Source organism: Cavia porcellus, unplaced genomic scaffold (assembly GCF_034190915.1).
Source record: "Cavia porcellus strain 051 isolate PalLab524CR breed Dunkin Hartley unplaced genomic scaffold, mCavPor4.1 scaffold_26, whole genome shotgun sequence".
Taxonomy (NCBI): domain Eukaryota; kingdom Metazoa; phylum Chordata; class Mammalia; order Rodentia; family Caviidae; genus Cavia; species Cavia porcellus.
Genome location: NW_026947509.1, coordinates 4,460,494 through 4,692,272, shown reverse-complemented (window position 1 = coordinate 4,692,272; position 231,779 = coordinate 4,460,494). Strand labels below are relative to the sequence as shown.

Below are 231,779 nucleotides of genomic sequence, written 5' to 3'. Positions count from 1 at the left end.
GGGGAGCAGCTGTGGGGTGTTGAAGAGCAGCTAGGGAAGACCAGGAGCTGACACACTCCCCCATCAGGAGAGCATTTCCTGAGTGTTCCCCAAACCAGAGTGGAGGCAAGGATGTCACCATCCTCCACAGGGTGCCAGGAGGTGAGAAAGAAATTAAAAGGCGTGTGAGTTGGAAAGGAAGAAATAACCCTCTCCCCATGCACCAGTGATATGGTATCACATGTCACAAAGTCCTATGGAATCCATAAAACCCTTGAGGACCAGTAAGTTCAGTGAGATAAGAACCACAGTGCACCAAAGCAATAGCAGGCTTTCCATGAGTACACGTCACCAAGACTGTGAAATATAATGCTGTTTGCTGTCACTAAAAACACTGAAATACCTGTGGAGGACACCTGGGTGACTCTCCTGGAATAAACAAGAGTTATCCCCACTTTGGCTAAACCTGGCCTTCTCCAGGCACTGATGTGCAAAGCTGGCCAGGCCATTTCCTTTTCCCCTCAATTGGCTCCAAGTAATGTAAATAGGGCTGGCTGAGGTGCTGATGCGTGACTTTTGAAGCCAGGTGACAGCCCTGTTTCCCTGCCCTGTGACTCCCTAAACATGGCTGCTCCGGGGCTGTCAGCTGGGTTCCAGAGCCTCAGATAAGAGGTTGTAACTTGCCAGGGCAGAAAAGTTTGCACATCAAAGCTAAAGTAACAGCCTCCTAAACCTTAAATTCTAGCTCAGCTGTGTTGTGCAGATTAGTCTTTCTGCATACTTTTCTCTCTGCTACTGCAGAGGTGCTTTCAGGCTCCTAGCTAGCCCGGCTCACAGCCTCATGTCATTCCCTCCATTCTCACCTTCACCCATTCTCTAGCCACTCTCTTCTTCACAAATCAATAAAATCTGGGTTAGGTCCTGGGTGGAGGCCTGTTCTGCTGAAACGTCACCGGGGCCAGATTCAGGACCCCTTGGCTCCCTGTAATAATTACATATTAGTGACTTCATTTTTGCCATGAGCTGCACTGGAAAAGTGGTAGACTGGGATTAATGTGCTAGAATTCCAAAGGACTTGTACTTGGGATTACAACTCTAAACATCCTGCACTGCGATGAGGGAGGGAAAGGGGTTTCTCTAAATAGCTAGCTGTGAACCCAGCCAAACACGCATGACACTTGTCATGGAGTCAGAAAAGGCCAGTGAAAGAAATCAAAATGGAACTGAAACATGAAGACACAGGGCCCTCGGAATAAACAGGAGTGGGAGGTCTAGGTGAGGAAACCCAGGGTCCCCTAACCTGACGTGTGTGTTTTCTGCAGCTCCTATCGGAATCCTAGCCAGAGGTTAATGCAGAAAATGTTATTCTAAGATTTATTTGGAAAGGCAAAAGGAAATCGAATCACTAAAGCAATTCCTGAAAAAGTGAGAGGAGTCAGCGCCCTCAACTTCAGGACTTGCTGTCCAGCTAGAGTAGTCGAGACTGTGTGATGCTGATCAAAGGAGAGAAACCCAAATCAGAGGAACTGGAAACGGACCCACACGCGCCATCAGACTGCAGATTGTGACAAAGACAGGAAAGCAGCAGATGCAGAAAAACTTTTTCACCAAATGGTGCAGCAGTACGTGGATGCCTCCAGGGAGAAGCTTCTCCCAAGTCTCACGTACAAAAGTTAGCTGAAAATGCACGGAAAACATCTGTGGAGAATCTGCGGGCTGCGTAAGAGTGCTTATTTGACACGAAAAGCACAGTCCATAAAAGGCACATTGGACTTTGTAGGAATTAAGTGTTTGCTCTGTGAAATCTGTTGGGAGGACAACAGCAAGCTGCACCGGAGGTGTCACCATCCTCCTTACAGGATGAGAAGGCACAGTCGCCCCAAGCTGATGGGGATCAGGGAACCCCCATCCCGTGTTGCTGGTGGAGCACCCGGCTCAGCCACCCCAGGAAGGAGAAGGGCAGTTTCTTCCAAAACAGAGGTGCATGTGGCTGCCACACCATCCAGCAAGTCCACCTGGCCGCCGTGGTTTTGGGGAAATGCAGGTCTGTGTTGACACAAAGCCCCACACGTGAGTTTATTCATAATGACCACAAACAGAAAAAAAATCCCAATGGGGTTAAACCAGATGTCCTTCACTGGCTGAAAGTCAAGCAAGCAGTGGTTCAGCCATGCCATGGAGTACTACTCACCAACGAAAAGAACTCCATGACTTAGACTTAGACGACTCTCTCGAGAATGAGGCTGCACGGAGCAAGCTGGTGTCTGAAGGCTGGTGGCAAGTGGTTCTGTTCGTGGGTACTGCTGAAATGAGGCCACAGAAACGGGGCTGCTGCTTGGCTGTCCAGTGCCGGTGTAGAAGGTGTGCACAGTGTGTGAGGGATGTTCCTGCTGATGGACAGATTCCAAGTTCTGAGCACGGCTCTTTCCTTGCCAGCCTCCTGAGCGTGAAGCTGTGTGGAGTTTACAAGATGCCTTCACAGGGAAAGTGGTGAAAGACAGGATCCCGCAGAAGCATTTCTCAAAACTGCACGTGAAATTGTGACCTCAAAGCAAAGTTTATAAAAGCAAAATAAAACTGATGCTTCCAGAGCAACACTCCAAATATGGTTGGGGAAATGGCAGGAAAAAGCTATTAGTTCATTTTTGAGAATTTCAAAAATTGGCTCCAGGAAGGGGAAAAAAAGATTTGGTAGAAATTCATTAACTACAAAATCAATTTAGTAATGGCTAACACTGAAAATAGCAATGTTTATTGATTAAAATGTAAATGATGAATCCAAATTTTCTCAATTATACTAATTATAACACTTGGATTGGCAGACTTGGACTCAGAAAAGGTGAACTGGTAACAATAACTGCCACAGAGGAAGCTGCCAGTGGTGGAGGTTGGATCAGCTGCAATCTGCATGATGGAGTTGCTGATCAATACATGCAGTTAGTCTCAATGCAGAACTTTTCGTGGATCAGAAGCAAAAATAGGAATATTTGGAAGCAGCAACTGGACGATTTACAAAACTGACAGTGGAACCGAGTGGGTTACCAGAGTTTAGAATTCTGTCTGGATGAAAACCTGCCACCCACTCAAAAAAGATGGTGGATAGATAACAGCAGCTACAGAGGCTCTCTGAGATAGTCAACTTAGATTCCAAAAATAATACAGCGTGGGGAGTCCTGAGCAGAGGGAGATGGATCCTCCCGACCCAGGAACAAACTAAGCTGAGAGAAGCCAATTAAAAATACAGTCCGGGGCTACCATTGGAACAGCTACAGTCTTGCTGCTGCCGCTTGAACTCGCTGCTCGACCTCGCTGCCGCTGCTGTGCTTGAACCCGCGCAGTGGAAACTTACCAAGCTACCTGAAAGCCTGCTGCCATTGTTTCAACTCAGTGGAGGCGCATTTGCACTAAGGACGGGAATCAGCAAACGGAACTGAGAGCCGAGATGGGGGGGAACCTTGCATCAACCTGCGGTGAGTGACGGGAATGGAAACCCTTCCACAGACAAAGAGGCTCCAACAGATGACATTCTGGGACTGGGCAGACTGGCCAGAACAGAGGCTGCAGTGACTTCACTCAGCTGCTCCCTTCTCAAGCGGGATTGGTGGGGAGCGCTTGACCTGGGTTACACCTGGACTGAGACCAAATAGGCTAGCCCAAACCAAGTCCCTATGCCTGGCAGTGCATTGTAGTGCAGTGAAGCCCTCAGCAAGTTGACTGACCCGGAGGGGCAGGCCCAGCATAGGCTGCCCCGGTCTGTGTCTCCCTAGTACACTGCAGTGGGCGGGAACACTAGTCAGCATGCTTCAGACAAAATGTAACCAACAAAGAAAGAAGCTGGGCCTCCTATATACACCTGTATGGAAGGAACAAAAAATATGAGAAGAGGAAGCAACAAGAAAGGGTCCCTAGCCCCCAACCCAGAGAACATTGATCCGGGAAAGGTAAATGCGAAGGAGATTGAGGACAGCAAACATGCAGTATCAGACATGGCACCAGTGGACGTAAAGCGATATCTTCAGGACCGCATAGACAAGTTCAAAAGTGAAGTATTTAACCAACTAAAGCAAGATATAAATAGAATAATTAAAGAAATGCTAAGCACATCTCAGGAAAAAAACAGATGGCAGAAGAGAAGACCACACAAAAAAGGGAGAATTGTGTGATAAAGACAATAGAGAAAACATAGAATATGTGAAGCAAGTTCAAAGAGATTACCAGGAAATTAAAAACTCCATTGAAAACTGGCAAAACTGCTTGAAAAAAATTAAGGATAGATTATCTGAACTAGAGTTCAGGTTTGCAATGTGGGATCATGAAAGGAAAAAATTTCTTAAAAATAATAAGGAAACAAGCAGTAACAAAACAAAGGCTAGAAAATGACAAGAGGATCTATAACTTAAAATAAAGAATGTGAATGAAGAAGCAGGGGTACAAACAAAGGAACTACAAAGGCTATTCACAGAAATAATTAAGGAAAACTTCCCAAACATAGGAAAAGGAAATGATATTCTGATGTATGAAGCATACAGAACTCCAGCCACCTACAACCAAAACAGAGATACACCCAGGCATGTAATAATCAAGATCCCCGAAATTCAATATAAGAATAGAATATTAAAAGCTATCAGAAACAAGAAACATATTACCTACAAGGGAAAGCCCATCAGATGAATTACAGCAGACTTCTCAGCACAAACCATCAAATCGAGAAGAGAGTGGAGCAAAGTATTCCAAGTCCTGAAAGAAAATAACCTCCAACCAAGATTGATGTACCCTGAAAAAATGTCCCTGGAAATTAATGGAGAAACAAGATGCTTCCAATATAAAGAGGAACTGGGGGAATTCGCAACCACCAATCCAACCCTACAGAGAATACTACAGGACATTCTAAAGAGAGAGAAAAGCACCAGGATTTCAGGAACAGTGGCAGAGAGGCCCCAATGAATGGAGCAAAAAGCAAAATAAAGAAGACAAACAAACAACTAATGACAGAAAAAGAGCACAACAGAAATGAGGCTGAGAGGGTTGGATTTCTAATATAGATGGCCTAGATACACTAAATTAAGGAAAAAAAGAGAGAATCACAGGCAGAGTGGATCAAGTGGTAGGATCCACTGAGATGCTCTTTATAGGAAATATAATTAACCTGAAGAAGGGTATATGGACCAAAATCAAATACGAGAAAACAGAACTCTATGTGATAGGGAACCAAAGAGTAATAGGGGCAACTGGGCCAGTATTTATGGATAGGTTGTAAAAACAGGCTTTAATAGGTAAAGAAATACAACTAGAGATCAAGTCCAGAAAGGAGTGAGAAAGTTCAGAAACACTAAGGTAAATAGCAGGTTGCCCCCCCCCAATATAAAACCAAGGGTGCTGGGGAGACCCAAAAATACTCAGTACACCCTGCGGGAGTGAAAGGGAGGAACAGTCTTAAAAAAGACAGCAGAAGATATTGTCAATAGTGTATCAGGAATTAAAACCCATATTACTCGCACCACTCTGCTTAGATAGAACTTATTCCATCCCAGTTTGTATACAAGCACTAGATCTGAGGGCATAGACAGCTATCCCAAAATTATTAGGATATAGCACAGCCATCATCTTTAATTTCCTTTTAATCTGGATCTCTGTATAACTTATACTGTTATATCATGACTGATCTTAGTTAAATCTTATTTGTTTGATTGCTGCTTGTTTTTGACAGATTTTATTCAAAACTGTTAGGTTGATAGTATCAAGTCAGAGAGTATAGACAACTATACTGAAAATGACAATGATTCACTATGATACCCATTCTGATTTGATTACTACCTGTTTTTGTAGTTCTACACTAATACAAAATTGTATTTCTATTAATACTGTTATGTACTAATATATTCAATTATACTTTATCTGATGATATAGCCAATTCTATTGATGATAAGAGACAGCACAGTAACCATGATAGAACTCCTTGTACAGCAGTGTTATATGTCTTTTTACTTTTATGTGTCTATAGGAATATGTTTTGTTTTGTCCTGCTTTGTTCTGTTTCTCCTTCTAATATAGAAAGGACAGAAATACATGTGAAGACTCATGCTTGCGTAAAACCTATAAACAGTTTACGAGAACTGATCCTATGACACATGATGAAATGAACAAATGCTTTGAAGGAAAAAAAGGTACTACAGGACCCAAAGCTGATTCCTGAGTGTCATGATGTGAAATCCAGCAATACTATTAATCTTTGTTCAGAGTGATTTTAGTCTGCTTTAGTTTATTTAATCTCAACATTTAATCTCAATGAAGATATGGATACATGCATACATGTTTAAGTGTATAGGATTTATAATCATATTACTAAGTTTTTATTAGACAGTAGAACAGAACTATTTGCAGTTTCCCTGTTTGAATTCTCATTTATACATTCCACTTTTGTATCTTGAACAATTATTTGTAAGAGGATAGTATGTAAACATCAAGTGATTTATTAGTTTATTTTTTTCTTTGAAAGTATGTACTATTGCTACCCATTTCCCGTTTTGTCTCGTCTTTCTTTAAATAAAAAAAGAAAGAAAACCTGCACGCTTGGTTTCCGCCTTACACGTTGTATTTAAGTTCAGCACAGAGCAGAACGAGGGGCCGGAAACCTCGCACCCTCCCACCGCGCAGCGCAGCCAGACCTCCCGCCCTGGCCACACCCTCTCAGCTCCCTCCAGGGCAGCCGCTCCGTGGCCTCAGTGACATGGGAGAGGATCAAGGTGTGTGTGCTGGGAGGAGGACAGCTGGCACTGGCCCAGGGCTCCGCATGCCAGCGCATGTCTGTGCAGGGCACGCCTTTCAAGAGCTAAGAGGAAGTGGGACCTGGCGGTCAGTCAGGTCACTGGCCTGAAAGCCGCATCCCTGTGTTCAATCCAAGCCCACGAGTGGCTGGAGGCAGAGTCTACCTCAGGTCCACTACGTCAGCTCTTACAGTTGTGATACTTTAGATGAATACAGTAATAAAATTTAGAAGAGTCCTAACACACAGTAAGAACTCCACATTAGTTTTTGTTTTGAAAGTCTCTTAAGTCTGATGGGGGACAAATTTTTGTTGTTAAAAAATCTGTACGGCTTCGATCCCTGGTAGCCGCCCCCCCCCAAATCTGTATGGCATTGGAGGTGTTGGTGTGCACTTATAATCCCACTACTTGGGAGGCTGAGGCGGAGGATCACCACAAGTTCAAGGCCGGCCTGGGCTACAAAGTGAGTTGAAGGCCAGCCTGAACTGCTCAGAGAGACTCTGGCTCAAAAACAAAAATCTGTTTGGCAAGGACACTCAGATTGGAGAATGAGTAGCAAATGAACCTTATAAAATACACGTCCTGTATGATAGAATTTTAACACATGGATTTCAATTATAACTTAGGAATTTTTATAAGGTGCTTGACATTGGGGCTTCCTGGGCCTTTCACCACTGACTGCCCAGCTGAATTAATTCCACATCTGGTCCACCTTTGTTAACATGTTTCTGCCGTGACCCTGTGGGAATTCTGCCTGGAAGAGCTCAGGGCCAACCTTTCCTGGGTCCCAGATTGCACGGGGATGAGCTGGAGCTATATTCTCCCACTCTGTGGATCTTGCATAATTGAGAGTCTTTCAATAATAGGCTTTTTAAAGTTATTCTTCTGAGACATCAAGCACTTGCCAATTGATCTTGTCTTTTTCAAAAATCAGAAAGTTCTGGGCATGTTCCAAGTCTGTGTCTAGTTACAACCAGACCCATTTCCCTTCCAATAGCACTTGAAACAAGAGTTCTATTTCCAGTTCATTTTTCTGTGCTTCAAAAGGAGGTATTGTTCCACTTCGGGGCTGCAGATGTTCCCACTCAGAGGAGCTGGCAGGTCAGACTTCCTGCCAACACTACATTTTTGAGGTTAAGTGGAGGTGAGCTCATTCCTCATTTCACAAAGTTGTGGGTTTCACGTTGCCTGCTGACTTACCCACCATGTGTACTGGGGGCGGGTAACGCTAGAAGCCTTGGCCATGCCTCTGCGCTGCAGGCAGCAGAGATGGGGAGGCTTAGGTTCCCGGTGTCTCAGCAGGGCTCCTGCAGCTGTCTGGGTGTGCGTGCTGCCGGTGACAGCTTTCTCAGGTGAGCACAGAGCCGGGCCTGAGGCAGGGGATTAGTGCACGGCAGGCTGGCTGAAAACAGGGTGCCCGCCGTAATCTTAGCAGAAGGCGGTGGCTGGTCCCTCACAGTGGGAAGCGGGGCAGACTGGATTTGGGGGAGATAAGGAGGATGGCCATGGATGCTGCTGCCCTGTGCCCTTGCTGTCCTGTGTCCCTCGGTTTCCAGAGTGGGCCAGCCTGCTTGTGGGACGCATCTCTTCTTGCTCGACTTTTTCTTCCTTTCTTCCCTTTTCACTTTATCCTTATTCTTTCTTTACTTTGATAAAAGTCATGTTTATCTGTTTCCTAGTTGTCCCAGACAATTATTTGGGTGGGACAGAAGAGCGTGGAACTATCATCAACCATAGCACTGCCTGGCAACAGGCCACATGTTACTCAAGCTGAGATGTTCCCCTGTCCACGTGGCATGCGAGAGGGATGCCCAGAGCCTCACAGAGCAATGCCTGCTTGCCTCCAGTATGGAAAACTGCAGGAGACTTGTACGGGCCAGCACGTGGAAAAGCCCTTCCCTGACTGCAGCCTGTACCCAGGCCCAAGGACTCCCCCCAGCCAGTGTGGAGTGGGCGCGAGGCTGTCACACTGCGAGCAGAGGGCGGGCAGCAGTGAAGGTTCACCCCACAGGACAGCCAGGAGCAGCCACAGACAGGCAGCGGGAGAGCACGGACCACCAAGCACGCAGGGCGTTTGGGGGCAACAAAGTACTTCTACTTTTCCCTGGATTCCTGTCTTCCTTCCCTTTTCAAGCCTGTACAGACAAGTCCAAGCTTCTGCTTTCTGCTGGGCACAAGACTCCAGGGCTCTCCTGCCAGAGAGCACCCACTCCGTCCCAGTGCAGTTTCTCTAGGTTGGTGGGATTGGGAAGGAAGAGACTTTGCACACACAGACGCACACACACATACAGAAAATACACAGGCACACACACATACAGAAACACACAGACACACACACATAGACATAGACACAGACACAGACACAGACACAGACACAGACACAGACACAGACACAGACACACACAGAGGGAGGCAAAGTTTCCTGAGGACCATTCTAAATAACGACATGGCAAGAAGGGAAAGCTGGCTTCGAGCTCCCCTTAAGACCATAGTCCCGGGGAGATGACATCAGCCCAGGCTAAGGACAATGTCCCCAGATCCTGGCAGAAGTGAGCTCCAGGACCCTCCTCTGCAGCCTGGGGCTGCACAGTAGTGACCACAAGCTGAGTGCAAGCCCCTCTGATCCCCACACAAGGAAACCAACTGTGGATGAGGCCCAGTGTCGGTGGAAGGCATCAGGCTTCACAGGGACCTGGAGGAGCAGAGCCATCAGAATCACAGTAGAGAGCAGCCAGCATAAAACACTTTTTAAAAATGGGATAATAAAAAGAGCATGTGGAATAGAATGGCAAACGTGAACACGCGGATTTGAATAATGCAGCTCCACCATTTAAAACACCCAGAAGGTGGGGTAAAAAGCACAGTTAGTACAGCAAAGAGAGGATGCATGAGCCCAAAGAGAGGCCTGAGTGGTTCCTGGAATGTGGCACACAGCCCAGAGAATCAAGTGTGGAGCCTGACCGGGGCTGGGAGATGTTAGGAGAGGTGGGCAGAGACGGGGCTCTGACAGCAGCCAGTGTCCAGAGCAGAGCGGAGGCAGAGAGAGGGAGACCGCGAGATTCTTTGCGGGCACCAGACACAGACGATGGCCTCCAAACAACACAAATATAATAAATCCAAATCTGGGCGCACTAAGATAGCACGTGGCACACTCAATCCAGAAAGTCTCGGAAGCCCTGAGAGACAGAAACGGGTCTACTGGAAAGAGTGGTGGCCACCCTGGCCATGAGCAAGCTGAAGACATGGGAATAGGGCCTGCTGAATGCCCCAGAGGGTTAGGGTTCGGGTTAGGGTCCTGGAGTTGTCTGCTCAGCACAACCCCCACGCGGGAGGAGAAATAGTAGCATTTCAGAGGGGCAGTGGAGGCTGCCTCCACAGAGGCTTTGGGAAGCCCTGCTCTGGGAAGAAGGGAAAGCCCACACCGCAAAAAAGGAAACAGGTAAATGGCAGTGCTGCCTACAGAGCAGTTAACTCCCTCCTCCCTCAGGGCAATGAAAGCGTTTGGAAGCACAGAATCAAGCTAGAGTGCAGTGGTGGGGAGACCGGAAGCCGCGGGGTTGGTGGGAGGCTTGAGGTGTCTACAGTAGAGGTCAGCACTGCGCATGTTACAATTTCAAGGCAAACCACAAAAGACTAGAAGTAGAGCACATGCTGATGTCCAAGCAAGGACAAAAGAGGGGAATAAGCAAAAAGAACAGAGGACAGAGAGGAATGCAGGTCTGTGGTTACCGCAGTGAGTGAACTGAGACTGAACTGAACATGTAACACATCAGCATTGTCACACTACTATTTTAAAAATGTATTTATGTGACATTCCCGAGGGACACATTTAAACAGAAGGAAAGGAAAATGTGGAGAATAAAAGACACACAAAGCAAGGAATCACCAGAAGAAAACTGTCATCTGTCAGAAAAGATAGAAGTTAATGCCAAAAGCATCCCATAGAGAGGGAGGACTGGCGTCCAGCCACAAAGCGTCCGATTCACCGGAAAGCCAAGCAAGTGGCAAAGGCCACAGAGGTGCAGCTCGCAGGATGCAGCCCTCTTCACCCAACGGGTGTTGGAATACTCCCACGCAGATGGGCAAAGGAGGGCAAGCAAAAGGCATGCAGTTGGCCAGGCTGGTTCGCGGGGAATACACAGATTACACGTGATGATGAAATATCCCTGAAACAGGACCGCGGAATGGGCTAGCAAAGTCAAAGTTCCGGTATCTAACACATACAGTCCATGTTTACTATTCACCCTATGGTTCAGCTGGAACTAAAAAATATATGCTAAGGTGTGTAAGATCACATTTTTAAATATTTTGTGGCTTAAAAAATAATGGAAAAATTTAAAATATACAGAATGAGACAATAATAAAAAGTCTCACATGCCAAGGACTACAGCACGTAGGAAAGATGAGGGTCTCAGATGTTTACTAACCTAAGACAGGAGAAACTTAGGGTCAATGAAATCAGCAATCAGCTAGGAAGAGGACAGAATTCAAGATTTCAAGAAGGCTCAAAATATAACTAAAGGGGCTGGGGATTTAGCTCAGCGGCATAAGCGCCTGCCTTGTAAGCAGGCAGTCGTGAGTTCGATCCCTGGTACTGATAAAAAAGAAAAACAAAAATATATATATATATAACGGTAAAGTAGGAATGACATAGAAAACAAAGATATCATTCAGGTGATTAACAAAACAAAAATTGGATATTTGAAAATGCGAAGAAGGAAGCAGGAATATTCAGGGAAAAAAGATTTACAAAAAACATTAAAAATAAAAACAAGTATATAGTGAGAGATCCCACAAAGATTAAAAAATAGTGTACTTTTAAAAAAATCTATATGCCAAAGAATGCATAACTTAGAAGAAATGAAGACAATCCCTTAAAAATGACCAACTCAAAAGAGGTTACCAAGTAACCAGGCATGGTGGCACACATCTGTAATTCCAGCACTTGGGAGGCTGAGGCAGGAGGATTGCTGTGAGTTTCAGGCCAGCCTGTGCTACATAGTGAGTCTCTGTTTCAAAAAAAAAATAGTTATCAAGTCCAAAGAGCCCCTGGCCACTGACATGAGTAAGGCAATTGTTCCGTTTTCCCATAGGGAATCACCAGGCAGAGATGATTAGTAACTTTCTTTCCCCAGCATTTACACGATGTATCACACTGATATTATGCAAATTCTTTGAGAATAAATGATTGCTCCCCAAATTATTTTGTGAGTCCACTGTACTTTTGATACTAAAACTCAAAAAAAAATACAATGAAGAAGTCATAAAAAACCTTCATTCAAGAAGATAAATTCAATAATTCCACACAAATATCAGCAAAGTGAATCCTGTACTTTAATGAAAAAAGATAATACATCATGACTACTGGGTTTATTCCAAGAATATAAGGCTTAACTTTAGAAAGTCTGTAATTATCACTCACCACATTAGCATATTAAAAGAACAAAAGCAATATGGCTATTTCAATAGGTGGAGAAAACACATTTGATAAAATTCAAAATACCTACTTAGGATTTAAAAAAAATTAGTGCAGAAGAGAAATGGATTTCATTCTTAATCTGACAAAGGGAGTCTAAAACCCACAGCAATCATAATTTTTAATGATGAACCAACAAAGTCTTGTAAAGCCAAGAAGAGTGTAGAAAGGAAGCAGACGGTGCAGGGAAACCCTGGGCTCCCACAGGCGCCATCCTCCCAGGTAAACTGCTTTACCCACAACGCTGAAAGCTCGCCTGTGCGTGAGCTCACTTTTCCTCATTGCCAAGGACTGGGAGCTGTTCAGCATCCACAGGGGGTGGAGGGGATAGGTGCAGACGGAGACCCACAGCCCTGGGGCACGGGGTGATGCTGAGCGAATGGAGATGCTGGACATGGAGCAGCACACGGCCTGGTGAAGGACAGCCCAGCCGCCACCCCTGCAGGGAAGGATGGGATTACTCTGTGGCTCTGCTTCCTCTCAGCAAGGGACAGAACCCCACCCGCTCTCTGCACTGTGAGACTCAGATTCTCCCACAGGAAGTGCGTGCAATACTGGCCTCCCTGGATCCAGGCGACAGTGTCTGGCTCAGAAAGTTCTGGAAAATGGCAGCTGCTGCTATCAGTGAGATCCCATCTCCCAACTCTCTTGGGCACACAGGAGACTGACCAGCTGACCCGGGCAGAAGGCTTTTGTTTCCCCAACTGTGGTCACACACGAGCTTCCCACACTTGTGCGTCCCACAGACCTCAGAGCCAGGCAGGCAGGGCCTGTGACTCTGAGCCCTGGCCAGGCCTCCTGGGGTGGCTCAGCATTCACTTTAGAGCTCTGAGGCCTTGTGATGCCCACCAGGAGCACGGGCACTCAGCCCAACAAGAATGCAGCACTTGCTTCCCCACCCCAAATTTCCTGCTTTTTCTAAAAGCTTCTAAAATAGACTTTGGATTGCATAGTTTCCTGTAAGGCTATGTTTTGCAAAGTGATTTGCAGATAATTGTTCCTATGTAGAGTTTATAAAACAGCCCTTTCTGAGAGGAGAAACAGAAGGTGTCTATGTAGTATCACCTGTGTGGATACAGCTGTCCTGGCCCAGCTGGAAGAGGCTGAGAGGGACCAGGGAAGCCTGGAGTGGTGCACTGGCCAGCCCTGTGCACTGACCCTCAGCAAGGCAGGTGGCCAAGCTCTCCTGAGACAGGGTGGTGGGCAGGCAGGAGAGACACCCACGGGATTGGGCACACACTCTCCAAGGTCGGATGAGCCTTGAGGCACCAGGTGTGCACCAGTGTGACTTCCACTCTCCCCAGGACGAACTGGGGCCGCTACAGGAGTGTGGAGTTGGTGACCCCCAGCTCAGAAGCGAAGGAGTGTGAGCTGGCTGTGCTGTGAGGTAGGCTGCACCCTGAGTCCAAAGCAAGTCTTCTACCCCCCACCTTGCACCCCAGACAAGAATGCAGGGCTTGATTTGGTGTAACACCCAGCTACGACTGAGGTGTTGTCCTGGAAGCTCTAGTTATTTCCGAATTAGCCATAAATGAAAACCATGGTAAATATTCTGTCCAAGTCTTCAGTTAGACAGCAGTGAGCACTCCCTGGCACTAATGGTGGGCTTGGCGGCTCAGCTCTGCTGATGTTCACAGGCAGCTGGCATTTTCCAGGACAGCCAGGCCCTGAGCCTCTGCCACCCTGTGCGGTGTACTAGTCCCACTGGGGTCCTGCCACTCCAGAGCAGGAGAACCCAGACCCTGCTGTTCAGATCCAGGAAGGACCCTCCAGTGAGCAGGAGGCACTGGTGGTACTGAGAGCCGGGCGACTGATGAGGGGACCCCTCCTCACCCAGCACCTTCTCTGCACAAGCCAAGCCCCACTCCCCACTTGGGTTCCCGTGATGCTCTAAGACCTGTCTGCCAGGCCAGCGCATGCGTGCATGGGCACTCACATCCAGAGGCATCTCTGGTCCCTGGCACGAGGTGCCCCTCCATTCCCTTGGCTTTGCTTCCCACCTGCTCATTCCTGCAGCTTCCAAAGCAGACCTAATGTGCCAGGCTTCTGGTCACCCCCTAGCCAAAATCCACGGCTCCAGGCACATCCACTCAGTGGTCTCCCCATCTGCCAGCCTATGCCCTGCACCCTGTGCCCCTCTGCCTGGCCTTCCTCCCTGCTTGGACTCCTCGCCAGCCTCATGTGTTCAGAGGCCGCCAAGGTGCCAATTTTACCAGGAGTCTGCATCACTCAGCTTTGTACCACTGTGACAAACACCTGGGATCAGCAACTCGGTGGGAAGCAAGATTTATTTGGGGTAGAACATGGGGGTTTTTCATCATGGTTGTGTGGCACCTTTCCTTCTAGATCTGTGATGGCACAGAGATCTGGTGGCAGTGTGTGGCAGATAAAGCCACTCACTCCATGGTAGCTGGAAAGCAGGGAGAGGATGGGACCAGAGAAGGGGCGGAGGCCAGAGAGGGTCCCCATAACCCACTCCTTTCAAGTGGGCCCCACTTCCCAGTAACGTCACCAAATTATGATGAAGACGCAGCCACTGTTGGTGCCTGAACCGGCACACCAAGCCACAAGCCCAGGTGGGCGTAGGGCACACAGAGAGGAAACTTGGTCTGGGAGGCCCAGAGGCTCCTGTCTATGTGAGGAAACCAGGATGCTTTTCGGGCCCCCCAGCTGCTGTGAGGCCTGCTGTGGGAGCCCTTCGGACTGGGACTCATGCGTGGGATGCTCAGCCATCTGACACAGCAGCTCACTCTGCATGTGACCAAGGTGCCTTCCTCTCAGGTTGTGTCATTCCCACGAGCAGCAGTCCCAGCTGTCTGTGTGTCCATGGAGCTATGCCCGAGTCTATGCCTATGATGTGTGCCCCCTGCCCACTCATACCACACAAACCATCCCTGCCGACCTGCCTCTAACAGCTGCAAACAAACCACGAAGCTGGCGCACGGCAGCCACCAGCGCCTGTGAGCATGGTGGATGAGAGCTTCCTGTGCTCTTAGTTCCAGAAAGCAGAGGAGACGAGGAACCGATAGAAAGCAAAGGCAGGGGCAGAAGGAAATCACAAGGACCTGTGTCAGCTGCTGCTTAAGCCCTGAATTTGGAAACAGGACTTCTGGAGCCAGAAGGACCTGAGGTCACCTGCAGGGCCCTTTGCTCTGCCCGGTGAAGGGTCCTCAGGGAGCCACTGGAGAAGAGGGTTGGGCAGCAGGTGCTCCACAGTCCTGCGAGGGGGCGTGAGGCTGTTTCTGGGGCTCCTGCAGCTGAAGCACCTCAGACTCCACACTGGAGTGGACCCCAGGATGTCCACCTTGCCCTGGGCCTGTGCCAGGAGAAACAGAGACAGCTGCACCCTCCGGGGCATGGAGGGTCTGGATCCCAGCATGCGGGTCCAGTGTGCGCCTTCTCAGGGGGAGCCATCACCGGGTGCGAGGGTGGCAGGGCCTCCCAGCAGCAGCAGTCACAGTGCCCACTCTTCTCCCTGGCCGTACAGCCAGCTGCCATTGCGCCTTGCATGCGCTCTCGCTCCCTACGCTGCCACCCCTGCCTTGGCATCACAGGACAGTCCCCGGCCCCAGGCCCTGAAAGCTGCTTCTCACAGCAGCTGCCCTGTGTGTTGGGGCAGAGCGCACACAGAGGTGCCAAAGCAGATTTGTGCTCAGTGGGTGCCACATAGAACTAGGTAGACACTGTTGTGTGCTCTGCAGCCCTTCGCCTCTCCAGAAGCTTCTGTGTGCTCAGAAACGGGCATCTTGCAGGAAAGGGGCAGCGTCCGGGCCTGGCCCCCTGCAGAATTACCAGTGAGCTGGGGATGAGCCATGATTGTGAGGCAGTGAGCGTGGAGCTGAGGCCCTGTGTGCAGCTCTGCTTTCCCCGCTTGGCTGATGGTCTGCCGTGTCTGGGGTGGGCCCAGTGGCAGAGTGGGTATCCTTGGGTATTTCTGGATTAGGCCCTTCCTTCCAAAGGTGGCGTCCTCTCAGTACTCTGGCCGTAAGGTAACGGATGCAGTGGATGTAAACATCCTGCCAGCTGGTGCCGAGTACCCAACCTGCACATGGATGGGGCCTTGGTGGCCCCATCTCAGGACAGTGAAGCCCTGGAGCCTCTCCAGTAGGGCATTCTAATGTGGTGCCAGGCACGCAGGCAGATTCCTCACCGGGCCCGTCCCCTGAGCCACCTGCCCCTTGGTGCCCACACTCCCCTCCACCTCCCTTCCTGTGGGACTCACAGGTACAGGGAGGCACAGAAGCGATTCCTTTCTGAGAATGCTCACCCTTGGCGGGCACTGCCCCTGTGACTGGGCCAATCCCAGCAGCCAGTGATGCTGGTTTCCTTCAGGACTGGATCCCAGAGTCGCCCTTTTGGGACGAAAGGAATTAGGCAAGAAGGGGGAGCAGGAGTGAGGGCAGCGGAGGGCAGGCAGGAGGGGGGCGGGCAGGGATGCATGTTGGGGATGATTTCGTGGTGACGACAATGTGAACAATTAGAGGTGAGGGGGCGGGCATCGAAGTCACAATGCGTGCAGGTTCCTGAAGGCCAAGCAGGAAACGTCAGGTGGGAAGCCTGGGACACAATCACTGCGTGCCCGGCCTTCCCCACCTGTGTATGTGGGAGGGGTCACAACAACCCGTGACGTGATGACCAGATGGGGATGACGGGGGGCAGATAGGACAGTGCTGGGTGGACTGGCTGCCACGTTTCTCTGATCTCCATCCCTCGAAAGGCCACTGTGGATACAGGAGAGTGCCAGACTGTCCTAGGGTCGGGAACGGGGAGGAAAGAGGTACACATAAGCAGGAGGATGCCTGGGGAGGCCAGGACAAGGTGGAAGGGCCAGGAGTGGGGGTGCTGACCATGAACACTGCTGTGACTAGAGGAGGAAGGTGACAGGATTGTTGGGTGCTGTGTACCTCATGGCTTCGGTGGGGCCTGGGCTCCTGGGGTATGACCTGAAGGGCGTATTCTTGTCCTAGACGCCTCCCTTCCTGACCTTGGCTTCCTGGCTTCCATCAGTGGGCAGCTTTCCTCCCCCAGGCCTTTCTACCGTGGGTGTCTGTTGTGGAGCCAGTAGACCATGGACTGAGCCCACTGGAACCCACGAGCCCAATAAAGCTCACCCCTCTAACTTTCAGGTGTTAGGAATTTTGTTCCAGCAATGACGAAGTGGCTAAGACAGTTCTGCTCACCTGCCGCCATGCATCTCCACCCTCTCCACACCACGGTCAGGATGTGTCGACCAGGTCTGCTGGTGGTGGGCCCGAGGCCCCCCTAGACACTCCTGTGCCCTGTCCCGAGGTTCTTCGGAAGTGCGAGGGGAAACTGGCAGGGCGTTCTGCCCACGGTGCTGCCCAACTCACTGTGTCTCAACTACCCACCACAGTGAGTTAGAATACAGCCAAGCAAGCTGGCCTGAGACCTAGTATTCCTGTTTCCCTTCCCTATCTCAGCGGTGATGAAGGCCCTGTTGTGTCATTACGGCAGAACATCACACGCACTCCCAAATCTAACCTACACCCCAGGAACCACACCTGCCCTTCTTGAAGGGCACCCCCTGGAAGCCAGCAGCTTGCAGGATGCCTGTAGGACCAGCTGGTCCATCCCCCTGCTGAGCTCAAGGGTGGAGCTGAGACCCCGGTTGATATAGTGGCCACAGCAAGCTCTGCCTCTCTTCATCTGCACCGGGCAGTGTCTGCCTGGAGTGGGAGGACAGAAAGATAAGGACCAAGGGGCACTCTGGTCATCTCCCTGCCTGTATGGGTAGTCTCAGCCCCTACCCAGGGCCTGCCACAGTCCTGGAGCTAGACAGGAAGACTCTGTGGCCCAGGGTCTGACAACTACCCTGCCTGTGACAGTGGTTCAGAATAGGGCTCCTGTCCCTCGGTCCCCTACAGCAGGTGCCAAGATGGTGGGAGATGTCCCAGGACCAAAGGGAAGGCACAGGGGGGAAGGGGTGTACTGTGCCACAGGGAGGGCTGGAGATGGGACTGGGGGCTTCAGACATGGCCCTGTCCTTAGAGGGCTCTGAGCCAAGTGCTTGTTAAAGAGCCCCATTCTCCAGGAGTGATCTCACCCTCTCTGCACCCCTCCAGGGAGCCTGCACTGAGCTGGCAGTGGTCAGCTGCCACGGCCACCAGGGACAGCCTGCAGAGAGCCCACTCTGAGACTCCTGGCGGTGATCTCTGTGATGGTGTGGTGACTTGCTCACCGGCAGTAAGGGACTCAGGGAGGCTCTGACCCTCAAGGACTAAGCATGGGCCTTAGCAGGGGCCAAGCAGGGACTGGGCAGCCTAGGTGGTGACAGGTTTTCACCAGGCCCTGGTCCCACCAGCTCCCGGATGCTCACACATTGAGCAGGCATCCTACGCCCTGCTTGGACCCTACTCCGTCTCCCTGAGCCCTGGCCTCCAGGCCACGCTCTCCCTGAGACAGCCCCCCTCAGCAGACTCTCTGCCACCCACCCCCCACTCACTGGGGACCCCCGGGTTCCACTGCACCTCCACAGCTCCCCCACTCTGCAGCAATGGCTCACTGAGCCCAAGGAGGTGTGCTACTCACTTCCTTGCCTGCCAGTTTATCACAAAGGGGAAACTCAGGAGCAGCCCAGGGGGAGACACGGTGGGGGGGGGGTGACCCCAGGACCCTACTGTTCTCTCTTCCCCAGAACCCTGGACACTGGGGTCTCCATGCGGGATCCAGCATGGGCTTGGCTGATGGAATCATGGCCTGGAGACGAACTCCGTCTCCAGGCAGAAGTCAGGTGTGGCCACAGCCCCAGGACTTTAACATGGCCTGGTCACTTGCGGTGCAGCTACACCCTGACACTGTCTTGAAAATCTCAAGGCGTTTAGGAACTCTGTGCTGGGAGCCAGGGACAAAGAACAAATTGCATCTTTCATTATGTCACACACACACAGAGTTAGTGCTCCACTGAATTCATTGTGGAAACAGCAGCGATGATAGTAAAAACCACTGTGACCGTCACCATGAGCAGACGTGGGTGTCACACTTGCTGGGTGTGACCTTAGTACCAGGGCAGCGGTAGCAATCAGCGGGGAGCAAGCGTGCCAGGCTGACACGAGGGCAGGGACTGGCATCTCCTGCCTGCAGCCCAGCCTGGGCACCTGCGCATTTTCATTATTTGGGTTTTGCACCTCAATCTCCATTTGGATGGAGAAAACAGACTCACGGGCCCATCTGTGGTGGCAGCCCCAGCCTATCTCAGGCTGCCTGGCTCCAAACTCCGTGTTTGGGGCCTTCTGAGGTGGGTCCTGGCCCGCTGGGCCTCCCGTCTTCACGCCCTCAGGGCTACGTCTCATGGATTTCAGCCAGGGCCACTGCAGTCCTCCACCTACCCTGCCCTGTCGCTCTCTGAAGGAGGAAGCCATGCGCAGTGTGGCTCACAATACTCACTGGACCCACCAGCTGCTATTAGCTGAGATCCTTTTAACACTGTACTGCTTATTCTCACACCTCACATTCTTGGAGGCCTTGTGCGGGTGGTGCCCAAGCCATGTGCCCCAAGCACCCCTCACCTATGCCTGGGCCAGTCTCCAGTTTTGTGCCTAAACATCAGTGCAAGTGTTCTGAGTGATTTTGCCACATGGAGTCTAGCACCGGTTTCTTTATGATCATTATTGAGATGGTCTTGCTATGTAAGCAATCATGCAGCTCAAATTCGCTTAATAATATGAATATGCTGTCACATATAACTAGAAGCCCAGTACTTGTGGAGCTGGGCCAGTCCAGTCTGGAAGTGCAGCATCTGAAGCTCACATTCTCCCTGCCTCTGCTCTCCTGTCCCTTGGGTTTATCTGAGGTCACCTTTATTCCATGCAGCAAAACAGCTGCGCAATGGCAGCCCTCAAAGATACCAAACAGCTCGGGGAAGAGCAGATACCTTTGTCCTGATGCCCAGGAAAGGGCCCCGGGCACCACGGAGGGCTGCGCACGACCATGCAGGATGGCGCGAGGGTAAACCGCACCCCCAGCCTTCTGGGGCCTGTGTGCTCTCCAGAGTGCTAGGGATAAATTAGTTGCTCTGAAATCCTGTAGACCTCAAACAGAAACAGGGAGCAGCTGGATGGGGAGAGGGGAGTGTGTGTCACAGAGCCTTGACCTCTCACCTCCCACTGCGTGCTCAGCATGTTCAGGGTGCACGTTGGGCAGCACAGTTGGGTCTCTGCTCCATGGAACCCCACTGCTGCCAGCAAGGCCTGGGCTCTCCTCCTGGAGCTCACTGCCTGGGGCTGTGAGTCGCCCTCAGCTCACCTCTCAGGCTGTCAGGTGTAAATTCAGTCTCCTGGGGGCATCTCCACATGGGGTTTTGTTGCCTCTGCGCCCCCTCCGTGCTCAGCACTACAGCGGTGACACCCATGGGGCCTGGACAGACCAGGACTGTGCCCATCTCTGATCAATGGGGTGCACAGGGCAGGTGAGGGATCCTTGGCCAAGCAGGAAGGTGAGCAGGGACGGGTTGGAGGAGAGAACCGTGCTTTGCTTCAGGCTGGACATTGGATTGGGACACCTGAAGTCACTATACCCAGCACCCTGAGGCAAGGACATGTGAGGAGCAGGAAAGAAAATGCCACTACACTTCGTTGACCACTCAGTGATGCAGCAACCACCAGCGGGGGTGGGCGCCTTCAGATGAGATGAAGGACCTGCTGCCACAGACCCCTTCTTCCATCCCTTCCCTCCATGTTGTCTGTCCAAGCCTGCACGGGGTAGTGAAAATGGACAAATTATACCACACTGAATTGATGCCTCTGTACATCCAAGGACACCATCACAGGGAAGAGATGATGCAGCAGATGTGAGAAACCTGCACAACAACACACCTGATAGGCTGCAGTGTCCAGAATGTACGAAGAACTCCTGTAAGCCAACAAGTGATAACTAAGTAACCAGCCTAACACAGCAAAGGAAGATTGACTGGTTTTTCTCCGGAGAAGACAACCAAAAGGCCAAAGCACTCAAAAAGACGCTGTGTCCATCAGCTTCCCACCACCGTAGGGAACACTGAGGTCACCGGCTGCAGGGAGGGAAGCTCTTGTTGGGCCCTGGTTTCAGAGGTTGGTCCCATGGTCACTTGGCCTCGTTGCTCTGGGTCATGGCCCAGAGAGTGTTGAGGAGGACACCACTCCTCATGAAGGCCAGGAAGTGAACAAAGAGAGGACAGAGTAGACACACCCCCAATGGCCTGACTTCCTCCCGTGCAGTCCCACCTCTTAAAGGGTCCAGCACTTCCCGGTAGCTCCACGGTTGGTAATCAAGCACTTAATACTGGGCACTGGGGGACATTTATACAAAACACAGCAGTTATGCAACATGATTCATCAGGAAGGAAATGCAAGTAAAAACCACGCTGCAGGGCCACCTCCCATTTGCTAGGGTGGTGCTTGTTAAGAAACGAAAGAACTGAGCCACCAGCACCGGTAAGGATGGGAGACGCTGGAACCCTGTGCACCACTGTGGAGTGCAGCTGGCAGCTCCTTAGACGCGGGAATGAGTTGGCTTCCAGGGCCAGGATTCCACTCCTTGGGGTCAAAAACTCGGCCTCCAGGCGAGGTTTGTTCCCTCAGTCAGGACTGCATGGGTCACAACAGCCTGAAGTTAGGCGTGGCCCAGAACCCTCAGAGGATGCTGGGTGAGTACAACGGGCCCCCCAGAAAAGGCCCCACCCTCAGCTCAGAAAAGGAGGGGTGGACTCCTCCTGGAGCCTGCAGAGCAAGCCAGCCACAGAAGTGCAAAGTCCACGTGCTGACTGACTGATGCCAGGTCCCATGCATGGGCAAACTCCCAGGCCACACCTACCTTCAGGCTGTTGAGAACCGTGCAGTCCTGACTGTGAGGATACTGAGCTTCAATTTGGGAAGAGGAAACAGTTCTCAAGACTGTTGGTTGTACAACACTGTGAATATGTTTAATGTTACTGTGCAGTGCAATTAAAAATGGTTGCAATGGTAAATTTTATTTGATATATAAAATTTTGTCTGTAATCCCAGAACTTGGGAGGCTGAGGCAGTAGGATCACCATGAATTCCAGGCCAGCCTGGGATACATAGCAAGTTCATTGCCTGAAATGCATAGCACTGGTCTCAAAACAAGTAAATAAAAAACACACAAGCCCAGGAGGAAAAGAGTGATGATACCAAGCAAACCATGACTGCATGCTGTCTCAAGACACAGCGCTACAGTGATCCACGCACACCCATGGTCCCAGCAGCACAATTCATAACGGCTGAATTGTGGAAGTGGCCAATAAGCCCATCAACCGAAGAGTGGATAAAGGAGAAATGGGTTTACACACTATGGAGTACCACTGTGCCATGAAGAAAGATAAGCTTGGGTCAATTGTAGGAAATCGGATGTACCTGGAGACCATGTTAAGTGAAACACATCAGACATGCAAGCTTAACTATTACATAGTTCTCTTATATGAGAAACTCAAAGCATTCAGAGCAAACTAAGGGATAAATAATCCGAAGGAAGAAGGGGCTCAAAAGATGGAGCGAGGGAGGGAAGGAAAGGGAATGAAAAGGGTGAAGACTCCTCTGTCCACGCACCAGCCCCACCCAGAGAGTGTGAACTTAACGAACTGCCCACATGGATTAACAAAAACGGCACCTCGGCCAGGGAACAGAATCCACGCGCTGTGTCTTTGCTACGGGGTAAGAAACAAAGCAATATAAAAGGTGGGCTGCAGGAGTGTGGGCTCAGGCCAAGAGGCTACATGTGGGGCATCAGTTACTAACCAAAGCCCAGGCTCCACCAGCAGGTGCAGGGAGCAAAGGCTGCTGCCCCGGTGTGTAGAGAGAGGGGCCCTGCATGGCGCTGAGCCGCTGACTGGGTCCCCGCAATTCTGTCGCAGAGTGACACCTGCAGCCCTGCGTCACCGCCAGGAATGGCATAGGTAGAGTCCCTGAAGAGAAATGCTCAGGGTAATTTCATTTGTCCTGCAAAGGAGAACCAACAGAAACCAAGGGTGACGATGTATGCAGACATGATCAGGCAGCATGAAAGCACAGACTATGGGACACATCTGCTCCATGCATGGGCACTTGCAGGTCCCACACCTGGGCGTGGCCACAGTGTGCCCCAGGGTACGTGCTCAGCAGTGAGACCAGGATTCCGGCTGGGCCCAGGGCTGCCCAAACCCAGCATGATGGGACCATGCCGCGGAGGTGAGGACCTAACGCCGCCCAGTCTGTGGGGCCCCCACACATGCAGTGTGGTGAAACACTGCTCTGGTGCTGCATGCTGGGCATGCTAGCTGGACTGAGAGTTTATGAATCAGAGGGGGAGCAGAAAGTTATTTTACCAATCAATCACGCTATGCTGATAAACTCAAGAACCGCTAATAACTTTTACAAATGGTTTCATCGTTTTGAAGCTTCTAATTGAAATTAATTAAAAATTACAAATAGCACATAAACGTGTGTGGACAGCGTGTATGCATTCATCTTTAAATAAGTGAGGCTAATACGATTCACCACTGAAATTAGTTAAAACTAATTTAAGCCCTAGAAATGATTAGAGACCAAAAGAGGACCATCTGTGCAGGCTTTAAGGAAACGCTTTACAATTACTTAGAAATTCGAGTTTGATTGCATTCTAGAGCCATCCATGTTATCATAACATACAACATCAATCAATTTTAAAAAGCACGCTTGCTGGATTTAAAGAGCTACATCACCCTTAAACTACAGGTGAGAGACCAAATTATCTAAATTCTGACTTGCGGTGAGGGAGTTCTGGCCCACTGAGGAGTAGCAGAAACCATCCTGCCTTTGCTACCAGCTGTGTGTATAAACAAATTTTATTTCCAGACCTGACTATTAATACCTCAGTTAAGATTTATATGCAGCCCTTCAAATACGGAAACAAGCTAAGAAAGAATAAAGCTCATGCTTCTGGCTATAAGTTATTTTTGAAAAGCAAGCCTTCATGTTTTACTTTCTAATCAGAAGTATATAACACAAAGAAAGATGTAACCTGTGTAAACGGAGAAACCCTCCATTTTCCCCAGTGGGCTGTGGAAGTGGAGAGTCGCCATCTTCAGCGTGTGCCCTGACACAGATCTGCCAGGGAGCAGTGTTGCCGTGAGGGCAGTTACCACGTGTGCTCAGAGGTGACCTCGGCGCATTGCTCTTCCAAGCCCTGTCCCGGGCCTTCCCTGTGTGAGACCCTGCTGACCGTCCTGAGTGACCCCAGTGCCCAGGGGATGCTGCCTGGAGAAACTGAGGCAACCCACGCCTCGTGCCCAGGATGAGACACTGGTGCAAGACTAAGGTGAGGGAGTACGAGCTCTGCTTGCAAAGCGTTTCCCATCTTCAACAGCTTCTGAAGGAGGTGCCCAACAGGGCTGGGTGAGCCCGTACAAGCCTTTCTCTTCCTGATGATGGATTTTCATCCTTTCGACATTAGCACCACATAAACCAGAGTGGAGTCTTTCCTGTGGCTTCCTGTTGTTTCTTTAGGACTGTCAATCCTCAACTTCCATGACGTTCATTAGTTCCAAGGCTGGCTGAGACTGTATACATCCTTGTTTTTTCGATCATTTGGCTAATCGGAGATATTTTTCAAATACTTCATATTTATTAAGTTCATATTAAGTTCCTGGGCTGGGAACCCATGAGCCCACGGTGAGTGTGGGCTGGGGCCGGGGCCTTCAAGTTCTCATTTACAATCTCCATGTGTGACCCAGTTCCCCAAACTGCCCCTGAGGTTTAAAGCAGAGCCTCAGATTGCATCACATGTGGACACAGATGTGGAATAGCCTGGAAGCTCAGGGACTGTGACCCAAGAGGATGTGGGCAGCTGGTCCAGGCAGAGAGAGGAGCTGTCCTGTGGAGTAAACAACCAGCCTGGCTCTGGAGAGGCCAGCACTGCAGAACCCTCTCCAGTGGGACAGAGTCCCAGACAGAGTCCCAGGCCTTGGTCCCCCACGGCCAAGTCACTGCATGTGAGCTGGCATGGGAGGGCGTGAACGTGACATCTGTCCTCAGCATCCCTGGGCACTGGATGTAAACTGACAGCAGGCAGCAAGGTTGTTTCTCAGAGGGGCAGCATCGGGCAGTGAAGCCCAACACTCCATGGCCACACAGTCCTGCCTGACCTGAATCGGAGGGCCTCTCTCCTCACCGAGGAAGCTCCAGTGATGTTAGGCTCAGGTCCTCTGCAGGGGAGCTCGAGACCTGCCTCCCACATGGAGGACAAGCCAACACAACTAGCATGTGCTGCTGAGAGTAGCAGGACCCAGGAGCCGGGAAAGGGTGTGTGGCCCTTGCTTCATGGCTGATGCCACTCTGAATGTCCCCTGCCCGAAAGCACCCCCATTTGCTTCTAGAATACCCAGAGCTGCCTTGCTCTGGCTTGGACTTGATTCCAGCCATTTCCTCTGAAAACCACTGTGCTCACCAGGCACTGCTGTGGTCACCTTCAGGGGACCAGGACCCTCGAGTGTCAAAGCAGTGGCCTCTGCTCTGAGCTGCCACACAGTGAAGACCCCTGGGGTCTGAGAAAGGTATTTGTACTCACAAAGCACTTTGCAAGCCGTAGCTCCCTGTTGTTTCTGCATTCCCCCAAAAGGGACCCTGAGCTTGAGCTATCATTCTCACTGGTGGGCACAGTAGTGTCTGTGTGCACATACATTCATATACCGATGTGACACACAGGCATGTATGCATGCATGCACACACGCACACGCACAGAGAGGTTGCACAGACTGGCACAGTGTAGTGAATTCTTATATCCATGTCCACTGTGTCACTAGCACTCTGACCAGGATGTAGAACACCTTCAGCTTCCCCCAAAGGCTCCCTTGGCGCTCCCAGAATCAACGTTCTCCAGTGGTAACTGTCTCTTAATGCTTTAATGTGCTTGGCTTTGAACCTCATGTAAGCAGGTTGTGTGCTGAACCTCACAGCCTTGCTGAGTGAGGCTGGCACACAGTAGACAGTAGGGTCGTTCCAGGCACTCGGCTCCTGTCAATATGGTCCTTGCAGGCATGGCTACTCATTTGACTTTTACAAACAAAGCAGGCAGAGTGTCCTTATCTGTGTCCTTTAAAGGACACAGCACTCATTTCTACTGGGGGTGTGCCTAATGTATGGTTTCTATCCTGTGCTCACAGGCAGGGCTTTTGAGAGGTGAGAGGCTGGCGGGACTTGAGCTGGCTTGCTGCTCGGAGAGAGGGTGTGGTGAGAAGAGCCATTGCTGCTGCTGTGGCCAGGGTTGTCTTTCTCCTGAGCTCTTCCCTTCACTGTCTGCTTCCTGACCACCATGCCACAAGCGGGCTTTCCTCTACCAGACCCTCTGCCATGATACTTCGTGTTTAGAGTCAGCTGACCATGGATTGAACTGTGAGCCAAAATAACCTCTCCATTAAGTTACAGGTGTCAGGTATTGTGTCTTAGGAACAGGAAAGTGAGACCCCTAAGTATGGAACTGCTGGATCATAGTTTGTCCTAGTTACAACTGTCAACAGTTTTCCTGAAAACTGTAATAATTACATCACAGCTACTCCACACTCCTACCAACACTTGTTACTGTCACTGCTTTTCTGTTTGGCCTCTCTGGTGGATGCAGTGGAATCTCCTGTGGTTTAAAACTGCATTTTCATGCTAAGTGCTGGCGTTAAGCACATCTCCCTGTGCTGGTGACCATCAGATGTACTTTCTGGTGAGGGACTTGTCCAAATCTTTTGCCTTCTTTTAAAAAAACTGAGTTAGGTAATCGATCTCTTATATACAACTCAATAATTCTTTAGTTATTGAATAATTCTGTGCATGAATTCTTAGATGACTATTTGCAAATCCATCTGCCAATCTGCTCTCAGAATGGCAATTTTTTTATGAATACAACTTAATAACCTCAATCTCCTTCTTATGGTTAGGGTACTTTTAAAATCCTATTTGTTTATTCCAAGATCATGCAGGTATTCTGTGTTGTCCTTCTGGAGACTGTATGTGTATTTCTCCCTTTGATCTACCTCAGATTACTTCATGTGTGGTGCGAGGTGGGGAGCATGGCCCTTTGGATATGTGTGTATGTATGCACACATGTATGTGTGGTGTGTGGATATCACATGAATACAGCATCACTTATGCAAAAGCCCATCTTTTCACCTCTCAAAATTGCGCGACAACATTGATTCAAATCAAGCAACTACATATGTGTAGGCTTGTCTCTTAATTTACTATTTTGTCTGTGTTAGCTTCTCCAACACTGGGACCAAATACCTAACCCCTACAACTGAAAGAAGGAGCAGTTTATTTGACTCATGGTTTCAGGGTGTTCAGTCCGTGGTTGGCAGGTTCTGGGGAAGAAACATTGTGGAAGAAGAGCACAGTGGAGCAAAGCTCTTAGTTCACGGTGGTCAGGGAGGCAGAGCAGGTGAACAGTGCCAGGGAGGGAGTTGAAAGGGTCAGATAGAGTACCCAAGGTACTGCCACTCACACCCAGAAGCATGTTTTCCTAATTCGCTGAGCAGCTCCCAAGCCAGTCAAGTTGACACCCCACCTTAGCCTTCACATCCTATGTGCCCTGGATGCTGCGTGTGGAGCTGTAGGACTTCATGCTTACCCTGTTAGGTGTCAGTCTTGTTTTGATCTGACTCTTTTCTATCCTCCCTTTTGGAATGAGAATATTTATCCCATACATTGTACTTTAGGATTATGTGACTGGTCTTGATTTATACAGAGGATCACAGCTAAGAGTTTGCCTTGAGTCTCAGAAAAGACTTAGGCTTTTGAAAAATACTGGGACTGTTGAGACTTTGGGGAAGGGATTATTGTGGTTTGGGCTGTATGCAATATAGTTGTATCATGTTAGGTAAAATTATTAGAGATTAAGTGTGGCTTAAGAAGATGTCTTTGGGTGTCAAGCTGAGAAGGGTGGGGTACAGTGGTTTGGGTGGAATGTCATCTTGATTGGTTAGAATCTGCCCTGTGGATTGGCAAAGCACACTTCTGGGTGCGTCTGAGTGGGTCACAGAAGTGTGACCTTGGGAGCTGCACCTGGTTCCCCATCCCTTCCTCTATGGCACTGCTCCTCTTCTCTGCTTCCTGGCTACCATAAATTAAGCAGCTTTGGTCCTCCACGATCTTCCACCCTGATGTTCCTTTCTTGGGGTCATGAACCAAATCCTCCAAAACCATGAGCCAAACTGAACCTCTTATCTTTTTAGTTGTAGGTGCTGAGTACTGTGTCCTGGTGATGGACTCACTAATATATGTTCCATTGGTCTATTTCTCTATTGTTTCCAGTAACTCATAAGAAACCTTAAAATATCCCAGAATATGAACCCTTCAAACTTGTTATTTCCTCCAAGATTTCCCTTAGGTATTCTAGATTTTTAAAATTTCCCATACAACTTCTAGAACATGCATGTCAGTTTCCCCAATAAATGTGCTGAGATGTCTCCCCTCATTCTCATGGCATAATCCTTACTGCTAAGTGTGGTGCCTCCAGCGCTCCTGACTGAAAGATGAGACATTCACAAAGGCCCTCCAGTGTAGCAGAACTCAAGTCCAACTTGTGTCCCCAGCACCACACATCAGCTACAATCTCTGCTTCCCAGTCGCAGTAGCCATTGGTTTTCTGAATTCTGTGAGCGTGCAGTTTTGAAGTCAGCAGGTCCGAGAGGAATTGGTGTACGTGTCCTAGGGCTGGCCCCCTTTGCAGTTCCTCTCCTCAGGGTATGGACTCTTAGGGGATCCTCTCTGCTCAGGAAGGCACATGCTCTGCTTGGGCTCTGTGTTCTTCAGAAAGGGCCACAGAGTTATGTTGGGAGCCGCGGCCGACACCGGTCGCTTTACTTGGCGGACGTGAGGCCTGTAGAAAGGAGCAAAGCCTGAGCTAAATTACCCCTCCCATCGAGTGAGCCAAGTTGGCGCCTGCTTCTTGCCCCCTGATTGCCCTGGTGACGTAAACAGCCCGCGCAATAGACGTCTACCCAGCAACTAATGACGATGACCAATCAGCTCACATGCCTGCTGTTGCCCTATTGGACAATGAGTCCGTATATATGTGTGTGACCCACGCTGCTAAGAGAGAGATAGAGAAAGTCCACCGGCGAGAAAGGGCTGGCGGCAGAGCAGAGGCCTCGCGGGGCCCACGCGGAGACAAATAAAGGCAAGATTGCACACCGTCAGAATCTGTCGCGTGTTCTTCCTGCAGGCCGGGAGTGACACCGACAGAGTTATGCTGCTCAGGCATCACGGTGACCTGAGACTTGCCTGCCTCAGCTTCCACCCAAAGCCTTTAGGCAGCTGTGTGTTTCATCTCTCTCTCACAGTTGCAGGACGGGCTGGCCTGACCCTCTCCGGCAGTCCATAGGAACCTCCAGCTGCATGGTGGAGCGGTTCAGTGGAGACCGGCTCAGAAAAGGTTCCCTTGCTCTTGGGTTTCCCTGTTCCCAGTGTCCCTCAACAGCCTCCCAGCCCCCAGCTGGACCCCAGAGCTTCCCTCCGTCCTCCCCGTGTGCCATCTGTCCTTCCAGCCCTCCATGGACATCTGGCTCCCTGGGGCTCCTCAGCTTCCTGTGTGTCTCATTTCTCCCACCAAGTTCTTGTCCTTAGCCATGGCTGTCCTGTGGTTCAACTGGGCAGCCGTGACAGCCCCTACCTAGGACCTGTCCTGCACACTGGAGCTGGGCTCTCAGCTTCACGCATGCCCTCCACTGATGCCCACAGTCCAGCCCTTTCCTACCTATCTGCCCTCAAAGTACACACACTGAACTACTGCACCCCAGAGAGGGCACATCTTCCTCATCCTGCTCCACCTTTGTCACGCAGGGCTCCTCTGAAGACCAGAGTCTATCGCCTCCCTGTCCTCATCCCTGTTCATCACCTGCACTGTGACTTTCCCCACCACCCAGCTGCCGTGACTCTGAATTCATGCCTTAACAAGACAATGTCTCCTTTGCATTAAAGATGTGACTATGGGTGGGGACAGCATCACCCTGTGCCACGCTAGCCCGGCACAAGGCCTGGCACTGTGATGTGTTTACAGGGAGCCTTGGCTGACTCAGTCAGCAGACAAGAAGCCAAAGCTCAGTCACAGCCCAGAGCCTCAGCAAGGCATTTATTCCAGGGCTGTGGGCTGTGGAAGCCACACAAATATACCGTGAGAACTTGGCTGCTGGTGCAGCCCCGTGTCCTCCAGTGGGACACAGCGAGGCTCCGGGCTCTCCAGCTGCTCCTCAGTCTCACTCCCCACCCTGGCAGGCAGTTCTAGCTCTCACCTCGGGCACCTCCTCACACAGTCTCGCCTGCTGCCCACTGCCAGCCTCCTGCAAACAGATTACCTGTCTGTTCTCACTTCCAGGCTCGGCTCTAATTATTTTTGCCACCACAAAAACCTCTTCAACAAAAGAGTCCAGCAATTAATTTTCCCTTATCAGGGTGAGCATGATGGATTCCTCCAGGAGAGGCAGCTCTGGGTGTCAGAGAGAAAGGAGCTTTCAGGATGCTGTTGTCATCTCTAATCCTGTTTCTGGAGGATGCTGGTTTCCCCGTTCTCGGACAGTTCCCTCTTGGAGCTGAGTGTCATTGCACCCAAGTCCTCAGGAGGGGGACAGTGGTGGTAATTATCCCACTGCTGCTCCTCACAGACTCTGTGGGCAGACAGGCCTAGAATGCAAATGGCACAATCGCTCTCGTTAACCATCTCTTCATGACTGCATAATTTCAGTAATTAAAAAACCCTCACTACATATTCTGTGAAGTGGCAGAATGGGACATTAATGTACGGTTCTTATTAATTTTTGAAAGGGGGCGAAATTTGAATAACCTGCTTCTGCACACTTAAGTGCTCTGAAAAGGAAGAAAGAAGCTGAATGCAATTTTGATTAATGTAAACTAATTAGCATTCATTGTTTTCATTCCTTTTCCCCGAACTGAAAAGTCACCAGGGAGCTCGGGCATTGTCAGCTGCACCAGTGTCCGCACTGGCACTGCCTGTCAACCTGAGCGTTAGCGCGGGCATTGCCAGCCGGTTCGGTGTTATGTCAGCCTTAACACTGCCGCCGGCACTGGCGTGCCACTGCGTCGGTTCTAGTGGTGGCACTGCCTGCTGCATAGTTAGCACTGGCGTTGGCTAACGCACACTTACAGCTCCATTGGTATTTGTAAGCAGGCCACAAATACTCCACGCACATGAGTTTGTAAACTGCTTCTCGAGTAAATTTTTACCATGTGTAGGTCTCCACGTTCCCTTGGCTTAGACAGACAGACAGACAAGCAGGCAGCCAGGCAGCCAGGCAGGTCAGTGCAGTACGGCATGGCCCCAGCAATGGACGCTTGGTTGCCCAGAGTGTGTGGTGTGAAGTGTTGGTTTATCAGCACTGTTGGACCGCAGGTTACTTTTGTCATTTTGCCACCTAAGTGATGGGTAGTAAATCTCATGGCTGTACTGGGAGGGCATCTCCATTCATTGCTGAGGTTAAATTCCTTAGTGGGGTCTCCAGGAACTCCCTGGGTTTACACTTGTGGAAATCATGAGGCCCAATGCTGTAGATGACTGATACACATCCACGCACGACCTGGTTGTTGGTGACTCCTAGTTGCCCCAGAAACTGTACACAGTGTGTTTTCAGAGCCCCTCTGGGTCTTGCAGGAGCCAAAACCCTGGCTGCTTACTGGCAGTGACTCCCTGCACCGGCCCCACTGTGCCCACCTTTCTGCGGCTGGCTCAGTGCCCTCGCCAGGCCAGGTCTCTCAGAGCCCTGGCTGACCAGGCTCCATGGATGGGACCCATTCCTGCATGGCCAAGGTGCTCCTGGGTGGTGAATCGTGGGTGGGACAGGTGCACCGGGAAGGGGAGGGCGGGCTCTGGGATCCAGGCACGTGCTGTGTGTGTGGCCAGAACTGGGAGGAGGAGGGCAGGCGGGGGACTGTCACTCTCCGCCTTCGGGACCCCCAGCCCTGCGTTCCTTCCTGCTTCCACTGCCCTCTTCCCTCCTTGCTCCTGAGCTGTCTTCCTCTTCTTTCCTGTTTCTGCCTCCTTCCTCTGCATCTTTCCTCCTTCCTCCAGAAAAGCCACTTGGAGCTTAGGAAGGGAGAAGAGGAACCAGTTTGACTCCACCAGGACAGTGGACCTTGGCCTGACTGTGGGGGGAGGTGCCCAGCGCCTGGCAGCCTGCACTCAAGCACAGCTCCCCACACCATGGGTAGAAGGGTGGTTGGAGGGCACAGGAATGTGCAGGGTGGCCTGTGGTGACCCTGGCAGGAGAGCCCTGGCAGCCCTGTAGACAAGCAGGGCCAGGGGCTGGAGACAAGGGAGGCTGGGGGCAGCACTGACAGGGTGGGAGGGGTTGGGACCACAGGGGTGGGTAGGGGAGGGTGCTGGGCAGCAGGCCCATGTGACTATGTGACCCAAGGGTCCTCTGAAGCTGGTCCTGGATTTGCTTTTGATGTGGGTGACACCTGCCAGGTGCCACCTCATCCCTTCTGGGAAGACCAAAGGTGAAAGTGAGAGAAAGAGAGAGAGAGAGAGAGAGAGAGAGAGAGAGAGAGAGAGAGAGAGACTAACCAGGAGTGACAGGGAGCCAGCTGTGGGGGGAGGAGTGATTAGCACCCCAGCTGGCTTTGAAGTGCAAACGAGGTGCCCAGGAGGGTGGGGACAAAACTGGTTCAGAGGAAGGGGACATTCACAGCCTCACAGAAACAGAGACCAGGAAAGGGACAGAGAGAGAGGAACAGAAGCAGATGCAGAGACAGAGGTGGCCAGGGACTGCTCTGGGGTGTTCAGCACAGCTAGGTGGACACAAACTCTGCTGTTGGCACTGGCATTGCAGGCAGGGCAGATGGTGGCATCGTCATGGGGCTGGAAGTGTAGTGAGGCTGCAGCCTGTGTCCTGTCACAGGTGTGGCCTCGGCAGGCGATGGGCTCCTGTCCTGCAGTGGGAGCCCCAGAGCAGCACCGACAGCACAGCCCAAACCCGTGTGCTCCGGGGAGGGGTGCTCCCGGGGCCAGTGCAGGGCCTCACAGCCAGCATTCATGCACCAGTGCCTGAGTGGGTGGGCACAGGGCCCTGCTGCTCTGCGCTGCACTTGGCCCTCTACTGTCATGACCAGCGAGCCCCAGGAGAGCCCTGCCACACAGCAGTTCCAGGTCACTCTAGCTAACCGACCTCGACCAAAGCCGTCGTTCTGTGGAAAGCACAGCCAAGCCTGGGGAGCAGAGGCTCTGGGACCCATGGTTCACACAGAACACAGCTTCCTACCTCCCCTCACAGGAGGACCAGGTGGGCCACCCAGGCTGCTGGCCTTGAGTGTAGGTGACTGAAGTCCCTGCAGGATGAGTTCCAAAGTGGGGACACCACGAGATCTCACCCCATCATCCCACCTAATGCCATCTCCAGCTGCCTGCCCAGCTCAGGAAGAGGGGGCCCGCTCCATGACCCACAGGGAAGCTGGGAGCCCTGGGTGGGCAGCAGAGTACCCCATTAGAGCCTAGAGTGGACAGGGCAGCACAGACAGGAAGAAGCCAACCCCAAATCTGACCTGCACAGGGCCAGTGGGGACACACTTGGTGGGGGAGAGACGCCTGGCACCTGGCACATCCCCTGCTGCACTAGGGGAAGGCTGTGTCCAGGACCGAGGCCTGGGAGCCTGGGAGCACCAGGGTGGGGGGTACAGACAAAATCAGGGGGCTTAGGAGATGCTGGGCACGGTGACAGTGGTGAAAGACAGGGCGGCCACCAAGCACAGCTCAGGAGCCAAGAGTCAGAGCTGCAGCCAGAGCAGGCCTGGGCCAGGTAGGGCCAGGCCACTGACCCTCTCTGCTGGGCAGAGCACAGTGACCTTAGACAAGGGCACTTGCTGTCCCACCGCAGCCACTTCCTCGATGGGCAGCCCAAGTGTTGCAGGCAACTGAGTTAAAAATATAGGCGGGGAGACAGGGCTGGGTCCTCCAAGGAGCCAGCGTCAAAGCTGGCAACTCCTGGGGAGACAGACACCTCCTGCTGTGGGCCAGGCCTCAAGACAAAGGATCAAACAAATGCATCTACATACTAAAAACTGATACTCTAATTAGTTCCCCATCACCATCCCATCCCCCTAGAGGAAAGGTCACAACTCTAAGAATGCCTGCTTCCTATGCAACTTGCTTTCCCATTTGTCCCTAATTAACCAATTTTACCTGAATTATTAATCTTATTGGTTAACTATAGTTATGTCCCACCTTTTGCCCATCTGCCTTGTGAGTTCCCAGTCCTGTCGTGCCCTCCCTCCCCGCCTTGAACCCGTGATTTTGCTCTATAAAAGTTCATGGAAAAGACAGAGTCCTGGGCAACCTTGAGACCCCTTCTGTCTCTCCTCAGACAGAAGCTTTCTTTCTCTCAATAAATATATTCTACTCTTACCTCTGTTGTTCCTAAAATTCATTCTTCATTTTTAGAGAACACGAGCTCATACCGGACATAGTAGGTCGGGAGCTTCATTCCCCTATATCCCGAGGACACAGGTGTATCCCCTCCTGCCTCAGTTAAATAATAAAACATTTGTGGGGCCGCCCTGGGCGCTGTGCTGTGAGGTAGCGTGGAAATATTACTGTTTTAGACAACTCCAGGGCTCCATCACCAGCCACCAAGGGGCTGTTATCTCATCCTCAGAGTAGCTGTCTCCAAGCTGATTAATTAGAACTCAATTTTTCAGACTTTCTAATTTAGATGTTAATAAATTCAGTAATTTTATCTCTTTGTTGTTCTAGATAAGCTCCCTCAGGGACAGCTTCTCATTTCTGAGGGTGACCAAGGTGAAAATGCTCCTCACTGTATTGTAAATGCCGTGGACAAGAAATGACGGAACTGCACCGTGAGGGTCCGGTGCCCCCTGCCCAGTGCTGCCGTAGCGGGAGTGAATATTCCCAGGAATGGAGGGGCTCACACAGCTGGAGCTATTGTCTAATTTCTCCGTCCAGCCATCTGTCTTTTCATTTAATTAACTTTGCCTCGATATTTATCCAAAGGAAAGAAGATGCAGAAGCAGAGAGAAAATGATGTTGGTGTGTCCCCGACCCCTACCCTTCAGCCGCTGCCACACCCTCTGTGGGAGAGGCAGGTCACCCAGAGAGAGGGCCAGCCTCATCCCTCAGGGCCTTGTGGTGCTGGCTGGGGCCAGGGAAAGGGCAGTGCTAGGAGCTGTGGGCAGCGGAGGCCTGGGGGCAGAGGGCTGTGCCACCCCGGGAGCTGCCCGGCAGCTCCGGCCAGGACTACAGGGCCCTGGCAGCACAGGTCCACGCTGGGCACAGCACCAGAGTTGTCATCTGTCCAGATCCCTGGGGCTGCATGGAGAGGCCTCAGCTGCCTGTGGAAGTGGCTGCCACTGTAGCTTGGTTGAGAGTGTCTCCCAGGGACCATGAGCAGAGGTCAGGCCGAGCTGAGGCACTGCTGGGAGGGGCGGGACCTCAGGCACCCTGGAGTCCAGGGTGAGCCCAGGAGGGGCAGCTGGATCCCACCTCTGTTGCTTCCCTGAGCCTTGAGGTTCAGCTCCATCGTGACCCTGCTCCATCATGACACACAGCATCCAACAGACCCTCGAAAGAGGGCCGTGACAGGGACGGCAGCCTTGGAGCAGTGAGCTACGGCCAACACTTCCTTCTTGGGCATCCAGCCTCTCTGATGTGGCGACAGCCAGGCACTGCTGCTGAGTATGAATCCAGGCCACGGCTTACCACGGCCTCCCTGCCCCATGGAGCCCTCTTCCCCTGCCCTGGGTGGGCTGGGTGGCTCCTGGCTGCATGTGAGGCCACACTCTGACCTGAGACGGGCTTGTTTACAGAGGCCACAGGGTCCCCAGGCCCTGCCCTCCGTCTCCCTTAGCCATGAGCTGCGGCACACGGTGGGCACTCAGCAAATGCAGCAGTGAGGTGAAACATCCAGGAGCCAGGGCCTATCCCTCTATCCCACCCGCCACCCTGGGGTGCTGCACAGGGTGCACCTGTGTCCCATTCCATTGTCCAAGGTGGAGGAGACCAGGCCGGGCTCAGCTCAGGGTGCAGCACTTTGCCAGCATTCTCAGGCCCCAGGTCCACCCCAGCTCCACCTGAGTCCAACAGCATGATAAGCAGGACAGCCCATGGGGAGCCTCCCACAGGCCATGCTGCCACACAGGTAAACTAATACCCTACACTTCTGGCTGGCCCAGGTGGGAGGGTCAGGGTGACCTGAGCCCAGCAGCTGGTTTACCCCATTTGTGTGCAGAAGGCTCCCAGGCCAGGACCCCCAGACATCAGCCGGACTCCCAAGCAAGGGGTGTCCACCTCCAGATGCTACAGGGGACAACGCACCCGGTGGCCTTGTGGATTTTAAAGCTGAATTTTAAAGCACTTTGCAAAGCGCCACATAAATAACCCTTGAATGAGTCATCATCACATTTATAAAACTCTGTGGGCAGCAGAGAAATGCCTGAGGGAGGCAGAGCTGCCCGTCTCCACAGGGCTGAGGCTGGGGGAAGCTTGTGTCCTCCCCGTTGGCAGTGGAAAGCCCTTCCGCAGCAGTGAAAGCCCTGACATGGGCTTCACTGCACCACACCCGCAGAAAGTGAGCAGGGGAGGGCTCCTGCACTGCGCCACAGGCTCCTCTGTCTCGCTGCCCCCGGGTGCCTGATTCTCTCGCTGGGCATGGTCAGGGCCTGCTGGAGGGGAGTTGCCCTCCTCCAAAGGCCAGTGTTGAGCAAGTCAAGTGTCCTCGCCCACTCCCAACCCTCTCGTACACATCCACACACATACGTGCACACACAAGCACACTCTCCTCTCCTGTGAGAGAGCAAAGCTGGGACATCTTCCTCTTGGTGTGAAAATACCTTTCAGCGATAGAAACGATTGTGTCCAAGCACAGAGACCCTTAGGGCAACAACTGTATTGTTCTAGCTCTGCGCTGAACAGAAAAAAATCACACACAAAATTCCAGGGACCCATCCCCGGCGAGAAGCCCAGGCGTCCTGATGCCACGTGCCTGTGCCTTTGCCCTCCTGCCCTCCTGAAGCAGGGCTCCCTGTGCTATGGGCCCCGCTCCCGCAGGGAGTGTCCCTCTGGCTCTGCCTCTGGGAGTGGAATCGGACTTCAGCAGGGCCAGGGCACACATGTGTTCCTCATATGCCCCATCTCCAACAGCTGCAGGGAAGGCAGGCTCCACCCACCTGTCCGGTGAGGCAGCGGCCCGACCTCGTTTCCAGCTGCAGAGGCCCCAGATCCTTCTCAAGGTTTCCATCCCACAAGAAAACGGCCCCCAGAGGGTTCAGTGTCCCAGTGAGGAGAAGGAAGGGAGGGAGGAGGTTCTAGTCCACCAGCACCCCACCACCGTGCCTTCCTCCCCTGGCTGCAGGAGTCCCCTTTCCCCAAAGCACCCTGAGAAGAGCAGGCCTCCCTCTCCTTGGGAAATTAGTCCCCATTTTCCATCTCAGGGGGTTTGGTCCATGTCACCTGGGAGCACCTTGCTTCCTAGCACCTGAGGGGCCCAGAGTGTGCCCTGTGTTGCAGGTCCCTAGAAAAAGGCGAATCTTTCTTTTAGCCACAGCTTTTATTTCCCTTTCTTCCAAAGTGTGCCACCAAGGACAGAGCTGGTGTCCCCTGGAGCAGTTACCAGCAGAGTGGTACAAGTGACTGGCGAGGACTCCAGAGGCTGAGTGACTGCAGAACCACATGGGAGGAGAGGCGGGTGAGGAGTTGCCAAGGTCCAGAGGTGCCAGACGCTGCTCAGACCAACACACAGCACAGCCACTGTGTGAGAGGAGCCACATGAGCCCACGCCCCTGAGCACCCGGGCCACCCTCTTGCCCTCTGGCCTCATCAGGTCTCTGTCCTCCAGGAAGGGCCTGCTCAACTGTGGGCAGCAGAAGTCCTTAACCCACCGGTCACCTCCTGAGCCAGGGCCCCAAGGAAACATGGCTTACAGAGAGCTCTGGGCCCCAGAACCCCAAGAACGTGGCACTGTCCCAACCTACCACGGACTGAAAATATCCAGAGATACTGTCTCTGCGTGGAACACAACACACCTTTCTCCTTGTCATTACTCCCTAACTACATAGGGTCACAACTGTGTGTGCACATAGCCCAGGTATAGTGTGACAGATGTTCTAGGTGACCCAAGTCTGCAGGTGGACTGGCCCGGCAGGCTCTGTCCTCCTGTGTCATGCTCTGGAAGGGCCCTGGCCACTGCGGGTGTCTGTGGAGGTCCCAGGCAAGGTCCCACATCCTGAGGGACGCCTGCACCTGCTGCATGCTCTTTGATGCCCTGGTCTGTGAGCCCTGTCCTGTGTGTACATTTGGACACCGCCTGCTGTGTCTCCAGGCCCCAGGGACATACACATGGCTCCAGGTGCACACAGTTCCCGTGCCTCCCTAGGGCCCCACACTGCAGCCCTGCTGTGCTCAGATCCGCAGAATGGCTCATAGCCGGGCCTCACCCAGGTCAGCAGGCACATGTCCCTCTAGGGGAGACAGCATGGTGGGCCCCTCGTAACTGGTGCTGTGGCTCCTCTGCCCCAGCAGCAGGCCAAGGGCCAGTGCCACCTGCCTGGGCCCCAGGGACAGGTCCCCTCTGCCACGACAGCCTGTGCTGTGCCAGGCGGCAGCCACAGGTAGGGCCAGTGAAGTGGTCTGCACCAGGGCCATGCAGCTGCATGCAGGGAAGACACGTCCACCTCACATCTTCCTCCCTGACCTGCAGGCCAGGTCTTGGTTCCCCAGGTCCTTCCACACCTCGGCTGAGACATCTGGTCCCAGCACCCCATCTGCAGTCCCCTCCTGACTAACAAGTGTGACCCCCATGTGGTCTGAAATGTGTCTGTCACTTCATCTTCAAGATAATGATAACAATAATCAGAGCCTCCTGCTACCTGTCACTGAACAGGTGTGGCATTCCTGTGGGAGATCCTGCCACTTGGCACCCACACCCAAGGCCTCACGCTCCCAACCGGCAGCCACTGACCTCAGCCAGGGAGAGCTGGATGACCCCTGTCTGGTTCCAGTCCAAGAGCCCGAACAGCTCTGAAAGGCAGAGAGGAGAGGAATGAGGCCGGGCCACTCCCAGTGTGTGGAGCCCTTGGAGACCCATCCAGCCCTCAGACCCAGAGCCTGTCTCCCCATATCCCCAGGAACCCCCAAAATCTGGGTGTTGCCTGAGTATAGCCCCAGGTTAGAGCCCAGTTCGGGAGAAAGGGTCACATCTGGATCCGGTGCTCGGGCATCTTGGGCAGCTGACATCCCTCTGCCCAGTGGCCCAGCCCAGCTGTCCACAGAAATCGTCCCTGTGGCATTGGCACCCTCAGAGGCCGCTGGCAGAATCCTGCCTTTGCAAACAAGGGCGCGGGTGGTGAGGGGTCCCTTTCTTTTCCCCGGGAAGGAAGAGCCTCCCTAATGAGACACTGCCTGTAGGACATCAGGCCAACGACCCACACATTCCCACATGGCCCACCAGGGCCCTCCCTGGGTGGGTGTAGCCTCTCAGGGCTCCTTGAGAGTTATAAATGAGACAGTCTTGTGTGGTCTCTAGCCTGTCCACCCTGGGGTCTACCCTGAGTGGATGCTTGGGAATCCCAAGTAGCTTTAGGTCAAAGGTCCCAAGAAAGGCAGCTCCACCATGGGTCCCCAGGGCCTCCCCTGCCCCCAGGCCCAGCTAAAAGCCCTGATCCCTGCGCCCTGCCCTATGCTGTTGAGAGGACCCCAGGGACAGGAGGGACTGGGAAGGCATGGGAAGGGACAGCTGGAGGAGAGGGCACTCACTGAAGAGGGTCTCCAGGCGGACCACGCAGGCCACGAAGCTGTCAAAGTCGAGGCCAAGCGTGTGGCTGGAATACCGGGAGGCAATGGTCTGCTGTACCTCGTTGTTGAGGGTGAAACCTAGGGGTGAAACACTGGGGCCTCTATGTGGTACCCAGTCTACCCACATCCCAGCCAGCCGCCCCTGGGCCAGCCCAGCCTGGAAAGCAGAGGCCAGAGGGCTGCTTGTCTGCCTGTCAGCCCTGTACTCTGCCCAGGCTCTCTCCTGTCCTAGGTACTTGTCTCATTGCTGAGACAAAACACTTGGCACCAAAAGTTAAAGGGGGATGGACTTAATTAGCTCCCACTGGGTGGAGGTTCTAGCCCATAATTGCTGGCTCCAAGGCAGGTGGCTTGACAGAGGAGAAACAGCTCATGGCAGGCAGAAGACACCAAGAGCAAGCAAGCGCGGGGAGATGAGCCTCTCCTGGCCAGACCAAGGGAGCAGGGCAGTGCAAGCCATACACTCTACATCTAGCCACCTCAGAAAATGTCCCGCCGGCGACCACATGAGGCCTGGGGGGTGTCGAGACACAGCCGCGACACCTTCCCATGACAGGCTCCATGGAGGGAGGAGTCCTGGACCAGGCCATGTGGCCACCTTGATGCCCACACTCCCAGCAATGTCCCTAGTGTCACTCTCTGGAGACATCTACCGTAGTTGAGTGGGCGCCCAGGCTCCGAGACCACAGCCTGTCCTCACCCTCCTTCCTGAGGGCCGTCCTCATCTCATGGGCGCCCAGGGTCCCCAGGTGGTTGTGATTCGTTTCCTGGTAGATCTCCTGTGGCAGAGAGAGCTGCAGGTGGAGGATGTGGCCTGTACCTGGCCGCCAGAACCCTCCACATCTGACAGAGCCAGAAGGGACCTTGATGATGGTCCCGAAGGCTCAGGGACGGTTGACGAGCCTGGCCAGGCTGCCGGCTCCTCTGTCCTCTGAGCGGCCTCAGCAGCCCTCTTCCTCCCCTCCCTTTCCCCTCCCCAGACTCGGGCTCCAGGTTGGGCAGTTTGTCTGTGACTGAGATCTGCTCAGACCAGTCTGGCAGTGTCCTGGGGGTTAGCACTGAGGGACTAGGCAGAGCCAGGGGACAGCAGAAGCTGAGGAGAGTTACCAGATACTTCCAGATTTTCAGCCAGAGTGTCTGGAGCTCCGCAGGCCCCAGGGTGCCTGTTCCAGCGCTCTGCACATGTTAAAGGCTAACGCCACAGCACAGCCACCCCGCCCGCCGCAGCTGGGAGCTAGCCTTGGCCTCAAGGCTCTGGGAGGCTTGTGTAACCGCAGGCTCGCCTCCTCCAGCCGGGCACAGGCGGGAGCTGAGGGTGTCTCAGCCTGGAGGGCCCCCAGCTACGGCACCGCCTAGCCAACACGGTCAGCATGATCCTGGGTGGGCAGGGAGCCGTAAATTTCCTCTGGATTTATGTAAATTCCCTCTAGATTTATGTAAATTTCCTCTGGATTTACATAAATTCCCTCTGGACATAAAGCTCTGTGGTTAGGCCCTCAGATGAGTTTGCTGTGTCAGAATGTTACAGGACAAGAGGGCCAGGTTGGGGTCCTCGGCCTGACATCTGCTCACAGCCCAACCCCACACCCTGATGGGTAGGGGCACCCATGGGTCTTGCACCCCTGCTGGGCTCCTCCATGGCTGCCCACTGAGTGGGGCAGCACTGTGGGTCTGGTCTTGAGCTCTGCTGACCCTGTGAAGTGAAGCCTCTCTGAGCGCTGCCCTCTCCTCTCTCACCAGCCACAGCTAACCACAGGCCAGCAGGTCACAGCGCTGGTACAGACTGCTGTCACTCCCCTCCGTCAGCCTGACTGGAAGTCTGGTCTGCACAGGAGGGACGCTCGCCATCAGAGCCGGGTCTAATGCAGCCTCACAGCCCGGCCGAGACTGGGGATCATGGGCTGCCCCTTCCACGCTCTCCTTCACCCCCGAATCCCTGCAGGTGACCCCCCCCCCGCCCCAACTCTGGCGTCTGGAATTTTGTCTCAGTTGAGAAGGTAACCGAGGTGGTTCCCCTGCTTGTTTGCTGTCTCCCCACCATTCTTCCTGCTTGCAGAGAGCAGAGGACAGGGCCCCCGTGTTGGGAGGATACATCCACCAAGCTGACCATCTCCCGGCAGGTGTGGATGCTGAAGCCATGGAACTTTACGTCTGTTCCTAGACAGTTAAACAGACCATGAGGGAGTCAGGATTGCTGGGAGATGGGAAGGCTAACAACCTCCAGAGCTGGAGACCCCAGATGCTGCCAGCCTGGGGGCTGAGTGGCAGACAGTGCATGCAGGGTGTTGGGGTGGCCATCGGGCAGACACCCAGACACAGGACAATTGCCTTTCAGCCTCTGGACCCTGGGCCTCCCAAGCACACACCCGGCAGCCCTTCCTTCGCTTTGATTTTTCTCCTCCATGAAACAGGATGCCAGCAAGAGTCACGGGGATAGTGACAATCCTGGCCTCCAGAATGGCTGGGCAGGAAGTGAGTTGGGCTAAGACTGGGTCGGCCCCTCACTGGGCTGTGCTCTCTTCTCAATAAAGACCTGGCCTTGGGGCATGGGGCCTCCTCACCCTCACTCTGCCCTGCTACTCTGTCATCAACCCTGTTTGGTCCCTGTGGCTGTTTATACACAAGGACACTGAGGCCTATGGTCACACGCTTTGGCCAAGGTCATAGGGCCAGCAGTGCAAGACTAGGACACTAACCCAGGCCAGGGGCCCATGGCCTGTACTTTAGTCACAGCACACCCGCCCAGTGACAGCCTCCGTGGGCTAAATCCTCCTTCCCTGCCTTCTGACCCCCCTCCCAGGTGTCCAGTACTCCCCTCCTCCCGAGTCCTGCTGGAGCAGGGGTGGGGGAGCCATCCCCCAGCCAGCCAGAAGACTGAACCTGACTACTCCAGACCCCTTGGAAAGTGGACACACCAGCCCCTTCCACAGAGGCAGGGAGTACAATGGGACCCTTCCGCCAGCACCTGGGTTCTCAGGCACCTGGGGCTCACTGAGGACTGGAGACAAGAGGTGCTCTTGGAGGGCGGGGGCCAACTGCTCATCTGATCTCAAGCTGCAAGCACAGACGGAATCCCTCCCCTGGTCTCCAGTGCTGCCTGAACAGGTGTGCCCAGTTCCCCATCCTGGATTGGCACACCAGTGCCCCTACATCCCAGGCACCCCCAGGCCCCCACCTCCTGGCTCCACCTTGCTGAACAGGGTCTGCCTCTGGGTCAGAGGCCAAGCCCCCAACTTCCAGCCTTCTGCCTGCCCCCCAGGCTCTGTATCCCCCAGGTACCCACCGACTTTCTGAGGAGCCCGGCAAGGAACTTACTTCTGGAAAAGGCCCCATTCAGAACCTTCCTGAGCTCGATGGCACCAATCTCAGAATCCTAAAGCATGAAACCCAGGCATGCATCATGCCTGGCCCTAACACGCAAAGGTGCTCCATCCAGCCCCTGGGGTTTTCAAACCCGAAACCCTTGAAAACTTCAAGCTCCCCATTCCCTGCAGGGCCAGTTTCCACGAGAAAGGCTTCCTACAGGACCAGGATTCGCTTTTCTTTTTTCCAAAGTCTATCCACTCAGCCAGGTAGTAGACTGGGGACCGTGACCACTGATCCCAGCAGCACAGGATAGAGGCAGCCAGAGCATGCAAACTTGGCCTCTCCTGGCCCAGGAGAGGGATGCAGGGCCCTGCACCCACTCACCTGCCCCATGAGTGCCTCACACAGACTCCGGAGCTTCTGGTCTCTGTGGTCCAGCTCCAAGGGCTGTGGCTGTGGGCAGGGTAGCTGTGCAGTTAGCATACGCCAGACCTCAAGGGAGTGTCCACCCCAACCCATCAGGCCAGGGCGCCAGGGCCCAGGTAAGCAAGCAGAGAAAGGAGCCAGCCAGCCTGTGCCCTCTGCCACAGACCCAGCAAAGCACTCGAGGACAGTGACTTGCTGACCCTGCATACCACAGCCAAGGAAGAGCACGAGGAACTCAGAGAGGAGGGACAGAGTGGGGGGGGGGGACCTGTACCTCAAGCCCCACACAGTTCTCCACCCGAGTCCACACCAAGTTTCCCTCCTCCCCAGGACCTGGCCCAGGTCTGGGAAGGCTTCTGGAGACCAGGCCAGGCGGGGATGGACCTGACACATGACAGCCTGAAGCTGGGCCTGCCTCTGGGCTGGGGCTGCCTCGGTCCCACCTCCCCAGCAAGTGCCTGGGGCTCAAAATCGCACAGCCTCAGGTGTAACAGAATAAAAAGCTCCATCCTCCCTCCATATGCAAAGACAAAGACAGCAGCAGGACCAGGTCTGAGCTTGATGAGAAACCACTAATTCGTACCTCATGGGGGTTTCCCGCCAGGACGGCCCCAATCTCCCTGAAACAGAGGAGGAGATGAGCCAGGCAGGCGAAGGTACAGGGCGTGAGACCCACAGGTCCTGCCGACAGCAGCATCTATAGATATCTTAACCAGGGTCCTCCCACTGCTGCTCCCCACCTGCAGAAAGCAGGCTCCAGGGGTGGGGTGGGGGTGGCCCGGCCAGCTCTGTTTGGGGCTGGTGCTGGTGCTGGGAGCCAACCCAGGGCCTTCATGCTGAGCTACATCTCCAGTCCTCTTTATTTTTTATTTGAGGAGGGGCTCACTAAGGTGCCAAGCTCTCAGGCTGGGCTTGAACCTGCGATCCTCCCTCTTTGTGCACCGTGCGTATGGTATGAGGGGGTGTTTCATGGTCTGTGACTGTGTGGGTGCTGTGTGTATGCTGTGCACAGTGGGTAGGGTATGTGCTGTGTGCTGTGCTTGCCGTGTGCAGGGTAGTGTGTGCAGGGTGTGCTGTGTTCCATGCATAGGAATGTGCAAGGTGTATGCTGTGGGGTGCATGGTGTGTGACACCAGTGTGTATGTGACATGAGTTGTGTGTGACACTGGTGTGTGATGTGAGTTGTGTGTGGTATATGCATGCCATGTGCTGTGTGGCATGTGTGTGGTGTGTGACACTGATATGTGACGTGAGTTGTGTGAGATGTGTGCCTGCCACGTGCTGTGTGCTACATGGAGTTCTTGGGCACAATCCAGCCCCCCACTCCCAAGGGATGCCTCACCCTCTTCCCCAAGGAATCACCCAGTGTCCTGTAGTGCAAAGGGGCTGGTTGGGGACACCTGGAAGGCCCAGGCCCGTGTCCCTGATGCACCTACCCTGGAGACAGCAGAGTGGGTCCCTGGCTGGGACGGCCCCGCACCTATACCCAGCCCACCACCACCAAGAGAGACCAGACACACGGGGCCCGGGCCTTAACCCTAACCCTAACCCTAACCCTAACCCTAGCACACACAGGCAGAAGTCACCGTCCTTGAAGGGCTCAAAGGCGGACAGCACCATCAGGTACTCGCCAGGCGGCAGCCGCATGCGACCCCACACCTCCCACAGGTTGACATAGGTGCCTGAGCATGCAGCCGGCTGGTGGCCCTGGAAGAAGTCTCTGCCCAGGTACGTGTCTGTGTGGCTCGCCAGCTGCAAAAACAAGCAGTCAGCTCCTCCTTCAGCCCGGGGACATGAGGCCAGGGCCCAAGCCCCCACAGGCCCACACATGACTGAGCTTCACTGTGCTGAGAACTGGGAGACTGTGGGCCCTGTGCAGACTCCCTGTGTGCCCAGGTCACCGCCCTCAGGCGCTGACCTTGGCCGACCTTGCTGTGCACCTTGATGGACCTCTGAGCCCCGATGGCTCAGAGGGGCTGAGCAGTGGGTACAGTCTCCAGTGGGTGCAGCTCCTGGGTGATCCCTCCAAATCCCCACAGACAGTGCTGTTTCCAGCTGTGACTCCCAGAGCCCACTGAAGCTGGAGTGGACCACTTCAGGCCTGGGCCTCGCAAAAGCCATCAGGAGGACCTCTATCCTTCAGTGTCCCAGCAGCTGCAGGTGGATGAGGCGAGGGCAGTGAGCTCAGAAGGGGGTGGCCAGGGAGGCCCAGAGAGGGAGGATGCTGCCCGATACCCACCCTGTGCAGTAGAGAAGCCACTGCTCAGCGGCCTGGGCTAACTAGAGACATGGGAGTGTGTGCAGACATGGGGTGCCCATCCCTGCGCTAACAAGCCCTCCCCTGGGCTCCTGACGCTGGACAGCCATAAGCCCTGTGTGACCCAGCCCGAATGCCACCCAGCCCCTGGGGCACAGGCCTGCTGGACAGGAGCAGAGCAGGCTCCCACCCCTTGCTTGGCCGGACTCCATGGAAACCCAAGTGGCCGGGAAAGACCTTACACCCTGGGGGATCTGCGTGACCAAGGGGGCCAAGTGTCACGGGACACTGGTGACAGCCAGGCGGGGCTGGTCCTCCTTAGCAGCCCTGCATGGGCAAGGACTCCGGTCTCTGGCCCACATCTGGGAGGGGGAGCAGCAAGTCATCAGGGCAACTCTTGAAGTGTGGGGAGGGGAATAAGTACTTGGGGCCCCAGTGGGTGCTGGGAAGCATGAGCAGCAACCTGGGCTCCAGCAGTTTTGGGAATCTGAGCTGGACCCAAGACCATGGTCCACTGCTGAGGCACAGGGACCCGAGCTGGGAGTGACTCAGCTGCTTTCATGGTTTCCGGCAGAGATGGTTCCCCAGCCTCATCACTCAGTAATAAATACCACATCTGACCCACAGGTCGAGGGAGGCTGAGCCAGGGCAGATCCACGGCTACCCAACAGTAGGCCTCCCTCGACTGGAAAGCATTGTCAGCTGTGGCTGCTCAGGAAGGAGTCACCTGGGTCATTTTTAAATCTCAGCTCCCAGTGCCCCAGATTCTCATATCTGAGCAGAGATTCGGCCTGCAGGTATGGGCAGCGCTAAAGCCTGCCCCAGTCTCAGCCAAGCAGATGAAGAGTTACTAGTCCACAGCCTGGGCTTTCACCTCCACCAGTGCAGTAGCTGGTGAGGCCCCAGACAACCTCAGAAAACTCAAGCCTGGGTAGGACAAGGCACCGTGAATCCCTAGGAGCCAGGAAGACATGGTGGGTGCTGCCCCTCCTGCCCAAGGTCTGAGCACTTGTTTCCAGGGCCATATGGTAGGGATCAGGGTGCCAGCAGCCCTCTGCCCTGACCAGAGCCCAGACACCAGAGGCTGAGATCACCACTGCCCCAGACTGTGGGACCAGTGAGGCTGGCTCAGGGTCACCCGTGCAAGGAGCCAGTGCACAGGGTCAGCCCCATCCTGGGCTGTCTTACCGTGGGAGGTCCCCTCAGCCACGTAGCACTCACATACCTCCTTGGGGACCTGCAGGGAAGAAGACAAGAGCAAGTCCCCTGAGTAAGGACCCCAGGCCACACTCCCAGACCACCTGCACACACACCTGGCAGTGCTCAGAAGCCAGGCATCTTCAGAGTCCTGGAAACTGGGGCAGAGAGAAGGGTCTGCTCTTTACCTTGTTTGCCAACTCCAGATACTATCTACACCCTGGGTACGCCTGCAAAGAGCAGTGACCTTGGCGCTTAGGGGAAGGCAGTGGTCTCCACGGACTCGGCAGCAGGACACAACCAGAGCAGCGGTCTTACCCTTTGTAGGCCTGTGGCCCTGGTTGAGTGGTCCCTGCCCAGACCAGCCCCACACTGGGCCAGCCAGAGATTCCTCTTGGATTTCACACTGGAACAGGGCATGGGCCCTATCTGGATGCTGGTGGTGGGGTGGACCTGGCCCAGGTCCCTGGCCAGGCTGGAAGGTGACTCAGGTCCCACTGTCCCTTCCTGCTTTTGCCCTGCTGCAAGGCTGTCTGGACCAGAGGCCCAGGTCCAAAGCAACTGCCCATAGCCTGCAAAAACACAAAGCCAGGAACCAGGCCGGCGGCGTTTCCATCCCAACCCTACTGCCATCACTGCAGACAGAGACCCTTCCAGGGCCACTGTCACCCCACTGACTCTGAGTTTAAGCCAGCACCTCCCACACGGAGCCCCAGCTGTCCGGGAAGGCCGAGGCCGGGATCTTCCCTCTGCTCTGATCGGACAGCCTTTTCAGGCGCAGCAGGCCCTTCCAGGCCGCTCCTCCCTCAGCAGCTCCACCACTGCAGGGCTCTGCACAGAGGGCTCCCCAGCACCAGGGGCCCCCTGCTGCTGCGGGTGAGGGGTTTCCACCTCATACTACCCTGGGCCTCAGACTGCTGAGATCAGGGAGGCAACCTGGGGGTGAGGCTGTAGAGCCCTTAGAGCCCTTGCTGCTCCTGACACCCCAGATACCATCTACACCCCAGATACTCCTTATGTACCATATTCCCCACAGCCCAATACTCCATACACCCCAATACTCCCTACACCCCAACACTCCCTACACCCAGATACTCACAACACCCCAGATACTCCCTACACTACAGATACTCCCTAAAACCCAGATACTCCCTACACCGTAGATACTCCCTATACCACAGATACTCACTATACCCCAGATACTTCCTACACCCCAATACCCCCTATACCACAGATACTCACAGCACCCCAGGTACTCCCCATTGTTTTAGGTGTTCCCTACGCTCCCCACCTCCACCTGAGCTTCTTATTTATTTATGTTCTGTTTGATTTTGTTGTGAGACAGGGTCTCACTGTGTACCCCAGGCTGGCCTTGAATATGTAGTAATCCTCATCAGCTTCATGAGTGCTGGGATTTCAGGAGTTAGCCACCATGCCCAGCTTCCACCTGACTTGAAACCTTCTGTTCCCAGATATCACACCCCAAACCCTAGCTTCCTGACCACAGGAGGACCCCAGATTACAGACACTGCATATGTCACAGGCAGTGATACCTTGGTATCTGGAAGCCTCCTGTGTTCTTCTCAGAGTGCGCACCATGCCCCACACAGCTATCTTGAAAAACCTCTGCTCTGGACTGGCCATGTCTGAGGATGAGACTGCAGGCTCCTGCTGTCCCCGAGCAGCCACTACTCCCACCACTACTGCCCACCGTCCTCTCTCCATAGTCGCTGCCCCCTGGGGGCTGACTGCCTACCCATCCCCACCTCTGCAGCCCCCTCAACTTTCAAAGTCCTGATCCATCTCCTTCCCATGAAGCTGAGCCCCCAGCCTAGCTCACGGCCGGGCACGGCCGTGGGATGGGCCCTGTGCCTGCCGAGTGAGCCTCGGGCTCCCAGGGTAGATGGTGAGCACCCCGAGGGCTACAGCTGGCCACTGTGCCCCCTGCTTCCACTCTTCCTGGCACCTGGCAGAGGCTGCAGGCCTGCACACAGGGCTCCTCAGCTTTGGTCCCCAGCAGCCCCTTGGGCGCTGACCACACCACAGTGGGGGACGGGGGGCTGGAGAGACCTGTGATTGGAATGCATGGTTTATTTACAGAGGTGCCACCCCTCCCACCCCGCAGCTCCAGAAGGTGACAGCGGACAGCAGGGTAGCAAGAGCCTGCTGACTGCTCTTGTCCTCCTGGCTTCCTGGGCTTCCTGCCACGACGCCCTGTACAGACATTAATTTATGCTGAGATGCTGGGCCTGTGGCCAGCTCTTTGTCTCCTGATAAGAACTATATTTTCCCCAGAAATTCATTTTTAACAAAATTGTAGATAAAGCAGCCACTGGAAAGCACTCTGGAATTTGTTATAAGGAGTCTCTTCTGTCTAGATGAGTGCATTCTGGTTTGCTATCAAGCCCTAAAAAGTCTTTTTTCTTCATCTGAGATGGAACCAGTCCAGGGTCTTTGCCCTGAGCTGCCCTCCAGGCCTTTCTTATTGTTGAGTCAGGGTCTCCTAAATCAGGCCAGGCGCACATTCGCAATCCTCACGTTTCAGCCTCCCAGTGATCTGGATTAAACAAATCTGGGAGGGGTGGGTAATAAGAAAATCTGGGGACTTTAACGTGGATGCAGCCTGAGGCCAGACCCACTTATCTCTCAGCTCAGAGCCAAGAGTGGCTGTGAGGCTGTCCCACGACCCCAGTGTAGGTCCAAGGGGCTCTCCCTCCACTCTGCAGCACCCTGTAGGCAGTCCCATCCTCAAGCCACCGCTGGGCCCTCGGACTCAGCTGCAGGATGAGTCTCTAACTGGGATCCAGCTGGGCCTGGAGGGCCACTGGGAGTGTGCAGCAGGGTAGGCAGCACAGACACCTGCATACCTGGTAGACGGCAAAGCCGATGCTCAGCAGGCCCTGGCACAGCCGCCGCCGGTCCTTCTACATCAGCCCCAGCAGCACGGCGCAGCAAGACTCGGCTGCACGTTCCTCCTGGTCCTCGTCCGCCTCGTCCAGGTGGAGTTTGAACTGGGGATTGGTCCAGTACGTGGCTGGAGTCCCCCAGGGCATGGTGGACCCCGTGGGGATGGGGAGAGGAGGAAGGATGGAATAAGAAATAAAACCAAATAGAAGCTTGATCACTCAAGGAATGCAAACCTCTGGCCCGTGTGCCCTCCCCCACCTGGTGGCTGGGTCCACCAGGAATCCAGACCCTGCTCGGCTGGGGCATGTGCACCCTCTTAATCCTAGCACTTCCCTGCTGCTCTGGGAAGCAGCCTCTGGTCTCCCCAGTGAGGCAGAGTCATTGCCGTCTCTTCATTCTTGGCTCCTGGACAAAGGGAGGTTGCCAAGAAAGGCTTGTCCCTGGGACAGAGAGACACAAAGTCCCGCAGAGTGCAGCTGCAGTGCCTCTGCCCCAGGTGAAGCCAGCCAGCTCCATGGCTCTCCTCTGCAGAAGCCTCACGGGCCATGGCCTGCAGAGCCCCTAGAATGAATCCTGTGTCATCTGCCCCAGTGAGCCCCCACCCTCAAGACCTGGCACCTCAGGGGCCAAGGAACCTCGCCTGCCAAGCATTCCTGCCACCCGGCCTGCGGGTACGCTTGCCTTTGCTTCAGAGACAACTTTTAAAATCATCTCTCGGACATAGGGGTCACTGGCCAAACATAGAGGAGTCTGAAGGACACCCAAGGTCACACAGCAGCTCTGTGGCCCACTCCAGCATCAGAACTGGATAAGACAAGCGGCAGCAACTCCAGGAACACCTGTCCGGGACAGGAGGCCTGGGGTGCGTGGTTTTATTTTGCTCTGTGTTTGTAAGGGAGCAGGGCTTTGCGTCCTCCAGATGCCTCCAGCGGCATTCATGGGGACAGGAGCCCTGCTGTCCCTGTCCCCCACGGCGGAGCTGTTATTCAGTTCTACTGTCCCAGAGCCTCTGCTTCTAGGTGGTTTATTCAGGCACAAGGGTACAGATTTTAAGCGGATTCCAGGGAGACAGAAGTTGGGTGACTTCTGCTCCTGCTCCGTCCAGAGGGGCGAGAACCCTCCACCACTCCCTGATGCTGAGGACAGCCGTGGCCCGGTGTGTGTGTGTGTGTGTGTGTGTACACTTCCTGCGTGCTTCTAAGAACCCATGACGGTGAGAAGTTTAATTTCTGCCAAAGACAACCTGCTACAATCCCTATGTGTTCTGTTGACTCCTTGACAGTACCAGAGGACAAGCACAGCTGTAAAAATAATTCCCCCAACTGAGGAACGCCGGGGTCTCCCCAGGCCCCCACTCACTCCATGGCACCCAGCATGGGAAGGTGGAAAAGTGGGATTATCTCGTTTCAGGATCCGGAAAGGAAGCTGGGAAAGGAGATGCTCCCCACCCCAGACTCTCAGGGCTGTCAGGCTAAGCAAGAAAGGACTCCTTCCTGCATCCCTGAACTCTGGGGTCTGCAGCCAGAAGTAGCTCCAGCTGGGTGGGGGTAGAAAAGGGGCCTGGTCCAGCCTCAGGCCCATAACCATGTGGGGCCCAGGGAGGACCCCACAGCACAGGGCCCCAAAGTAGAAGAAAATCCCAGCCACACTATCTGGACACCAAGTCAATCAACACAGTAACGTAGACGGAGCAGCACCGGGTAGAGAAGCATGGAGAGATCAGGGTTCGCTGTCCTCGTGTCTCCAAGATGTGGGATCGTTTTCAGGGTCCCTCACCAGGAGCTGCCTCGAGGAGCCACCTAGGAGGAGCCTGTCCACGCACAGGTTAGCAATCTAGCACAGGAAGGCCGCCCTCCCAAGTGAGCCGGCAACCCGGGGTCAGCACAGAGGCAGCAGCCAGCTCCCAACACCCCCACCAGGGAGGGGTGACCACACTCATGTCCAGGGTGGCCAGGCGGTCCCTGCCCCCATCTCTGACTCAGAAGCAGACAAAGCACAGCACCGCTGGTGGAGCTCAGCTGGGTTGGAGAGAGCAAGCCTTAATGCGGGAGCCAGGAAGAAGCGGGTCCTTTGTGGCCAGGGAGGGCGCAGAAGCAGTGATTGAAACCCACATCAGGCCCCAGGTGAGGGTGGCATGGGGGCAGGGTCCAGCGCCCCAAAAACACGCCAGCGCCATCACCCTGAGGTCACAGCACGATCTAGCACCCCCGAGGACACGCCAGGGCCGTCGCCTCACCTGGGAAGTTCTGGCTGCCGCCAGCAGTGGCACCCCGTGCCCAGCGGCCATGGAACAGCACCAGGCTCCACTTGTGAGCTTCCTCGCTGCTCAACGAGTCTGGGGACAGGTTGCAGATCTCCAGGCGCGAGAACTGTGCCAGGAAGTCGGAGAAGGACATCCTGACAGTGAGAGAAACTGAGGCTGAGGGACAGACGTACTGCCCCTGCCTTGGGAGAGGCAGGAGGGCAGGGGACCCGGTCACTCGAGGGCTGAGGTCTCACCATCCTGTTGCCCTCTAGGAAGACCGGAGATCCCATCCACCTCGAACAGGCCCACCAGGAGGGCGCCCACGCTCACCAGAACTCGCCATCCTCTGCCTTCCTGTCCAGCTCCTCCCTGCGCCGGGGGTCAATGCGGTTCCACTCTGGGGCACTGGGGGGAAGTGGCAGAGTTGGGGTGGGTGGGAGCTCTGCTACAGTTGCCAGACCAGGTCCGTGGGTAGGGGCTGGGGATGGGGTGGGGCTGGAGCCCCAACCATGGAGAGCGGGATGCAGACCAGGGTCCAGTCCCATGGTGGCCAGCACCTGTGCTGTGGGCCTTGGAGCTGCACTGGGCTTGAGGACAGGTCCACCCCTGAGCCTGCAGGAGGGCTGTGGGCCTGGCTTTTGGCACCTTCCCTGCAGGGACGTCACCCTGCTTGGCATCCTGGTGTCCTCACCTTACATGTCCCCTCCCAGCACTGGGGTTTCCTGAAGCCCAGCTGTGTCTACACCTGTCTCTAAGTGGGGATCCCTGCGGAAGTTGACTAGCACCATGTGAGCCCCTCCTCTGCATGGCAGGGGGAGGGGGCAGCCGCTCTCCCCCACAGCCCAACTCCCAGGTCCCAGGGAACCAGAGAGTCCTGGAGGCTTTTTAAATTTTCTGGTGCTGGAATTGAACCCAAGGCCTTCACACTGAGCTACATTCCCAGCTCTTTCCCATTCCCAGCATCTCACTAAGTTGCTAACCTGCCTGGACTATTCTGGAACTTGAGATCCCCCTGCCTCAGCCTCTCTCAGTGCTGGGATTACAGATGTGCACCACTATATCTAGCTCTCAGGACTTCTTCAACTCGTTGTCATAAGATCTAATTTCAGGATGTGCTTGTTATAAACAAAGATTAGGAGGAGGCCTGTCAGAATTCCAGACCCAACTTGGCTTTTTCAAATTTAAAGATAAAACAGTAAAATCTAGATTGACATCAGGCCAAGCTATGGGGTCCCCTCAGGGTCCCAGGGCTCACTGGTGACTTGGTGCTGGTGTGGAGGTACCTAGCTCAGCTCCAAGGTGTGGGCCAGATAGAAGCCAGGCTTTGTCTGCAGCACAGAGACTTCGTGCAGGGCAGAGCCATCCGGGCCTCCGCCCTCAGAACCAGCCCCGTGTGAGACCCAGCAGCTCCAGACAAGCCCCAAACCTCTCTGCCCCCAGGGCCTGGGCTCCCTGTCAGGGCACAACTCAGTTCCCTCCCAGCGCACAGGTCCGGCTTGGAGGGAGGGACTCGGTGGTGTTGTGGGGAGCAGCCTGGGGCTGGTGGACGCGGCCTTAGAGTCCCATAGGCGGTGTTAGGAACCAGGTGAGCCCTGCACACCTCACAGGACCCCACAGGGCTCCCAGGTTCCCCAAGCCCAGGGCAGAGGCCCAGAATCAAAGTTCTCAGCATGGAGGTTTCCTCCTTCTTTCCTGGCCCCGCACCGTGTGTGAGCTTCTCCCCACAGAGTGCCCTGTGGGCCAAGCCCACGGGACCTGGTTCCCTTCCTACCTGGTCAGTGTGTACTCAGGGACCTACTTGTCACTCCAGGCTCCTGTCCACTCCACCTCGCCCCACGGGTTCCGAAGGCGGATCAGCTGCTCTGGGTGGCCGAGGACCTCGACCTGCGGGCCACACACAGAGAGGCCTCTGAAGGTCGCACTGGGCTGGGCCCGGCCCTTCCCAGACCTGAGCAGCTCTGCTGTTGACTGGGCTCAGGTTCCTCTGTGCAATTCTTGACTGAGGTCGGCCCTGCTCTGCGTCCTGTTTTGTTTGTCTATTGATGGAGTACAGAGGCTGTCAACCCACAGTGGGTTTCCTCTCCAGTGACCAGGCATGGACTGAACCTGCAAGCCCCTCCCCAGCCTCTCCCGGGGCTCCTGGGGCATCTACACCTGCTGTGCGGCTCTGACCTTAGCATGAGGGACAGTGGCCCTGCAGCTCACGTGCCCCTGCCATGCACCACACAGCACCAGGCGCTGTACCTGGCAGGCCACAGGACACAGCCTCCCCATTCCATCTCCACACCATAGCTCAGAGCCCTGAGACTCAGAATGCAGCCTTGCCAGGTGACCCAGCCAGGAGTGGGGCAGGGTGGGCGCCCGGCACTGTTGGCCACAGTCCAACCTCCAGGAACTCGAGCTGGAGCCTGAGCACCGCTGAGGCCCTGTGGGGTCAAGAGAGCTAAGTGCCCTCTGCATGGGGTGGGTCAGCTCTGCAGGACGGGTTCTGATTCTGGGCTCGCTGGGGTCTGGGGAGCCGTTACAGGGGAGTCCAGTTGCTCGGCCTGCTGCCATCCCGGCCCAGGGCTCCTGAGCTAAACTCGAGTCTTTGCTTTGTAAGTTCCTCTGCTTTGGGGTCTCAGTGCAAGAGAAAAGGAGCCAAGACATGAGTGACCTTGTGCTTAGTGAACACTCAGGCCACGTGTGCCCACACGTGTGCACACACACACACCCGATGGTCTCTGGTCTGCTTGGTCTGCACTGTCTCGGCTCCCAGCTCCTCTCATGCCCAGCTCAGGGTTCACACTGCACATTCACCCACACCAATGGGGCACACTGGACTAGAGCAACACGCCTGTGACACAGACGTGAACGTGCAGTTAGCGTCTACCATGTCTCAAAAACCAAAGGACAGAGCCACATCGGCTACCAGGAAACCCGGCGCACGCTCATGTCTCAGTCGTAGCCCTGTGTTCAGCCAACCTTGTCCCAGCTGTGTGATCTGACTGTGTCTTTTCACTGTAGGGCCCTTATGTGCTTTCTGGGAACAGGCAGAATATAAGAAAAGTAATGGAAGCTGTAGCTTGCACTTGCCTGGCTAGAGGATATAGAAGCAAACGCGACCCACCCTGAAAGCAAGAGTAGGGGCTGCCCTTCTCCTCCTGGGGTTTCCCGGAGCTCCACCCCATCAACACCACACCCCTCTGGGGAAGTGAGAGACCACAGCTGGCCATCTCCACAGCCCCCCTGGCCGAATCCCCAGGGGACACCTGCATGAGGTCAGAGCCCCACACTGACACCCAGAGAGGCCAAGTAACCCAGCTCCAAGGGCAGTGTGGGCCCTGGCAATGGGCAGGAGCCACCTGCACCCCACCATGCAGCCAAAGAGAGATGAACCCCAGAACCCCCAACCACTTCAGAGCGACTGTGTGTCTTGCCCCCCTGGGGTACCCTGGATGGGTGACCCCAGCCGGTACCATCCCCACTCTCTTTTGGCTGGTCTTACCTCTTCTGCTCCAGTAACAGAGTACGCGTGGCTCTTGACCAGCTTGTGGCGGGTGATGGCTTCAGCTTCAGCCATGCTGGAGACCTGGGTCAAGAGCAATCACCAGGGTCATCACTTCCAGCCTCTTCGGGCCAGCCCTGCTGTGCCTCACAAGGGTACAGCCCAGGCGGCCTGTCCACACAGCCAGGCTCACTGTCTCCACCTGCTCCCTTGCCACTGGGCCAGCAGGCAGGGCTGCCTGGCCCCAGACCACAAAGCCCTCCTAGCCTATCCCCCTTGATCCTTCCCGCCACACTGGAGACACAGGGCAGTGTCCACTCACGTCAATGGAGCAGCCCAGCAGAGACCCTGAACGCAGCGCCTTCCGGATGAGGCGGTATAGATTAGCCGGTGGCTTCCGCAGGTCATAAAACTCCGAGATGCCACCTGTGAAGTCCTCGAACCCCTCCACAGGGGAGCCGCCAACCAGAGCCTCATAGGAGCCACTGAGCCTTTGGGAAAGGGAGCAGCAGCTCCTGCAGCCACCAGCAGCCCCGTGAGGGGACCACAGGGTATGGGGTGGTGAGGATACTGAGGTCTAGAGTGGGGACATGGGCAGTTTTGATGATGGGCAGCTACTTACACAGCTACTACACACTTTTCCAGGAATGGAGCCCAGATAGCCCCTGTCCAGCCACTATGTCACACAAGGCGAGGACACTGCTTCCAGAGCCAACCCAACCACTCAGGCTCTGGGATGGGCTCCAGGGGACAAGGGGACCTTGCTGAACCCAAGGGTTGTTTGCTGAGCCAGAGCAAGTCCTTGGCCTTGGGGAGTGATGAGGAGACCGGGGTACTTGGTGTCCAGGGTCATCCACTGTCTTCTTCCTCACCATGTTGTTAGAAACTCATGCTGTGCTGAGAATGTGCCCCAACCCCACGCGGACACAGCTGGGATTCTGGGCCCTTCTCGAGGCCCACTGCCCTCTGTTGCAGAGGGTGGCTTTTCTCTTCCCAACAGGCACAGGTACAGGAGGGACGGGTGACACTGATGTGGAGTCCCTGGGCGAGGGCACTCACTTGGCGTAGGCCTTCTCCAGCAGCGCGCTCCAGAACTCGCTGCCCTCGGCCGAGTGCAGGAACAGCAGCCGCCCATCCTTGGTGGGCAGCCTGTCATCCACCACCACCTCCACCCACTCGCCGTACTGCCAGAACTGCGGGTGGGAGGGCACATAGCTGTCACTTGGGGATGCAGAGGCTATAGGGCCTCTCCTGGGGACTGTGGCCAGTGGCCTGGTTCGGGCACAGGGTCTAGGCCTCATATATGGCAATGGCAGGTGCAATGTGACCCAGGAAGCCCCTGGACCGGCCCCTGAGCTGTGGACAGAGTACCTGCCCAGTGTCACCCAAAAGCATAGATCCTGGTTGAGGCCCATGGCTGGGGTGGGGTGGCAATGGGTGGAGGTTATGGGACAGCTCCTGGCGCAAGCATGCATCATGATCATAGGAGGATCACTCTGCAGGGCTGCTGGGCCTTGCTCAGCAGACGGGGGCCTCAGGTATAGAGAGTGGGGACCAAGGCCACGTGGGAGGCCCCACACCTGGAAGTGGAAGATGCCTGCGTAGTTCTCCTGGAAGCTCTGGTCCTTGGGCACCACACGGGACAGCAGCCTCTCGTTCAGGGTCAAGGACGCAATGGCCGCCAGGAGCCAGCAGTCTCCTATACAGGAAAGGCAGGGTGGTCAGGACCCTGACACGCCACAGGACCTCCAGGCTCTCTGACCGCCCCCGACCCCGGCACCCAGAGTCCACGCCTGCTCCATCTGTTCTCGCTGCTGCAAGCCCTGAGACTCAGCCATTTGCAAAGAACAGAAATGTGTCCCATGGCTCTGGAGGCCACAGGGTCAGGGATGGAGGCCCAGCAGAGCAGGGTGGGGCACAGCAGCATCTGCACCTAGTGTGCACTGTGGTTGCGTCCTTACCCATTGGAAGTGGAGGGCGGAAGTGCAGGGTGAGCTCTCTGAGCCCTTTTGCAAGGGTATTGATGCCTCTCACAAGGGTGAAGCCCTTCTTCCCCTCAGTGTGTCACCTGGCCTTGGACTCCAACATAGGCTTTGCAGGGCACTCATGTGTCATCTCACACCCATGTCACAGCCTCCCTCTGAGTCAGGCAGTACATTGTGCCCCAAGCCCTGGCCAGGGCCTTTCACCCCAAAGGGGAAACTGTCTGCCACCTCTACCCCACTGTCTCACACCTCCTAGGCTTCCACCAGTGGTGTCATTAAGGAACATGGCCTCACTCACATCAAGTGCAGTGAAATCAGCCCTTGGGCCTGGACACGGGCTAGAGAGACTTCCTCTGCCTCCCCCTGGTGGAGACCATGCCCAGGGACAGCATGGACGGGCCATGTGGGAAGCCTTCTGGCAGCTGGGTGTGTGGACTTGGGCAGCCAAATAAGGGCCAGGGCAGTCTTGGAAGGAGGGGCCTTCATCGGAATCAGAGGGGCAGGTGGGAGAGGACCAAAGCAAGAGACTCAGCAGCTGGCCCCTCTGGGTTCGGTGGAGACCACTTGGAGGAGAGGTCCTGCCTAAGTCATGCGTCTTTGAAGGACAAGCGGAAAGGGGACTCCAGAGCTGTTTGGGGTCAATTCCAGTCCTACTTCCCATGTGGGAAACACAGCCAGACCTGGGCGAACACCTGCCTGCCTTGAGACGCTGTGTGAATTCTGGAGGGGTTCCAGGCCTTTCGAGCAGTAATCATGACAACACCACCCAAAGGGAGTTCTTGCCACAGAGCTCCAGCGCAGCTAGGGACCCAGTGGGTACTCATTAATCACAGCCCCCATGGCAAGGAAGGCTGAGATGGAGAGAGCCCTGGCATGGATGCCAGCCTCCTCAGGGCAGGGTCCCAGGAAGTAGCACAGGGCAGACTGAGGCTGGGGGCTTGCGCATCCAAGGGGGCAGAAAGCGGCCCCCAGACTCAGCCTGGTGGAGAATCTGGGGAGCACAAGAGACCCCATTTGCCTGCCAGCTCCCAACCTCCCACAGGGCTCGGCGACACCCAAGCAGCCTGGGCCACCTGAACATGGCCTGCATCATCCTCCCGGGCTTCTCCTCCTGATGCCTGATCTTGGCCATGGGGCCACCAAACTGTAGGGGCTGGAAGCAAACTCTGGTGCCAGATCAGAGAAACTGAGGAAGGGCAAAGCGGGCAGGAGGACAGGGATGGGAGGCTGGTGTTGCAATTTGAAAGATTCGGGGAGTCAGGACTTAAGGCACGCGCTGGGCAGGGCACAGCTGCAGTCCATCCTCTGAAGAGCACCCGGCCTGCAGAAGCAGTGCCACGCCGAGAGCTGCCGTGCCTCCCCTCAGCGAGGAGAGGAGAAAGAGATGCCGCCGCTGACTGCTCATCTTAGTGCCGTGGGGAGTTCCACCCTGCAATAGCACTGTCTCTCAGAGCTCCGCCTCCCACGTGTTACCACAGCTGAGGTGTCCTTGTCTGCACCCCTCACAAGTGCCCAGTGCCTACCAGAACAGCCTTTTCCAACCCACTCAGCCTATGCACTGCATTAACACACATGCACACCCCAAGAGCAACCGAGCCTGCACTCCATTGGCAGCCTAGAAGTTTCCTGCTGCGGGAACTGGGACCAAGTGGCTTCCTGTGCACTGTGTCCAGGGGCAGTGGGGCAGGACATCTTGGCCTACCATGCCAGCCCTTGGGCCTGGACACGGGCCTGGCCTCCTGCAAGTCTCCTGTTCCTGCCCCCTCATCAGATGGCCGCCAAGCCCAGGAGCAGAGACAAAGTGAGGCATTTTTGAGCCAGGAGACAAATGCCAGCTCTCCGTGTCCCCTCGCCAAAGATGCCCTGGTCTTCCCATACTCGGCCCAGAGACACCTCACTCCAGCCCTGCGTGGCCTCTGGTGTCTCCAAGTCTCCTGCTGGCTCTAAGGTCATCATCACCTGCTCCCGAGAGCCACATGGCAACCACGCTGTGCAGGCTGGTCAGTGATCCAGGGACATGGAATGACCCATCGGAGTTCCGCCCTGATTTCCCTGATGTCTGGTCCTCTTAGAGTCAGTTTGTGTCGCCCTCAGTCCTGCCCACACCAGTCCTCCTGGGAAGCGTGCCCTACCTGAGTGGACCCCAGTGTCACCGTCACTGGCCCCCACTGGGTGGTGGCATCACCTCAGGAATCAGGATGGAAGATGAGAGACACAGCCCAGCCGTGAGACTCTCTATCCTTGGAGGGTAGAAATGATACCCATGTGTGGGTGCAGGCACTGTGCTCAGATTCCAGGAGCCTTCTCACCTCTCCCAGTCACCTGGCTCTGGGGCCCTCAGTTTTTCATCTATAAAATGGGTTTGTGCCTCTCAGCTATGGTACAGCAGCATTTGACACTGAGCAAAAAGGAGATTGATTTTCCCCAGGAGAAGCGCTTCACAGGAGATTTACACACACAGACCATGTGGCTCATCGGGCTCTGGCTGGTGACTGACAGCAGATGACACTATCCCTAGGACCACAATGCAGTGAAAAAGCCTCTGGCCAGAGACATGCAGGGCAAAGCCTCCCAGGGGTCCAACAGCACAGCACACAGCACTGCCTGATGACAGCGGGTGGCGGCTGCTGGGGTGAGTGCTCACCCAGCTCCTCCTACTAGAAAAGCCATCAAGTGCCAAGCCCTACGGTGTCAGGCACAGCAGCTCTGGCGCCCCCTCCTGCCCTTGGCATCTTCTGCCCAGCATCACCCCCCACTACGGCCACACTGGAGTCCACTGGAGTCCAGGCACCTCCCCTGCCCCAAATGTCCTCTCAGACCTTGCACTCCACACATTCCCCTTACACAATAAACCCCACCACAGTGAGGTTAGGGCAAGTGAAACGGGGCCGCATCCTGTCTCTGCCCATCACCCCTCCAGAGCCCCCACCCCACTAACATACTCTGCACAGGGACAGTGCACACTGTGCCCAGCAGAGGCCATGTAGTCCTGTCACCTCCTCAGGCCACACAGGCAGTGTGGGGCTGTATGAGGCCCCAGAAACCAACTCACTGCCCCTAGCCCCAGGCAAACACAGAGGCTATGAGGCCCCTCTGCATGGGAAGCCAAGGCAGGGGCCTTGTGCAGGACCATTCTGCATCTGGTCTCTCCTCCCCTGGCCATGCCGGTTGCCCCTGCCTTCTGGCCAGCCTTCCACAGGAGCATCCATTCCCGTGCAGCAGCCTCAGGAGCTGCTAGTTGCCGGGTTGTTATGAAGATAAACACAAGATAAGATGGATAACTGGCAGCCACCTTGAAAGCCCTCAGCAAACTTCCTCGTGATTAGCTATCACTGCTGGACACACAATTAACCCCAGCACCGGAGCACCCAGGTGAGTCAGCAAACAGGCTCCTGTCTCCACCTGTACAGAACAAACGCCAGCTAGGCGTGGCGGACACGCCCTGGAGCCCATTGCAATTTTGACCCCAGCTTGGGCAATTTAGCAACTTAGCCAGAACCTGTCTCAAAATAAAACAATAAAAAAGGGGACGTAGCTCTAGTGAAGATCCAGGGTTCAATCCTAGTACTGCAGAAAAAGAGAGAAGGGGCGAAAGGAAACGACAGCGAGAGTTGGAAGCTGCTGGCGTCTTCCCTGTGCCCCGGAGGTTGTCTTATGGAGCAGTGGGGGCTGGCACTCTGCTCCAGCTCAGCCCCCAGCCGGCCCACTGCCCACCCCTGTGTCCACAGCACTGGGATCTAGGCACTCGGGTCCGTGGACACGCTGGGCCCTGCTTCCTCGCTCCCATTCTGTGCTTTTGGCTTTATTCCCCAGCAGCTGCACAGCCCCACCCTCCTCAACACAGCCGCCAGGCTTCCTGTTCCCTAGCTCTGGCTGTAAGGACTTTGTCTCCCCCAAACAGCCACCGTCCGGGACTGTGATCGGGAAGCAGCAGAACGAAGCAAAATGACCAAGATAGAAAAGTATCCATGAGCCTGCAGTCAATGTCCTCCTCCACTGGACCCTGCATCCACCCTCTGCCTCCACCTGAGAGACAATGTAAACTGGCTGCTGGAATCCCCTCTGAATCAGCCCACCTGGACCTTGACCCCCTGGCACAGTCTGGTGGAAGCCCAGGAGCCCATCCTCACGGGCAGCCCATCAAAGTGCTTGCAGAGGAAGCATGTGCTGTTTCTTCCCCTCCAGCTCCAGCTCTGAGGATGCAGCATTTGTCTCTCCAAGAAGACCCCAAAACAGGCGTCAACCTGTGGAAAGAGATCCCCAATCTACAGCTCCCCACCTCGATCCTGGACTTCCTGGCCTTTGGAACCATAAGAGACTGGGCCCCTCTGTCCTCTGTAGTACCCAGTCTGCAAAGACCACCTTGTGACATAAGCAGACAAGAATAGTGACAGCCAATTGCAAGGCTTCATGAAGCCCACAGAAGGCACATGGGGACCCACTCCTCCACCTGACCTCAGAAAGCTGTGCTGGGTGGCAGTGGCACCTTGAGAAGAGGAGGAACATGGGCTCCTGCTTCCTCTCAGTCTCTTCCAAAGCTCGCTGTCCTCAGTGAGCTGGGTGTCTTGCAGTGCCCCCATTCTCCACCCTTGACCCCTCCTTGCCCTCAGCTGGGTGCCATCAGTGCAGCCCTGCCCCTCCTGGCCAGTTCCCCAAGGGCAAGCTCTTCCCAGACAGGAGACCTGGTTCACACAGCCTCTCCCACCTGGAGCCCTGTCCTCACCAGGACAGAGCTCCTCCATTCCACCTCCTCCTGGCCGCAGAAGGAATGAGGCAGATGTTTCACAGGATGCCAGCATTGTGCACGTTCTCCCTGGGTCTACCCCAGCTGAGCTTGAGTTCCTCCTCCCTCAAGCATCCCCCGCTCCCCTCCTGCAGCCTCCACCAAAATGCCATCATTCCAGGAGACACCAGAGCATCAGTTCTGGCATTACAGGTGTCCACAAACACTGGCAGGCCCCCAAAAATTTCAGCAGGTGGGTTAGGGGCTGGGGTTCACCCTAGAGAGAAAATTGTTGACCCAGTCTCAAAGACCAACACCAAGCCTCCCCAGCACTTTCCCAGGCGAGGGCACTGTGACTCATTTGTGGCAACTATAATTTTTGTGTCCTCAAAATAACCCTTCCCAGCTGCACTATGCATAATAAACCCAGGAGACACCCCACTTCTACCAGTCCCCCCCCCCACGCTTGCCAGGCAGACTTCTCTCAGTACCCATGGCAACCCAGGGACACCTCCCCCCACCTCATCCCCACACACACCTGAGGGCTGACTCAGCCAGGCCGCAGTGCATCACATCTGCTAAGGACAGCCCTAGGCCAGCGGTGCCCAAGAGTTAATGTGTGCCAAAGAAAGAGGACAGAGCAGGGAAGACTGAGGCCATCTTGGAACTGGGGAGCGTCTTGCTTTGCCTTCTAAGTGATCGGTGGAGAGAAGATGGGAGAAGAGAGCAAACTTCGCCACTGAGGGACTTAGAATTTGTATTTTCTCAGAATCACACACAAAGCCCTGCAAGGCTGAGCCTCTGCCGATTTCTGCTGTTGAGAAGAAATCACACTTGACAGGAAGGGGCTGCTCGGGGACTTCCTGCCCTTGCTCAGCCCCCAGCTTTAAATCAGAACTTTAATGCTGTTTGGAGGGAATTTTTCTTAGTAGATTACTGGACTGCAATTGGTTCACCAGAGGGGGAATTATTCAGTAAACCAATTTAGGGCTCTGTAGCCACCATCTCAGCACCACCTTGGAGGGCAAGTGACCTGCATGCTGATGGGCTTGATTATAACACTTGGAACAGAGAATAAGACTGAGCTCCAGGGGCTGAGTGGGAAGCAGGGAAAGTGAAAAGATGATACTGAATTTTGGTAATCTCCAGCCAAGGCCCAGCACTGTCTGTGCTGCAGATGCCAGGTTGATGTCCCCCAGAGGTGGTGCCCCAGCCTGCACTGGGGACCTAGAGGCCTCACGATGGACACAGGCGCCTCAAGCACAGCACACGTTAGACACAGGTGATAGGAACGGCTCCAATCTCATGCCACAAGGCAAGGGCAGTGGACTCAGCCAGGTCCAGGTTCTACAGGCTGGGGAGTCCAGGCACAGACATGAAAAAAGAGGGGGAGAGCAAGATTACTTGGGAGTGCCCGTGGGGCTCTGCTACGTCCACTGGGGTCAGGACTCTTCCCAGGACCAGATAGGTGGCAGCACGAGCCCAGGCAGATTGGACTGGAGGGTGGGCCAGCAGAGTGGGAGCTGGTCAGGGCGGCCACAGGCCCAGCATACACAGAACCCCTGAGTGCCCAGGAGTCCATCCTGTTCCACGAGCACAGCCCTCGTCTATGTGTGGCTCAAATGCTTGAATGGGGCAGCTCCACCTTAAAATCTGGATTTCTGGCCTCTCTGAAAGAACTGTGGAATCTGCTGAGATTTCCTCTGTGTGCTCCTCTGTGGGTGTTTAGCAGGTCCCTACACTATGCCCAGGGGGACACTGGGCCCTGAGGGTGTGACCAGGAAAGGAAGAGTCCCAGATGTCAAGGGGCACACCTCCTGAGGAAGACAAACACAGTAAAGGCACAGCAGGGTGGAGTGAACGCCAGAAAGCAGTGAGCAGTGGCTCAGCAGGACAGCTGGCAGCCCTGGCCACTGGCCGGGCCAGGGAAGGGGAAGCTGTGACCCAGAGACCTGCACAGTACATCGAGGCAGGGCAGCCTCAGGCTCCCCGTGTGACAGAAGCTGGGCTGGGGCCAGAGCGTCAGGCACTAGGACTTGGCATGGCACTAGCCACAGAGGCCAGCACAAGACCAAGATGTTGGGGAAAGTCCAGACCATACAGCCATCCTAGGTCCCAGAGAGGGCACAAAGCGGTCTGGAAGCAGGCAGGACCAGTGGAGGACCCCAGGGAGTAGCTTGAGTCCTAGGCCTCTGGTGTGACCTCAAAAGGTGACCTTGGGCAGAGGGAGCTATGAGAAAGGACTGTGCCTTGGGCTGCTGGATGGGACATGCGGTGGCATGTGGCCACCAGAAATAGCACAGACGGCACAAAGTAGGCAACAGGGGCTGACAGTGCGGGAGATGGCACTGGCGAGAGAAGTACTGTGGGGGCCAGGGCATGGCACTTCCCATCCGGATTATTTCTGGAGGTCTGCAGACACTGCTCTGCCCTTTGGATGCCAATGGCGGCCAGCCTGCTGGGGGCTGAAGTGTACTGTAGGAGTGAGTGGCTCCGGAAAATGCCAGGGCTGCCCCTACACTGGCCACTCCAACTCCTCCTGGTCAGCGAGGTCCCAGAGCCGGGCCATCCTGAAGGCCCACCATCTTCAGGAGGCCCCAGTCTCCCTTTAAATGGGCCTGGCACTGGCCTGATGGCTGGATGGGCGCAGTGCACCCTGTACGGCCGTGATGAGGCAGCCTTGGCCCCAGAGGACTCCTCAAGGCTCAGCTGCAGGAGGGAAGTCCATGGCCTGGCGTGGAGGCTCCTTCAGCGAAGCCTGTGGCCATGTCTAGCTGATGATCCAAGGCCCAGCAGCACAGACAGCATCCTAGGGAAGAGCTCTCTTCCCGTGAGCCAGAAGCTTGATCCCAACAGGACAATTTAATCAGAGGCTGTTGGCTCATTGCTTCTGGGGAGACAAACTGCAATGTACCTACAGGGCCTGAGGTCCCCAAAGCAGCTCTGTGCTGCGGTAGAATTCCCAGCACTCGGCCTTCCCAAAGTGTATTTTCTGACTCCAAGGAAAGCTGGCTGCTGGGCTCCATGTGGTTACGCATCCAGATAGGGGACGGAAGCTCAGCAGGGACAGCAGAGGTAGGTGCTCTAGATGCTGTGCCTGCCCAAGTGGCCAACAGCCTCACACATGAGACCCAGGGGCTTTGTGCAGAGAAACCTGAGCCCAAGGATCTGTCCACACAGGTGGTACCACGCGGTTCCAAACCCAGGCCTTTGTAGACTCGGATGGAAGGGTCTCTGGGTGCCTTTCTTAGGTGACATAATAGCAAATAGCAGCTGAGTACCAAGCAGTGTTCACCACGCGCTGCCCTCAGCTAAGACGGGGATTGCTGGCTTTGCATCGCGAAGCCAGCGGGGAAAGAGCTTCCTGCAGGCTGGGCGGTGGGACAGAACACATTCTCGCTACACACATTCTGTTTCAATGTTTGAACCACGCGTACTCCAAATCATGAAACAGAGCCCGTGAAACAGGTACCTTCTTAATTACTTAGCACAATTCTTAAAAATCACACAAGGTTTTTAAAAACCTGTCCTCAGCAGCCCCTCTGCCCTGCCCCGGGCTCTGAAGGCTGGCAGGGCAATCAGCAGACGTCAATGCTGCAGCTTCTCAGAACACCGAGTTCAGGAACTCACCTTTGGCACATGTGCTGGGCCACCTGCTCTGACCTCTGGCCGGGCCCCTGGGCGGAGCTGTGACTGGAGCAGAAATGCCCAGTTCCACCCCGTGCCCACCAGTGTGGGGCTGAGCGGTCCCAGAGCCCACAACTCCATTTCCCATCTCCCCATTCTGCACATGATCCCCATGGCAACGCACGGGCCCTCCTTGGAAACCCAAAAATCTTCCCAACACTGCCCAAAGGACACAGCATCCTTGCCAGCCAACCAAGGAAAAGGCTGGGGACAGAACCTGTGGGAAGTCACAGCCCCTCAGTCTGGGGAGAGCACCTCCTGCACTCAGTGTGCACCAGCACAGGGCTCGCCACGCAGAGGAGGCCAGGACCCCTGCGGAGTCCCGCCAGCTGTGGCTGGGGCCAAGCCGGAATCCCTGAATCCCTCGCATAACTTCAGCAGAGCCACCCTCCAGTGGAGGGGGTTTGTGTGCTCCTTGGAGGAGAGAATAAATCAAACACCCTGCGATTTTCAAGATCATAACAGCTTCAAATATCTGAAGAAAGGTTCTCCCAGCTGGAACGGGGGGTTGGGGGGGCATTCTAGAGAACAGCTGGTCCCGGCCCTGGCGTGGGAGTGGGGGTCTGGGCCGAGTTTCTCCACGCTGGGTGTGTTTCTGCTCCCACTTCACCTCCATCTCCAGCTTTGTACTTTGCAGTCTTGCTGGATGGTTTCAGTTCAGGGCTGTGCTGTCTAAGGCTGCCAGCCTGTGAGGCTTGGGTCGAAGGCCTCAGGAGCAAAGCTAACCTGTCCCATGGAAAGCCGCCTTTCCCACCACGGAGGTGGAACCCAGAGCAAAGACTCCGGCATCCCTCAGCTGCACTAGAAAGGGGTGTGAGCAGCTGGGAAATGAAGGCCCTTGCCTGGGCCCCTAAACAGAGGCTCTGATTCAGGGACCCACAGCCCACGGGAAAACGGCCAGAGAGATGAGGTGCTTGCTGGCTGCCAACTTCGAAGGACACCATGACGGCTGCAGCCCACCTGCTGCCCACACCCTGGGATCCCCGCACTCACCCAGGTCGCCCTGCTGGACGTCTGTTCGTGAGGTTCCATCAAGGATGAACTTCGGGCTGGGACACAGCTCCTGAAAAGCGATAGGGACAAGGTGACGTCTCCAGAGTGGACAGCAGAGCCAGACCCAGAGGCTGCATTGCAGGTAGGCCACAGGCCTCGCTGCACTGCTGAGGACTCTGAGCCCAGGCTCATGAGGAAGCTGCCTGGAGTCGCCTGGCAGAGCCCAGGAGCAGGACAAGCCCAGGACGCCCCCCGACACGTGACCCAGCTTCTGTCACACTGGGTGTGGGAACGAGGGTAGACAGGTAGGAGACAGCACAGGCCGAGTCACAGTTTGACCCAAGGGAGGACCCAGATTGGGCAGAACACTGTGACTCAGTAGCTGTGACCTGTAGTGTGGGAAGTCCCTGACCAGTGCACAAGCAGCCCTGACACCATTGCCTCCGACCGCATTTCTGGTATCGCCCTCAGCAGCCCCAAGTCCTGTGGCTCTGCCCAGTCTCCTCCTTTTGTTTACTCAGCAAGGAGTCACTGGGTCCCCGCTCTGTCCACGAGCTACATGCAGGCAGAGAGAAGGCCGCTGTGGTTTTCAGACCATTGGGAAATCCAATGAAGACATCAGGAAAGGAAAGGCCAGTACATGGGGGAAACTGAGGCACAGGGCAGGGTCACAGCTGAGACTGCCATATGGGAGCCTGGCCCAGACTGTGACACCACAGTCAGGTGATGCTAGAAACTACCCAGCCCCACTTGCTTCCTTTTCAAGTATTAAAAATAATCATTTAGCTCCTATTTTGTGAGAAAAGAACACATGCACACAGAAAAAAATAGAGCAATAAATGGAAGCACAAAACTAAAAATCCTTCAAATTCTTCATTGTTAACATTTCTTCCGTCTTCTGATATCAAAGCACAGTATGTGTGTGCATGCGTGTGCGAGAGAGAGAGAGAGAGAGAGAGAGAGAGAGAGAGAGAGAGACCTAGAGAGGAAAGAGAACTTTCCATTACCATAACAAAACACCTGAGAACATAAACTTAAAACAATGAAGAGTTTATGTCTCACCAGTGCAACACTTCTGCACACCACGCTATGGTGTAAATACCGAGCGGACCCAGGGACTCCTGAATCAAGGGCTGGATCCGGCTCCAGCAGTGTCCTCAGGTAGGGCTGAGAGGGGTCTGGACGGCCAGGGCCCCATCTCATTGATGGATTAATCCCTCAGTGAGGTCATAACTAAGCGTCTGTTAGGAGGAGGCCCTGTCCAAGGACACCAGTGGCTTTGAAGGCTGAATCTTGCCCCAGCCCCTTTTCCTCTCTCTCTCTGCCCCCCCCCCACCTTTCCTGGCTGCCCTGGGGTGAGCATCCCTCCTCCACAATGGTCTATCTTGGAGCCGGTAGACCATGAACCAAGGTCTCTGAAAGGTGAGCCACAGTGAATGTGTCCTCCTAAACTATGTATATACAGCAACAAAAGCCAACCAGCACATCCCCGTACACTCTGTACCCCAAAACAAAGGGAACCTGGTCTCCAGCACGCAGCATGGCTGGTGAACCTTGAAGACACTGCTCGGGGAATTAATCGGGTCACAAGGGAGCATGGGTTGCATAATTCTGCTAGCTTGAGCAGGGCCCTTTTTCCTTCTGCCCTTTTGTCAGACTCACAGACACACAAAGGACAAAGAAAGGTGCTGCCAGGACAGGGCCAGGAGCAGGGTAGAGGTCAGTGTTGAGTGGGGGTCACCCCTGAGGGAGGAGGAGAGATGGTGATAGAAGGGGTGAAGTCACTCTGCCATTCGGGTGAACTGCACACTGAACATAGCCGAGATGGCAAAGGTCGGGCAGTCCTGAGTGCACACACACACACACACACACACTTGGCTCATGACTCCTGGTGCACTGCCTTTCTGGGTTCCTGGTCTACCTGCAGCTCCAGGGAGCCTCTCGAGAGGAGACAGACACAGGAAGCACTCAAGGTCAGGCTCATCCCCTCTGCACCAGCCACGGACTCTGGGTCCTAGGGCTTCCTCTCAGGCACACAGTGTGTGGGTGCCTCCCTCACCCACGCTGGGGAGAGGTTGCATCTCGACACACTGCTTTTTGTTCTCAGCACACCCTTATGGATGCATGGTCAGCTCTTCCTCTGGAGCCACGGAGCCACACGGATGGCGAGACCCAGAACAGCTGGGGAAAGCAGGCGTGTGATGAGGGGTCGGGGAAGCGTAGGGTGCACACAGGCTGAGGACGCCTGACCTCTTCACGGGTGACCCTTCCCTCCCTTCCAGTACAGCTGGCACCTGTCCCCCTCCCCGCCTGTCCCTCTGGCCTGTGCTCCCTGCCTCTGCCGAGGCTGCCTCCTCCTGTCCTGGGCATCAGGCCTGCATCCCTGCTCTGCCTCTATGGCCTCCATCAGCACTGATGCCCGGCTGTCCTGCTCCCCTCAGCCGCCTCCCTGGGGTGGAGCAGAGGTGGTCCATGAAACAGAACCACAGTAGGTGGGTGCGGCTCCCAGCGCTGGCGGTGCCGGCCCCCCAGGCTGATGCAGAGGGGTTGGGGGCAAAGGAAGGGGCTGGGAAGGCCGGGACATGGGGTCCCCGAGTTGTCCGCAGAGGTGAAGTGAGGGTACAAACCGCTGGATGAAAACCAAAGGGCCAGCTGGGATGAGTGAAGGTCTTGGCCTTGTTCATGGACTCCTTCTCTCCTTATCATCCTCTCCTTATCATCACTGCTCAGAACGGGGATCCCGTTCGCCTCTCATGGCGCCGAGTGGGGCCCCACCTCCTGCCCACAGGCGACAGCACCTCAGCTGTGCCACCTGGCAGGTAGAGGCCGTGGCCCTATGTGAACTGAGCAGGAAGGGGCCAAGGCCTGGCTCCCTGGTGACTCTGATGCCACAGGGTCTGAGGAGGAGCAAGCACTGGGTGGAAGGGTAGCGCATCATAAGCAGAGCCCAGTAGTGAAAAAGGAAACTAAAGGAAAACTCCTTCCCAACCCTGTCCAGGGAAACACTTCTGCGACGCCGGTCCCTGGCGCTGAAGAGCCAGCGGTGCCTGTCTTGGGGTGCAGTTTGCGGAGCCCTTTCCTGAGGCACTGAGTGCCCAGCACAGAGCAGGGCCCTGTGTGAGGACCTCAACTCTCCGGTCACTCTGCGGGCACTTGACATGGGCCACCTGGCCAGTACCTGCCCCATGGGGAGAACAGTGCCCAACCCCTGCCCTTGAGCACCCCAACACCCTGACCTCCACCTGCACCCCAGAGCCTGTGGCTGGGGTGCTGTGCTGAGTCTCCCGGGGCTGCCCTCTTCACAAGCCCTCCTCTCTCCTCACCGTGGGCCGCTTCCAGATGATGCCTTGAGTCCGGGGGGAGCTGGGTCCCAGGTCCTTGTAGCCCAGTGCCGATGGGCATGCTGGGAACTCAGGATCCTTGAACAGCACCCCAGAGTCCAAGCACTGCTGCCTCAGTGCCTCAAAGTCCTGGCCCAAGTACTTCATGGCATTCTGGGGCGAGCCAAGCCCCTCGGCAGTGGCCCACTGCCTGCACAAGCCTGCTGCCTGGGCCGCCATGCGGGCTGGAGGGCAGAAAGGTGGCTCTGGGACCCGTGCCCTGGGAAGGAGCTATGAGGCGGCTGAGGGAGGTGGAGCAGGCACCCACAGCCCCGGGACAAACACACACCCATGGTGCCCCACCTGCCACCGGGAGGCCTGGCACCTGTAGCTGGGAGGCCAGCACCTGTGGGCCAACCCAGCCATCAGCCCAGGAAACCCCAGGGCCTGCATGGTCCCCAGCTCTGCAGCTCAGCACCCTGATGCCGGCTCTTAGCTGAGACAAGAAGGCTTTTTGCTTCTTTCTGGTGCTGGAGATTGAACCCAAAGCCTTTGAATTGAGATACATGCCCACCTTTCTCCTTTCTCCAGTTTTTATTTTGAGACAGGATCATACTAAGTCATTAAAGTGCCCAGGCTGGGCTCAAACTTGGGGCTCTCCTGCTTCAGCATCCCAGAGTGCTGGGATTATAGGCGGACACTACCATATGGGTGAGAAGGCTTTTGTTGAGGCAAAAATTCACAAAGGAATCACTGTGAGAACTGGTCTTGAGCAGGAGGGCAAATGGTCTGAGGGGTCTCCTTTCTTCTCAGGAAAGTCTGGTCCCCCATTTCCCGGGAAGGCAGGAAGAAAGAGACCTCTCTCAGGGCGGAGGCCACAGGTTGGCCCACAGTAATTAGCTATCACCTTGGGCGAGTGATTTAACCCCTTTCCCACCTCATTTTCTCATCTGTGAAGTGGCAGTAATGAGAGGGCCTGTGTTTGGGAGGTGATGAAGTCCTGCCCAGGGCCATGCGGGTGGACCCAAGCAGCTATGGTGAGGTCAGCCAGCCCCGGAGAGTTCAGCCAGGAGTCTCCTCCAGTCCCCGGGGGTGACTCACAGCCTCGCCCGGCCCCCCTGGGGACCCGGACCCCACCGAATGGGTGGCTTCGGAATGCTGGCGTGCGGCGGGCTGGCATGTGAACTCCACTGGCTCCCAGTCTCGAGCTCTGGAACTCAGTCACCTACCAGGGACAAGGCTCTGTCAATAGGATTGAGTTAGGGATTATCTGGGCCCTGAATGCAGATGCCCTCCTGGGAGGGGATAGTAGGGTACAACCCAGACAAGAGAGAAGGTGGTGAGTCCTGGGAGGCAGAGGCAGGCTGTAGGAGCGGGGTGGAGGGGTGGGGTCGGGACCTGTAGGCCTCTGGTGTCAGCCCAGGGACGCTGACTCAGGACTCCTGGCTCCTGAAACCTGGAGAATGTGCTTGTGTTGTTTAAGCAGCTGGCGTGTGCTTGTTTGTTAGAAAGCCGCAGGAAGCTGGGACAGTTCTCATGCACCCTGGAGCACTTGCTAAAAATGCTGCTTCCCTACAGAGCCGTGGACCGCCCCACCCCAAAAATAATGAGCTTTGATTCCGGAGGTCTGAGGTCAGACCCAGAAACTGCCGCACAGCCCTCTGCCCCAGAGGATTCCAGCTCAGGGCTCCCAGGACTCACCCCAGAGCTTTGGATCAGCTGGGCCAGGGATGCCTGTGTGCCCAGCGCTTGGAGAGGGCTGAGGCTGAGCAGCAGAAAGCAGTCGCCTTCCCAGTGTGTGGAAGGAAACACGAGGCTGAAGGTGCTTCCATTGCAAGGCAAGGTGGCAATGCCCTTCAGAGGCCTGAACCAGTGCCTGAAGGACGTGTGCCTGAGCTCCCCTCTGGGCGGCTCTGCTTCCTGCCCTCAACACCCTTGGGACAGGTAAGGTGCAGTGTCGCTTGATTGGTGTGGGAGCCACCCTAGGGACTGGGGAAGCACCCTCCTGGGTATGTCAATGTAGGTCATGCAGCAGTGTGACTTTAGGTTCCACAACCTGTCCCCAGCCCTTCCTGTCTGCTGCTGGTCCCCTCCTGTGCTTCCTGGGCCGCTGTGAGCTGAGCAGCTTTGCTTCGCCAGGCCGTTCCTCCAGGATGTGCTCCTGCTGAGCACGGACTGAACCCCCTGAAACCACTAGCCGAATTCACCCTCAAGGCCTCGAACTTGGCATATGTTCCGGTGCTGGGAAAGTGACTAAAATACCCTTTCCCTGGATTTGCCGACCACCTACCATTAAGCTCACCAGGTGTGGACCATGACATCTTCACCAACCTACAGGCTGAGCCTGGTCCTCTGGGGGCTCCTGCTCCCCTGAAACCAGAGTCACACCATCAATCAACCCACACAAGATCCCCTCAGGCACAGCGATTCCAGGAGAGAGCTAACAACCCTGTGTGGGAATGGAAAGGAACCCTGGTTTTAGTTTTGGAATCTGTTTCCTCCTTGTTTGAGGCTTATGGCCAGGCCTGGGTAATCTCACTCTGCCCAGAGTGATCATTTCAGACACAAGTCTGCCAAGCTCACCACCAAACTTCAGCGCTGCCCCATGGCCCCTGGAAAGATGGTGCTGCCTCTGCTCTGTGTCCACCCGCACTGCCCTCCAGGATTCTCCCAACTAAACCTGGAGCAAAGTCACTCTGCATCTGCAGTGTCTTCCTCCATAACACCCTCCTCTTGCCCCATGCCCTGCTCACCCTGCAGCTCCAAGGCTCCCTGAGAGTTTCCTGCCCCCAAGCTCACCCCCAGCAGTTCCCTTTGGGATGCTTTTGTGGGGACTTGCAAAACACAGGCCTGAGCATCAGCTCAGCTCCCCTCAGAACAGCACAGAACAGAAGGCGCCGTTGGTTTTGCTCGTGGCTGCAGGCCTGGGTGCTAGAAAACTGAGGCGTGGCTGGAACTCAGTAGCTACTCGCTGCACCAAGGTGTCTACGCCCTGCACGGGGAGCCTGCACTGTGCACCCATCCAAGGGACTTGCCGGGCCATTGTCCCTGCTGCTCCCCCCATGCCAACTCCTCCCTCTATTCTAGGGGAAAGAGTGGGCCTCGCCCTCTCCAACCATTACTATAACATAGCTGGTGCCTTTCCCCATGAGCACCCCCTGAGGTACTCAAGCCCCACCTTGGCCCCCTCCCACTCCCAGACTCAGAGCAGCCGAGCCCTCCCTCCTCAGGCAGGGCCTCATCTGCCCAGCCACAGAGGAGCAGCAGGTGTGGAGGAGAACAGAGGGCTCTGTGCCAGTGCTGGTGGGCACACAGCCAGCGTCTACCTGGCATCAGCAGCCCGCACCTGAGAGCTGTCTCCAGCCTTGTGCTTCAGACAGCAGTGGGAGCCAGCAGCAGGGTCTGCCAGGCAGCCTCGGGCCCTGAGGAGGGGACGCCCTGGGCAGACACAGGCCCAGAAGTGCCTCCTGGCAGTGGCCCAGGCACCAAGCCATCAGCTGGGCTGGGAATCCCAGACAGCCAGATGGTGCGGGCACAGGTCAGGGAGCTGGGGCTGCGAAGCTGGCCTGGCACAGCAGCTTCGGGAAGTGCAGGTGAGAAGAACGGGCAGTGGGTTTCTGCCTCCCAGGTCCTCCAAGTTCAGAGAACCAAGGGGAGAAGGGCTGAGCCCAGCAGGGACAGCCCAGATCTCACACACAGTGCCAGTGTGAATGCAAACTGTGACAGTGTCTGGGAAAACAGTCTGGCAGTTCCTCAAAACACCACTGACAGAGTTGCCTGGTATCCCAGCAACACTCCAGGAGCCCAAAGGACTGGAAGAGAAGTGAATGCATAGGTGCACACAAACCTCACACAAATGCCCGTAGCAGTGTCATTCACAGCCGCCAAACAGTGAGGGCGGTAGATGGGTGGCTTAGCACACAACGTGTGGTCTGTGCACACAATCAAAAAAGGAGCAGAATCTGTTACATGCTAAAGAATAGATTGTAAATTAAACAAAGCGAATCACAAAAGGCCACACAGTGCATGGCTCCCATCGCATGAAACGCCCAGAATTTTCAACCTCATGAAGATGGAAAGTGGATTTGTGGCTGCCAGGAGTGGGACAGAGAGGAAGACAGCTGGCGGTGGACAGCCACGAGGTTTCTTCCTGGGGTGGGGCCCATGGGAAACAGCAGAGATGGGGCGCTACTAAAGAGCAGCCCTCTCGGTGCAATGCTTGTAAATGGTGGTCTCTGCTATGTGAACCACGGTTTCATAACACATTTCGGGGGGAGGGCACAAGATTTTCCCACGGGAAGACAGTGATAACCCACGCATGCGCCATGGACAGCTCAGCTTCCTGCCTGAGGCGATGTCAGGACAGAGTCCTGGAGCCCCCAGAACCAGCCAAGAGGAAAGAGGGGCTGCCTGGGCAAGTGTGGGCCCAGCTGTCCCCAGGCCGCTGGCGCCCCCGCCCCGTGGGTTACAATGGATGATCAGCAGGGGCTGGGGGCAGGGGCCCCATGGTGCTAAGACCCTGTGGAAGGTGCTGAGACCTCCATGAGAGCTGATGGAGACACTCAGAGGGTTCAGATCAACAGCGTGCAGGCCTGGCCAAGCCCTCGGACTGACACTGTGGACTCCACTCTGCAGGCCTGGGCCAGACAGTGCTGCCCCCAGCACGAGGTCCTAAGGAGAAAGAGACAGGATGGGAGGAGGGGGCTCCAGTCCTGCATGGCAGAGACCTGGAGGAACTGAGGAGCCCCGAGAGGACAGAGAAAAAGGCCCCGAGCCCAGGAGCGAGCTAGAATCACTTTGCAGGTGGAAGCAGGTGGTCTTAGGGTCTCCAGCAGACCAGGCGCCCCTCTGCAGCCAGTGCCAGAGAACTGAGAATGCAACCAAGGATGCAGCTCCAGCCTCCTCTGTGCTGAGGCAGAGACCTGTTCGTGGCCAGGATCCTCATTGGGTTTCACCAAGCCTCGGAACACGTTCTGGTCACTGCAGTTCCAGGTTCCCGCACCACGGAGTCACCGGGGAAATCTTCTGTGCTGTCGCAGCCTTCACTGGCTCCTGGCCAGCCCCACTCTGGGGACTTTTGGGGATGGGAGCTGTGCTCAGCGTCTGGGGCTGGCTACACGCATGTGTCAGGGACTCTGCTTCCAGGTGGGGTCCTGTCAGGGCTCACAAACCCAACCTCAGGCAAGACAACAAATATGTGGCTGGGAGCACAGGGAAACCGTGGCAGATGCAGCCCAGGGGAGCGAGGGGCAGGGACTGGGGTGTGGCTCCACCCAGAGAGGCCACTGAAATCCAGGTTCCTGGGCTCACTGCCTCTGAGGGTGTGGAACTCACAACCTGCTCTGCCCAGCCTGTCCGCACCAGCCCAGGGCCACCTGAGCACTCTGGGGACAAGGGATGCCCACTGGCCTGCCCATGCATGGAGGCCCTGATGAGCCTTACCCCTGCCACCTCCTTCCTACAAAGACAAGCCTGTCACCAACCACAGGTCTCTCCCCACCAGAAGGCCACGTGCTCACCACAGACACCTTAGCAGCTCTGTGTGAAGGGGACAATGACCCCTGGGGACACAAGGGAGGAGCAAGGCTGGGCTCTGGGCTCTGCTGGCATCCCAGGAGGTGTCCTCACCTTCCTCACAGGTCACCAGCAGCAGCCCTCCCCTGACCAGAGGGCCCACTTTGAGCAACAGCACAGAGAAATGCCCGAAGGAGAAAAGAGAAAGAAGAGAAAGAGGAAGAGAAAGAGAAAGAAGAAAAATAAAGCAATCTAGGACGAGTCCCCTGACGGCAGTATCTCTGCTGCCCTTGACCTGCGAGCTGTGACCAGCTGACCACAAGCCTCTGTCTCCTGATTTCCTCCTCACGCAGCTGCTCTCTGGGCCAGGGTTGCCTGAAAACCACTCAATGTAGTCGCTCCCTGCTGTCACCCGAGCAGGACCCTGGAATCCTAACAGGAGAAAGGCATGAACTCACACTGCCCCCAAGTCAGGGCCGAGCCCGGGTCACGGGGTTGCAGGTTTGGCCAGGCATCTCACTGCATAAGACTGCAGCTAAGGGTGTTATCAGGTAGCTGCTTTAGAAATGACTCAACCCGAAAAAGAATTCCAGGTCCTTCTTGCCTCAAGCAAAGAACTGGATGAGAGAAGCCAAACACAGTGCCAGAAGTTTCATTAGAGAAGGGCGGGGTTAGCAGGTGTGGGAGAAACCAGCCCTGCAGAAAAAACTTGGGCAGAACAAGAGGAAGAGAAGATAAACACAAAAATAAAGGTGTGCCTTGGTGCAGGAGATGCAGCGCAGGCCACCGTGGGAGGTCAGGAGCATGAGCCCCCCAGATCTTCTTTTATGCCACCCACATTTCATAGGAGCCCAGGGAGGTTCTGATGCCCAGTCCCACGTTCCCCAGGTCTTGTGATGCACAGGTCCTGCTCACCGGCTCCCCACACCTGGCTCCTACATCAGGACACAGTGAGGGGCAGGGGGAGCCACCACTCTGCAGCCCCTGCCGAAACCCAGATCCAGGCCACCCTCACCAAGGGACGTAACACAGGTGAGTGAAAAGCTGGCAAGGGACCTCAGGACAGCTGGGACAGGCCCCACAGCCAAAGCCACAAGTGTTCCGTGGTGCACCTGTGCGTGGACGTCACCACCTGTCCCCTGAAATAACAGGGTGTGCTTAGCATACTCAAGGCCCTGGGGTCAGTCCCCAGCCTCCAGGGTGTAGGAGACAATTTGAGTGACTCTCCTAGAATGCTGTGACTTTGATTATATCCAGGCCTACTGATATGCACAGGGCAGAATATTGTATTTCCTTCTCTCTTCAACTGGCTCCAAGCGCTGCAAATGAGGCTGGCCAGGTGCTGGTTTGTAATCTCTAAAGCCATCAGACAGCCTCCTGTTTCCTCCCATCGTGCTCTCTGTAAAAGATGAGCTCAGAGGGATGGCAGAGCCGTCAGCTCCAGGAATGTCAGCTGGGTAAGAGCCTCGAGACAAAGAGGCTGAGCATCCCCTGGGCACAAAAATTTACACATCAGAAACTGAAGCAACAGCCTCCAAAAATCATTCAAATGCTACCTTAATTGAATTATGCAGATTAACCCTTCCGCCTGTCATCCTGCATTTTGTAGAGATGCCTTTCTCCCCATCTAGCTAGCCAGCTCACCTTACTCACGGAGTTCCCACCATCTTCACTGTCACTCATCCCTGAGCCACCCCCTTCTTCACAAGATAAATCCTGGGAGAGGCCTAGAATCAGGGCCTCTGTCCACACATCCTCATGGGGATTGGGTTTAGGACCTCTTGGCTGCCCTAACTTTGCGTAGGTCTCGGTGTCTTTACTTTCTCCCTGGGTTACATTGGCGGTGGTAGATTGGAATTAACCTCCAGGGTTCCAATAGCATCTCGGTGGGATTACAAAGCAAACTTTTTGGATTGTGAGGAAGACTGGAAAAGGGATTACAGTACTTGGATTACAGTACTCAGTGTTTGGGCTTACAATAGAGGTGAAACAAATAATAAATAAATGTAAAATTCTCAGATAAGTCACAAACCACAGTGAAGTGATTGCTGTCTTAGCTTTGTCTCTGGTGTCAGAGGTCAGGACTTTGGAACAGTGATGACCCCGGTGTTTGGGGCTGAGCTCACCACTTTGCCAGCCACTGGCAACCTCGGTCCCATGGCTCTGAGGGGTTCTTGGGCTGCAGTGGGACAGGGTAGGGGTGGCCTCAAAGGGTGCACGTTCCCCTGTCCCATGCCCTGCTCCCCATCCCTGCTTCCTGGCTGCTGTGAGCTAACCATCTGTCCTCCAATGTGCTCTTCTGACTGGACCCAGCCAACCATGGGCCAAACTCCTGAAACCAGGACCAACCCAAGCCTGGAAGGGAAGTGGAGTCGTGCCCAAGAGAGGTATCTCACGACAAGGAATGGTGACTCCATTGGAAAGCCACAGTGGCAGTGCAAACGTGTACTCTCATAACGGCATCACTTCCAAATGCGCAGAGTGAGGACACCAGGACCTTGGAGAAAGGTATCAATAGCTGATAGATCAAGGAGAAAAGAGGAGACCCGGAAGAGGAGGAGGAGAAAGTTTCCTACAGGGACGCTGGAGATTTGCGCTACACAGCTGACATACCTGACCGTGGCACCCGTGGGCCCACAGTGCGGGTGCCCACTGCCCTGCAAGTGCTTGGCACACTTGTCTGTGGGCTGCAGCTGCACCAGGCCAACACAATGCTGGTGACAGAGCCTCGGTACCACTCCTCCCCACAAGGACCACAGAACTGGAGCGGAAGGCGGTGGAGAGGGAGGCACCTTGCCGGCTTCTTCTCCCCTTGGTCTCTGCTGGCTGTTCTGCACCCCTCCCCTGTGCTGACTGGCTTTGAACCCTCTCTCAGTCAGGCAAGTGTTGTGCCCATTGGCGCCACAGTGCACCTGTCCCCACCTCGACCACAGCTTCCCTTGTGGAACTCTTTCCCCTCCAGATGCCGACTATGCTCCTTGCTCCGCCATTCTCCTCTGCTCGGTTTCTCTGCTGACTCTTGGGCTGCCCCCTTGCATTTGTGGGGTTGAGTTCAGTGGAGAGAAAAAGGGCTGGCAAATGTGAGGGTGGAGGCCCAGCATCCAGTGCTCTGCTCCTTCCCATCAGGCACTGGCTTTGCCGCCAGCACCGTGGCAGATCCACCAGAAGCTTCCACCCTGCTGTGGCTACTCTGTGTGCCCCAGGCTGGCCCTGCCTGGCAGGGAGCTCCAGACGTCTGCAGGGCTCCGACTCCATCCAGCCCTCTCATCCTCGGTGTCTGTGTGAGCTTCGTTTGAGTTGGCCTCTGTTCTCTGCCCAGTCTGCTAAGAACCACTTTTTCTAATCTGTAGACTTTGTTGTTTAGAATTATTTTAGGTTTGCAGGAAAACTGAGCATCCCTGCCTGCTCCCTGGCCCACACACACCCACACACACAGCTTCTCGTCCAACACCGCTGAGCAGACAGTTCCTCTGCCCATGGCTGCTCCTCTCCTCCGGACGCACATGCCCTGAGGCGTACTCTGCGGGTTTGGACAAACATGTGGTGACACGTGTGTGTCCAGTGTGACAGCAACACACGGTTACCCCCGCCTACTGGCCGTCCCTCCCACGGCACTCCCCACCACTCGCCCACACGAACGCCAGTTCAGGCTTCCAAGGAGGCACTGGCAGCCGTGGACTGGTGGCCTTTGCAAGCCAGCCGGTCAGTTTCCTCTGTGTCCTGTAACCTCTGTCCTGTAACGGCTCTCTCCCTCCCTCACTCTCCTTTTTCTCACTTTCTTTTTTTCTCACCCATACAAAATTCTAAGTTACAGAAACTGGACTCTGAACTCTCTCCACCAGCTGGGGTACAGAGCTGGGAGAAGACTGGGGATCTGGGAGTCCCTGGAGCTGCTGGAGCCCTGTGAGCTCTCCTGGCTGCTTCCCAAATCCTTCCCCGCCAAACACCCCCCACCCCTGGTCTTCCCAGTGCCCCTCATGAGCTGAGCATCTATCCTTCCAAATGACCTGCTGCCCTGCTTGGGACCCCCTGCCACCCTGCTGGGGACTGAGTCCTTATGCCTCTTCCTTGCTGTTCTCCTGGTACATCTTCTTTTCTCATTGAGACAGAGTTTCCCTATGTAGTTGAGGCTGACTTTGAACTCATTTTGTAGCCCAGACTGTCCTCGAACTCAAGGCATTCCTCTTGCTTCAGCCTCCTGAGTGCTAAGATCACGGGTGTCTATATCACACTCGGCCACGTGGTTCATATTTCCATACCTCATTCTGTGCCTGTTTTCTATCCATCTTTCTGCATGGTTCTGTTTGCAGATGAAGCTATCAATGGCTGAATCCCTGCTCCCCCCGCAGTGTCACACCAACTCTCCCTTCCTGGGTGGTCCTGGGCTGCTGACTGGCAGGCACTGCCCCACACACAGCTGGGGTCACAGGCTGGGACTGCTGATGGGACTGATAGAAACAGGGTACAGAGACCCCCAACACCTAGGCTCAGCAGGCACCTCCAAGGGCCAAGTCAGACCAAGCCTCTGGGGTGGGGTTGTCAGCACCTGCGACTTCTGCCTGAGACCAAACCTCCCCTCCCATCACAGGCACTGCCTGAGGTTGCGCTGCACCCACACCCAGCTGGCACCGTCCTCGGGTCAGCAAGTATAAAGACACCAAGACATATGCAAAGCCCTGTGCAGTGTGGTGGCCCAGGAAGTAGGAGTGCAGGAAGTGAGCTGGGGATCCCATGATTGACCAAGATGCCACATTAGAGAGGTGTTGCTACTCACTGGATCATACATACAGAATTATGGCACCAAAACCAGGATCTCCTGCAGTTTATAAGTTTGCATCACTATCAGCCCTATTATACTTTATAAAACAACAGATTAAACGAACAGCTTTATATGCTAGTCCTTGTGGGTGCCGCACTGTACCCAGCCCATTGCCTGACTCCTCCCTGGCTACAGTTGGGGCTAGGTGGGTGGATGCCAGATAGCCATAAATAATAGACAAGTGACATACAATAAATCAAAGGCCGGAGAAGAGATAGAGAAGTAAAAACAGATCATAGGTGATAGAACTGTGGAGGGGGGAAGAGGAGGAGGACTGGCGGCGGCTGAAAAGATAAGAAGTATAAAATATAAGTAACCTTTATTTTGGGAATGCGGGGAGAGACACCCCCGACCCCCTGGGGCGTGGCATCTCCACTCCAGGGCCGGCGATCTCTCCGTGGAACACGTGGAGTGAGGCACATAAGTAGCCTCGGCTTGGGGTGGAACCTAAGGGGCATTAGGGATGCACAGGTAGCCCATTGGTCTTAGTTTGGCGCCAGAGGTAATTTCTAAGGGTGGGGAGAGATAGGAGCTCCTTGGATTTACTGGCTACAGTATCCAGCCTGGGCCAGCAACCCTTTCAATAGGTAGATAATAGAGAGATAAAAGAGGGATGATAGATAATCGGTGATAGGCAAAAGATAAAATATGATAGATGGACAGACAGACAGATGAAGGACTCAGGTTCAGAATCCAGAGGGCTTTGGGGTCCAGAAGCCATGACTTGTGAGATACAGCTTTGGTTGTTTATGCTAAAAAATCACAAAGGCCATTTGAGGTAGCTGCTCCTCCAGAGCTCAATTAGGATTTTTCCTGCCTTGAAACAGCTGTGCTGCCTGTCACCACATGGTGGAGCCAGCGCACCACCAGGAGGCCCCGCAGCCACCATCTTGCCTCTGGCTCGCAGCCTCACATGGTCTGGGTGAAGACTTCGCTGCAGGCTGTGCTCGTTCAGGAAATCTCGATGATCATTACAGCTCCCTCACCCAGAGATATCACCCTCCTGCTGAGATGGGTGGAGAGGGGTTGCTTCTGGCCCACAATGCTATCAGTGCACAAGGGGTCTCTGGAGTGCACAGTGCTGGGAAACCATGGGCAGGTGTCTGCTGGAACAGCCTAGTCCTTCAGGGCCCCTCATCTCCACTGCCCCCAGGTTCCATTGGCTGGCCTGGCCCATTTCTGAAAGAACCTTGCCAGGGGATGCTCCAGGGCCCTTATCCCTGTCACTTCCTCTTAGGGATTTCCATCACTAACCCCAAACTCCCCCTTGGCCCTGTGCCGACCTGCGCATCCCTGGACCTGCGCTCCAGTCTGCCACAGTGGTCCTGAACGTCCTTTTGCCTTATTTCAGGGACCTTGGCCATGTTGTGCCTCTTCCCAAAGAGTCCCTGGGAAACCAAGAGAATTTCCCAGGTTTCCCCGGCTGCCAGGACTTCAGAGTTGGCCCCAGACACCCCTGGGAGGGGCAGCGGGCAAGAGCTGTGTGTTGACATCAGTCTGATCCCACATAGGCTTCCCAGTGTTCTCAGCTCTCCCTCAGCCCCCATGCGAGCACCAGCTCAGCCCAGAGAACGTGAGGAGGGCCCTGCTGTGGGAACATAGTCATGACTGCTGTGGACACGGTGAGCACCTGGTCGGATCCCTCTGTTCTCCTTGCAGAAGGACATGAGTCCTGCACCCTGAAAACATGGAGGCCTGCAACCACATGGGCAGCCAGAGGCCCAGGCTCCTCGACGCTGTCAGCCTAGACTCTCCCACCTGCCTGTACAGGCCAGGGCTCTGCTGATCAGCATGAGGGACACAGCCTCTCCCGGCACTGGCCACTGGTGGGCATGGAACACGTAGGCTCTGGCTGAGCAGTTATGTCAGGTCATATTGCCCTCCTTATTCTCTGGCCCGGCCCCCTGGATGGGCTCGGTGGCCCTCCCTGAGCCAGGCTCTGAGCTGTACAGATCCTGTACTGAGTCACAGGCTGTGTGTCGAAGGGTGCAGCATGACTCACAGCTGGGCAGAGCCCCACGTAACATTCCCTTGTTTGGCTGAGCAGGGTTTCCTGTTTCTCTTGAAAGCTAGAGGACACAGCTTCTGCATGCCAGAATGGGCCAGGGCTGTGCCAGCCAAGGGCCACCAAGCAGAAGTCCAGTCCACAGTGTCCTGGGGCCACCACTGCCTCTCTGGGGCGACCCTCCGCCTGAAGTCCTCCTTCCCGTGGTCTTCCCTCTCTCCACAGGCCCAAGGCCTGGACTCCCCTGCCTCCGGCTGCCGCTGCCCTGCATGTCCCCAGCTGTGTTGTGTTTCTCACTGTTTTTGACATTTGCCTCCTGCAGGGCCAGGCGGAAGTGTTTGCCACGGGACCCGTCAGGTCTGACGGAGGAGCACCATGACTCAGAAGGAAGGTAGCGCAGCGTCTCCCACATTCCCACGTCCGCTCATTTCATCCACGCACACCAGACCCCACACAGCCTCACACAGCTGGCGTAGTTTTGCTGGATGGGGTTTATTAGACACTAAACAAGACCCTCTTTGGTCCCCATCCTGGTCCTGTCGGCTGGGGTCACCGGTGAGTGACTTTGGGGCTTACAGCACACCTGGAGTCAGGGTGAGCAGAAGAAAGCCTGGGCTTCCCGCCTTCCTCCACTGCGCCTCAGCCTAGCAGTTACTAACTGCTCATTACCCTGTGGTACAGGTGGGGAAACTGAGTCTAGGAAAGGAGAATGGTTGGCTCAGATCCAAGTGAGTTCTTCATTTATCACTGGCTCACAGCCAGTCTGATGCTGTTTAGAAAGAGGGATGGGAGATGGAGGCCTGGAAGAGGTCAGACCTCAGGGATGACCGGGGCTGACCCTGGTGCTGGCTGCTATAGGAAAGTGCCTGGCCTCAGGTGGAGGACAGCCCTTCGTGGAGGAAGAAACCATGGGAACATGGGAGGAAGTGGGAACACAGCTCACCAGCCCAGCGAAGGGCTGCTGTCCTCATCCAGGCTCAGGGTGGGCCCCAGCCTCTGCCCTCCTTGTGTAGCCCCCATTCCAATCCCTGCCACCCACTCGGCCAACACCCGCAGTCCTGTCTGAGACCAGCTGTTGTAGTCAGGAGTTGAGAGGAGAAAAATTGAAATCTGAACACAGAATTTATAATACTATTTTATGATGGTCATCCAGAGTTAACACAAGAAAGTGCAGGAAATCTTTCCACAACTCTAAAGACCCAGAATATTCAGCCAAGGGCCTGAATCCCACAGCAATGTCCTGCACGAGTCCAGATGAAGATCTAGAGCCCATTACAGTGCCTCCCACGAGTCCATCTGGAGGTCTAGAGCCCCCGACAAGGATGTACACCAGTCTGTTTTATGGATCCGTGCTCGGAAGGCCCAAAAGTCAATGGCGGCAGCCAGAAGGTCCATGCCTTCTGGTCCATGCCAGCGGGGTGAAGGAGTTATGCTGGTAAGTTAAGGGTTCTACACTGGAACTGAGAAGTCACACTCAAAACAAAGACCAGGATTATCCTGAAAAGCACCACAGTCATCCTCAGCAACAGGGAGGTCCCAAGCTCCTCTGACGATAACAGTTAATACATGCCAGGAAGCCAGCATAACAAGCTTCTCCTGAAACAGCACACATCTTCCCCACTGGAGCCAGGAAGTGATGCTCAGAGCTTCCCCAAAGTGAACCACAGCCACTCTCACCAACAAGGTCCTGAGCTGCTGTGATGACAATGGTTGAACTCACACTGGGGAAGCCAGCATGACTAGCTCTCCAGGAGAACCAACAGCTCAAACAGCAACACTTAGAGAAACCCACAACGCCCAGCTCTTTTTCTCCACATCTCTACTTATGCTGACAACTTTCCTCAGGTGGCCATCTACACTCAACACCATGCTGAGTTAATTAAGCTGGTATTAAGTTGACCACTAATTTTTAATCCATAACATCAGCACCACGGCCTTTCACCATGGTGCCTGAATTTCTGTACTGTCACGCCCAGGTGATGAGTCTGTCCACTCACTGAGAAAAGGGACAGATCTCTGTGAAGTGACGAAACAGACCAGTCACAGCCAACTTGGTCACAAGACTCACCTGAGACTCAGTCTGACAAGAGCATAACCCTTGTGTTCTCCAGGACTGCCCAGCAGGGCTGGGACCCAGGTCTTTGAGTCCTGTGTCAGGGAGACTCATGGCTGCCACCAGGACTGAAGGCTCGGCTCAAGCCATTCCAGAACTCCCTCACGGAGGAATCCAGCCGCAGACAAACACGATGGCAGATGGAGCTGAAACATGTCTTCGTTACTTTCTCATTGCTGGGACAAAATACCTGACACTCACAAGTTAAAAGAGAACTGAGTTTTTATCTCACAGTTTGTAGAGGTTTGGATCCATGGCAGAGGAGACATAGTCGATGACAGGGGGGCAGGAGGCAGCAAGCAGTGAGCCTCCCTTTCCCTTCTATCTCCTCTAGGCTCTAAGCCTATTGGAAGATGCCACCCTCCTCCAAGGTGGGCCTTTCTGTTACCCATACCCAGAACTATGATAAGCCAAGCATTCAACTGAATCAGTTACCACCCACCCTAGAGCAGTGATGGAAAACCTTTCAGAGCTTTAAATGGTTCAAACAGCCCACTGTAGTACTCGTGCTGCCCTAGATCCAGCTACCTCTGAAAAGCACCACAGCCATCCTCAGTGACACAGAGGTCCCAAGCTCCTCTGATGATAAGAACAGTCCAGTACATGCCAGGAAGCCAGCATGACAACTTCTCCTGGAGATTAGACAGCACACATCTTTCCCTCCAGAGTCAGGAAGCGATGTGAGTACATGGTGCTTTAGGGGAACCTCTAGATATAGCCATAACAAGGTGGCTTTCAGGCTGATATTATAGCTGTCTTTTAAAATTTTTATTTTTTGACACAAGGTCTTTCTGTATTCTTCAAACTGACCTTGAACTCACTATGTAGCCCAGGCTGGCCTTGCACCTGCAGGAATTCTCCTGCCTCAGCTTCATGAGTGCTAGAATTTCAGGCATGTGCCATCACGCCCAGTAACCATTTTTGCTTAGTATGCATGTTGTTTTGGCTTAGAAATGTATTTATTTGGGGTTAGCGCTGAACACTGGACTTGCTATCTCTCCCAGTATGGAAAAGAGTGTACTGCCCAGCACTTGCTCCCTGCACCCCGGAGTGTGAGGACAGAGGACAGTCACCTATCAAGTACTCAGTGTTCCTGCCTGAAAGACACTGCTGTTGGTAGTGATGACCATGACCACAAAAGCCGCACTGTTCCCTGCACCCTGGGAGGTGTGTGGGCAGCCCTGTCCCAGAGAGAGGAGAGTAGCAGCTGTGGCCAGCATTGGTAGCCCCATGGGACCAGATGTACTTTACAGTTGGCAGCATCACTGCGAGGGGACCAGACACTGCAGGAGTCTGTGCCAGGAAGGAGACAGGTGGCTCCGGCCTGTTGGCGGTGGGGACCACGCCCCTGCCTTGCAGACAGAATCACCAAGGCAGGACCCTGTGAGGCCACCTGGAGGCTCCCTCTCCTTTCCCAGGACTCAGTTCTGGGGGACACAGGGAGAGCCATCCCTTCTCCCTGCAGCCCTTGGGTCTCGGGAGCCCTGTCTGCCATCTGCTTGGCGGTGTCTGTGAGCCAGAACCACCCCACACAGCACTGAGGAGGGGTAAGAGCCATGACTATACAGCTATAAGGAAGGAAGGGCGGTCTTCTCATAAACCACATTGGTTCTGGAGTTTGTGGCTCTCAGGGGGAACCCAAGGTCCTGCTCACATTAGTCAAGTGGGCTTCCACTGAGCCACCACCAACGCAAAATCTTTGGGGCTTGCACATGATACTGGGGACTGCTTTCCTTTTAAATTCTCTCTCTCTCTCTCTCTCCCTCTCTCTCTCTCTCTCTCATTTTGACACAGGATCTCATAAAGTCACTAAGTTGCCCTGGCTGGGCCCAAACGTCCAGTCCTCCTGCCTCAGCCTCCCAGGGTGCTGGGATTAAAGGCAGGCTCCGCAGGCCTGGCTCCAAAGCCACTTAGTAGACTGCAGTGGAATTTATGTTGCCTGTGACCTCCTTGGATTCAGATCACTGTCCTGAAATCAAAGGGAGGAAGAGTGGGCTGTGCTCCCGTCTCCTTTGCCTCCTAAGCCAAGGAAAGGAAGCGGGCCTCAAGGCTCAAGCTCCATCTCCTCAGCAGCCTCAGCTGGGGCCTCCTGTCCTCATCCCCTTCTCTGCATGTGACTGTCCTGCTCCCCACCCAGCACCCCCCGTGCTCACATGGAACTTGGACAGATGGCAGGTGTGTGGGGCTGGCCACCATCCCTCGGCCTTGCTGTCTCCCAGACACACCCTCTCCTGTGTACTCCAGGCTTTGTCCAGGCAGCAGGTCGGGGCCCTGCCCCTGCCCACCATGACTCAGCTGCCAGCGACTCACTGTGGGAGGCTTTTCCCGAGGTCATCTCCGTGGAGTGTGTTTCTGTCCTTTCCCGCCCGATGTGTCCCTGAGAGGGACTCAGCTGGCTCGAGGAAGCCAAGAAGCCGCCTGGGCTCAGGCACCAGCCGGCCCTGGGCCATGGGGGAGCAAGCAGCAGGCACCATAAGCCAGCTATCGGATGAAGACGCCCTGGCCTCTGCAGAGCCCAGTGTACTGTCTGCCTAGAAACTGGACAGCACTGCCACCAGGGCTCATCAGCTGTGTGGCTGGGCCAGGGGCATGGTCCGCCAGGCATCTGTGCCACAGGACTGGAAGGTGGTGCCCCTGCTCCAGGCTGATGAGGGTGGGAGGGAAGTCTGAGCTCCGCCCCACTGGGCAGAGGACCAGCTTGCACTGGGTGCTGGGGCCCAGAAGGAACTGGGGTGGAACCAGTGGGAGCCAGCCAGGGAACAAATGCAGGGCTTCTAGAGAGAACGCTGTGCTCTGCTCTTGGTGCAGGGCTGTAAAGCCTTGCACCAAAAACCCGTGAGTTAGAAACAGCCGCCTGCCCACAGCCTTCCCCATGGCACAGAAGACCCGGCCCAGGGTGGCATTGGCCCTGCCCACCAGACAATCACTCACAGCTGCAAACTAGAGACAGAGAACATCTAATAAAAACAAAATCAAATTGAGATACTGAGACTTTCACTGGAAGTAGACAGCACTGTGGTCGGGAGACGGTTCCCAATCGACAGAAAGGATTTTCTCCGGTGTCTGGTACAGCCGGAAGGGCATGCAGAGGTCAATGGGGAGCAAGGGCCAGCTGATTCCCACTGTTCCCAGGGACAGCCGGCATGGGGAGGTCCACTGTGCCCTGCAGGCTCAGCTCCAGGCAGCAGAGCTGGGGACAGACAGGAGAGGAGTGCGCAGCAGGTGGGTAGCCAGGCGTGGCATGCTAGGTCAAAGACAAGCAGAGACTTGTGACTCACGCACACACAAAATGAATGTGTTTTAAGGATTTTAAGACAATTAAATGACGCAGCCAGGCAGACCTTTTAACTAGTTCGAAGTGAAAGTCAAAGAAGAGAGCGGTGCATAGAGAGGAATGTGCAAGTAGAGGGAACTGGCTTCTCCAAGGTCAGAATTCACTGCATACCTGGGGAAAAGCTTCCGGCACTGCTGCAGCTGCCGGTGACTCAGCGCACTGAGCAACCCAAACTAGCGAGAGGCCGCCGGAGAGCAGGGCTCTAACCAGGCCCTTCTGCTGGGCGTACTCCTTGCAGAGCTGTCCTGGGCCCCGCACGGCTTCAGCAGCGGCCTCAGCAGCTGCATCTCTGTCTTCTGCCCAGCAGCGCCAGTTCACTAAGACCCACCTCCCAGCCGTAACAATTTTAAAAATGCTCCACATGGTGCCAGACGCCCCAGGGATGGGGGTGGGGTGGGGGTGCCCGCAGTTGACTACACAGCTGCTCTAAACAGCTCTAAACAATGCCTGGCTTTCCACTGCGGCTCGCCTCTGCCTGGACCACGGAGGACACAGGAAGGGCTCACCCCATCCGCGCTCTGTCCCGGTGTGCGCCGCAGTCAGATGCAGGATGCAGCCGCACCCACAAGCCCGCCCCGCGCCCTCCGGGTCACTGCGCCCTCCCGGTGATTCTGAGTCAAACACACCCGCGAGGCAGTGTCAATGTGTCCCTGCGCGGGGGACTAAGTCGGGGGTAACAAAGTGAAGAGTGCGCTGTATACCGGGGGGGAGGGGGCTTCATCTGCACCCCGCACACGCGCACCGCTGTCTCCGCTTGCAGCCCCCGCCCCCGGTCCGCGGATCGCACCCCAGCCGCTGACTCACAGGCTCCGGCCCGCCCTCGCGCCCCTCCCGCCGACGGACGTTGCAGGCGGATCGCTCCCCCAGCCGTCCGCCGGGGGCAGCATTGCCCGGCCGAGTCCACACCCGCGAGAGCTGGGCAGGGCCTGGCTGCATCCGCACCCGCGCAGGCCCCACGGAGTGCTCCCGTAGCCCGCGCTGGGTCGGTCGGTGTCCCAGTCTGCGTCGTGTTCACGCGAGTCCCCGGGCCGATGGCGGGCGTGGCGGAGCGGCTGGCGCGGGAGCGCGCAGCGGCGGCGGGGCTGGGTTCCCACGAGCGCGCCGTGCAGTACCTGGGCCAGGATTTCGCGGCGCTGCGGGATGCGTGTTTGGCAGAAGGCTCGCTCTTCCAGGACCCGACCTTCCCCGCCGTACCCGCTGCGCTAGGCTTTGCGGAGCTGGGGCCACGCTCCAGCAAGACGCGCGGCGTGGAGTGGAAGCGGCCCCCGGTAGGTGCGGGCGGGGCGCGGGCCTGCTGGGTGGGGAGGCAGAGGGAGCACCGGAACCGCGCCCTAGGGAGACTTTCAGGGCTCCAGTCGTGAAGAGGGAGGAAAGGGACCCCGGGAGTCCCAGGCTGGTCGCTCAGCTCTGCCGGCAGGCGGTGGCCATAGCTTCGACTGCTGCTAAGCAAGGAGCTGACTAGTTGTTTACCTGCAGAGCCCAGCAAGGGCCTGAGAGCTAGGAGCAGTGGATCCTCCCCTCCAGCCCTGGGCAGCTCTGCTGCCCAGTTTGCTGCCCTTTCCTCTCCCAGGATCCCTGTCTGGTTTCCCCAGCTGCACCTCCCGGGTTCACTAGGAGAGCAAGCCTTCTGCCCTCCCAGGCCCACTGCACCCTAAATCCAGCCCTCGGGTAGCAAGAGCTGTAGGACACACCCCAGACCAGGACTCTGGTGCCTGGGCCTTCTTCTTTTGTTGTGAGATGGTCTGGCTCCCAGCCTGACTGCAACCCCTCAATCCACCTGCCTTCGCCTCCCAGTAGCTGGGACTAAAGGTGGGCACTGCCCCACAGCCTGGGCTCTCAGTCTAACAGACTAGGACTATGGAGAAGTCACTTGTAAGCTCCATGTCTTCTCCTGGAAGCAGGGGTGGTCTCAGATGTCCCCTCCCCCTCTGTGCTCCATCCTGGTCCTGCCTGCCTGGGCCTCACACCTCCGGAGCACATTCCGGTTGTCCTGGGGCTGGCTCACTGCATTCTTTGGGACTTTGTCACTGGTCCCCACCCTCAAGAGGCCTTTGCTTCCCCCTCACCCCATCCCTGACTATCACTGGGCCCTGCTGTCTGGCACAGAATCTTCACAAGGGACAGGCAGGGCCCTGAGGCTGCTCTTCCGTGATCATCAGCCTGAGTGTCCACCACTGGCCCTTCGCTGTGTGCACAACTTTATTCCTTTTACCAAGTGCCTGCTGCATGCCAGGAGCTGTGCTGGGTGCTTGGGGGACATCTGGCCACCTAAAGGGTGGTTGGTGTTTGTAGAACCAGTGGATGTGCCTGGGAGGAGATTGCGTTGAGTTAGTTGCTGCAGTGCCTTTCCCGAGCTCCTTCATTGGGGGCGTTTCCTGAACACCCACCACGTGCGGGCACAGGACGGCACTCCCTGAAGAGGCTCAGGAGGCAGAGAGACACTGTACACTTCAGGGAGTGGGGATGCAGCGCTGGAGCCACTTGGGGGCACCGGTTATGGCCAAAAGAGAGAGGCACTATTAGATCCCATCCGGCTGCAGGAGCCTGAGGCCTGGGAGGTGAGACTGCAGGGAGCCAGATGGCCTGCCAGGCCAGCTGCCCTTCCTGCCCACCAGACCTCCGGACACTGTTGGGGTCAGGCAGGGAGCAGGCCCCCCACCCCCCACCCCCACTGCATTGGGACGTCCAGCAGTTACTGTCACAGTCACATCAACAGTGACAGGGCGAGCTCCGCTGGAAGGTGGGACAGAAGCCAGGCCACTGTGGGCTGCAGAGTTAGCGAGATGCAGAGGAAGGATGTGGTCCACTGATGCTAGAGGGGTGCCAGGGAGGCAGAGAGACAGAGACAGACAGAGGCGGAGGGACAGAAAGAGACAGGAACAAAAGGGGAGAGAGAGAGACAGAGATGGGACAGAGAGACACAGAGGCAGAGATGGAGACAGAGAGACAGACAGACAGAGGCAGGGACAGAGTGGTTGGAGAAGCTTCCCCCAGCCAAGCGACCAGAAGAGTTGGCTGCTGAGTCCCAGAGAGGCAGGATGAAGATGCAGGCTGGAACAGCCCAAAGCAGGGTCCTCCCTCTTGGAGGAAGTGAGCACCGGGCTGGCGGGTGTGGTGAGCTGGGCAGGGGAGTGGTTAGCGCTGCCTCCCGGAGTCCCCAGAGGGCCTCCCCAGCACCAGCCAGGGAGTGAGTCAGGCAGGAAAGGGACAAAGCGGAAGCAGCCACAGCCCTGGGGAGGTCCCGGCCAGAGCTGGGCACTGGGAGGCAGCGGAGGCCACAGGGTCGTGGCCTGACCCTCCTGGCGCTCCCGGCTGCCGTAGTGGGGGTCATGAGAGGGGCACTGGCCTGCTTCCCTGGGGTTTGTGGTCCGAGTCTCTTTAGGTAACTGGACTCAGCCGCCACTCTGTCTTCCTCTTCTGACCATAGCTAACTGCCAACTTGTGACCCTCATGACGACCCTCTGTGGTGGGGACATTTGTCATCACCATTCACAGGATGTGGAGGGGGAGCCCGAGGCTTGGGGAGGCTGTGTCACCCTGTCACAGCTCCATGCACGGATCCTGCTCCCCTGTCCACTGAGCATCTGTCTGCTCTTCTCTGGAGCATCTTTGGGCTGAACTTTGACCCTCGGGAGGGGCTGCCAGTGATGTGAGGAAGTTTTTGGAACTTAATGAAAAAACCCTCCTGGACGAGTGCCCAGAACGTGGTCACCAGTAGGGTTCTGTGCAGCAGAGGCCTCGGCACCAGCCTTGTCCATCTGTCCGTCTGCTGTCAGCGCTTGGCTGGCAGCCTGGGCAGCACGGCTTTATCTGCCTCTGCAGCAGAAGAGCTCTCTCCTCATCCTCCCTGTCCCACACAGGCCGGACATGCCTCCAGCTTGGCCTTCTGGAAGCATCTCCATATCTGAGCCAGGATGCCAGAACCAACCAAGTCCAGGCAGAAAGGAGCCTGCTAGAGGCTTCCATGCAAACATGGGGTGCTGCAAAGCAAGGTCACCCCACCACAAGAAGCCCAGATTTGGGCCTGACTTCCTTCGTGGTTTGGGGTGGAGCCCTTCGGAACCAGGAAGCACAGCTGGGTGTGGTGCCGCTGGCTGCTCTCTACTCTCTACTCAGAAGGCTGAGGCAGGAAGGTCACTTAAACCCAGGACTTCAGAATCATCCTTGGGTGAGATGTGGTGGTATATGCCTGTCATCCCAGCATTTGGGAGGCTGAGGCAGGAGGATTGCTGAGTTTAAGGCCAGCCTGAACTGCATAGTGAGACTCAGTCTCAAAAACAAAAAAAACTAGCCTTGGTAGTATAGTGAAACCTGTTTCAAAAAGTAAATGAGCCTGGAGCACCAAGACAGCTGGAGATGCAGGAGGCTTTGGGAGGAAGGGGTGGAACCGTGAGGTGTGGTGAGGTGTGCAGAGGACTGTGGGCTCCCCACACACAACCCACTGCCTGCAGGAGCAGGGGCGCTGGGGCCTGGCCACAGGCTGCACTGCCCACTGCCGTGCCACCCAGGAGCACATATGGCCCTAGGCTCCAGGTGGGGGCTGTGAGCCAGAGGGGCCTGGTCCAGCCCACAAGGCAGAGGTTCCAAAGCCCCAGGCCCAGACTCCTGCTCAAACACAGACCTTCCCAGGCAGGGAGGGGACAGAGGCCCTGGCCGTGGCTGACCTCTCCATGTGTCTCCCTGCAGGAGATCTGCGTGGATCCCCAGTTCATCATCGGAGGAGCCACGCGCACAGACATCTGCCAGGGAGCCCTGGGTGAGTGCAGTGCGGCCGGACTGCTGCGGGGCTGGGCAGAAGGGATGAGGGACGAGGAGGGGTGTGGCCCTGTCCTTCAAGCCAGATGGAGGCCGTAGAGCCCTAGGGCAGGAGTGGGGGCTGTGTGGGGCCCAGGGCAGGGTGGAGATTGTGTAGGAGAACGACCCAGGAGCTGGTGAGGACAGGAAACTAGGGGCCAGGCCCAGCCTCGCACGGGCTGCCACACAGCAGTCTGGTGCTCACAGAGGCCACAGTTGGCTTCGGATAAGCGAAGGAACTTGGAGGGGCTACATGCTGGCCACACCAAGCAGTTCCCAGCGCTTCGGATGTTTGCTCAGGAGACCAGGAGCTGGGGTCCTCCTGTTTTCCCAAAGCCCCCTGGGCACCTGGCTTGGGCTGTTCCATTTAAGCTCTCAGAATTCACACTCGCCATTTCTCACCCTAATAAATGAAGGCCTGTGGTTAAGGGAGGAGATTATTTGCTCCTGTAACCAAATCCATCTCCTGCCCTATCCTCAACCAGTTCTACAAGCAAGCCCACCAGCACCAGGACTGACTGGCTAGAGCTCACCTCCATTCCTGGCCCAGCAGGCCAGGTTCCAATGCCGCTAAGGCCAGCAATGTCCTCACACCTTCCACACTCTAAGCTGTGCCTGCGGCCTCTCAAGCCCTGTGATTCCAGTTTCATAGAACAGGACACTGAGGTCCCCCCATAGCCGAAGACTAGGGGGTGCACCGTACATTTGGTGTGAACCAAGGCTCACTAGGACAGGCACAGCCTTGGAGGGAGACCAGGACCGGGCCAAACTGGCTTGAGACTGCAGATTCCTGAGATGCCAGAGATAATTCTTATCTGGAAAGAACAATCTCCGGTCTCCCTGTGACCCTCACAGGAATTAGAGGACTTCGTGCCGAAGGTGGGTGCACAGGGAACACCAGTTGGCTGGAGAAGGTAGTCAGAAGTCCTGGGAGTGTGGGAGAACCCAGTAACCAACACAGCAGTGGCTCGACAGCATTTCCGGCCCAAATACCTGCTTCCAAATCCAGCAAGGTCAAACAGGTGGATCCCAGCAGCAAGAGTTGCTAAAAAGCCCAGAATTCCATAGGGTCCTCTGAGGACCCAGTGCAGCCTGCCCTCCTGGGAGAGAACCCAGTGCAGGCTGCGGTCCTGAGAGAGGCTGCCCTCTGTGGGCGCCCAGAGGGAAACACAGTGGAGCGTGAACCTTCTCAGTTTCCAGTCACTGGGCTTCTACGGCTGTGAGTGTGTCCCGGTCATTGTGTTCTCTCCATCTTCCTTCTGGAAGCTCCAGGCAGCGAGCAGGCGTGTTTGTGAAGCTCTTGTTCAGCCCTGCGTCTGGGTGCCAGGTAGAGGGGTGGTGACTGTCACCATGGGCTCACGAGTAGCCGGACCTGAGGGCTCAGCATGTCTTAAACTGGAGATGGGACAGGGCACAGGGACCCGAGGTGCCGCCGTCCTTGAGCGTCGCTGCTCCGTCCCTGCTCTGTGCCACTGCAGCCCAGTGCATTGGCTGTCAGTCCTCTTGTGTGTGGAAAGGGTGCAGGCAGCATGCTGGCCTAGGTGACAGCATCCGGCCCTGGGCATCTTCTCCATGGGTCCACGTGATCGTCCTGGGTGGGAAGCAGATGCTTTCCACCATGCAGACAGAAACGGAGGCTGGAGGAGGGAGCTGAAAGCAGGGTCCAAGGCACACCCTTTTCCAGGTATCAACTCTGCCAGCGGCCCATTCTCAGTGACATCCAGGGCCCTGTGTAGTTTTGCAGGGCCATGGTGACCCACACACCCTCATCCCTGCCCGGAGCCTCAGTCCAGTGCCCCCAGGAGCCAGACCCCGTTTGCAGAGTTGCTCCAACAAAGTGCAGAGCAGGACTTGTTGTGTGAGGAGAGGACACAGCACAGTGAGCCTGGGAGCAGGTGGGGCCTCGGGAGGCGCTGTAATCATGGAGTGACCGCTTTAGGCTGTGCACCGGACCTTGAGGGTTTCCTGGCTACACTCCCACCTCTCCCCTCGCAGGCCACAGCTACAAGCTGCTGCTCTGAGGCCTGGTCAAAGCAGCTTACCCATGCTCACCGTGTTCTCCAACCCTGAGGGCCAGGTTTCCTGTCCCCACCTCCACAGTGACCCAGAGCCAGTAGCTGGCAAATCTCCAGCTGTGAGGCAGGGACAAACTCAAGGCCTCTCGCCTCACAGCAGTGAATGCCACACATACCCCACGGCCCATACCTGTGCTCCTCAGACATCCATGCTGGATGTGTGCTGGGTTTCTCAGGCTGTGGTCCCCAGAGGTCAGTGCGCCCCTGCACCCAAGCCTAGGTGGGAGGATTAGGGTCTGGAGGGTGCTTGGGGAAGCCCTGTCTATCCTTTGAGAGGCTCAGTGTCAGCTTGGGTGGTCGTGGGGTGGAAGCAGGGCAGAGTCCCCACCCCAGCCTCTTCACTCCCTAGCCCTGCAGAGCCACAGCCTTGCTGAGGTCGCTGATCCAGCAGTGGGCACTGGTGGACCCAGGAACTTGGCATCACGATGGGTCCCAGCCCTTTATTTTTTTACTTTGAAACAGGGTCTCCCTAAGTTACCCAGGTGGGACTCCAATTTGCCCTCTTCCTGCCTCAGTTTCCCTCAATGCTGAGATTACAGGCCTGTGCACTCCATCCGGGTTAGAGTCCAGAGCTTTTCCAGTTCTGTTGCAGAATCTGAGAGATCAGAGAGATTTGTGGTTAAAAAAGAGGATTTATTTCCAGGATTTTAGATGCACATCAACCCAGCCCAACTCGAGCCAAAGTGCTCTGCGTCAGAACAAAGGAAGGCTGTAGCTTACTTCAGGCGGAGGGGTTGCTCTTTAGAAATGGGGGTGGAGGAGAGTGAGGGGCAGAAGCCGGACTTGGCCTTGAAAGAAAACACAGCCTTAGGGAATCCCGTTCGGGGACTTCACTGTCAGCCTCACCTGCACCAGACAAGAAGTGACAGCTTCAGGGCTGGGGAGCGAAGGGGCAGGCCTGTAAGTCCCACTTCCCTCCCTCTGCTGCCCCAGGGTCGCCTCCTGTCCTGTGGTGTCTCCCTGGGCGCCTGGGCGTGACAGGCTGCTCAGGGTCTGTCCTTGCCGTCACTGACCCTGGCAGTTCCCGGGAGGCCAACAGGTTTTGCCCAACGGCACTCCTGGAATTTGCGCAGTGGCTTCTCAAAAATAAGACATGTGGTCTGAGGAAGGGAAGACTGCTTATGGCTAGTCCCCTGGAGACAGTGAAGGCTTTGGAATACCAAACCTCTCCCCAGCTCCGCCCAAGGCTCCGCATGAGTCACTGTTTGCTGTCCTCCAGCTGCTGCCCTGGGCGAAGCCTGGCGCAGCTCCCAGCACACAGGTGGGCGCTCCCTGCCCCTGCCCCGGGACTCCTGTCCCCTGCACCTTCTTTGAAGCCCCAGGTGAGGGGTCAGGTCTGCCTTTTCGGCCCTGTCTGGTCCTGGGCCACACCCTTACCCCCAGCTCTGAGACGCTTTCCCGAGCTGGCAGCCTGCGGCTCTGTGACTGTCTGTCCCCTTCCCCTGCACCCTAAAGCGTGGTCTGCCTGGCTGTGGTGGGTCCGTTCTGCACAGCCCCATTTGCTGACTCTCAGAAGTGAAGGACCGTGTGTTTCCTGGCGACAGTGGGGCCTAGGCCAGTTGCATTGTGGGGACCAGGGGGGTCAGCAGACTCAGGGGTCTGTGTGCCTTGCCTGTGTCCTGCGTGAGGGAGGAGCCAGGCAAGGGGCAAAGCGAAAGGGAAGCAATGATTGTGACCTCAGAGCCCAGGAGGAGCCTCTAGCCCTGCCCTGGGACGCAGCGGTTCCTGCGGCCCTGGAAATTTACTGCAGCTCAGATGAGCTTCCAGTCTCAGCCCGGGCTTGGACCTGAAGGAGCCATTCATGAGCCGCACTGGGTGTGCCCATCACCGGGGAGGGCTGGCCCCCAGTGCCGTGCTGCTAGGGTCCTTGTGGGCACCAAGGGTCGCCTGAAGGCTGGCCTGGCTGGGGACAGGGAGTTCTTTCATTGGGGGACCAAGCATCTACACCTGCTTCACACACCTCTGTTGCATGGGTGGGAGGGCGACCTCTTGACAACCACGCCCCACAGGGCTGAAGTTTTCACAGGATCCTTAAGATATGGGGTGACCAACTGCCAGAACTGAGGAGCAGGGGTCCCAGAGACCAAGAAATACATCCAAGTTTGCCAACCACTGCCATAGGGCACACCCCGACCCAGGCCCCAACCACACACCTCTCATCCCTGCTGGCCTCCCTAGGACCCCTCTAGCTCCAGGTCTGTTTCTGGTACCCTAAGGCCCAGCCTGGCATGGTGTCCTGCACCTCACAGTGAGGGGATGCCTGCAAAGGTTGAGGAGCAGACACAACGCCCTCCCCACTGAGGCCGGTGTAGTCCCAGAGGGACCACCTGCTCTGCACTCAGTGGCAGCCCCCCAACCCCTGAGTGTGACAGAGCCAGAGTGGCCTGAGACAAAAGGCAGGAAGGGAGGTCCCAGGTCCAGCCAGGAAACAGCAGCCACAGGGCTGGGGGAGGACAGGAGTCTGGCTTTGAGGGCCGTGGGAGGAGCAGGCAGGCCCAGCCTGCAGGGAGCTGCTCCCCAGCATGGCCCACCAGAAGCAGGAAGTCTCAGTGCAGGCCAGGGGACCCCGGAGGGCAGGCGCGGCTTAGGACCTTGGGCCACCTCCTGGGGGAGAGTTGTGGACCCTGGTGCTGCCTGCTCACCCATCTTCCCCCAGAAGCCTGCTGGGCTTCAATCCTAGGCACCTCCCATGGGCACCTGCAGCTATGGCTGGCATCCTGGGGTGGGTGACGCTAAAACACCAGGGCAGGGGGACCTAAAGGTGCATAGCAGGAAGGCAAGGGACTGCAGCCCATCCCGCGGGCAGTGAGCACCAGGGTGGAGGGCAGGGGTCCAGGCTGAGCCGAGTGAAGGAGCAGCAGCCACCCCTCCTCGGGGGTGTGGAGGGTGCTGTCTGGGCACAGAGCCATGACCCCTGTCCCTGTGCAGGCCCGAGGCATGGGGCAGGAGGACAAAGGCCAGGCTTCTGAGTGTTGGAGAGGAGGTCATGTCATTAGGGGAGCAATGTGTCCTGTGGAGAAGCAGCTGGTTCTAAAGGAAAGCACAGGAGGAGGCAGGGAGCCAGCCTGGAGAAACAGGCATGCCCTGAATTTGGGGCTGATGCCCAGGAGCCCTGAAAGACCTCGCGGTCCCTGCAGCATCTCCTCACTGAGTAGTCCAGCGTTTGCACTGACCAAGAGTGGCCAGCCAGAGGGCTCAGGATCAGAGGCCTCAGGACAGGCCCCGGGCACTCACTGCCTCTCCAGAGTTCCCTGACCATCCAGTGCTTTCTCAAAGGTCCAGATCCGGGGCAGGTCACATGCAGTGCCACCTGGAGGGCACCTTTCCTTCCCGTGGTGTCACAGCTTTGAGCTGGAAGACACAGCCCTCCCTGGCCTGCAGCACCCACTCCTCGGCCTTGAGCCAGCTCCCAGGCAGTCAGGAGATGCCACAGCTTGGATGCTGACAGGCCAAGGGATGGCATGGCTGGCCCAGCACCCACTTAGAGACGGAGGTGACAGGGTCAGAAGATGATGGCCATCAGGACCAAGGCAGAGCCAGGGCCCTCCTGCCCAGCAGCTTTTCCCGTGCAGTAGAACAGAGCCTGAGGGGCAGCACTGGATGAGCAAGCTGCTGCTGGAAGCCAAGTGTGTTGAGACTCCTGAGGCCAAAACCCGAAACTGACTCGGACCCAGCCAGGTGGCCACGTCCAGAAGAGGATGTCGCCTCTGAAGCTGGAGGACCCAGAGTGCTTCACAGAGTTGGGGAGGTGCAGTTGCTGCCTTTCTCTGAGGGCCACTTGGATGGCAGCACAGGGCCTTCCGCAGTCATCAGGAGTAGCAGAGAGGGTGCCCAGGAGTCACCTCAGGAGAGGCAGTAAGCTGGGGTGGGCAGAGCCAAGGCTGGGCCTCCCTGGCTGAACGCCTTGCACGGGTGAGTTTCACTGGCACCGTCTGGAAAGCAGAGCGTGTGGGAGACAGAGAGCTTTCAACGCACGGCAGAGGCCCTCGCTAGCCAGGCCCCCGAATCCTGTCTGCTCTACTGTGGATGGGGTGACAGGATCTCTGCCCGAGCCTGCTCGTGACGGAGAAATACAACCGCTTGATAATGCGTGGGAAGCACACGTGCACCCTGGAGCCGGAGCTGCAGAGTCTCTAGTAGAACAGGTGCTCAGTGCCCCCTCAGAAGGGTGGGCGTCCCTCAGGCAGACGCCGTGGCTCCCATTCCGACTGCAGGCTGGAGGTGAAGAGCCTGGGCTTGGAGCTTCAGCTGCAGACTGCGTGACCTGTTTCCTCCCATCTGCGTGGCACCTCACTGCTGCTGTATGGGCCATGCATCCTCAGCATGCTATCTGGGTGAACCGCACTGCATGGGGACTGGGCCCCGAGGCGCACACCTGTAATCCAGCACTAAGGGAGGCTGAGGCAGGAGGACCACAGGTAAAGCCAAGCTTGGACACCTTACCAACTTGGAGAGACCCTGTCTCAAGATAAGAAATGTATAAAATGGGCTGGTGGTTAGGCAGTTCTATCCCCAGGACCACAAAGAAGGAAACCCAGGACCCGGAGGAAGCCGCCAGGTCCTCGCTCCTCTCTCCCGAATGGGAGATGCAGCTGCGTCTGGCTCCTGCCTCTCCCTTTGAATGGAGGAACCAGGTCCTCTCAACCAGAGACAGCGAGGCGCTGCTCCTAAGTGAAGCCCCAGCCTGCAAGCAGGGCTCCTATGTGTGGGACCTGCGACGTGCACTCTAGAGACTCTCTAGCTTCCGCCTCTTCATCCCGGAGAGGAAATGGTAAAGGTCACTCATGAGACGCATAAGAAGGCTGAATAAAACATAAAAGGGTCTTTGTTGACTTCCCAGCATTTCGCAGACGTGGCTCATATGGTCTCCCCACACATGAAGGAGCCCCTGCTGCTGCACAGTGGGGACCCATATGGGTCACTTAATCAGAGCCGCCGTTTGGTCACCCAGGAGCTGTTCTAGGAAACAGGTTAGCAAGTGATGAAGAAAGCCGTGATCTCTAGAAGCAACACGAGCAGAGACCCAGGCCCCATGGGTGTCGGGAAATTTCCTCTTGAGACTCAAAAGAGGACCAGCTGGGAGCCCTGACTTCTGGGCAGCGGCACGACGTGGAGGTGACAGTTGCTGGAGACAGGTCCTGACATGGGCCTGAATGCACAGCACAGGCATCAGGCCCTCTGAGGTCACAGAGTGGCTGACCAGTCCACGGCTGTGGACACCCCTGCCGACCACACGGTGAATAAGTGCTGGGCTGGCTGGGGATCCGCAGGGACCAGGAGCAGCTGACTCGATCCTGGTCCTCAGGCCCCTCGTTCTCCAGCCCACTGCGTCTGTGTGTCGTCCTCCAGAGCTTGCAGGAAGCTCAGTGAGACCTCTGGGCCCAGTTCTTAATGGAGATCCATGTGCCAGAAGACCCAGCACAGGAGCACAGAGCAGGGCAGGCGGCTTGCACCACCCAGGAGCTTGGGCCCTGGTGAGCTCGTCCCCAGGCCAGCACATGTGACTGAGCAACAGAGTGGATGTTTAGCAAAGGCCAGGGGTCCCCTAAGGACCCAAGTGTGAAGAGACGGAAGAGCCCCACGTCAGGGACCCTCGCTGCCTCCCCCAGTTAGGACCAGTGTGGTCACTGCCAGCTTCCTCTGTGGTCTGTCCCCTCGAGTGGCAGCCGCTCTGACTTGCACAGCAGCCTCACAGCCCTGAAGGCTCCTCTGAGATCCGGCAACTGGCGAAGCTTCTCGTATGTGTGGCATTGCCCCCCAGCAGCGGCTGTGATCTGTGCTTGTCCAAGGCTTGCACATGGACAGCCATGGGGGCAGAGGAGCAGACAGCCGGCCCAGGGAGACCACGCAGGGGCAGCTCCCAGGGAGGCTTGGTGACAGTGGCTTTTGCAGGACTTTCCCTGCAGTCAAGCACAAGGACCTGCACAGATTGAGTGCTGAAAAGTCCAGGGCAAGCCAGCCTCACCGGGCCTGGCTCCCACGTTGTGGTGGTGCTGCCAGCCGGCTCCTCTGCCTCCCAGCGCCTCTTCCGCCCACTGCACGGCTCAGTTGTCCCCAAGTGCGGGTTGCTGTGGTCCATGCAGAGGGCACCTGTCCCTTCTCCACACCCCCAGGAATGGCTCTTGGCCGCTTGGCAGCAATGGCTGGGGTGTGGCTCAGGCCCCAAAGTCGGGCAGTGGGGAGCACAGGTCGCCCGGGGCCAGCATTACCAATGTGTAGACTGAGAGTGGGACCCTCGCACTGCAGGACAGCAGATGGCCCTGCAGGGAGCCTGTGGGTGGACTGCACCCACTTACAAGAGCAGAGGATCCATCAGCCCTTGGGATCCTTGCGGATGGGGAGGGAGGTGTTGTGTCCAGCCCCAGCTCGAAGGTTCAGGAGCCAGCATACTCCTCAAAGTGTAGCACACACAGGAGTCAGCGCAATGGGGCGAGCTGACATCAGGCCACCTGCATGACCCATGTGCTGTCCCTGCCACATCTCTGTGCTGTCCAAAGAGAGGCCAGGCTGTCCAGCTGGCCGCCTCTCATTGCCCCTGGCCTTGCCCATGTGCTTGGTGCCCACCTTGCCCTTCTAAAGATCCTGCTCGTCCTCCCTGTTCCCAGCCTCTTCCCAAACCCCTTCCTCTGGTGCAGCCCACTTTTCAGCCATGTGCAGAATCCTGAGTGGGGTCCCTCGCCCTACAGACAGTGCAGCTCCATGCACCAGGCACACAGCTGGGCACCCGTGACCCTGGCATCCTGGCTGTCCCCAGGGTAATCTTCCTCACCTGCCTCACCACTGCCCATATCGAGGTCTCTCCCCACCCTGGCAACCAGAAATGCATCCCCTGGCCCACGGTCATCTTTGGCCTTGCAGCCCCCAAGGTGGGCACAACTGTCACCCTCTGGAGGTGCACCCAGGGTCAGCTCCCTGCCTGTGTTCATAGGTGACTGCTGGCTGCTGGCCGCCATCGCCTCGCTCACCTTGAATGAAGAGATCCTGGCACGTGTTGTGCCACTGGACCAGAGCTTCCAGGATAACTACGCGGGCATCTTCCGCTTCCAGGTACCCAGCTGGCTCTTCGGGCCTGGAGTTTGCTGGCTCAGGATGGGCTGTGCTCTGGGAGGACACCGAGCCCACAGGAAACTCACAGCCTTCTGGGGACTCCCGGGTGGGTAGGCAGGAAGCTCAGGAGGGGTCCCAAGTGGAAAGATGGGGTCACGCATGTCTGAGGCTCAAACTTCAGCGTTGTTCTCCTCTCAAGCTGGGAAATGGGGTGATGTTTTTCCGACATGAGTGCAGACTTGGGGGACCAGAGCCCTCTGCTCGCCTGCTCCGTAAGGAGCTGCTGCGGGGAACAGGTGTCTCCTGGGACAGGCTCGGGTCCCAGCCACCACCCCCGTCCCACCTGCAGTTCTGGCAGTACGGCGAGTGGGTGGAGGTGGTGGTGGACGACAGGCTGCCCACCAAGGACGGGGAGCTGCTGTTCCTACACTCTGCCGAGGGCACTGAGTTCTGGAGCGCGCTGCTGGAGAAGGCCTATGCCAAGTGAGTGCCCATGTCCAGGCTGTGCCCAGAGACTGGGCCTGTCCCCCCACACCTGGGGCCTGCCACCAGTGCCCAGGGCCTTCCACGGTGTCAGGGACCCCAAATCCAGGAGCAGCGTGGGAGCCCAACTGAATGAAAGGCCTGCTGGGCGCACCCTGCGCCTCCAGCTTGCATATGCGGGATGCTGGGTGCATGCTGTGCTGGCGAGTGGCAGCCCTGTCTTTGCTGGGTGGCTGCCCTGAGCCCTAAAGGCCAAGCAGCTGGTAAACAGACCTGCCCCCCCCCCCAGCCATGAGGACACGGGGAGAATCCCCAAAGGATTAGAAGGTCACACGGTCCCCAGAGGCCCGGCACCTTTGCCTAGCTACAGGGTCACTGGAGGAAGCGGGTGCCCTCCTGCCTCCCAGTGAGAGCAGAGACCATGGGGACAAATGCACAGCCTAGGGTGCTGGAGGGTGCTGGGGGTGCACCACGGCAGCCTTTCCCGCTCTCAGGATCAATGGCTGCTATGAAGCCTTGTCCGGGGGCGCAACGACCGAGGGCTTTGAGGACTTCACTGGGGGCATTGCTGAGTGGTATGAGCTGCAGAAGCCGCCGCCCAACCTGTTCAGGATCATCCAGAAGGCGCTGGAGAAGGGCTCGCTGCTTGGCTGTTCCATCGATGTGAGTGGGGCGCCCCTGCAGCCCTCCAGTGCTCAGGGCACACCAGCAAGCCTGGGATCCCAACCCAACTTGCAGCCTGGTGTGGCCTGGTCAAGCACAGTGCCCTTCACCAGGAACCAGGGGTCACTGGGCAAAGCCTGATTATCAGAGCGCAGTGATGGGGAGATGAGCCCCAGGCCCACCATCACCTTGCCCCCCTGAGCTCTCAGAAGCACTGGAGGGGGCATTTCCTCCAGCGCATGTGCCACCACCTCTCTGGGCTGGGGGATGCCAGGGCTGTGTACTGCAGCCTCCTGACGCAGGCCGTGCCCACCCGAGAGTAGTTTCCTTGGGGACACAGACAGAAGCCCTGGCTTGGCAGCAGAGGTCTGTGGACCTCAGGTACCCTCGAGTCCTGCAGGCTAGGCTGAGGTAGAAGCTTCTTTCCCGACACCCGCCTCTCTCTGCTCATCCAGAGGACACCAGGTCTTCCTCGGACAGGGCCACTGCACATGTTGCGGCCTGGGAGCAAGTGGCATCTGTGCCCCCTCCCTCGCCTGCCAGCTCCTGAACCTTGGCAGTGCTGGGGATGTGAGGCACACAGGGAGGGCAGGGGGTGGCAGTGCCAACCATGGCTACCTTCACAGATCACCAGTGCTGCAGACTCTGAGGCCATCACCTACCAGAAGCTGGTGAAGGGGCACGCGTACTCGGTCACTGGAGCCGAGGAGGTAGGTGCAGCAGGCACTGTGCACCTGCGTGGCATCTCTGCCCCACCCAGCCTCGAGGCATCCCCTGGGGTGCATGTGTGACTTGACCTCTGCCACTCATAGCCTGGGCAGGCTTCTGTTTTTCCATCATGAAAGAGGAACAGCAGAATCTGGCATGCAGGCTGCTCTGTGGTGATTGCAAGCCAAGCCTGGCTGGGGCAGCAGCAGGAGGTCGTACAGCCCAGACCTGCTCCAGGGCACTTTTGTTAACTGAGATTTGTCCTCGGCCTGTGTGCCACATGCAGGCCCACACCCACTAGCTCGTAGCCAACCCTGCAGGTCCCACGTAGACCTCGGCTCTGCCCTGCCACACCAGGGCCCTATCTCTCACCCCATGCTCAGGTGGAGAGTGCGGGGAGCCTGCAGAAACTGATCCAAGTCCGAAACCCCTGGGGACAGGTGGAGTGGACCGGGAAGTGGAATGACAAGTGAGCTGGGTGCTGTGCTGGGTACTGAGCTGGGTGCTGAGCTGGGTGGGCCTCTCCTGGGAGACCCCACTGAGCTGCAGGCAGAAATGCTGAGGGCCAGCTGGACAGGTGACCCTGAGCCGGCAGCCAGGTGCCTGGAGGCCCAGCTCGTCTCACCGGACTCCCTCCCGGCTTGCTGCAGAGATCAGGAAGAAGCTCCTGTGGGTTTCTGGGCCCTCAAAGAGCTGCTGGTTGTCTGTCCCACGCCAGCTGTGTGGCTTCCTGGCACCTCTCTGCCCAGTCCCGACCACACTCCTGAGCAGTACTGTGTTCAAGCCCACCTGGCTTCACTGCCCAGGTTCTGGGTCCTCAGTGGCGATGGTGGTCTTGCGCCTTGCTCTGGCTGTGGGAGAAGTCACCATCATGCATGTGTTCCCAAGGTCTGTTCCTCTGCTGTGTCCGCAGCTGCCCAAACTGGAACACGGTGGACCCAGAGGTGAGGGAGAGGCTGACCGTGCGGCTGGAGGATGGGGAGTTCTGGTAAGGGAGCCAGAGGTCGGGAGGCCTCAGGGCTAGCCGATGCTTCTGTGTGTGTGTGTGTGTGTGTGTGTGTGTGTGCTGTACGGGGATTGAACCCAGGGGCTTTGCACTGAGCTGCATCCCCAGCCTTTATTTTGAGACAGTCTCACTAAGTCACTAATTGCCCAGGCAGGGCTCAAACTTGGGATCCTCCTGTCTCAGCCTCCTAAAGTGCTGGGTTTATAGGCAAAGGCCACCATGCCGGACCTACCCAGTGGTGGGAAGTTGGTCACAAAGGTGAGCCTGTGCTGGTGAGGACGTGTAGAGTCCTGGTTTCGTTGTCTTAAATTAGCTGCAAGGTCCTGCAGAAATCCATCCTCAGCCTCGGGAACTCGCTGGCTCATGGTGGATTCTTCTTGCCTGTGCTAATCAGACCCTCCAGGAAGGACAGGGAGGTGGGGTGCTCTTCTGCAGGCTCCCTGACCCTCAGTGTGTGTCTGCACTGCTCTGGGGTCCCCTGCAGTTCCACAGGGCTGTGTTGTTGCCGCTGTCAGGCGGGGTCCTGGACTCACTGAAGCCACCCAGCTGGTGGGCAGCACCAGTCTGGAACTGGGCTGCAGATTCTGGGAGGCCTCAACCAGCCTGGCCCTGGTGGAGGTCAGTGTTGGGAACCTGTGCTGGGGCCTGAGCTTCCGGACGTGCTCCCTCCCTGCCAGGATGTCCTTCAGCGACTTCCTGAGGCATTATTCCCGCCTGGAGATCTGCAACCTCACACCTGACACGCTCACCAGCGACACCTACAAGAAGTGGAAGCTGACCAAGATGGACGGGAGCTGGCGGCGGGGCTCCACCGCAGGCGGTTGCAGGAACTACCCGAGTGAGCTCCTCCGGGTCCGACCTGACCCGCTCCCAAACCCCTGAGCCCTCACCTGGCAGGCGTCCTCCCGTCTTCCCGAGATGACAGTCTGGGGCCCAAGCCCAGGCTCACCCTTCCCGCCTCGTACTGAGCTCCCTCATGCACCCAGCACTGCTGCAGGGCCTGCAAGGCTCCCAGGCACCAAGAACAGAGCCACACACAGCCTCTGCACCCTGGGGTGAGAGGAACTGGCTGGGGGTGAGCAGGTCTCCCCTCCCACTTCCGTGGATCTCCATAGCCCCTGGTGACACCCCTGATTGCAGGATGCACACCGGGCCCCAGGGTGTCTTGAGAGCTCTGTGCACACTGCACCGCCTCCTCTTCCCAGCAAACCTCTTCATCTCCTTCTCCATCTTCCAAACATGGGGCCAAGGTCCAGGAGGCTCCAGGATGCCCAAGGCCACACAGCTGTATGTGGGTGACAGGTCGCAGTGGATGCTGGCTCTGTCGTTGATGCACAGAGGTGCACTGGTTCATGGGGCAGGAGGCCTGGGACCAGCTGGCCTTGCCTCCAGCTCAAGGATGTGGCCACCAAGCAAGGGCTCCAAGGGCGTGTGGGAGGCCTGAGTGCTGAGCGCCACTCACAGGAGGCTCCACTAGGGGGAGCCGCAGCCTCTTGAGCCCGACTTAGCAGGACCCCAGCCACACTGCACCCAGTGCCTGCCACCTCCCTCCTTCCCTCCCCTGCACCCACCCCTTCCCCTGCTCAGGGAGCCTCTCTGCTCCCTCAGACACCTTCTGGATGAACCCCCAGTACCTGATCAAGCTAGAGGAAGAGGACGAGGACCAGGAGGACGGCGAGGGCGGCTGCACCTTCCTGGTAGGGCTCATCCAGAAGCATCGGCGGCGGCAGCGGAAGATGGGCCAGGATATGCACACCATCGGCTTCGGCATCTACGAGGTGGGCAGGGCCATGGGCCCCAGGGAGGGGCAGCCGGGGGCTGAGGCCTGCAGAGCAGGGGCTTTTGGCAGCGCTCTGCTCCTGGGGGGCTGTAGAGCTGAGGTGCCAGCACAGAGAGAGGCAGCCGGTACTGCTGCCCAGACCTGAGTGCCTGCCCTTTCTTTCACAGGTTCCAGAGGAGGTGCGTCTGCCTGCTTCAGCCTCCCCAGGGCTCAGGACTGCCCGTCCCTGGAGTCTTGTGGAGTCTGTATTGTAGTACCAGGGGACCCGAGGGCCCACGGCTCCAAGGGATACGTCTCCCCAAAGCCTGCTAGGGCTGCTGGGCTCCAGATCCCTGCTGTCAGCCCGGGGCCAGGCATGGTCCTGAGGGGCTCTCATCTCCAGACTGCAGGGTGGGCGGAGCTGTTCCAGTGCCCAACCACTGCTGCAGAGGCCTGTCACCAGCTTGTGCACGTGGCAGAGGGCGTTACAGGCTCCCAGGCCGTGTGACCTCTCCATCTGCCATCAGCTGCATGGTGTCAGGTCACACGGGGCCGGAGGAGGCCATAGTTAGGGTTATCGACCTCACATGGGTGCTGATTCTGGAGCAGGCATGCAGGGTGCCCGGCCTCCTACCTCATGCTCCTGCGGGAAGGCAGGGCTGCCGGACGCTTCCTTCCCGTACTTCTCTGCTCCCTTAGTGTATCAGGCAGCCCCAAGTATCAGTTTCCCTGCCTGCAGGGAGGCTGGAACCCGGGGAGGGTGCGCCCCACAGAAGCAGCCCTCAGTGGCTTGCAGGAGATGGCGAGCGTGCGGTCATCTAAGGGACCTGGCACGTCCATGACACTTTGGCCCGTTTTCCTCTGCCTGCCCCTAGCTGGCTGGGCAGACCAACATCCACCTGGGGAAGAACTTCTTCCTGACCACACGCGCCCGCGAGCGCTCTGACACCTTCATCAACCTGCGCGAGGTGCTCAACCGCTTCCGGCTGCCCCCGGGAGAGTACATCCTCGTGCCATCCACCTTCGAGCCCCACAAGGATGGTGACTTCTGCGTCCGTGTCTTCTCCGAGAAGAAGGCCGACTACCAGTAGGTGGTGCGGCGCCCCATCCACCTGCCAGCCAGTCCCCCAGAGGCTCTCGGCCCCATACAGGGCAATGCCCCGTTCTGGACAGTGACCCTATCTTAGCCCTGTCTTTCAAGTGGTCAAGTCCTGGGACCAGGTCAGGGCTGGACCAGGTTAGGGCTGGACAGGGACTCTGAGCTCAGGGATCCTCCTGAGGGGAGCTGTGTGTGGGACATAGGGTCAGGGCTGGGTGACAGGCGACACTCCTGGCCTCTCAGGCTGCAGCAGGGCAAGGAGGTAGTCAAGCCTCTGGACAGCCATGCCCCAAGCAGCACAGCAAGTAGTTCCTCAGGGCTGCAGCCAGGACTCCCCGGAGTCGTAGCTTACATCCATGGGAAACTGAGTCGGGGAGGTTCCAGGCACACCTGGGGTCCAGGCTGCAGCCTGTCCTAGCCAGGGCTTTCGCCACCCTGTGTGTAACAGAGCTTTCTCTCGTTTCCAGAGCTGTGGATGATGAAATCGAGGCCAACGTGGAAGAGGTGCCTGCCCTCCTCTCCCTCCTCAGAGGCCACCGCGGGGAGACAGGGCACCACAGTGCCACCCTGTTGCAACCTGGGTCCTGTCACACCCTTGACACGGACACGCAGGATGATGCGACTCCTTGGTGTCCTGGGGTCCCCAGTTCCTTGGAAGGTGGCCGAGTGTGGAAGGCCTCTCCAGCCAGACACTGAGTGCCCACATGGGTCACAGCCCAGCCCCTTCTCAAGGGTTTAGAGCCCTCTCGGGGCTTCTCCGCCCATCATTCATGGAGACCCCAAACACTCAGAGTGGGAGCTGAGGAGAGGGGCAGGGGTGTCCAGGGGACCGCGCCCTCCCCAGCACCGCCATCTCTGTCCTGGCTTACAGATAGATGCCAATGAGGAAGACATCGATGACGGCTTCCGGAGGCTGTTTGCTCAGCTCGCAGGGGAGGTGGGTGCTGCTCCGGCTCAGGGTCTGTCCTGAGGCTGCCCCATGCCAAAGCAGGGGTGGATCCAGGTCTCACTCTAGGTATTTGGGGGCCCACAGGGGCTTCCGGCGGCCACACAGGAGGACGGAGCTTCCCATCCACATCCAGCGTGTGGCCCTCCTCCTTCCAGTCTCCTCCTCTGTCATGTGAGGGCTTAGTGCTCTCAGTGACCACCACGCCCCTCTGGGCCCCTAGGCCCGCAAAGCCTCCCCAGGTGCCCCAGCCCAGTGCCCAGCCTGCCTTCCTCCTGTGCCCCTGGGGGCACCTGTCACATGCACCCCAGCCCCCTGGCCTCCACCCTGGGGCTGTCACATAAGTCCGTGTTGGCCTCAGCGCAGGCTGCTGGTGCCTGCAGGATCCAGTCAGGGCAGAGAGGGCTGGCAGGTCCTGGAGTGAGAGGGCAGAGTGTGAGTGTCAAGGCAGAGAGGAGGACTGGAGAGGACCAGGGGAAGAAAGGCTGTGCTGGGCACAGAAACAGCCACAAGCTCTGGCAGGAGTGGGCAAGGTAGAGTGGCTCCTGAGGGCTGGGGCCGGCCAGCCAAGGTCACCGGCCAGGCGGGAGAGGTGGTACCAGGAGCCATAAGCCTGGTTGCACGCTCCCTGGCCCTGCTGGAGCAGCAGCCCCACTCTGGTCTTCTTCTTCAGGACGCAGAGATATCAGCCTTCGAGTTGCAGACCATCCTGAGGAGAGTGCTGGCGAGGCGTGAGTGCCCCCCACCCCCATGAACACAGGGGACACAGCCATCTCCCTGGGGGCCCCTCCTACCACCATCCCAGAGCTGCTGCTGGGCAGGGCCTGAGCGTGCAGTGACCTAGAACAGTGGTTTGTTGGGCCCAGAGGGCAAAGCCAGGCGTTCTCCACCAACCAGCCTGATGCCTGACGGCACCCATGGCCTGGCTCACTCTGGTGCCTCCTCTGACAGGGAAGTCAGGCCAATAAGGCACATCCTCTGCATATGGACAGCGTGGTGGCCTTGCATCCGTGGCCGTTCGTGTGGCACAGGGACACTGCTCCCGCAGAGGTTGCTGTGCAGTGCGGCTCTGGGCAACACTTGTCCCGCTGTCTTTCAGGACAAGACATCAAGTCAGATGGCTTCAGCATTGAGACCTGCAAGATCATGGTGGACATGCTAGATGTATCCTTCACATGCTCCCGGACAGCTGGGTGCAGCCCCTGCCTGGACACAGCTCTCTCAGGACAGCTGGGCGTCCAGGCTCACCACGGGCTGAGGGCCATCCCCAGCCTGGACCACGGTGCAGCATGCCTAGCAGCCCATGCAGTCTGGGGTGTTTCTCAAGTGACATTTTACAAAATACTCCGAAACCATAAGACCTCTGATGTGAGCTGGGCGTGTTGGTACACACTTGTAATCCAGCACTGTGGGAGGCTAAGGCAGGAGGACTACAAGTTCAAGCCTGCCTTGGGCAATTTAGCAATTTATTAAGATCCTATCTCAAAGAAAAGTAAAAGGTCCCCCCTAACTGTCCCCCATACCCTGGAGTAACTCCTCCCAGTGCCCCAGATAACAACACCCAGCATGGAGAAGGGCCATGTGCCCCAGCCCACGGCAGATCTCCCACAGGTGTGAGGTGGGCAGTGGGGCATCCTTCTGGAAGCCTTGGGCAGATGACAGGGACAGGACAGGGGACCCCATGCACACATGAGCTTTCCTTGACCGAGCCAGTCCGACGGCAGCGGCAAGCTGGGGCTGAAGGAGTTCTACATCCTGTGGACGAAGATCCAGAAATATCAAGTAGGACCTGCGGGGGCAGGGCCTGGGGCGGGAACACTGCAGAGGGGTCCTTAGTGTAGCCATTCCTGGGGGAGGGACAGCTGCCAGGAGATGGGGTTCATTTACTGTGGAGTGTGAGGACACAAAAGTTGTGAAGATGGATAGACAGACAGATGGACAGACTGTCCGCACATGAGGGTCCTATCTGCCCTCACTTGTGTCACCAAGAGCCATATCAAGGGCTTCCTGAGAAGACTGTGCGAGCCCATGCTCTTGGCTCAAGCACCAACATTGCATGAGGTCCTAAGCAGGGCCTACTGGGAAACAGCTGGCAGAGGTGGCTCTGATTGCCACCGGCTGCAAAAGGCAGGCAACGGGCAACAGGGCAAGGCCAGATCAGGGCACCGCGGGAACCCCTGATGCCAGTTTCTGCTCGTTTGGCTTCAGGTCTTGATTTCTCTAACCGTCTTGCACATTCCAGAAAATTTACCGTGAGATCGACATAGACAGGTCTGGCACCATGAACTCCTATGAGATGCGTAAGGCGCTGGAGGAAGCAGGTAACTCTTGTCCCTCTGTCCTGTTGTCCCTCTGCCCTGTGCCCCTGCCTGTTGAAGCTCTCCTTAGTCAGTGCTGGGCGAGGACAAACACCAGCCGCGTCGCCTCTCTGGCCGGCCTCACCAGGCAGTGACGGCCCTGCCCCAACGCATCTCACATCAGTCTCACCAGCAGGGTAGGAGGCAGAGCTGGGCCACAGTGGACACTCCACACCCCTTTCCAGGCAGAAACAGAACGTCCCGGCCCAACCCAGCAGAAGCCCATGGCACATCTGGCTGTGGATGCAGCTTGGTGCCCAGTGCAGGGGAGACTGATGTGCTCAGGGACAAGTGGGACACTGCTGCTTGCTCTGTTAGCTGGGATGCAATGCTGTGACAGGGACCAGCAGCTTCCTCAAGGCTGCCCTTCATCTAGGAAGCCCAGAGCAGGCGTGGTGCCTCCTGCTGTGAGGATCACTAGCCCTTGCTCACTTACTCAGGGGTACAGGCTCCTGGGACCACTGTGCCACAGCTGCAACTGGCAACAGGCTGGCAGAGGGCTCCTTCTTGTTAGGGGCACGGTCCCCACACCTGCGCACACAGCCACTGCTGGACCTCTGACCTCACCTCAGGAAGCTGCAGAAGTGGGGGGAAAGAGGAAGTGAGCATTAACCACTTCCTCCCAGGATAAAGTGGCTCAATGGTGATTCTGAGCTAAACAGCCAAGGCAGCGAGACACAGGACAGGCGGGAAAGCTGAGCACAGCACAGGGCACGGGCAGGGGACAGCCGACACAGCAGGCACTGGCTTTGTGAAGCAAAACCAGTCTTACTGGGGCACAGCCGGGACAGAGGCCTCCAGGGGCAGTGCAGGTGACCTGCCCTCAGCAGTTTGTCACTTGCCCGCCTGCAGGGTTCAAACTGCCTTGTGAACTCCACCAAGTCATCGTCGCCCGGTTTGCAGACGACGAGCTCAACATTGACTTCGACAACTTCGTTCGGTGCCTGGTTCGGCTGGAGACACTGTTCAGTATGTGGTGTTTGGGGAGTCTGGGGAGGACCCTGAGTCCTGGCACTGAAGCAGCTACCTTTCCCGAACATGGTCATCTGACCACAGCCCACTGTCCAGGAGCCCCAAGACCACGCCCCCAGCACAACCCTGGGGAGCAGGGGAGGGGACGGCGGTGCTGTCCTTAGTGACAGCAGCCACCACACTGGGACGGAGGCCCCTGCCATCCTCCATGCTCTCAGTGTAGCCCACTTTTCCCTGCAGAGATATTCAAGCAGCTGGATCCTGAGGACACGGGGACCATCCAGCTTGATCTCATGTCTGTAAGTCAGCTACTGTAACCCACTGTGGCCAGGGTCTGGTGCTGCTCAGTGCAGCTGCACCCAGAGGACTTGGGTGGTGTGGCCATCCAGCCTCATGGTCTGCTGGGCACGGGCCCTCAGGTGACTAACTGTACATGCTAGTACCCGTTGGCCCAGCTCCTTCCTGATGCTTGAGGCCAAAAAGATACCTGGTTCTTGGCAGCGCTGATCCAAGCACAGCACAAGATGGCCAGCACATGGAAGAGGGGCTTGCACAGGAGGCCCTGGACCACACTTGAGTGCCCACTTAAGATATTTGGCGAAAATTGCTTTTCTTACCTCTGCCCCCTTTAAGATGAAACCACCCACAGGAAGTAGATTTGGCCACCTGGTGATGACTCAGCAGTGCCTGGCCTGATCCCCATTGGGTGCTGTCCTGGAAGGTGGGGGCGCATTCCTGCTTTGGGGCAGCTGCATGCACAGGCCACAGAAAATGTAGGACATGGCCTGTGTTGGGTGAGATGCAGTCACCTGTCCCAACCCTGTGCAACCCCGAGGCCAGTGTCAAGAAACCAGGGCTGGGGCTGGCCACGCCTCCTTCCTCTGAACTCTGGAGGAGCCAGTGAGTAGGCAGCAGCCCCACACCCCCACTGTGCCCTGTGAATATCTTTGTCCAGTGGGAAATACTGCCTCACTGGCTGCGGGGGAACACTATGCATTTGAACCTACTGCCTGAGTGACCCCTGTGCCCAAGCTGCAGTCTCGGCGCAAGTGGAGGCAGCTGTGTGGAGCCCCATCGCCATGTTCTCGGGGTGTCCAGGCCACCTTGGCCCACCCTGCTCCTTGCTCCCTTCTGCTGACACATGCTGAGGTCCAGCGGCCCTGAACCTGCAAGCTCACCCCCATGGTTTGCTGGTTTCCCAGAGGGGCTATGGGCTCTGCCCTGGGGCGCTGCGTAAGACCTGGTGCCTGGGCAAGTCCCAGGCCCTGCCAAGGATCAGAGGGAAAGTTTCAGGTGTGCCAGGGGCTGGTAGGGACCACCTGATTCGAGTTACCCCTGAGCTGGTGCAAGCCAGGCACAGCCAGCAGGTGCAGACATGCTTTGGGTTCTCCTGTCTCAGCCCCCAGCCAGCTTTTCAAACACAACCGTCAGTCTCCCTGAATCGTCTGTCCCTGGGTGTAAAATAGCCTATCATCTCAGAAAAGTCAGCTGAGACCACCGTGCTCTCTTCCTCCCGCAGTGGCTGTGTTTCTCGGTACTGTGAAGCCACGGCTGACGTGCCTGGAGGCTGCAGGGAAGAAAAATCGGCGGGGACTAAGTTTCTGGACACTGTGTATCATCAGGCCCTTGCAATCATGAGAACATTTACGTAAACTGAGGATTGCAGCCAAAAAGCATCTTTCTGAGATGCCCAAACTTTCACATATTGGGTTGAAGGTTTGCATATTACTGTACTAAACGCAAGTGAGCTGCCTAACCCTTCACAAGCATGAAGGAAGCTTTACACTTTTTACCTTTACAACTCTCCTGTTCAGAGCAATACAGTCCAGAAAGACTCGCCGGAAGGTGTAGTATATCAGTCTCCAGGCCTCAAGGGCCTGGCTGGTGATGTCACTATTAAAATGCAGGGGTGGCATTTCCACCTGGCAGCCCTAAGAGGCAGTGTCCCGAGGGCACCGGGAAACTGGTCTTGCTGCAGCCTCAGAGGCCCAGGAGGGTGCATCCTCCTCATCCGGGTCAGCTGGGCGCATCCTCCTCATCCGGGTCAGTTGGGCCTGGCACATACAGTGCTTAGCCCTTGCCACAAGTAGCCTTGGGCACTAGTCCTGCCCACCAGGGCCCACATACCAGCAGCTGGTCCATGGGCCAGGCCAGGCCACTCGTGTCCTGTGTGGATCTCTCCCACACTGTGTGGAGACATAGCAGACTGGTTTCCTGGCCTGACTTGGGGAAAAGCTGGTGACACGGTGACAATGTTGCCTTTTGCCTTACCCTGACCCAGTGTCCTATTGAATAAAGAGTTGCCTGCTGGCCATGCTGCTGTTTCCTTGCTGCAGGACACTGAGAGTCACTGGGGCTCACGTGGCAGTGTGTCTACCTCTAGTTCCCAAATTGGGAAGAGGACACAGAACTCTGAAACACTGCTACTGCCCCTCAGGAGCGGGGCCCTGCTGGTCAGCTCAGCCAGTCTCTGAGCCAAGCACTCGGCCCCTACACAGCTCGGCCTTCACCTCTACCTGCCTCCCTGCTCCTTCCCAGAGTGCAGGCCCTGCTCTCACACACTGCAGGGTTCCTGCCTGCCTGCCAATGGGAGGTCTCCGTGCCTCGTGGCCTCTGTCACGGAGTGCCACGTGGTAGCAGCCGATCAGACTTCCAATTCCAAGCCGCTGCTTCTCCTGACCAGCATGAGTCCCACCCATACCCCAGCCGAGCCCCCCAACCCCACCCTGACCACATCTAGTGGGTCAGGCTTAGGTCACTGTCCTGCGATGACCTGCACCCCTAGTCCTATGGGAGGCCTTGCTCGCTAACTCGGGCTCCTTTCATGTGACTCCCCCATAATGCCCTCCGAGGACCCCTCCCTTAGAATCCAGCAAACCCCAAGGTCAATGCTCCCCAGGGCACAGCCCATGCGACAACTGCGGAACCTCTATTTTCTAAAAGCCTACAAACTGCTACCTAGACACAGGACTCCAGCTTGTAATCCCAGCACTCTGCCAGCTGCAGCAGAAGGATCCCTACATGTTTGAGGCAAGCCTGGGCTAGGTAGAGGCTCTGTCTCAACAATCAAAAAACCCGCAGGACCCCCAACACCAATTACACTATGCCAGGACTGAAAACCACCAGGCTGTGCATTCAACACAGACATCTGACTGGATCAGCTGCACGCTGGGACACTGCACGTGATCAGAAATGCGCTTGCCACAGTCTCAAGCAAGGAGCAGCTTTGTATACTCTCGATTATGCGATGAGAAGAATATCACAGAAAATGCCCCAAAGAAACAGGCCCATGGACCAAGAGCACTTCCAGAGTAGCCTTTCCCACCCTTCTTGAAATTTTAATAATATTGTAACATTCCTACAAGCAGCTTTGATATCAGGATACTTTGACAATAAAGTTAAAAAAAAAAAAGCAAACGGTGTTCCAAGTTTAGGTTGAGGAATACAAAACGGAGGTCACTGTGGCTCCCTATTTTCCTTATGGAGAAGCCCTGTGCGTCACACTCACACAGTTGCCCCCAGCAGCTCTCAGGCACAGAGATGGAGTGGTCAAAGGGCTGCCCACAGGGCGACCATGGCTGGGGTGGCCCCACATGCCAACAGGGTGGCCAGGTGACAAACCTCAGCCCACTCACGACACACATGGCTCACTGTGCCAGCTGAGTGCTCCAGAATCGCCCTCATCTCCCAGCAAAGCATGGAGTCCAGCAGTTCCGAGGTTCCTGGGAGACACAGGGAGGACCCCTTTCGGGCTGCAGTCTCAGCTCCCCCTGGCCACGAAACCGAGGCTCTGCTTCCCACCACAGCTTCTCCTCGGCTCCCAATTCCCAACTCCTGATCCCCAACACCCTCAGAGCCAGTGATGGCAGGCCTAGCCCTCTCTACCCTCAGCAGCTGCCCGCTCTTGTCTTTGAAGCTCGGGATTGCACAGGGTCTAGGGCTGGACTGGACTCATCGCCCTGCAGGCAGGTGTGCAGATCCTGGGATGTGACCCACTCCTCAGAGTCCCTCCACAGGCCAGCTGGGGGCAAAGACCCCAGGGCAGGATGGGAGGGAGGAGTGGTTCCCTTCTGTCCTTTCATCCACTGTCCCCATTGGGATTTAGCTATTCCTAAAAGGCGTGAGGAAAAGCGACCGCTGTTCATGCACATCCTCTATTTACTGTTCTACCAAGCAAGATGGGTTCTAGGACAATTCCTGAGCTTGTGACACACCCGCAAAATCAGTGCAGGCAACTCCCGCAGCAGGGGAACCCGGGCTGGGGAGGGTCACGAAGTCAGTCGCAGGTCTTCCATCCGAGCTGAGGCCCACCCAAGCTCACAGAATGGGAGTTCCATACGCAGAGAAACGCTCCACTCACCAGGCGGTTGCCACCAAGGCCTGGCAGCAGCACCCACCGCTGCACTGGAATGAGGCTGCCCATGACCCCACAGGCAGAAACCGGTGGACAGCTCAGAATCAAAAAGTTTAATTTTATTACAATTATTTTAAAGTCTGCTATGATTCTGACAAGTATCAAAGGTAAGTCTATAACAAGTGTCTAAATTCCAAGATACAAAAGATAATAAATATAGATTCAAATTCAGCCTAAAAACAAGATTCTAAATCTAGTGCAGATTAGGTGGTGTGCCTTAGTCTCCACATTCCAAATGTACGCATAACTCCTAAGACCTACAAGCAACTCCTATGGTACAGTTACTGCTCGCGGCCAGCCAATGGGAACGAGTGTGTGCAGTGCTGCGATGAGGAGGCCCCAGGTCCTTTCTGGCAGGAGACGGGGGAGGGAGCCCTGGAAGGCCCACTGTGGGCCAGAAGCACACCCCACAGCACAGCCCAAGTCCTGCAGGCCTGGTCCGTGGGGTGCGGCCTGCTTCCTGAAAGCCGGGGCCAGTGCAGGGCATCTTCCCCGAGGGGCCTCCTCCTTCATTTCCTCCCACAGCCCATCTTCCACCCCTTCCGGCTCCATCATCCTGAAAGTAAGGCTCGCGGGCCTCTGCCCAGGACAGCTGCAGCATTTCTTCTTAGTGACAGCGCAGATTAAGTCTCCATTAGGTGAAGTTCTGTGATGTTTCAGGCCAAGCTCCTTTGTCTTGGTTTGATTCTCGGATACAGCTGTAAGAGAGTTTTAAAAACTATTTACCATGTACACAGAGGGTGGGGAGTGGACAGAATTTTATGAGCACGGGGAACAAACACAACAGGAAGTCGAAATAAGAACGCACTGGGCCTGGCACTGGGCACAAGGCTACCAACAGACACTGCACAGCTGCGGAGCAGCCACACAAGCCTGTGGACCCAGAGTCCACCTCATGCAGATGGATAACCGGGGCGGCTGGACATGCCCCACTCTCCAGCAACACAAAGACAAAGTTGGCACAGAGCAAAGACAAACTGTCCCCAGTGGACAGAACACCGCGTGGGGGCCTCTAGGCTCAGGACGAAATGCTGCCACCTCAGGTGCACAAAGGAGGAGCACAGCTGCATGCCACGTCAGACGCCATGGCCTAGGACATTCCACTGCTAGGGCTGAGCCGAGGCTGCCACCCAGGCATGCCACACTAGGACTGCCACTGTCCACCTAGCAGAACCTACTGCTCCTCACCTTGAAGGTGAAATTGGGTTTACCACAGACAGCCAGACTTCCGGTCCAGCTGGAACCAAAGTTACAAAAAAGCCTCTTTTTCTAAGAAGAGATATTTAGCCAGAACTCGGTAGCTAAAGACTGCCCCAGAGAGCACCATTTCTGGATTTTTGTATTTTTAAACATCAAAAACAAACAGAGTTGTGCAGAGGGCACTTACTAACACTGCTGACCAGGGAGGAGCCCAGGGGATCAAAAGCATCTAAACTGAGGGCTCCGATGAGACTCTCCTGTGGTCTGGTTACTTCGGAGCCTTGGGGCACAGCCCTCAGTGGGCACAGCCCTGGTGACAATCTCCCCCTGCTGGCAGCAGGCTGCACTTCAGTGATGGACATTACATGGATGCAGGAGATCTGATGTACAGTGCAGCGATTTCAGTCAGTGACAACGCATAACATCCCCGAAAGCTGCTTAAACAGGCTTCATTCTCACTGAAGAAAGGTCGACGGAGGGAGGATGGACGTTAACATGCTTGACTTGGCCGCCATACATACATGACAGGAGAGTAATCCTTACCTGACGATTACAACACTAAAGACTGATGTGAGCGCCCAGCTCCAGGCAGTAATCCTCTCCACAGAGTGCGTGCTGGGCACACGTCCCCAGGATGGGACACTTCTCTACAGGCACCATGTGCTCGTGTCTGAACCATCACTAAACTGTACACCATGATCGCTTAGTGACACTAAGCCCAGAGGAAGCACTTGTCACAGTCTCACTGCCTCGGGAGGGGACAGTCACTGCATGTGACATCACCTGTGCAGCCGTGGGGAGGGTAGTCAGGAGGGGACACTGGGCCAAATCCCCCAGTCAGGCCCAGGAGCTGCACGGCACTGAGCCAGCAGGGAGACCCTGCGGCACCTGCTCCCAGCGGGTGGGGTCTGTGCAGCCATGGGGAGGGTGCCTGAGGCCACTGTTCCACCTCGCCTGCACGCTGCCCTCACAGGTCCTGGGTGCTGCTCCCTACAGCACAGCCAGCAGGAAGATGCAGTCCTGGCAGACCTTGGACCCTGTGAACAGTGCACCTCACCGAGGGCCGCCCTGCCTCCTCCCCGTGCGTCTACCCGTGGCACTCTCTCAGCTATCCTGCTCGCTTCTGTCTTCCACACCCAACACATGTGGGTGCACGGAGACACCAGGACCCACAACAGAGCTTGACACAGTCGTCAAGTTCACCGTCCTCACTCTGAGCACAAGGGGACACCAAACACGTCTGTGTCTAAGAGGTTGCTAGCTTGCAACTGCTTCCTTATAACAGGGAAGCATACGCACGGCCCACAGTCTTCACAAATCCTTCCTCACACACACACACGTGCACATGTGCACACTTACTCCCAGCAGGTTGCGTGGGACGTAGCCCTCCTGGTCACTCAGCCGTGCCCACCACCACTCGATCTCGTCCTCATCCTCCCGGCGGATCACGGTCATGCAGTCTCCTTCCTTCAGGGGCAGCTCGTCTGCATTCTGAGGCTCATAGTCCCACAGTGCGTAGATGATGCCTTTGTTCATGACACCCATCTTCTCCTGAACCCCTACAGAGGAGACAGGAATGGACAGTGGACAGGCATCACTCGGGGTGCCTGGGACTGGCTGGGAGGTCAGAACCCCTCAGCACACATTTGATGATCCATCTCCAGGGTGAATAAGGAAGAAGATCAAGGCGCACAGGGCACACGGAGGACACGCAATGCCACTAGCGTGTGTACTGAGGTTCCGACTATAGCCCCATCGGCACCCTTCAAACCATCTCACTGCAAGAACACAGTTCCTGCCAGCCCAGGAGCTAGGGCTGCTCAGTCTGGGGTGCTACAAAAATAAATGATCCCCCTGTCACCTTTTCGGCCCCCTGCTCAATGTAATGAGCAAGGAACTCTGAAAACATTGCCTTTTACCTCAAACCCACAAAGAGACTGAAAAGATCAGCATATTGGTGTCTATTAAAGGGGTCTCTATTGAGCCCCAAATGGGCAAAGGAAAGAAAACACACTCCAAAGCATGGCAGAATGCAGACATTCAGCAGTGTAGACACAGTATAAAAGCTTACATGCAATCTACTCTAAAATAATGAATCAGAATTTAAAAGATACTGAAGTCCCCAAACGGGGGAGGGAAAAATCTTCAAAAGGCCACCTTTCCCTTGAGTGACTAACCCCTCTGTAAAACAGCTCTTGGTGTTTACCTTTCTCTGTGCACCCCTTCCTGTCCTGAAGGGCCACACTAAGCAGAAAGCAGTCACCAGCCGCAGCCCACGGGCAAGGCGGACAGAAGGAAAGCTTCTCAGAAACTCCGAGTTCACTATTATTTTCACCTTTATGTCATTAAAAAGTCCAGGGAAATACCCCTTGCCCTTGAATAGAACCTTCAACTTGTACAAGCACTGAAGTATTAGTTCTAAACTATTTTCACTGTAGCGGTGCACATCACTGACGTATGATTCTCCCTGTCTGTCTCTTTCCCTCTCTAGGCAAAAATGAAACACCAAACAATGCTCACCAAAGGAATGCTCTTCCAATCTAAAGGGCTGCATAAATTTCTAACTTTCCTGCTAAACTAAGACTTGTAAGCACGACAGAACAAAACTCACGGTACAGCTGCAATTCCACCCAGTTTTGGAACTGCACATGCATCTGTTGGGGATAGAAGTGGAGAAGCAGGCAAAGAAGAAATGCTGGACGTTTTAACATACTCAAAATAACAGCTCAAGTCCTAGTTTCTGAAAAAGCACTAAGAATGGAAAAAAATTTTTTCATTACTTTGCTATTTACCAGCTGAAGGGCTACAAATTAGTTTTTTCACAAAATTTTTGAGAGTCCTAAAAACATGCCCAGTATCACTGGTTATTTTGGAAAGGTAAACTGAAGCCAGCGTGACATCACCCCGAACCCCCCAAGGTCAGTGGGCACGGGCACCAACATAGCCCAAGAGGAGGCCCAGCAAGAGCCAGAGCAAGGAAGGGCTGCACCCTGGGTTGCACCCCGGCTCTGCACACCCTGACACGCAACACGCCAGCCAAGAGTGGACCCTCCCTGCCCCCCATAGCCACGGCCAGGGCCAGGAAAGGGGCACAGGCAGAGGCCAGCGTCTCTCCTCCCAGCCCCGGCCCACTGCACAGGAGCTCCGGAGAGCTGGGGTACAGAGCCCCAGGCCGCACTTCATGTCGCCCGCCTGACCCCAAACCCTCTCAAGGCAACCTGAAGAAAACAATTAACTTCAGCTTCTAAGGCTTGTAAATAAAAAACTTTTCCTAAATAAAAACAAAAGCACCTTGGACCTCCCTAAACCTCCAACTCTGGTTTTCTGCAGGGACGGGTCTGATGTCAGCAATCAGAATCACTAGCTCACACTCAAGGAACCAAAAGAAAAAAGCTCCGAACTACACCCTGCCCTTGACTCCTGATGGCACAGGAAACAGGCTGAGGGTTCTCGCACCGGTGGGGCAGGGGTCACTTCCTGCCTGCAAGGGCCCAGCACTGCTCCGCCCTGGAGCCCATGGGCTCTCCTGGGTCACGGCCCACTGCAACCTGCCCTCTGTGCCCAAAACACCACCCCCGAGATGCCCTGCAGTAGGCCAGGAGCACGCACCGTAGAGGAACTGCGAGCACTGCGTGTAGCCCTCCTCCAGCTCCTCGCACTTGTCGGCTGCCGTCTGCATGTCACTGTAGGTCATGGCAAACACAGCCGCGCCCGACTCCACGAGGAACTTGCACACCTGCACGTTGTTACAGGAGGCTGCGCAGTGCAGCGGAGTCCTGCGGAGAGGAGGGGTCCATTTCCAGCCTGGGTGCTGCTACTGCAGCCCTCACCGCCCAGCCCAGCCCAGTCCTTCTGTAGCTGTGGCACTATCGTGTGTATGGTGCTGGGGGTCGAGCCCAGGACCTGAGCAGTAAGATACATCTCCTACCCTTCTTGGTTTTTTAGTTTGAGACAGGGCCTCACTGACTTGCTGAGTTCACCAGGCTGGGCCAGAACTCAGATTCCCCTATCTCTACTCCATGGAGTGCTGGGTGACAGCGGTGCGCCACCAAGCAAGGCCAGGAGCCGGATGAAGGATGGGGAGAACCAAGGAGACGAGGTTCACACCATAATCCCAGAAGGGAGGGTGAAGTGGTTTGGTTCTGTGTCCGATTCCCCAGCCCCGTCACTGCTGCCTGTCAAGGACCTGTGTTTCTGCCCTTGAAACACCCTCTATCGCTCCACGCTGGAAGAATCAGTGTACATGTACCTTGTCTACAGTGTTTCCTAAAACCCAAAGTAAACTTTCATCGAAGCTATTTATCAATTCAATTATTCAGTTCAGATCAGAAAAGTGCGGTGCCGTCTCAGGTACTGACGGGCAGGATGTGCTGATGCCACCAGGGGGAACCATCAGCACCGCACAGTCTTAGATCACGGGCGACCCGTGTGCATCTCCTGTCCCAGGGAGCCGGCCTGGAGCCCGTGGGCCGGCACTGGCGCCTACCTCTCCCTGTTACACTGTTCCCTCAGGTGCGTGGTCTTTAAAAGAAACAGTAACTTCCCTGCCTCACTGCAGGGAACTGCTGATGGCTGGTGGATGTTACCACAGCTTTCCCTACGTCACTTTTTACAGAAAAATTATACACAATCAGGACTCCTCACATTAGGGCAACAAAGACATCATGGTACAGGAGGGATTTGTTTAGACTGAAGAGTTACACATGTGCACACACAGGGGAATGATCTGAGCTACCTGTTTAAGGCACACACAAAGCCTGGCGGTGGCGGGGCCGTGCTAAGGCCCTGGTTCCATCCCCAGCACATGAGGGAAGGGGGGGGTGCAGAATCGATGCTGCTCCACTGCAGGCCTCAGAGACGCCCTGACTTCTGCTCATCTTCCCAGTTCTCTACACTCCACATTTTCCACCATGGGTCTATGGTACTTTTACAAATAGGAGCTTTTTAAAAAGTGCAATCTAAAAGCTTCCTTCAGTATTATTTACGATAAAAACATCCAAAAAGAAAATCAATCCAAATGACTAGCAAGGGGGAAGCAGCCAGGACAGATGCGTCCTTGGTTCCTCCACGGAGTAACAGGAAGCCAATGCACATGTATGTGTGAGCCCCGTGTGCAGCTACACGCGTGCTCATGAAGATCTAATACTGCAGCGTAACTGCCTCTCACATTTATATGTCAGCCGGGAATGTCCCTGCCTGGAGGTACGATGGGCCGGGGTGCAAATGCTAGGAGCTGAGGCCTGGAGCGAAGAAGGGGACCAGGCGGCTTGGGAGGGGCATTCTGTCCCTGGCCAGGACCCTGCGCTCCGTCCTCAGCCTCACCTTCTCCCTCCCTGGGCCTCAGTGCTGGGGCCACTGACTGGACAAAGGCCTCTGCTCTTCCTGTAAGTCACAGCCCTCAGCTATTCCATCAGAGCTACAAAGAACTAACACAGGACTAAGGAAAGCGACAGGTTTAAAAATAAAAATACTATTGTACAGGAGCACAACTTTTTTTACAGCTGCCCAAGGACAAAAGTAGCCTGAAAATTCTAAGTGGAAAATTCCAGAAGAAACTCCACGAGGGCCGCACTGTACCTGCTCTGTCTGTGTGATGTGATGACAAGGTGCACGGCATGCCCTCCCGCCCTGCGTGTCCATGCTGCATGTGCTGCCTGCCCGCTAGTCACCCAGTCGCTGTCTTAGTCACTAACGGTCCCTGCAATGCTCCTGTTCAAGCAGACAGCTGCTCCGTGTGGACACACTCATTCCTCAACACCTGAAGCCGCACCGCTCCAGCTGCACATGCAGACAGGGGCACCTGTGGGGCGCTGCTGGCCCCCAACAGCGCAACAGCAGCACACACATCAGCTGGGCAGGACCCTTACCACCCGTCGCTGTCTGCGGCATTCACATTCACCCCGAACTGCACCAGGAACTTCACGATCTCTGTGTGGCCAGCGCACACAGCGTTGTGCAGCGCGGTGATACCCTCGTCATTCGGCAGGCTGGGGTCCTCTACCTGGAATCACCAAGAGACACAAAAGTGACTTCTGTCACCTCGGCTATCACTACTGACTCCTCAGAGTCACCAGCATAGAGACAGACTCTGTGACAGCTTTTAAAATCACAGTGAAAACCCACAGGAGCCAAGAGGTCTAAACCAAGAACAATCCTAGAAATAAGACAGATGGACCAGCCAGAGGTCCATCTGAGGTCCATTTTACAGTGAGTTTTTACACTCACTGTAAAAAAAGATGTTTAAAAAAAAACAGATGTCATTTGTGTTTATCCTCCTAGCTCCTACATGGATTGGTTTCCAAGCAGAAGCTCCATTTACTATGGAAAAGGAAAGAGGCAACTAAAAATACTTTAAATAGCAGCCTTCGGAAAAGCAGGGACCACATCTGTGATCCCTGCGCATGTGTGGTGTTTAAAGAGCCGTGCTCTCCCCTGGACCAGGAGGGCTCTAGAAGATGCCAAGTGAGGGGGACGCCTCCACATCAAAATGTTAGTCACACGCTTAAAACAGTGGAGCCTGTTTTAGCGTATGTCTCAAAGCTCCTCAACCCCACAACCCTAAAAAAGAAATCTAAAAATACACCTTCTCTAGAGTAACTTTCTAATTCAAGCTTTAAAGCAAAATCTACAAGGTTGTATTCCAGAAACGCCATGATGGTTGCCACACCTCATAAATGATTCTCTGCACGAGGTCGAATTCTCCTTCCAGAGAGGAATCCAGGAGCAAGGCGAGAGGGTTGAATTTGACCCTCATTCCATGCGCGATCCGCTCCGAGCCTGTTTTACGCAAGTTTGTCCTTTTGCCCTGCAGAAGAAATTCATGGAAATCGAAACAAAAGCAATCAAAGGGGAGGAGGAGCCCAGCAAAGGCAGTGAAAGGAACTTTGAGAACATTGCAGACTGCGTGATCAGAAAAGCACAGGGAACACAGCATGCACTTCACCAGGGCCACAGCACCACTCCCTCGGGGCTGAAGGGAGGGTCCCAGCCTGGAAGCTCCTGGGGACAGCACAGGGAGACACAGCGATGGGGCAGTGGGTGGGCGTCCCTGCCACGCACCTCACCTCCAGAGCTGGGCCTCTGTGCGCTCACTCTGAGGCTCACTGGGACAAAAGCCCATTGATCTCGCCTCACAAAGGCCCCACTGTCCCCACTCACACAAAAGGGACTGAGACTCAGCCAGTGAGCGCAGAGCGGGGCTCCAACCCTGGTGACTGGTGCAGGCCAAAGACACAGAGAACCAAGCACAGAGACTGTGGGGTTAGCAGGGACACCAAGGGACCCTGCTGGGCCTGAAATGTTCTTTAAGAAGCCAGGCTTCTTAAAGGCACTGGGCGTGGTAGCACAGGCCTGCAATCCTAGCTGCACAGGAGACTGAGGCAGGTGTGCTGTGAGTTCGAAGCCAGCCTGGGCAGTTGAGGGGGACCATCTCAAAAACACAATGAACAAGGGCTAGGGTGCAGCCCTTGCCTGGCATGTGTGAGACCCGGGGTTCAGTCCCCAGTTCACATACACACACACGAATTTGAATGACTAGCTCTAAATCCTATAAAACAGGTTTTCAAACACATCCAAAGAAGCAGAAAAGTTCCCTAAAGATTCGATGCACACTTCTCTCTGATTTTATATCAGGTGTAGAAAACCACTGAGTTCTGAAAACATCAAGGGGCAAACGATGCATCTCACCCGTGTGTGGTCCCCACCTGTGCCCCGTTCTAGAGGCCTGTGCTGTGCCTGCCCCAAGGCACCTAGAAGCACCCACGCCTAGCACAGAAGCAGGGCGCACTCTCCTGGGAAGACCCCGCTGCTCTCACACAGTCTGGCCTCTTTCTCCTCCTCGAAAGTGAGTTTTCTTGACAAAGCCTCACCGGCTGCAGTGCACTGGTCCAGCCGGCAGGGCTTGACTGCTTCCTTCTCTCTCACACTCAAGTCCAGCCTCAGCCCTGAAGGGCTCAGAGAGGTTTAAAAAGCCTCAGTCTCATTTTAAGACATCCATCTCTGAGTAGAAATGCTTATTCCCTAAACCCACAAGCAGACGTTTACCACAGCCATGAGGCAGCCACACACTCCTATCATCTTTGAATGCCGTTGCAGCCAGAAGGCTGTAGAAGGGACTGAGCACAAAACCCACAGCAAAACGCCCACAGTAAGATGCCACTTTGCTTTTACGGTGTCTTAACTCTGAGCTCTACATTCTACTTCCGTGCTCACAGAAACAGCGTGAATTCCAAACAAATGCCCTGGGGACGTGCTGCAGCTCTCATTCTCTCATCTACTCCACAACGACACTGTGAGCTCCCACACCAGCGCTGGCTCCCTGGAAGGGTTCTGAGGCAGCCCCCCAAGCCAACCTGCCCACTGTCAGCACCCAAAACTCACTCACCTTGCTCATGCGACACCCCACACTGCACAAAAATTTAAGAAAGTTTTTTTAAAAACTCACTCCTGGAAAAAGATTCAAGAAAGAATGGCAGTGCCCAGAGGAGTCATGCCATCCACCGGTGTCACACGGCAGACTGGCATTCAAGCTGCAGTCTGCCTCAGTTTGCCCACCTGCCCACCTGGAGTAAGAGCTGGAGAGGAAACTGCAAACGCCACCACTGTGGGGATGGGAACCAACGCTGCCCTGCATGAGAACGTGAGGGTCTCAGACTCCAGGGACCTCCCTTCTCCTAAACATCCTGAGCTTCTGTTTTGTTCTAGCTGTTTTCTGAGACACGGACTCACTCTGCAGCCTCGGCTGGTCTTGGCCTCCCAGCCTTCCTATCTCGGCCTTCTGTGTGCTCACCACTATACCCTGGTTCCACATACACTGTCACGTTTCTAAGATCAACCCTATGCCAAGATAAAATAAAGGGCAAACAGCAGGACAAGGCCAGGACCCGGAAAGAGAGCGACAAGGCACAGATGTGGTGTGGCTGGTGACCAAGGGGCACTCACGGGAGGCAGAGCACCCTGGCCTGTGACCTCCGGGGGGCGCATGCTGGCAGGGTCTTCTCCAGGTACCTCAGGCTCCCCAGAAGGGTAGGGCGGTGGGGGGTACGGAGGGTACTCTTCCAGGTATACCTCCAGCAGGTGGGGAGGCTCTGCGTGGGGCTCCTCTGCGGCACCCTGGGGACCCGGGCTACTGCCCGAGGTCCCTTCAGGTACAATGTCGAGGCCTGGGAGAGGAGCAGGCCTTTCACTGTCCTCTGCCCTGGTGGGCCCTGTGACCTCTGGGGACAGTGGCTCGGCAGTGGGGGCAGCCTCCTCCTCGGGCTCCACGAGCAGGTAGGGGTTGGGGATGGGGATGTCCCCAGGGCTTTCCGCATCAGGAGGTGGGGGTGCGGGCGCCTTGCAGGTGTGCGAGGGCACCGAGATGGTCTCCATGGCAGCGAGCGTGGTCCTCTGGTACAACAGCTTCTGGATGTTGGGTCCATTGGGCCCCTCAGGCTCCGTGATGGAGCTGCGCTTCTTCAGTGGCCGAGGCGCGTTGGACAGCTTCTTGCGCAGGGCCTCCAGGTCGGCGTCGCTCTGGTTCCGGTAGGGGTGGGACAGGAAGGGCAGCAGCTTGGTGGGGCTGAGTGGGCGCGGGATGCGCTCATTCTCCTGGCTCTCCTGGGCCGAGGACACTAACTCTGCCTCGGGCTCTGGGCTGCTCAGTGGTCCCTGGCCACTGCTGTACACGTTCTCGGGCTGCTGCTGCTGCTGCTGCTGCTGCAGGTTCTGGGCCGCAGCAAGCACGGGCTTGCCGTACACTAACCAGAAAAAGAAAACAACAACAAAATCATAGTTAGCACTGCTAACTGTGGGCTCAAGAGGTTTCCCCTGAACCACAGGAGCCACCGCTAAGCCTTGGGATGGTGCTGTTGGAACAGGAGGGGCCGGGTACCCTGCTGTCCCCACCGCAGGTGGCGGGGGCTCACCGCTGGCAAAGTGTGGGCCTCGGGGCTGCGTCTTGGTCATCGCGCTCTGCACAGCCTGCTGGAAGTTCTTTCCCGGCGCCGGGTGCTGTGTGTACATAGAGTAGATGGAGCTCGCTGCCACTGTCTGGGGCTTCCTGAAGGCCGGCAGGGCAGCCTCTTTGGGAGGCTGGGGCGTAAAGGGCCGGACCGCAGCGGCGGGCGGATTCTCCTGCTTAGGTCCCACCGACAGGCCATGGTCATGGCCACCTGAAGGCACACCAGGGGATAGCACGGCCCTCGGCTGAGGCCCTGCGGGTTTGGGCTTATGGCTCATGGCCGGCACTGCTGCTGGCAACTGCTGAAGGGTTCCATCCAGCTTGGCGTCAGATTGCGATGGCCCGGCTTGTCCAAAATAAGGCAGGTTAATCTGCTTCGGTTTTGTAGGAACCGGAGGTGGCACTTTAGCCACGTTCTTGTTTGCAGCCTATAACACACACACACACACACACACACACACGGTAGTTAGGGTACTGTATGCTGGGCAGCCAGGGTTAACCCCACCTCACAAGCATAAGTGCACCCTATAAAACGTTCGCCCTGAGGGCTGGGGATTTAGCTCAGTGGCATAAGCACCTGCCTTGCAAGCAGGCAGTCGTGAGTTCGATCCCTGGTACCGATAAAAATGAAAAAGACAAAAAAAAAAAAAAAAAGAGAGAAAACGTTCGCCCTGTTTCTTCATCTCTTACTGGATCTCACCTAACAGAGGCTTCAGGAATAGGACAGGCTCCTCCCAGACCATCTGATCCACCCTGCCTCCTGTTTGGGCATGGTAATTGCCACTTGAAAACACCCTGCTGCTGACCTGCACATTCACAGATGGCCTCCCTCCACGGCAGCCACCTCATTTACGAGCCTTGCACTGCCTCGGCCACCACCATCAACACTACCTAACCGGAGTGGTCACAGCAACCTGCTTATCCACCAGTTTGACACAAGCCCAGCCCCGGACTTCATAGAAGTCAGATACCTGAGCAGCACGAAGCCTCTGCTCTTCACGCATGTACACTCTTGGAATCACACGACACACAGCCTGGACACAAATGCACGGGTCCCTCTCCCAGCAGCAGAGAGCTGCCGGACCCAATCCTCCAGTCCCTGAACCTCTGCTGCTCTCTGACCTCTCCCCACACCGCACACCCCACCAGGTGGGCGCCGCACCTGGGCATCCCGCAAGATGTCCTCGCTGCTCTGGTTTTTCCGCAGTGTGCCAAAGCCCGGAGGGATGGCGCCCTGGTCCACCGTGTCAAACATGGAGAACGGCCGCACCTTCTTCTCCTTGTCTCTCAGCGAAACCTCCCCGTCGTCAGCTGAGGACAGGAAGCGATCACAGCGAGCTCAAGCAGCCAGAAGGAAGCTGCTTCTCCCCCAGGAGCCACCCGCTAAGCCCCGCCCCCTGCTCTGATGCTGGGCTGGTAACACCGCCATGGTGACCTCAGGTCAGTCAAAGTGTCCTGAAGTCAACTAAATGCTGTTGACCACTAGGAGCTGTCTCCAGGTGCCACACACTAGAAAATGACCCACCTAGGAAAGGAGACGCAGTTCCCACCCTTTGGGTGATCAGAAGGCAGAGTCCAGGAGCTGCAGGTATAACCTCACCTTGGTCAGGGGCCGGCCTAGCACCCTGAGGCATGGAGAACAGGTCTGCGCCTGAGGGGGTCCAGTCGGGGACAGCAGGAGGGGCTTTCGGGCCTAGAGTACAGAGAGGCGGTGTCTACACCTCAGTAAAGTATGCTTGTGACGCTTCTGGGGTTCACTTGCTACTAATACTTTCATCTCTTCACAACAGCTTTGAATGCACACTCACAGCTGCCTGGGACGTGTATTCAGCCTACACTGAAGAGAACTCTGTATTTCTCATTTGGGGCTCTCCTGCTGCACCTCCAGCAACTGAAGCATCTGCAGGAGTCAGCGAGGCCTGGCTCCTCCTCCCGGTAACAAAACCTCATGGGTGACCACAGCACACCTGCCACGCAGTGGGGCCGAGCCAGAGATGCCACTGCCCACAGTGCCCGGGTGACCTGTGCCTACACAAAGGCCCTTGGGTACTCGATGCCCATTTGCAACCTCAGCCTCCTCGAAGCAGGGTTTGCAGGTTTTTACCCTGGTGTTTAAATGTGAGGTAGTGTGGCTTTGCTTTTTTCCTTCTAGAATTAGAATAAACAGAGCCAGACGATGCGGCTCTGCTTCCTCCCAGTGCAGTGACGCTTGTTACCCTCCACTCAGAACTGGGCGCAGAGGGTTTGGATGGGCCACTGTTGGAGAGGCTCCGGACCCTGCACTTCCTGTCTCCTTCCAAACAAAACCCTGCCGCACGTCCATACATGTGCTACACAGGACACAGTGTTACGGCTCTTTTCACCCTGAAACTCTAGGATGTACTTACAACTCTGTTCTAAAAACTACCAGTGGGTGATCAATCACACATGCACACACAGGTCATTGACAGAACAGCCATCGTCCCCTTCCATAAGGACAGCACAACTGTTCCTACAAATGGGGTTTTCATGTGAAAACAAAGGCTCTCGAGTTACTGACATCAGACCACAGCTCCTACCTAACAAGAAGCGACTTTTCAAAGTACCTGTTAGATTTGCAGAGTATTACATTTCATTTTCTGAAAAGAATTTATATTCAGGGTTTTTTAAAAACTTACCAGACAATATAAAGAGAATCTTAGATTTCAAACATGAATAAGAACACGGATCAATTTTGTCTCTAACTCTGACTTGGGGGACGGGGCGAGACGCCGCAGCGCTGTCACCTTTGGCTTGCAGTGCAGCTGCGGTCCTCATGTTGGGCAGGGTCTGCATCTTTGCTGGCCCCTCCAGGGCCTGCACGGTCAGGGGACCATCGAGCGGCGCCGGCTTCACCAGCAGCTCTGGCCTCGGCGGCATCCGAGGCATGGTAGACGACTGGATGTAGGGGCCCACGGCAGCCACACGGCTGGGGGTAGACGCTGGTGGCTGGGTGAGATTCCCATCGGGCGAAAGCTGGGGGAAAAAGCCCAGGGCCATGAGTGCCGGTGCCCATCGCAGATGCCAGGAGCCCCGGCCCACACTCGGTCCCAAGGTGGGGCGCACAGGGCGCTGGGGGAGCCTGACAGCAGGGCCGCCTGCCTGCCCGCCCGCCCGCCTGCCAGCCTCACCGGCAGGTTCTCCTTCTGCTGCAGCGCTGCCTTCTTTTTCCACAGCCGGTCTCGCAGCTCGCTGACTCGCCGGTCCATGACGGCCACCTCGGAGTTGCGCTTGTTCAGACATTCCCTCTGCTGCTGCAGCCTGGCGTTCTGCTCCTGGTTCAGCTTGTTCCTCAGCTGCAGCAGCAGAGGGGCCGGACTAAGTGGCCGAGGACACAGCAGGAGGAGGAACCTGTCCCTGGCAGGCCACCACGTGGTTGGGTGTGGCCGGTCCCTAAAACTGTGAGGTCCTGCCACACACCGCGCTCTGGGTTAGAATTAAGGGACATCTGTGCTGGCTGCAGTTGTGCCTGTTTCCTGTCTGAGGTGCCATCAGGTTTATTCTGGTCCTCTGGGACAATGCCACCCACCCCATCCTCCCAGGAAGAGCAGCTGTGGCCAGGCACTTCTTGCCACCCCAGCTCCCCAGACTGCCCCCCACCCCTCCACACGCACCTGCAGTTCCTTGTACAGCCGGTCCAGCTCGGCCACCGCAGACTGGCTGTCATGGTGGCCATCAATCCTGCCACTCCTCAGCATCTCCAGCTGCCTCGTGAGCTCCTCAACTTTGGACACAGCCAGGACCAGCTCCCTCTGCTTCTGCTGGAATAAACTATTCATCTGCTCAATTTCCTCCACTGCAACAGGAGAGAGAACAGAAGAGAAGAATAGAGGTGGATGCCTTCCCGGAACCAGGCACTCCTGACCAGTGGAGAAACCTTTCAGAACAGCCTGGACCCAAACTCAGCCTTTCAGAAGCATCTGAAAGGAACCTGGACATCGCTAAATGTCAGGGCAGCATCTGGAGGAGCTGCAGGGTTTGCACAATGAACGTTATGAAACATTAAACTCCACATCTGAGAACAATGAACTTTTATTCTCAATTGTATAGTAATGGACTGAACTACTAAACTACTAAAATCCCATTTTAAAATGGTACTGTAATAGATGGAGCTGTTATATAAGACCTTTATCTTCACTAAATTCTTAATCAAAACTTAATTCAAGAGTTAAAAAAAGGATATTTCCAGGGTTAATTTGAAAAACCTACTGAAACAGTGCTAAACTTGCAACTTGCAACATTAAAACTGCATTAAACTGTGTTTCTTTCAAAAATTTCTGTTAGTCACCTATAAAAAGACTCATTTTCTAAACTGGGCCTGGCAGGACATGCCTGTAATCCCAGCACTCTGGAGGCTGAGGCAGGAGGATCCTTCCAAGTTTGAGACAAGCCTGGGCTACAAAGTGAGCTCAAGGCCACTTGAACTGCATAGCAGGACCTTGCCTCAAAAAGACAGAAAGATTCATCTTCTCAGCAGAAACTCACATAAACTCCCAAGAGTCTGGCATCCATGCAGCCCACAATCATACATCTTGTGTCCACTCATCCAGCGTCCACTCAGCCCGTGGCCCAGCTCACCCAGCCTCCCATTGCTCAGCCGCTTCTGCTCGACGTGGCCCTTAAGCGCCCGCACTTTCTTCAGCTTGGCTTCCTGGCTCTCAGCCAGCTCTCTCAGCCTCTTAAGCTTCTCCTGCTCAGCGGCCTGGTGCTGTTGACGCTGATCTTGCTGTTTCAAAAATTTTAAACGCTGCTCCTAAAGACGAAAACACGGAGGGCAGTCACTGCAGACCCTCGAGATGCAGGCCCTCCTCCACGTTGAGGAAGGAGCTCACACCCATGGGAGGCAGTGTGTGAGGCTGTTGGTGTGTGAGAAGGGACCCAAATCCAGGCCAGACCCAAGCTCAGCCTGGGGTGACCCATGAAGTGGCTCAGACCAGGAGGGGGTCCAGCCCCACAGCAAGGCCTCCACGGTCTCCGCTCAGCCACACCACAGACCACTGCAGCCAAGTTATGGAAACTGTAGCTTTCACACTAAGATGCTGACTGCAACTAGGAGCAGAGTCACAAACCTACAACCAGAAGCGAACATGGGTGAGCATGCCCACCACTCAGTGTCATGGACGCCATGCAGCCAGAGGCCCGGCTGGCCAACCCCATCCTGTGGGACTCTTTTTTGCAGCCCATGCCAGCGCCGCTCTGCCTCCTGAGTCAGAAGGCAGAGGCTCTTGGACAGCTCGAGGACTCTCCAGCCACGGGAAACCACTGGGTGTCATCCCAGCGGCAAGGGACAGCGCTCACTGCAGCATAGGTGCTGGCACACACGGCCCAGGACGGGTCCCCTGGCTGTTCCTGTGGGGGTGTTGCTGGTGCATGGCTGCCCACGGAAAGAGCTAGGAGCTGCCATTGAGGCCACGCAGCACTTGGAGAAGCACAGGCTGGTGGCGGCTGGCTGACAGCAGACTCTGCCAGGACTCCAGGCAAAGATGCAAACTGGCTTTGACAGGAACCAGGAGGATTCTGGTAAGGGCCTTCCTGACTCACAGCCAGGCACAGGGCAGCTTTGTGGGTAAAAAGTGTCCCCCATAAGGCAGTAGCCTGCAGCTGGTCATGAGGAGCACAGGGACAGTGTTAGGTCAGTAAGCCTTAGAGTCGCTCCAGCTGCAGCCCAGTGGGGCCCCACAGACAGAGCAAGGGGCTCCTAAGACTTCTGGTTCATCCACCCCGGCTGCAGGGTCAATGGGAATCACATTCAGGGGTCAGGCTGGCTGCTGTGGCTTTTCCAGCTACTCAGGGGCTGAGGCAGGAGGGTCACTGAACCAAGAGTCTGAGGCCAGCCTGGGCAACACAACAAGGCATGCACTACAACCCTCCAAAGGTGGGCAAAGACCTTGAGTGAGTGGAATGACACAGGCATCCTGCACAATGCCAAGGCAAGGGGAAGCAAGTGCCAGGCACAGGGGAGGTGAGGGCCAGTGACAGCCCTCCTCCATAAGGGGCTGGCTCAGGCACAGGTGATGGCAGACAGCTTCGCATAGGTGCTGGCCACGGGGAACAGACACTACCTTGGTGGCCAGCATCTGCTGCTGGGCCTCGATCTGCTGCTGCTGGCGAGATGCCATCTCCTGGAGCTCAGCAAGCGTCAGGTCCACGCGGGCACCGTTTACCTGCAGCGGAGACACCCGAGCTCTAGCCTACTGCATTACGCAGCAGCCAGCGCAGCCACAGGGGCTGAGGCAGCCTGGGCAGCACAGCCAGACACTATCTCAAATTTGGCCACTTTCCTTCCTGCAAGTGATTATAGCAGCCAATGAATTCGCTAAAAAGATACTAGGACCTCTCTGACATACTTTGTTGTTGGCTGGTGATACATTCAGCATCTGAATTCTTACACTCTTCTTCCTGTGGATGTCACTAAAAGTGACAATTTATAACAACCTCTGGGGGTCGGATACAATGTATACAGCCCCCAACCTTTGGGGCCGGATACAAAGATACAGCTCAAGGTGCCGGAGAGATGTAAGGTCACAGAGCAGCCACCTGGCTAGGGCAGCCGGCAGACAGAAGGGACACTCACTCCGTTCTCCTTTCTCCGGGGCTCTGCAGGGACTTTCACACCATTTCTTCTCAGACCTGGATCCTGAGGCCGCAGGCCACTCACTAAGCACAGACATGAGAGAAGGGGACGTTAATCCCAGAGCCAAGGGCCTGCACTGCTCCCGCGTGAGTTTTGTCCTCACTGTGTGAGCTCGGCATGAATGGGCACCCAACCTGCTCCAAACTGTGATGGGCTTGGGTGCAGGGTAGAGACAAGTCGGCCCCAGAGCACCCCAGACCCCAAGTCCACTGAGAAGGTGCTGAGCTGCCTGCCTGCAAAACAAACACCCTCGCACTGCAGCTTTCATGCCATTCGCCAGTGTCCTAGTTCTGTGCTGCTCAGGAGTGAAACCAGGGAGCCTCACAAAAAGCAGTAACTGAAATCAAGCCCGCCAGCCCTCACAGTCATCTTGACTGTCCAACACCTGCACAGGACCAGGAGAACAAGCGTTCTGCAGTCAGTCTCCAGCACGCTTTGAGGCACTTGCTTCCATCTTCCTCTCGGGAAGAAAACTACCTGAAAGCACTGAGCGTTTCGATTTTTTGGCAAAAATAATTTTCTCAGTCCCATTTAATGCATCAGAAAAAGAAAGTATTAATTTAAATCAATATAATATAAAAAATATCAACATAGATCTTCTAAAATAAACTCCATAATTGTAATCCCAGAAATCAGAAAATTACCTCCTAAATGTCTGTTGTGCTGCCGAGAAGCACTACAAATCTCCGTGTCAATAAAATCATAAGTGTATCTCCCCTTAGAGCAAGACGTAACACTTACACTCAACTGTCACAGCATAAGTGTATTTTCACTTTTATTTTTATTTTCTGCAATACTGGGGATTGAAGCCAGGGCTTTGCACGAGCTAGGTAAGGGCTCCATCACAGAGCTGCAACCGTGGCCCATATTTTTTGTTTTGCTTTGCTTTTTTGTTCTTTTGAGACAGGGTCTCATTCTGTAGTTCAGCCTAGCCTTGAACTCACTACAGTGTAGCCCAGGTTGGCCTTGAAATTCTTGTGTATTCCAGCCTTAGCCTCCCGAGTATAGGGATTATAGGAGTGCCCCATCGCACCCGGCCTCCCGGCCCCTATTATTAAAAAAAAAGTACATGGACACAGTGGTCAAGCTACTGATGAGGTCCAGCCAGGAGACTCACAAGTTCAAAGCCAGCCCGGCCAATTCAGGAAGATCCTACCTCAAAATAAGAAGGGCTGGGAATGTGTCTCAGCGGGAGCGCACCATGAGTCCAATCCCCAGGGATCAGAACAGAACAGCACGGCTCAGACTGGGCACAGGGGTGCACACCCATAATGCTAGCAACTCAGGACACTGAGGCAGGAGGGATTCTGAGATCAAGCCCAGCAAGGGCAGCGTATTAATACCTCACCTCAAAAAAGTAAAAACCTTAAATCTTGCTGAATTCTCTAGTGAAATAGCTCAGGTAATGTCATGATTACTTCTGTAAAAAAAAAAAAAATCTTGCTTCTTTGCTGCCTCAAAGAGAGAACACTTAACTAGTTTCCCCTTAATGCAACAGTTACGTAACTGTAATAAAATGCAAGCACCTTAGAAATAATTTGATGCGCATGTGTGTCACAGTGCCAGTGAGATGGGCCCAAGGCCAGGGCACCACCTCCTGCCCCGCAGTCCTGGAGCCCAGCTCCGGGGAGCAGTGGTGCCATTCGTGGAAGAGGGCAGCACCTCGCTCTGCCCCATCCAAACACCATGTGGCTGGCATTCTGTGACAATGTGGCGGCATCTGTGAGATCACCTTACACTTCTCATGTCTCAGACACCTGAGGCCGAGCAGCTGCAGCTGGAGCCCAGTTAATCATTCACCAGGCCACACAGGGCAGGAAACCCAACAGCTGGGTAAGGAAGCACCAGTATAACAGGCTCAGGTGCAAACAGCTCCCAAGCATGAGAAGCAGACTTGGAGCACAGCATGGACTTGAAAACAAACTTACAGCACACTGGTGGCAGGGCCTGGAGCAGCCTGGGGTCACCGTGTCAAAGGTCATGGGACAATGGTATGGGAACCACAGGGGGATGCAGAGCATGAGGCCACCTCAGGCCACCTCTATCACCAACATTTTGACTCCCAGGACAACTGCCCTCGAGGCTTCCGAGAGCACCTCATAAATCTGCCTCTCCCTGGGCAGAGGTACCCACCTACAGCAGACCAGGAGCCGCGTGCCTGTGCTCCTACATCTGACCCCATGCTGGATGGGTCACCTTCTTCCTCCCTCCTGCCATCCTCACCCTGCTAAGATGTGGCCCCGGCTCCGTCACCCTCTGCACCACAGAGGGTCCCCTTGGGGACGACATTGCGCCCAGGAGCCCTCAAGGTCCTGAGGCCAGGCCACCCACTCAGGCCCGTTTCACACATACTCCACCCTGTAAACTCAAACGCTCTGGCTCTGCTCCTGACCAGTCTGCCCCCAGCCCACTGCCTCCCCCACACCCTCACTGCAGTTGTCATCTGCCCTGTCACCAGAGCTCCTGGGACTCCCTCCTCAAAGCGGAGCCGCCGCCCTGTCAACACCACCTTCCCTGTGCCACCGACAGACTTCACTGAGCCCTCCAGCCACACCCAGCACCGGGCTGTCCAGGTCTCCTCCCACAGCTGCCTGGGTTGAGGGCACCATGTGGACAAATGCCAGGGTCTCAAGGGATCCCTGGGGTAAGCAAGGCCCAAGTACCACACTCATGGGGTCCCTCCCCCCAGCTGAGCTCGAGGCTTCCTGCCACCTCCATTTTGGCCAGCCCGCCCTGCACCCCACTTCTGTCATGGGCAGCTCTGCAGACTTCACCCCACCTTGGGAACTCGCACCCCCAGAATGCACAGGAACTGCAGGCCACCATACTCCTGTCCTGCTAGCGTCCGGGCTTCTGTCATCCAGGGGCTCTGGCAGGGTGGTGGAGCCCCCAGAGACCTGGTCCTCCTGCTCTTACGGCTGTAATTTCCAGTCCTTCCCTCTCTGTAAAACCCTGCCGCCAACTCCTGCCCTGGCTTCCCTCTGCACGACACCAGGCCTGTGGAGAGAACCACCCTGCCCCAGCCTCTGCCATGCCACTTCAGAGCATAGTCCCCCTCCATGCCTGCTCTCCCTCCCCACAGTCACCAGGAAAAGGGAAAGGCGCTGACACCTGTCCTGAGCCACACACTAGGACCACCTCCATCCACGCGCCTCAGGTGGCCTGGCCCATGCATATGACCCACCTACATCTCTGCTGGGTGGGCGCTCGTGACGGAGGAAGAAACGAACTTCATTCCGCTGACTTCCAAACCGCTGAAGAATGTCAAACATTCGCTCATTGTCAGCAACTGGACGTTCTGCAAGAAATGAGAAATCACATCACCTGCAGGAAGGAGAACCACCTCGGCCTGACGTGGGTCCCATGCTAGAGACAGAGGAGACACTTCACATCCTGCAGCGGGAGAAGAGGAAGTGGCTCCAATTTCCACAGCAACCGGTGTCAAGCCAGGCTGAGTCCAGGTAGAGGCAGTGTCCAGCGTCTCACCCAGCTCACGCCCTCCATGTCCAGGACCCCACGTGGGCTCCAGCTGAATCCACCATGCAGTGGGCTCCTCCTCACACACACTCAAAGAAAATATAACCAGCAACTCTCTAAACAGCATCCTGTTGTTTTTAGTAGTTTCTAATAACCTGGCAAACAAGTCTAAAAAGTCAGACTTATCCACTTGTGTTACACAAAAGGCTCCTAACTGCCAGGAAAGTGTCTGTCCCACACAACAGCCATGACACAGTGGGCGCTGTGTCCCTGTGAGTCCTCAAAAACCTTCCCAAACACAGGAACAGAAGTGGATATGAAAACCTAGCACACATGAGAAGGCAACCAAACTCCAGACCATGGCAACGTAATTCTTAGACGCGCCTGCTGAAAACCCAAGAAAACCAGAGTCTGACCAGGGATCAAAGACATCATCTCAGCACCTTAAATAAACAACATGGACAGAGACTGGACCAGGCACATGGCGGCCAGCTCTGCCCACTGAACCCAGCCTGCCCAAGGCACACACGGGGCCTGGCCCTCGGGTCCACAGGCAGAGAACCAGTCCCTCTCGAGCTGCAGAACCCTAAGGCATCCAGTGAGGAGAAGCTGCATACCTGGGGAGCTGCACCCCAGGGAAACGCTGAGGGGCCCCTCCATGCTACTATCACAAATGCAGGGTGGCATACACTGTCCTCAGAAGACATGGAGCAAAGCTAGGCTCACCTGAAACTACGGGTACTGGGAAGGCTGAGGCAGGAGGAAGTTCAAAGCCAGCCTAGGCAACTCAGCAAGACCTGAGTATCAGTCCCTTTCCCATCCCTGGGGCACCACAGCTGAACCCACAACTGAAAAGTAGAGGGGTTTAATTTAGCTCCCTCCAGAGAGCTCAATGCATGATCAGCAGCTCCAGGCAGGGGCATTGCGGCAGGAGCACTGTGTAGTTCTTGGCAGCCAGGAAATGCAACGGGAAGATGCTGGAGAACAAGGCCAGGGACCGGACGTGGACCCCAAGGCCCCTCTCTGTGACCCGCAGGGACACAGGCAGACGTGTGCACCTCAGCTCCTCTGGCCCCAAAGCCAGTCAAGCTGGCTTCACCCTAACTGCCACAGCTTGTCCTGGAGAGGCAGAAAGCAGGGAAGCTAATCCAGGTTCCCAGAGCTAAGAGGAAACAAGACGCAAAGCAACCCCAGCCCTGCAGGCTGCTCCAGCGACAGGGTCCAGGCCCTGGGGCAGCAGCGTGTGACAGTAGAACTCAAGTTGGCCTGTGCCCCAGAGGACATCAGGGGTCCCCAAGGCTCCAGTGCCCTCATCCTGTCCTGGTGTCCCGGGACACTGCAAATCGCTGCTCACATCACTCGTCCACAGCTCCCATGAGGGACAGACGCCTCGGCTGACACTGCTGCTTCCAGACACCTGAAGGCAGGGAACGCCCATCTCTGCAGCCCCAAATCACACACAATGCAGGCTTCCAAGGAGTGCAGGGCAGGGGAGGGGAGGCGAGGAGAGGGGAGGGGAAGAGAGGGGAGAAAGGAAGAGAAGGGAGAGTGGAGGGAGGGGAGAAGACGCTTCAACACTGCTGAATGAAACCACAGAAGACCCTGACAGCCTGGCGAAAGGATTTCCGTAGTGACACACAAAAGGCCTGAGATCCACAACAGTTTTCCAAATGCCTAAAAACCAAGATGAAAGGCAAGGACCAAAGGAAACCACAGTGAAGGATACTGAAAAACAAACTGAAAGCCTGACAGCAGTGGGGCTATGAGGTGGCCCAGGTGTTTTACATGCAGCTCGAACCTGCTGAACAGAAACCCAACCTGTACCACCAAGGAAAAGGTGAAAGAACAAAACCAGCAGGTGTTGTGGCACATGCATGTGATCCCAGCATGCGGGAGGCTGAGGCAGGAAGGCTGTCATGAGTTTGAGGCCAGCTTGGGCTACATCATGAGTTCAAGGCCAGCCTTAACTACACAGCGAAATCCTGCTGGAAAAAATGAAAAGGAAGAAAGAAAAGCCTACATGGCCAATTAAACAAATGAAAAGATGGGCACGTTCACATGTAATTTAAAAAAATACAAGTTTAAACAGAAGACCCTTTTCAGCTACCAGTTTAGCAGAAATCAAAATACTACTGTAATAGCTGTTAGTGGGGGCACTTTCAGGAATAAATGGAGAAGATGAGCTGGGGACGGATTCAGCAGCACACATCACAGTCCTCCAGCACAAACATTAACCAAAGAGCCTGTGGTGAGAAAGCCCCACACACACCTGGAGGAGCCCCAGCATTTATGGGCCAGGAGCAGAGTGAAGCCTTCATGACTAAAGGCCAGGTCACCTGCAGATGGGAAATGCCGTGACAGTTATGAATGATCAGGCAGATTCACAGTAGGGGCCTGAGAAGATGCACATGTTGTCCGATAACACAGAACTGCAGGACCCCGGCGAGGGAACAGCACAGTGACCACGGGAAGGAGGCCACCAGAAATGCTCAGGCATTCACTAACTCCTTCATAAAACAATCCCCAGCCCCCAGGCGCCCATGCTGGGGACGGGCAGAGGAGAAGCACAGGCTCTGCCCCGGAGCCCCTCGGACCTGCAGGCCTGGGGCCGAGGGGATGAAAGGGCAGCAAGCCAGCGAGCCCACAACACCCCAGGTGTGCACGTTTCGCAGAGGGTGAGAGCAGAGGCTGAGAAAGCGGCTTGCCTGGCTCAGAGTCCACAGAGCACCCCTGCTGCCTGTCCCGCAGGTCCCCACACCCACAGAAACCGAAGGGAAGCCTCCAACTTCCCATCCACAAGGCCCAACAGGCAAAACCGATCTCCAGCCAGACGCCCCTACAGCCTAGGAGCCAGTCTGGGCCTTTGTGTTTAACACCGCAGTGTCCTCCTCATGTTCCAGTGCATTTGGCAGAGCGCAGGACCCTCGTCTCTGTAGTGTACACACTGCCCCAGGGGCTGTGCCAGTCTCATACCCGAGCCGCGCCACACCTCGGCCAGGTGGCAGTCGCTCTCGCCAGTCTCCTTGCACAGCTCCACCAGGTCTCGGCCTGTGGTCTCGGGCGTGACGGGCACCTCTGTGAAGTGCTGCTCACTGTTGCTGAGGTACACGGTCAGGAACATCTGCAAACAGACACGCAGTCATGGCACGGCCATGGGGCCAGCCCAGCCAGGCCAGGGTCCCCATCCTCCCTGAGGCTCTGCAGAGCTCAGAACCCCAAGGCTTCACGCCAAGGGACATCGAATCCTCGTCTGCAGCTTTGTTCCGGCCATTTGCTGACCAAGTACTTCAGCAGTGCGTGCCAAACGCACACTACAAACTTGTCCCCAAATCCACCCTTTCCAGCACCAGGGACACGCACACAGACAGACGCATTCCCATAGCTCCCCGGATGGCACCCAGTGTGCAACACTTCCAGGCAGGGCTGCAAGAGGAGGCCACACAGTGGGGTGACCTTCGGCACCAGGGCTGGGCCGGCTGCTCCCCACCAAGAGCTCTCACAGGCTCACGACCCTGGCTCGGGGAAATCAAATCCTTACATCTGCTGCATACTCACCAGCCAAAAAAACTTTAAACCTAAAATATGGGGACCTGTGGGTGTCACACCCACTCTAAAGTACAAGATTTCATCATTAAGTAGAAATGGTGACCCCTTGTGCTAAAACTTACCTGACCTTTTATGTAAGTATTCAGGATAGCAGATAATTAAAACTCATTAAACATTTCCCCAAAACAGACACTGTCTCTTAAAAATAGTGCTACTAAAGAATCCACATTTTCCAGGCTCGGTATATAGCTGTGGTACATGTGCCAGGTAAGAACAAGGCCCGAGGTTCAATCCACAGCACCACTAATAACTAATAATAATTTACAGCTTTATACCTATTAAATTTCAAAAATATTCTGCTAATTCCCAATACCGAAGGTACTAAGTGCAACAGTAAGCAAATTTTTGGTGCTGATGCCACCTGGAGACCCACTGCATTCAATTTCATGAGTATCCACGCCACACAAGTCAGTGTGTCAGAAAAACAACAATGACACTTTGAAAGAGACACCCACTATGAGACTGATCCTCCAAAATAATTCTAATCAAAGGCATTCAAGGCCACAGGATATATGGGACACAGGCTTTAAAACAGAAGACCACACACTACACACTGGGGAAACTGGGATTTTACAACTCCAGAAAGAACAGAATGAGCAGGAGACACACTGCAGCCCCACACACAGGGACACACCTAGCGGCCAGGGGTCTGCCAGGGTTGTCCACCCTCCTGGCCAGCTTGGCCTCGTCTAAGAAGGCAGTGTGAGGTGCTCCTTGGGGGACAGTGGCACCACAGTAGGGCCGGTGACAGAAACTGGGCATCAGGGAGGGCCACAGGACGCAGTGGACAGAGGAAGTGCAGAGGGGACCTGACCTTTGCTAAAACCCACTCCCCTAAGGTACTGGGCACAGGGCCCCCAGCCATGAGAACATCAGTATCGTCCCGGAAGTCCAGAGGGTTAAGATCCAACACTGCTAGGCCAATGAATAAAACATGAAAGGAGGGGACTGAAGTTTCACAGCCTGAGCCAGGCTTTGGAGCTGATCCTCCCAGCCCTTCTGCATCCTGGAAAACTAAGGCACACACATACATAGTTGCAAGCCCTCTGTTAGAGAGAGGGGCCACTTAAAACTGCTACACTGAAACCAGAGTCCTGGCCACACCACTTCAAAAAACTAAAGATTAACTAGCTGGGGGGAAATCGAGAAACACACACCAGCCTTCCCAGCAGCGCCACCTCCCACCCACAGGATCTCCTCACAAACAGCAGCACTCTGGGGCCGCAGGTGTCCACTAAAGCACAGAGATCTCAGACTCCCTGCATGGGCACTACACGCCCAGAGTGCCAGCCTCTGCCAGGCCACTCTGCGACACACAGAGGCCCCCACCTTCCGAGCCGTCCCACAGAGCTGGCTGGAACATACCCTGGCTCTCAGGTGAACAGAGCGGGCATTGTTTTCTCTCTATAAAAGAAAAAGCCCCAGCGCCCCAATCTACCTGGCCACGGAGCGGCAGGTGGGTCAGGAACAGTTCTGCTCTCTGGTGTCTCCTCTGCCCACGAGTGTCCCCCTGCTTGGGATGGGACGGGATGAGATGGACCCAGAAACGCTCCCCAAACTGTGACTGAGCTCTGCTGAGTTTGGAAAAACCCGCAGCTGCTCACTTCAAAGTTCAGTCGCGAAGCAGAAGCGAAGGCAGTGTGGTGGCTCCTGTCTCTGCTCCTCCCCGGGACCACGAGCTCCCCAGGCTTCAGCAGGGCCCCGAAGTCCCTGAACAGGCCAGCAGTGTGACCCTGGCGCCGAGCCCAGGCCAGGTTCCAGTCTGAGCCAACTGCCTCTGGAAACCAGGCCTCCTCCCCTTCCCTCTCCTCCCCTTGCCTCTCCTCTGCTCTCAGAAACCTTCCCAGGGTGAGTCACCCACCTCCTCACACCACCATTAGTAAGTGCTCACCAGGTGACAACAGCCACAGCCCCGCCCACACCTGCTGCCAGCCCCAGCCTCCTCCGAGGAGCTCCGTAGACACTGGGCGAGCTCAGGCGGTTCCGGTTCCGAGATCCATGCTGCTGCTCTGCCCTGCTCGCCCCACCCCGCCCTGCGACAATGACGGCCACAATGACGCATGCAGGTGGCTCCTTCCTCTTCCTGCGTGTCTTACACAGGTGTCACCCTCTCTAACCCTCCCTACCCCGGCTCCCAGTGCCAGGCGTACACAGGGGCTCCTGTCCCACCCTCCACCTGCCACCTGCCACGCCGCACTATGCACTATCGGTACTTGGTTCTGTGACGCCAGGGATCCAGGGCTCTGTCCCCTGCTGGCTACTGTTTCGGGATGCAACAAGCACCAAGCGGACACACACATCCCTCGGCTGTGCTGCACTTCAGATGAGACACCAGCACACAGGGAGGTTAGTGACACCCCCCACCCGGGTCACACTGTAAAGCTGTGACTTCAGCCCGAGCTGACTTCCTCCAGGCCTGGGCTCAGCGAGGTGGGCCCTGGATGTGCCCTCCTCAAGGGCACCGGGCCACGCTCCCGGCTCCCAGCTCCCAGCTCCCAGCTTAGCCACCCACACGGTCCGGCCGGCTCCACCCACAGTACACCGCTTGTTTCCAGGACTCTCACAGGCTGAGACTCATAGCACACCCCGAAACCAGTGTGTCCTCACCTCTGGCTGGTCCTGGCATAGTCACCTGCCTCAGTCTCCACGCGTCTCTCTGCACAGCGCCTGGTGAGGCCACCCTGGGAGAGCACCAGCGCTGCCAGCACGCAGCCTCCAGCCTTCCCAGCCCCCATCTCCTCCTCCTCCCCACTGAGCACCCCAAAGGCCAGCTGGCTCAGCTGCACCCATCACAGGAAGGTGGACTGTGTGTCCACAGGCACCTTAGCCAGGAGCAACCTTCGAAGGAAACCAGGCAGGGGCTGGAAGCGAGCACAGAGCACCAGCAAGGGGAAGTCATCAACTGTCACCGCCAGCTGGGAAAGCCCTGCACAGGGAGCAGGCAGGGCCGCATCTCTGCCAACCCGGTCCTGCAGGGCCAGAGCCCGCTGAGGAGCAATGGGTGTTCCAGTGTCCGAGGCCCCCAGAGGGCAAGTGATGGCCGATACACGGCCATCGACCTAAGGGCTGCAGATGCTCAGTGAACCAAAGCCACTGAGCTGCACGTGGCAGAATGGCTGGTTCCACAGTGCAAGAATCACACTGCAGTTCAAAAGGTATCACAGGAGGCCTCTGAGCAGCGAGGCAACTGTGTCACCTGCAAAACCATCCTGGCTATTGTACAGCAGTGGCAGGACATTCAGGGAGACCAAGGAGGGGCAAAGCAAACGGAGCAGGGAAGAGATCCGAGTCTACAACACAGCCAAAAAGACACACCTGAGGAGCAGGACATGGGCTGGGACAGAGAAGGGGGCCTGCTCCCTAAGCTGGGGGGTGGGGGGGGTCCAGTTTAGTGAGAAGAGTAAGGAGGAGAAGGTTGGAGAAGGGCCCACAGGTCAAACTAAGTACATACCTATAACCCCAGTACTCAGGGAGGCTGAGGCAGGAGGACTCCAAGTTCCAGCCCAGGCTAGGCAATTCAGGCCCCTTGGTGAGAGCCTGTCTCAAAATTTTAAAAATTGTAAAAGGTTTGGGGTATAACTTAGTGTGAAAGCCCTGAGTTCAATTCCCCAAATGGACAAAACTTAAAAAAATAGAAAAGCCACAAGGCTAGGTGAGAGCAGCTGGGAACAGAGGGAAGCCCAGAGAGAAAGGATGGAGCCCTGTGGGCACCATGGCCCCGGGGCCAGAGCCCGAGAAGGTCCGCGCACGGGATGGGGGACAGGGTGATTGATGGCTGTGCCGCCATGATAACCCGGGGGACAAGGAGACCATGCGCCCCTCCTCCACACGGGCAGGGCAGGCAACAGAGCACAGGGAGGAGACCCAGCCCAGGCACAGTCTGGTTCTGTCTCAGATCCAAGGAGGAGCCACAGGCAGGAGGGACTGGAGCGGGGCAGACTCTGCTGGGGCAGAGGCCCTGCTGCTGCTGGCGCAGTGACCCTTCTCTCTCTTTCTCCACAGAGAAGGTGGCAGCAGCGGTGACAAAGGAGCCGCACTGGGCACAGTCACCCAGATCGCAGGGCTGGCAGGGCGTGGGCAGCAGCCATGGGCTCCCAATGCTACTGAGGCCACGGGTCTGTAGGCACCACCTCGATCTCCCAGAACTGCGGGATTAGAACACGCAAAGCCAGTCCCGTTACGGTCGGCTCTGAAGCTCACCTCAGCCAGGCTGGGCTCTGAAGGCTTCTAAGCGTGGCCTGAATGCGACCGGTGAACCCCTCCCTCAGCTCTTAAGGTCACCGGGCCATGAGGAGGGGCTCCAAGCTGTAACCCACAACTATTTCAGTTCTGCACAGAAAGTGAGATGGCGCTTCTCCAACAAGCAAGTTTTTATTTGGCAAAGAACAAAAATAAAAGGAGAAAAAGAGAATGAGAAGCAGAAGGGAGGAGGAGGAGCAAGGGACAAGGACGGGGAGGGAAACGGGAGGGGGAGGGGAAGGGGGAGGGGAAGGGGGAGGGGAGGGGAAGGGGGAGGGGAGGGGAAGGGGGAGGGGAGGGGAGGGGAAGGGCGAGGGGAGGGGAGGGCCCAGCAAGCTAAGGGGAAAATGAGGCACAGAGGGCCGCAGGCACACTGCGCTATGCACTGCCTTCCTGTTACCCTTTTTATAAACCTGCTTTCCAAAACGTTAAAAGAATTCTTCAAAACTGTAATTTAATTCCCTGAATAATGAAAACAAGACGAAACAATTCTTGTTTTTGTTTCATTTGAGTGAAACCGTTTTCCCAGAATGTTGAAAATTTTACACAAGAAAGAAATTTTAGGCTACTCTACTAAGTTCCTGTAAAAACAACAGTTTCGACCTAGAGCTGGTGATCTTTAATGATCAACATAAATAAAACTGAGCATCTGACGCCAAAACATTTCAGAAGGTACAAAATGGTGCTCACCAAACCCTGTAACACAAACAGGAAGAACAGAGAATTCAATGTGCAATCACCTGCAAGCTTCTATACTTGAATGTTCTGGAATGTTCTATGAACCACCACTTGCATTATAAAAGTGGCTTTTAAGCGATGAGTGCAGTATTTACGCCACTACCCCATTTATGCCAGGGTAGCATTTATTTGCACGCGTCCCTCCTTCCGGGTCTATGCTGTCCTGAGGCAGGTGAACAAGGACCCTTCGACAGTGCTTTTCCTGGGTCAAAAGTGGGCCCTCAACCTTCATCAGGACCAATAATAACAAGCGACTAAGAAACAGGTATCAGTCAGGCACAGTAACACATGCCTGCAATCCCAGCACTCGGGAGGCTGAGGCAGAAAGGTCCCCATGGGTTCAAGGCCAGCCTGAGCTACATAGTGAGACCCCGACTCAAACAGCCACCACCACAAACAGAAAGAGAGAACAAGAACAGAGCTCCGATCCACACCACACCGCAGTGAGCCTGGAAACATACAGCCCAGAAGGCCACATACAACGTGGGACACAAGACACAGGGAAATAGCACCAGGCTGGGGTGGAGGAGCACGGGGCATTAATGAAGGCGCCAAGAATATTCTAGACCTAATGTCAAGGCCGAGTAGCCTCAGCCCACTTGTGAGTCCACCCTGTGCAGGTGAATTTCAGGGTGTCTGAACCACGTCACAGGTTTTCAGAAGAGCCTATGCACAATGTGTGAGAGACACAGAACTCTCATGAGATCAAGTTACTGCCAGAGACAAAGTCAGTACCAAACGACAGGATGGCAACCGCAGGTAAAACGCATTAGGACTTCAAAAAGATGCCGTGACCTGGGGTGGACCGAGGTTCCAGCACGGGCCTAACCTAACGGAACACATAAAGAACAACTTTAAAAGTCTGCAGTGCCAGGCATGGTAATGAATGCCTGTAACACCTGTAAGCTCAGCATTTGAGAAGCTGGGCAGAAGGTCACTGCAAATTTGCAGCTAGCCTAAGAGACCCTGTCCCCCCGCCCGCCCCAAAAAAACCAAAACCAAAAAAAAACAACAATAAAAAGTGGATCTGGGAATTCTGGAGGTAAGTTATTGTCCTCAAGTGTGTGGCAGTGGTCAGGTCATAGCACCCAGACCACGGGCGGCGAGCAGCCCGCTGTCTGAGAGCACTGAGCACCCACCTGCCCGGGTAGGCAAGTGGGGTCAGCCCAGCCCCTCTGGGGGACCACATGGCCACTACAGTGGGAGCTTCCCTCTTGATTGTAAGTCAGGAATGGCACTTCCTGTAGTATAAACCGCAAGAAAATGAGCAGGATCAATGAACTCCAAGCAACAGTTAAGAACAGATTTAAAAAAAAAACCCATCACATAAGACACAAACGGGGGAAGTAAATGTACATTAAGATGTGGTCTCACTTCTGCTACTAAACTGCCTTCAGTTAAAGACCTCGGCGGAGGTGCCGTCCCCAAAGCGGCCCACAGAGCTGCTCTAGTGCAGCCACTGCGAGAAGTCCCACCCGGAAGCAAGAGGAATCCTGCGTCCCACGCCGGGCAGCAAGCGGGGCTGGGGCTCCATGGGCAGCTGCTGGCTTGGCTGCCATCCTCAGTGCCATCAAAACGTGTTTATGTAAAGAGCCACAAAATCACGTGTATTTCACAGCCTTACACATGGAATGTATTCCAAAGAAGCGATGGAAATAAAGAAAAACTCTAAATGCATAAAGATGACTACGAGTTAGGTCCATGTACAATGAAACGGAAAGCAGTGAGGTTCACACACACATGCACATTCACACTCGTACACATGCACACAGACACACACACGCAATTCATATGCACACTCATGCGTGCACACGCACACCTACCCACATGCCTACTCACACACACACACAGGCACAGGCATGCATATGCACACTCACCTGTACACACAGACACTCACAAATACACACTTACACGGCCAGAGCTGCTGTGCAAACTCCTCCCATGGAACAGGTGCCCACACTCTGCTCCCCACGCTGGCTCTCATCTCCACACTGACCTGGCTCGGGGTCAGAGTTCTGGTCCCTGGCCAAAACCTCTGGGGAAATGTGCCACAGACACGGGCGCCTGGCAGGAAGGCAGCAGCGGTGTCACCTCCCGGGGCTGGGAGGGAGGCGGGCAGAGAACGTGAAGGTGCAGACTGAGCAGTGGAGACCCCAGTGCTGGGCAGAGGGGCTGCCTACCCCATGGAGGAAGCCACAGAAACACACACCCAGGCCTCCAGGCACTGACAGGGGCCAGCAAAACCCAGTGGAGACCCGGACACCTCCGAAACCAGCCTTTCCCAGGGAACTGACCAGGACTCAAAACTCACGGGCCACTCTCGAAGCGGCAGTAACCAGCTATGGCGTCTAGAACAGTGGAGGCCAGCCAGGTGGTGCCCCTGTGCCACTGGAGAGAAGCCACCTTCTGTCCTGAGCTCCAAGCAGCCACAGTGCAGATCCAGTCGAGGCCCAAGGGGAAAGCTTTTCTTCCTGTTCTATGTTCTTTAAACCAAGCAGGTGGATCGAGTGGTCTAAGGAAGCCTTACAGCCTCGTGATTGTTGAGTGGCCACGCACTGCCCTGGGTGCCCAGGATGCCCCTTGACCGTTTTTCTTGAAGTGGTATCTTCATCGTCCTGACCGAGATGCCAAGTGGGGAAGGTCTGAGAAAGTAGAGTTGAGCTGGCCGGCATTTTAGAAAGGGTCCAGGGCTGGGTGCCACTGCACAAGGCACCACTGCACAAGGCAGCCGTCTCCCTGGCCCCCTGGCCGGTGCCACCCCCAGTACACAGCACCTGGAGCAAGGCTTTGGGACAGTAGACACACTCAAGATTCACAGACAGGGTGGTCCCCAGAAGGCCACCCAAAAACCAGGTTACTGAGGAAGAAGAAGGGCCAGGGTTCTGTGTCTTCCCTGGAACCCAGTTCCTGATGTGTTTTCAACAAACCCACCTGCAGGGACCCTATCATCGCTTGCTGCCCCTTGACAGCTGGGGACTGCACATGAGACACCATCACCACCACCAGATGCCCAAGGATCCTGGTCCTCACAGCCTTGGTCCTAAGGAGACACAGACAGGAGTGACCCCGGCCCACGGCACGCTCTGCACCCACCCCCAGGAGGCCTGCTCCAGCTCTGGGCCTCTCCCTCCAACAGCAGTGACTCCACACCTTGTCTGCAAAGGCCCCTGTGAGAAGGAACAGCTCCCGGCACCCGCCCCCAACACCATCTTTACGCCCATGATTACTCCCCCCTTCCAGCCTGCAGAGGCGAAAAGCTGTGAGCTCCAGGGCCAACGGAGGCAGAGAAAGGAGTCTGCAGCTCCCTCTGCCCCAGGAGGAAACCTCCCTCACCTTCCTGAGCCAAACTCCTGTCAGCCTGGGTCTCCATTTTCCCTTTCTCCACTCTGAGTAAACACAGCTCTGCTCTGAGGAGCAGCACAGAGTTAACCAGGGACCAAATGACACCAAAACCACTGTCAGTCTCAGTGCGGCCAAACCCATCATGCCTGGCTCTGTAGTCTTGGATACAGTGGGCTCACGGGTGTGTCCCAGCCAGTCTTGTTTGGGGCCAAGGACCAGAAGCTCAGAGGAGTTTGAGACAGGGAGGTCCCCCTGCAGCCCGGGACATGAAGCACCCACACCCACGCCACAGGGGCACGGGAACCTGCAGCCTCCTCAGCTGTGTCCTCATCACCACGCAGAGCTTCAGCAGCTGTCCGGGAGGTTTACCCATCACGGTTTTCTACGGCTTCCTATGCCTATGCATAGGGATTTTGATTAAAATATTCAAAACTTAAATAAAATAGTACCAAGTTATAAATTGGATTCTAGAACAAGTGACATGCGTGTTTCAGAAGTTCAGCACTTAGCAACCAAAGGGACACTCTGCCTGACAATGCAGTTCCATTATCATCCAGATAGAAAATTTGTTTTTAAATACATTTTATGGAGAAAAAAGGCTAAAATGACCATGCATGTGAGTCAGTGAAACTGCCTTTCCTGCCCCGAGGCCTGACAGTGTTCAGAGGGCTGCAGGTCTCCACCAGAACCTCCTCTGCTAAGACAGGAAGTCACAGAGCTTTGACAATCCCAGTCTCCCCCGCAGTGCCCCCAGAGATTTCCCACTGACCGAAACTTCCTCCTGGACCCCAGAGAGGAAGGATTTTAAGGTCCCATCTACGCCCCAACACAAGTACACCTTTCATGCCAGCCCTATCAGCTGCATTCCTCACTCAGTGGCAGCTGATTAAAGAAAAATGTTCAGCTCAGTACCTGGCGCCCCCACCACGCCCCGCTGTTCAAACAGCGGGCAGCTGATGAGGCTTCAGAATCCAAAGCTCACTGGGTTCCTTCACTCTCTCAACACTTGTCAGGAGAGCGCCTCAAGAAGACTGCTGCTGTCACAAGGCCACCCAGCATCACCCTGCAACCAGCCCTCCATTCCTGAGCCCAGGAACCCGGGCGGTACTGGGTTGCGAGTTCGAGAACTGCTCAAGGTAAAGACAGCTTCACAAAGACTTTAAAGAGGCCACAGGAGATGACCCAAAGGGCTTAAACATCTACAGTATTCCTTAAAAGCTGCAGAAGATTGCACTGTTTTTACTGGGGAGGGGGAGTTCTTCTTCAAGAGTTACACAGGTCAATGACCCTGTCCCCTTCAGATCAATAAATTCTCTTTAATTTTTAAAGTCTAAGCAGGTGTAAATTTGGGCATGTTCGTGCAAGGTCTAAATCTGGTTTCCCTGAACAGGCAAAAGCACAACTTTAAATGTCTTTCAGCTGTTCACTAACACAGTGAAAATCACAAGGCTATAAAACTAACAACAACCCACGAAACATGAGGTAGTTTAAACATTTTCAAACACGGATGGTTTAAGTTACTGGGCTTTAAGGATGACAAGTCTACAAAGGCAGGAACCCACTTTTAAGTACATTATCTAAGTTTCATTCTGGACTAAAACTTGATCTAAGCAAACTGGCTACATTATTACTCAACAGAAAGGAAGTTTTTCAGAGCACAGTGTAACCATATAAATACAATGTCCCACTTAAAAGATTTTCACCTTTTCAACTTCAAAACACAACTTCAGATTGGAAAATATGTGCAGATAGAGCCAGGCTTTTGGAAACAGTTAAGTGTTCAAGCAGAGTTAGGTTACTGGCCTGCAAACACATAATTAGCTACAGAAGCAGATCATTCCTGTGGCGAAAGCATCCAGCTGCAAAGCAGACTGTAGTATCCCGGTTACTTGTCCTATACTCCCCAAATCAGATTTTACTTTGCAATCAGTCAGATTTTATTTTGCAATATCAAAAGATAAGTAGAAACAACTCCAGGACCTCTGCAACACTATCTTTCAGATCAAATGTCGAAAGATAATCAAACATTAAGCCATGGTTGTTTCAGTAGTTTGTGGTAGTGGTGGTGCTACCGGGAATGAACCCAGAGCCCTTCCTCCGAGCTACATCCCCAGCCTTTTTCTTATTTTTTATTTTGAGACAGGATCGCCCTAAGTTACTAAATTGCCCAGGCTGGGCTCAAACTTGTGATCTTCCTGTCTCAGCCTCCCCAGAGGGCCAGGACTTTAGGCATTTGTCATCATGTCAGCTGAGCTTTTATAAAACAAACTGCTGTTTTCTCGAAAATATCATCTGTGTGGGGCTCAGCATACAGCTCACCACCACCACCATAAGAGAAAATAAACCATCAGCTATAATCTGCGTCAGGCCCATGTGATGCCATTCAGCCACAAGGCCCAGGCGTCTACTTAAAGATCAAAGATTAAAATAAAGTTAAATAAACTTTCCCAAGTTCAGCTCCTTGTTCCTATCAGCTACATTTCCGTCACAGTGGTCACCCTGTGACTGGTGACCACCACTCTAGATGGCACTCACACTTGGAGGTTCTCACTTGGTGGGACACCCAGTCCCCTGCCCCTTGGCTTTTTAAAAAAACTATTATCTGAAAAGAATGGTGAATGCTTTTAGGGTTAGGCAAACTCAAAAAGAATCTATGAGTATAACACTGCACAATGAGCGTAATGAACAAAAGATGCCTAATCTGATTTTCAGACGGCAGCTTGGCCGCTTTTGAGAACAGCATTTGAGAGTCGCTGCTACCCGCCCTGCCCTCAAGGGCGAACCCCAAGAACAAGGGGTCTTATGCACTGCTTCATCAATCAATCCTTCTCCCCACCAAGCTGAGGAGCCACCTGGACCCAGCCTGCTGACCCAGCATCTGTGGGGGGTGATCCTCGCCTCCTACAGGCCTCAGCCCCTTCTCTATTTTTTTAGCCTACTGAAATGCACCTCCCACCCTGGTTTGGGGTCCAAATGTCGCTTAACGTCCTACTCAGAAGAAAACCGCTTGACTGCACGGTTGTGGTGAGGAGACATAAACGCCAGGTCTGCAGTTTTAATACGCGCGGCCTGCGAGCGGGCTTCTCTTCGGGTTGCCTTTGGCACATCAGGAAACGGGTTAGAAGGGCGCATCTTCAGTCAAGCATATTTCACAATAAAATCGCCCATCAGCCAGGCGCGGGGCGCACACTTACAATTCCAACACTTTAGGGAAGCTGGGACAGGAGGATGCAGTTTGAGCCCCGAAAGGGAATTCAGTGAGGCTCTGAGAACTAAGGCAGGTGGGGCAGAGCTCTCCGGAGTTCAACCCTGGCCAACACAAGCGCCCCAGAACCACCGGGTGTATTCCGGAGACGACCGGGTTTCCACCCAAAGCAGGACGCTTTTCCAGATAAACTTTGGAATTCTCTAAAGAACAAAACACAGCAAGACCTCGCGCGTTCCGTAATGAAAACCCACCTAGTCCTGCTAAAGGAAGCGCGCGGTTCGGCGGTGAAGTTCGGTCGTTAGGCACAGAGGCCGTGGAGCAAAGCCCTAGCCCCGCGGGGCCGGACCGGTCCGCGCTGCACAGGTGCGACCCGGTCCCCGATTCCGGACCGATCCCCGATCCCGACCCAACCCGACCCGGACCTGGTCCCTCGGGGAGAAGCCGCTCCCGGCGGGGAACTCGCGGCGCCCCGACACCAATGTAGACGCGGACCTCACCGCCCCGGACACCTCGCAGGACACAAGCACCAGCTCCGGGCTGCCCACGCCGCGCTCGCCGGCCCGGAACTCACCGAGGGGTCCGCTGGGGGGCGCAGACCCTGGGGGGGGGCCACGACGGGGGGAGGGGCGCGGGCCCGGGCCACGCGGGCGAGCCACGCGAACCGAGGGAGCCCCGCTTACCGGCATCATGCTGGGCAGGGACCGCATGGAGCCGCGGGCCCGGAGTCCGGGACCGCGGACCCGATCGGGGACCTGTTGCGGCCGCGCTGCTTTGTCTCCGCGGCCCGGCTGCACAGCCCGGGGGAGGAGAGGGGAGGGCGGGGCCGCGCCTGCGCGTGCGCGGAGGCCGCGGGGGGGCGGGGCCAGTGCAGCGCGTCCCCGCGGGACTCCCGGGTGGGGGACAGAGCGAGGTGCTGGGCCCGCGACCCTGACCGCGGCCCGGCTCTTGCACTGCATCCGGCTCAGGGCTGGATAGGTCCTGGTAATTAGTGTAAGAGTGCGCCTGGGAAGTGGCCGAGACCCGCCCGTGTAGACGTAGCAGCGTCCCCAGGAGGCCGTGCAGGCCCGGGCGGAGTCCGCACCCGGCCCTGTGCCCTGCCTGCCTGCCCGCCCCTTGCTCTGGAGAGAGACCCGGCCTCGCCCTCCTCTTGGCTCTCCTGGGGCACAGCGCCTATTGCTTTCCCATCCAGACCCGCGGGGTCGTGCGTCCTTCTTGCCCTGAGCCCCGTCTGCTCTTGGCTGGGCCACTGCCTCTCAAACACCAGATGCACAAGGGTTACCCTCGCTCAGATGTGGTCCGAAGCTCGCCCTGCAAGCTGGACTTGGTGACCCATGCCTGTAATCCCACAGTTTAGGAGGCTGAGACAGGAGAATGCAAGTGCCAGCCACCCTCGCCAATCTGGTAACACCCTGTTTCAAAATACAAGTTTAAACTGGGCCTAGTGGCCCATGTGTAATTCTAAGGCACTGGCAGGCTGAAGCAGGAGGATCACGCGTTCAAACACAACCTGGGCAAATTTAGAAACTTAGTGAAACCTGTCTCAAAAAAAAAAAAAAAATAGAGCTGGAGATAGAGGTCATTTCCAAGGCACTGCGTTCACTCTGCAAAGATCAATAAATATTTTTAAAAGCTGGGAGTGTGATTCAAAGAGAGAGCATTTCCCCAACACACACAAGGCCCTGGCCTATGCCCAGCACCACACACGTGTGCACACACACGCACGTACACACTCATGCAGCCTACTGAGATCCTTCCTCTGCTCCCTCCGTCCCTCTGTCTCCGCTGTCCCCAGAGTGTGCAGGGGACATGCCTCCCTGAGACTCCTCTGTCCAACTCCCCATGCTTGGTTGGCTCTGCCCCCTCTGGCCCACGTGCCAACGTTGGTTGATGTCTGTCTTCCCAAGAGGCCAGGAGTTTTGCTCAGCCTCTGGTGCTGATTCCTCCAGCCTGGAACACAGCTCAGCAGAACGAATGAAGGGTGAGTGTGGGTTAATGTGTGAGCTGTGCGTCTGGCTGGCTGGGTGGCTCGAGGCAGTGTTTCATGTGTTTGCCAATCCCAGTGCTGACAGGACCTTCTGGTTGGACAAGGAAGGCCGAGTGTGGGAGCCCAGCCCCACGGTGCCAGTGTCTCCTCTGCTGCTGGGCCCGTGTCAGGGCCCATGGAGAATGGTGCCAAGAGGGAAGGGAGGTCTGACCCACAGCACTGGGCTGCAAGGCTGCTGGCCTCAGGGTCCAACCGGAGGGAGCAGGAATTTCTTCCTGGTCTCCGCCCAGGCAGGGAGAACTTTGTCCCAGTTGGTTTTGAACTTGGGCTTTTTCAAAGGTTTCAGTGCTCCTACATAGCTGAGATCTTGAGTGTCCCCCAGAGCCCATGGGCTGGTGGCCAGTAGGGTCATGGGGGTCCTTGGAAAGGTGAGGGGACCCAGGCCTCCTCTCTGCCTCGGGGTGAGGCAAGCAGCTTGCTCCACCATCCACTCTGCTCCGGTGCCTCTGTCTCATCACAGGCATGGGGCCGCTCCCAGAGGGATCCCCAAAGCTGTGACCCCAAATAAACCTTTGCTTCTTTGAGGTTAAGGCATTTGCCACAGTGAGTGCCAGCTAACCCAGACAGCTCCACAAATGTCTGCTTTTACGCTAGAGGGAAAAGTGCCTTGGGGGAGGCCCAGCGCTCGCTCGCTCGGTGCTCTGATCTTCCCTGCACCTCGCTCACTACGAATGTTTCCCTGTCCACGAGGGATCACACACGTAATCATGCTGCTATAAATGGTTTTCTCCAAATAGCTAAGGAAAATCAGCTCGACAAGTAAAAACTAATCAGACATGTTTTGGTATGGTCATTTAGACCGCCTTTTCATGGAGTCAGGACTCACTAGGAATAAATTTGCTGACCAATGCCCACTCCACCCCACCCAGACCTGTAAGGTAGCCGAAGAGGGACATTTCTGATCATTCTGGTGGAGCTCAGATGCCATGGCTCTGCAGAGCTGGCTGACCCAGTGATGAATACCTGAGGCCAGCAGCAGGCAGGAGGCCCCGCCCCCCCTTGGGCTTCCCAAAGCAAAATGGACTTAGAGCACCGGCAGGACTAGGAAGTGGCAGTGGTGTCTGTCTAGAAGGAATTTTCACTTCAGACTGGTAAGACCCTGAAGTATAACCATGGAGTCTTTCTTAGAGTAATTTGTTTTCTGCAAGTGTTTTTAAACTGGTTTGGGGAGTATAAATCTATCCTCCAACACACTTCACATTTATATCCAGTAGAAAGAAGGGTGGACATTGAAGGAACCATTAATTACAGCGTGTGGTTATATTGCTACAAATGGCCATCTCAGATTCCTGTCTAAGTGGCTTTTATTTACCAGAGTTGTTGGGTCCACACCTAACCTTCAGTTTAACTCCACCAGTGCCCTGAATGTCTGCAGGGATCTGGGCACCCTCAGGCTCCTCCTGTGACGTGAGGAACCCTCCAGGACTGAGCACTTCGGGTCCTGATTACCAACACAGAGGGGCAGGTTCCCCATGGGCTTTACACACCCACACCTTCAACCTGGCTTATGCCCTCCTGGCCCTCGCAGCCCTGGGGAACCCGCTCCTCCGTGGGGTCTCCCTTGCTAGTTTCCATGAGAGAACAGAAGTCAAAGAGGGACATTTCTGACCATTCTGGTGGAGCTCAGACGCCACGGCTCTCATTTGTATGTCTGTGTCCACCTTATTTTCTCCACACATCTTCCAGTTCAGCTCATTTTCCTGAGAATGACAGGACTCCAGCCTCATGGTGGCTGTGCTGCACCTGGCCGGCTCTTGCCTGGGCTGGTGTGGCCTCTGCGGGGTGCCTATGCTGGCCCCTCTGGGCATGTGCCCAGGAATGGAACGGTGGGTCAGAAGGCGAACAGGTTGCAGGGAACTCTGTGATGCCCAGTCCCATCAACCATGCATGAGAGTTCAGATTAGTTTTGTTTTGCAAGTTTTTGTTTAGTTCTTTATTTTGAATATTAACCCTCTGCCAGATGAAGAGTTAGCAAAGATTTGTTCCTGTCCTGCCAGCTGGCCTGTACTCTCCAGATGGTCTGCTTTGCTGTGCAGAGGCTTTTTAATTTGCCATAGTTCCATTTGTCAAGTCTTGCCTTCTTTTCTGAGCTATCGGAGTCCTACACAGAAAATCCCACTGCCTGTATCAATGCTGTGTTTTCTTCTGGTGCTTTTTTGTTTGTTTTCTGATAAGGTCTTACTACATAGCTCAAGCTGGACTTGTACTCACTGTATATCCCAGCCTGGCCTCAAACTCACTATGATCCTCCTGCCCCAGCCTCCTGTATGCTGGGATTATAGGCAGGTGCCACCCTACCTGGCTTTCCTCTAGCATTTTCAGAGGTTCTAATCTTACGTTAAAGTCTTTGATCCATTTGGAGTTGATCTGAAGGCACTTTCTAAAAAATTTCCCTGTGTAGAAAATCATTTCATCATCATAATTATGAGACAGTGCTTTGTTTTAGCAGTTTTACAAGTGAGGTGCTAGAGGTACCGAGGCCTGCGGGAAATGGGGTGCTGGCTTTCTGCAGCCTGTGTTCTCCTGTCCCATGGTGTTCCCCCTCCCCACCACCAGCCTCAGAAACCAGTGTGGGCCTGGAGCCACCGTGGGGGACAGAGATGGATAAGGGTCAAGGCGCAGTCAGGAGGGTGGTCTGGCTGTCAGTAAAGCGTAAAACCAACTCCGCACTTGGGCGGATCCCTTACCCCAGGGGAGCAGCCAAGTCTCACCGAGCCCGTGTCACAGGGGGACCTCTTACCACATCAACACCAAGTTTACACTAAGCACAGGCTGTGGAGCATGGTCCCAGCCACAGAGGCAGGAGGAGCTCTGGACCCCGAGAGGCCAGCCTGGGCCACAAGGTGAGACCTCATCTCAAAAATAAATACATAGATAAACAAACAGATAAATCATTTTATTGAGTGTCTACTGTGAGCACAGAATATGAAATGTGCATATTAGTATCCTCTGTGCCCTAGAGCAGCTCATGTACTCCAAAGGGGAAAACATGGGTAGAAATAGTAAGATCCACCCTGTGCCATGCAAACCACCGCACTGCGCTTCCTACAGACAGGTCCTGGTGAATGTGAGCGCTCACACAAGGATCTCCATGTTACACGCAGAGAGCGGAGCCTGAGGGGAGCATTTTTTTTTTTTTTTTTGGTCTTTTTCCTTTTTATCGGTACCAGGGATCGAACTCATGACCACCTGCTTGCAAGGCAGGTACTTATGCCGCTGAGCTAAATCCCCAGCCCCGAGGAGAGCATTTTCTAGGAGTTGCTTTGCACCTGCTGCCAGGAGTCCAAACCCCAGGGAGCCAAAGGAGAAAAACTCAAGTAGTCTTGCCCCTTTTTTACTCACATTGGGGCAACAGGTGATGAACAAGCAAAGCAGGCACAGGCAGAGAAGACCCCAAGCCGGTGTAGGCGAGATGGGCAGGGAGTTCTGTCTGTACAGTGGCTCCAGAGCTGAGGCCTGAGGGACAAGAAGAATCCCCGTGTCCTGGAGAGAGGACTGGGCTGTCCCTCGGCCTGGCTCAGGCGAAGAGCAGTGGGCAGGGAGGACGGCAGGGTCCACAGCGTGGGGCTGGAGCGCCCTGCCGCATCCTAGGACTGGCGAACAGTGGCGATGGCCCCATGGATGCCTGCACAGGAGCTGGCAAGGTCTGCGTGTCACCACCACCAGCAGCAGCCTTAGAGAAGACAGGAGCAGTGATGTCAGACCCAGAGAGTGCTGCAGGAAGGAGCAAAGGCTTCCACAAGGCAGGGACTGCTCAGACTGACCACACCCCTGCAGGGCTAGGGCTGGAGCTGGAGCCACTGAACTCCTGTCCTGAATTCCTGCTGCTCCTCCATGTGCTGGAGGGGACTGATCCAGGGAAGGGCCCGGCCTCTGGAGGCCCCCAAGGCAGCTTCCCAGCGGCAACTGCCAAGGGCCAGGGCTGTGCACAAGGCCCAGAGCACAGCAGACTGAGAAAAAGACTGCCGTGCATGGAGGGGCACCTGCCCAGGTGCTGCAGCTCAGGGGTGATATCAGGCACATGGCAAGTGACCCTGTTATGGGTGGGCAGCCCAGAGGCAGGCAAGCTGTCACACATCAGGACCAAAATGCCTTGGCAGAACCCAAGCCAGGCGAGTGGTCCAGTGCCCAGCAGGTCAGACGAGGCCTCTTGGGCCATGGCAGCCTGGACCTTGCTGGGCAGCATGGCCCGGGACACCTTCTCTGAGGGCTCGATCTATGCCCGTGGGCAGGCACAGCTTTGCTCCAGCTTGGCTGGGGAAGGAAATCTCCTCGTGACCCACCGGTGAAGTAAAGAAACTACTTGTCTAGGATGTGGTGTTACTTTGGATCTGAAAGTCCCCTGAGTAAGACTTGGGGGTCCAGAGTGGTGGCAGAACCTTTAAAAGGTGTGGCCTTGTGAGGATGGGGCCCCCTCCCCTCACCCTACTCCAGACCACAGCCTGGCACAGCAGAATAAACCTTCCCCAGAGTGTAAGTTGGTCTTCTCCAGTATTTGTGGCAATGCTGAAAAATGGGCCATAGCTTGGACTCATGGCTGGCACCTGTGATGACAGGTGGGTGCCCCAGGACTCCCCAGCTCCGGGATCAGGAGGGGCAGCTTCTTGCAGTTAGAGGCCCCTGCGAACACAGGTCACGGGGCTACCTTTTAATTTTAAGTTCCACACTAGAGTCTGGAATTAATTACAGAACATACAAGAGCTCACCAGATCCTCACAAAAACCCCATAAAATTACTCTTTCCAGTTTACATGGAAAGAAGTTCACACACTGTGTGCAAAGTCACATGATATTAGTAGTAACAGGTCACTGTGATTTACTTCATTTTATTTTCTTTTTTTGTGGTAGTGGGTGTTGAACTCATCAAAAAGATACAACAAAAAAATCATAGAAAATGCTTGTAAAAAACAGATATTCCTCATTTAACGATCCCACAGCCACCTGCCTCCAGCCCTTCCTTAGTAAGTGAGAGTCTCAGGACAGTCCCAGTCCCCAGCAGGCACAGTGTCTTTGCATTCCTTCTCTTGGGGTTCTGGGAATGGAACCCAGAACCTCGCTTTACCACTAAGCTGTACCTCTGGATGGGCTCTGTCTCTTTTGTGTCTTTTTGTATCGTATATACAGCACAACACAGACGTATCTCTAGCGCAGTATAAATGAAGGACTCTGAGGACTCCATGCTGGAAAGACAAGCAGAAGGTAACAGGAGGGGACGCAGCGCCCCCTGGCCAGCGGGACCACAGCTCTGCCCAGACTGGGCAGGCTTCTCTGTCCTGAGCAATGTGAGGTTCAGCAGGGCTGCTCTCACTGGAGCTCAGAGCAGGTCCCCTCGGGACGTGGCGGGGTGGCAGGATTTAGGGGTGGCCCCACACCTCCTCCCGCTCTAGGTGACTGCGTCACCCAGCAGTGGGGAGCCCTGTGAAGCAGGGTCAAGACTATAGAGGCAGGAGGGAGGGGCTAGAGGGAGGCCCTCACTTTAGGGATGGAGGGCAGGAGAATCTGAGGGTGGGCCTGGTCAGCAGCCACTCAGACAGGGCTTGGGTCCATAGCTACACGGGCCAGAGGGTGGCCGGCACCCACATGAGCTTGGAAGTGAATTCCCAGCATCTCCTGATAAGCACCCACCATGGTTTGTGTCTGGATATCCCCCCAGAGCCTCACACAGCCACAGGGTGGGGGGGTGGGCTTTTCAAAAGTGGCTGAAGCTGGAGTTTGTGACTGATTCCTGGTCCAATGCTGGGATTAAGGGGGTGAGTGTACCCTGGACCTAGGGAGGGTAATCTGCACACCACATAAGGGACATAAAGAGGCCTCTCTCTCTTCTCCAGTTGCTGTGCCGCCTTCCACTGCTGTGAGCTGTTTCTCCTCTGCCACACTGCCCAGCCTAGGAGCCAGTCAACTATGAACTGAAACCTGTACACACTGTGAGCTAAATAAACTCCTCCTCCTTTAACTTTGGTATTGGGCATTTTGTCCTTGCAGTGGGAAAAAAGGTAACTAAGATAGTGCCCGTTCCAGCCGAACCACAGTCTCTGCCTCATGAAAGCCCGCAGGGAGGCCCAACTCGGCACTGTGGAGGCTGAGTGGCTGCACTCTGAGCTTCCAAGTCAGTCCCTCTGCATTGCTACACCAGAACCCTGGAGGCTGAGGGATTCTGACCTATGTTCTGGAGCCTGGGACGCACAGGTCTGGGCCCGGCAGTGCCGAGGCTGGCAGAGCCATACTCTGTCCCAGGTGGTGCCCTGCAGGCTGTATTCCAGAGGGCAGCCACCCCACAGCCCTTTAAAGAGGCCCCCCGTGTAGAGGCCCCTCTCTGGGCCTCTGAGGAGGGAATGTGCATTCAGACCTAAGCACCACTGTGCTCGTCCACTTCTGACGCAGCAACAGAAAGCTGACTCAGATGAGGGCTGACAAGGGAGCTGACCTCCAGGAAGGGCTGGATGTCACAGTGCAGGGCTGAACGGGTCCTCTCTGCAGCCAGCTGTAGGGGAGTCCTCACCCTCCCGCTGAGCCAAATCTGCAGCTCTGCTCACTGTTTGTTTTGTGACGAGGTCTTGCTAGGTCACTAAGTTTCCTGGACTGGGCTCAGGTTTTTGATTCTCCTGCCTCAGCCTCCCAGAGTGGGAGGCTAGGATTGTAGGTGAACATTGTTATCACACCCAACAGAAAGGTGTGCTCTATAGGCACGCACACACACACACACACACACACACACACACACACATGCCCCACAGCATAGCCCTAGAGATACATATGCACATGTGTCAGGCATGTACTCTTAGCATTCAGGAGGCAGAGGCAGAAGGACAACATGAATTTAAGGCCAACCTGGACAACACAGTGAAAGTCCCCAACCCTGGAAAAGACTCACAGCACAAGCTGTGGGTGAGGGCCCCTGCTGTCCTCTGTAGCCCAGCTACCCCCACTCCCATGTAGGAGAGGCTCAGCTCACAGGTGGCTGAAGGTATGTCACCTGTGACTCACCCTCCCTTATTGTGGCTGCTGGAAAGGGACCTGTCGGCTTCCTGACGCAGGTGTCACACTTGGTCAGTTGGAAAGTTTGGGAGAAGCTCAAGCCTGCCCAGGCCTTGGCTTTGATGTGCACAATAGGAGAGCCAGTAACTCAACCCAAATTCTGGAAAGTCCAGCTATGTCATCGGCCAGGTCAGCAGAAAATGGCCTTGACAGTGGCCCTGGCATCAACTGGTGACAAGGAAGCCATCGAAAGAAATGCATTTCAGCTTCCGGTAAATATGGCAGATAGATAAGAGCAGAATACAGAGGCTCCCTGAGACAGACAACTCAGATGCTGAAATAACACAGCATGGGGAGTCCCAGACAGAGGGAGATGGATCCTCTCAACACAGGATGAAACTAAAGTGAAAAGAACCAGTCAAACGTGCAGTCTCCCAGGGCTACCATAGAGGCTGCTAAGATTCCGTGCTCTCACGTGCCTGAATTCCCTCTGCTTTGACTCGCTGGAACCGCAGTTGCACTGAAGTCGGGAGATTCGGCGAGCCCAGCAGAGAATGGAGCCAGCAGGGGACCTGCAGAGAGTGCCGAGATTAAAACCCTTCCACAGGAAAGGAGCACCAACGGGACAACATTTTGAAATCAGCAGGACTGGCAAGAACAAGGAACAGCAGCGACTTCAGTCAATTGTTCCCTTCCCAGACGAGATTAATGGGGTGTGCTTGGCCTGGGTCACACCCCTGGCTGAGACCCGGTAAGTTGTCCCAAACCAATTCCCTATGCGCAGCGCACACTAACGCAGTGAGGGCCTTAGCAGGTTGACTGACTGCCCCTGTTTTCACCTCAATAACACATTGGAGTGGACAGGATCACCTAGCTAGTGTGCTTCAGAAGAACCGCAACCAACAAGGAAAGAGACTGGGAACTCCTCTACAGGCCTGTATGGAAGAAACCAAAAATATGAGAAGAGGAAGCAAAAGAAAAAGTCCCCAGCCCCCAACCCTGAGAACATTGATCCAGGAAAGGTAAATACAAAAGAGATTGAGGACATAAACATGCAATATCAGACATGGCACCAGAGGACATAAAGAGATATCTTCAGGACCTCATAGACGAGTTCAAAAGCGAAATATTTAACCAAGTAAAGCAAGATATAAATAGATTAATAACAGAAATGCTAAGCACCTCTCAAGAAGACACAGACAGAATGAACGAGCACCAAAAAAAGGAGAGAAATGTTTGATGAAGAATATAGAGAAAACATAGAATACATGAAGCAGGTTCAAAGAGATTACCAGGAAATAAACAACTCCATTGAAAGCTGGCAAAACTGCTTGAAAGAAACCAAGGATAGATTATCCAGACTGGAAGACAGGTTTGCAGTGTGTAAACATATAAGGAAAAATTTCTTAAAAATAACAAGGAAACAGGCAGTAACAATACAAAGGCCAGAAGACGACAAGAGGATCTATAACTTAAGAATAAAGAATGTGAATGAAGAAGCAGAATGAAGAAACAAAGGAAATACAAAGGCTATTCACAGAAATAATTAAGGAAAACTTCCCAAGCATAGGAAAAGGAAATGATATTTAGATGTATGAGGCATACAGAACCCCAGCCACCCACAACCAAAACAGAGCTATGCCCACACATATAATAATCAAGATCCCAGAAATTTAATATAAGAACAGAATATTAAGAGCCATCAGAGAAAAGAAACAGATCACCTATAAAGGAAAACCCATCAAAATCACAGCAGACTTCTTGACACAGACCATCAAATCAAGAAGAACTTGGAGCAAAATATTCCAAGCCCTGAAAGACAATAACCTCCAGCCCGGATTGATGTACCCTGAAAAAACTATCTCTGGAAATTAATGGAGAAACAAGATGCTTACAAGACAAAGAGAAACTGGGGGAATTCTCGATCACCAATCCAACTCTACAGAGAATACTGAAGGATATTCTAGAGAGAGAGAAAAAAGTACTAGGATTCCAGGAACAGTGGCAGAGAGGCCTCAATGAATGGAGCAGAAAACAGAATGAAGAAGACAAGCAGACAACTGATGGCAGAAAAAGAGCACAACAGAAATGAGGCAGAGAAGGTTGGTTATAATCTCTAATATAGATGGCCTTGATACACTAAAAAAAAGAGAAAGAGAGAGAGAGAGAACAAGGCAGAGTAGATCAGGAGGCAGGGCCCACCAAGATGCTCTTTATAGGAAATATAATTAACCTGAAAAAGGGTTTATGGACCAAAAATCAAATACAAGAAAACAATGCTCTGTGTGACGGAACCAGAGAGAAATAGGGGTAACTAGACCAGTATTTGTAGATAGGTTGGAAAGACAGGCTTTAATAGGTAAAGGAATACAACTAGAGATCAAGTCCAGGAGAGAGAAGGTTCAGAACCACTTAGGTAAATAGCAGGTCCCCACCCCCCCAATCTAAAAACTGAGGGTGTTGGTGAGACCCAAAAATGCACAGTGCATCCTGGGGGAGTGAAAGGGGAGCAATAGTCTTAAAAAGATGACAGAGGATATTGTTAATAGTGTATCAGGATTTAAAACCCATATTACTTGCACCATTCTGCTTAGATAGATTTTATTCTATCACAGTTTGTGTACTTGCACTAGATCTGAGGGCACAGACAGCTATCCCAAAAACATCAGGATATAGCACAGTAATCTTTAGTTTCCTACTATCTTAATCTAGAGCCCTGTATAACTTATACTGTTTTACCATGACTGATCATAGTTAAATCTGGTTTGTTTGAGTGCTGTCTGGTAACGACAGATTTTATTCAAAATGTTATGATTAATAGTATCAAGTCTGAGAGTATAGGCAACTACACTGAAGATGACAAGATTCACTGTGATACCCATTCTGGTTTGATTATTACCTGTTTTTGAAGTTTTACACTATCTACAACACTTTGTTTTTATTAATATTGTTATGTACTGCTATTTTCAATTATACTATGTCTCATGATATAGACAATTCTATTGAAGATAACAAGAGACAACACAGGAACCATGGTAGAACTCCTTGTACAGTGGTTTTATATGTCTTTTTCATTATATGTGTTTATAGGAATGTGTTTTGTTTTGTCTTGCTTTGTTTTGTTTCTCCCTCTAATATAGAAAGGATAGAAATATAAGTTAAGACTCATGCATGCGTAGAACCTATAAACAGTTTACAAGAACTGATCTTATAATGCATGATGAAATGAACAAATACTTGGAAGAAAAAGAGACACTACAGTACCCAGTGCTGATCTTGGAGTGTCATAACGTGAAATCCAGCAATAGTATTATTCTTTGTTCAGAGTGACTTTAGCCTGCTATGGTTTGTTTAATCTCAACATAAATGAAGATATGGATAACTATATATATGTTTAAGTGTATGGGATTGATAATCATATTACTAAGTTTTTGTTGGATAGTTGAACAAAACCATTTGTAGTCTCACTGTTTGAATCCCCTTTGTATGTTTCACTCTTGTATCTTGAAGAACTATTTGTAAGAGGACAATCTGTAATCATCAACTAGTGATTCCCTACTGTTTATTTTTTCTTTGAGAGTATGTATTATTTCTACCCATTTTCTGTTTTGTTTAGTCTTTCTTTAAGTAAAATTTTAATAAATAAATAAATAAATAAGGAAGAAATGCACATCACACACACGTGAGCTGCACACAGGTGAGCTGTTCAAGGAGAAGCAGTGCAGAGAGGTAGAGTAGCCAGAGGCTCCAGCCTCATCCTCAGCCTGCTGCAGATCACCTATGAGAGCTGTGTCCTTGAGGAGAGGGGCCAGGATTTGTAGGGACGTGCGTGACACACACCCCACAGCCATCGGCCCTGTAGTCTGGTTCTGTGGTCAGGAAGGAGCCTCTGTAGACCATGTGATCACCCAAAAGCTTCTACCTCAGAACAGAGACAGTGACCCTCCAGGGACACTGACAAGTCACTGGGTACTGGACGCACGGCCCTTTGGAATCCTAACTTGTCTGCCAGCTTAGCCCCCAGGGGTCTGGACCCAAAACTCTGGGACGGAGCAGAAGCTCAAGATCAGGGTTCTCTGAGGTGCCCTGCAGCAGCACCCCAGAAGAAACCTTTGAATGCCAGGTGCTTAGAAACCCCACCTGTGGGGTGCTAACACCATGCAGAAAGGCCTCACCTAGACAGGCTCACAGGTGTAGGGCTGCCCACAGAAACACCTGGCTCCTTCCTTCCATCCACAGTGAACCTAGCACATAATGCACAAATGTGCACTTCCTCCTGATTCATAACCCACTTTTACATCTTTCTGCATCAGGACTCAAGCGTGAGTGGTCAGAGCAGTGGCCACCATCCCCACCCAACTCAAGTGAGGTCGTGGGCGAAAAGCTGCCAAGCCCTGAGGGTTGGAAGGGCCTGGGCCAGGTCCACTCTGCTCTCCAGCTGCAGGATTCGGTGTCCCAGCTGTGGCTCACCTGTCCCACTCGCTTCCTCCGAGACCCTGCGGTGCACCAGGGCAGCAGAGACAGGTGCCCACTAGTGCCAGCTGTCCTGGTGCCCAGCTAACACCCTGCCACTCTGTCAGCCCAGCTTCTCCGTGCACAGGGCATCCTCACTGATCCTTTCAGCTAGAAGTTCCTGTCTCCTGGGTCTCCAGGGTACGTGTCTCATTCCTCTCTTACATTTAACTATGTTTCATAGCTTGATGGCTTAACCCTTTTTAGATATGAACATCCAAATGTGAGAAATCTGAGTTTTACTGTTAAGTTTTTACTGTTTCCTTCCCAGCCTAAAAGCACAGTACACTGGCCACAAGAAATTCTAAACCCTTTGCTGGCAAATGAAGGAATGGCCTTTTCATTCTGGAACTAGTTTTCAAGTCTCCATCTAGTTTTATCAGTCTTTCGACAGATAAATTCATGCATAGCCATCCAGTGACTTAAAGACACTTTTTGCTTCTGGGTTTTGTTTTTTGTTTTTCTTTTCCTGTGCTATGAATAAAACCCAGGGCTTTCTGCATGCTCAGCCACACCCCAGCCCTAGATGCAATTTTAATCACCCAAATACTAGGCCATTTCTCTTCACAAGCCCGTCAGGTCACTATTGCATGAGTGTTCTCATAATCACACAGGACAGCGGTGCTGTGGCACTGCCCCTCTGCCCAGGTGTTAGTTGTCAGGATGCTTAAACATTCCACACTCAAAAAAAGACAGCACTCACAAGAGGGTACACAGTTTACGTCCTTAAGTGAAGATCCCTGTGCCATCAAAATGCTTTGTCTGAGTAGTGAGTAAGTGGCCAAACACCTGCTCAGTGGCTGCTTTCCAGGTCAGCAAAATGGCACTGAAGCTGGCCTTCAGCAATCTCTTCCAAATGAACACCTGCATACCTCGGTACCAAGCAAGGCCGCTCCTCGGCACAGCTCTGACAGGGACATTCACAGAACACCGTGTATGACAGAAGCTGGAAGGGGCCCAAACTGCCTGCAACAGCAGGGTTGGGGGTGGTGAGGCCCACAGTGAGCCTGTGAGCGTGACCACATCACCCCACGCCATAGCTCAGGACAGCACGGAGGCTGTGGACGTGGGCAGAACAGGCTGTGTGTCCCACTCAGACCAAGTCCAGCAGGAAGCACCCACTCTGGCCAACACAGGGCCACGGAGCAGCGGGCAGGAGCAGAGGGCAGGCTGCAGGACGGGTGGTGCTGGCTCGATCCATGGGATGCGTGGAGTGGGCTAGTGACCGCCGCAGCTTTCTGCATGCATATCACATTGTGACAACCACCTTACCCCAAGTCACACACACAGGGCAGTAACAACTGATCTGCGTGTGGCTATCACAATAGCTGCCTTTCTAAAAGAGCCACAGTAATAGTTTGGAAGTTGAGCCTTTGATCCTAGATCCTTCCCCCTGACACCACCCTCAGTCGGCCACAGTCATGGAGAGACCACCCCTGGCTCCCAAGGGTTAAAGTGCATCCAGCACCCGGTAAGACCCGGAGAACTTGGGGTGTTGGAACCCAGGGCCTGACCCCTGAATCTCCACCATGGGATGATGCTGTGCCCAGGCACGGCTCCATTCTCCAGTCCACCCCAGGACAGGGCCCCCCTCAGAATTCACCTGCCCTCCTGGCCCCTGCTGTGTTCCCACTGACTCTCCCAAAACGGCCCCCCTGCCTGGTCTAGCCTTTTTCTTGTCCTTTGTAAGCATGTTAAGTTCTTTTCCCTCTAGGATTCAGCGGTTAAATTTTCTTACTCCGTGTGTCAGTCAGGTATAGAAAAAGCTCGAAGTATTTAAATAAACACAGGAGAAGTTATGATAACCTTAATGTGAGCAGCTATTGTGTGACACAAAATCCAGATGCCTTTTTAAAATCTTCTGGACATTAAGCAGTACTTAAAACCACACAAAGAAGTGGATTAAAATAAATTATAAACTCAACACACCGTCAGCGAGACACACTCTCAGGACAGAGAGAACTGGAAGAGCCACAGAGCTGAGCTGGGCAGCTGCTCTGTCCGCAGGGGTGCTGGTGAAGAGGCCCCCGACCATCTGTGTAGACAGAGCAGCCAGCAAATTAATTGGTGTTTAGGGAACAAGGTTCTGGGGGGGGGGGCGGGTGCCACAGAGAATAGGGAAAAGTGGAGGGCAACTTCCAATGTCAACTTGAGCAGGAATGCAGTATATTTTAATTCACGTGCTTGACTTTAAATAGTTTAACTCTACAAGGAAATGTAGTGAATAATGACAGATACAAATAAATGCTGCAGAAAATATAATTCACGTGATGGAGAGCTCGTTCCTGTAACCTGTAGGTGACTTCCACGCATCAACGTTTACCACCCTCCAAGTACACGAAGGGCATAGACAGGTGTTTCTACCATGGAAAAATCCACATGGTTTCTTATATCAAAAAATACCCGACCTTAAAGCAGCGGTAAGTTGCCTATCGTGGGTTGGCGTGGCACAGATCTGAACACCAACCCCCCCAGGCAGGTAGTGGGAAAGCCTCATGGGGGTCCCAGAAACCAAGCCCAATCTTACCACGAGTCCAGCCGCCCAGTCCTGGGATGCACCCAGGAGGGTGGACTGGTGCAAGCACCAGTGCCACACATGGGCTTTAGAGCAGCTTTAGCCAGGCAACCACAGTGTTCCACAGGTGAGCAGACACCCCCAGGCAGACCCACGCAATCAGGCCCACGCTGAGCCACGGGGAAATGCAGAAGGGGCTTCAGAGTCTGTGAGAGAAGCCAGTCTGGAAGCACTGCCCACTGCCCGACTCTCTGTGAAAGGCGAAACTGCAGAGACCACAAAGAAGCCTGGCCCGGGGGAAGCAGGGCTGGAACTGAACGGAACTATTATTTATTGATCTCACCCCATGGGCTGTGACCAGCTCATCCATCGCTGGAGACAGATTTACCATCTTGGGAAGGGGATGGTCACAGCAGGGGTGCAGGCACCTGTGTGTAGCACACTCAGATGTGCTGTGAACCTAAAATGCTCTGAAAAATAAATTGTATTTCAAAGCAGTTCTTGACCTCACACATACTATGAAAAACACACATTTAAATGAAAATCAGAAGCACCTGAGGGAGACAGCAAAAGCGATCAAATTTCAAATTCAAACAGTGCCTGGCCCAGTAAGAGCCACCACTTCCCTGTTGATGGCTCTGCACCCACCGAGTCACCCTGCATCCAGATTAGCAAAGAAAGGAGCCAGAAGAGGCTCAGGCCACGGAGGAGCAGCGGCTGGGGCTGGACAGTGCCCGAGCCCACGGCAGGAGAGCTCTCCCCATGCATCCTTATGTTTTCCCAGCAAAGGGCTGAAAGGCCAAGTGCGCAGCTACTCCCCGTGTTTAAAAAGAAAAACACACGTACAAACACAAAAGCGTGTGCCCACGTCTGCACGTACAATAGACACGGAAGTGCAGCGGAGCACCAGGTGGCGGTGGCTTCTGGGCGAGGAGACCAGGAGGCCAGAGAGGGGTGGAGACTCACTCTTCACTTTTGTTCTCTTGGATTTTGGGAGAGCTACAGTAACCTATTAACAGTAATTAAGTATTTAATTTCAAAACAGGTTTTTCACATGAAAATTCAACTTAAAAAGTTAACAAAACTTTAAAAGTAGCTGGGTTGGAGGCACACATCTGTAATCCTAGCATTCGGAAGGCTGAGGCAGGAGGATTGCTGTGAGTACAAAGCCAGCCTGGGCTACATAGTGAGTTCAAGGCCACCCTGAGCTGCATTGAGACTTTGCCTTAAAAAGCCAAAAACAAAACAAAACAAACCTTAGAAGTGAGGAAACAAAGGTGAAAAATGAGGCCCACTCTTCGAGTTCAGATCTAATATGCTTCTCCAGTGCTCACTCAGGAGACGGGGCCTGGCGGGACGGGTCAGTGGGACATGACCTGGTGGGGCTTTCTTGCCCTCCCCCGCCCTCCTGCTTCCTGGCTGCCATATGCAGAAACCTCTTCCTCCACCTGCAGCTGAAACTCAGCCAACACGAGCCTCTCCGGCAGAGCGTGGTGTCAGCATGATGCCCAGGGCCAGGGAAGCCACATGGCCACCATCCATGAACCCTCTAAGAGCTGGAGGAGCTGGTACCCAAGCTTCTGTGAGCAGATGGGTGTCGGTGGCAGCCCAGGACCTGAAGACACGCCCCCCCCAGGCTGCCTCACACATGGCAACCCTCTCCTAGGAACCAGGCTGGGACCAAGCCTTTGCCACGTGGCCTTTGGGAACCCTGCAGATCCAAACTACAGCAAGAGACTCAAGCTACTGAGTGGTTTCTAGACAGGAAAACGCGGCTGGGCATCCTTGCAGAGGAGGGCAGAGTCTCACTACCAAAGAGAGAGACAAAGACGCCAGCTCCATCAGAAGCCTTTGTACCAAAACAACAAAACCCTGGAACTAGAGCTTTCAATGGCTCCACTCATCTGGTCGCCACAGGAGCGCCTTTGCCCAGTGTCCACACACAGCTGCAGGCAGCTCAGTGCCGAAGGGGAGCAGTGCCCACGTCAGTGCCCAGAGCAGGGCCAGAGGCACACGAAGAGGGAGGCACTGTGCCGCACCCACCAGAACAGGAGTTTTAGCTCGAAGCCAGAGGCCTCAGGGAAGGCAGAGACTGCAAAGGGTTTTCCCCTGTAAAGCAGCCTGAGTATACACAACCAGGGTGGTAAAGTCAGTCTCTGACCCATAATTCTATTTTGGGATCAAAATGCTCCTCTTTCAATCAGCGCTTTTTATATTAATAGAAAAATGGTAAGTGCATTGTAACAGTATTTTATTTTCTAAAATATAAGTATGTATTAACATTTTTTTTGAGACAGACTTGCTCTGTAGTTCATGCTGGCCTTGAAGTCATATCAATTCTTCTGCTTCACTTCCTGGGTGACTGATTACAAGCGTGTGTCTTGTATGTTTTTTGTTCTGTTAGTCTGGTCATTAATCTGTGTTTATAATTAACTTGATAAGGACATAAATAAATGAATCTGATGTTGGCAAAAATAATTTAAAAGGGTTAAAGAGGAAGGAAAAAGAGAAAAATGAGATGTTGTGAACACGTCCCATTTCCCTAGAATGAAAGTAATCATTGCAAATATGTACTAATATCGTTTTTTTAAGTGTAAACTATTCTAATTTAAACATGTGAAACAGCATTCGGTTAAATGCAGCCTACCAAACAGTAGGCACTTGCTGAACTATAGAACAAGGTCTACGAAGAGACACTATCATGGGTAGAAAACGAATTCCGGGGAGCCGGGTGGGGCTCCTCGGTATCGCCCTTGTCGGGCACGACCAGTTCCCAGCGCTGCAGAAATGGAGTCTGCAGGGGACTCCAAGGAGCAGGGTGACACAGACGCCTTTGGGCTTCGCCCTACAGCAGTTGGGCCTCTGGTTGCCACGCAGGCCCAGGGTGCGGCTCCATCCGGACGTCCCCTGGGCGCAAGCCGCTCTGCCCCGCGACCCTCGGCCGTGCACGGAGACCTTCACTGCCCGCGCGCCAAGAGAAGCGTCTGCTCCTAAGCCCGTGGCTGCGCACCTGGGTCCCGGCGACCGGACAGGGGCGGAGCCCGGACACCACCGCACCGGCAGCCGGCCGGGGCTGGCGCGCCACCTAGTGGCTGCGCGGGAAACGACAGCGCGCACGGCGGAAGCTCCGGAGCCGCCGCAGGCTCCGACCGCTCCAAACGCGCTGCTTCCGGTGCGCGCCGGCCAGCGCCTCGGCCGCTCCGCCTGCAGCCTCCGACCTGAGGCCTAGCCTCCGTCCCTGCGCGGGACACCCCCGGGCGGACGACAGAGGGCGGCGCCTTCACCCCTGCGCTCCCTCTCCTCGGGGGCGCAGCACGCGCAGGCCGGGGTGCAGCGGGCAGGACACCTCACCAGCAGCCGTGAGAAGCGGGTGCTGTCCCTGGCACTAGGGAAAACCTGCTGCCCTTTGGAAATGGCTCGCTTGGCCGAGAGCACTGTTCCGGCCATTCACTGAAGACCGGCTTTGGGATGCTGTGGGAATTCAGAGAGCAGCGTCTGACTTCCAGTCTGCGGTAATAGAAATGTCACCGGCCGCCTGAAAGGACGTCGTCCCAGTGACAAGGCCGGCCACGCTGGCAGGCAGGGAATGGGGACAGAGTCTCTGGAATGGGATGCTGAGCCTTCCCCTCCCGGCTTTGGTTTGAGTCCCCTTTGGCTGACCTCTCTCCTCCTCCTCCGGTCACTCAGCAGATTGTCCCTCACCCCTGAGGGTCACAGCAGGAGGCAGCCAGCACAGCTCCCCCCACCCCACCCCCCGCGGCCTGTGACGGTTCTGAGCCCGAGGCAGATGCAGGTGGGAAGGGGAGGCTTATCCAGGGCCAGCTCCCCACTCGGTCTGGGGGCCAGTACTGGGCTTTGGGGGTCCTTACACCCCTGCTCCATCCCTGCTCCCATGCCGGGCTGTGCCCCCATCCCCTCTCTGCTGCCCAACCTGGCTGCCCAGCCTGGTCCGGAAACACTGGGAACCCTGTTCCCTTCAGTGTGTCTCACCACAGCACCCTGCTGGACCCACACTAGCTGGAAGTTCTAGGTATGCACAAAAGGAAACGGCGCAAGTGCTACAGAATGGCAGCGATGGAAAGTTCAGGAATATATGGCGTCAGTCTGCAAAATCCGTCCGCAAAACTGACTCCAGCCCTGGTCTTCCTTCCCAGGCTCACTCAGCACTGACTGAAGGACAGGTGACTTGAGTTTCCGGCTCTACTGGCCTGGAGGGACCCATGCGATGTCCTTCCTGGGCTGTCCCACCAAAATGCAAACTCCAGTCTACTTCTGAGTGAACACAAGATAAACCTGTGCAGAGAGATGCTCTACCAAGCTGGTGCTGCACTCGGAAAGCACCAAGGTCAGAGAAGGTGACCATTGCCAGCCGCAAGACCTCAGGAGATGAAGGGCCACCTCAAGGATACTGGCGCCAGGGAAAACCTCAGCTATGCATTGTATGTTAGGTAACAGCCTCCCATCAAGGCTCCATTTCCTGAATTAATTATTTGTTTATTTATCTATTTTTGCAGCACTGGCGATTGAGCCCAGGGCCTTGACACTGAGCTGCATTCCCTGCTCTTTTTATTTTTTGAGACATGGTCTGAATTACCCAGGCAGATCTTGAACTTGTGATTAGGAGGTGTCTGGTAAAGTTCCTGACGTGAAAGCTGCTCACAGTTTAAAGGAAGCAGTCTGCTTGCACAGAGAGCAACGGCACGGGAGGTGATGAAGCAAAACGCTAAGAATGAGAGATGGTAGAGATAGCAGTTCTCTGCTCCTGTAAGTCTGAATTATTTCTAAGAAAAGAAAGAGAAGCCAGGCATGGTGGCACACACCTGCACACCATCATTCAGGAGGCTGAGGCAGGAGGATCAGGGTGAGCTCCAGGCCAGCCTGAACTGCAGAGTGGAACCTTGTCTCAGAGAGATAGAGAGAGAGAACGTAAACCTAGAAGAACCTTCAAAGCCCTTTGTCCTGACCTCCTTTTGAGTAAGAACATGAGAGTTTGCAGGCAGCGTCCACACCGGCTGTGCTGCAGAGCTGTCCTGGGGGAGGGGAGAGGTCAGACATTTGGCCCTGAATCCCCCTCAGCAAGAACTCTAATTTGCCTCTTGGCTTCTGATTAACCGTGACATCATTGTTGGCCGTCTGGTCCAAGGGAGGGTTTGATGCCATGTTCAAAATAATGACAGGTGGTGATCAAGGGGTGCACCCTTTAATAGCATGAAGACTTGTGATTCTAATCAGGTCAGCTATTTCTTTTTTTTTTTTATAATTTTTTTGGTCTTTTTCATTTTTATCGGTACTGGGGATCGAACTCACGGCCGCCTGCTTGCAAGGCAGGTGCTTATGCCGCTGAGCTAAATCCCCAGCCCTGAGCTAAATCCCCAGCCCAGGTCAGCTATTTCTATCATATCCATTTTACAAATAAGGAAACTGAGGCCCAGACAGGGTAAATAAATTTCACAAGGGTAGGAAGCTACTGGTGGAGCAGTCAGAAATAGAAATCTCCTCCACCTGGTTCAGCATTGAAGCCCTCGACCGAAGCACACTGCCAGCCACCGGACACGGAGAGCCCTTCTGAGCCAGCCTTCCAGCCACAGGGGCTTTTCCTGCCAGCCCCTTCTTAGCACCAGGGTCAGATCTGGTGCTGTGTCCAGTTCCCTGCTGGAGACAGTGTGACGGTATGAGGAACAAGGGAGGGTCCCGGCCCCTTCTCTGGCATCTGTAGGTCTGAAATGGGGGGGGGGGGGCGCCCTGCACACCTGCGCTGGGAGGAGCGTGGCACATGTGCCCCAGCACAGGATCTTCGGGCTCCATTGGCTCTGCCATCCCTCCACACGGCACTCTCCTGCTGGACACAGGCAGACGTCCACCTGGCAGCCCGCAGTCTCACCGGAGGGAGCCCTGGTGGCTTTTCACTTCCCATCCCCACAGAACCAAGCACAGGGCCGCAGCCTCCTCTGCACTGGGCTGGGCCTTGCCCAGTGCCCTGCCTTTCCTTTACCCCACTGCTGCAAGGGCAAGGCGTGGCCTACACACAGGGGCCACTAAAATACCCAGGGATGTTTGGAAAAGGTCTTGCCAGAGAAGACACATTGCCACAGATCCTCCGGACAGTGCCCCCCCCCCCCCGGTCCCCACACACTTTTCCTAGGGCTCTCTCCACTCTCCAAAGCAAGTCTGGAGGTGCTCTTTCTGGAGGGTCTTCACAGGGTGCAATAAACCACAGTGAACGCTGCTCCTGTGCTATCCCAGGGAAAGGCAGACTTGTAAACACGCCCCCACCCTCCCCCTCGCATACACCCCCACCCTTGCCCCTGCCTTCGCCCTCATCCACATCCTCACCCTTGTCCCATACCAGTGAGGAGCCCTGACACAGGACCCTGTACAGCAGCCTGTGTGGGCCGCAGAGCAGCCTCCACATGGAGACCCCTACTCAGGGCCCCTGGCAGCCTGAGGGGGCCCGAGGCCTCTGACCCACAGCACCTGTAGTCCCAGCACTCTGGAAGGCTGAAGCAGGAAGGTTGCAAGTTTACAGCCAGGTTGGGTCACAAAAACAAGAAGGACTTGAGGTGTAGCTCCGGCTAGAGGCCCTGGGATTAAGCTTGAGTACTGCACAAAGGGAGACAGACACAGAGAGAGAAAAAACAGGAGGAAGTGGAGCCAGTTATCTCTGTCCGCTGGGATCAGACGGAAGTGGGAGGAAGCAGCCCAGTGGGGTCCAGTCCACCAGGGCTGTGTGACAAACCACCTCTGCGTGCAGGAGCCACAGAACGGCCATTTGATCATATTTCGAGAATTCATGGGACAGAAACTGCCAGGGCGTGGAGGGAGCTGGACAGCACTTGGGCCTCTGTCAGAGATTCCCAGGCTGGCCCGAGCTACCCGAAGCCGTCCCTGCACACACGAGTGGGGTGAGGGCTGGGAGCACAGCAGAGGCAGATACCCAGGGACTTCCTGGGGGTGGGAAGGGGGAGCTGTCGGGTCCTTGAGGCCCGGACCCCACACTGCTGCCTTTGTCTCCTCCAGAGGTTTGTATGTATGCCTGGCCACCAGCCAGGCCACACCTTCCCCCTCCGATCACTTCACAGCCTGTGGACAAAGCCGAGCAGCTTCAGGCCCTCAGGAACACCCAGTGGGCCCAGTCCTGCAGGCTCCAGCCCCCTGTGCCGTGTTCCTACCACTCCATGCCTGCATAGCAGGCACCTCCCTGGTTCCCCCAGGAAGCAAAAACAGGGCCTAAGAATGGACTCTCCGGCAATCCTTGCTGAGAGCTGCAATGTTTGTAATGTTTTATTTTATGTTGTGGTGCTGGGGGTCAAACCCTGGGCTCCTGCATGCCAGCCAAGTGCTCTGCCCCTGAGCCCCAGCCCCATTTTTTTTTTTCTTTTTGAAACCAGGTCTCACTATGCAGCTCAGGCTGCCGTGACCTCACAGTGATCCTCCTGCCTCAGCCTCCTGCATGCTAAGACACAGGTGTGTGCCCACACCCCTAGCTCAGGAGCTGCAAACTCTTTGCTGCCATTGGTGTCTGGGAGGAACTCTCTCCTTCAAGTAGGGAACTTCTTGCTCTTTCCACCTGTCACCCGGAGAAGGTCCAGCCCCAGGCATCTGACCAGCTGCAGGAAAAGCCTCCACAGGGCAGGGTGAGGTTGGGACTGCCAGCACACCCATCCTCCATTTTGTCCAAGCCATGTACGCCTCAGGCTAAGGGAAAGGAGGGCTAATGAAACAGGTTTTTAATATCGTCAGTGACTGGGCTTTGGTTTTTAAGTTTCTTTTTCTTTTTTTTTTTTTTTTTTAGGTACCAGGGATCAAACTCATGACCTCACCCTTGCCAAGCAGGTGCTTATGCCACTGAGCTAAATCCCTAGCCTGGGCTTTGGGCAGTTTTTTGATACCAGGAATCGAATTCATGACCTTGTACCTGCCAGACAGACATTTGTGCTGCTGAGCTATATCCTTGGTCCACTGGGCTTTGGTTTTTAAATGGATCACAAAATTTTCTAAGACTACTGACAATTTTTTTAATATTATACGTTTGGGGTTTTTTTCCAAATCCATTTTATTTCAAGAGGAAAAAAAAGAAAAACTAAAACAAAAATTCAAAACAGATCAATCAGGGGCAACAATGGCACATACATCATTGTGCACTGTCATCCCCAAATCATTCACCCAGAGCACAGAACATCTGCCTTCAGCTGTCTGCACAATCTCAGCACAAATCTTTCTCTTCAGTGAACGCATAGAAATCAGCAGTATAGCTATCTTAACTATTTTATATGCATACATATATATATACACATAACCATGTTTGTTTCAGCTTCTCACACTAATGAAAAAATACAATGTTTACACATGTGTGTCTTATTTCACTAATGAGTATGGTCTCAAGTTGCATCCATTTACCTATAAAAGTCTTCAGTTTATCCTTGTTTATGGCCGAGTAGTACTCCATTGTATAAAAATGCCACATCTTTTTTATCCATTTTTCAGTCAATAGGCATTTAGATTGTTTGCAAGATCTAGCTATTACAGATTGTGCTGGGTGCACAAACATGGGTGCACATATATTGCTGTGATATGATGTGTTTTAATTTTTTGGGAAGATATCCAGAAGGAGGATAGTTGAATGGGACCCCTAGTCCTAGGTTTTTGAGGAATCTCCACACTGATTTCCTCTACACTTCCACAAACAGTGGAAAAGGATTCTTTTTTCCTTACAGCCCCTCCAGCATGTGTTATTGGTTGATTTCTTTCTGGGGTGAGGTGAAATCTCAGTGTTGTTTTAATTTGTATCTCTTGAGTGACCAGTGATGTTAAACATTTTTTCACATATTTATTTGCTGTTTGTATTTCATCTGAGAAATTTAAAGACCCAGTCCAAAAATGGTCATCTGAAATGAATACACACTTCTTAGTAGGCATCATAATCCCTGACTTGAAATTATACTATAAAGCTACTGTGATAAAAAAAAAAAGTGTGGTACTGACAAAAAACAGACCTGAAGATCAATGGAACAGATTAGAAGATGCAGAAACAACTCCAGACACTAAGCCATCTGATCTTTAACAAAGATGCCAAACTCATCACTAGAAAAAAGATAGCCTCTTTAATAAATAGTGCTGGAGGGGGCTGGGGGTTTAGCTCAGCGGCATAAGCACCTGCCTTGCAAGCAGGCGGTCGTGAGTTCGATCCCCGGTACCGATAAAAATGAAAAAGACAAAAAAAAAAAAAAAAAAAAAAAAAAAAAAAAATAAATAGTGCTGGAAACAATGGCTCTACACATGCCAAAGATTAACACTGGACCCCTATCTTTCACCATGTACTAAGCTAAAAGCAGAATGGATCAAAGGTCTTAATATTAAAACTGAAACATTAAATCTGTTGGAAGATAGAGTAGGTAACACTCTGGCAAACATTGGTGTAGGCAAAGACTTTATAAAACAAGATCCAGGTTGCACAGGAAATACCACAAAGAATAAACAATTGGGATCTCACCGTAGTGAAAAGCTTTTGCACAGCAAGATAAACCACAAACAGAGTGAAGAGACAACCCACAACATGGGGGAGATGTTTGCCAGCTGTTCCTCAGATAGAGAATTACTACCCAGAACATAAAAAGAACTCGGAACAAATCAGTCCTCCTAGATTTATAGACTGAATTCAAAAATGAGCATCTGAGATAAATATACACTTAATAACTCTAGTAGATTTTTGGTGGAGATTTTGGGATCTTCTAAGTGGCGTATCATGTCATCTGCAAATAACAATAGTTTAACTTCTTCCTTTCCCATCTTTATTCCTTGTATTTCCTTCTCTTGTCCAGTTGCTCTGGCTAAAGTTTCCAGGACTGCGTTGAGTAGGAGTGCAGACAGTGGACACCCGTCCTGTTCCTGATTTTACAGTGAAAGCTTTCAGTTTTTGTCCGTTTACTATGATGTTGACTATTGGTTTTCTTTTTGCTCTCTGTGGGCTTCAATTCACACTTCAAATTCTTCCTGGGTCCAAGAGACCTGCTTCTTTCCTTCTCAGCTTCCTCAAGATGCTGTATCCAGCATCTTCACAGCTTTGATTTTTAAGTGGATCACAAAATTTTCTAAGACTACTGACAAATTTTAAAAAATACTTTAGGATATGTGTGTGTGTGTGTGTGTGTGTGTGTGTGTGTGTGTGTGTGTGTGTTTGTCTGGGTTTTTTGTTTTGTTTTGTTTGCAGCACAAGGCTCAAGCCCGGGGCCTTGCACAGGCCAAGTAGACATTGTATGCTGAGCCACACCCCAGGCCTTCATACTGATTTCAGAAGTGTTGTGATATTTCTAAGCGTAGTGCTCAGTCCCTGCATTGAAGCAAAGCCATGGGCAGGCTTCAGTCCCAGTCGTCCTCAGGGAAGAAATTCCAGCTTTTTGACTTAGTTTCCACTTGAATTTAACAAATGTTTACAGCACACCACGTCACAGTGGCAGTGTGGGAAGGCCAATCACAGGAGAGGCCAGAAGCGCAGGGGCGACTGTGAGCCGCAGCCAGGCTGAGCACCCGAGGTCCCAGAGTGGCCTACAGACGGTGACAGAGGAAGGGGGCGAAGTGCCAGACTAAGGCAGGGCTTCTAGGAGCAGCCCAGGGACAGACGCCGGTCAGGAGGCCAGCAGAAGCTGTGGTCGCTGAGCCGAATGTTCTTCAACAGCTGGGGAAACAGGTGGGGGGAGTGGGGACGCCCAGGCCCCTCCCCAGTGACCCCAACTGTCCGCCCAGGCTGGGCACCCACACCTGTTTGGCGCTGTTTGAGTTCTTCCTTTCTCACCCAACGCCAGGATTTAGAGGCAAATGGGTGACAACCCTGGGAATGTTGGCACTTGTGTCTGCTAATTAATGTCCACTGGCTGCCACATGACTTTATCCAGGGCTCAGAAACCTTTCTTAGTTATAACAACATCAAACCTTTTCTTTCCAAAAGGGCAATTCACTCAAAATGAAAATTTTAAAACAGGCTGACAACATGGTAGGCAGAAATCCAACAGCAGGCAGCCAGGGCCCCTGAAAAGCAAGACAGGATTCTTCCTTGACTTTCTTAATCATTAGCTAGAGATCAAATCCACAGGAGCCCTGCTCTCGGCTAGCTCCAGAGCCATGGCCTCCTCTGAGTGTGACTCAGGGTCCTCTGAAGTCCAGCCCTGAGCAAGGGGCCCCGCACTGAAGCCGAGGTGGAAAACGGGGGCCAGGAAGAAGCAGGACTGGCAGACTGCACCTGCTTGCCCATTAAAGGATGATGGCCTTGCAGGGAGGGAAGGTGCCCCCAGAGGGACCCAGTCAATAGAGAAATGCAGCCCAGACCTTCTTGGGGCCCACCTTGTCCTTGGGCACCTTCAGGTTGCACTCACCACCCCACCCTGGCTCTCACACTCACTTTGAAAATCTTTCACTTTGCATGAAAACTTTCTGAGCAGCATGCACGGCTTCCATGTCTTATCTAAAACCTTATGCCAAAAACAGGAAGACACACGAGGTCTTACCATTTCCCTGTAGCTTAGGACCTCACAGTGAGTGTGGGACCTGGCTCCAACCCCAGCACCACAAAAAAAGTGTTTTGGTTCTGCTTCATCGCATTTTTGCAACAAGCACAAGAAGTGGTAAAAGGGTTTGGGCACCTTGACCAAGGGAAGGGAGCAGTCCTCGGGAAGCACGAGCACGGCAGCCCTAGGAAGGGGCTGGGAAAGTCAGGCAGGACAGGCGGGGCTGCCACCCGGTCTGAGGATGGCCAGCTGCAGCTGTGGTCTTCGTGCTGAGGGCCAGCAGTCCAGAATGTTTGCAATAAGACATGCTTGACACATCTTACAGCTGTGATGGGAAAGTCTGATGCTGCCCTTGCTTTTTTAAAAACTGTTTTGAGTTGTTATGAGCATGTGTATGTAATGATCACATCCATTGTGGGGAGCTGGTACCTGAATCTGACACAGCTTTATTGTTTTTACAACCCCTTCTGTCTCTTGGCTCCCTTCTGTTACAGCTGTGTCTAAATGGCCCCCCATAAGTCTCCCGAGGTCAGAGGACTTTTCTGGAGGAGGCTGAACCTAGAGAGTGTGATTGATTGGTGGTGTGGTGCAGGGCACTGCTGGGGTTAAGGGTGGGTGATGCTGATCTGCTGCTGGTCGCACTGGCGCTGCCCCAGTCCTGTGGACTGGTTACAGCCTGAGAGCACACGGAGGCTGGTCTCCCTCCTCCACGCTGCTTCTGCTGCCTTCTGCCACCATGAGCCGTTTGGGGCCCTCTGCCACGTGCCACCCTGCCTGGGAGGCAGCCAACCATGATCTGAAACCTCTGTGTACTGTGAGATAAATAAACCCGGCCCCCTCTAACACTGGGCTTCAGCTCTTTTGTCTCATCAATAAGAAAAGTAACTGAGACACCTTCCCATTTGCAAAAGATCTGTCTTCCTGTGTTCTGTCATCTGTCTTTTATTTTGCTCTTTAAATTATGTATGCTTTGGGTTTTTCTCGTAAGAGAAGTTTTATAACAACCATGAGCCTTTCATGAATTCCAATAGAGAGCTACATAGAAAATGAACTAAGAAGGACAGAGACTTTTAAGTAAGTTTGTTTTCTAACCTGTTGAGCGGTGAAGTAAAATTATGCCAGCCCAACAGAAGCTTACAGATGGAAACTCGAGGATGCCCAGGGCCGCGCTGCCTCAGCACCACTGGCAGGCGATCTGATCCTCTGCCGTGGGTCTGGTCCGCAGAGGCCCAGGTTTCCCTGCAGCGTCCCCGAGGGGAGGGAAGGGCTGAGCGCAGGACGAGGAGTGTCCCTGGTACAGGAAGGCAGCTTGCAAGACTCCATGGCCGTGTTGCCTTTTAAAGTACGGGGCCAGGTCCTCCGGCGCGGGAGGGTCTGGGCAGCACAGCAGTGTGGGGTGGGTCTGCCCCGTCCCGGGCTCAGGGCACGTCCGTGCAGGACCAGCCTTGGAGCCAGGGCTGGCAGCAGGGCCTCTGCTCGCCCACTGTCCACTGAGGCCCAGTGCGCCTGCTAGGGGGCAAGCGGCCAGGCCCTCAAGCCCAGCCCAGGCAGCTCCAAGGCGCCCGTGCAGCGCTGCAGGCCTGGTGCGGTGCTGCTTCCAGACGACCTCTTTCTTTTCAGCTTTTTAAATGTTTTAGAGGCGAGCACCCAAGAGAATCCTTTTAAGGGTAATTTTCTTACGTTTTTTACTCAATATTTAAAAACTCAGTCATAAACCTTGTTCACAAAAAAAGGTTTCCTGAAATATAAAAATCAATCCCAAACAATGTGTGTGCCCAGCCCAGGGAATGGCCACCAGCTGGACACCTTCGCCTCTGAGCATGTGCCATGCGTAGAGCAAAGGCTCGACACTGCAGAGCCTGCTTCCTGCCTGCAGAAACCTCAGCACTGGCAAATCTCTACCCAGTCAGAGGCAGCACCTCTCTGCAAAGCAAGGCACGCTCAGTGCCTCAGTTTCCACAGGTGCAACTGACTCACAGTGGTACCGAATGCCCCGGCACCAGTCTTAAAAGAGTTCCACCACCCAAAGGTGGAGGTAGCACCTACAGGCCTCCCTAGTCAGGAGGCTGAGGCAGGGAGGCTGCTTGAGCCCAGGAAGCTGAGGTCAGCCTGGGCAGCACAGCAAGGCCACACCTCAAAATAATGCACTGCCAATAGTGACATGAGATCCAAAATAAAGTATCTTAAATCAGATAGTTACCATTTCCCTGTTAAATACATAAATCCAAAAAGAGCTCGGCAGTTACCATCAGGCTTAATCCTCTCCGGGAGCCACAAACTCCAGGGCGAGTTTAGCTGAAACTGGGCCATGAGGGTCACCCCAGCACCCAGGGTGGTTATGAGGTTCCATGAGAGTCTAAGAACAGAAATTCTGCTTCCCAAAACAGCTCCAGCTTCCAGGAAGGCTGTTACTCAGAAGAGTTAAGTTCAATAACCTCGTAAAGCTTTCCAGCCACGGTTTTTGTGATTGTCTCAGCCCAAACACAGTCAGCCTGGCTCCTGGGATAACGTGATTCTATTCAAGTCTTTCCAAAGGGGAAAATGTAAGAAAAAACTCCTATCTGATTGGATCTAAGAGGATAATTATGCTTTCTAAAAATAAATTGAGCCTACGCCAAGAAAATGAAACGTTTTATAAAGAAGGTCAGGACTGCTTTTCCATCTCCTTGACTCACCGTGTGATTTACTTTAATAGCAGCCTGGCATTTCAGACTGGGGACTCGGCAGCCTGAGAACGGCCACAGCTCATTGGCCGTGACCACCGCCCTGCTCTGGAGAGCTGGTTGTTTAGTCACAACAGAGCATTGTCACCCCTGGTTACTATTTCCCAGGCACAAAGCTTGGGGCCGCGGATGCTTTCCCCTAGAGACAGTAAGAGGGAAAGGTGGCTTGGGGCCTGGTGTTGGGCAGAAAGGGAAAAGGAAAGAACAAGAAAAGAGACAGACTGGGTGGAGGTGGCTCTGAGGGGTTCGGATCCCTGGAGCCTCTTCCCGACTTTACTAGTGGGAGGGAAACATCTGGGGAGTGAAGCTCCACTGAGCGGCTTCTCCTTCAGAGAGTCAGACTTTCTCAGCTTAGCTCCTTCCTTCCAAAGCCTGAGAGGGTCGCTGTCTGGACTACAGAATCCCAGCAGCCCCGCAAAGAGAGTAAGAACCCTGACTTAAGTTCCCTCAGGGCAGTGGCTCCCAGGCAAGCTCCTGACTGTGAAGAGTCTCCCCTAGTCACAGGGGACCCCCCGGGCCTGAAGGCTGGGAGCGGGACACGGCCTCAGCATGACCGCAGGCAGCAGGAGAGAGCACCGCAGATGTGAAAACTGTCCTGAAAAGATTTGGAGACACAAAGTTTCCCAGAGAATTGAGTAAAACAACAAAAACATGGAAAATAAGAAAAGAAAGATCATTTGAGAATCTCTCATTCTTGAAGAACAAAAGCTCTTTGAAGAAAGAATAGGGGAGTAGAATGGAGGAAATCATAGAAGAAATAATTCAAGAAAACATCCCAGACTGGAAAGGCATGAGCTTTCAGCAAATGGCCCACCTGTCACCCAGCATAAACGTCGAAAACAGAATCACAAGACTTCTACAAGCACTGGCGAAAGAAAGCGGATCATGAAAGATTTCAGAAAACTGGAAGCCAGCCGGAGAGAGGAAGAGGAAGGGAGGAAGAGGAGAGGGGAGGAGGGGAAGAGGGAGGAAAGTGTGCCTCGGGAGGGGAAGACAAGTTGTGGGTTGGCCTCCTGACAATGGCTGATGGCCATGAGCACCGTGAGGAGTCAAAGCCATCTGCGGAGATCCCGAGAGCTGCAGGCTCTGTGGCTGCATCAGTCACACTACAGGGAAAACTAAGGGAAAAGCAAGCTGGCCCTTTGTTATTACGGCAGAAGCAGGGCCCAGCGCCCAGGCAGAATAACGTGGGCAGTGGGTGTGGTGACAGGTGGTGGTGGTGTCACAGGGGACAGTGGAGCAGGGATTGCAGCTGTTGGCACCTGGAACAGAAGTGTCAAGAAATGACAAGTGTGCTCTTTAGGATAAGAAGACTGGGCTGGGGATGGTTCGGCCATCCGGTGTGCACTTAGTGTGTGCTTGTGCTTAACATACGCAGAGATGGGCCTGACTCCAGCATGGCAGGGAGGTGGGGGCAGGTGATGAGCACAAGGGAGCAGCTTCCAGACTGCGTGAGTGTTGCCTCCAAGAAAAGGAGTTGAGCGCAGGAGAAAGTGGTTTCTTTGGGGATACTGGGGGTCAAACTCATGACCTTGCACTTGCCAGGCAGGCACTTAAGCTGCTGAGCTAAATCCCCAGCCCCAAGAAAGTGGTTGTTATGGATTAAACATTGGAGTCAACTTATTGCCAGCTGAATTAAATCAGCACAGTGCTGAATGCAGATGGCTCACCTGAGGAAAGTTGCCAGCATAAGTATAGATGTGGAGAAGAAGAGCAGGGCATTGTGGGTTCAAGCATTCAAGCCACGTGTTGCTATTCAAGCCACTGGTTCTCCTGAGGAGCTCGTCATGACTAGCTTCCCAGTGTGAGTTCGATCATTGTCATCAGAGGAGCTCAGGATCTTGCTGGTGAGAGTGACTGTGGTTCACTTTGGGGATCTCTGGTCTTGCATTGAGCATCATCACTTCCTGGCTCCAGAGGGGAAGACACGTGCTGTTTAATCTCCAGGAGAAACGCGTCATGCTGGCTTTCTAGCATGTACTTGACTGTTCTTATCTTCAGAGGAGCTTGGGACCTCCACGTCGCTAAGAATGGCTGTGGTGCTTTTCAGGGAAGCCCTGGTCCTTATTTGAGCATGACTTCTCAGCTCCAGTATAAAACCCTCAACATACTGGCACAGCTCCTTCACCCCACTAGCATAGACTTTCTGGCTTCCACCACTGACCTTTGGGCCTTCCCAGTGCAAATCTGTAAAACAGAGTAGTGTGAGTCCTTGTCGTGGGCTCTGGACCACCAGTTGAACTCGTGGGAGGCATTGTCATGGGCTCAGTTCTTCATCTGGACTCATGCAGGACATTGTTGTGGGATCCAGGTCCTTGGATGAATATTCTGGGCTTTAGTGTTGTGGACAGATTTCCTGCACTTTCTTGTGTTAACTCTGAGTAATGATCATAAATAATAGTATCAATTCTGTGTCCTGACCTAAATTGTTCTCCTCACAACCTCTGACCACAACAGTGGAATATTAGGCACCAAAGCCCCGTGGGATTATTGTCCCTTCACACACAGTGGCTGTGATTAAATACAAAGCCCTCCAGAAGCGATGACTAAGGGAGTGACGAAAGGCCCTGCAGAAGCCCCAGACTTGCTGAAGCCAAGGGGCAGAACTACAGCAGGGGGGCCACGGCCAGCATGTGAGCATGGACGCAGCTGTGTGGAAGCAGGACACATGGTGAGCTAGCGGGGCAGGTGATGTCACTGTGGCTCTCCGGTCACATCTCTTCACCTCTGTCCCCACCACTGCAGTGGGGCAGCCAGCATGGCTGCAGCCTCTCCCATCCCGTGCTCCACACAGTCCCTCATGTCACCTGATGACACACCGTCGTGGCTCTCCATGGACCTCGGCACGAGTCCAGGTGATCGACAGGGACTGTGGGTTTCAGATGGGCTCCTCCACGGGGTCCAGGAAGCCTCCTGTTCACCTGGCTCCCTGCCGGCCTCCATCTGCCATCCTCCTGCCTGATGCCCTGGGGATGCCTGACTGCTGGGCAGAGGGTGTAGCCCCAGGCGAGGCTTTGTCCCTCTGTCGCGCAGGCAAGCTCCCCCATGTCAGCACACACACATATGCACGCGCGCGCGCGCACACACCCCCACAGAGGAATGGAGGCCCACAGGTGTCTGGGACCGGGTCAGCTTCTCCCTCCCCTGCCATCCCAGATTCCCTCTGGGAGTTAGTCTTCTGCTTGCCTATGGCCAGGGACTTTGCATGGCGGGTCCACCAGCTCATCCCTGCCAGCTGCACTGGATGCAGCCAGACAGCCTCCTACCCCACTGCTCCAGATTCCTGAGAAGGCCCCAACCAAGAAAACAAGTAACAGGCTGACCCTAAGTCATGCAGCCAAAGGAGAGGGGAGGGCTGGGCACCCTTGATGGCCAGACCTGGGTGTTCTCAGCACACTACCCACTGGGTCACCATCATGGTCACCACTGATGCCGTAGGTGTCAAGGTTGTTGACTGAACATTTGTGTACACTCAAGCTGTGATCCTACATCTGGTCCATTTGTTGGAGAATTTAGGAAGAGCCCAGCTTTGTGGCAGCCACGAGTGAGCAGGAGATAACAGCAGTAAGAAAACATTTGCAACGCTCTTGGGTCGGTTCCATGTGCTGTATGCACACTCACTCACACAGCCGTCACCCAGACTCAAGGATGTAGGTGTTACCCCTGTGTTGTTGAGATTGGGATCAACGGTCTACAGCAGCCAACTGTGGACCCTGAGACGGGGTCCTCAGAGCTGGCCCCTCCTGGAGAGAGGCTTACCAACAGCACAGGCTAAGCCTTGGCCGTACTACCCCAGGCTTGTCCCCCGGGACCCAGCCACTGTCTCACACACACAGAGCCTCTCAGGAGGGTGCCATTTGTTCAGCTGTCTTGGCAAACTTTTGCCTCTGGGTTTCAGAGGAGCTGTAAGAATCAGTGCTTCTGCTGCAGCCCTCCTCACCCTTAACCAAGGTCCCAGGAAAGGCAGAGATGGGCAAAAAGGGAGTGGGAGGCTGAAGCAGTATGTGGGGATAAACCAGCTGCCTTTGGTTCCTCAGTGCGCCCCTTAGACGCTGCTTAAAATTCCTGTTTCCATTCATCCAAAGGACATTTATCCAACTCCCACCACACGGGGGTACCACAGTGAGGCGCAGTGCCCAGGTCGTCCAGCTCTTCATGCCCAGTCTATCCAGAGCCCACTCAGGTCATCCCAGAGTTGGAGACAAGCAATGTGGTGGGACAGCAGGCCAGAGCAGGCTGCGCACCCTCTGAGTGGCACCGGACTGTCGAGCTGTGCTCCGGGAGCTCACCCCACACAGCTCCTGGCACCTCACCTTCGTCCCCCACCTAAACCTCGATCAACGTAAGCAATAAAACCCAGCATGGAGAAGATACCAGCAAAAGGCCAGCCACAAAACCAACCTCGAGGGACTCTCATTCCGCCACATTTAGGGTGCCGGAGGTCCCAGAAGAAGGGCTCTGAAGGCTGGTGGGAAGGTTCTGCAGCGAGCCAGCAAACACAGAGTGCGGGTCTTCCAAAGGGAAGGCGTCTGCAGGAAGGAGCACAGTGCACTGTGTAAACTCCTAGAGAGACTCGATTCTTGTTTCACGTGTTGATGGAGGATAAAATGACACTGGCAGGACACAGCTGTGACGGAAGTGTCAGCTCTGTTACCAGAACCATTTGCCACGAGAGTTTGCAGCGTGCTCGTAAATTACCCACTAACAGATCCCTGCCCAGCAACGGTTCTGCAGAGTGCAAAAGATACGTTATTCACCAGGAAAGCCGCTTCCTCTTCTAGCCCGTTAAGTGTATTAAATGGCTTTTAAGGCACATTATTATCATCTCTTTCACTGAAAAGCTTATTTCTGATGTGTCTCTGACTCTCTGGGGAGACCATTAATTGCACTGATGGATTTTTAAGCTTGTCATTTGGGAGATGAAAGCTTAGTCACTTGGTCACTGCTATGCGGACAAGATAGAACAGTGTCCTTGGTGACAGTGGTCCTTCCTGTTACCCTGAATTTCGAGCTTTCGTGACATTTCAGAAGGCCTAGGGAGTGTTTCAATGGAGCTGGGAAGAAAAATATCTTCAGTTTTAGGGTTCCTAAGCCTATGGCAGGTCCTTCTGGATTCCCCACATCAGCATTTGTGGACACGGCAGCTATTTCTGCTGACCACGCGCAGGGCTCGATGGTGAGCGAGCCGTCCTGCCCTGGGCACAGCAGCAGAGGTGGACCTACGGCTGCTCATCTGCGCCACCAGCACGTGTGAAGCTAAACAGCCATGCTCAACGCTGTACCGCAGAGGCCCAACCCTCGAGGAGCCTTCAGCCAGAGGAATAAGGTTACCTCTCCTGAGAAACGGGCTCAGAATACAGGGCCGGGTGCTACCCCCAGTGACAAATGGGGCCGGCTCACTAGGAAGGAAGGCATGTCCTGGGGAGAGACACGCATGGTCACAGGGCCTGGCCCGGGCATCCATATCTGGGCTTGGCCTCTGTGACCAGAGCAAGACATTTTCCCTCCCTCTGCCTCAGTTTCCTGATCGGTCAAGAGCCAAGGGGGCGAGGTGGGGATACTCTAGAAGCAAAAGTTGATACTTTGCCTATTTCTAGTATGATTAAGCATTTTATATATTCACGAAAAAGGGAAAAAAGGACAGAAAACTTCAATTCGTAGACAAACCCAAAATAATGTCACCCTAATTGTCTCCCCAGACAGTAACATCTGGAGTCGCGCCTGTGAGCACCATTAGAAACTTACTGGCTGTGGTCGCTGCTGCTATCCAAGCACATCGTGGCTTGAGTGTGGCAGTCACAATCACAGATCTACAGCCGCTGCTCTCCACAACTAGATGCACCGTTTACCGAATGTGGCAGGTTGGGCCCCATGCATACTCCTGCTTGCGCTTCAGACTTGGCCTCCCACACCTGGCTCTGTGGCCTAATTCACATCCCTCCTCTTAAGGAGGGGTGATGTCTTAAGCCAGGGGTGATGAGCCTTCAGCCCGTGGGCCACCGTGGGCCGTCTGCATCACTGAGAGCTCTACGCTATTTGCCATCGGTCTTCGAAGCCTTCCCTGGACAGCACTCCCCTCCTAACACCACTGCAAGGGTTAGGCGAGTGACATTCACCACGCTTAGCTCATTGCCAGGCTTTCGGCAAGAGATGCAATGGACCGGTGAGAGAGGCTTCTCAGGACAGGGAAATTTTAATTGATACAGAAATGTAATTCACAAGGGACAAGGAAGCGATGTGAGGACAGGGCTGGGCGGGCAACTGGTGACACTGAGCCCCCTCCTCAGAATGAATGAGGGCCCGCGGAGAGACTCCACGAGAGTGGCCAGCTCTATCACATTGCAGAGCCCAGCTTGGTGGCAGGCATGACGGGGGTTTGTGCTCAGTGATGTGACAACTGAGGCTGCAGACAGAAGTCTTTTCTTCCAAAACTGCCCTGAAGCCTGAGTCGCAGCCTGGTCTGAGTAGCTTGGCGCGGTCAATTTTTTTCTCAGCTGGGCCATTGGGGTGAGACCACGGTCAGCCGTTTAGTGTGGCCTGAGAGCTTCTGCTGGTGGCCGAGCTCCTCTCGTTGCTCGCACAGTAGCCTTAGCACAGGGTACTGCAAGGCTCTGTCGGGTTCTGGTTCAGGATTCTGCTGCCACTGAGTAACATTAATTGAAAAGTGGACCCAGAAATCCTGTGGCAACATTCTGTTTTTATTAGTCCACGTTGGCAGGACACAGTGATCACATTCACTGCGGGGTGGCAGTGTGTGTGCTTCACATATGTCACCTCGTTTCAGGCCAACACACCTGCAATAGCCACTGACGGCACCCAGTGGTGCTCAGTGACTTACAAAATTAACAGAAGATAATGCGGTTGCTGCTGGAGACCCACATTTGCTGAAGTATCGCTGCATTGAAAATATATGTGGGGCTGGGGATTTAGCTCAGTGGCATATGCACCTGCCTTGCAAACAGACGGTCGTGAGTTTGATCCCAGGTACCGATAAAAATGAAAAAAAAAGACAAAAAAAATGTTGAAGAAAATATATGTGTAAAAAAGCCTTCAAAAATGGAAAATGTCATTCACATCCTCATCAAAGCTGTGACTTTCATAAGGCCCAAGGAGTGAATTGTCACCAACTCCAGGAGCTCCTTAAAAGTGTAGATGCTGCCACTGGGACATCATTTACCTCATGGAAATAAGGTGGCTAGATTGGGGCACATTCTGACAAGCCTTTATGATTTTCTGAATGAAATCAAGTCATCTATGGAGTCAGAAGGAAGATCTGTGCCAGAATTTTAAGATGAAAAATAGCTCACAGGGTTAGCATTTTTTGGTGGCTTGGACTTCGAACTAAAATGAGCTAAATATGTATCTGCAGGGTGAAAATCATCCCATCTGCATTGTGTTGCAAAGCACAGCACTATTTAGCAATAAAACTTACATTATGGCAGGCAAATGTATAATTTTATGCACTGTGATATGTTGTTAAAATACAATCGTGTGAACACTGAAAAATAGGAAGATTTCTGTTATTTATTTATCTATTTAGAAACAGAGTTTCACCATGCATTTCAGGCTAGGATTGAAGTCACTTTGTAGCCTATGCTGGCCTCAAACTTGCAGCAATCTTCCTATCTCAGCCTCCTGAGTGCTGTGATTAAGATATGTACCAGCAGGCCTAGACTTTGCTTTCTGAGGTTTTTTTAATGCATATATGTACATTCATTTATTTTTATGGAAAAATGAAATAAATTTTCAAAACAAAATAATAGGAGAATAACAATAGTTAATACATTACATATTATTATCTTCAAAGTAATTACTCAGAGTGGGGCTGGGGATTTAGCTCAGCAGCATAAGCACCTGCCTTGCAAGCAGGCAGTCGTGAGTTCAATCCCAGGTACCGATAAAAAGGAAAAAGACCCCCCCCAAAAAAAGTAATTACTCAGAGTATAAGATATGAGCATAAATCTCCAAATAATACTAGCACAAACCTTTCTTTTCAATGAAGTAAGAGAAACTAACAGTATAACTACCTTGTAATTTTTTTCCTCTTCCTTTCCTTCCTTTCGTCTTTCCTCCATCCTAGTTCCTCTTGAACAACAGTTTCCTTTTGGACAGTTTCTCCCCATTTCAAAATATCTGACACTTTGGTCCTTTTTTACTGGGAGTTTCTCATACCAGGAAGACAATACATTTACACATGTGAGTCTGATTTATTTCGCTTATGAGTCTGGTCTCAAGTTGTATCCATTTACCTGTAAATGTCTGAAGTTCATCTTTCTTAGTGGCTGAGTAGAACTCCATTGTATAAAAAGATCACATATTTTTATCCACTCTTCAGTTTATGGGCATTCGGGTTGTTTTGAGGGTTTAGATATTACAAATTGTGCTGCTATAAACTTGGGAGCACATATATCACTATGGTGCATTTTTAATTCTCCTGGGAAGATACCCAGAAGGGGAACAGCTGGGTTAAATAGGACCTCTAATCCTAGTTTTTTGAGGAATCTCCACACTGATTTTCACAGTGGTCGCACCAGTCTACACTCCCATCTACAGTGGAGAAGGGTTCTTTTTTCCTCCACAGCCCCTCTAGCTATTGGTTGATTTCTTGATGGCAGCCATTCTTTCTAGCGTGAGGTGGAATCTCTGTTGCTTTAATTTGCATCTCTCAAATGACCAATGATATTCAACATTTTTTCACATATTTATTTGCCATTTGTATTTCTTCATGTAAGACGCACATATTCATCTCAAATGCCTACATTTGGAGTGGGTCTTTGAATTTGGGAATCTGATTTTTTTCAATTCTTTATATGTTCTATATATAAGTTCTTTGAAGGACAAATGGATTTTTCTTTCACTCTGTAGGTTGTCTTTTCACTCTGCTGGTGATTTCTTTGGTTGTACAAAAGCTTTTCAGTAACATGAAATCCCAGCTGTTGATTCACTCTAGTATTTCCTGTACAATCTGGGTTTTGTTTATAAAGTCTCTGTCTGCATCTATGTCTTCAAGATTTTTGCCTATTTTCTCTTTCAGTAATTTAGTGTTTCTGATGTAGAAGGCAGGATTTCAGCTAGCAATGATGAAAACAAAGATATCTAAAATTAGCAAAAGACATGAGAAAATCAATGATCATCAGCAACTACAATATGAAGCAAAGAAGAACCTAACATGGAGTCAGTGAGAAGGCTGGAGACAGCACAAAACCCCTAAAAACCTCTTCACAGAAATAATGAGAGAAAAGTTCCCAAACATGGACAAAGAATGGCACACAAATAGATGGAGCATACAGAACTCCACAAATGACCATGATTAAAATAAATCTACACTGAGGCACAGTTATTAAGATTCCAAAAATTCAGCACAAGAACACAATATTAACAGTGACTAGAGAAAAGAAACAAATCACCTAGTAAAGGAAAGCCATGAGAATCATAGCAAACTTCTCAAATAAACCATCAAATCAAGGAGAGCTTGGAGTGAGAAGTATTTCAGGTCCTAAAAGGAAACAACCTTCAGCCCAGATTGATGTATCCCACAAGACTATCTTGCAAAATCAATGGAGAAATAAGATTCTTCCGTGAAAAAGGACAACTGATGAAGTTCATGACCACAAAACCAGTTCTTCACAATGGTCTGAAGGATGTCATAGAAAGAGGAATTGGAAACCACAAGCACAAGGAAACCAGTTGAAAGAAGCAATCAGGCAGGACACGTAATTAAATGGAGGGGAAAGAGGGAACCAACAACAGGAAAATAATATGAAAAAGATAAGCCAATACATGTTAGTTATAACCATCAATGTAAATTATCTCACCAATCAAAAAAAAAAACACTGGCAGGATGGTTCAAGAAGCAAGATCTGACAATACACTGCATTCAAGAAACACATTTAACTCAAAAAGAAATTCATAGGCTGAAAATCAAAGGATAGAAAGCAATACTCTGTGTGACACAAACCCAGAAAAAAGCAGGGGTAGCTATTCTATGTGCAGAAAATGGAAACTTTAAGCAAAAACTCAGCAAAAGAGACAAAAAAGACCACCACATACTTGTCAAAGGAAAACTTCAAGAAGAGATAACAATCATAAATATATATCCACCAACTACTAGTGCGTTCAACTACATACAACAAATATTAATGACCTAAAAAATCAAATAAGCACTAACACATTTGTAACTGGGGAACTTTAATACCCCATTCTCACAATTAGATAGATCAACTAGACACAAAATCAACAAATAAATATCAGAATTAAACCAAACCTGTGAACAAATGGATTTAGTAGATGTCCATAGAATTTTCCACATCATATCAGAATATACATTCTTCTCTGCAGAATGTAGAATATTCTCCAAAATAGACCACATATTATCCCATAAAACATGTTTTTAAGTAAATGCAGATGAATTGAAATCATTTCATACATATTGTCTGACCATAATGCAATGAAATTGGAAACCAACAGCAACAAACACACGGAAATGAAACAACAGCCTCCTGGACAACCAGTGGATTACAGAGGAAACTCAAGAAGAAATTAAACAGTATCTACAACTAAACAATGTCATACAACATACCAGAATTTATGGAAGGATATGAAAGCAGTCCTATGAGGAAAATTTATAACAACAAATTCTCATACCAGAAAAACAGAATAAGCTCAAATAAACAACTTAATATCATCAAACCTCAAATTTCTAGAAAAAGAAGAACAAATCAAACCCAAAACTCGTATGAGAGAGGGAATTATAAAGCTAAAAGCAGAAAATAATGCAGTGGAGACTAAGAAAGCAATACAAAGAATCAGTGAGTCAATGAATTAAAGAATTGGTTCTTTGACAGATTAAATAAATTGATAAACCCTTATATCAAAGAGAAGAAAGAAAAGATTCGCATTCAAGCAATTAGGAATGAAAGGAAAGAAATCAATGGATCCTACAAAAATCCAAAAAATCATCAATACCTACTCAAGAACCTGCACTCTAACGATATGGAAAACATAGAAGAAATGGATAGATTTCCAGACATACACAAACTGCCAAAACTGAGTCAAGTCAAGAAAACATAAAAATTCTTTTTTTTCTTTTGGACCAGGAATCCAACTCACAACCTTGTGATTGCCAAGCAGGCGCTTACACCGCTGACTACCTAATTTCAAAATATGCCAGGTGCAAACTAATCGAAATAACAAGGCATTGTTGAGAAACAGGCACACAGACCAAGAGGACAGAATACAGAGCCTAGAAATAAACTCATGCATTTATGATCAACTGATTTTCAAAAAAAGCTTAGCAAACACAGTGGAGAGAAGACAGTCCCTTCAGTAAGTGGCCCTAGGAGAACTAGAGAGCCACATGCAGAAGAGTAAAACTGGACTTTGATCTCATACCATGCACAAAAACCAACTCAAGATGGGTTAAAGACTCAATGCAAGACCTGAAGCTATAGAACTGCTAGACGAAAGCACAGGCAGGAAGCTCTGTATCACTAACCTGAGCGATGTTTTTTTGATGTGTCCCCCAAATTGAAAAGGGAAAGCTGTACAAGAGAAATTGTTCTTCTTAAAACTTTGCTCTTTTGAAACTGCCTCGCTCTGTAACTGCTTCATGACTTTGTAATTACCTTCTTGAGCCCTGAAACCACAGAATATAACTAAACATACAGGAAGCCTGATCATACCATGGCACCAAGCTTCCTGAACTGACAATCATTAATCTACCCTGACAGCTGATGGTCTCACCCTGCTAGCTAATCAGAACTGCTTGGCTGTTCTGTCTGTCATTTGTACCTCCTGTTTGTGCATCATGTAAAAGCTGTAGACCACCAGAGATCCTGGCATTCTAGGATGATCCCAGTGAATTCCTGTCAACATAAATAAATCTGTCTCCAAACCGTAGGTGTCATTTTGGTGATTCTGCTTGCCACTGCAAAATCACAGGCAATAAAAGTAAAAACAGACATGTGGGATTATATCAAACTAAAACACTTCTCCACAGAAAGGAAACAATCAGGAGCGTGATGTGACAGCCAACAATGGGAGAAAATATTTTTAACATTTGACAAAGAATTAACACCCCAAATATATAAGGAACTCAAACAACTTAATAGCAAAAACCAGTCAAGCATGGTAGTGTACTCCTGTAATCCCAGAACTCAGAAGGCTAAGGCAGCAGGATCACAGGGAGGCCAGCCTGGGCTACACTGTGAATTCAAGACCAGTCTAAACTACACAATGAGGTTATGTCTCAAAAAGAAAAAAGCACTTACTTTTTTAAATGGGCAAAATATCTAAGTTGATACTTCTCAAAAGACATACAAAGGATCATGAAAAATCTTCAATGTGACTACTCAGAGAAATATAAATTAAGGATGCAATAAGACATCTCACATTTGTTAGTTTGGCCATTATTGACAAGGTAAAAGGGTGGCTAATATCTTCATGAGTCAGACATGTAACAAATTTTGTTCCTATTTAACAAAAAGGTGAAAGACAGGGCTAAGGAAGTGGCCCAGCAGGGAGCACCTACCTAGCAAGTGCAAGACCCTGGAGTCAATTCCCAGTACAGAAAAAAGCAGAAAAGGTAAGGAAAAGGCAGGATTGTAAGTGTTAATGAGAACGGGCAGAAGGGTAAAGGGCTCATCAACTGAAAGCCTTCTGGAAAGCAGCGTAGATACTCCTTTAGCAGTCGAAAGGCGAGGACGTGGTTCATTGACACTACTACCTCAGTACAGTCTACGCACGAGGTTGTGGGTTCAATCCGTGACACCACAAAAAAGCAAAAAGTTAAAAACTGTCAGACTGTGACCCTGCAACCCCACTTCTGGGTACACAGCCAAGAGAGCTGAACTGAGTGTGCGCGTGGCAGGTCCGCAGTCTGCACCGCCCACCGAGGCCAGGACAGGGTCCCCCACTCGCCCCGTCAGCCGGCAACAGAAAAACATTGCGCGTACACAGTGGAATGCTACTCGGTCTGTAAAAAGGAGGCACTCCTGTCATTTGCCACGCATAAGAGACCCTGGAGGGCACTGTGACGTGAGTCAGCCCCAGAGAAACATCACCTGCGATAGTCAGTTTCTCATCTCTGTGACCAAACATCTGGTGTATACAATTTAAAGGAGAAAAGATTGTTTTCACTCAGTTTCAGAGCGTCAGTCCAACATCAGCTGACTCCAAGGCAGGACATCTACCTGCAAGGATGTGGTAGAGGAAAGATGCTCACCCTGGTATGCCCAGAGCAGCAGGAGCTGGAAGACACAACCCCTCCAGGGGAGGGTGTAGACCCCAATCACCTGCCTCCCACAGGCCCCGCCTCCCACACCCCCCTCCCACAGGCCCCGCCTCCCCACAGGCCCCACCCCTTCCATACTTTGAGCTATGGGCTCATCCGGTTATCCACTGATGAGGTTGGCACACCATGATCTAGTCATCTTCCAAAAGCCCCCAACACATGAGTCTTTAAAGAGACTTTTTGTTATCCAAACCACAATACCGCATGATCTTACTCATATTTAGGATCTGAAAAAGGCTTACAGAAGTAGAGAGGAGAATGGTGATTGCAGCGATTGGGGATTTGGGGCTGAAGATGTTGCTCAGAGGATGTAAAATTTTATTTCACTAGGAGAAATCACTTGGAGAAATCTACTCTTAGCCAGGTGTGGTGGCACACAGATCTATTTCCAGCACTGTGGGAGGCTGAGGTGGGAGAATTGCAAATTCAGCCTCAGCCAGGGCAGCTCATCAATTTAGCAAGAACCTGTCTCAAAGAAGAATTTTTTTAAAGGGCTGGACACAGCTCAGTGCAAAGGTCCTGGGTTCAATCCCCAGTGCCACACACGTGCATGCACACACACAATCTACAAACATGATGATTACAGTTAAAAATAATGTGCTGTATTTTGAAAATTGCCAATAGTAATTTAATTGTTTACTTTCTTATTGCTGAGACACAACACCCAACACCCACAATTTAAAGGAGAGGTTTCTTTAGCTTAAAGTTTATAGGAGTTTCAGTCCATAATTGGTTAAATCCAAGGCAGGGTGGTGTGGCACAGGAGCACTGTAGAGGGGAAACAGCGCATGGCCGGCAGACAGGATACAGTGTCTGTGGGCGGGATCAAGAAAGGATGAGGTCTGTGCATATTCCCTCCAGGTGACGCCCACAGTGACCCGCCTCTTTCCCCAGGTCCTCCCCACCCCTCGAGCCACCTCTCAATGTGACATGAATCTATAAACCCATAAATGGACCATCCAGGATCACACGAGGATTCAGCAGCACATACCTGGCGGCACCAGTTAAAATTTTTGCCTGTCAAAAATCTTTCCTCCTGCCTGACTTTTCTGATCTTGGTATTTCTCTGTCTTTGCAAAGGAGCTGTAGCTTTTTGCAGCTGCTTCAGGGAATGTAATTCTTCTCTTAGCCAGGTGTGGCAGCTGGCAGCTCTAGTTGCTCCAGTAAATCATTGAATCAGCCTAGCTTTGGGGAAAAGAGCCCTGGGTTCTTCTGACCTCAGTACAATGCATTGCATGCCTTCAAATGAGACATCTATGGTCACTCAGGCGTTTTTCTCATCTGCAAAACACAATATCTAAGCTCTTCCCAACACTAAAACTTCATAATCTGTCATCTTGTGTTCCTCCAATCAAAACATCTGGAGACAAGTCAGCAAACTGACTGTGAGAGGAAGCTTCCCAGGTGGCTCCCCGGCAGCCACCTCCTGATATAATTATGCCGTGGGTAATCTCCTCCACTTTGATAAAAGCATAGCCTAGCAACCTGCAACTTTGATGAGAAGGCAACAGCTTCACAATCAGATGCAATTCTGCAGTTTATCTGAGGATGTCAGCCACCTGGCACAGTCCCAGTGAGACCTGCACTCCAGAGTCAGTCAAAGCCTGGGCATTCCCCCGACCACTGTCTTCAAATCCAGGGATTTTTTGCTACCCCTTCATGTTGAGTAATTCCACTAGACAACTCACAGAGCTCAGGAAAGTACAATATTTACAATTGCAGGTTTATTATTAAAAAATACTAACCAAGATCCACCTAATAAAGACAGGGCAAGGGTGAGGTCAGTAAAGAGCCCTATGCAGAGTTTCAAAGTCTTTTCTCTGTAGGATCAGGACACATCTCCTTCCTGCCACATCAATAAGCCGGGAAGAGTACCTAACTCTTAGCACTTGGTCCTCTAGGCGCAACTAGAGTCACTGGTCATGCAATGTAACTGCGTTCAGTCTCCAAATCCATCCACTCCTTGGTGGTCGAGTTGAAAGTTCCAGCCCTCTAAATCCATAGGGGATCTTTCTAGCACAGCAATCCCTATCCCAAGTGCTCTGAGTCATCCTATTAGCATAAACTCAGTTGCAGGTGAGGGCTTCTCTGGAGTAAAAAAGAAATTGTAGAACTGAGGAAGTTCCAAGGACTTAGGGGTGATCTCTCAGGTAGCAGGAGCAAAGACCAGACCAATTCTTTGTAACGTGATATTATGTTACCAAAGACTGATTTAGGTGGTGTATCAATCACTTTCTAGTAACTGGGTCAAAATCTCTGACACCCATGACTTAAGGAGGAGAGGTTTGTTTGGCTCAGTTTCAGAAAGTGCAAGGCAGAAACAGTACCATGGAAAGGCGTGGCGGAGGGAAGCTGCTCACATCATGGTGGCTAGGAGACAGAAAGGAAGAAAGGAGAGCCGGAGACAGGAATTACTCTTTCCGGGCAAACACCACCAACCTCCTCCAGCCAGGCCCACCTCCTAAGCACATTCATCTGTGAATGAGCCAGCAGAACAATCCATAGATGAATACAGACTCCATGGTTCAGTCACCCCCTGAAGCTCCCCTATGAACACCTGAGATTCTTTGGAGGGCACAGAGCTAGCAGAGTACCTCTCTTACTGGTGTCGATAAAGCCAATGAAGGTACTGAAGGAGGCTTCAGTTAACAAGTGACACAAATGGGACTGCCATGACCACGCAGCTCTAGAGATTCTTGGTATGAAGGACCCCGAGGGAATGAGAAAATAAAGAAGGCAAAAAGCTGGGGTCAGGTGGAGCCCTTACTCTCCCTATGGGAGAGAAGAAACTGTTCAACCACTCCGGCACTTTTATTTATACCCTCCAAGTAAGAATGTCAATTTCAACCCTGCTGCCTAGCAACTTGCTTGCCTGGCTCACTGGGACTCCTGCCTTGGAGCTGGAACAGCTTGTTTATGTGGCATGTTTGGGGCTCTCTGTGTTTTCAGGGCTGGCCTTGCTTTAGTCCTACACATGTGATCGATCTCCAGCTTCAGTGGCTGAAACCACATGCATTTGGAAGTGGGTCCTTCCCAGGCAACCCCCTGGGGAAGGCCTTTGACTTTGGCCTTGAGAGAAACACTGAAGTGGAGGACCCAGCTGAGCACCTCACTGCTCCTGACTTGTAGTAATGTGAAATCATGAACACGTTTTAGTCTGCTAAATTTTGAAGTTATAGAGCGACGACATAACTAACTAATGATACTGTGACTGAAACAAGTGATGTCCTGAATGTAGAGAACCTGGAAAAGTAACGACTGAGTCTCTTGTGATACAGTGAGCTGGATCCATTAGGCAGAAAGCCCCTAGGAATCTGACCTCCTGTCTTAGAAGCATTTGGCAATAAATCCTAATAACTAACAACATTCATCTTAAACTATCGGCCAGACCAGGTTCTAAGTACTCTCTCGATGTTACCTCATTTAGTTCTCACAATAATCCTGTCAGGGAATTGTGTTTGTTATTCCCATTATAGATAAGGAAACAGAGACAGGGAAAGAGAAGGGGAAGAGAGGACGGGGAGGGGTGGGGACAAGGCATAAAAAGGATTAAGAGGTGTCGGGTCCCATGCACCGACTCCCCACAATGAACATGATCATTATGTGCTGCAAGCACAGATTAACAAAAATAAATTTAAAAAAAAGAAAATTGCGGTCAGGGATATAGTTCAGTAGCATAGCACCTGCCTGGCAAGCACAAGGTCGTGAGTTCAATCCTCAGTACCAAAAAAAAAAAAAGAAGAGAAAAGAAAAAGGAAGGAAGGAAGGAAGGAAGGAAGGAAGGAAGGAAAGAAGGAAGGAAAGAAGGGAGGGAGGGACAAAACTGAGGCACAGGAAAATTCATTGGTTAGCCTTAGATCAAACAAGAAACTAATAAAGGGAATTCCACAGAGACCAGAACTCAGCATCAGCACACGCACGCACCACAGCACACACACACCCTTCAATAAAAGCTCAATCTACAGACAGGAGAGTCTCCTGTTCATTGAGCACCTCGTACCAAAGAAAGCTGCTCCCCCTCAGGTTTAATTACTACTTATTTGTATGTTATTATTTACAAAGACAGGGCGTCTTCCCAAAATTAAACTGCAATAACCCACAGTCAAAATAAAGTGAAGGAGCAGCTGGGGGTGAACATACAGAGAGGGCAAGGAGGGACAGAAGAAGCTAAGACCACAAAGACCACAGCAAAGTTATTCATGGTGCAGGCACCCCCATCCAGCACTGACGAGGCTCAGTGGAAAAGTGGCCCGAACACCCAGCCTCTCTCTCTCTTTTCCTCTTTTCTCTTTTCATTCTCGATATTTTTAAAACCCCTTGTCCTCCTTGTTACCTGCTCCTTGGTGTATGAATATGGATGAGAAAGCTATGATGCTGGGGCTGAAAATGAAGACCGAGCGGGGGCTGCAGGGGAACCATGGAGGAGCAGGCCCTGTCTAGGTGACAGCTTGCTCCTCGGCTGAGTACAGTGCCAGGGACACACTGGCGCTCAGGCACCTGCCCAAACCTCTCCTGCCCCTTTGCTGTGACCTCCAGCACCACCCTCCCCAGCCCAGCCAGGCTTGTCCTGAGGTCCCCAGCTGGCAAAGCTTGTTACTCCCCAGACCCCTACAGCCTCCTAAATGGAGCTATTTTGAGATCACGGAAGAGCTATTAAAAATAATACCAGGAAGCCAAGGGACGAAGAACAAGGCATGAGTAATTGCTTTGGTCTATGATGCTCAGACATTTGGCATCCATAAAAGGCCCAGCCTTCAAGGTGGGGCATGGCTGGCTGCTCCCTGCCTGCCCTTAGCAGCTGGCCGTGGGCCTTTGAGTGGAAACTATCAGAGCCACAGGGCTTCCCCGCGGACAGCACTGTCCTGACCCTGAGAGGGACTTCTCAGAACCTTCGCTACACTAGGGACATTGAGTCACAGCATAACGTTATAATATCATTTAGTTTGGGGGAGAAAAGAAAAATGTCTATTTTCACTGTAAAGAACTTCTCAGAGTAATTTATTTGTTTTGTTTTGTTTTGGTATCAGAGATTGTCTCACAACCTCGTGTTTGCCAGGCAGGCATGCCGCTGAACTAAATTTTGATCACCGTTTGATGATTGTTGCCTAAATCATTTTGTTGGAATACATACTTTGTAAGACTCAGTGTTTTAACTGTACAGTGCATTGTTTCTGGCCTATTCACAAGCGTCTTGACTGTCCAATTACAGTCTGATTACTCCCAAAAGCCACCCTGCATCCATTAGCAGCCTCTCCTTTTCACTACTCCTGGACATCTCAATGCGATCACGCAGAGTGCAGTCCTTTGCGCTTGCCCTCTTTGGCTTAATATATTTCCAAGGCTGATGCATGCTGTTTTTTTGTTTTGTTTTTTTTTTTTTGTCTTTTTTCATTTTTATCGGTACCAGGGATCGAACTCACGACCGCCTGCTAGCAAGGCAGGTGCTTATGCCACTGAGCTAAATTCCCAGCCCCCGCATGCTGTTTTTAATCAATATTTTATTCTTTGTATTTGCCTAAGTCAGCTATTGTTATGATTCGAAATGGATACTCCACACCGGTAGCATTTATTAGGCAACATTATTTTACGGCTCTGTAAGAAGCTGCGGCAGTGGAGTTCACTTCGACGGACAGGCTCCCAGTCCTCTAGCAGCTTGCCATGGGAGGTGACGACCACCTTTCTCGCGGTTTCTACTATTCGCCCTCTGGTCACCTGGAACCTGCAGCCCGCAAATCCTTCCACCCCGCCCCGGAGGCCCCGCCCACCGACCCCTACCGCACTCGTGGCCCAGAGACCCCGCCCCCCCCGGCCGGGCCCCTGCCCAGCGCCCCTCCCAGATGGCGCAGGGGGCGGAAGTGACGCACAGGAAGTGCCCAGGTCCCTTCACGGCGGGGTAAGGGATCAAGCTCTCAAGATGGCGGCGGCATCGGAGGAGCGGATGACTGAGGAGGGAGGCGGCAGCCACGGTGACGGCAGCTCCTCTTCGGCTGCCGGCTCTGCCCAGCGACAGCCTCCGCCTCTCCCTGCCCAGCCCCCGCAGCCGGGGTCCCAGGCGCCCCCAGCGCCGGCGCTGGTTCCGGACCAGCTGCCTCAGAACAACACGCTGGTGGCGCTGCCCATCGTAGCCATCGAGAACATCCTCAGCTTTATGTCCTACGACGAAATTAGTCAGCTGCGCCTGGTAAGGCCCCGGGGACCCCGCCGCCCCCTGTCCGGCCACGGTCTGGGTGGCGGCGCGGTCGCGCGCCCGGAGAGTTGGGTCGGCCGAGCCGGCCCGGGTCGCGTCCCGGGGCCCTGGCCCGACCCGCGCCTTGAGGACGGCGACCCGGCCGGCCCGGTGCCACCTGGACAAGGTCCGCGCCCGGCGACCCCGGGTGCAGCGAGGAGGAGCCCCGGCAGGCAGGCTGTTTTTCTGTTTCCTCGCTACGGTCATTTAACCGGTGCTCTCCGCCCACCTGCCGGCGCTGCTGTTTGTTTATGCCTGGCGACCGCTGCCATGCGGTCCGAAATGTTTTAGAAAATAATATGCCAGTGGAATTCTACTTCATCCCAGGAACTGTGGACTGCAGGCTTTGATGACTTAGCTCAGTCCGGTATTTTGCTTCCCTTGAGTGAGTTTATCTTAGTGTGTGGTGAGAAGATTGAAGGAGGGGACGTTCGGGAGGGATTCAAGCCCGTTCCACATAGAAGCTGCGTCTGCCCGAGGTTGTTTTTGAGAGTACAAAGACGTATTTCGGATCCTGCTATGTGGCATTTTCTTATTAATCCCTGTGCCATATTTCAGGCCTAAACCTCCAATTTAAAATAGATTATAATTGCGTTTCTAAAGGAAGTACTTCTAAAAGAAAGCTTATAAATATTAATCAGAATAGAGGGCCAGTTTGTTTCTAGTCAGTACAGCCGTTCAACCATGCCTTTCTTCAGGATGGAAATTAGAGTTGACAGTAAATATTCAAAACTGATTGCCCCTAATTTTCAAAATCTTTTATCCTAGAACTTTGTATATTTTAAATATTCCTTCCAATTTTTGTAAAAAATGATGTTTGATTTAAAATTCAAGCTATGATTGCATGGTGTCTGGAAACTGGGCAAAACATTTCATTGAATTGAGCCATTCAGCCAGACAATGGCTTTGTAAAGCTTGGAATAGTCACAGTTGTTTTATGAGTGCTGAGGAAAACTACTTTATGTTTGCTAGTCATTAAAGCCAAATCATTCTTAAGGGGAGAAAAGTTAAAACACATCCCATAATTTATAAATGAATCGTATCTCTTTCAACTGAGGTGTTCAGCTGCACATTTCATTTTTAAGCACTTTATCCACTCTGGCCCCTTGAAGTGTGTGTTTATAATACCAAGCATAGTTATTAAAGAGCGCGGATGATACCGGCTCTTACCCACATCCCCAGGAAAAAAAGATTCTGCAGCGTCTTATATCTGGAAATACAGTGGGAGATTTAGGTTTTTTGTTTCATTTTTCTCGTGTGTAATGAGGATATCTTCAGTTACTCCTTTATTTAAAGTTACTGAATAATTCTTAAGTAGATTAAATGAATAATCCTTTATGAGAAAGAATGTAGAAGTGTTTGGTTTTGGATTCATTGCTTTGGTTCAGAAGGTGCAATTCAGGTAACAAAAAAGAAAGATGTTTTTTGCCACTAGGTGTCACCATTAATTTAATTGTGATCTTTTTGTGTGTTGGCAGTCCAGACAGAGCTAGATTGGGTGCGTTTTCTACACACTTTTAAGTCTCCATTTATAGCTAAAGAATTGTTTACTGAATGTCAAGGAACTTAAAAGTGTATATGTTAGTATATGATATATAACAGTTTCTTTCTGGTTCCTGGGTCTTTGTTTTTTGGTTTGGGGTGGTTTTTTTTTTTGTAGACTAAAGGCTGGATGTGCCTTAATATTATATTAAGAATAATGTTAAGAATAGAATTAGTTTTCATAAAGCTAATTGTCATCTGTTTGGTGGCCGATGAACTCATTTATTCATTATTTGGGTGTTTTTGTTCCTTCCCAGTTAACTTAATTATCCTATTAATACCTGAATCATAGCTTGTATTAAGCATATAACTTAAGACAAGTACATAATCTATGTACTTAGTGTAGTGTATTTTCTTTAAAATACATACTCTAAGATGAAATTGCTACAGTAACATTTTTCACTTATTTGTAAAGGTTTATAATAGATTTTGTTTCTTGTTACTGTAAATAATTGAAGTTTGATGCTCAAGTCCATTGGTTTCCAAAGGACTGTAAATGCCTTATTAAATTGGATCTTCATCATTAAATATTAACTCCAAAAAATGCACTCAGGGCCTGGAAATTCTGGTTAAAGATAATTAATATTTAATTCCTGCAGTGTATTTAAAGTTATTTCACTAAATACAACTTTAAAAACAATAAATCGTGTACTTTGATTTGCTTAACCACAAAAATAAATATGTGCTGATACACCTTTAGTGCCCACCCTGCAATAGGTAAGTGAGAGACTTTGAGATAAGTGGCAAAGAGTAAGCAATGAGGTCCTGGCCCAAAGGAGCAGATCAGAGCTCTTTGAACCTGTGACTTTGACATATGAGCACAGTGTTTTTACTACTGAAAAGTAAGTCCAGGAGGCTGTTAAAAGATGCTTTAGAGACAGACACTGTCAGAGCCTTTCCCTGATGGTTGGAGTGGATCTCAATACGGTGGTGATTCAGAACCTGAATTTTACTATAGTTTGAATAGAGATTTCTTATTTGCTATCTGAAATATATTCTGGTCAGTGACAAAATACATTCCCAAGATACTTCTCTAGAGCACTCTAGATCGTTATATCTGCTACCTGTTTATAGCTTACGTTTCTTGGTTACAAAGTAAGTTGGTTGGAAATACAAAGAAAGCATTACTTTTAAGTAAACACTGTGTTTCATATCTCTAACCATATATGAGGAATTCTCAAACTTTTTACTCAGGATAACTGTACATGTCTTTAAAATTACTTAAGATTCTAAGACTTTAACTCAGAAAATTCTAGAAACGAGTACGCAGCACATGTTCCATCAGCTGTCAGAGCAATAATATCATCACATTGTTGTCATATGCCTCCAGATTCCGCTGGATTCTTGGGAAAGAACAAGTGAAAAGGTCAAGTAACTCCTTAGTATTTGGAGACTAATTTGGCCTTGCATATTTCCTACAAGGGTTTTTGGGGTCCCTGCAGTCCCCAGACCATACCTTGAGATCCATTTCTCTATATTTCTGTTTTACAGAAAAACATTCTCTGTGTTTCTTTTTACAGAAAAAACTTATTGCTGAGTTTTGGTTATTTTCTTTCCCCCGTCCATCTCTTCTTGAGGTTGGATTTTTTTTTTTTTTGGCTCTTTTTATTTTTTTACTTATATCTTTTAAAAATTTATTTATTTATTGGAGGTACTAGAAATCAAACTCTCAGCCTTGCGCTTGTCAGCAGGTACTTATGCCTCTGAACTGTATCCCCAGCCTTGAGGTTGTTGATCTTTGTACTTGGTACTTAGCTACATGTAGGAAAGTATAATGTCTTGGGGATATTTCCTTCTTCCTGGTAATTCTAGTCTTAAAGTGAAGGGATTTGTTCCCGTAACCTTGTACAATGCCATCCGGAAGACACAATGTACAGTCTCACTTTCTTGAGCATTCTTAGCACCATAATGACAGAGGTAGAGATGGTAAATGCAGGAGTTTTGAGGTTAATCAGGAGAGACCTCTGGATGAGTTTTATCAGTTAATTAAGGTAGAAAAACATTCTTAGCAAAAAAAATAAATAAAAAGGACAGAAATGCAATGAAAATATTGGAGAGAGGTGTCTTAAAAGGATTAAGATGAATGTGGCTTTGGAAGGAGTTTTAAATGTTCTGGGTTATTGGTGTGCCCTTCAACTTTTTTCATTTCATAACCAGTCAAATGTAAGAAACTATTTCTGTGAATCTTTAGGATTGACAACCTTTAGTAAGGAGAACAAATAAGGGTTAAAAAGTAAAGTCTCTCATCATCATTTCATAAAAGGCCAGTTATTATCTGTATACCCTATGGTATAGTTTGGTCCTGCGTGTTGAAGGCTTGGTCCCCAGCTTGTCGCTGTCAGGAGAAACAACAAACTCTAAGGGTCAAGGACTCAGGTCTTGGGAGTGTGCTCTAAAGGGGCTGGGGGGCCCTAATCCCTCCTCCTTGCACCCTTTCCGTATTCCGCCGGAAGGTGAGCAGCTTCGTGGTGACACACATTCCTCTGATATGCCAGCCCTCATCAGAGGTGAAGCAGCACTGTGTCCACCCAGTCAGGGATCCAGGGCTGGAGCCTCCAAACCTGAAAACCTCTATCTTCACAGATTGATTGCTCTGAGCAAACAGATTATCTCTGTTTGTTCAGTAACAGAAAGCTAACAAACACTCTGATAATCTCTACTGGCTATAAATTCTTGCAGTGTTGGAGAAGGCACTACATTTTAAAAGGGTGACGTAGCATGAAGCTAGGAGCAAAAGGAGTTTGATAGATGTTTCTCCTGACCATCTGGCCTAGACTGAGTAGAGCACACAATAAGTTTAGTTTTTCTAGATCTCCGAGCCCTCTCTCAGCACATACTGTGTTTTCCCTCTCCCAGAAAATGTCTGTGGCTTCAACATAGCTCCAGCATTAGTACCTCTGTGAAGCTTGTGGTTTTTCTCTCAATTTTTCCTGCTAGCTTTTCTAAGTCCCCACTGCATGGTTACTGCAGTTAGATGGAAGCTCTGAAAGATCTTGTCTTTCCACTAAGTTTAAGCATTATGAGGGTGGGTGTGTGTCTTTTTATCATGAATACTGAGGGCTTTAATCTGATGCATTATAAGCACTCAGCATCTTAAAACACTTAACTGTTCTGAGTAAACAATAGAAAGCATCATTATGCAATGCAAATGTTGTCTGTATAATAACGCTGAAAAGTCAGTGGTTAATATTTACTTCCAACAGAGATTAGGAAAAAAATTTTAAGTTTTTAGTTCACCTCAAAAGGTCTTTAATATTTTGCAGGACTATATTCAGTGATTTCAGGAAATACTTAGAATAAAAATGGATAAAGGGATCTGAAGTTAGTATACAATGGAGATAGCCATTTACAGCAGTATATCAAGGCTCCTTTGTTTTAATCATCAATCAATTCCTCTGTTAATAAGAATAATGGTGCAGGCAATCGCAAGCAGAATAATTAGCAGGGCTTTTCTCTCGGGCTTTAGGGGGCATTATAGGAATCCTGGGAACAGATTTTCTAATTGTTTTTCTCAGGCTAACATAAAATAAATTTCTTTGCCTTCCAAATGAATATCTTAAGTGCAATGCAGAGAACTGAAAATTTATAGTAATTCCACCTGCAGATAATTGAGGATTACATATATGTGTGTGGTGTCTGCGTTCACACAGGCAGTATGGTAACAAATGATCTTAGGCAATCCATAAGAGCCAGAACTGTTGCATAAAGGATTGGAGCATTCTGACCTGCAGGCACTGCTGACAGGTTGTATGCATATTCAGATGTGGGAAGGAAGAGGTGCAGTGTGCTGCCGTCTGTTAGTCAGTGCTCACTGAGCATCCGTGAGGGCAGAAGGTCCCATACAGCATGCTTGGCCTTTGTTGCTGGCTAATGCTTCCCATGCTTTTCATGTTGATTCTGTTTTTGTTTTTGTTGGCTGGTAGTTTGTTTTTGTCTTGTTGAGACAGGGTCTCCATGTGCAATTCAGGCTGGCCTTGAGCTCACTTTTTAACCCAGGCTGGTCTCAAACTTGCAACAGTCCTGCTTCAGCCTGTCAAGTGCTGGGATTCATGTGCCATCGCACTGGTTCCATGTTGACTCTTACTTGTGCTGTATTTCAGTTTGTCTTGGAGACTTCACTTCTTTTGCTTTTTAAACAGCTTAAAACTATACCTGTCAGTTAAAATTTTCATTGATAAGCCCTTACTGTTTCTTTCACTTCTTCCTTTGGGGTTCATCTATGTTGATTTTAGCTCTCTCCAGTGAAATTTTCAGTGCTTACAGAAAATAACCAGTCAGGTTGGCCCAGTAAGAGATTTTCTTTTTTTTGTATGGGGAATTGATCTTACGGCCTTATGCTTGCCAGGCAGGCGCTGTACTGCTCAGCTACATCTCCGCCTGGAAAACTTTTGCAAGACAAGTGATCGTTTCCTTTTTAAAGTATCTTCTTGGGGTTGGGGATAGAGCTCAGTGGCTCAGCACCTGCCTGCCAAGTGCAAGATCATGAGGTTGATTCCCAGTACCGAAAAATAAATAATAAACTGTCATCTTACTACCATCAAATCTCCCTGCTCAATATGTGGAAATTTTATTTCTCTTACCTATGTTGAACACTGGGTCCACAGCAGTTTTTGCTTGAAACCTAACAGTCTTTGACCTATCTTCCTTCAAAGCCTGATTCAGAACTTTAGTCTAGTGAGATCTGTCTTGGTAGCCTTTATTTGAATTTTCATATTCCCACCATGGCTTACATTCTACATAATCAAATGCAACAGTTTTCATATTTAGTTTCTATATGAATAATAACATGTGTAAACCCTAAATCTGGCTAGATTCAGGGTTTTGTTGAACTGGCTAGTTCAACAAAAGTTATACAATAAAATAATCTCTGCCGAACCTTGAAAATTGTAGTGGTAATAATGTTTATCTTTTTTTTTTCAGTGTAAAGTGATATTCCCCGCATTCTGGAAGGCTACAGCAGGAGGATTATAAATTTAAACCCAGCCTTGGCAATTTAACAACAGTAAAACTGTGCTTCAAAATAAAAAATAAAAAGGCTTGTAACCAATTGCAGAGGCTCTGGTTCAAGCCCCCTGTCCCAACCAAATTATCTCAGTTTACCAACAATGTTGTAGGCTGTACGAAGATAAGAAGTGTTTTTCTACAAGATTGTGTTAAGAGGGTTCTTTGGTTTTTTCATTTATTTCTTTTCCTTTTTTCTGTAGTGGACATTGAACCCAGAGCCTCTACATGCTAGGCAAGTGTTCTGCTAATGAGCTACATTCCCATATCAGTTTTTTCTTTAAAACATTAATAGTTTTCACAAAAAATGGTTTTTACAGTACCCAGTTTTCACTCCCAAAGGCACAACTCTCAAGACTTGGATGAGTCCTGGTTGACTTCAATGCTGAGTGACAGGAAGTCAGCCTCTCGTTACCCTCAGCCCACACATGTAAGCACACTGCCCTTCCACCACACCACAGAAAGGTCCCCTGCTCTCACCGAAAGTTCAGTCCTGGCATGTGTGGCCATGGCATTCCTCAGGATTAGGGCACTGAGGTATTTTTGTTACAGCGTTAACTGTTGCTGATGTTTTTCATTCTTACTGTTACTCTTTCAGTAACTTCCTCAGGTATGATCTTGTCCACATACTGATAGCTAATGAAGTACGTACTTCTGGGTTCTTGGGTTGTGTAGATGTTTGTAAGTTATAAAAACACTTTTCAGAAAAAAAATTTTTTTTTGTACCAGGGATCAAACTCACAACCTTGCACTTGCCAAATAGGCACTTAAGCCGCTGAGCTAAATCCCTAGCCCCCACTTTTCAGAAATTTAAAATAGCTGGGCATGGTGATGCAAAGCTATAAATTCTACCACTCAGAAGGCTGAGGCAGCAAAGTATCTTTTGAGTTTGAGGCCAGCCTGGGCTACAGAGTGAGTTCAAGGCCAACCTGGACTACAGAGTAAAAAACCTGTTCGCAAAGACAAAAAAAGCAAAAATTTTAAATAAAAAGTTTTTTTAAATTAATGCCACTCATCAAGTATTTTGAGAATTATTTTTCGTTAAAACATTAACATGTGGGGTTTGTCTTGTTTGCAGTGACAGTGAACAAATGACTAATTTCATATAAATGTGGCATCCTCTGATATTAAGAATTTAATGAACATTAACAGTTTTTATCTTCCTATATTCTCAAGAAAAAATAAAGGTGTCAGGTGTTTGATTGGCATTTTATTGCAACAGATACATTTTAAACATTTGTATTTGGTGCTGTAAAAAAGAAACATAAGACAGACTCTTTCTGACTTGGCTTTGATACAGACTTACTTCCATTTTGTACTTTCAACATCCAGCCCTCTATAATGAGAAGTCAGGGTTTTGTGGGGTGGGCGGTTGAGGCAAGATTTCACAGGCTGGCCTTGAGCTCATAGTAGTCCTCCTGCCCCAGTCTCCTGAGTGTGGGAGTACAGGTGTGTGCCACCACCCCTAGCAGCAGTGAGTCTTAACTCTAAAGTAACTTTCGAGTCTGAAGTACTAAATTCTCACAAATCCAAAAAACAGATATTGTGTACTAGATTTAATTAAGAAACTGCTAGGATATTTAAGAGGTATAACAAATATGTGGAACAAAGTTTTCCAGTTAGTGCTAAGATAGACTCTATTTAACTGAAAATTTTACATAACACTTGAGAGTTCACCAAGAGATGTAGTGTGCATTTCATTTAAACCTAATGATGGCCCTTATAAGTAGGATATCTCCAAATACTACAAATAGCCGACTGACTCAGGTTTTCAGATGGTAGCTGACTTGCATAAGAATGCAAATTAGCTGTTCTGACTTAAGACCTTTTGCTTTTACTGTTTAAAAACACCATATTCCATGAGAATTCAAAATGGTTGCCTTTCAACTACACATTAAGATGTTGTGAAGGGTATGACAGTATCTCACGTAAAAGCTCTGTAATTAGCCTGAGTTACTAGAAGGAATTAGAACTATCATTGTGGTTATTAATCATGCAAATTTTGTGAGAGGTTAGTTAATGGACTTAAGTTCCATCAGACATTTTGGCTGAAACAGAGTTTTTCTTTAAAACTTAAAAATATTCAAATACGTTTCTTTATTGATCTTCAGAACTACATCTCTGACACAGAACATTGAGCTAACACCTAGAATAAATGCTGTTTCTTGGCCACGCATCATATTTATTTCCAGTGATCTTCCGCTGACTGATTTCAGAGAACAAACGGGCATAGTCTTACCACCGACAGCATTCAGCCGTTAGAAGTGTAAGTTTACTGGGAACAGTTTGTCATTCATTTTATTTTATTAAAGTTCTGTCTCCCTTTTCCCCTATAGGTTTGTAAAAGAATGGACTTGGTTTGCCAGAGAATGTTGAATCAGGGGTTTCTGAAAGTGGAGAGGTACCATAATCTGTGTCAAAAGCAGGTGAAAGCACAGCTCCCAAGGTACGCCGTGACTACTGGTAACATTCATTTACAGTTCAGCTGTTTGGCTTTTATATTGATATTTAATTAGTTTTTAAATCTCAATGTTAGTACCTCCTAGTTTTTGTAAGAAAGAACACACAGATCACAATAAGTGGTTTCTACTGTCGTTTGGTTTTCTTGGGCATTCCAGCAAGGGGAATGGACAAGAAAGTGAAATAAAGGAATCCAGGTATGAAAAAATGAGGTGAGATTCTCTGCTCAAAGATAGTAGTTTTGGTATGCCAGAAATACAGTAATGAATTAACTAAGAGTGTGTAAGCGAAATGTGAGCTCAGTATACAAAAATCAGTTGTATTTCTACACACTAGCAATGAATAATCTGAAAGTAAAATTTAAAAGACATTTCCATTTATAATAATGTGAAAAAGGAAAAGTACTTAGTAAAAAATTCCATGAAAGAAGCATGAGACTTGCATACCACATTGTTGAAGGAAATTAAATAAACTAAATAAATGTAAAGTCATTGTGTTTGTAGATTGAAATTCTTTGTATTTGTTAAGGTAGCAGTATTCCCTAGATTGATCCACACAGATACAGTACAGTCCCTGTCAAAGTCCTACCTGTCTCTTACAAAACATGATAGGCTAATCCTAAAATTCCTGTGGAAATACAAGAGGTTCAAAGAGTCGGAGAATAATCGTGACACTAGAAGACTAACACTTCCTGATTCTAAAATTTACTATAAAGCTGTAATCCTCAAGCAGTGTGGTGCACATAAGCATAGAAATACAGATTGAGGCAGTACAATCAAGAGTCCAGAAAATAAGCTCTCATATTTTTAGCCAGTTGGTTTTTAATGAGGATGTTAAATGGGAAAAGAAAAGTTTTCAACAAATGATGCTAGTAACAAATACCTGAACATAAGAGAATTAAGTTGGACCCTACCTCATACCCTAATTAAAAAACAGTAGGCCTAGGGCTGGGGATTTAGCTCAGCGGCATAAGCGCCTGCCTCGCAAGCAGACAGTCGTGAGTTTGATCCCTGGTACCGATAAAAACGAAAAAAAAATAAAAAAACAGTAGGCCTGGGGCTGGGGATTTAACTCAGGGAATAAGCACCTGCCTCGCAAGCAGGCGGTCGTGAGTTCGATCCCTGGTACTGATAAAAAGTTTAAAAAAAAAAAAAAAACAGTAGGCCTAAGCGGAAATGTCAGCACTATACTCCAAAACCCGTAAGGTAACACCATAGTAAATCTTCATGAAGGTAGATTGGTGCTTTGTTATATATGATGACCAATGCATAAATAAAGAGGAAAAAAGATATGGGCAAGTTGATGTCATCAAAATTTAAAACTTTGTAGGTCTAAGGAGTCCATGAGAAAGTGAGGGCTAGGGATGTAGCTCGGTCGTAGAGTTCCCCTGGCATGTAGCAGGGCCCTGGGTTCAGTCCCCAGTATTGAGAGGGAAAGAAAGTGCCAGCACTACCCACAGAAAGAGAAAAAATCATGTTGAGGTCACATTGCTGATAAGGGATGTGCGTAACATCCAGGATGTATTAGGAACTCATAAAACTCAATAATGAAAGGTAACCATTGTAAGAGTAGGCAAGGAGTTTCAGTAGACACTTCTCCAATGAAATATTCTAATAGGTCATAAGCATGTAAAGAAGTCCAGCAAGGTGTCTTGTTAGGGAAATGTGAAGGGAATGCCTCGTCAGAGTGGTGTGACTATTCTCTGAAAGTTAAAGACAGGCATGCAATCCAGAAGTTTCAGCCTTGCTATGTACTCAGGAGAAATTAGAACAGGAGTATACACAAGGCTCTGGGTTTGAGCTGGGTGCACCACAAAAGGCAAACAAAACCAAATAATCCAGTGGCCAAAATGCTGAACAACTCAGATAGATACCCATCAGCCAGTAATGAAGTGATGATACTACCATACAAGAGAATGTTCAGCCATGAAAAGATACACGATGGAACACAAATGAGCCATGAGAAATATGCAGAGTGAAAGAAGCCAGACAGAAAGCTACACACCCCAGGATTCCCTTTATAGGAAATGCTCAGAGTAAGCAAACCTGGGAAACAGAAAGTAGATTAGAAACTGGTGGAGAGGGAGTAACTGGTGATGAGAATTTCAGTCACTTATCTGTTAGATATGTAAAAGCTGTTACATAACATACACTAACAATTCGTAGCATACTCGACTTGTGTGGGTGTGAATTACTTCTGAGTAAAGCTGTTTTAAGGTGGTAAGTTTTATGAGCAAAAATATACAGTCTTAGCTGTGTCTGTGTGTAATATGGCCCTTGGACTTGCTACAGCTCCCCCATCCCCCAAAAGAGGAAAGTATGTAATTTTTTTTTCTTTGTAGTGCTGGTTATCAAACCCTCATTAGGCATGCTAGGCAAGCACCGTATCATGAAGCTAAACCTCTGCCCTAATTCCTTTTCAGTATAAAGTAGTTTTTATTGTTTAGCTATTTTGGTAGTGAATATTGGTCCTTCGAAGAATTTCTGCATAATGGTTCATTCTTATCACAGTTCTGACCACACTGTGGATTTGTAAATTCACACATCAATATTGGACTGTTTCAGTACAGCATTTTGATTGCTAAACATTTTAATCTACATACTGCCTTAGTGAATGCCATTTATTTTTATAATTTTAGGCGGGAATCAGAAAGGAGAAACCATTCTTTAGCTCGTCATGCAGACATCCTTGCTGCTGTGGAAACAAGGCTGTCGCTGTTAAATATGACTTTCATGAAGTATGTGGATTCGAATCTCTGTTGCTTCATCCCAGGAAAGGTAAAATAGAACTGCTTGCTCAGAACAGCTATATTGCCCTGTGTCAACTGCATTTTGTTCCAGATTTACAAAGTGGTTTTTGGGAAGTCAGAATTGCTCCCACTTTTCTGAATGAGTTTCTATGAATCGGTCTGTTTAGCTTCTGTACAGCTATAGTTATGAGTGTGTATCATATATGTGGTCTTTCCATTCAAAATGCTAATTCCTGCAGTGGAAATTCTTAATATTCTGCAGAGAAGAATTGTTAAGAATTCAGATTCAAGTGCTGATCTTAAGATTCTGCAGACACTGCAGTAGACAAGAAAGGGTTGTTCTGCCTCTGAGATTAGTACACTGTGGGGAGAGAGTAGGAGAAGATGGTTTTTGTGTGGTTTGAGAAATGTTTCTCAGTGCCAGCTTTGTAAAGTTGGAGATTTGACCAGAATACATATTTACTATATAGCAGTACATTCTGAGCTAAGTAGTAGTCCTCTTTAACACACAGATAAGGATATTGTGGCATGTTTACTAAATTAATGAAAACTTCAGCATTCCACATGAGTTAAAATTCCACCTTTTTAAAAAACAATTTTATTACCGTGTTTGTTATAATAATGATTATATTAATTGTGGGTAATTTTTACATGTACATAAAGAATTCCACTTCTTGAAGTATAAATGCAAGTGAGGTATGGAACCAGTGAAATGGACTTGAAGATTACTTTGTTACTTGATCTGATGGTGGTAAAGGCTTCTTTTACACATTGGAACTAATTAAATAGCTAACAGAATGCAAATACTCTCTCTTTGTTATTTTCATAGAAAATTGACATTAGCAGTATGGTATATTTATGTCATTTATTTCAGGAGAAAAATCTTACAACTTTCTGAATATCTCGGTAAATCTCACTTGTCTACAGATGCTCTGTAGAAACTATAAAATGGCGAACAACTAGAAACTCTAGGTTCTGACTCTGTTGCCAGATTTTAGGCAAGAGATCTCCCAGGCCTTAACTCCTAGGTGTTGGTTCACTCTTAGTTTCCTTTGAACTGGTACAGGTTATCTTCTCCAGCTTCAGAGTTTTTACTAAAGGAAATGAATATTTAAGAGCTGTCTGTGGTTTCGGAATGTCAAGGCGATTCAACCAGCTATAACTAAGCAATGGAGAGGTCTGTCTGTGATCAGGTTCCCAGGGCCTGCAGAGACCACAGTGCTTTGCACCAGGCTGACATGGCCAGCCTTGGTTTTCTAGCACCAGGCGCACATGGCTGCAGCTGTCTTTGTGTCTGAGGACTCCTGCTGCTGTGGAACCTCTTGCTGGTTCTTCCCTTTGAGTGCAGTCCATGAGCTCAAGGCTGCAGTGGAGACAGATCCCATAACCTGCAGGCGCAGTGGTCTTCCTAGCGTGTGCCCTCGGCAGCTCGTTTGCTGGAGCCCTCTCCTGGCCCCAGGAGGACAGTAGGTAGGAGGAGCCTGGCTCCTACCACTGCATCATGGCGTGAATGTCACCCTGTCCCTTTGTCTTGTCCTGGCTGCATCTTACGTTTCTGAGGAACTTTCATTTACATGATCTCATTTATAGCTGTGCACTGTGAGTAAAGCAAAGGTTACTTTCTCTGCTTTATCAATAAGAAAGTTGAAGCCCAGAAGAGAAGTTGATTGATTGGATGAAAACTACACTCTAGGCTTTGCATTTCTCAGTTGTCTTCCTGTTTCCTTCCTTGTGTCTTCTTCTTTTTTAAAAAAGGAATAAAACAATAAAGTGAAGCAAAGCAATTAAAATGTTGGACTTCAAAAACAAGACAGTAGGAAATCCACAATAGTTACTGTATTGCATGTTGTTGTTCTCTAAATTGAAGCTCAGACTACTCACTTTAAGTCTGCAAAGTCAAACAGTATAAGCATTAAGTTCTTTCTTCAGTTGCTGTCATCTCAGTCTGTATCCCTCCAAATCAGCCAGTTGATAGAGGGAGAGGTCCTCTCCCTGCCCGAGCGCTGGCTAACTCACAGGGAAGGGTGGGCACTGATTCCTGGTTCCTTGTTTGTTTTTTTTTTTTTTTTTTTTTTTTTTTGTTACTATTTTTAATACCGATTTCTTTACAAGAATTTACTCTATTTTTTTCTCCCACATACCTGTACTTGATTGGAAATAACAAAAAAATAGTAATTTGTTTAGCTTTGGGTTTTGTTTTTTAAGAATATACATTTATAGCTCATATTTCCTAAAATGATTGTGTGAATACTCAAAGTTTTCAGTTTTTATTTTTACATTGCTAGTACTTTTTATGTTACTTATGCAAAATATCTAACTTACCAAAGTTTGTAGTATTTGGATTGTTTTATGACTTTTTTATACTTACCCTTCTCATACACTATCTTTGAAACATAAGCACATGGCATTTAACCTTCAGATGCTGCCATCCAGCTCTCCATTGCTGGTACAAATGCCTAAGGTACTTGACTTACAAGGAGAAGGGCTTTGGTTTGCCTACTGGTCCCTTGGCCCTGTGGCTTTGAACCTGTTTTGGCATAGCACATCATGGCCAGGTGTGCGCACAGAGCAGAGGTGCAGGGAAACAGGGAGACCTCTATCCAAGTGACCTTCCTCTGATGGGCCCTGTTTTTCTGTAGCAGCACTGAGAAACAAGACTTTAAGTAGATGGGCCTTCGGGGGACATTCCAGAATCAGACTGTGGCCAATGCTGTATAAAATCATTTTTTTCTTGTGTGACATACAGTTTTTAAAAAATGTTCAGTTCTCTCTATAAAGTCGCACATAGAAACAGTAAAAATAATCCCAAAAAATGGGAAGGGGATAAAATTAAAAAAAAAAAAAAAAAAAAGAGAGAGGTTAAGGGAGCTCATCATTTCTCAGGCTTTTCATTGATTTCCTCTCCAAGGTCCTTGTTCTCCTTCACTGAGAGAGCTTCTAAGTTTTCAGCCACTTTTGCAGCATTAGCTTCTTAGTGTCTTTGCCTGGTCTCTTCCCAGCTGAGCTCAGAGGCTCCAGCAGGTGCTGCTGGTCACTCCTGCTGGAAGGTTCAGTGACGTGTGATCAGCACCAAAGCAGCCACCATCTGCACCTGAGGAGCAAGAGACTGAGTCCTCTGAGAGAAAATGAGGACCATCCTGGTGCACCCATAGCCCCATTGTAGGTTCCCAAAAGTCATGACTCTACTGCCACCTGGACTGGAATGACGTGAGGCCGGTGACTACATACTCTTGTCTCCCTGGAAGAGGCATTTCCCCCTGGCAAGTGACAGCTGCCGCAGCTCCCTGAACTGATTCTCTGGCCGACAGAAAAAGTACCTGCCTGGGGGCGGCATCCAGGTGCAGTGAGCCCACGAACAACAGTCTCAGTTTGGTGTACGATTTCTCTGTCCTGAAGGTCGTGTCCTGAGTTATTAAAGTTTAGGAACCTTTATACTTCGTAGGAGAACTCAGTTGTGTAGGTTTTATATGGACTGTGTTCAGATCTACAGTCAGTGTTTTATTTCACAAGTTCCTTAAGTGAATCTGGGTAACAACCACGTAGTTTAAATTACATTGTCAGATCTGTACCAGTTTTGGGTGTTGTCACTACAGAGGTAAAAGCCAGATAGTAAATATTTTTGGCTTTGGGAGCCATGTAGTCTCTGCCACAGCTATTCAAGTCTGAGAAACATCCATGGACAGCATGTGGCAAATGAATGAGTGTGCATATGTTCCAATAAAACTATTTCCAAAAATAGACGCAGACCAAATGGGAACATACTTGGTGAACCCTGACCACCTTGTTAGTCTTTGGTCAGGGTTGAGACAAATCTCTCAGAACTAAAGTGTCACAGGTTGATAGTTAGCTTTTACTTCTGTGTGCATTTCTCAGCTTTCCTGCCTGACATGCACATTGTACTTTGTGTACTAAGCTCATGTCTGCATCAGCAGTTCCCTTGTCCTGGAGTTTGTGCCACCTGTGAGCAGTGGGCACTTAGCCATTCTGGGAAGTAAAGTGGTGAAGTTCCCATTCCTAAGCATTAGCAGTCCTGATAACCCTTGTATTCCTACTGAAGCCCAGTGCCCCCTAAAGTTAGGATTTTCACAGTGTAAATGATTAAGATCGTGGAACCCAGTGTCCCTAAAAGACCTAAACTCTACATATTAGGTGTGGTTGGTTTATTTATAATGTTTTGGGAAAGGCAGCTGGTAGTGTTAAATTGTGTTACTAAGATCCAGCATTTCATTATTGAGATCCAGTGCCTCTGTTTGCTTTTATTCATTTTTTCTTTTTTGATACCAGGGATTGAATTCACAACCTCGAGCTTACCAGGCAAGCACTTGAGCCACTGAGCTAAATCCCCAGCCCGTTTATTCATTTTTATATGTGCATTTTTTTATGTGCATTTTATTTTTGTCTCAACCATTTGAAAATAAGACATATGATCTTTCATTTTTTTATTTATTTATTTTTAGAGACAGAGTCTATGTAGTACAGACAGGTCTTGAGCTCACTTACGTAGCCTAGGCTGGCCTGGAACTCTCAGTGATCTCCCTACTTCAGCTTCCTAAGTGCGGGGATTACAGGTGTAAGCTACCATGCCTGGCTGATCTTTGATTCTTAAATATTTCAATATGTTTCCTAAGAGCTATAATATTTACTTAACTATAGTCCATATATAAAAATTAGAAAAGTTAATAATATTTCTATTTACTTGAGGGTTTACATTTAGATTTCATTACTTACTGCTCCCAGCAATTTCCTTTCTCAGTCTAGAATCTCATGGAGGGCTGGGAATAGACTGAGCTTATGCTGAAACAGTCTCTGGGCACTTTTGTGTCTTTTCATCTTCACCTTTTTAAATAGCAAACATCAGTTCTTTGATGGGATGTCCTTCAGCTTAGGGGTAGATGTCTGGTGTTGCCGAAATGTTGAAATTTTGCCTCTTAAATTTGGTAGTACTGTGATCACCCCCAATAAATATACCCAGTGTGACCTTTTAAAATGAAAAAAGTATACTTCCATGTTGAATTTCTAGATCCCTCCTTCTGACTCCACCGTTTCTGGATAACTGGGGAGTTCTGATCATTCTTTTTTTTATGTGCTGCAGTCTTAAATATAAGCAGAGAGCAGAGAATCACTAAACCAGTATGTACAGAAAACAAACAGGAAGGAAAAAAGCCTTCGAGGAAATTGTGTGAGGATAGAAAAAATGTTTTTAAAAAGCTATAATATTATAGAGAAATTAAAGATGTGTAGCACGTGCCATAAGGATATTCAGATTTTTAAACATTTAAGTTTTTGAAGTATGGAAGAATTTTTTTTTTTAAATTAAGCAAAAGAGATAAATGGTAAAGTTAAGAAATCTCAAGTAGAACAGAAAAATACGGAGTCATGCATGGTGGTACACACCTGTAACCCCTGCAAATCTGAGGCCAGTTTGGGCAACATGGTGAATTCAAGAACAGCTTCAAATTAGATGGCAAGACCCTGTCTCAAAAAAAAAAAAAAAAAAGAGGTTCATTAATGTAATAGATCTTTGTTTACTGAACAATAGATTAAAGACTCTCTTTCATAGTAGCCTAAAGGCTTAAATGGTAGTATTTCATTTATTACTGTGCTAATTTAAACACGACACAGTGAACTGTATGTCAGAAATGTAATTGTTCCGCTTGTGTTGTGTCATATCTTCTTAAAATTCGAAAACATTTTTCAAGCCAGGCGTGGTAGTGCACACTTGTGATCCCAGCACCCTGGGAGTTGGAGGCTGGAGAATCACAAGCCCAAGCCCAGTCTGGGAAATTCAGCCCCTTATGGAGATCCCATCTCAAGATAAAAATCTTAAAAGGGCTGAGGATGTAGCTCAGTCCATAGGCCTTTGACCCAATCCCCAGTACAGCAGTCAAAGTCAATCAGTCAGAGACTCTTTATGATCCACAGCCTATGTAAAGTTCAGTGTGCAGCATACTATTTTAAAGGTCAAGAAACAGCCATTAAGTGCCCTGACTGAGGCTTGTGTTCTTTCCACTGAACCTCAAAATAATGTAAGAAATGACAAGACCAACTCAGAAAGTGAACTGTCTCTAACACTTGATAAGTCCATGTCTTTATGCCGTTGCCAATGCTGACAGCTGTGGGAGAAGCAGTGTAGTTTTTCTACACACAGTTGCTGTCCTTTATCTCGTTCCCCTCCTCATAGCTTTTGGACAGAAGAAAAAAAACTTTTAAATTTTATTAACAATGCGAATTACCCAATCTATTGACTAAAATCTCTGTATAGTATAAAGATTTGAAAATATTACCTTTGTTAGTGGATTTCAGCAGGTGCAAAGAAGTAACCTTGTTTTTACTATTTTTAGAAGAGTAAACAGTAAATAACATTCCACAATGTATAGTTATAGTTCAGTATGAGGTGGCAGTGCCTGGGTGATATTTTGCTCTGAAAATCACCGTGAGGAATCAGCATTGTACACCCTAGAACAGATGCCAGGTGGGCAGTAGTGCTACCCAGCGTGGCTTCCGTCCTTGGCTCCTGCCTGCACCCTCCCATCCCTGTCCAGCTCTGCTCATTCCTTGTCAGGTTCCCAGCTCCTGCCTCCCTAACCATGATCGTGGTGTTTCTCGGACCTACCTGGTGCTCTCAGACTGATCTTAGCTCTGCTTTTTTATTTCCACACAACACTTGGCTTTCATGGAACTTTTTATAGTCTATCTGACATGTTATGCTGTTTGCAGTCTTTGAGGAAGTCTTTTCCATAGCCTAGGATTTGAGTCTTCTCATGCCTGACAGTTAACAGTCATTCCCAGTCTAACTCACATGTACTGTGAATATTCTGCTGCTGGTATTTATGTATATAAACATAATAGCTAGAGCTTTGTTAATCAAAGTGTGGATGCTATACTAAACATGTAAGTATTTGTATTTTTAGAAATCCTTCTCAATAGAAATCCTGTGAACTCTGACCTTCGTGTTCAGTCAGTCCTCTAAAAACCATATTACTGTATTGAATTTAACTCTGTAGCTTACCTATATATAGATATGTCAGTTTTAAGGTTAGAATACTTGATCGCATCTATTGAGTATCTGCCATATTGCCACACCTCTAGGCTCGGAATCTGACAGTGAAACCAGATGTGATATCTTTTGTCCCAGAGCTTACTGTGATATGTGGAAGACAGATTGCCAGAAAGATGGATTTAGAATGTATAATTGTATCTGAAGGAGCAATAAAAGATTTAATGAAGATGTTAACATGATTGACATTAGGGGGCTCCAGGAAGACTACTCTGAGAAAGTAATGCTGCTGAGACCTCAAGAATGGGCAAGGAAGTGGAGTATGGTGGCACACACCTATAATCCCAGTACTCAGGAGGCGGGGGCAGGAGGATTGTCACAGGTATTGAGATACTTAGTGAGATCTTATCTCAAAAAACCTAAAAAGAAGAAGAAAAAGAAGACCAGGCAAGAAATTTGGCTTGCAGCAGATACACAAGGAGCATATTCCAGCAGGAGGGGTCAGAGTCTGTAAATACCGTGGCCAACCAGATGGGAGACTGACTTAATTCACAGAGGCAATGACCAGTCTGTGGCTGTAGGTGCAGTACACTGGCACTGGGGACATTTGAAAAAGCGGAGGAGCATTGCAGTGCTTTTTCCAAAACTAATAAAAAACAAAGTTACTGTGATCAATTAATATCATGGCACTAGCACATAAAATATCGGTCAATATGGTAACCTTTTTGAAAATAGTATTGTGGGTCATATTTTTAATCTTATTAGACTATTTTGGTTTTGTTTTGTTTTTAAGACAAGGTCTTGCCATACAGTCCAGGCTGGCCTTGAAATCACTATGTAGCCCAGGCTGGTCACAGACTCCCGGCAGTTCTCCTGCCTCAGCCTTCCTCGTGCTGGGATTACAGGCGTGTGCCACCATACCTGGCTTTTTAGCTGTATCTTTATTATTTTTGAGTATTGCATAATTTCTACAGTTTTAAGTTTTCGTAACTATTTGTTTGGAGATATATGTACACACACGTTTGTAAGCTAAAACTAATATTGGTAGCTATTTCGCAAAAGTGTTGTAGGTTCTAGTCTGATACCCTACTATTTAAAGTACATATAAAATAGTACCTGTTTCCTGCCCTTGAGCTCCCCCAATGAGCCGCGCCAGCACTGGCCTTGGGACTGCTCTTCCAGGTTTGAGTGACCAGTCCTGCTCTTCCCTGGCCCGTTTACCCCAGGAGGCACAATTGTATGACTCTTCCTTTTCTTGTAAACTCCAAAGTTATTTTTCTTACTTGTTTTCTTGATTTTCATAAGAATAGCAGTTTTCTCATTCCTATTCATGGTTTTCATTTTACCGTGTTTGCTGAGCCAGGACATGAGTGATGCTTTCTTAACATCCAAGGCAGTGGTGGCAACCTTTCAGAGCTCGCCGTGTTCCAGCTGACCTGCTGTGGCACGCATGCTGCAGGTTACCACCACTGGGTAGGACAGGCACACAGAGTTGCAGGGAGCCTGGGGGAATGACTGTATGTTTTTCTTAATATAGGTAGTGGTTTTTACCAGAGTAGTTGGATAAGTTTTTGAATCAAAGATGAGTTCCGTATCGGGTAGTAATGATAGAAACAATGCATCCTTACCCGCTGGTGCCTTGGACTCTACGCTGCTGCACTCACTTGCTTGTTCCCAAGGCTGTGGCGGTGCTTCTGACTGTGGTGGACTGCTGTGGCCTTGCCACCCTCTGTGGTGACTCTTCACTCTAGCTGTCTGCTGTCAGTGTCACCCTAGACCACCTGCCATATCTCATCACCCTCCCCTGGACACATGCATCTGCCTAGGCATCTCATGGGCAGTTCTCCATGCTGATGCCCAGCCTCTTCTGCAGTCTTCTCTGGCAGTTCATTGTTCTGACATCTGTTAAATGAGTGTCGCTGTAGGCTGACAGAGATCGTCGTGGGGCTCCTTTTGTGAGCGTGGGCAGGTGCTGCTCTACTGTGTTGTATCTGTAGCAGTGCTCAGCTGGAAGAGAAAGGAGACCCGAGACAGATCTCAAGTGGGGAGTGAGGCAGAATGTGTGCTGTGCCGGGTTGTCTGGGATCCAGGTGACAGATGTTATGGTTATCAGCCCCTCGTTCTCGTGCAGTGCAGTCAGTTGCACAGCATCTCCAGTCGGAAGAGTCATCCTCAGGTTGCTGTGAAAGCCTTTGGAAGAACTCAGGCTGCCTTCTTCAGGCTGAAGAACTTTATGGGTTAAAAGCTGAGAGACTAAATGCCCTGGGCAGTGGAGTGCCTTTCCAGCAGGAGTCAGGAACCAGGGCTGGGGATTTAGCTGAGTGGCGTAAGCGTCTGCCTGGCAAGCCAAGGTCTTGAGTTTGATCCCCGGCACACACACAAAAAAATCAGGAACCGGGGCCATAAGAACTTAGCCTTCTCTGTGTGTGCTGTGCCCTATGTTTCCCTGTTGCAGTTGTTGCTAAGACAGAAGAATCTTTGCTACTCATTGGTGATGGCAAGAAAGCATGGTCTGAAGAAATCTATTGCAAACCACAGCAGTTCTGTGGTTTGTAATAGAATATATGGTGGGGAGTGCAGAAGGGTGAAAACACTCAGACTGAACCCTTGGGGCTTTGGGAAATGGAATTGGGCCCAGCAGTCAGTAGCATAGGGTTTGGGCTCACCTCTGCTCCCATACAGGATTTAATTCCTTTGTTCAGTACCCAGGTTACTGAGGCAGGAGGATCACCAAGAGTTGGAGACAGAATGGGCTTTATAGTGAGGTCAAGGCCAGCCTGAGACGTCTCAAAGACAAAAGAAACAGAAAGTTGTTTAGTAATTCTGAGTATAAAGTCTCATAAGAAGTGCAAAGCTGCGTGTCACAGCTGGTACTGTCCCCATGGCCAGTACATCTCCACTGGAACTGCAGAACCAGCCATCAATTCTCTGCTGTGTAGCCATTTTCCTAATAAGTGCTAATGAAAACTCATTGTTTTAGGTGATTGATGAGATTTATCGTGTGTTGAGATATGTCAATTCTACCAGAGCCCCACAGCGAGCTCATGAAGTCCTCCAGGAGTTAAGGGACATTTCCTCCATGGCCATGGAGTACTTTGATGAGAAGATCGTTCCAATTCTGAAGAGGAAACTGCCAGGCTCAGATGTGTCTGGAAGACTCATGGGCTCTCCTCCAGGTAGCTCTTGTTTATACTTTGTTCTGACCGGATTAACACGTGTGCCTAGTTTTATAAAACTTGCTCCCCAACTGTGTATCTGGAAAGTTTCTGTTAGTCAGTGTTTATTGACATCATTTTTAATGACAGATTGTATTATAGACTATAACTGTATAAAGAATCCATCATTGTTTCTAGACTTTATTTGTGGTGGTATTTTGTTTTGCATTGGTGCTGAGCATTGAACCTAGCTAAGCATGTGCTGTACCAACTACACTACATCTCCAGCTCCCTGTGTCTTGTTTTTCAGTTAAATTATGATATGTAAAACAATTGTATGACTAAATCTTTGCATTTATCCACAACTATAGACTAACAATTTCATTAAAGTAGCACTTTGCGTTAAAAGTTATATATTTGAGGGGGAGTTCTGATTACTCAGTAGTTTCTAAAAACAGAATTAGGCATATGATAAAACCTAAGATTCTTCATGGAAGTAATCCAGTAAATTACCTCAGCCACCAGAGTCTGGCTAAAGCCACTTTTAAAGCCACTTTGAACACTGTCACTTCTCCGGTAGCTATTTTGTAAAAGTATGTTGGATCCTAGAGATTTGTGCCCTTAGTTTTTGAAGTTGTTCAGTATTATCTGCCCTTGCAAATACTTTAAGCAGGGGGGGAGGGCTTAGCAAGGCTTTTTCTGCTCAGATTAGTTCGTGCCCCACGGTGCTCTGTGGGTTCAGTGATCTCTGGTTTAACACAAAGCCTGCAGCATTTCAACATTAGTGTCCATACTGCTTCCTGAGCACCTGTCATGTGCATGGCACTGTGCTGTGTCCTGTGGACACAGAAAGGACCCTGCAGTTGCCACCGGGAAAGTCTGGCCCACTTAAAATTAAATTGCTGTAGGCAAGAGAAACCTTTCCAGGCAGTGTCCACACCACAGAGGCAGTAGTGAGGAAGAAGAGGCCTGGGTGGCCTGGTGCGGGTGACTGCAGTGCAGGAGGTACAGGGCTCTGAGGCTTGGAGCCCATTGCAGTTGGCTAGGATAAGTGGGAGGAAGGGAGGTAAGTAGTGTGGTTATACATGTGCAAGGAGAAAACAAGAGTGCCGGGTTTGGGGTAGGAATAGGCCACTGGTTCTTCTGGGAAATGTTTAGGAGAAAAGATTTAAATGATGAGTGTGGTGGTACACACTGATAATTCCAGCACTTGGGAGGTTAAGACAGGATAGCAGGACTTCAAGCCAGCCTGGGCTACATATGAGAGTCAGTCTCAAAAAAAGGTTAAGGAGGGGCTGGGGATTTAGCCCAGCGGCATAAGCACCTGCCGTGCAAGCAGGCAGTCGTGAGTTTGATCCCCGGTACCGATAAAAAGGAAAAAGACAAAAAAAAAAAGGTTAGGGGGAGAAGGTTTTTCAAAACTCAGTCACCAGTTTAGAATCATGAATTCTGTGTCCCTGTTATATTCCAGTGACTCTTCAAAAACAGTAGTACCAAGGCCTTCGTACACCTTGGCAGCAGTACCTCCTGGTGCTTTTGTGTGGCATAACCCAAGCTTGACAGTACTTGTCTGTGAGCAAAGTGCAGAGTGAACATGAGAACATGGGAGGGCCAGGACATAGCTGAGCAGTGGAGGGCTCGCTCAGCATCCATGAAGCCCTGAGTTTAGTCCCCATTACTGCAGAAATGATCCAAAAAACATGACAGGTCTATTTCTCAGAGGTTTTTGTTTATGTACAATAAGACAGAAAGTGAATTTGGGTACTTAACATTTTCTTACTTGGTCCTGAAAGTGCTTGATAGTATTTGAAATCTATGCTTATGCTAAGTGCCTTCTCCATTTGGTGGCACTCAACATACCACATTGCTCTGCAGGGTATCGAGAATTCAAGTTAATTTATAGTTCAATAATTATCCGATTAATCTGTTCAACCAGATAAATTGCAAAGGAGAAATTCTCAGGAGCGAGAGGAGGACATTGCACCCTAATGAGCTTACCTAAGCATCCCTGGTCAGGAAACATGTTAAGTGGTGACCCTTTGAAACTGTTTCTCCACAGTTCCAGGACCGTCTGCAGCCCTGACGACAATGCAGCTCTTCTCCAAGCAGAACCCTTCACGACAGGAGGTTACTAAACTCCAGCAGCAGGTCAAGACCAATGGTGCTGGTGTGACAGTTCTCAGGCGGGAGATTTCTGAGCTTCGCACCAAAGTGCAGGAGCAGCAGAAGCAGCTTCAAGACCAAGATCAGAAACTGCTAGAGCAGACCCAGGTCATCGGCGAGCAGAATGCTCGGCTGGCAGAGCTGGAGCGCAAACTTCGGGAGGTCATGGAGAGCGCGGTGGGAAGGTCCTCCGGGCCCAGGCAGAGTGAGGAGTCTCCGAGGAAGCGGAGAAAGGCCGCAGAAGCCATCGACTCGTCTAGAAAATCCAAGCGGCTTCGGAATGGAAAGTAAATTGGATGGAGCACAGGCCTTGCTCCAGAGGAAGGTGTGGCTTTGCCGATCAGGATCCTGGGAACAACTCTCTGTCTGGGCTTCTAGGCTTTCAGAACTTGACTTCAGCCTAAACTCATGGTCGGGACATTCTCTCCCTGCTTCTCCTTTTGGAACGGATGCACAGAATCTTTTTATTTTGCAATAGATTTGTACTAACCAGACCTGTTCTATCATGTTTTGGGAAGTTGACTTTTTTCTGTGCAGATAATGTCTGTCTGTTTCTGCATATATGCACATTATCTAGGATCTTAAGCAAACCAGTCTTGACAGACTAGAAGTTGTTTCATACAGAAAATGTCCTGTTCACTTGAAAGAAAAAAAACCTACTTTTTAAATGGACACTATCTTGTTTAAAAAAGTTGACTTTTTGTTATAAGTGACCTTTGTCTGGAATGTCTGAAAAGTAGTTAAGCTTTTTGGTATCGAAGTAATGGGTAACTGAAAGGACTTGCATAGTGTTGACTGTAGAAGGAGCCTCTACAGTATTGACTATATATTTTTATAAACTACTGGCAAGGGACGGATCCAGTTGGTATCCACGTTTTCAGTTCTCTCTGGGGCCATGTCCTACTTGCGCACGGATGGATGCATGCACTGCCTAGTCAGCCCACTTCAAGCTCTTGCACTGGCATTGATCTTGAACCTTTGTACTTCTTCACTTCTTAGCGTCTCCTTGAGTTAAGCGCTTTACATCTTCCACTGCAACTGCTTGCCTCCAGGGGAGAATTGTTAGTCCATTTGTCCTCCAGTTTTATAGGAACCAGAGACTATTAAAGCCCGTTGCTTTAGCTGTCCTCTGTAGGGTTCAGGTGCCAAGGCAAAACCCCAGTCCAGGGCTCTTTTCTGTTGTGACCAGGCCTCTGGGAGGTAGTGTTGGTCCTAACTCCTTACTTGCTTGAGGGTCAAATGGGGGACCCAGCTTGTAGATTTAGTTTTGCCATTGAAAGAAAATTCGCTGAAGAAAATTGTGCCATGAAAGTAATTTGATAACTTCATTGTTGGGAGCTGACCTGATGGAAGCTTTTTAATATTAATTTTAGGCTTTCCTTGTCCTAACTTTACACAGAAGCTTTAATTTTGTTTGCACTCCTGTTTTGAGCTTGTAACTGGAAAGCATATCTTGCACTGTTCACCCTCTGAGTGGTCACTTTAACAACCTCCAAATTGTGGACAGTGGTTTTCTTTCCGAGCTGTGTACTTTTAAGACATTCGGTTATCACTGTCCTAGTTTTATTTTAATGTACTAAATTATGTAGTTATTTGACTGTTCTTTTAAACTGCTGCCTTGGGCTTCAGTTATTTAAAGTAAATGTAGGTGTAATGTAGAAGATTATCCCTTTCCAGGTGAGATTTTGACACCTGTATGAAACCTAAGGTTGTGGTAAGTACCTTAGTTGAATAAAAGCACAAGGTTATCCACCTCCTGTATCCGTCCAGCATGACATAATTATCCATACTTTAGGTTAGGTTACCAAATGAAACATTTCCCTATCCATTTTTAGTATTGTCCTTTCATAATTTTGTCCTCAGATTTTGGTCAGTTCTATGTCTTAACTTTGAAACTCCATTTACAATGTAGTTTGTTTTCAATGAAAACCATAAAGTAACATCCAAGTGTTTCATGGTTTGTTGGGAAGGTAATTTTAAAATAAACAGTTTCCTAAAAACATTTGTCAGCCAAGGTCATCCATAAAAGTCCCTGTCTGGAATACATTCTCTCAGCAGGTCTCACTTTTGTAATCATAGGATTTAGCCATATTCTCAGACCTTTGCAAGAGGCTTCTTGCGTACTCACAGCCTTTAGTAGTTGTTTTTCTGCTAACAGGAAGACTTTCGAAGAGCTGAGTGCAGGTTTACAAAGTGTGAACTTTATGCGTCAGTGGGGAATAGCCTCAGATTATTTCTGCAGTAGTTGTTAATAAATTGTTAAAAGCTTTTCTGAATTTGTTTTTAAGCTCCATCTGGTTAGCCTGAATGTATCTGTAGTCTTGCATTGGTTAACATGAGTGGTTGGCCTTTATAATGACCATCCAGGTATTGGAAGGTAAATTTTCTTTCCTCACACCGGATCTGCAGCACATACTCACAGTCACGAGTCACACTTGTCAGCATCGAATGTTCCACACGCAGGCAGACCACACACTACAGTTGAAGTTTCAAACTAGCTAAACTGGCGTAGGTTGTCACCTTGACTGTCATTGAGCTCTTGGGTAGAGGTCACACGTGCTTTGGGGCAGCTTGTAAGTACTGTGGGTTCTGAAGGCCACACATCATCTTCATCAGCTAAAACTGATGTTACATTGCATTTATAAACCAGCTTCCGAGGAGCTCATCCCCAACCCCAAATTTTCTGTCATTCATCTAAATGCTGTGTGTTGTTAATGGCACAACATTTCATAAAGCATTTCCATCATCTTGACTGCTTTTCAGAGAAATCTGTGTTTCACTGTGTTATGCCCACTTAAATTTATTATAGTACAACACCAGTATGTATAAAAATGTGAAAAGATGTGTGCAGAAATCAGAGAGGAGGGCCTGGGGATTGAGCTCAGCGGTATAAACACCTGCCTTGCAAGCGTGTGGTCCTGAGTTTGATCCCCGGTACCGATAAAAATTTAAAAAAAGAAATTGGAGAGGACTGACCTCACCCATCCAGCTGGTCACCGCCCCACACACACACAGACATGGTTTTCTCACCCTGCCTCACAGAGCCTCCAGTATTCTGCCTGGCCTGTTGCCGGCAGGTGGGGTATATGCAGAGCAGTCCTGCTGTTTGGAGCCTGTTGGTGCCATCAGGCCTAAAGCCACTGGTTTTGGAAGCAACTTTTTTTGGATTGCCTTAATCTCTTACTTAGTAGTTTCAAGATATATATGCATTATTCTACATGTTAAAATATTCTGTGTAGCCCCACATGTGGGTAAAACAGTATAAATAATGCTTAAATAAGCTAAAAGGTATCACTGCAGCTGGATTTTGAGAAAAGGCATAATAGGCTGTGCTTCATAAAAATAATGGCACTGTAGGATTGCACTATTTTATGCATTATTTTCTATGCCATTTCATAGCCTGCACTTTAATCTCCAAAGAAACGGTGTATGATGTCCCAGTTGTTGGTTAATAAACTTTTCCCTAGACAGGGCACTTAGTTCTATTTTATTATACTGGTTAGTTTCTTGGAGGTGGATTCCTTTTTTGAGTTCTCTACTTCCTTAGCCATAGTATTTTCGAGGATCTGGGAATCCCTCTCATCTGTTTCCAGGAGTATATAATTTTAATGCAATGGAAACCTCATCCTTGGTGATCAGCACATCCTTAGAACCTCTTCCGCAGTGAGCACCAGTTGGTCACACAGATGAGATCTGCAATTGGTGCTGTAGTGTTTGAAGGCAGGAGAGGATAGAAGGCAACTTGAAACATCCCGTGGCAGCAGTTGCTGAGGAAAGACTGCTTCTGTAGGAATCCGGCTGGACCTGCCGTCCAGTTCTTTGACTTGGGGTCTGTCTGAGTGTCTTTCACTGGTACATGAAAGGCTAGCAGCCTGCATCTGCAGTGAATTATTTTCAGAATGGACTGAGCCTACAGAAAACTAGGAGTACCAGAATTGCCAGTCCTGCTGTGATCTCACTTGGAGTAGCAATAGTTCTGTCAGTTTCAGGCTTGAGTCTTTTGGCCTCTTACAACTTCCTGGTTCAAGTCCTGAAGTTTGAAAGTTATATCCAGATTTTCCTGTTGTGTCTGAAGGAAACCATGAGGTTTAGAATCTTCAGTGGTAATCTACACACCAGATCTGTTGCCAAAGCCTAGCAGACCATACTTAAACCACCAAAAAGGTGAGATGTGTTTAGAATCCCTTGCTGTGCTGCCATGTCTGTTTACCTATGCTTTCGAGCAACAATAAAACACTAGTTTACCTTCTGGAACTTTGTTTTAAGGATTGGAAAATGAAAAGCACCTCCGGGTCACACAACAGGGTACATAAATAAATGTGTTGTTACCAGTGCCGCTTGTTTTCTTTGTATTTCATGCTCCGGAGTTTGGAGCTCTGTTGCTGTCAGTGCCCTCAGGTAGCCACTGTCCCTTGAAGCACACTTAGATGCTTCTCATGTCAAGGTCCTTATGGAAGCCACTGGAGCCAGAACACCGGGCTTGCACCACGTGGGGGAGCTGATACAGCACCCCTCCCTGTGAGGCGCTGTACTTCTGACTTCATGTTCTTTGTTTTATGAAGGTTGCACCCAGCGGGCCTTCCCAGTAAGCTACCTCCCCAGGACCCCCCAGCCCTGCTTGCCAAGTGACTGACTGACTAAATTCCCCGGGCTGGGCTTGAATTTGTAGTCCTCTTGCCTCAGCCTCCCAGAGTGCTGGGATCACAGGTACTTAGCTCTATGCCTGGCTTGATACTGTGTTCTACAGCAGCCCAATGCCACACTTTCCATGTGGGGACCCTTCTGTGCATCCCCAGAAGTAGGCAGTGCCGGAATCACATTGAGGAAGGCACATAGAACCCAGGATCAGCACAAAGCTGGGCTCTGGCCAGGCACCTTGCTCCTGAAGGCTTGGGAATGAGCTCA

At 52.5% G+C, this 231,779-nt stretch overlaps 4 protein-coding genes, 3 long non-coding RNA genes and 1 other non-coding gene across 12 annotated transcripts; 4 read left to right on the top strand and 4 right to left on the bottom strand.

The window, feature by feature from the left end:
• Positions 1-37,747: 37,747 nt before the first annotated feature.
• Positions 37,748-70,785, bottom strand: LOC100735484 (calpain-8). The gene is given in 21 exon segments (XM_013157407.3): positions 37,748-37,938; positions 39,149-39,207; positions 39,943-40,059; positions 40,682-40,760; positions 41,089-41,157; positions 42,074-42,138; positions 43,297-43,354; positions 43,672-43,740; positions 44,297-44,333; positions 45,287-45,465; positions 47,196-47,207; positions 50,035-50,201; positions 52,311-52,471; positions 52,650-52,724; positions 54,118-54,203; positions 55,807-55,890; positions 56,129-56,297; positions 56,866-56,999; positions 57,387-57,505; positions 67,195-67,264; positions 70,518-70,785. Coding segments are annotated over 21 exon segments (2,070 nt in total). The 5' UTR covers positions 70,755-70,785; the 3' UTR covers positions 37,748-37,914.
• An 18,390-nt stretch (positions 70,786-89,175) lies between these two features.
• Positions 89,176-114,520, top strand: Capn2 (calpain 2). The gene is made up of 21 exons (XM_003474315.5): positions 89,176-89,567; positions 92,986-93,055; positions 102,097-102,215; positions 102,565-102,698; positions 103,193-103,361; positions 103,988-104,071; positions 104,453-104,538; positions 104,983-105,057; positions 105,753-105,913; positions 106,684-106,853; positions 107,023-107,034; positions 107,710-107,921; positions 108,401-108,437; positions 108,805-108,870; positions 109,553-109,610; positions 109,979-110,043; positions 110,593-110,661; positions 111,122-111,200; positions 112,089-112,205; positions 112,449-112,507; positions 113,728-114,520. Exons 1-21 carry the CDS (start codon positions 89,331-89,333, stop codon positions 113,749-113,751), a joined length of 2,103 nt encoding a protein of 700 aa, XP_003474363.2. The 5' UTR covers positions 89,176-89,330; the 3' UTR covers positions 113,752-114,520.
• Positions 114,521-116,660: 2,140 nt separating this feature from the next.
• Tp53bp2 (tumor protein p53 binding protein 2) lies at positions 116,661-153,995 on the bottom strand. 5 transcript variants are annotated; one of them, XM_003474278.5, is made up of 18 exons: positions 153,705-153,995; positions 140,865-141,012; positions 137,599-137,712; positions 134,355-134,437; positions 133,843-133,944; positions 132,359-132,533; positions 131,395-131,576; positions 130,912-131,076; positions 130,528-130,756; positions 129,363-129,455; positions 128,925-129,073; positions 127,728-128,190; positions 126,763-127,559; positions 124,490-124,627; positions 123,690-123,823; positions 121,432-121,598; positions 119,182-119,381; positions 116,661-117,320 (listed from the first exon to the last, which is right to left on the bottom strand). In XM_003474278.5, exons 1-18 carry the CDS (start codon positions 153,978-153,980, stop codon positions 117,279-117,281), a joined length of 3,657 nt encoding a protein of 1,218 aa, XP_003474326.3. In that variant the 5' UTR covers positions 153,981-153,995; the 3' UTR covers positions 116,661-117,278. The 5 variants fall into 5 exon arrangements, with proteins under 5 accessions (XP_003474326.3, XP_013013009.1, XP_063092738.1 ...); XM_013157555.3 differs by lacking the exon at positions 153,705-153,995 and adding an exon at positions 143,389-143,559; XM_063236668.1 differs by lacking the exon at positions 153,705-153,995 and adding an exon at positions 143,102-143,334.
• Positions 153,996-160,187: 6,192 nt separating this feature from the next.
• Positions 160,188-161,020, top strand: LOC134473163 (uncharacterized). Its single transcript, XR_010043250.1, has 2 exons — positions 160,188-160,266; positions 160,896-161,020. It is a non-coding gene; the product is annotated as an uncharacterized LOC134473163 (long non-coding RNA).
• Positions 161,021-174,587: 13,567 nt separating this feature from the next.
• On the bottom strand, positions 174,588-175,775 carry LOC134473166 (uncharacterized). The gene is made up of 3 exons (XR_010043255.1): positions 175,544-175,775; positions 174,820-174,905; positions 174,588-174,721 (listed from the first exon to the last, which is right to left on the bottom strand). It is a non-coding gene; the product is annotated as an uncharacterized LOC134473166 (long non-coding RNA).
• LOC134473167 (uncharacterized) lies at positions 174,621-178,767 on the top strand. The gene is made up of 2 exons (XR_010043256.1): positions 174,621-174,738; positions 176,862-178,767. It is a non-coding gene; the product is annotated as an uncharacterized LOC134473167 (long non-coding RNA).
• A 23,686-nt stretch (positions 178,768-202,453) lies between these two features.
• Fbxo28 (F-box protein 28) lies at positions 202,454-231,207 on the top strand. Its single transcript, XM_003474212.5, has 5 exons — positions 202,454-202,762; positions 211,687-211,796; positions 214,449-214,587; positions 224,537-224,732; positions 226,771-231,207. The coding sequence occupies exons 1-5, from the start codon at positions 202,496-202,498 to the stop codon at positions 227,163-227,165; spliced, it is 1,107 nt and encodes a 368-aa protein (XP_003474260.1). The 5' UTR covers positions 202,454-202,495; the 3' UTR covers positions 227,166-231,207.
• LOC111758171 (small nucleolar RNA SNORA77) lies at positions 217,786-217,912 on the bottom strand. The gene has a single exon (XR_002792398.1). It is a non-coding gene; the product is annotated as a small nucleolar RNA SNORA77 (small nucleolar RNA).
• Positions 231,208-231,779: the final 572 nt, after the last annotated feature.

What these genes read in the sequence shown, in the direction of transcription:
- Capn2 (XM_003474315.5), top strand. Translation starts at nt 89,331, where the DNA reads ATGGCGGGCGTGGCGGAGCGGCTGGCGCGGGAGCGCGCAGCGGCGGCG. An exon ending in TCATGGTGGACATGCTAGAT is followed by an intron (nt 110,044 to 110,592) that starts GTATCCTTCACA and finishes TGACCGAGCCAG; the next exon opens with TCCGACGGCAGCGGCAAGCT. An exon ending in TCCAGCTTGATCTCATGTCT is followed by an intron (nt 112,508 to 113,727) that starts GTAAGTCAGCTA and finishes TTCCTCCCGCAG; the next exon opens with TGGCTGTGTTTCTCGGTACT.
- Tp53bp2 (XM_003474278.5), bottom strand. Translation starts at nt 153,980, where the DNA reads ATGCAGTGCAAGAGCCGGGCCGCGGTCAGGGTCGCGGGCCCAGCACCT. An exon ending in CGAGGTGTGGCGCGGCTCGG is followed by an intron (nt 137,713 to 140,864) that starts GTATGAGACTGG and finishes CATTTCTTGCAG; the next exon opens with AACGTCCAGTTGCTGACAAT. An exon ending in GCCAGGGTGCTCTGCCTCCC is followed by an intron (nt 124,628 to 126,762) that starts GTGAGTGCCCCT and finishes TTTCTTCTGCAG; the next exon opens with GGCAAAAGGACAAACTTGCG.
- Fbxo28 (XM_003474212.5), top strand. Translation starts at nt 202,496, where the DNA reads ATGGCGGCGGCATCGGAGGAGCGGATGACTGAGGAGGGAGGCGGCAGC. An exon ending in GTGAAAGCACAGCTCCCAAG is followed by an intron (nt 211,797 to 214,448) that starts GTACGCCGTGAC and finishes TTATAATTTTAG; the next exon opens with GCGGGAATCAGAAAGGAGAA. An exon ending in ACTCATGGGCTCTCCTCCAG is followed by an intron (nt 224,733 to 226,770) that starts GTAGCTCTTGTT and finishes GTTTCTCCACAG; the next exon opens with TTCCAGGACCGTCTGCAGCC.